At 38.5% G+C, this 264842-nt stretch overlaps 2 protein-coding genes across 2 annotated transcripts; both read left to right on the top strand.

Moving 5' to 3' along the window:
* The first annotated feature begins 70249 nt into the window (after positions 1-70249).
* Positions 70250-190151, top strand: spon1a (spondin 1a). The gene is made up of 16 exons (XM_051134817.1): positions 70250-70733; positions 71890-71996; positions 87977-88110; positions 95994-96067; positions 96527-96649; positions 105085-105233; positions 166728-166792; positions 171130-171331; positions 172854-172994; positions 173416-173491; positions 175041-175223; positions 180709-180879; positions 181106-181273; positions 181765-181929; positions 184560-184826; positions 186701-190151. Exons 1-16 carry the CDS (start codon positions 70496-70498, stop codon positions 186862-186864), a joined length of 2427 nt encoding a protein of 808 aa, XP_050990774.1. The 5' UTR covers positions 70250-70495; the 3' UTR covers positions 186865-190151.
* Positions 190152-220603: 30452 nt separating this feature from the next.
* On the top strand, positions 220604-245103 carry syt9a (synaptotagmin IXa). Its single transcript, XM_051134306.1, has 7 exons — positions 220604-221293; positions 230756-231206; positions 231637-232189; positions 239637-239757; positions 240219-240390; positions 240827-240956; positions 244386-245103. Exons 1-7 carry the CDS (start codon positions 221146-221148, stop codon positions 244452-244454), a joined length of 1644 nt encoding a protein of 547 aa, XP_050990263.1. The 5' UTR covers positions 220604-221145; the 3' UTR covers positions 244455-245103.
* Positions 245104-264842: the final 19739 nt, after the last annotated feature.

The following is a 264842-nucleotide window of genomic DNA, read 5'->3' on the forward strand; positions in this document are numbered from 1 at the left end:
TCTTGTACTTTGCAGTGAAAAAAAAAGGAATGAAGGAAGGTAGGAAGGTTTTGAATTGTCTGTTGTGTAGATTATGTGCATTTCTTCTCTGTTCACTTTTAGTAAGTCATTTTATGTTCATGTTTATGTTGAGTTCATCTTGTGTAGCAAAATGCTAATATCCACTCAGTAACCTCATAGCAATGCCCTGACAAACACAACACTCTATCATTTATTTTGGATTTTGTATAAATCTGGTCAATATCTTGCTGTTGCCGAAGTGTCTAATCAGGGCTGCTTCAAGCTCAGGTTCAAGTCAAGGATTTGTTTCTGAAACAATAGCTGTAATTATATTAAGTGTTTTGATTGCTCAGTATTTAAAACCTGACATGAACCGCATAGATTTCATCCCTCCTAACGGTACCTAACCAAGGTTTCACTTAGTAAAATTTGTCAGCACAGCAGATGAAGGTGACATATCATTAGCTCTCCAAAACTCCTCCAAGCAATCCCGTCTCCTTGAGCCTCATATCCATTCTCTTTAAAGTTCTTATTGTATTCTCCCTCCACTGGAGCGAAATGGGATCCCAAGATCTTGCAGTAAAATTGAGCCATTAGTCTTAAATATAGCTTTTATGAAAATGTATTTACTCCCCAAGCAGGTCTTGAAATGAGGAAGCTATACCTTGACCTTCATGCAACCAAAATGCTCCTCAAGGGCTGGCATTTCTGACTGGATGTAATATATTTATTGGAGAGTGATGCAAGTCCTGTGCGTGTGTGTGTGTGTGTGTGTGTGTGTGTGTACACATGTACCTGTTTTTCTATCCCGACGGGGAAATAAACCTGAATGCACACCAACTCATGGGGACCTAATTTAAGGTCGCTATGGGTAAACAGGCTTATAAATCATTCAGATTGAGTTTTTTGGAAAATGTTTGAAAAAAAGTTTCCTGTAAGCGTTAGGGTTAGGGTTGGTGCAGCGTGATAGAATATAAGTTGTGTACAGTAGAAACACTATTACGCCTATGGAGAGTCCCCACAAGGATAGTGTGTGTGTTTAAAACTAACAAATTTCTTTGTACAATCAAATAAGCTTATAAATTGCATAAGGATTTGTAACATTTTATGTATCTAGAGTTGTGTTGTAATAATACCAACATTTTGACTTCGATACGATACCTGACTAAAATATCACAATACTGCTATACTGAACCGATACTACAAAAAAACAGAACAACAGTAAAAGTAATTGAATATAGATGATCCAAATAGAGATCATAGTTGTTTCATCTATTAAAACAAAGCATTTCATTAAAAAAAATAATAATAATAATAAAATAAAATAATAATCACATGCCAGTGCCACTACACAGGATTATGGTGAACAACTACTGATCAGGTGTGTAGAGATCTTTGCTATATTGCTAAATTAGCTTAAAGGATAAAGCCAAATCTTATTTTATTTTACAACAATTTGTATCATTACATAGTCATTTTTTTGTTGTTGTTTTATCTTTGTTATTAATAATAAGAACCTAGATGCAAGTAACAAACTAAAGGACAACTACAATAAAACAAAGACACAAATGAAAGAGGGCCCTTTTATTTTATACTAAATTCAATTTAAATTTTTCTAGACTATTTTAATGGTTACATTAAAATATATATATTTATCAAAAAGCATGTCTAATTGATTGAAATCATGAAACTTGCAGAATTTAACAGCAGTTTATTAAAAGTTTTTGTTTGTGAATCTCTGTTTTCCATTAATTTTCTGGAGGATTCTATTTTAATCGTTTCATTACATTTTAATAATCAAAAGCATGTCTAATGAATATTTAAACTATAATTGGATCTGATAAAGAATTAATTTATTATAGGCTATTTATTTATTTTATTTTATCTTATTTTATTATTATTTTATTATTATTTTTATTATTATTATTTATTTTTTTCAGAAATGCTGTGTTGTGTAATTACAATTTTCTGGTAAATAAATTCTGGTAAATATATATTTTTTTCTGGTAAATATTCCTTAGACAATGTTTAAGAATATTTTTATTATTATTATTATTAGTAGTAGTAGTAGTAGTAGTAGTAGTAGTAGTACTATCTTTACATTAAGTAATATGTTAATATATTTCTGACCGTTACCTTTTATTTTGACGGGTTGCTGTGAAGACCTTTAGGAACTTCATTATATGACGATAGTTTTCCGTAAAAAAGAAACGGTAAAATGCTCATGAAGTGACTCTCAGAGCAGTTCTAGAGATGATGTTCATGTGTTCATGTTCTCATATATTGAGGCTGGAAACATGGCGAGCGTCACGCGTATGCGTGTAGTAAACAACATTGCGCCTCTACGTTATTCACTAACACAGACACGCAGAAATACGGCTTTTATTAAAATACATTCTTAAACTACTGGTACTAGTAAAATGCGGAATCGTACAATTTTTAAAACCAGGGTATCGCGATATTTTTAAGTGCCGGTATATCGTGTAACACTAATCTAGAGTTACATAAACATAGAACATGGATTTCATTAGAAGCTATCCATGTGATGTACAAACAAGAAAGCAAGAAAAGTATGTGCTAAAACACTTGACTTATAAATACCTATGTGAATGTAACACGTTGCCTAATGCTGTAATGAAGAACCACTGATGTGTTTCATCAGCAGAGAGTAGCAGCACCATCCTGTGCTTCAGTGTCCATTATATGAGAAAGAGAGTTCAAAACACCATCATTTACGGTTGTGAGCTGTGTGCTGCTCTGTGACGTATGGTAAAATTTTAACTAGTGCACTACAGCAAAAGACTGCAGATATGAGCTTCAGAGACAAGAAATGTATTTTGTGATATAAAAGCACATCAGTTCACAGGAGGAGCTCTTCGTGGGGAAAGTACAGGGTTGAAAAGGGCATTTTGAGGCCGAACGCTCAGAAGATCGATAAACCCGTCTGCTTTAGCCACATTATAGGGAGGAGTTTGGAAAAGAGAGGTTACAACAAGTGCATCATATTGAGGGAAGCGTCTCCTAGATGGAACTGACAAGCTCTTCCCCTGTAATAGGATTTCTCAGAATAGCAAATGTATGTATGAATGTGTCTCTTTTTAAAAGCCGTTGGTGATATAAGAGGTGCTTTTCCATGATGAGACAATTCTACGCATGGCCGCTTTTCTCTTCCCATCTCCAGAAAGGTTCAGATGCGTAAAGGAAAGTAAAGAGCCAAAGTAGACCACAGAAGGACACAGAATAGAGGTGGCACAATGAAAAACAAAGGAATGGAGATATAAAATGTATAGTAAATGTTTAGGCATTGTCCTTTCACAGCACTTTGGAAGTGCATTAAATGTGTATTTGATGCAATTTATAATAATAATAAATTAGTCAACATCCTTTTGAAAAGTTCATGAAAGTTTGTGATTTTATTTTGTTTTGTGTGTTAAATACGATACAAAATACTATTATTTATTTAATATTATTTTAAACACCTTTATGTGTCTTTCTCTATTCATGTCTGCAGTGAAGCAGCATTGGGTGACGCAGTGTGACATTTAAAAAAAAAATGGGAAAACTGTAAGTTGGCAAAAGCAGCTTCTAACAGAAAAACTAGAGTTTTGAAAGCCGTTTGACAAACTATTCTGGAAACCCGTGGATGGCAAGACTGATAGCACTACACAAACGCTCCTTACTATCTGTGAAAGGCACACAAGAAGTTAAAATTCCCTCTCAGCATGGCCACTTTTAAGATTACTTTCACACATTATGCAGATTACTTTTTCCAGAGCTTTAATTCTTTTCTCATTACTAAAGATCTATTTGCTGTTGTTAAAACGTGGTTTGTAATTAGATGGAGTCATTTCTCACAAGGCCTTAATATGAGGCAGTTAAGAACAAAGACTTCCATTATTTCTTTCTTGCTTGTTAAAATGCTATCCAGACCTCGCTCTCTCATTTCCTTCATTTAAATTACCTTTATATGCAGGGGTCACAGTGCTTGATGTTCAAACGCAAAAAAAACAAAAAACAGTGTGACACCACCAAGGAAGTCATCCTAAAAAAAAACTGCGAGAAAAATAAATCAATAAGTCCCTGCGGTAAGAAGACGTGGTTTTTGACCAGCTAGAGGCTTTGTTAGGCAAAATGTGGAAAGACTCATAATCAATCATAATCAAGGACCGGAACTGTCCATTTTATAAACACGCATTAGAAAGTCAATAGAGTCGCCCTCTCTTTATATTTTCTTAAAAGGTTGCTTTGTTACAGGAGGACAGGGTCAACTATGTGTGTTATTCATGAGCTCATAAAATGAGTTTTGAGATTTAGCGTGTTCTGTGTGAATGTGAAACAGCATTATTATTTTTTTATTTTATTTTTTCAATTTGCATGATTCATAATTTCTGATTCAGAAGTGTTCACTGTTTTCCACAGAGTGTGGCACATCTGTATATCTTAACTTGACTTGCAACATCCTTAAACGCATACAAAACCAGTGTAGCACAGATTCATTCAAATAAATACATTTAAATATATATAATAATTATACAACAGTTACAGTAGTTGATTGGACAAACAGTGTTGAGAGTGCTGGTATTTAGTATTGCAGCACTGGGACATTTCTGTTTTTATGTACATTCACTAATTAAAGGAGAAGTCCACTTCCAAAACAAAGATTTACAGATAATGTACTCACCCCCTTTTCATCCAAGATGTTCATGTCTTTCTTTCTTCAGTCGTAAAGAGATTATGTTTTTTGAGGGAAACATTTCAGGATTTTTCTCCATATAATGGACTGATATGGTGCCCCGATTTTGAACTTCCAAAATGCAGTTTAAATGCGGCTTCAAACAATCACAAATGCAGCCGAGGAAGAAGGGTCTTATCTAGCAAAACGATCAGTTATTTTTAGAAAAATAATACAATTTAAATACTTTTTAATGTCAAACGCTCGTCTTGAACTGTTTTTGTTCCGGTTCATGTCAGTTAGTGTATGTGGAAAAACTCCCATCTCATGTTCTCCCTCAACTTCAAAATCGTCCTATATCACTGTTTTTCCTCTTTTGTTAAGGGTGTTTGATCTTCTTTGCATGTTCACTTTGTAGGATGATTTTGAAATGATTTTAGAAGTTGAGGGAGAAAATACGATTGGAGTTTTTCAACATACACTAACTGTCTTGAACCAGAATACACAGAGTTCAAGGAGAGAAACACAAGACGAGCGTTTGACATTAAAAAGTATTTAAATTGTATTTTTTTTTTTTAATGAAAATAACCGATCGTTTCGCTAGATAAGACCCTTCTTCCTCGGCTGGGATCGATTACAACCACATTTGGGATCGTTTGAAGCTGCATTTAAACTGCATTTGGCACCAAATCAGTCCATTATATGGAGAAAAATGCTGAAATGTTTTGCTCAAAAAACAGAATTTCTTAATGACTGAAGAAAGAAAGACATGAACATCTTGAATGACAAGGGGGTGAGGACATTATATGTGAATTTTTGTTTTGTTTTGGAAGTGGTCTTCTCCTTTCACATCAAGTGAAAAACAACAAATTATTTAATTTTGTTTAATTATAAATAATAAGATATTTACATGTAGAGAGTGTATGTGTAGTCAGAGAAAAGTTTTCAATCTTTCTATGACAGACCAGTTGGTTTAATGGATTGTGTCTAGTCATAATTCTGCCTTGTGTGAATGGATTCTATGCACATTGATGGCTGTGGTGTTTGTGATGTTCTGTCTCAGGAGATGACATTGCCACAGGCGTTCTGATTACTGATCGACAGTTAAACTGGAAGGATCAGTGATTGATGTTTGAATGGCAGGTCAAGACATGTCTGGTTCAGCAATATTGCTAATATATATTTGCTTTAGGGATTACAAGTGATTTATTTTCTTTATACTGCATTAATATTGTTATTAACATGTTCCATACTTGAAGACTGAGAAAATTATTCTACAACTACTTACAATTTGTAAATAAGTTACTGTTTGTTGTTTATTTTACACTTTTTACCAAGTGTTTGCTACCTAACCACCATTTATACACAAAATAGCATCTACCCTTTTGTCTCCAAGAAAGCATTTTGATGAGAAATTGAATTTTGCACTTGCCTTCATGTTCAGTTTTCTCTTGAACTGTCAGACTGATTAAAGACAAAGATAAACCTAACTTAGACAAAAAGAGAAACAACAGAAAGGTGTATTTTTTCCCGGATAAATATAATTACACGTCTCTGCAATTTGCCAAATTTGTTGCCGAGGTAACACTATGCTCTCTTTTAGAGCGGCTTACTGGCTAGATATAGTTGTACCTTTGAGTGTTGCAGTAAAATTAATTTTCTCGCTGACCTTTCCTGACCACTTGCGCATCTTTTGAATAGGCAGATAACCTTTTCGCTCTATGCATTTGAACATTTCATATTGTTCTGTTCTTCTAACACTGATTGTGCCGTGCATTTCTAGAAACACCCCGGAGAGCAGCTAAATTAATGACATCTGTGTGGATGTGCGCTGGAGAACTACATGCACAAACACATATCTGCTTATATTGTTGACTCACGGTGGGTTGCTAAATAAATGCATATTTAATGCATAATTTAAATACTAAATGAGTTTGGCTATTTTTCCATTTAATTTAAAAGTAATCCTATACCTAAAATGCTTTAAATATTAAGGGTTGTGGTGTTCTGTTAAAAACAGAGATTGCTCTTTCCAAGCTGAGGAGACCTAACAGAGATATCCTAAAATTCATTTGGAAGAAATAACAACAGACACGAATGAGCAAACGGCCTCAGCAATAAGATTATAGAGATATAAAATTAACGCATTAACACATCAATACAAGTAAATTAAATTTCTGCAATATTTGAAACTGACTGAACAATTGCACAATCAAGTCTGATATTTCATAGCATCGTTTGTGGTTGGAAAACAGAAGCACAAACATTTGATGTTGCATTGGTCAAAGGAAGCAATTTCTCTTGCTTGTAAGGCACATGAATTTTGCTATTTGATCTCACTCTACTAGGTGTTGCTTCTCAAGTGTTATCGAAAGGTGTGTGGCGGCAGACTGGGCCTCTCAGCACACATTTATCATATTTTAGAATCTGCATGTTGACTCGACTCTGAAGTCTTGAGTTTTGTCTGTTTTTCCCCCCCCCACTCGGTTGCGTATGTAACTCTGATCCCCTGAATAAATGGGATCCATAGATGTATATCTTTGCTATACTCGTTTGTTACTGGATTTGATTTTGTTCATAGAATTCTTAGGAGTAATGATTTGTCTGGTCAATCTGAAAAGCTCAAGCATGGTGCTGTGATCATATGACACCTTTGCAGCAAGTCAGTTCGTGAAATTTCATCCCTAATAGATATTCCACAGTCAACTGTAAGTGGTATTATTGGAAAGTGGAAGCATTTAGGAACAGCAGCAAATCAGCTATGAACCAGAAGACCACAGAGTGGGGTCACTGAGTGCTGAGGCGCGTGGTACAGTACATAAAATTAGATTCCATAGCTGAAGAGTTTTTTTGAACTTTCACTGGCAAAAATAACAGCACAAAAACAGCAGGAGCTTCATGGAATGGGTTTCCGTGGCCAAGCAGCTGCATGCAAGCCTCAAATCAAGTACAGTGCCAAATTCGGGATGGAGTGCTGTAAAGTGTGCCACCGCTGGTGGACTCTGGAACAGTGGAAACATGTTCTGTGGAGTGATGAATCAGACTTCTCTATTTGTGAGTCTGATGGACGTGTCTGGAAGATGCCAGGAGAACATTAACTGCTTGACTACATTGTGCTAATGTACATACAGATAAACAGTTTCCTTTTTTATTACTGTTGGACAGTCGCTGTGTTTGATCTATGTATCACTATGCATCATTCATTTTATGAAATGAACATTTTTTAATCTAAATAATTACATGATGTTTCGATTAAATAATCGAATTAATTGCTCAACAGATTTGGTTGAGAAATTACTCCCAAAAGATAAAAGTCATTGTTGTGTAAAGCATCAAACAGACATCGCAAAAAGTAGCTTCAGCAAGAAATAATTTGTTTAATAAATGTATTTTATTTGATTCGAAATAGAATTTATTACACAAACGTAAACTATGGAAAAGAAGATAATTTGACAAACATCTCAGTATTTTTTTGTTCATATGATGTAAGTCATGATAACCAAAACAGTTTTGTTACCAACAGTCTTTAAAATACCTTCTGTCATGTTCCACAAAAGAAAGGTTTGAAAAGACGTGAGGGTGAGAAAATGATGACAGCATTTATTTTTTTTTTTTTTTGTGAACTCTTTAATATTATTATTTATTTATTTTTTTTTTTATGAAACTATACTCTAAATAAGAAACTAAATATGTCAGCAGGTGGCGGTAAATGTCTTCGATTCGTTCAAACAGGTGATTCATTCAGGAATGAAGTAAACAGCTCTCTTTACAAATAGGCCTTTGAATCATTGATTCACACGATTCATTCAAAGGGCGGATTTATTCAGAAACTAAACACCACTGTGTTGCTTGGAAATGCGCAAAAATTCTGCTGTGGCTTCAAAGGTAATATGTTCTCTACAAAACTGAGCAAAAACACATAATATAGTGTTTAAAATATAACACAATATCAACTTCTTATTTACTGAACTGTTGTATAAAATCACATTTAAGCTCATGATATATCAGGACAAAATCAGCGCTGGTGTCATATTGCTCTTGCTGCCCGTGTGATATTGTGTGATGTGTGATATAAATATATATATATATATATGAGACAAAACACATGTAGGGGCATATTTTGCACCAATATCTTGAATTTGCATTATACTTGTCAACTGTCAACTACACTGTAAAAAATAAAAAACACAATTTGTTGAGTCAGCTTAAAATAATTTGTTATCCTGCTGCCTTAAAATTTTAAGTTCAGTCAACTAAAATAAGTTTAGTCAACTTGAAATGTTAAGTTGTACTAAGTAACAACTTAGATATTTGTGTTTGCTAAACTTAACAGATGGGTAAGTAACCCAGCTGCCTTAAAATTTTAAGTTGATTCAACTGAAATATGTAAGTAGTCACTTAGTATAATTTAACATTTCAAGTTGAATAAACTTTTGCAAATTATTAAACAGGTTACAAATTATTTTAAGTTGACTCAACAAATTGTTTTTTACAGTGTATATGAAATATAGTGTAATAATAATAATAATATGATGTACAGATCTTGGTCGGGGTCAGCACGTTAACTGTGTTAAAATATTTTAATCGCATTATTTTTCCATAACTAATTAATCGAGTTAATTAGACAGTCTTAAACTGACAGCCTTTAGTTATTATTTAATCAAGTACCAATGACCCTTGCTAGCATTGCTGTGTCTGTGTTATTCACCTGTAATGTCAAAGAAAGTTTCTGTGTGGACGTCCACTGTTGCTAAAGTGCAGAGGGTATATTTGTTACGGTACTGGCTAACTTTAATTGAGTTATTTAAATAGACTTGTGTCAATTAAAAATTTTAATGAGTATTTCATTAAAATTTTAACTAATTATTACTATTCTTTCAGGAATCCCGTTAATGTTCTTGCCACTGTGTGAAATTAAACTGTAAGTTATGAAGTTGAACCTTGAACCAGAGCATATTTCTAAAAGTTTGGTGAAAAAAAGAAATGCTTTGTTAAATTACAACAAAAGCATAAAGTTAGAGAGGCCAAATGGTAGTGCGTAATGGGAACGGGGCCTTTTGGCCTTTTATTATCATAAAGGGGGCTCATGGGAAGTTCAGCTTTCTTTTCTCCACTGAAGAGAGAAGAGAGAAAAACATTTCCTCCCACTACAAACAAAATTACAGTGCTGGAGAAATTCAACAGTGTGTGAATGATGAAAGAACGAAACAACAGTGTTCAGAACTGCTCGTTCTTCATTAGCGTATGTGTGCGGAAACCTCTTAGTCTCTCTCATGATGTTTGTGCATGTTTGGAGCTGTGGTATAGCAACATAAACTCTTATGATGGAACAATTTTGCTAAGGTTAAGTCTAGTTTACACTGCTACAACAAATTTGTAAGTTGTGCGTCATTGTTTGTCTGTAGAGATGGTGACTGAAAAGAGGTTGTGGATGAAAGCACTCCTTGATGCAGTGACTGAAAGACTGCAGGCCAGTGGGGAGAAAGAGTCTCTGAAGAAAAGACAGATTTTCACAGATTTGCATTGGGTTATAAGCATTTTCATTTTCTGTGTTTTGAAGCAGTTTGTGAAATACAACATTGCATCTACACTTTGTTATAATGAGTTTCGTGCTGAACACAACACCTTAACAAAAACTCCAGACACTTGAACTTAAACACCTCTGATTGGCTGTTGGAATCAAAAAAAAAAAAAAAAAAAAAAATCAACAGATTTGTCTGTGATTGGCTACATTGCTCATCGCTGTAAAAACATGATGAAATAGAAGTAAATCTCCAGAGCACAAACCATAACTCACTGGATAGTTTGTCAAATCTGCAATGAAATGCCATTATTACAGCTGTAACTGAGGGTGCTATTGATTTTGTTTGCCAATGCTAGCAACCCTCTAGCACCCCCGTAGAACCGGGCCAGTCACGCACACACTATTCTGATCATAATCCTTGTTGAAACCTTTCTTCTGCTGGATCTCTATAAAAATATGCCTGTTTGAGCATTATTCCACAATAAAGCAATGCTTTATGCATTTACATTGACATTAGTCTTGTGCATCTAAACAAAAAATAAATAAATAAATAAAACAAAGACATGGAGGTATTACTGTACAGACCACCACCCACTGGCCCAAGGATTCAATCCAATGGCGTGGATGCTTTTGTAAAGTTCACTTAATATATTAGAATTTAATTTCAATTTGATTCTAGCTCCATGTTTAGTCTGACTCTAATTTCCAATTATTTGAAAATATATGATATTAACTCAGTTTTAACTTGGATATTTGAATTAGCTACTATTCCCTTTCAGTTATTCATTCATTAGAGACCCATTGTTGCACAGAGCCTCATGCCGGCCAAAAAAGAAAAAAAAAGTGTACGTTCATAGAACATACACTACTTGCTTAGTAATAAACACAAATCAAAAGGTCTTAGATGAAGTGCCTACTGCTCCACTCCACTTCATCTAATAGTCTTAATGATTTCAGAACAATACAGAATAAAATGTATCATGTCAATTACATAATCAAACACAGTTGCTCATAGATGGATCTAGGTGTGAGAGATGCACATCTGACACCTGAGGGACACACAGCAATGTACAAGTGTTCAGAGCGCATGACTCCGGAGATTCACACAACACTGTGTAGAGTTTTTCTGGTTACAGAATCCAAATGACTCATTTGCCCTCATAGTTGGGTGAGCAAATAACTTTGGGAAAGTTGTTGTCCTATGCTTTTTCTTTGAGACCTTCTCTCTAGATTAGAGGGTTTATTGTTTTATTGGATGCTGTCTGTTCCATTTTCTACTTTCCTCTATTGCTCATATTTTTCAGTATAACACTATCTGTGTGATCCTGCATGTCATGCACGTTCCACGAGAAAGTGGTGAGGATATGGCAGTTGTTCTTAAGAAAGTTATTTTGTTCAGTATTATCAGAAATCCAGCCTTTTCATCCTTACAATACGCTTTTTTCCCCATTTTGAACAATGTTACGATTTCAGTGAGTGCCATTATGAGCCCCACACAAATGAATATTGTTTTATTATTCTGTAGTTCCCAACATCTCTGTTCTAACGATTAGCATACATAAGGAGCTCTATATTTGATGCTGACTTTTCCATGACTGTCTTCACATTCTATCTCCCACATCTCCTTGTTCACGTTTTACTTCCTATCTGTTGACAAAAAACAGCGTCAGAGAAGTCTCAGGGCAGCAACAAGGTCCAGTGAACGACCTTCACTTCCCCTGGACCATGCTCTCCACAATTCCTCACCAGCACTCTGCTTCCCAGCTGGAAATCTGTTCTATATATCTTCCTGTCACAGCCCTGTTTCGCTCTGCTCTGCTCTTATTGGGCTGTCCTTGATGCCAACTCATATGCCTCCTTCATATACTTTCTCCTTTTGGCAACATAATCAATGGACAAAACTCCCCGCTTCCTTGTCTTGAGATGGGAGCACCACTCACTGACGGTACAGAGTTATACATGCTGTAAATTGAGACATGCATTGGTGCTCTGAATGTGTGGTACAGGGCAGACCCTAATCTTTCTGAAAGTGAAAACTCCACACGGCCTCAAGACCACTGGGGAATGAGTTGCTAAAAAGTTGCTAGACTAAAAGAAAGCTATCGATGGCCTTCTCTTTCTTTCAGATATCTATGAGGTTCTGTCACTTTGGGGATAAAGTAGAGACAAGGACTCAAGTGCAGAAACTTCACATGGCATTGTTAATAAATAAAATAAAACAAAACCAAACACAACAACACCACGGGGAAAAACGCAGCAAATAAACAGACATGAATGGAACACGAGATGACAGATTAGCACAGAACAGAAAACACTGGGAGAATAAATAGGGAAACAAACAAGGAGGGTGAAGAGGAGGAACAGGTGGAACAACTGAAACAATAATCAGACAACAAGATGGTTGAGCTCAGACAATAGACAGGAGAGCACATGGCACCAACAGACACATTAAATACTAACCCTGCGTCCCAATGTTCATACTATCCATCCTAAATAGTATGTGAGATTACAATAAGTGTGTTCCAAAGCATAGTATGCTGAAAAGAGTATGACAAAAGTCTGCGGATGGTCTACTATTTCAGGTCGATTTTTGATGTGGATCCGTGCAGACTCATTTCTTATTTGTGCATCCTCGTTTCCTTTCCTTGCTTCCTTTCCTCGCGTCTTAGCTCCACCCCTTCAGGATGCGAGGGAAGGACCCAAGGAAAAGACGCGAGGACGGAGGAATCAAAGGTGAATATCGGAATATTCTTGACCACTCAAGCGTCACTTCAAAGCGTCATTAGCTGCGCTAAAGGGATCTGCCCATATGTTGTTAAAGTTCGTTATTTAAGGCAATCATAATAAATATGAATAAAGCAAGACACCATGTTTAAGTATATGACGTTATTTAAACTGCAAAGGTAAAATATAAATGTAAATTATTACGACAGATGTGAAATGTGAATTTATACGTTGTTACGACCCGTTGTCTAGGGGTTGGATGCGCGTGCGCATGTAAGTGACGGGATTCCAGATACAACAGATCACCAAAACACAAAACCATAAAGTTAAATCATTTATTAATGAAAATAGATAAGAAAATATATTTATATAAAGAAATGGAGCAATGGTTTCAGGGTGACCCAAAGCCAAAATAACAAACAAAATCCAATAGAAAATAAAGTCATATAAATAACCTGTAAATAAAGAAAATAAAATTACAGATAACTTCCCTTACTCCCTAAACGAAAACACATCGCAAAAACAATTCAAAAAATAAAAGGGCAGGTCACCCCTACGCTCCAAAAACTCAAGCAAACTAAACAAATGTCCTCCAAAACAAACTAGGGTTCGGGTTGTAACTCGAACCACAGAATAGATCTTATACAATATAAGTTAACAGAATGCGGACACTAAACAAATCAAAAGAAAACGATCAGTGATCCGCTGTAGCGCTGGAATCCGGAGCTCCACACGCCACGACGCACATGCTTAAAAATGAGCTCGCCATGTTTCGAAAACGCCGCCCTTTTATCAGCTGACTCCAAGTTTATCAACCACGTGATCCATCGCTACGCCGGTACCTGTACACACACATACACATAAGCACATGCACATACACAAAGCGAATCGCGCAGATGCGAGGATCGTAACAACGTGCATCACGTTTAGTCGATAAAACACTTCTGCAAAGGACACACCTGCGTATCCTCGCTCATGACTCCTCAGGAAGCCTCCTCAGTCCTTGATCCTCGTCTCCTCACGGTGCAGTTAGAGAATTGAGATGTAATACAAGATGGCTGAGCTCGATCGGTTTCCGGATCATAGGATGGAGGACGGAGGAGCGAGGAGACGAGGAGGAGAGAAACACCCTCTAATGGCTAATATTGCCCACAATCCATTTCACTTTGGCAAAGGTTTCGGTCCAGGACTGCAAACCCGAATAAAATGCATTAAAATACTACAAACATTGTGGATGTGCACGACCAACGTTTAGGTAGAGATGTTTCGAAAAATGGTTAAGTTACCAATAATCAACATTTAGCCTGGTAAAAAAATATTTATTTAATATTATCTGTGTCATATTTCATCTGTAACAGCAATGTGAACTTTTATAAACATCCATGTGGTCGTTAACTAAATGCATCATTATGCAGAAAATATGAGCAGAGTTTTCGCATGAAAGACCCGCGACTGGCAGATCAACGTGCTACTTCTTTTCTTTCCAATACATAAAAAGTTAAATGAAATTACATGTGGAGGATGTTAACTGTGACAAAATGATTGACAGGCCAGTTTACTGTGACAGGGTAAAGACGCAGTTGTGTGACGTGACAGTTTGTCCCAAAGCTCGCCTACTCTTCTACTACTCACTCAAATGTGTGTACTTTTTCTTCACCAAAAGAGTACGTACTTCGAGGGCGTAGTATAAGTAGGCACACTGGGACGCAGCACATGTGCTCACTCCTCTGGTGGCCATTTTGGGCAGCTGATGACTGTGACAGGTTCAGCCAGAGATATCGTTCCGTCATCACTGAGCCTGCCATGGAGCAGCCGGTCATGTGAGCTGTATGTTTAGTGTCAAATCATTTACCTGTGCTCTTTGGTTTCAAAAACACTGAAGCTCAGTTTGACAGAGATTAATAAAAGTAATTAAGGGAGGTTTACAGACTTGGCCATTGGGGACTATCAGGGACCACCTGCTGAGAGGTGCATCTAACACTTGGAAACAAGCTACTGCAGATGTAAAGCTGACAGAGATATATACAGACTGAATTTGTACTTTTGACATAAATGTCGAGTTATTCACATACTCTTGTTCTGTGACAATTATTTACATTATGTGATGTTTCTTTTGTAAGCTGTGTACATTTTAGGCGTTCTGTTCTCTACAGAAGTCTATAGAACCCAAAAACTTTGACGCGCAATATCTCAAAACTGCTCTGAATGCAGATAGAACCTTGTAATTCCAAGGCGGCGATTTGTTTTTAGGCTCCAGCATCCCAGTGACCCTACAGAGAACGAGCGGTTTGGAGAATGCACAGATGGATGGATGTTATTTGTTCTCGTGTCAGCCTCAATGGCGGGTAAAAATCTGGCAGAAGATTAGAATTATAGCACAGCACCAGCCTACTTCAAACACTGATTCTACAAATGCAAATGTGCATAATAAAGGAAGTTAAGGCTCCCTGTAGAGCACAGTCTTAGCTAAAACTATGTTATATTTTTAACCAGGCTACAACTTAAGATGAGTTAAATAACTAACTTAAAGAGTATAAAGAGTAAGAATAAAGAGTCTTTTACACAACCCAAATCTGCACAATCAATAAAATATAGAGAAGACTAATACCATATATCTGTTGAGCGGCTGGTACGATGACAGTAACAAAGCACTTCTGTCATCCCAGCTCGCTGTGCTTTGATAAATAGCTCTGTAATGCTTGCCTAGTAACTCATTACACGCCATAAATGAGTTGAGCGGGACCCCCATGTGTGTTTGCTTTAAGTAATTACATTCAATTCAGTTATTCAGCAATGCCTGGCTGCTTTCATGTCCTGCAGTAAATGATCACAAGACTGAGTCATATCACTGACACCCACTTCAATTTTTTTACATAACTTTGATCTGTCAGTTAATCATTTTACAATTTTAGTGCAAGCAGAAGAACTTGGTTTTATATTTTGCATTATCAAGATATTTATATAGAATTATGTCATTATTCTTTACACTACCAAGAATGGTAAATTAAAGAGGTAATTTTAATAAAATGTATTCAAATTAAATGATACTACTACATCAATTAACAAGCTCTTAACTGTTACCTTATTGTTCACATTATTATTCACATTTGCAATTAATTATTGTGAATAGTAATGCAACTTTCTATTAATAGTTTACGTTATTAATTTTAAAATCAAGATCTCTTTGACGTATTTGAGTTTCATTATCAGCCTTAAGCCTTACAGTTTTTTCGCTAGATTTCTAATAGCCAGACCGTCTGCAAGTCTAGATGGCAAACATTTGAAATTCATAACTACATATGAAGAGGTTATTGGAAATACCTTTGGGCCGTTGTTTAACTCGGTGCCCCTCTTCATTTATTAATCTGGCTAGAAATGAGTGAACTGTGAGAAAATGCGCTCCATTAGACGGGTTGGAGTGGTGAAGGTTCTCTTTGCCAGAAGCTCTGCAGAATCAATTACTTTTATACTTCAGACAATACGGAAAAATGCTGGAGGTGATTGTTCATAGTTCTGAAGCTCATTCAATAAATAAAAAGCTGAATTTTGTCTGCAGCAATTAATTTTAAAGACAAGACATTTCCCTGTATGATCCACTGTTCTCATTAAATTCATAAATTAAGACAATTGAGATCCAGACAAGTAAAGTCAAATCAACGGAAATAAAGTCAAGTTGTGTAGTCTTTTCTTTCTTACAAAGTAAAATAATGTAATCCGAAGGGAGCTCGCTGCGCTAAGATTGGTAAAATAAGAAACAGGTCATACATGTTAGATCACCTGTAGTAGATTTCTCAAGTGTAAGATTGGGGGAGCCATGATTCCTTTTCATAAGATCATTTGATGCTGTGTCTGTAGATGACTCTATGGGAACACCCTTTGAGGTGTGATGACTGAAACCCAGATAAAATCATACCAGTTTTTTGGATGCTGGCGTGTCTACGGCTCATGTACAGTAATTTTGTTACTGTCTGAATCCCATTTAGGAAAGGCAAAGACATTCCTGTAGCTCTCTTTTGGATGTCATGGTAGCGGCGTCAGCAGTACAGTAATGGTACAGCCAAGGAATTTGTTGCTGTTGGTATATTTACTGCTTCAGACAGTACTTGCGACAGTACGAGTACAATGTATCTTCTTCTGGTAGCACCATGGTCATTGCACATTTAGGAAGGGTTTCTTAAAAAAAGTCTTACAAAAGTCTTACATCGCTTTTCTGTGAATTAAGGCCTTGAAAAAGTCTTAGAGCAACAAGTCTTAAATTCATATGATCATGGTATTATTTTTGTGAGGGATTGTTTCCTCATTTTTAAGTGAAGCAAAAGCGTAATTTCTGTGCTACATGGCATAGGTCGCTAAACCACTGCATGGATTTTTATCATTATAGGGTAGATTTGTACATACACTGCCAACACACAACATGTAAAAGTGAACTTTGCATCCGATGACCCCTTTAAACAATACGCAGTAGATGGTGATGATGTGCTGCTTCATCTGTCAGTCACCCGAAGAAGAACTTCTTGTTTTGATTTTTTTAATAGTAGTTCAGTTAGAGAACAGACAATACAATTAAAACTGAACGCGGCTGCTCTGTCCCGAATGACAGTCGCATCACAGATCACATTTCATTTATCATGTGAAGAGAGTGAGTTAAGCTGATTGACAAGAAGAGAGAGGTGAGAAAGACAAGACTATGGCGGAAGAGTTTCAAAATGAAATGCAAAAGCGCCTGTTTTAAAAATATTTCGGTTTTTGAAAAGCCTGTTGACTTCTGCAGTTTATCTAAGGTGATAGTGGAAGTTTCATGTTTATTTGGTTCCACAGTGTTTGCTGATTTTTATTTATTAAACTGTGTATCTTTTTGTTTTTAAATATATATTACATCAAGGTGTATGCTGTGCTTCCAAGCTTTCTTATTCGTTTTGCTAATAAATGTTCTACATTTCTTATTTATTTGGTTACACAGTGTTTACTGATTTTCAGTTTTGAATACCTAACGTATAGTTACGTTAATGCTGCTAATTTAAAAATGAAAGCAAAACGCACACAACGCTTTTACAAGCTACTTAAACCGAAGGAAACTGAAGAAAAGAGGGAAAACTCAAATGGACTAAAAACAAACAACTTCTTGATGCCGAACTGCAGCTAATTTGAAAGTGAAAGTAAAATGTGCACGGTGCTTTTACAAGGTGAGAGTAAAACTCGAACCATACCTAGAGAACATTGCTGTATTGTTTTCTCTTCGATTTTTTATTTTTTTTTCTTCTTAAAAAGGTCTTTTAAAAAGCCTTAAATTTACCCTCATATAACCTGCAGAAACCCTGTTTGCGTCTAGGGTATCTCCCCTGGTGAAGCTTTGGGGATCCAAATCTGCTATACCAGGTTACGGTATACTGTGTGGCATCCTCATCTATCTGATCTATAAATGATCTATCCTGATCATTGACTATATCAATGAATAAAGTCAAGTACCGCCCTATAATTTTTCACATTCTAAAGCCTGTTTCACTCTGAAGTATGTCACAAGATGTAAGTCAGCCATAACTTCTGTTACATGACTTTAAGTTTGCTAAGCAGAGCATGGACACTTATGAGATGTTGTGAAATCAAAAATCAAAATGGCAAGATCCACTAGAGGTTTGCTTTTCTTACATTTCAATTGACGTTGCGTTTTTCTAGTTGTAAAGGTTAAAAACAGGGGTGCCCAAACTCGGTCCTGGTTCTTGGTTTAGCTCCAATTTGCCTCAACACACCTGCCCAGGGGGTTAAGGCTAGAAGAAATACAGCTCTAGCTACTGGGCATGTGCACATCAATCTAACATTATTTCTGTCACACTGTACAACAATAAAACTGTTTTTGTATTATAGTAAGGGCTAATTTTAGGGTTGGGGTAGGTGTAGACGTTAAAAAAAAAAAAAAAAAAAAAACACAATTCAGTAGGTAGAACAATTCATTTCATTGTTAGTTTCCGATCGGCGTTGTATCCTTCTAGCCACAACCCTGCCAGGGGGTTTCTAGTATGCCTATTAAGAGCTTGATTAGCTGTTTCAGGTGTGTCTAATTGGGGCTGGAGCTAAACTCTGTAGGACACCTCCCTCCAGAACCGAGTTTGGGCACCCCTGGGTTAAAACAATGTTAAGACACTGACAAACAGTAGTGTTTCCTCTGGACTCGGACTCGACTTAGGTGGACTCGAACCCAACACTAGTGACTAGTGATGAACACACACCAGCTGATGTTTCTCTGGGGAAGCATTCACTTGTTTCTTGTTTCATGCATAGTATGAAATGACTGAGACCGTTCCATTTGGCTTGTGTTCCTGCTTACATCTTATTGTTAATCCTGGAGAGTCAGCTTCAGAAGGTTTTGTTTTTGGCTTGACATCTGTGGTCAGAAACCAAGAGGTTTGGTGATTTGCAGGCCTTATCAGGGAGCCTGTCCCGTATAGATTTAGCTTTCAGTCTGGTCGAGGTCTTGAAGCTAAGTTACCTGCTTAAGGTTAATGAGAGACTGCACAAGCTTCATCCTGTGAGAGCATTACAGACCTACACTGACTGCACAAGCCAGTGGCTTGATTTGGTGGCCACAACAAGGTTTTTGTTGCTAAGGGTGTCACACCTGGTAAAGGATGGGCAAGAGTGGTTGAAAGTTGGTTGTGCATAAATAACTGCATCATAGCTACATTAGATTTATGGCTCCACGGCTGTTATCGGCAGGTGATTAACAATGGTTTTGTAAGCGTTGTGGTTTCTATTCCTTTTCTGTTGATTAGCTCTTCTGTCTAAGACAATGAAATGAGGGAAGGAGACATTCACACTGACGAGCCATGGAAGATGTGTGTAATTAAAATCATATTCTGTAGCGAACATTAATCTTTCTTCTTTGTGAAGACCTTGACAAGATTGGTGAGCACAGGGTAACAGATTGAAGAACGTTGTCTGAGCATAGAATCATAATTAATAGATTCGCTGGGGGAAGATACATGGAAGAATAGATGTCGAAATACATGTTTGTATCTCACTGATTCTTGAGAAGTGCGACAAAACAGGGTGAAATATTGAAAAAATAAAATCTTGTACTCAGACAAATGAAACTCCACTTATGTACCTTATGTGTTACTAAGCTACTGAGCTATGCTCAACCTCCCACTTTTCTCTTTTATTTTCATCAAACTGTGCTTTTTACCTTTACATCACTTATTTTGTAATCAAGCAATCAAGATATTTTTAACATTTCAAAACACATGCTCACATTAGCACACAGATTACACTTTCACATGTGACCAAAAATTTCTTAACAAATATAAAATATCATAATCAAAATCAATATCGAAATATTCATCTGACCGAGGTGACATAGACCTGACAGAGTTGACGAAAACCTGAATTTGTAGTCATTTTAACTATCAAATACACTGAATCAGTCAATTACTGTATTAAAACAAACTCTACAAACAGTATGTTATTGTTTATAAAGCTTTTATTCATGATTCACATGTAAGTATTTTGATATATTGCATTGGAATACAAATGATATTCTGTCTGTGCATCTGCTGTGGTAACTTTGAAAACAGTTTATGAACAAATAAAACAATTAGTTGTTACCTCTGTCCATTTACATTCACCGTGGTCTTAATATTCACATTTAAACATTTTAACAAATGATCCAAAAATGATCAGAACACATGTGATCAGAATACAAACGAACTGTATTATGTATAGATGGGTTTAATCCAGTGTTATGTGTTCCCTCAGCCTTATGTTTCCTCAACCCTAACTCTGATAGAAGTGATGACTATCAATCCACAAAAGCAATATATGCTGTAGTATTTATAGATTATTAGAATAATTAAATACTATTTTATATTTAATGTAATTGAAAATGACTTGAAAAAAATCACAAAAAAATATGATGACTTCAAGTCAACTCTGTCACTGCCCCGTCACCACCGTCAGACAGAAAATTTTACGGTGGTGACAAATTAGGCGATTCTTTTACAAAGCAAATGGAGTTCACGTAGTAGACATTTTGTTTTCTCTGCTGATGCTAGATGCCAATAGAAGCTGCTTCAGGAGAATAAAATGATCTAAACATTTCAAATAATTTCCTCGGAAATTGGAAGACGGTGTTGACATTTCATGGTTGTGACACAGGAAATATTAACACAAGGACTGATAATATTCTACAACTCTAAAACTTACCAGAGCCTGTCTGACACTGATGTGCTCTGCAGAGATGGAGTGTGGCAAGGGGGTCCTTTAGAGTGACAGCTGCCCCTGATATTCCCTGATTTTATTCGATTTTAATGAATGTCTGACTGTGTTGACAAAAAGTGGGGGCACAGCTTTGAAACCTTATGAAACGCATGTGTCCTTGAAAAACAGCCTTGCTTTGATACGAGGTATTATTGAGTGTTGCTTTTGATAAAATAAGCTCTTTTTCATCATTTAAAAAAAGAAGAAAAAAAAAACATTATCCATTTCACACCATATGAGTGATTGAACCCTTCTCTGTGGACACACTGTTTTAGATGTAGTGAGAAGACAATAAGTGTCATAGATTTGATATAATTAATGATACAATTAAATTGAAGGGGATAATTGTGTTAAATACATTTTATTATTAATACCTCATAAGATTTACACTTGAAAATATTTTCATTTTCAAACCGTTGAAATTGCTGGACATGTTTTGTCCCTGTCACGGTTCACAGATCTGCCGTGTTCTCACGTCTCGTGATCTGTTGGTTTGTCATGTGATCGTGTGCTCGCTCAGCTGAGCTGCCAATCAGTCCGGCACAGGTGTTTCCCATTACCTCAGCCTATAAATACTCACCTCATTCTCTCTCCCCTCGTCCGATAGTTCGACTGGATGTCGCGGTGTTGGTTCTGTCTTCGTGTGTGTCAGTCTTCAGTTGGGATCATTTCGTGTTGGATTTCGTCGTGTCTTCGTGTCTGCACCACCTGGACTTCAACCACCACGGGACTCACGCCACTTCACTGCCTGCCATCTAACCCCTGCCTCACCCAGCCGAGAGACTTCACCATCAGACTTTGTTCACATTCTGTCTTCTCAATAAACCTCCATTTCACCTGCATTTGCTTCCTCCCTCATTTCAGCTCGTCACAGAACTATCGGACCAATCATGGAAGCAGCGGGCACCCCACAACCCACTCTGGAGGATTACGTTCAGGACTGCATCTCTCGGCTGGAGAAACAGGAGAAGTGCACGAGCGATGTTGGTTCCGCGATCCGTGCTCTTGTGGGGCAGGTGTCCGAGCTGACCCAGCGAATGCAACAGCTGCAACTTCCCGCTGCGCCAGTCACGCCACCCACGCCGCCCGCCCCTCTCGCTGCGGTCGGATCATCTGCCGCGGCTCTTCAACCCGAGCCCCGCCTTCCCCCGCCGGAGGTCTATAGCGGTGAGCCGAATTTCTGCCGAGCTTTCCTCACTAAATGCTCTATGCATTTCGCTCTCCAACCGCGCACGTTCCTTAGTGAGGAGAGCAAGGTGGCGTTCGTGCTCACCCTATTGACGGGGTACGGCGGTGTGGGAAAATCAAGATCCCTGTTGTGCCTCGTTCGCGGCTCTCTCCGCCGAGATGAAGAGGGTGTTTGACCGCGCGGCTTCAGGAAGGGAGGCCGCGCGGACATTGATGGATCTCCGACAGGGGGAGAGATCCGTCTCAGATTATTCTATCGAGTTTCGCACCCTGGCAGCAGAGTGCCAATGGAACGAGGAGGCGCAGTGGGATAGGTTCCTGCATGGGTTGGCTGATCGCGTCCAAAAGGAGATCTACGCCCTGGATCTACCCGCCGACCTCAACGGACTCATAGACCTTGCTTTGCGGGTAGACTCTCGTCTCTCCCGAGCCGAGCGGCGGGGATTATCCGCTCGGCTTCCCCCTGGGGAGGGAGTTCCACCTCGAGCCAGCGGCCGCGACGCGATCAGCCAGTACGACGAACACGAGCCCATGCAGGTGGGTCGAGCTCGGCTTTCTCGGGAGGAGAAGGAGAGGCGGAGGTCCCAAGGTCTTTGCCTGTACTGTGGTGCTGGAGGACATTTTGCATTTAACTGCCCGGTAAAAGGGCCAGCCCGACAGTAAATTTGAGGCTACTGTCGGGTGGGATCTCCGCTAAGAAGACCTCATCCAGCTCGACCTCCACGCTCCTCCCGGTCAGGTTAAGATGGCAGAATTACGATCATCACTGCACTGCACTTCTGGACTCTGGGGCTGAGGGTAACTTTATGGACTACAGTTTTGCACTCCGTAATCATGTTCCCCTCTCTCCCCTCACCAATACCATCGCCGTCTCCGCACTCAATGGCCAGACTCTACCCAAGATCACTCTCACCACAGATCCCATCACTCTCACTGTATCTGGCAACCACAGTGAGAGTATCCCCTTTTACATTTTGGACTCCCCTCATGCACCCGTTGTTTTGGGACACCCGTGGCTAGTCAAGCACAATCCCCGGATTGATTGGCAGCTTAAGTCTGTGTCTGAGTGGAGCATTAAATGTCTTGAGTCTTGTCTTGTGTCTGCTTGTCCCTCTGTTTCTACTTCTATGTTTCAGGAGAAGGCGGTGGATCTGTGTAACGTGCCCGTAGAGTATCTCGACCTGAAGGAAGTGTTCAGTAAGTCTCGGGCTGCTTCTCTTCCTCCTCATCGTCCCTATGACTGTGCGATAGAGTTATTGCCAGGTACGTCTCCGCCTAAGGGCAAATTATATTCGCTCTCCATTCCTGAGAGAGAGGCTATGGAGAAATACATTTCTGATTCTCTAGCAGCCGGGTTCATTCGACCCTCCTCTTCTCCAGCGGGGGCGGGGTTCTTTTTTGTGGGGAAGAAAGACGGATCTCTGCGACCTTGCATTGATTACCGAGGGCTGAATAATATCACGGTAAAGAATACCTATCCTTTGCCGTTGATATCTTCAGCTTTCGAGAGGTTGCAGGGAGCATCAGTCTTCACTAAATTGGACTTAAGAAATGCATATCATTTGGTCCGCATCAGGAGGGGAGATGAATGGAAGACCGCCTTTAATACCCCCAGGGGGCACTTTGAATACTTGGTCATGCCCTTCGGGTTGTCCAACTCCCCAGGGGTCTTTCAGGCACTCGTCAATGACGTGCTGCGAGACATGGTCGATCAGTTCATATATGTCTACCTGGATGACATATTGATTTTTTCCTCATCTCTCCAGGAACATGTGCAGCACGTTCGGCGAGTGCTCCAGAGGCTGCTAGAGAATGGGCTTTTGTCAAGGCGGAGAAATGCGTTTTTCATGCACAGTCTGTTCCTTTTTAGGGGTACATCTTGTCGGCTGAGGGAGTTCGTGTGGATCCAGAGAAAGTTAAGGCTGTGGTGGATTGGCCAACTCCAGATTCCCGTAAGGCCCTACAGAGGTTTCTGGGGTTTGCCAATTTCTATCGGCGCTTTGTTCGCAATTTCAGCCAACTAGCCTCACCTCTGACCGCCTTGACCTCCCCCAGAACTACGTTCAGGTGGTCAGACGCAGCGGAAGCTGCGTTTGCCAAACTAAAGAGCCGCTTTGTTTCGGCCCCCATTCTAGTGACCCCTGATCCATCACGTCAGTTCGTGGTGGAGGTTGACGCGTCAGAGGTGGGGGTAGGAGCAGTCCTGTCCCAACGTTCGGCCACGGACGACAAAATGCATCCCTGCGCGTTTTACTCACATCGTCTGTCACCTGCAGAGTCAAATTATGATATTGGTAATCGAGAGTTGTTGGCAGTCAAGTTGGCATTGGAAGAATGGCGTCACTGGTTAGAAGGGTCGGGGGTACCTTTTCATTGTATGGACCGATCATAAAAACCTCGAATACATCAGAACTGCTAAAAGATTGAACTCTAGGCAGGCTCGGTGGGCATTGTTTTTCGGACGTTTTAACTTTACACTTTCGTACCGCCCGGGTTCCAAAAATGTCAAACCCGATTCTTTATCGCGAATTTTTGACCATTCCGATCGCCCGTCCACTCCCGAGAGCATTTTTCCAGAGACGCTTATCGTTTCAACTCTCACATGGGAGGTCGAAACGAGGGTTAAAACAGCCTTAGAAGGGGTAACGCCTCCGGTCGCTTGTCCACCGAACCGCTTATTTGTGCCAGAGGAATTACGGTCCGAGGTTATTCAGTGGGGACATTGTTCTAATGTGGCTTGTCACCCAGGAGTTAATCGAACCTTACATGTGGTTAAGCAACGATTTTGGTGGCCTCTCATGGCTCGTGACGTTCGCAGTTTTGTCTTGGCTTGCTCAATTTGTGCCATTGGTAAGACTTCTAACAGACCCCTGATGGGCTCCTTCAACCGCTGCCGGTCCCTTCGAGACCCTGGTCGAGACCCTGGTCCCACATCGCGCTAGATTTTGTCACCGCCCTCCCGCCCTCCCAGGGCAACACGGTAGTTTTGACCGTGGTGGACCGATTCTCGAAGGCGGCCCACTTTATTCCCTTGCCCAAATTACCCTCAGCCAAGGAGACAGCGGTGACTGTCGTTGACCACGTTTTTCGGTTACATGGCCTCCCGACGGACGTGGTCTCCGACAGGGGACCCCAATTTGTGTCCAAATTTTGGCAAGAATTCTGTAAATTATTGGGGGCAACTGTTAGTCTCTCTTCAGGATTCCACCCTCAGACCAATGGTCAAACTGAGAGAGCCAACCAAGATTTGGAGAGAACGTTGCGATGTATGGTCACCAGAAATCCTTCCTCCTGGAGCCAACAACTCTCAATGGTGGAGTATGCCCACAATTCATTACCAGTATCATCTACGGGCCTATCACCATTTGAATGTAGTTTAGGGTACCAGCCACCAATTTTTCCTAGTCTGGAATCCGAAGTCGCGGTCCCCTCTGCCCACGCCTTTGTTCAGAGGTGTCATCGCACTTGGACTAGAGCCCGCGAGACTCTACTCCAAGTGGGAGCACGCACCAAGGCCAAAGCTGATCGCCACCGGTCGAGGCCTCCCGTATACGTCGTCGGCTCTAAAGTGTGGCTTTCTACCAAGAACATTCCGCTCCGATCCGTGTCGAATAAACTTGCTCCTAAATTCATTGGCCCATTTCCTGTCACCAAGATCATTAGTCCGGTGGCAGTCCGCCTCAAACTTCCTCCAGTATACAGGAGGATCCATCCCGTCTTCCATGTTTCCAAAATTAAACCCGTGTTTTTCGCACGTATTAATCCGCCAGCCCCGGTTCCCCCACCGCCGCGACTCGTAGACGGGGAAACCACCTATTCGGTCAATCGCATTCTGGACTCTAGGCGGAGGGGACGCGGATACCAGTACTTGGTGGACTGGGAAGGTTACGGTCCGGAGGAGAGAAGTTGGGTACCTGCCAGGGACATCCTGGATCACTCTCTTATTGATGATTACAATCAACAGGTAAGGGGCTCTGGGAACGTCATGGGACGTTCCTAGGGGAGGGGGTACTGTCACGGTTCACAGATCTGCCGTGTTCTCACGTCTCGTGATCTGTTGGTTTGTCATGTGATCGTGTGCTCGCTCAGCTGAGCTGCCAATCAGTCCGGCACAGGTGTTTCCCATTACCTCAGCCTATAAATACTCACCTCATTCTCTCTCCCCTCGTCCGATAGTTCGACTGGATGTCGCGGTGTTGGTTCTGTCTTCGTGTGTGTCAGTCTTCAGTTGGGATCATTTCGTGTTGGATTTCGTCGTGTCTTCGTGTCTGCACCACCTGGACTTCAACCACCACGGGACTCACGCCACTTCACTGCCTGCCATCTAACCCCTGCCTCACCCAGCCGAGAGACTTCACCATCAGACTTTGTTCACATTCTGTCTTCTCAATAAACCTCCATTTCACCTGCATTTGCTTCCTCCCTCATTTCAGCAAACAGTAATATCAGTCCATGTACACAGAGAAAACAGCAGATATGCGTTTATTTATTTATTGCAGAGAATTGATTATTTTGCAGATTCTGATTTAGATGAGATGGCCGGTGCATTGCCAAATTAAAGCTGATTATATTCATACACTAATCAGTATACGTTTGAGAAAAATTTTTATTATAAATATTGTTATATATATATATATATATATATATATATATATATATATATATACACACACAAATGCATTGCTTAAATTTGTTCTAAAATTGTTTTAAAAGCAACAGAAACACCAAGTGTCAGAATTCAATTGTGCGTTGTTTAGTTCCAGCTGTATTTCAGTGGGACACCTTTAGTTAGTATTCAAACATGCTGAGCAGGTAATCAGATTTGTGTCTCTGTGAGTTCTTGTGGTGAGCTGATTCCTTGTGTAATTACTTTTCACAAGGAAAAGCATCTAGGACATGAAGTGTACAGCATCTTGCTTTAAAAAAAAAAAAAGAAAAAATTGAAGAAAACTGTTGCAGTTGCAAATGTTTTGGTACTCACATGTTTATTTTTTGTTTGCATTGGAACAACACACATCACAAATCTGATACAAGTCCACACAGAACCACCAAAAAAATGCACTGGACAAAAGTATTGGTACCCTTAACTTAATATTTGGTAGCACCCCCTTTGTAAAAAATAACTGAAATCAGTGGCTTCCTGTAACCATGAATGAGTTTCTAACACCTCTCTACTGGAATTCTGGATCACTCTTCTTTTGCAAACTGCTCCAGGTCATTCAGATTTGAAGGATGTCTTCTCCCAGCTGCTGTTTTGAGATCTCTCCACAGGTGTTCTATGGGATTCAGATCTGGACTCATTGCTGGCCATTTCAGAACTCTCCAGCGCTTTGTTTGTAACCATTTCTGGTGCTTTCTGAAGTGTGTTTCAGCAGGACAATGACCCGAAAGACACTGGCCACTACGTTACACCCCGAAATTCTTTGGTAATCATCAGATTTCATGATAATGTTCACACAGTCAAAGCATCCAGTGCCAGAAGCAGCAAAGCAACCCCAAAACATCTTTGAACCTCCACCATGTTTGACTGTAGGGACTGTGTTCTTCTGTTCATTTCTTTGTCTGTAAACAGTGCCATGATATCCTTTGCAAAAGCTCTACTTTTGTCTCATCTGTGCACAGTACATTCTCCCATAAGGACTGTGGTTTTGTCACATAAGTTTTGGCAAACTCTAATCTTGCTTTTTTAATGCCTTTGTGTCAGCAGTGGTTTCCTCCGACTAACTTTTCATTCAGATGGTGACGGATAGTGTGAGCTGACACTGTTGTACCCTGTGTCTGCAGATCAGCTTGAATTTGTTTGGAAGTTAATCGGGGTTCTTTTTCCCCAATTCAAACAATCCTTCGTTGTAATTTTTTATTAATTTTGCTCTTCCATGCACGTCCAGGGAGGTTATGTACAGTGTCATGGGCTGTAAACCTCTTGATCATATTGCACACAGTGGACACAGGAACATTAAGATCTCTGGAGATGGACTTGTAGCCTTAAGATTATTCATGTTTTTCCACATTTTTTTTCTCTCAGATCCACAGACAACTCTTCACACTTCTTTCTTTTCTCCATGCTCAGTGTGACACACAACACAAAGGTTGAGTCGACTTTTCTCCGTTTTAACTGGTTGTAAGTGTGATTACTATATTGCCCACAGCTCTTACTTGCCACAGGTGTGTCTAAATACAAATTACAGGAGCATCACATGCTTGAAAAGCAATTATTTCTTACAATTTGGACAAAGTGCCAATAATTTTGTCCTGTCCATTTTTGAGTTCTGTGTTATTTGATCAGATTTGACTTTTCTTCTGTAGTGCAAACAATAAGCACGTAAATACCAAAGCCTTTGCAATTAGAACAATTTTCTGAGAGAAGTGTTGCAATTTGTTTTGACAGAATTGCAAGGGTGATTTTTGGCCATGACTGTATTTAGTTTGTCTAAACTTAATGTCAAGTGACCTTTCCTGATTAATTTAACCTGGAAGTGTTAGCGCACACTGAATGGCGAAATATGAATTTAGATACACATGTTAGTGCTCCTGATCATTCTACTGCCGGTTACCAGGAAAACATGGTAGAAGTGTTAATGTTTTGTACATTACTTTTTGTTTGTTTGTTAGTTTGTCCTTAGTAATGTTGTTTGTAAAAGTGTTTTCTTTGTTTCTGTTTGTGTTTAGCTTTCATGGTGTTCCATATAAATAAATAAATAAATAAATAAATAAAATGTATAGATATCAGTACTTCGGAAGCATGGTGTTGCAGTACGCTTTCAGGAGCAACACGCTGGAGCACAAATAAACATTGATAGTCTTTTAATCGATAAACACAAAGGATAATCCACAATAAGGGCTGGGATGACACGCGTAACAACAAGTAGACCCGACAAACACCAAATGAACAGACAGGAACTAAATACACGGGTAATTACAAAACACAGGTGCATGGATCATCAATTAAAACTAAACAAGGATAGGAACGTGAACAAATTAGGCAAAACAGAAAACAAAACTGTGGTAACACAAGTCAAAACAAGTCCATAGTCCTGACACATGGACTCTTTAATGAGCAGTGAGTATTTACACCTTCCTTTTGTGTTCCACGGGAAACAAAAGAAAGACAAACCGACACGTTGGATGAACGGTACAGTTTAAAATGACTGTTTGGTAGAGCACATTTAATTTGAAATACATGCCATTTCCAGGTGCAGCAAAACAGCTAGATAGAAGTTATCTTTGCAGTGCTAATTTTATACTTTTGAAGCATGAAGACAGAGCTCAGTGTTCTCAACACTCGATTAATTTTTAATAGCATTTGGATGAGGTCCCTAACTCAGGCTTTGCATATGGCCCGGTGTCATCTGAGAAATATGGGCTCATTCGGATAATTTCCACTACTTCTTACACTGTTTTGACAGATACCTAACCCTTGTGACACTCTGTGCATACTTTTCCACCAGAACGACCCTTTTATCATCAGATCACCATTTTATTCAGCCCAACCATGTATTATGGTATGAAAGAGTTGACAGATTGATGTCAGCTTTAAAAATCGACAGACTAATATGTGCTATTAAACATTTATATTCTCTTTCTTTGTCTGAAAATGGGTTCATGGACCTCACATACACATGAAACCAAACTGTTTCTTCACCACGGAAGGCAGTTGATGTATAAATCATGGCCAAGTGAACAGAGGCAGGTCCCCCAAAGCTAAACGGCAGAAGCACATAAATCGTAATGTTTGTAAATTGATGAGAACAATGGAGAAGTCTTTTGTTGAATTTAAAGGGATAGTTCACCCAAAAATTATTAAGTTATGTCATCATTTACATTTAAATACTTCATTTATTCACATATAAACATTCATGAAAGCACATAGAGACATGTGGTAAAAGGAAGGAGCTCTATTGTGCTTTCTTGATACTCAATAATAAATCCCATCACTTCTTGCAAAAACTCAAATGCTTTCATGGCACGTATTTCAGTGTATTCAGATAAGCAGAGGAGAGACTGGGTATTCTAAATAATGATTTTGATGTCACAAATGTATTAACACATTGCCTTTCATCAGCATCTTTTATGTTCTATGATTTTCTTAGTCATTTTCTCAGTCTCTTATTGGTCCAGTAGCATCTGTAAATCTGGTCAGTAGCCCAGTTGCTTTCATAAAGTTTATGCTGCATAGTGGCATTAACAGAGATCTATTGCACACTGCTTAGACATGATCCAGATGATGATCATTCAATGTTAAATAACTTCCTGGAGATATTTATGGAGGTTTTTGGCTTTGGCTTGACTTGATTAACGTTCAGCCTGACAGCTCCTGTAATGATACACTAAAGTCTGTGTGTCGTGAAAACAGATTTCGTTCTCCGGATTTTGTCATTTGTAAATAAAATAAATCGCTAGGTAATATAGTCATAAGAGCGTGATTTGAAAATCTATCAGGAAACTGGGCCTGGGCCATTTATTACTTCAATAAATGTGAAATGCTATAGCCTATACTGAATATCTTCTCATGAATAAAAGTTTACTGTTATAGCGACTTTCATTTCCCATAAAGAAAATAGACTGAATCATTACTCAAATGAAAATAACTGATTATTGTAGCATCATTGTTAATATTAATATTGTTATGTGCACAATTATATTGATTGATGCAAGTCATTAAAGATTATTTTCTACAAAACTAGAAGCTTTTATTAGATTTGATTGGTTTTTTAAAAGTATAAATGGCTGCAAAGCAAAATCGGATTTGTGTTATTTCAAAGAACGTGAAAGTAGGGGAAGTTCAGCTAAAGTTGGTTTTATCTTTTGTTGAAAAGAAACTAAATTCATTGATCTCATAATCAGTTTATTAAAAGAATCTAACACAAATAAAGACGTGTGATCAAACGTGAAAAAATACAGTGTAGTAATCACAGCTACAACATACAGTGCTAGAATAAAGATGTTGTTATCTCAACAAAATTATGTTGTGTCTACGATATATTATCACGTCCCTCTACAAAACTAAGTGAACCGAACATGTCCCTTCCCAGTCAATGCAGATTTTAAGTTGTTATTCCACTCCAAGAATGGACACAAATCTCACTCAGATGCATACATCACCCAAAACATGGCACGACACAATCAGCGAAATTGGCGAGAGCCAGTGAGCATTTTAAATCACCGACAAGGTGTGCACATGACTTTATGTGGCGCTGCACAGACTGATTGCTGTGTGATTTAAAGCAGTGCATGTCAGTAAAACAATGCTGTCCATCGACGGCTCCGACAGTCGACTGGTTCAGTCAAAAGCCTCCACAAATCGGAACACTATACTGTCAAAAAGCACCATCCTTCGGATGAGACGATAAATTGTGGTCCTGACTCTCTGTGGTCATTAAAAATCCCAGGATGTCTTTCTAAAAGAGTAGAGGTGTGACCTTAGCATCCTGGTCAAATTTGCCCATTGGCCTCTGACCATCATGGCCTCCTAACAATCCCCATATCTCCTGCCTGGCTTCATCACTGTCTCCTCTCCACCAATAAGCCGGTGTGCAGTGGGTGTTCTGGCTCACTATGGCTGCTGTCGCAATATCCAGGTGGATCTGCACACTGGTGGTGGATGAGGATTTCCCCCGCTCACAATGTAGAGCAGTTTGAGGCTTAAAAAAGCAGAAAAGCACTATATAAATGTAATTAATTAATTAATTTGTACTGCCAGTAAGACCATGGTGATGTCCCAATTTGTCTATTTGTCTATACCACAGCCTGAAAGTATGTACTTTTTTTTTTTTTTTTTTAAAGAACAGTAGATTTAGAACAGATCATTTTAAATCTGTAGGCATTGGGACACACTACCATAAAACGGTGCACTGTTGCTACATGCATTCTGTCACCGTAAACTGTCCTGTCAATCATCCTGTCACATACACATTCCACATTTTATTTAATTCAAAAAAGCACTTCTGCAAAATTCTTCTTAACATATTGGAGAGAAAACATGTTGCTCTCTAATCATGTGGATTACATATTTCCTCCAGCTCCAGCACCATTAAGATGAGTTTGAAGCTTTGAACAAATTATATATTTTTCCAGATGTTACAGGAAAATAAAAATAAACTGAAAGATCACTATTATGAGCTAAACATTCAGTGTTGGGAAGGTTACTTTGGAAGTGTAATAGGTTACAGATTACAAGTTACTTGATTTAAAATGTAATAAGTAGTGTACATTTTCAGTTACTTTATTAAAGTAATGTAACATTACTTTTAATTACTTTTTGATTACTTTTCTAAATTTAATTCTAAATTTAATAATAACAATTTCAACTGCTAATCATTTTGAAACATTTAAACCAGGCAGAGTGAACCTTACAGTAGCACTCAACACTGATTACTGTCAGACTTTCAAAATCCTTCATCACTTGAATTAAGATTATAATAAGTAAGGGATAATATACATCTTTATTTTGCGATAACAACTGGCTGAATGTACATTACCTCACTTATTACACAGCTGCTTGATAGATTATTAGATGTTTCGTGTCAAAATTATTAGACACAAAACACTGATCTGAGTTGAAATATTTGAAGGCAAAGCTTCCATGAAGAAATCAGTTGCTAGCAAACGGCAAGTTCAGACTAGACATTTTAGGGATACGGCGCAGTCATACCACTTTTCTTACACAACATTTCACCACATAAATAATTAAGTAGTAGTACTAGTTTGTTAGTTATTTTATAATGCATTACAATGTACAAAAAAAAAAAAAAAAAAAAAAAAATGGCAGCAGCTGCGTTTGTATGAAACAACAGAGCAAGTCCACGATACCAGGAAGACAGAATTAAGAGATTGTACACGTAATATTGAATGAAGCTTTAATATTTTATTAGCTAACAAAACGCTTTCTCCAAGCTTCCGCCAAGAAAAATTGCCAAGCATATAGCACTGACATTTTTTTTTACTTATATTTTTGGGCTTTTTATGCCTTCTATTGTGATAGGACAGTAGAGAGATGACAGGAAAGAGCTGGGAGGAGAGAGGGGAGCGGGATCGGCAAAGGATCTCGAGACGGGAATCGAACTCGGGTCACCGTGAGCGCAGTTGTGCTATATGTCATAACAAGATCATAACATAAATAAGATCATAACAAGAAATAGTTTAATAGCTGTGATACTGGGTTTGAAATCAAATGTTTGCATAGTTATGACAGAAAACACTAGCATCTAACAATGCCTTGGAAAAAACAATCTTAAAAAATGAAGTTTATGCATAAACCCAAATAGGAAATAAACCAGTTATGGAATAAGCATGTGTCCTGTTCTGTGTCCTAAACTCCTGAAACATTGGTGTCTCATTTTAGAGCAGTCAATGCAATTTAAAAGAAGTCAATTAAATCTGTAAGTGGGGGTGGGTGTGTGAAATAAATTCAGGTGTAACCCCCTTTGTAATCACTGGCATTTTTCAAAAGTAACTGTAATTTAATTACATATTTTTTTCTCAGTAACTGTAACTAATTACAATTACATTTATTTTGTAATTAAATTACGTAATTCCGTTACATGTAACTAGTTACTCCCCAACACTGTAAGCATTCTTACCAACATGCCCACTGACCTCAGCTTGTCCTCTAAAATGCATGAGGTCTGCTGAAGGCTTTATACATTAGCCTCTCTTTTAAAGAGAAAATGAGAGATTAAAGCAAAGTTCTCATCAGTATTCTGTGCTGAAGAAACTCGATTTAAGTGACCAGCCACTTACGCTTGGAACAACGGACTTCGGTGACGAGGACTGTTCATTACGATCTTCCTCTGCCGAGCACAGAATGTTGTTGTGACGTCATGCAACAGATTCAAGTACATATGTGAGCCCAGTCCGGTGGTTCTGATTTGGCTTGATGCCAGACTAAGATGGCACTTATAATCCTGAAGGAGGATACAAGGTATCCGAGCGCAGGATGAATATGAATGCACCTTCTTGAGTTTCCTAGAATGACGCAGTCGTCGAGTTCTCATTTGATGCTCTCTTTGCTTTTATCATGATTGATTGACCATTTCATGAAAAACACACACATTGAAATGAAAGTGGAAACTGAATGGTATAACAAAAATGAGTGTGCATACAACAACCAAGGGCAGCTCAGCTGGTTGTGCTCTTTGACTAAATTTGATTAAGAGGACAATTTGATGACAAACACAGAAGTTACATGATGATGGCTCGTTTATGATTGTAGTCGAAGCAGTGTTATCAGAGTGAACATACTCTTCCTTCCCATTCGATCTGAGCAGAGGGCAGACGTTCTGTACAGGACATTTACATCGCCAAAGACTGTTCCGGTACAGTGTCACCAGAATAAAACTCACAAGACGCAGCGCTGAGCTTCCAAATGCTGTCAGACTAGTTTACACAAAACTGTCATAAACCAGGAAATGCCAAGGAGGAATGCTGAACTTGTCCACTGGTCCATTTAACATTTCTGGCAGGGAGAGATGTACAAGTAAGAAAAAAAGTTCTTGGACTCCGTGATCTCCATCCTCTCCTCTGTCCTGTCAAAGTGTGTACAAGTGCCACTTCTGTCTCAGTGCTGGTTGTTGTTTATAAAAACAACATGACCAATGTCTTTGGTGTATGGTTTTCATTCATGTTTTGTTCCAAACAAATGATTCATCTTAGTCTCAGATAGACTTATATATATATATATATATATTATTTATTTATTTATTTATTTATTTATTTATTTATTTTCAGACAAGCATAGAAACTTCTCTTTTTCATTCACTGGCTTCTATGATATTTCAATTTTTTTGTTATTTTGTGTAACAAGCAGTATGTTAACTACTCACAATCAGAATTGTATATTCTGCCTAATCATGTGTCTTGAATATTTCAGTACTTATTATTTTTGGATTCTGATTACAAATTCTCATTTTTCACTAATTTCTTCTGTGTTTTTCGTACAACGTTGCCGACTGACCCTGCTGTGCATGTAATTGATTGAGTTATTCCGGCAGGTGTTCTCGCTATGTGAGGTTGTATCAGGACGTCTCATCCTACATGTCCTCATCAGCTGTTTCATAACAGTAAACAGTATGTTTTTAATTTGTGCATCTATATCTTATTAAGACTAGCACATCAGTGTAGTCTGTTCTCGTTTCATTGTTTGTAGATAATTTTCTTGGCCACCATCACAGCTGATATTGAGCATTATCTCTCTGGGTGATTATTTCCTCATGTGTATTTGTTTTTTGCATTAACAGCAGTCTCTCGTGTATGTACAGACGAACTGCAATGGTGTGAAGCTCACAGCATGTACAGCAGCATGAATAAATTATGTGGTTGCATAAGACTGTTAGCTGTTGTTATTTTGTGTTACTTCTTTTGTAATATGTATAGATTATTTTTAATGTACAATATGTACAATGTTTGTTGGCTGTTGACAATTATTGGGTTTTGAAAGCTAACCACTGAACCACTGTTGTATGTTACAACTTAAAACAAAACAAATTCATAATGGTTAAACAATACATACATATGCTTATAACTTTTGATGTTCTTGGCATACTTTCATGGGATTGATCTCCTTTATGTTCCACAATAACAGTCTTTTTAATGTGATCTTGAGTATAAATGTCTATAATTCAGAAAATAGAATCACCAAATTTGACACATTTATGTGATCATACAAAATGCATCTTATTTTTTATTTAGTACTGACCTGAAAACGCTCACTGATACTCCAGAAGGAAAAAAAAAAAAAAGTATGCACTGAGAGCCAGGGGTGTAAACTGAATAAGATATTTCACATACAAGAATTTCTATATAGTCCACAAGAGAAAATAATAGTTGAATTTATAAAAATTACCCTGTTCAAAAGCTTACATCCCCTTGATTCTTAATACTGTGTTGTTCCTGAATGATCCACAGCTGTGTTTAGTGATAGTTGTTCATGAGTCCCTTGCTTGTCCTGAACAGTTAAACTGCTGCTGTTCTTCAGAAAAATCCTTTAGGTCCTACAAATTATTTGGTTTTTCAGCATTGTTGTGTATTTGAACCCTTTCCAACAATGACTGTATGATTTTGAGATCCATCTTTTCACACTGAGGACAACTGAGGGACTCATATGCAACTATTACAGAAGGTTCAAACACTCACTGATGCTTCAGAAGGAAAAACCATGCATTAAGAGTCGGGGGTGAAAATGTTCTGAATTTGAAGATCAGGGTAAATTTAACTTTAAATTTAACTTAAATTTAACGTTTGTACAATCCTTCTTATTTTGGTAAAATAATTAATGTTTTGCAGATTCTGCAAGGTGTATGTAAACTTTTGCATGCAGTGTCACACAGTATCACCTTACTAGTCGGCTATGACTTGGCCCCAGGTAATCGTATTTGCGCTGATATAGAGTGATATCACACAGGTATAAGTGTGATATTGCATTTATTCAACAGTTTGATAGCACAAGTGTGTGTAAATAAATAAATAAATAAAAAGCAACCATTAAGTCTCTAAAGAAATTGTTTTGATACAGAAATATTTTGGTAACACTTTATTTTGATAGTTTTAATGTCCGCTGAGGAAAGCGATATCTTCGTCGTACAATCCTTTCATCTGTGGGTGATTTCCGATGACAGTGCTGCTCAGTGCATTTGTTGGCCGCGTCTTACAAACTGCTGTTGAAAGTAAAAATAACTTCCTTGTTTACAACCCTGTTTCAGTCTCTTTCAGTATAGAAGTCTTTACTGCTGACTCGCTCATAAAAACAGTCTCTTGTCACCATCTACTAATGGAATAAGTTACGACTTTGGCCTTAGGCAAAACTACTTGCTAATGAGATCAAAGACTGCCTATTAGATTTACCCAAAATGAATTACATCTCGTTTAACCACTACAGAGACATCAGAGCCAGCGATGAAGTCCAGATCTGACTGAGGTGAGTCTGCTCTGACGCCCTGGAGCTCACATCTCCCAAAAGATCGAAGCTAATTCAGAAAGAACTGTTGTGTGTGTATAGTGCAACAGTAGGAGGATGCATGAGATAAGGCTCATATGTCTTGCAGGAAAGAAACAGTATCTATTTGAATCCACTGAAACTCTTTTACCTGCATGACTGAGGCTAATGTATCTCAAAATAATGGAGATACACCTTTGTTTCATTCTGCTCTGACAGCTCAATGTGGTGGTGATGGACAGCTGATGTTTGGGCATGGGTGAACAGCATTCTGTCAGAGCTGTACAAACCCCTGCATGCACGGCTCAGCCCGTCAGCTAGCTGTCTTATTTTTTAACGCTGTGACAGATTTAAGTCTTTAGAAGAGGTGCTGCAGTGGTTGCATCTCATGTTGAGAAAAGACTGGTGGTGGTCTGTCATGTTCTTTGAATGCGCTGTGGTCATCACGACTTGAGATGTGAGGCTGAGCACCACAGCAAAGATTATAAGTGCTTATAAGTTGATTCTAAAAATACTAATTAATAAACCACGACTATCAGTATATTTGTTATACTGTTTTCATTTGAAGGCACTATTAAAGGGGTCATCGGATGCAAAGTTCACTTTTACATACATAGTTGATTGACATGAGCATCTTACCTCAGACCCGCCCTAAAGCAGCTGTAACAGTCCGACCTCCATTGTTTTGATGCTGGAGCAGGGATGTAAGTTAGACGAGAATATCTCTGATTGAGTGATTGAGGTGTTGTGTTTCTGGATGTAATAATGAACATAGTGGTCGTCATTTACTCCCGACATCTGAGCCGCTGAAGATGCAGTGGATTACGTTTGTTTTTGAAGGGAATGCGCCTCCCGATCTACATATATCCGTCTATGTTCACGTGAATCATTCGTGATCCAGCTTCACTTACAGCAGAAGTGAGTATAACGTTTTTTTTTTTTTTTTTTTTTTTTTTTTTTTATGAATCTCTGCAATCACCTTTCCTAATAATGTGCTAGTTAGCAAGTTTTGCGGCTAAATGCGCTAAACGAATGTCTAGAGAGAAGAGAAGGGCAGGGCGAACAGATTATAGCCTTTATAGATTATAGACTTTTATTATAGACTTTTCATTAAGACCCTAAAGAATCATATCAACTTGTGGAAAATGGACATCCGATGACCCCTTTAAGGAGTTTAGCAGTTTAGTTTAATGTTCCCTTCAGGCAATACATGTGCATGTCTAACTGATTGATAGGTAAAAAATGTATGTTGTATTCTAAGTCATGGGCGTCGGAACCATTGAATGAACTTTTGAAGTCCAATGATATCGGACCCACCCACTTTTACCATATCTAATTCAGCGAATATGTCAGCGCACTTTTTAGAGCGCCATCAGTCAAATCCATTCCGCATAATGAATGCGCTAATAGATTAATCTCTATGCCCACGCCTACGAACAGGCAGCATCTGGGGTGGAGGATTGGACGGAGCGGGCGCGGGCGCATCAGGCGCAATCATCAAACATAATTTCAAAGGAAACGGGCGCCACGGTCCTGACCGCATCGCTGTCTTTACTGGGTGTGTTTAGGGAATATTTGCATTTATTCACATGCGATTTGATTAGCTACTGGTAGACTGTCATAATTTTGGCTAATACAGGATACTACTGTATGATGCGCATCAGAGAGGATTTAGAAGGCTACACAAAGCCGACTGATAAAGAAGTGAGTATACTTAGAGTACTTGGGTATACCCTGCATTACACCACTGCGTGTTAATTAAACTTCATTTTGTTTTCACTAGTTATCCGCGCCTGCTGCACTCCCGAAACACAGCAAAGTAAACAAAGCATCTGAGCGTATCTGCTGCTCAGATACACCGAACCCTACCCGATACTTTAGTCAAACAATTTTCGATTATTTCCTTCATTTTTATTTTATTTTTTTTAAAACAAATGCCTTTCCGATGTAAAATGAGATGTGAAAAGGCAGAACAACAATTTCGGCAAAAGGCGGACGCGAACTCGGGTCGTTTGTGTCAAGAAACACTAATTGCTCGCTTTACCACTTACGCCATTGGGACTGAAACTAGCAGTTTTTGCAATGTTGTGATGTTAATTTTTCAGGAGAACAACCCACCCACATGTATTTTGCTTCCGACGCCCATGTTCTAAGTACATAAAACAAAATGCATGGAAAATGAGAGAATTGGAAAAATGGACAATCAGAGAAAAATTGTCAGGCCAACAACAGCACTGTGGCAGTTTATACCTCAGTATTACGGAGGTAAGTGCTACTTAAATTTTGGTCAATCTGTAATTTGCTTAAATAGTAATTGTGGTTTAAGTACTGCATACCCTTCTATATAATTCAGAGCTAATGATGATTTGTGATTGTTTTGTTCGTGACGGCATTGTTCCTTCAGGTCATTTGCTCACCTGTAGAACGACTGTGAGGAGAGCACAACATTTTCAACAGTCTAAATGCATTATTAAATCCAAAACAAATAGCCGTTGTTCATTTTGAATGTCCAAACACAAAGAATACTACTACTAAGTGCTCATCTGACTTGTTATTCTTGCATAGCGTGTAATAGTAACTACATACTAAGTTTTTGCTCCGTGATTTTACCATTATTACCCCAGCAGTTCTGTAGCCCTCCAGTCTTGCTTGTTCTATTGCCTGTATTTGGATACACACTTTGGAGTATATTAACACATTAATCTTTCTGATGCCACGTACACCTAATGGAGCGAAATAGAGATCTCGCTCTCGCGCCATGGTCTGCTTCCACCTTGCCTTCTGTCATTTAATCATTTCAGATTACTGATGCTTGGTATTGGATGCAAACTTTGGGTCAAATCAAGAAAAGTGTGTACTGCTTTTTAAATTAGGATTCAAAAACCTCCATGTGACCTTAAGCTCTCGGCTGCGTCTCACAGATTTATAATCATAGACCAGAAGTCTTATAAAAGAGAATTAATTTGTCTGTTGACACAGCCTGACTGCTCGTAGCTCAGAATAACATGCTGTAGGCTTTCACAGTGATAAATGACAGCGACAAAGGCTGTGTTCAGGATTGTGGCAGCGCCGATTCTCTCTCCGCCTCTGTCTTGCTTTCTATCTAGCTCGCATTCTCTCGCGTTCTCTCCACCCTCCCTCTTTATCAATTTCTTATCCAGAATGACAAATGAGGTTTCTTGTATGGTTTATCTTGTAGCAGTGTTGTGAGGTCTAACCCGGATCGATTCTCAGAGGTGTGCACTGATTACACGAACACTAAGATCTATCTATTGTTTGACACATCTCACGTCTTTCAGCACTCTGCCTACCGCTGTCAAACTTCCAGTAATAAAACTGAAAGCTGTACAAGCAAATGCTTGAGATGCACACTGCTGACAAACAGTTTGCCAATCCACCACGTGAAACTGCACGTACCAGGCCAAACATGCAAATTCTCAGTATTACGTGGTTCTCATGAGATCGACTGGAGGTTTGGTCTGGTGCTCAACTCGTATGTAGTGTAACCCATTAAAAAAAAAAAAAAAAAAGCTACTACTACTACATAATTACACTTATTTTTAAATAAATATTTTAAATAAAATAGTGTGATAATATTATATTTTCAGATAAAAAGTATGTAAAGTACAATGATTTTGTAGTACATTTAAAAAAAAAGATACAACACTAATATTTACATTTTCATTTCTTTCTTTCAATTTGTCACAGATGGTCAAAGATAAAGACAGCAACGACGACGATGATGAAGATGATGAATGACATTTAAACAGGATTTATTAAAAAACACAATTATTAGAATAGTGCAATTCAAGAGAGCTTGAAGAGAAACTTAAATACAGACCAAACAAATCAAATAATAACACCTGAGCTGATTAAATGAGTTACCATGACAACTAAAGCGTGGCGGGAAAACTAAACAAAGGAAAACATGTGACGGAAGAGAGCCAATAGAAGTCCATGATGAAAATAACTGAAAGTTTGTGACATAATTAAGTATAGGTCTGTGCACTGCTAATTTTGCTCTGATACCAGAAACACACAGCCTAGATTTAGATTCTAAAACTGTGAAAGTGTATTAACAGCTTTTACCTGTCAGCACGCACATGAGTTTATTTACACAGGGCATTTCTTATTTCGGTTCTGTATGTACATCCCTTATGGGGACGAAATGTCTCTACAAAGATGGCAATATCCAAAATCCTTGTCTCTGTGAGGAAACAAGCTTATAAATCACACAGAATTATGTATTTTTGAAAATCTAAAAATGCCTGTATTTTTGTGTGAGGTTTAGGTCAGTAGTGTGCGGTGGTGTTCTGAAATGAGGAGGAAAAGTCCTCAACAGTTATTTAATTATTATTATTATTTATTTATTTTTTTTTAATTAAATGCACATTTTCTTGGTTAAATAAACATTACTTAGACTACCAGAAAAAGAAAATCTGTTTTATATTTTTACGTGAACAATGCTATCAATATTGTTTACTAAAGCCAAGTTAGTGTTTTTAAGCATTTTACATTTATTCCAAAATAATAACTCAAGGCAGTAACAATTTAAACAATACACTTTATTTGTGAACTAATGTTCAGTCATTCTATTTAATAATTAGCTTCTAACCATTTTTTTTTTTCATCAGTCATCAGAGCTTGAAGAATATTGCTCACAGACACAGAGATGTACTTTAAATTTCACCAAGCTGATTACTCACTAAAAACTCCCACAGATCATGTTTTCAGGCCATTCTTAGGCCTTATTTTGACACAACAAAGTGGTTATATCCAAGTATGTGAATTGTTTACTTACTTTTTTAAATTAGTCTTGCCATTGATACAAACGTGCATGAACACAAAAGGCAGGATTTATTGTATGAACCAATCATAGATGATTATAACCAGTCATATCTAATCGCATCACGATGGAGGCATTGCCTCACCTCACGTGACTTTCCATTATTCAATTACCGCCCGCCCACCCTCTTTTAAAACTTGATGGGCTCAGGGGAGGCAAGAGACAAGGTGTTGCTGTTGGATAGTGTTGCTTTAGAAAAACAAGTGAATTTGTATTTTGTAGTATTGATGTTGTTTTATTTTTGTAGTACTTTTTTTTTTTTTCTCATCCAATATTTTAAAGAGACACTGCCTCCCTTGCCTCCTCAGAGGAAACTCCCCTGGTGTATGTGTAGGGTTAGGATAAGGGGATAGAAAATACAGTTTGTGCAGTAGAAAAACCATTACGCCTATGGAATGAATCCATAAAGATAGGAATAACAGTGTGTGTGTGTGTGTGTGAGAGAGAGATTGATGAAGTGTGAGTGAAGTGACTTGAAGAGGCTGATTTTATGCAAAATCAGTTTGCCTTCAAGTAACGCAGGTTATTTATTCAGCTTTTGGTTTTAAGAACACTGGGAGACATTCTTATGAAATCAAATGAATTAGTAGATATTTCCAAAAGATAGTTGCAGTTGTGTGTTGAGGCAATGAAATGCATTGTATCAGACTTTGACTTTTTTGGGTTGAGTCTTGCACAGCAGAAACAGTCGAGCACACAGCTCTTATTCTCTCTGGTTGTCAGATGGGGACCACGACACCCTCTGGCCACAAGCACAGAGACTGATGGAGTACCTGTCTGCTGAGCTTTAATAACTGCTTGTGTTCATAGCCGGAGAGAACGTCATAGATCTCCAGTGTCTATCCGTAACCTCCGCTGAGCTCGGTTTGTATCTCTTCTGACAGATAACAGCCAAAACTTTACCGGGGTATACGCAAACCGTTTTTATAAGCCAAATAGCATTTGGCAAAGATAGAGTTCAATACAATTTTGGGACCCATTGAAATCCACACATTTCTTCAGACGTCACCAACTGCCAACAACCAGTGTAGTAAAATCGAAGACCATAAACTTGTTATACGAGAAGCAATATTATTCATACTCCAAATTGCTTTTTTATTCTCTCTCAGAGAGACGTCGTAAAATTACAATGCTGAACTTATCCAATTACTGACACTTCAAATGTTTCGGAGGGGATGGCGAGAGGGCTACTTCATTTGTCATTTTAGAGTTGGATATTAAATCAGATATTAAAGCTGCAATATAGTGCCTTTGACACATCTGTGAATGTGATTGCATCATCAGCTGCAATGTTCACCATTTCATCCCTTAAGCTTTTTCACTACAACCTTATCAAGAAATATGTCTAATAATATTTTAGTCTTAAAAGGTATCACAACAGTAAAATTAGATTTTTGTAATAAATAAATAAAAAATGCCAATAAAAAGGCTTGCCATAATCATTCTGGTGGGCTGTCACTTATCTAGCATAGTGATGATCAATACAGTACCAAAATGATTTATCATACAAAATGTCATTCAGATCTAAAGAACTGCATGTGCCCAACGACTATGAACTATCAAGTTGAATTAATTATATACAACCGTTCCCTTTTCATGCAGTCTAAGTGCTCTGCTTTACTTGAAACCATCCAGAGCTCATTATTTTGACAGACACTTGCAAATCTGAAGCATATGTCCAGTGAAGTGTCTGAGTCACGGCAGGACATTTAACCTCAATTAGCCACAGAGGACAGTTCACAGAGAATCTGTCCAATCAGCAACCCATTGACCTTTCTAACACCGATCCCGCTCCTTCTGTTTCACTCCGTCCAGCCCATCCTCCCACTCCACTGACCTACAAGACGTTCACAAACCTGCAGTCAAAGACTATAGAAATCCCAAGACCTGTCACTCCCATAGTTTTAAATGGGGAAAGATGCAACGCTCATTATGGCCGCGAAGCCCCGCCTTCTTAATGAAAGAGCCAATCATTGTTTAGTAAAGTCAGCGCGTCATTGCAGAAGTCCCGGTTGCTATAGAAACAGTCAGTGTTTTGAGATGTGCGCTCAGTACTGCGCAGACGCACTGGCTGATCTCGCCCGAAAATAAGCTTTTTTAACACTGTTGGAGCATAAGGAGCGATATTGATGAGGCAGTTCTTGTCAGATTTCATTGGTGATTTCAAATATAAATTGAATCATAAGCTTGGTGAACAGAGTTTGGAGAATTTGATGTTTCCCCCAAAAAGATAGATGCTGCACTCGCCTGCCCGAGAGGTGTTTCAGAGATGGCCGCCGAGTGAAATGACTTGCCCTAAAGGGACTTTGCCTGCAGTCTAATTCTGAGAAAATAATGAACATTTATGAACATTATGAATTATGAACATATTCACGGTTATCATGTGTGACACAAACATGCCAATCTTACTGACAAAAACATTTGTTGTATTTTATTAAAATGTTGATGAATCTTTGTTCAATTTTTATTATAATACAGATAGTTCCGTTCCTTGATTCTGATTGGTTGAGCCGCTTTCAAAGCTGTTGTAAATTACTCTACAAATATACATCTTTGTTTACGTTTGTGTGTTGCTCGCCGACCAGTTTGTTGCAACCACAACCGTTTCTGAGGAACTACATTGTTTGGTGGAAGAATAATGTTTTTATTAATATCATTACACTTTGTTTTATTTTGTGAAACCTTACTATGTATATGGAATAACCGTTTTATAAAAGCAATAAGCTAACAACGCCTTTTAGCTGTTATAAATTCACTGTAAACCACAGCTTCATGGGGCTTATTGCTTATTTTGAAATAGTACATATTTATAATTTGTTTCTAAAGTTCTATATTGATTATTTTTATCAACTATTTAAAAAAAAAAAAAAACTAGAATTGCATGCCAATTCAGTCAGAAACTAATTTTGTAATTATCAGACTAACTAATTTTAAAGTATTTACTGATTATTTTTTTTAAACAATTGAAACAAGCTCCAAATGGACTTAATTTTGGCCTGATTTTGTTCAAAATGACTTCAAACCTGTTCCCTTTTTTTAGTATATTGGGGGTCATAAAAACTAAGAATATGACAAAATATGTATTCAATTTTAAAAAGACATTTTCATCAAAAGAAATACTTTATTAGATCAGTGTCGTCTTCATACATGCACAATTGTGTCCTCAGAGGTTCAGGGAACGAATTACCAGAGATTCTGCATTCATTTATGATAAACGTCTCTCCAAAGCCTGACGACACGTACACCTTCTTAGAACAAATACAGGCTTTCGGGAACTGTTGGGATGTATGTTTTGAGTTCTACACTACAGAAGATGATAATTTGGAAATTCTGAGTAAGGCTTTTGTTTTACTGCTGTCTCAGCTGAAGGTTTTCTATATGCTCTCTCACGGGCTTCACCTTGAGCAATGATGTCTGACTAAGCAGCTGAAATCAGCTTTCAATATATGCAGGTACATATTCTATATTCATTTTCTCATCTAGAACCATCCTCAGTAGACCCGGCACACGATCAGAATTCATTGTCAGAGTTGAGACATGAATATATTAACACAATCTTTTTGGCACAGCAAAACTCTCTTAGCAATCGCTCTAATAATCAAGGAATAACATTCATATGGATTTTAGCCCCACTTACCCACGCACGGTCACTGCAATGATATCAGTGCTACAGGCATCCCCCCCACCCCCACGCCCCCAAATATTTTAATGTTATCATAATCTCTCACATGTATTACCACTCACACAGTTTAGCTAATAATCTTTTGGAAAGTCATAATGGAAAGTCAAACAAGGAAGAAGGTACCAACAACATGCTTAATCACAGGACACTCATCAGTATGTCCAACATAACAGCAGATATATTTTCTCCTTTTCCGTCAGCTTTCCATTACACAAACTTAAACAGGACATTTTTCACTAGCTAGAACAGTTCTGTGGAAATACCTGAGTGTTTCTTAGAACAGCAAACTGCAATCATTGCAATATTTATTTCTAAGAATTTGCAGAGTGGAACAGAATTACGCACTCTGTCAGAAACAGGCATGGGTAATGCTGAGGTCACCGTCAAAGTGAAAGTGCACCCATTATCATTACTGCTGTGATGTGTGAGGAAGAACGGCCAACCAGGTCTGTGATTCTGCCTCTCCAGGCCAAACTACTGAAACACCTTGAGCCTTGTGAGGTCACAGACGTGACGCGAGAAATGAAATCTGTGTCGACAACAATCTTTTTGTCTCGGTACACAAACTATCAATAGAACTGCGAATGCACTGCATCTCTGAATTCTTTATTATGAATTCTTGCAAGACATCAGTGTCTCTTGTATTAAAACACTACAGTTTTCTTTTTGACTGGGTAACAACTTATAATCTTATTTTAATTATTATTTGTTTACTAGCATCTGCTTTCGAGAAAACGGAGGAAAGAGTGTTAATCTTTATTACTGCTGAGGCTTCAAATGGTGCATGTTTACAACTTTCCTTTTCTTTCTCCTATGAACCAAAGGCTGGCTAATTAACTAGACTGCTAATTGCTCATTTTAAGTTGTAAATTCTGTTTATTGTAGTGAAATTGTAAGTCTGCTGTGGTAGTATTTAGAAATGAATCAATCTGAATTAAATTGGTGCAAATGTATTAAATTGTCACAAGTTTCCCAAAACATAATCTCCATGCTCAGATGTAGTTTCTTTTGACTGACATCTAAAAAATATACAGAATCAAATCGTTATTTGAATCGAATCAAATTTCATTGTGAATGAGGTTGAATTGAACTGTTCCGGGGAAGCACTTTAAAAAACGAGCAGCCATCTTAACTTTTGACTGAGTCACTAAACATGCATCAGTATCTTTGAGAGCCTTTATTTCTTTTATAGTTTACAGTGAAAAATCATTTCCAAGAAAGTGGACGGGTGAACTTTCAGGAAGTGATGTAAAGTAATAGCTGCGGCACCTAGAGCTAAAGGGTGATGCCATTTGGTATTTCGGGAGCCCCAGCAGCATCACTGCGTAAGTGCTCCAAACTTTTAGCACAGTGTTTTTTTGTTCCTTCTCTCTCATCTTCTGCCTCCCTTTGTTCCTCCTCCTCTCCTCCACTGACACTTAGTCTTGCTTCCATTCTCTTTGTCTCTTTGCACCTCTAGTTTTTGCTTCTCTCTCGTTTGTCAGCAATATTGAAGCTGTATCAGCTCTATAATGATTAATGGAATTTTCTGCAGCCCAGAAAAAGCTTGTGTCTTGTCAGTGAACCTCCCATCAATGAGGCTCTCTGTCAGAAAGGTGCAATTACAGGGCTTTTAACAGACTCCTTTCTCAAACACATTTCTAGCTTTTTTCAGGGTGCCACAGCATCTTGAAAACCCAAGCTAACTGTTTGCTTTTCGTCTTTATAAATGGAGAGACAGAATATTTTGTGTATTACCATCAACATTCAAATGGTTTACGTGCGCTTCTTCTACTTATGTGACTTTTCTGCATACTGAGTGGTTTGAAAACTAGGGTCTTGATAGTCAGATTAAAATAAAATGTCAGTAAAGTGGTAACAGTTTTTCTCAATCGCTTTGGCGTGTTTTTTTGAAACAGTCTGAAGTGCAGTTGTCACAGCTGTTTGCGGGAGCATCAGAAAAATGTGGCAACTTGCCCAAAACATTCGATTCATGCTTCAAAATCTAGTTTTTGTGTCACAAAAAAAAGGGTAATGACATCTAAATAAAAAGCGTTTCTGTCATTTAGAGTTTATACTTTTCTGTTGACACTGACTACTTTTCATTCTATACAAAGAGTGTCAGTTTTGTTTGTGTCCCACTGAGCATTTCAGATATAGATTTCAACAGTAGGTCAAATTTTTTGGGAGTAGTCAATACTGAAATAGACAAAAAGAAAATGGACATTTTTATTTATAGTACGTTTATTTTTGTAGAAATGCGTCACATGTAAACTACAAAATTAAATAAATAAATAAAAAAAAAACATTTTCAGTCAGGGAATGCAGGGAACTGTGGGAGTGTCAATTTACAGTGATTCGCTGTAAATTCTGCGTTCTTTTTCACTTCCAGAAAATGTATACTATCATAAAATTACATGTAATGTCCAATACAGTTTTACACATATTTATATATAGTATGGGAACCACTGACCAATTAATTGTTTTTTTACTGTAGCATTTTTACAGTCTTTTACTGCTAAAATCTCGGTAATGTTTTACAGTGTATACGTGTATTTCTACAGTAGTGCTGTAGCTGCTGCTGCTGTTTAGGGTTGTGATGTTTCTTCTTGTTCAGAAATGGCAGTGACTGTGCTGGACAAACATCTATATTTTTACAAACTGGACAGATTTTAATAACTAAATGAATCATTTTGCATGTGATGGCAAATGCAAACAGGAGTCACTGCCTGAGGTCCTTTGCAAGCAAACTGAAAAGAGGCTGACAATGCAGTGACTGATAAAATTACAAATACAAGAGCAATAGACCAAAACAATGTTTCCCTTGTCTCACAGTACATTAGCTGTGTGAACTTCCATCAGCTAGTGGACAAAATATATGGTGACAACCCACTTACAGCTTCCAAATGAAACTATTTTTATTTCATCTGAGCATCTTTTTGTAAGTTTTATGTGTAAATTTTATGTATATTCCTGGCTTCTAGTTGAATTGCTCTCATAGTGATTCTTCATAGTTCATGTCATATCTGTTGATGATTTGAAATATGTAATTTAGGTGAGAGTGGCAAACAGGTTTATTGCAATTTCAGGATTTCCCCATTCAAGTAGACACGACTTGGTATTGTATGCCTGAAATAGCTGATCACTGTAAACATGAATGGACAGTCTTTTTGCATCTAGTATTTACACACATTTGCAAAGAAACTCTTCTGTCACTCAGTAAAGCCATATTCAAACATGGACCTGTCATTTACTCTGTTTTGAGATCAATTAATTTTGAATATTTTGTTAAGCATAAACTCCTGTTTACATTCCTCTGGCCACGGCCATGACTAGAAGCATTGTTAGTTTACTATAAAATATGTGACGTGTTGTACATGCAAACATTTAGCGATCATTCTGTGTAATGATTTCAAAGCAGATAAAAAAAAGGTCATTTATCATGTGCAGTAGTATGATTGGCATGTTTATGTTTTGTTTATTATTGTTGAACTCTTCTGTCATTTTTGCTGACAGCTTATTTAAAGCTGTTTTTTTTTAAACAACTGGTAGGTCAAACTGGTTAAAAGAATAATTTATGGTAAAAGGGGATTTAACCTCAAAGATCTGACCTTGAAAAGAGACTGTTTCAAGTCAGATCCTTAAACATTTCACTTGCGGATTTGATGTGCTCTGCCATGTGATTGTTGTCACAAAAGAGTTTTGTTCAGATGTAATAAGGCCTGATCAAAAGACATTTCAGAGGATCAGACTTCAGAGTTGTTGAAATTTATCTCAGCTGGAGGGTTGTTAAGCTGTCATAAGGCTTTATTAAAAAAGCCTCCATCAGTCCACAGTCAAGCCTGCCAAACAAGGACACCCTTGAAGAAGTGACAAAGAACCCCAAAGTGACAGCTGAGGATCTGCAGACATGCCTTAACACCCGATAACTCACTTTAGCCCTAGCCCTGAACTCTCTCTCTCTCTCTCTCTCTCTCTCTCTCTCTCTCTCTCTCTCTCTCTCTCTTTTTTTTTCCTGAGTGCAAAAAGTTGAATCAATGGTTCAGTGTTTTTTCTCATCCCAGGCTGTTGTTCTTGTGTTGGCACCGAAACATATTTTTTCTTTGGTAAATCATCCATCCATCCAGCCATCCGCTCATCTGTCACATGTGCCTTGTTTTTTATATTGATTTTTAATTTGTACTTTTGTTTGGTTCGTGTTCCTCTCTTCCTCTTTTAGTCTGATTGTTTCCAGCTGTATCTAGTTAGTCTTGATGGCTGTTTTTATTTGCGTGTTTAGTTCTGTACCTGGAGTTTCCTGTTTCTGTTTGCTATGTTCTTTGTTTCTACATTTATTGGTTTGCTCTTTAGTGTTTAGTGTTTTCCTTTTGGTTGCTTATAAATCATCTTCACCTGCATACGGATCTTGCTTTTGATTTTGATTTGATAGACTTTATTTCTCCAAAGAGAGCGAAAATACACACATCACAGCTGCAGCAGCATATGTCCACATCTTGGACACAAAGTGGAGTAAATCATGGGTAGATCTGATTGAACAATCTCACAGCAGATGGAAAACAGACCTTCTGTATTGTTCTCTAAATCAGTGTGGATGAATAAGTCTGTTGCTGAATGAGCTACACACATCCTGCACTGTGTCATAGATGAGGTGAGATTCTCACTTCATAATGGATGACAGCTTCCCTAACATCCTTTCTTGGCCAATTTCATCAACAGATAGCAGAAAGCAGCCCACAATTGAGACGCCCTTCATAAACCTAATCAGGATCTTACCTTTCTTCATCTCTACGTGCATCACACATTACACCATCCATATAAAAGTCAACATGAAATCAAAACCGACAATATTAATTAATTATCGGTCCTGCTCATGACATGAAGTTGAAGGATTTTTCTATTCACCTTTTTACAAACAACTGTCAGTGTTCAATCAAAATGTAATAATTAATCATTAGTGACAACCTCATCAACACAAACATGTTTTATTCAATCTCCTCCAACCACCTGTTTGCTGTGAGTGAAGACGATCACATGAAATTAGTGTAACGAACACAGAACTGGTGAGGAGGTGCACTTACAATCACAACCCTGTTCTCAAGCCTCAGCTACCCTGGGTCTGTTCTTCATACCTCGGTTAAAGGAGAAGTCCACTGCCAGAACAGAAATTCACATATAATGTAGTCACCCCCTTGTCATCCAAGATGTTCATGTCTTTCTTTCTTCAGCCTTAAAGAAATTGTTTTTTGAGGAAAACATTTCAGGATTTTTCTCCATATAATGGACTGATATGGTGCCCTGAGTTTGAACTTCCAAAATGTAGTTTAAATGCAGCTTCAAACGATCACAAATGCAGCTGTAAACGATTCCAGCCGATGAAGAAGGGTCGTCTTGCCTTTTTCTCCCTAACCTGTGTATTCTGACTCATGACAGTTAGGGGATTTTATTTAAAAAAATATATAATAACACTGGAGGTGAAATAAAATGGTGTTTGCTGAAGCATACACACACACACACACACACACACACATGTTTGTTTTTGTGAATTGTGGGGACTTTCCATAGACTTCTATAGTTTTTATACTGACCAAACGATACTGTCTGTCCCCTAACCCAACCCTAACCCTAAACCTAGCCCTCACAGAAAACATGTTTGCATCGTTACACTTTCAGATAAACATCATTTACTATTTATAATATTTTTTTATTGTGGGGACCGCAGGCCGGTCCCCACAATGTCAAAAATTTCAGGTTTTACTATCCTTGTGGGGACATTTGGTCCCCACAATGTAGCAAAAACAAGTACACACACACACACACACACACATATATAAATAGTTTTTTTTTTTTTTTTTTTTTTTTTGGTCTTATCATGTATAGTGTCATAAGTGTATGCACAGACTGAAGATGAAGCAGAATGAAGTTCCAGCATGAATATTTGGTAAATGATACAAAAGGCAGCAGCAAACACTCCAAACGCAAGATACTGAACTGAGGAAATGCAGGAACTTAAAGGGAACCCCAGGTATTAGGACTTGTATGGCTTAATATAACATAAATGATGTCTCTTACTAAAATATGTAGTAGAAAACCAATGAAGCATTTACGTTATTTCAAAAATCCACATATTTTTATACATATTTTGAACTATAGGGGGCGCCATGATTTGACACAACTCTGAATACACAAAAATAAATACCATGCAAAAAAACAACAAAATACGATGACCACAGCTACTGAAAAAGCTTACAGGTGGTGAAGGATATAAGCGTAGGCCTAAACTAAATGCTGTACCATTAATTTTTTTCCCACAAGGAGTCTAAACTCCCTCAGGTATCGAGTGAATTCAAGCGCTGAGAAACTCCTTCAGTGGCTGCGGCATCACGACAAGCGTATCAGAATTTTATTTTCCATGTTGTGGTAAAAATAGCAACAGGTAGTGCCAGTAGTTCACTGAGTACAACCGTTTTGTGTCATTGAAATAATGGCACCCCCCATAGTCCAAAATATGGACTATTTATATTGAACCATCCGAGTCTTAATACCCAGGGTTCCCTTTAAAAACACAATGACTGAGGTAACCCTAATTAATTTCAAACAACTGGACAGAACAAACTAATAATCACAGTGGCCATGACAAGGAAGGAAGAAAAAAAACAAAACAAAAAAAAAAGAGAATACAAGAACTAATGGACTTATGGACAGAAACAAGTGTGGCTCTTACTTAATTAATTAATTAATTTAATTGACTTTAGTTTATTTGATTTGACTTGATTTGTCATTGAACATCCTTTTCCACATAGCAATACTACAGATTTCTAGGAGTAAAATCAGTGAGGAAACAGACGTTTCACATTGACTTTAAACATCATTCATAGCAACAGACAAACTAGAAACCTCCTGCTGGAATATGCCAGGGGCTTTTGTGCTACGCATGTCAGAATAGGTCTTTTGAAAGAGTGAACACACAAGAATCCGTTTTGAAATCTGGGTATAAAAAACATTCTTCAGTGGAAAAAATAAATTAATAAATAAATAATGGCCACAAGCTAATGAAGAGAGACTCAAGGAGGATTTCATGGGAAACGTACATTGTCAGCTGAAAGATACAAGAAGGTGTGCATCTTAAAATCACCTTGTTGTTTTGTCTTCCTCTGAAAAAGATCACATTTTCCACATAATAATAAATCTTACTCTTCACTCTGTTCATTAAAAATGCAATAATGTCAATGCAGCATAGATATTCTGATGATAAAGAAATGTAACTTACGTCTTAATTGCTAGCACATCAACGTTAAGTGAATTTCAATCATGCCTCTGCAAAACATTATAAAGAGAAATGTCAGCAGACCATATGGGAGTATGGATTGCTGTTTTCATACAGTATATGCAATGTATTGCCACTGCATAGAACACAAATCAAATTTCATCAAATAAATAAAGAAATATAAACAGAAGCTTATTTATCATAGAATGTATTTTATAATGTGCTTTTTTTCTACCCCACACTCTGTGATTGCTTACATTAAAAAATAGATGACCTTGCAAAATGCATGCACACTTTAGGGGTTTTAAGACTCTAGCATGTTTCCAAAGTGATAAAGATGCAAATCAGTGACTCAGAAATACATTTAGTGTATATACTACTGCCAGGAGACCATAAAAATGGTAACTGTTTCTGAACACGGCCCCTTGCACTGTTGACTCATGATATAACTCAGACTCAATGTACTGTAGAATTTTCAAGATAAAATTGTCAAAAGAGAACATTTTGTGACTCTAAATGTGTACATTTGGCCATTGTTTGATTTAGTTAAAACTAAAACATTTAACTTTATAAAAGTACAAATTCCCACAGTTACACTCAAGTATAGTGATGATGTGCAATTACTCAAGCACTTCACACCCTTGATGTAGTGTTTTGAAGGAATAAGTCACCCAGTGAGTCACAAAAAAAAAATCCTGTTGTTCCATTTTTCTTTACAGAACACAGAATTCATTTAGAAAAAAAGAACTGCTTCTGTCCATAAAACAAACGTCCAAAATAACATCAGACCCAAAACAAGTTAGTTCTAATGACTGATTGATGTATAGAATAATGATGGCGAGTCTTTTATTCTTCTTCTACTTTTTCAAAAACTGAAGTAGGTCAAAATTCTCAAAAGACTCCGGTAAGACGAAATCTGCCCTGCGGCGTGACATTAACAACTGAACAGAGCTGCTGTGGCCCAAACATTCTCCTACACTGTTAAAGGTCACCCAGCCAAGTGGAAGGCTGACTCTTAAGAAAAGGTCAGATATGCTGGTTGTATGTTGAAAACCTAATGCAGGTCCTTGTAAACAACTGCAGGGCTGGCCAGCTGTTAACTGTCCTATGCGCGTCAACACAGAAATGTTCTCGAGCGCTCTCCTACAGCATACTAATGCTTCTCATTCTGATAGAAGAGATAGATCAGGATCCTAAGAGGTTTATCCACCACACAAAGAGCTGATTGTCAGCCTGTATCGTGCTGTTTCCATGTTCTTATCTTGAAAAAAATAAAAAATAAAATAAAACATTTTCCTCAGCCAGCTGTAAAACTGCCCGCTCGTGCTCAGAGGAGTCTCGTAACGCCTGGCCTATGGAAATGTTAGTGGTGTGGTGTTCTCCAGAACACTGAGCAGATTATGAAGGAAATGAGAGATTTTTAAGGTGGTCTGTATTTAAAACTAAGTTCAAATGTTCATTGAACAAAAGCCTCTATTGTCACGCTTGACGTCGTGTGCGGGAACAGATACGCAGGAGAGCGGAGATCCAAACAATGCACTTTTAATAAACAATCCAAAGGAACAGACTCAGGGAAACAACGGGAACCAGCAACCAACGACGAGCAAAACAAACTGAAGACAATCTAATCACCGACAAGACCGTGTGGAACAAACAAACCTTATATACACAGAAACAGGGGAGTGGTCACAAACGAGATAACGAGGGGAAGTACAAATATAGGCAAGACTAAACCAAAAGAAACAAAACCTAAGGGGGGAAACACGGACTAAACCAAATCTCAAAAAGCAAAAGGGGGAACAAATGGAAGAAAGCAAAAAACACTAGAAACAGGAGGGAAAAACACTAGGAAAAACAAGACAAAACAGAACACAATCCTGACATTACCCCCCCCTCCCCTAAGGCGCGACTCGCGCCGTAACTATACACAAATGGGTGGGAGGGTGGGCGCCCTGGAGGCTGTGCCAGGCGGACACGGGGGAAGCAGGGTGGTGCCTCCAGGGTGGGTCCAGGGACCATGGCGGGTCTGGGAGTTCAGGGAGCCATGGCCAAGGGTATAGTCCAGGCGGCCATGGTGGGTCTGGGAGTTCCGGGAGCCATGGCCAAGGGTATAGTCCAGGCGGCCATGGCGGGTCTGGGAGTTCCGGGAGCCATGGCCGAGCACACAGTTCATTTGGCCATGGCGGGTCTGGGGATTCAGAGAGCCATGGCCGAGCACACAGTCCTTGTGGCCATGGCGGGTCCGGAGGTTCGGGAAGCCATGGCCAGGAGGCCAAGGCTGAAAACAGTTCAGGAGGCCAAGGCTGAGGAGGGGGAGGAAGCTCCCCAAAATTTTCTTGGGGGAATTTATAGGGAGCGCTGGATGAGGTGCTGACTCAGGAGGGCGGAGGAGAGCTCAGGAGGGCGCGCAAAGGAGGAGCCGACTCAGGAGGGCGCGGCGCGACTCAGGAGGGGCGCGACTCAGGAGGAGCGCGACTCAGGAGGAGACTCAGGAGGGGGCGCGACTCAGGAGGGCGCGCGACTCAGGAGGGCGCGCAGACTCAGGAGGCGCGCAGACTCAGGAGGGCGCGCAGACTCAGGAGGGCGCAGACTCAGGAGGGCGCGCAGACTCAGGAGCAGACTCAGGAGGAGCTCAGGAGGGCGCGCAGACTCAGGAGGGCGCGCAGACTCAGGAGGGCGCGCAGACTCAGGAGACTCAGGCGCGCAGACTCAGGAGGGCGCGCAGACTCAGGAGGGCGCGCAGACTCAGGAGGGCGCGCAGACTCAGGACTCAGGAGGGCGCGCAGACTCAGAGGAGGGCGCGCAGACTCAGGAGGGCGCGCAGACTCAGGAGGGCGCGCAGACTCAGGAGGGCGCGCAGACTCAGGAGGGCGCGCAGACTCAGGAGGGCGCGCAGACTCAGGAGGGCGCGCAGACTCAGGAGGGCGCGCAGACTCAGGAGGGGCGCGCAGACTCAGGAGGGCGCGCAGACTCAGGAGGGCGCGCAGACTCAGGAGGGCGCGCAGACTCAGGAGGGCGCGCAGACTCAGGAGGGTTCCAGGGCAACTGCGACAAGGCCTGGGACCTGGGGAGAGCAGGGATAGAGAAGGTGGACAGAAGGAAGGGAGAAGCAGAGAGTCTGTGGGGAGCGCCGACTCCGAGGGAGGATCCACAGCAGAAGCAGCCACGTCAGGAGGCATTGGCACGGCTTCTCTAACTGACAGGAGCTCTGGAGCTGACTTGAGACCTGACGGGACCTCTGGAGCAGACTTGAGACCAGACAGGAACTCTGGAGCAGGCCTGAGACCAGGCGGGAGCTGGAGCGGAGCAGGAAACCGCGTTCTGGCCTGGGACCTGGGGAAAGCAGTGATAGAGGAGGAAGACTGAATAGGGGGAGAAGCAGAAAGGTTGTTGAGGGACGCCGCCTCCCTTGGAGGATCTACAGCCGTGGCTGACACCTCTGGGGGCATGGGCGCGGCTTCTCTGGCGGAAGGGGCCTTGGGCCCAGACGGGCTCTCAGTGGCGAACTTGTGAGCCGACGTGACCTCGGGAGCACAGTGTGCCGCCCACACACACCAAATAGCCACCGCCATTAGGGGAAGAGCAACTGCGGATGGCAGGATCTCTGTATTAGGCTCGTGAAGACCCGCTGTGGCGTGACTTGACTCAGGAAGTGGAGCGGTGTCTTGGCTTGGCTCGTGGGGAACAGCTGTGATTTGGTTTGACTCAGGAAGTGCCGAAGGAGACGTGGGCTCTGGAGGGAGCTCTTGAGGAGCGGGCTCTGGACGGCGCTCTTGAGGAGCGGGCTCTGGACGGCTGGACGACCCCAACGGAGACTCTGGAGGGCTGGGCGTCTCCAGCGGAGACACTGGATGAGCAGGCTCTGTACGAGCGGTCGCTTGAGGGCGCTCTGGCGGGTCCGTGAGCTCGGGTGCGGCAGCCATCTTGGCCGGGGGCTCAGGCTTGGCGGCCATCTTGGCCGGGGCTCAGGCTTGGCGGCCATCTTGGCCGGGGCTCAGGCTTGGCGGCCATCCTGGCCGGGGCTCAGGCTTGGCGGCCCTCTTGGCCGGGGGCGCAGGCTTGGCGGCCATCTTGGCCGGAGACTCTGGCGTGGCTGCCATCTTGGCCGGGATTCAGGCTTGGTGACCATTTTGGCCGGGAACTCAGGAACGGAGGCCATCTTGGCCGGGATTCAGGCTTGGCAGCCATCTTGGCCGGAGACTCTGGCGTGGCAGCCATCTTACGTGCAGACTCTGGCGTGGCGGCAGACATCTTGCGTGCAGACTCTGGCGTGGCGGCAGCCATCTTGCGTGCAGACTCTGGCGTGGCGGCAGCCATCTTGCGTGCCGACTCTGGCGTGGCGGCAGCCATCTTGCGTGCCATGGGCGGTGGCCAGTGACTCTGGCGTGGCGGGTTCCATGGTGCAAGCAGGGGTGGCAGCCATCTTGCGTGCAGACTCTGGCGTGGCGGCAGCCATCTTGCGTGCCATGGGCGGTGTCCGAGTGCTGCCCATGCAGGGGTGACATCGGATCGTCGCTGCCCATGCTGACATTAGCGGGGGTCCAGCACACTGGCCACCACGGTTGGCCATGACCTTGGAGGGCTGGCCGCGATCTCCGGACTGACGATGAGAGAGGAGGGAGTATGAACAGGAGGAAGCGCAGGAAGACCAGAGGGAGCGGACCGGTTGGGACGGCATGTGGAGGAAGCCGGTTGATGGTGGGCTGGAGCGGCAACGTGTTCTCTAATGGGGGAAAGATTGGAATCTTTCACATCCACGTAAAAATCGGAATGACAGAGGGTGAGGACCTGGTTGATAAATTCAGCAACCGGTTTATAGCGATCCTCATAGGGTATGGAACTGAGCAACTGGGAATCATTTAGCCCCATTAGAAAACACGTATTAACCATGGCATCGCTCCAACTCACCAGATGACAAACATCCAAGAATTCCTCCACATAACGTTCCACCGGCCTCATCCCCCGCCGAATACTCATAATCCTCCTCTCGGCATCCATGTTGTAATGTAGTCGGTGATTCTGTCACGCTTGACGTCGTGTGCGGGAACAGATACGCAGGAGAGCGGAGATCCAAACAATGCACTTTTAATAAACAATCCAAAGGAACAGACTCAGGGAAACAACGGGAACCAGCAACCAACGACGAGCAAAACAAACTGAAGACAATCTAATCACCGACAAGACCGTGTGGAACAAACAAACCTTATATACACAGAAACAGGGGAGTGGTCACAAACGAGATAACGAGGGGAAGTACAAATATAGGCAAGACTAAACCAAAAGAAACAAAACCTAAGGGGGGAAACACGGACTAAACCAAATCTCAAAAAGCAAAAGGGGGAACAAATGGAAGAAAGCAAAAAACACTAGAAACAGGAGGGAAAAACACTAGGAAAAACAAGACAAAACAGAACACAATCCTGACATCTATAGCACTTGAACTATTTTTTGAAAGACCCCCCAAAAAGGCTTGCTGAATGTCAAACCTTTTCTTTATATTGATTATATATTATTATATATGATTTTTCATATTATGGTTTTAGATATGACTTTTTTTAATAGCCAGCTGTATTGAGTTTAACAACCATGATTTGCTAACTGCTGTTGCTAATAGGATGTACACTTCTGCTGAACTTTCCCTGCTGCAGTTTTGTTCCTTGTGTGATCAAGTGGACTTAAAGGGTTAGTTCACCCAAAAATGAAAATTCTGTCATTAATTACTCACCCTCATGTTGTTCCAAACCTGAAACATCTTTGAAAATTCTTGTAGCTTTAAAATATTGTGGTTGAACCACTGTTTTATCGATGTCCTTACTACCTTTCTGGACCTTAAATGTGGAAGGACCCTTGCTGTCTATAAAGGGTCAGAAAAATATCTTAGTTTGTGTTCTGAAGATGAACGAAGGTCTTACGAATTTTTAACGACATGAGGGTGAATAATTAATGACAGAATTTTCCTTTTTGGTTGAACTAACCCTTTAATTGAACAGTTTTTAAATATTTTTTAAATAGTTTGACATGATCAGTTCAAACACCCTCTCATGGCAATTTTTTTTGCTTTTTTTTAATTTTACTGTGTCCAAACTACACTATATAGTAATAAGTGTTATACACTGTATAACACTTATTTGTGTGACCAAAATTGCCGGAGTATTTTTAGTGTCTTTTGCACTGATCTTAAAAAACGTGAGCTGATCACGCCGGCGTGATCGTCGACCCCAGGGGGTTAAATATGTAAATATGTTTCTGTTATGTTGAAGTTTTGTTCTAGTTACCGTTGTGTTGAAGAGTAGAGCTCATGGTCAGGCTGTGGATGACCCGCATGAATTACGTTTTTAGTCTATATCAGGAATCGTACTAGTTTGCAGTGACAGGCAAGTTCTTATTTGTTCATTGCAGCTGTTTGCTATGCTAGCTATAGAAAGTATGTTAAAGGGGACATTGAATGCCCCTTTTCCACAAGTTGGTATGATTCTTTAGGGTCTTCATGAAATGTGCATTAGCACTGGCTCACACTAGTCTTGCACTAGCTGTTTTAATAATTAACCCAATATACTGCTCTTTTTATTTTTTTTCCAACTTTGAAGCATGCTGCCATATAAAACTCAATGTGATTGAGACCTAGACTCTTTACCTTAAACCAGTCATAGTGATGCATCTCCTCCAAAATGATAAATGTAATATCATTGTGATGTAATAAAGGCTCACAGAGGCGCTGATGAAAAGACAAATGCCAGAAAGAAAGAAAGAAAGAAAGAAAGAAAGATATGAGTTATATATTTTTGCAACATGTTAAAGCAATAACGAAACATGTAAGAATAGGCACCAATTTCAGTTTGTGCTGGTTGGCGCCTGCCCTCCATGTTTATGTTTTCTCATTATAAGGTTATCACATTATTTATTACTTACCAGAGCTGCTGAAACCAGAGATTCACATCAGAGTCCATTCAGCAAATAAAACCAAATAATCTACAGATCAAATGAAATCAACACTGGATGAAGCACATGTACATTAAGTATAATTGTTTGCTCTGACTGTAGGTAGAGATTTACAAAGGAAGTCAATCAAATATCCTGCTGAGTTTTTCTAACTTTAAAGCATATTGCCATATAAAATGAAATTGCCTAAATTTGCGCTGCCGATAATGAAAACTGTCCAAACACATATATTTTATCCGTACAGTCTTTTTATTCAGTGTTGAAAACATCACAGAATCATGAAGTATGAAATGAACTGAGTTCAGTTCAACGGTTTGAAATATGAGACCTGATGTGAGACCCACCGATCAGACAGCTTCCTGAATCTCAGTCAGTTTTTCATATTATCATACTAGATTTACAGCAAAAACAAAATTTGCCCCCCAGGGTGGGGTAAAATCCCCCTACTCAGCAAATTCAGAGTGCAAGCAGCTGTAGCTTGAAATGAAAAAGACAAGCTAACAGTAGATAAATATGAATATATTCATAATTAATGAGCCATGCTAAATGTCAGCCCACTTGAAAAAACTTGAGTTCATTTTTATAAAGTCCAAATATTTTTATTCAGCCACCAGTTGGATCACATTTGATGGAAAAAGAAAAGATGTGATGTTCAGAACATGTAACTAGTAATTAGTGGGAAGCCCTGGAGGCGTTTTACCGCACAGTTTGAAAAAAACAAAATGTTGTTCTGAAAATATAATTATATTTTCTTTAAATAACATGTGCTGCCTGTCTACAGGCCTTACTATTCTCATATCATATATTACTGTGATATAACACTTTTTTCTTACTGCTTCACAGTACAACTTCTACATCACTCTTGTCAGCGTAGTCCATAACAACAACAAAAAAGCATCCTGACTTTATCTAGTGGTTATTTTGGGAAAACCAGTAGGGGGCATTTTACCCCACTCTACCCTACCTGCTACTATCTGTTGTTAAGGAAGATTTAAAAGAAAGAAAGAAAATAACTTTTTTAATAAGGATTCAGCTGCATTTAATTTATACATGAAAGTACAGTTTGTTTCATTCATATCTGTTGTATTGTATTGTATTTATTTGTGCTGGTTAGCTGTAGCTATGAAGGGCCCTAAAAGTTTGCCTGCATCTGTATAGGAGACCTGGTAAGGTCAGTATCAGAGGTGCTCACAGTGTGGTCTGTGTGGGTCCTAATGCTCCAGGATATTCATGTGGAAAATACACTTTTCCTAAAACAAAACAAATAACAACAACAATAAAAAAAAAAAAAAAAAAAACATTTGGATGAGGTGTACACCGAGCTCTCTGAGCTCATTAAAGTCAGTATTAGTCTATAAAATGCAGCAAAAGCGAACTGATACAATCAAGTTTTAATCTGAGTTTTAAACTGGGAAATTGAGTCCAACTGGTGAATGAAATGGTAATTCCAACAAGTTTTGGAAAGTTTTGGTGCTGAACAGCTGATAGCCCCAGCACACATATGCATGTGTGACTGACAATCCCTGTACATGAGCTCTGAACTTCCTGCAAACAATACAGAGGATTTTCAAGAATACCAAAGAACTGCAATAATCAATCCATGGAAAGAATAAAGACTTCAGTGCTATACTGAGCAGGTGAAGCAATATCTGAGCAAAGTCTAGCAATATTATGTCATAAAACACATAAAACAGAGTATGTGAGATATTATTAATATGAGAGCTGAAAGAAAGCAAACTATCAAGTATAACAATGAGACTTTTCCCTTGGGATGAAGCACTTACTGGCCAGTTATCAATAAGGAGAGTGAAAGACGAGTTTTAGATCACATTCGATGAGATGAGATTATTGTCTTGAGAATCTCTTTCAAAAGGATTGGGGGGTAAACCTGAGATTCTAATAATCCCAGTATATGAATTGGTTATGACTGTCTCTATCAATAGCACCATTGTAATTGTTTGGCTAAATCTTTTATAAATGTTGAGCAGAACAACACAATGCATTAAGGTTAAGACTGCATGTGTTAGGAGTGTATTAGTTCCACAACACAATTCACAGTGACTGTGCAAACGGGTACAACAGTGCATTCATAATGTACCCTAAATAACACTCAAAGCCCCATGGTCATTTTTGTTGGTTCAGTATTATTAAGAAAATGCATTTAAGCATTTATGTAATACATAGCACTAATACATCCAACTCATTTGCAATTAACGCTTTTTGACCAACTTGTACTTCTTTAGTTCATACAGCTGAACTTTGGGAACCCTTTTACTTTTTTCTTTTTTTCTTTTCTGGAGTCTAAAAGAGAGAGAGGAGGGAAACACATTTGCTTGAACAATAAAAAAGTTCTTTGTTTTCTGAAGTGAAAAGATGTCAAAATCAAAAATGTACAACATAAATGTAGAACATAAATGTAGTTTTTTTGATCAACTTTTTGGAGTATATTATCAAAAATGTAAAGGCTTGAACTAAAAGCTACAAACCACTAGTATTTATTTCATGGAATCTCTACACAGTTTGATTTTAGCTCTTTGAGTTTCAGGGAACTCATAGTGAATTCATGTACTTAGAGTCAGTGGGCCTCATTTATCAATCTAACATAGTTCACATGTGATTCATGAAACATTTGTATGCCGCCATTCCCATTGTACAAATGATCGTATTTTGATAAATGTGGCGGCTGAAAACAATTGTCATTTAAACATCACACCCCTAAAAACAGCCCGGTTTAAAAGCCTAGAGTTTACGACACGGAGAAATGAAACCCGGCCAAAAAGAGGAAGTAAACTCACGAAAGAGAAATTGATCTTACTCTAAAAACACCCTTTAACCTTAGGCTGTATTTGCAAACAGTGGCATTCATTTACACTGCATGTACATTAAGTACCAATACATACAATGAAACTTCTAAAAACATTATAGCCTATTTAATTCTCCTTAATCCACAATCAATTTAATGGTATTACAGAACAAGAATGAAAAAAAAAAAAAAATAGTAGCTATAACATTTTAATTAAACTATAAAGTAAAACACAAATTAGGCTATAGTGAATACAGAATACAAACATCAAGCTAAAATTAATATCTCTAACTCTCACCGTATCGATGAGCCCCAGAAACCTAAAAACTCTCCTTCACCTTAGCCAAGAGTTCAAGGAAATGCCACAAGTCAAATGAAGTTGTCTCACATAGAGCTCAAGACTTTACTGACTGACTGATTGATTTTACTAGACTGGTAATAATGCTGTTAGCGCTCGAATAAATCAGGCCAGTCCTTATTTGTGAATATAAAACCAGACTCCAAATATGAAGTGAGAATATGAAGCCCGAGGTCTGAGCACAGCCTGATTTGTTTGTATTTGATGTTTAGATACAGACAATTCTGAAACTATGATACCACAATAATGAGGCCAGAGTTTAGAAAATAATCTGTCTCTGCAAGTGATTAGACAGAGAAAAAGTGTTCAGACCCTTCAATTCCCCCCCAACATTTTGTTATGTTGCATTCTCATGATGAAAACTCTTACAGGATGATGATAGCTTTTAGACTGATAACTCTAAAAGGAAAAGAAAAATAAATATTGCTTTGTATTCTATTGCAAGTACTCTGGCCCTTAACTCAGTACTTAGTTGAAGCACCTTTGGCAGCAGTTATAGCCTCAAACCTTTTTGGGTGTGATGTGACAAGCTTTGCACTCTTGGATTTGGGGATTTCCTGTAATTCTTCTCTGCAGATCCTCTCAAGCTCTGTCAGGTTAAACTGTCGGTGGGCAGCCATTTTCAAGTCTCTCCGGAGATGTTCGACTGGGTTCAAGTCCAGGCTTTGGCTAGGCCACCTAAACACATTCACAGAATCATCCATAAGCCAGTCTTGTCTTGGCTGTGGGTTTGAAGGGGTGGTCTAATGGATCTTTTTGAAGGCTTGATTGTGTTTACCACATACACGTTTGTGTTTAACGCTCGTCATAGCTATGTGAAAATAAGTGTATAAGTGGAACAGTTCATTGTTGGAGCAGCTGAGCTGGTGTGAGAGACAGATGCAGAGTAGGGGATGAGAGGAACAGGATTGAGAACTGCTGCTTTAGAACATTGATTTTGAAACTTGTGAAACCATTAGAATGATTAGAAGAAGAAAAAGTTAAAAAGGTGAAATCGTATTATATGATCCCTTTAAGGTGATTGTCCAGTTGGAAGGTGAACCTTCAGCCCGTCTGAGGTCCTGATCACACTGGAGCAGGATTTTATAAAGGATGTCTCTGTATTTGCTACATTCACCTCTCCTTCTGCCCAAACCAATTCCCCTGCTGCTGGAAAACAGCCCCACAGCACGATGCTTCACAGTTGGGATGGTACTGTACAAACTTCTCCCATGATCGCTCAGTTTGACCACACGGACGACTCCAGGAAGAGACTTGGTTGTTCCAGACTTCTTCTGTTTAAGAATTACGGAAAAGAATAGTCTAGAGAACAACACAGTGACGTAAACAATAAGACTATTTGTGCTACAAGAGCTTTGCAACATCAAGCAGATACATTATTTTGTGCAGGTAAAACACCTGGAAGCAAATAAAACTGGAAGCCTCACATATTCATGTTACAAATGTCCATGCTAACACTCACTCTTACGTTAAAAATAAAGTGAATATAGAGAGGTGTACTTTCTCCTAAATCATGTCTAATCAATCAAATTTACCACAGATTAACTCCAGTAAATTTGCAGAAACATCTCCAAAATAATCCAGAGAAATTGGATGCACCTGAGATAAATTTAAAATGTCACAACATTTACATCAATGATTTATTTTAAAGTATTTTATTTTGTTATTTTCTTTTCTTTCTTTTCATCACAAATTTGGTCTTTTCTCTCTCTCTCTCTCACACACACACACACACACACACACACACTATAGACAGTATACATACACATACATGATCAGGAACCCAGTGTGAAGTGGAAGGCTCTTGTATCACCCTCAGTTGGTTTACTTTGCAATAATAAATTGCTGAATGTACATTATCTTGTTAGCTGCCACAAAAGTAAATAATTTGACAGAAAATATTGAGTTGAGTTTAAATATTTTATTAGCAAAGCTTCCCCAAAGAAAAACAGCTCCTAACAAACAATTACTAACAAGAAGAAAAGACAATGTACAGTCATACTTCTTATTACATGGCTTTTCACCACATAAACAATTGCAAGGACATGAAATATTGATCTGAGATTTTAAAATCTTGCTGGTTTATTATCTTGTAACCAAGTGTAGTGTACAAAACAATCATCCTGGTAATAAGATGAACAATACAATAATATTAAAGTGTTATTACTTGCCTTGAAGTCCCTCAACTGAATTTTCAGTACAATCAATAACAGAGATGTCAAATGGCAGGAGTTCATGTATAAGTTTTTAAAAGAAGCATTCTAGAGAGCCCTGCATTTTATAAATAAATAAACAAAACCAAGAGAAAAAAATAGACAATGCAAATGCATACGTGTGTCATGCCAGAACGCGTGCCTGATGCTATAGTTAAGTTTTATAGTGGACACAGAATTTTTTTTTCCACCTTTAGGTTTTCATGTGTGTTGATGATGTCTGTGTGTGTGTCTAACTGACATGTAAAAATTATAATAATAATAATAAAATAAATAAATAAAATAAACATCTGCTCACAAGATAACTATAAAACTCTGTGGACTAATAGAACTATAGAAGTGGGGACACACGTGCCACCCATTTTCAAAGTACACGTTTAAAATAATATTTATCATTATGTCATTGTCCTTCAACTTCTGATGAAATCAGTTTTTATTTTCTCTGAACAGGAACAAGAACAGTGCTGTTTTGGCTGATAAGATAATTAATTACATGTGAAAATCATCACTTGTAGACTGACAGTACTCCATTAAAGAAGTTGTTCACTTCCAGGACAAAGATTTACAGATAATGTAGTCACCCCCTTGTCATCCAAGATGTTCATGTCTTTCTTTCTTCAGTCGTAAAGAAACTATGTTTCTTGAGAAAAAACATTTCCATGAACATTTCCAAAATGTAGTTTAAATGCAGCTTCAAAGGGATCTAAATGATCCCAGCCGAGGAAGAAGGATCTTATCTAGCGAAACGATTGGTCATCTTCTGAAAAAAAAAAAAAAAAATTGACAATCTATAGAAGTTTTAACCTCAAATGCTTGTCTTGTCTAGCTCTGCTTGAACTGTACTGAACCTGTATACACAGAGTTCAAGCAGCGCTAGACAAGACAAGCATTTGAGTTTAAAAAGTATATAAATTGTATTTTTTTTGTTGTTGTTTTGTTTGTTTGTTTTTAGAAAATATCCAATCTTTACACTAGATGAGACCCTTCTTTCTTGGCTGGGATCATTTAGAGCCCTTTGAAGCTGCATTTAAACTACATTTTGGAAGTTCAAACTCACTGACACCATATGAGTCCATTATATGGAGAAAAATCCTGAAATGTTTTCCTCAAAAAATGACAAGGGGGTGAATAAATTATCTGTACATTTTTGTTCTGAAAGCGAACTTCTCCTTTAATGGGCTGACACTATGAAGCTCATTCTTTAGGCCATGGGAATCACATTACGATATCATCCCGCTCTTCTTGTTTTGCTTTGATTTAGAGATTTAAAAATGAAAACATAAAAGGAAACCCCCAGTGATTGAATGTATTCTAGCTGTTGACATGTAACTTGTTTTCTTTGCTTTGATTTCACAGTAAACTCCACCTGACCTGAATGGCTTCGATACAAGAGGTTCAATAGAGTCTGACGGGGTGTGTAATTTCTTCAAAGCCTTACGGATGCTGTGCAGGCCCACGAAACAGAGGACAAAGACCCAATGAGTTACGCTTGAATTCTCACCCTCCACCTGGGATTTCCACTGCCAGCCATCCACACTGATGTCCTGTAATGGCTTCTGAAGGACCTTGGATGCCCCGAATGCCGGATCGTTTAGGTGGACATCAAGTCAAATTACATAAGCCCATAATGGAGGTCTTCTGCAGGGATTTGAAAGCAAGTGCAATGTTAAAGTATCAGTTTGCTAGACTAAAGCTAATTATGCGCCAATTTATTTTGGGGGTTATTGATGTCTGCATAATTATGACAACAAGCTACAAATATTGAAGGTCATGTTATTTGAACACACTATTAAAACCTTGATTTGAAGTACACCAACAACTCACTTATTAAACTGCCAAATGAATCCCAACATCTACTCAAAAATAATCATGGGAAAAAAAAAAAAGTGAAGTGTGTAATGAAGTGTGTAATTTATGTATGCTTATTTTGGAATGTTTTTGTATGAAACTTCCAAATTAATGATTAGCTGTATTGGAATGACACACCACAAGTATATTAACGTAAAAAAAGGCACATTTCACCTTGGTAAACACTACAAATGTCTTCACAGCGTGCAGTCTGTGCTCCGTACAAAGCCTCTCAGTACAGATTAGATAATTACTACTTCGTTCTTGAACTCTCACTCCACAAGGCATGGAGAAATCTTAGTGGAACAGCACATCAAAGTCCACCTGAGATTCACGCGGCGCTGACGGGTGGAAGAGAGCACCGCTGCGTGTGTGGGTGGGCATCTGACTATTTGACCTACGAATTCACACGCCTACATAAAAGACACTGGTGCCGAAAGGACCTATCGAGGAACAGATGGGTTCTATTAACACGTTGCAATTAAAACCAGCCCGTTAATTAAGAGAAGAGAGCATCTGAGCAGGAAAGGAGGATTCAGATGGATGTCAAAACATTGTAGCACCTTTCGTTTTCCTCATCTCTGCCTCTTATTTCATGTCCTAATTAGCTGACGGCAATACTTACCTGGCAAATATACAAATCTGTGATATTGTCAAGAGTAGGTTTAATAGAGGAGAAAGGAAAGTGGAACTATTACATTTTCAGTTTTGCAATTCAAATTATGTTAATAATGCTCTGTTATTAGATAAAATAAATGTCTGTAGTTTTAACTCTTGTCACTACTGAGAGGCATTCAGGCAGGCAGGCTCTTTACAGCTAATGATAAATCATTTTATTGTGCACCACAATTATGGAAAGCCAAAGAGTTATGGCAAACCGTAAAAATGTATTTGTAAAATTTCATTCTGTCGTTTTAAGCAGCAGTCATTCTTTACTATTATTTACACTATATATTTTTTAAAAAGTGATAAAGAATGAAATGAAATATGGTCAAAACACACACACAACCTGCTTATCCTGTCTTCTGAATCACTCTCTGTTGACGTATGTAAAGCTGTGCTGCAGTTAGATCAAAGTCAACAGCGTTCAGATTCACCTTCATTCCAGGCAACGTTTTGGCAACAACCAATGATAAAATTAGTTTTTTCTTGATCAATTAGTCATCAGATTCAAAAAGCTCTTTAAGGTAAAAACTGCCCAAAAACTGCCTCCATTTTTTTTAGATTAAGATATATGTTAAGTATATTTGTTAAGCCTCTCTGGGGTGCTGGTACGCTTACACTTTCACAGCCCTTCATTAGTTCTCCTATATAAACAAACAAACAAACAAACAAAAATAATCAGATTTTATGCCACAGCGCTATTTTTGAGAGACAGGTAAACGTTTACTACGGAGTTATTATTTGTTGTGTTATTTATTATTTGTTGAGATAGTAATTTGTTTCACCTACATGGTTCACAACAATACTAATGTAGGCTGTGGCGTTTAAACTGTGCTCAATTGGTAAGAGGCCCAAAGAAAATATCCATTACACCAGCATCAGCAGCCTGAACCACAGATAAGAGGCAGGACAGATCCATGCTCTCATGTTGTTTACACCAAATTCTGAAATCAAGACTCATCAGACCAGGCAACTTTTTTCCAATCTTCTATTGTCCAGTTTTGTTGAGTCTGAGTGAACTGTCTCGTCAGTTTCCTGCTTTTAGCTGAGAGGACTGTCATTCTGTGTGCTCTTCTGCTGCTGTAGCCCATCCGTCAAGGTTCAATGTGTTGTTCATTCAGAGATGCTCTTCTGCAAACCTCGGTTGTGACAAATGGTTATTTGAGTTACTGTTGCTTTTCTATCAGATCTAACCAGTCTGGACGTCTCCTCTGACCTCTGGCATGGACAAGGTATTTTCATCCACAGAACTGCCGCTCACTGGTTATTTTCTCATTTTTGGACCATTCTCTGTAAACCTAGAGATGATTGTGTGTGAAAATCCCAGTAGATCAGACGAGCGTGCCTGGCACCAACAACCGTGGCATCACCTTTTCCCCATTCTGATGCTTGGTTTGAACTTCAGCACAGCAGATCATTTAGACAGTGTCTACAGGCCTAAATGCATCGAGTTGCTGCCATGTGATTGGCTGATTAGGTATTTGCATGAACGAGCAGTCAAAAAGTACCTATAAGCCTGCAGTATTAGAACATAGAGGACAATTAGGACATATATATAATAAAAGTACAACTGTTGATTGTTAGTTCATGTTAGCTCAGGTCCATCACTCTAAACACTGCTGGGTTAAACACAGCCCAGCGCTGGCTAAAATATGGACAAACTACAAAATATGGTTGTTTTGATCCATGTCCATATTTTACCCAGCGCTAGGTTGTTTATAACCCAGCAGTTTTTAGAGTGATTTATTATTATAAGTATATTAATATATTTATTAATATGTATAGGTATTAATATATAACATAATTATTATGTATTAGTAGATGTTGAGATTAATATGAACTGAGATTAATAAATGCTTTACAAGTATTGTTCATTGTTAGTTCATGTTAATTAATATTAACAAATATAATCTTATTGTGAAGTGTTACCGACAATGCTAATCACAACACAGTAGCCAATGCAAGAAGCCTTAGAGAAAGAAGACCAATTAAAATTGCGATGACGTCATCCACGTGAATTCGATTTTTACATTTCTTAAAATGTATAATGTTTACAAAAAGTTGAAATTTACAAAACTCTGAAAAGAGTGTATACGAATTAATAGCAGAAGATCAGGTTTAGGGAAGAGACCCCAACAAGAAAGGAGAAAAGACCCCAGTAATTAGGTTCTGTAATATTTACTGGAAAACAAAACAAACAAACAAACAAACAAACAAAAAAGAACAACAACAAAAAAAAAAAAAAAAAACACCGATTCTAACTGATTAGGACCAGATCTAAATTGGTCTGACAATCCTCAAAACACCCGACAAACCGAGTGTGTCTGTGCTCTGAGCATGTGCTCTTTGTTGTTAAGTTCGTGTGGCTGAATCCATTCATGTGTCAGTGTGAGGCAGCAGCAGGACTCGACTCAGTCCACTCTGAATGAGCCGCTCGGTGGAGACGGGCGATTCCGCGTCTCTCTTTCTCTCTTCAGTTCAGGATGGCAAAGTAAGACGGGGAAGGCGGAGATATCAGCATCTGCGTATATGGGAGCCTGTTATTACAGCCAAGTTTAGTTTCCACTAGAGTTCGACACTCTAGACACACGCTCGACAGTGCGTTTTGGGAAAATGAAAGTGAAGCGATCGGGGATGTGGAGAGCCGGTGTCCTTCTGCTGTTCACCGGCTGCGTGTGCGCAAATGTGCCGGAGGAGCCCGCGGACAGAGCGGCTCCATCTGACGGCTACTGCAGCTGGATAACGCGGGCTCAGCCGCACGGAGCTGCAGGCAGGAGAGAGGGCTTCAGTGAGTTCAGACTGCGAGTGGAAGGAGACCCGGAGCACTACCATCCCGGCAGCACTTACCGAGGTACATGTCACTGTTTGAGCTGTTGTCAGGACCACCGGCGCGGACAGAGAGGCTTCACAGCGCGCGCGCTGGAGACACGGGGCTTTGTCCGAAAAACTAGCAGGCTGCCTGCATAGGCAGCATTTCGGGGCATCATCATATCGCCCAAGTGATAGTGGAAAATGGGCTTTACTGTCAAGTTGTCTCAGTAACTATAACGTTTTGAATCAAAAGTCCATACATGTTTGTGTTGTCTAGCAGTGCTCCTCTGTGTTGGTTTTAAACTACAGAGATTCGTGTTGCTTCCAAACTACCGACATCACAATTTTAGCACATTAGGGCACAATAACAGCACATTAGCACGCGTAAACTAAAGAAATATAATGGCTGATCTGTGTTGTTAGGACAAAGGTGGTATACTTCATTAGTGTCAAGTCAGGACATGTCACATTTATGTCAGGGCAAGTTGCACATAGCTTATTTAATTTTATTTTAATTTACTAACTACAATATCAGTTGTCAAAAACTAGAAATTATCTGATGCACCTTCAGTGTCAAAATTCTGTCTAATTAGCTATCATATCGGCTGTGAGACTTAGTATACTGTAGAAGATGTCAGGTTTAAAAGACACTGAAAGGATTTGATGGCTTGCATCCCATTTATTTATTTATTTATTCGTTTGTTTACTAAAAGGTCATCACCAAACATTAATCCTAGGTTAGTCCATGCTACATTTTTTATATGTAAATATATAGTCTGAATATGCAAATGGAGAGTCTATAATATTTATAAGCATATGTACTGTGTAGAGAGAAAACAAAATAAATAATAGTAATAATAATAATAACCCAATAATCTGTTTATATGTGCAGTATATGTTTAATAATATCTGTTAGTGAATTTGTTTAAAATGGGGTATATGACCATTTTACTGGAGGTATTTGAGCAGATTGAGCATACTAATCTTCCAAGCATGTGCAGCTGTCTCCTTCAGCCCCTCACCTGCGAACAACAAGCCACATGAGTTTATCCTCAATAGCCAAAGATTATGTGGGCAAAACTTGTGAAATACTTCCAGTTCTGTATCAGATATCATTGTATTTTGTTTGACCTGTGAAAGCTTAAAGATGCAACTGATTTTTATGTATTTATTTTTTTAATTTTGATTATTTCCAGTAACCCTGTATGCAACCAACCCTGCGTACTTCAGAGGCTTTACTCTTATCGCTCTGAAGGAAGGGCACAATGGTGACCAGGAGGAGGATTACGCTGGAAATTTCCAGGTGAGAATCCGACCAAAGTCAGACACTAGCAATGCAAATGCACCCTTTGCCAAATGACAAATACAGTGCTAAACCCCAAAAATAAAGCTCCACTTACCAGATGATCATATAATGCATAGACCAGCAAAAGAAATGAGCTTATCAGCTTTTTAATAGGAGGCTTTGTCATATGTATTTTGGGTCACTGCTTGGTGTCCAAAGAGCACCAATTATAACACCTTGTAGATTCCTCAGTTGTCCTAGGCAGGTTCTCATGAATATTAGGTGGCCAAAGTCCTTCTGGGACAACACATCACAGAAGACTCCACACGTGTAGAGCCGATGGTTCGGTCTGTATTAAGGCAGTCATCCTGATTGCCTGGCTGTGGGATCTACTGTACTCCCTTTGTGTGCTGGAGCCAAGCTCAGATTCAGCCACACCTGGCAAAGCTCTTACATCAACACCATATGCTGCCTCTCCGCACGAGCTCTCATGCTATGCCAGAGAGTGGAAACGGAACGAAAAAGGCCCATTAAATGTCACATAAACCATAAATCTCAGCTCCCTGCAGAAATGCTCTGCTCAAACCTGCTCTTGCACAGAAGAGGTTTCTTGTCTTGCAAGTGGGATTTAGATCAGTGCTTCTCAACTGATTTTGTTTCAGGTCCCAGATTAGACATTTACATTTAGTAAGTGATGAAGAACACAATTCAACGCTGTACCGAAATTGTTCCGCTTTCAAAAGTAAACAAAAATGTCCTTAAAGTCATTGTTTGGAACCAGTATCCACAAAAACTGTGTTGCACCAAAATTTGGATAGCTTTGTGATCTTGTAATCCAGCTCAAATCATGTTTATCCTTTGTGCGTACTTTTTTGTAATTTTGTATCATTTGTTAATGACCTGTCCATTTCAAAATAGCTAGCAAATCGCAAATCAGTTTGGGCCAAAACTTTTGACTAAATGGCATGAACGGTATACAGAGAATGTTTATTTATTTATTTTTTTTTAATTTTACACATGTACACAACCCTACATCAGTCCAAAACTACAGTTTTTGAGTGTTGACCCATGAGACGAGAGCCCATGTTGTAGAGGGCATTACAGAACCTTCCACCTGAGAACATTTTTTTCGTTAATGAGTTGTGATGGTGTGTTGTGATATCTGAAGTTACCAGTCAGTTAAACTGATAATTGACTATGCTAGTTCAGCACGTAAAACTTGTTTCGGTTTCAGTCTTCATTGTACATATTGTGAGGAAATACAGGACTCTTACGAGCGTTTAGCATCACTAAACACCAGCTTGCGAGAAAGTGGACAGGAGTGGGAGAGAATATTTGATTTGAGCAGACGAAAGAAAGACAGATGCTTCAGACTAGGCTTACTGGTAATGTGCTATAATGGAAGATTACATAAGGAAGCCAAAAACAAATAGCATGGGATTTTTGGCAGAACAGCCTTTGCTTTCTGATTTTTTCTTTTCGAACACAGAGTTCTAGCACAAGCCTGTAACAAGATCTGCCAAAATCCTTGATGTACTGTATGACATAATATAGTGGCATAGACACAGGACATAATGTACTTGGAAACGTCAAGTTTTTCTGTATATGTTGCTCCTCCACTGCAAACAAAAATATACCAGAACGTTTTTGGCGCTGCCATTGTATACTTTGAAGTCCCTTGGAGCTGTTGGGGTACAGAGGACGCCGTCAAAACGCACGTTTAATCATAGACGAGGCATAAATGCTTTTACATATGTACACAATAGCAGTAAACACGTGAAAGTGTATCGTTTTGAGTTTTTGACAAAGCTTGGGGTCCTGTTCCAATGTAAGTCTGTGATTTTGTCTGACTGTACCATTTCAGATGAGACTAACATCGTTTTTCTTACAGATGTGAGAGGGTGTGTTTTCTAGTATGTGGGCATTACAGTAGGTCAGGCGCTGTTGTTGAGTGCATCATATACCCTGTTTGATGTCTTTTAATTAATTGTTTTAATTTATTATAAAAAAACAAAAAACAAAACTTAACATCATTTTATAAAAGCGAGTGCGTATAAGAAACCCACATAAATTAGCAGAGAAATCTAAACATGTATATTGCTATAATGCTTAAGTGGCCAAGTTTCTGTAATTTGGCTCTTTTTAATAAATTTTACTATGCTACATTTCTTTTTTTTTTGGATGCCTTCCAAATTAAAAGGTGCAGGGTGCGTCAAAGTGTGCAAACAGTAGCTCAGGCTTGCCAAAAACAGGAGAAGCACTGGGATACAACATATCAGCAATTTGGGTGGGATTAGATTTCCCTGAGGACCTTTGAAATTGCAGAAAAACAGTAGGTAATTTGCTATGGAATTTTAATAGAGGTTGCATAAGAAAAACAGGCAGATTCTGACAGGATTAAAATTGCAAAGTACAACTGTGAAACACTAATTTCTTTAACATCCTCTGGGACAACTAGTCCCTTTTGAATAGGGCTTAAGTGGTGTATATTTTTAATATTATTATTTATTCATTTCCAATTTTTATTTGGCAGTTTTGCTTTCTTTATAACAGGACAGAAGAGACTTTACACTAAGCAAGCCGAGAGAAAAATAGGGGTGGGAGAGGAAAGTAGTGCATGCTGGGAACTAGGGTCATCCAAAGCAGAGTAATGGTGTGGTACGGGGGAAAAAATAGAGGAAAATGTGTGAAGACATTGTAATAAGAATAGCTGCTGGTGGAAAAAGTGTTAAGTACAGACATGACCTTTTGTCATTCTAAAATGCTCATTGTATCAACGGCTGCTTTACAGGAATATACTTCGCATATAAAGTCAGCCAATCAGATCGAAGCTTGCCAGTTCAAGAAAGTACAGATTTATTTGTTCAGTACGCATTGGCCGGTCAGCAGACGGACCGTAGGCGGTCTGTGGGTGTGCCGAGGCTGAGATTGGGGGTGTTCAAATACCTCCCCTTAAGTATGAGCAACATTAATGCTGGTCGTAGCAGGTGCCATTAAATATGAGACCTCGTCCTGTAGTCATAAACAGAATTTATTATGCCTGAATCTTCTGTGTAATTAACTGAAATAGGGTCAGCGATGACGGCTTTTGGTGTAATTACTCAGGCTAAAACATGCCCACGTAGGCAGCACTCCCAAAGGGATGTGAGCCGTGGAGGGCTGAAGGAAAGGTCGGCGCCTCGCAGAGACACCCTCACCGCTCCTCTCTCCTTCCTCGTCTCTGTTCTTTTCCCTCATCTCCCCAGAGAGCACACCTTCGTGTCTCTGTCTTTAATGAATGAGAGCACTGCCACGCTGACTCCTCCAGTCAGAGCCGCCAAACGGAGTCTCACCTTTTACCCCTCTGCTGCATTTACCCCTTCGCTGGGAGAGGCTGCCGTTAATGCTGCAGGTCTTAAGTGCTCTGGGAAAGTTTCACGAGGTGGGACATGTTTCGAGACAAGAGGCTTAAGTGTTAACAGTATTTGGCTTTTGACAACTTGTAATCTTATTTTTACACCGTACTGTGTCGGGTCAATGGTCTTAGAAGACACAATAAAAAAATCTACCAAAAGTGGCCTGTTATGTGTGCTCTGTGGTCTTTCGAGATTTATTTTCTGAAATTATTTTTGCTGATATTTGCATACCATGCTCCAGTAATGTGGTAATCGTGCAATTTTTTTTTGCAGAGTTTCACGATAAAACCATCCAATAGCAAAGTTTTGTGAGCGTATACTAAAGAGAGAGTTCCTTCAGAAGCCTTGCTGATTCATGACCACGAGTACCGACCTCCCCATTAACCTCCAGAACCAACCCGGAGGGCGGTTGCATTTATTATTTCGTTTCTTATTATTCCCAGGAGCTGGCAGACACCCTTTCTCTTTTTTTGGGCTTTTATTTGCTCTTGAAATTGATTTTGTGCCATAGTTAATTAGTGCCAGCCTTGGGTTTCTTTGAATGGGTGATGTGCAGTGTGGCTCTGTGAGGGGAGTCTGTCGAGGAAACACAGAACGCATTCACTCGGAGCCATTCAGTCAGTGATATGCTTCCTGACCGTATTCAAATTCAAAGATGTTAAAGGAAAGCAAACATTATATTTCCGAATCCCCCAGGTGTACCTAAATGACAAAAGTGAGGAACATGAATGCCTTTGGAGAATTTTTGCTCAGTGTGATGCTCGCAGAAACGACACAGCAGCAGATTCAGACAGTCTGGATAGAAACATGGTTCTGGATCTGTTTCAGAATGTAGTGAGCTGTCTTGCTGCGTACGGCCTACGTAGCTGCCGTATGCATGTTTTATTTTTTTCTTCCTCATATAGGAAACTTGCGTTAATTACAGCTCTGGCACAATTTGGTTCATTTCCCCCTCCAGACAAATTAAAACAATACGTTCAGATCTCTGAAAAATGAGTCTCTTGTTCACACTAGATTATAATTTCTTATATGCAAACAATATGCAAATTGCATGTGTTTTGGCACATGTGTGCAAAAGACTGAGTATAATTTACTACAATTTGCAAAATAACCAAATGCAAGTGGCTGTGCTAATCAAAACTAATGAGTTTTCTCTCAGTGAAATAGTGTGGACTTTTGTTGTCAGCTTTTAAACGTTCTTTCATAAAGTAAGTAATCACATGCAGAATGGTCCATTCAATTCAAATTTGTCAGACATGAAATGTGAACAAATGATCTGCAAAAGTCATGAAATAAGAATTACAATCTTAAAAATCTACCACTGACGTAATACACTTTACTGACATTTTTGTAGTATAGTATAGTATAGTAAGCAATTGAAATTGAAAAAAAAACAGTTACGGTTTTTCTTTGTAAACATGCGCTAGACAGACATGTATGAACATTGTGATGCACTGCTTATTTTTTAAAAGTGTTGTGGGTTTGGAACAGCATAGTGAATGAATGAGTAAATGATGACATAATTTTCATATTTAGCTGCCTTACCCTTTAAAGTGGAAGTGAAGCAGTTTACATTATTTCCATTTCAATAAAATAAATACATACATACATACATACATACATAGATAACAGACAGGATTAATGTAACTATTTTGAAGAAAACAATTTTGTTATAGCTTTTGAAGCAAGTGTGCCACCATCTTGCAGTACCACAGGGTTGGTTTGCTTTCTTGGCCAGAGAATTAATATAAGCACTTAGGGCTGTACTGATTATTTTAGTAATCAAGTGTTCTACCGATTATTCCATCGATTAATCGAGTAATCGGATAAGAAGTCATTTTTCTTTATTAAAGAACAATACTAAATATACAGGGGAAAATAAGATAGGTTTCTTAAAATAAACAACTAATTTGTTTCCTTTTTAGAAAAAAATAGCATTTTTATTGCTGAAATTGCATACATTAATAACCATGAAAACTAATGCATTTATTTGCCACATTACATTCAAAATACAAATATATAAATATAAAGGTAAACATTACAACCTAAAACAAAGGCATAAGTCAAGAAATTGAGGCATTTAGATGTAGGCCTATTTACACACTATTTAATTCAGCTCGGAGGGACATGAATGCATTTAACTCGCAGTTACGAATGCATAAATAATATTTTGTTATTTTAAATAAAACACTGAATGCTGATATTTAGATGTATTTTTAAAATGAAGATACATTAAATGTGAAATCAAAACTGCCAGTAGGTGGCAGCAAGTCACTGTTAAGTAAGTGAGTCATTGTGATTGAACTGAATCATTTAACGGGTGATTCATTAAACGAAACACCGCCATGTTGCTCAAAGATGCAAAACAGTGCTGTGGCTGTGTTTGGACTGGTTATTTGTTGGTGAAATAGAGCAAAAACAGGCAATATGGTGTATAAAACATAAGTCTTTATCGTGAATATCGTTTGATATTCACTAACTTTCTAACTTTCCGTGTCACAGAGAGAGAATGAGACAATCAACATAAATGACACTTAGTCTTTCACAAAACATAGCTAACTTAGGGACGTCATAACTAACCACCATTAATTTACGGTCTTAAATATGTCCAGCGTTTATCGGTTTGTGCGTCAGTAATAATGGTCCGTGGGGAAACGCAGTGTTCCGTGTGTGGTCACAGTAAATGGACTAAATGAAGCCTGATTTTTTTGTATTCGAGTTACTCGAGGAATCGTTTCAGCCCTAGAAGCATTTTCTCGATTTTTGAACACACACATGTATTTTAACACACAAGTATTTTGGTTTTCACAATAGTTTGATTAAATCATCACAAAGTTTTGATTGTGGTATTTCAAACATTGTTTTCATAAAGTGAGGCACAATGTAAACAAACAACGCTTCATGCGGTATCATTCAGGTCGCATTTTATTGTCATGTCAGAACTTTCAGAAATATTTTCGTTACTCTGGCTCATTCACCAGTAGTCTATTGTACGGAGTTGCCATATGGCGACAATTCATTTCTACTGATTTCCTTGTTATTCTGAAAAAAAGAAAAACAATATATTGGAATATGGTAATTAAAAGGGTCAGCCCTAAGGTAGTCAAGATGTGCTGTCAAATGACATGAATGTTCCTCCTGAACTAGCTCCATAAAGTAGGAACTTTTTATTTTCTGCTCTTTCTTCTTTTTCTTTCTCTGGGCCTTGATGAAGGTGAAGGCAGGCTTGCTCGGGAGACTCGGGCTTGCTCGGGCCTCTCTCACAGTCATCTGGCAGGAGAGGTGGTCATATCAATCCAGCCACCTCAGGAACGGCCTCTCTGGAGCTGCTCGCTGGCTTGGATTCAGTGCCTGGAGTGACAGTCACTTAGAGCAGCACCCCGTCTCTCTCTCTCACTCGTTCGTCAGCCTTCAAGGTTGATACGGCCCAATAAGGCCTGGCTTTTTTGTTGTTTTCCTGCTGTGCCTCCAGAGAAACCTTTTGCAACCAGGGTTATTTGAAGTACAGCTTATTTAAAATCTGTGAGCATGCGCCTTCTCAGCCATTTCTCTGCTCTAAAAGCACTTTTTGTTGGGTTCTCCGGGGAGGTAAGCTGGCACTGCTACTTACTGACTGACGGCTTTTCTTTGGACTTGATAAAAACATGCGTTCAAACAACGCTCGGGCAAACATACATTTATTGCAGGTTGTGCATCTTGTTCTCATTAGGGTGAGTGATCACGCTGTGGTACTTGCTGAACAATATCCCTGCTACAACTCTATATATTTAAATTAAAGAGTCATAGGTGGTATTTTGACAGGACATAATTTCTTTTTTACATTAGCTGGGATACGAGCGGTACTTGAACCACCGAGTGTTATCTTACCCAGAAAGCTGGAACAAAGCTCTAAATCCACAGTGTAGGGGCATGAGGCAGCACAACAAGAAGTTTGGTGGCTGACCATCAAAATAAATAAGGGGAAGCGCTGTGAGAAAAACAAAAAAAAACAAAAAACAAAACAAAACATTCTTATCTGTTTGGTAATAGAAAACACACAAACATTTTTGATGGGATTGCACAAACAAGTTGTTGATAAGGAAGTGATTGTGCTTAGATTTTCTTTTGTTTCTTTTAATTTTTCAAAACTGCTAAGAAATTGTGGACGAGCCGACTGTGACCCTGCACTTTTCGTACTACTGATGCGTCAACTACACACTGAGTTGTTTGTTTCATTTAAACCATATAGATATACTCTTTAGTTACTGACCTACCATTTATTTATTTATTAGGGGCCAAGTACCAAACGTCTTCTTCTTCTTCTTCTTCTTCTTCTTCTTCTTCTTCTTCTTCCACTTTTGAGTCTATGGCAGCCCCTAGAACCGGTTGCGGGATAGTTTTGTAATTTGGCACACTCATAGAGAACAGTCCCAACATTAACCACAGCAAGTTTGGAGTCTCTAACTCAAGCTCTCTAGCGCCACCACTTGTCCAAGGTTTCAATCATTTTATGCGAATAACTTTTGAACCGTAAGCCGTAAGCCTAAACCGTAAGTTTAGTTTTTTTCACTATTTTTAATTGTTTCACCAAAATTGGCTCAGATCATCGTCAGACAGTGCTGGCAAAAAAATCAAGTTGATTAGTCAAACTGTTCTCGAATAACGCAAGTCTACGAAAAACATGCAAAAATGGATGCGAGGCTATATCTCCGCAACGGTTTTGGCGTATTGAGACCAAACTTGGTGTGTGTTATAACAAGCTTGACCTGAGGCTACCTGCACCTAGTGGTCAGGAGATATGAAAAATTGTTATTTTTGCTTATAACTTGTGAATGGTTTGGCCAAAAATCACAAAACTGGTCCAACCGTTTCCCATGTCAGCCATTTTGAATATTGTTTAAAAATGCTATATTTTACGAACGCATTGGTGTATTATTACAAAACTCAGTATGTGTCTTCAGCACCATGCTCTGACAGTACTCAAAAAGTTTGGGGGCAGCGCCATCTTCTGGCCAAAAGTTATAAAGACATTTCTAAAAATGCTAATAACATTTGTTTAAATGTACCTATTGTAATGAAACTGGTCTTGGTATATTCCTTGGGTAAAGCCGAGAATATCGATACCAATTATGGCAAAATTGGCTGAACGTCCTGTCCACTATTTTGATTAATGTTGAAAACCTCCTCCCATACCGTTGGTACGATTTTCACCAAATTTGACTCGGATCATCAATAGACAAGACCGTTTTCGTACAGTGAACAAATTTGAGGCATGATGCCAAAGTGACTCTGAGGCTGTATCTCTGTAAAGCTTTGACATAATGACACCAAACTTTGTGTGTGTCATCGTCACCTCACACAGAACACATCACATCAATTTGAAAACAGCACCACCTATTGGTCAAAAGTGATAAGCCATTAAATTATATTATTATTGGTTGTATTTATGATTTTTCCAGCCATTTCAACTGATATCATCCTAAAATGGCTTTAATTACTCATTGTTGTAGTCGGTCTTTTGCTCCTTGCTGTGCTTAGCTCCTCATTCTGCCTCTTCTGTGCTTGGCCCTGCAATTGCTGCTTGCAGCTATATTTTATTATTATTATTATTTTTTTCGTTCCATTTTATTTAGAATTGTCACAGTACTGAGGTAATTTTGGTCACCATGTCAGTTTCACACAGACGTTAACTTCAAATAAACTGAATGGCATCATGCTCTGTTGCTCTAAAGCATTTGAGCGGCTGCTGGGGTTTGTTTGACAATACATTTCATTGTTTCGTCTGTGACAGCTTGCTCACCATCAGTCACCCAAATGCTGGAGGTCAGGGCAGTTGAGGACAAAGGTCACCCAAACACTTCTCAGAGCTGAAGATATCACAGGATGCTCTTGAGGAGCCATAGAGACCAAAGCCCATATGTACACACACGTGTTCAGCCTTTTTTCACACACAGCTAAGGAAGATCTCTTCCAAACCTCCAAAGAAAAAAGACATTTTTTTTTTCAAAACATTGAAATGCAGTTTATACATACTGTGCAATAATGTTACAGGTCATACAGTTATGAACTATCTGTCTATATATACACATTGTTTTAACTTTTTGTATTTACAGACCCTTCACAGCCGGTCCAGCAACAAACGCAACCCAGAAAAACTATCAGAATAGATTTTTGTTGATAACCAATTTTTCCAGCATCATCGGCTATTAATTAATGCCGATTAATAGACAAACGATCAATGCGTGACCTCTTATACATCAGAAGGACAAGAGGACTTCCATACTGGGAATTTTCTCTTCTTGTCTGTGTTTGAACATTCTAAGTAAACTACTTTAGCAGTCTATGAGTTAGTGGTGGGGATTTTTCATTGACTCTTTCTGCAGTTCACACCGTTACACAAGCAAGCGGTGGCAGTCTTTATGAGCCATTGACTTATTCATACACAGATTTGTTCGCTTAACACTGATTGCATTTAATAATTAGTCATTGAATTGTATGCCTAACTGATTTATTACAAAAAGAACAATACTTCAGTGCATTTTCTTAGACACAATTATTTCAAATGTTAGGGCTGTATATTGGCAATAATCTGCCGATACAATACGCATCACGATACAGGGGTTGCGATATGATATGTTGCGATAAATTGCAATACTGTAAGCAAGGTGATATATTGGGATATTTCTTATTTTAAGAATAGGATATAGTTTTAGGAAAGCTGTGATTAAGAACACACCACCATATGGAAACCTTAGCAAAGAAAGAAAGAAAGAAAGAAAGAAACTGCTGGATCTCCATTTACATTAATCAGTCCCTGTAACATTCAGTGTTACTGAACCACTTTTTGTGTGCAGTAGGAGTGAAGGGGGAAAATAAAGTGCTTACAGGATTCTTTAGTTATTAAATGTATAAAATGTAAACTTTTATAAACAGGGCATATATATTTTTAGACTCTGCTTCAAAGTTTCACAGTTTAAGTTTGCAGTTGTAACATACAGGCCTGGTTTCAAAGACAGGGTTTAGACTAAACCAGGATTAGGCCATAGTTCATATAAGTAATTTTATAAACGTGCCTAAGAAAAAAAAAAAAAAAAAAACATTACTGTTGTGCATCTTGAGAAAAAACAAAGGCACTGGCATGTTTTAAGATCTATCAGTGCAAGTTTCTTTCAGCTGAAACAGCTTAGACTTACATTTTAGTCTGGGACTTAGGCTTAAACCTGGTCTGTGAAACCGGGAACCAATGTCATAACATTTTGTTCTGAACTTCAGAATTACATCTGCTTAATATCAATGAAAAATAACAGGATTCCTAAAGAAAACAAAATAATTGTAAACAATAAGATAAATACAGATATTGAATATTCTCAGAACCTTTTTGTTCTGATAACTTCACAAGTGTCATGTATAATGTGTATATGTTGTGAGTAATGGAGAGTACGCTGTGACATCTTTATCACTGAACACACACAAGTAACCAGTTCAGTTCAACCACATGCGGTCTCGTTGTCGTCAATATATATTACAAGAAGTTTTAGATTTCACGCACGTGGAATTGCAGAGACCGCAGCACAAGCATCGCCCCAACTGCACTAAACGCCCACCACAAAAGAGAAAGCGGCAGCCTGTCACGGATCTGGTCGGTGTTCTGCGGACTACCCACCACCAGATGTCACTCTCACCTTTTCATGCTCTCTGACTGTTGCTTTGCATTTTGGACTGCATCTCCCATCCTCCACCGCGCTGATTGCGTCAGCCTCCATGACCAATCAGGCGCTCTATAAAACCACGGACTTCCTTGTACACTGCACGGAGTGTTGTTTGGTTGTTATCTTGTTTATGTTTCCTAGTTTCCTAGTCCCCTAGTTTATCGTATACGACTCATCGCCGCCTGCCTTTTGGACTCTCGCTCTGGTTATTGGTATATTCTCTCTCGGATCGCCCCTATGGATAATGCTCGCTCCTGTTTTGACCCTGCCTGCCTGACCATGTATCTGTCTAGTCCTTCTAATAAAAGCTTGCTTGTGGATCCGCTCGCCTCTCGTCTCACTCGCACTGTAACAGAACACTCCGTCACAACAGGATCCAGCAGCTTTTCACCCGGACAATCTTCCGATGTGGACACAGACCTGATTTTAGCCAGGATCAAACAGGGACAAGGTACACTCGAACAATACATCCGTGAGTTTTTGGCCATTTCAAACTATTCTACCCTCCCGGACTGTATTATTATTGAACTGTTTGCCGATGGCGTCAATGAGCCGCTAAGAGCGAGAGTGAGACGTGAGGCTCCGCGCTCATCATTAGCCGCATTTATGAACTTTGCGTTGCTGTGTGCGGGTTCGCCGTGTACTGTGGGGGTCGCGAAAGAGGAACGCGACAACGCGGACATGGCAGCCGCGCATCCCTCTCGCAGACTGGTGGTCACGCCGGATCACGACGCCACAAACAAGTTTACCGCCTGGATCGCTCGTGAAATGGCGGCCGTGTTGGAGCGCGCTCATGCTATGGCGGCGTCAGCAGAACCCGCGCACAAGATGGCGGCCGCGCCGGAGCGCGTTAACGCGATAGCAGCAACAGCGGTGCCCGTTCACAAAATGGCGGCCGCGTCGGAGCGCGTCCACACAATGGCGGTGACTACAGAGCCCGTTCACAAGATGGCGGCGAAGACAGAGCTCTGTCACGTCACGGCTGCCATACCAGAGCCATATAGAGTTGCAGCTGTGCTTCCTGAGTCAAGTCGAGTTTCTAAGTCAAGTCAAGGTACAGCTGCATTTCCTGAGTCAAGTCAAGTTTTCGAGTCCAGTCAAGTTGTGGCTGCATTTCCTGAGTTAAGTCAAGTTTCCAAGTCAAGTCAAGTTGCAGCTGTGTTTCCTGAGTCTAGTCAACTTCCCAAGTCAAGTCAAATTGCAGCTGTGTTTCCTGAGCCACTGCACAAGATGGCTGCCACGCCAGAGCCACTGCACAAGATGGCTGCCACGTCAGAGCAACTGCACAAGATGGCCGCCGTCTCCAAGCAACTGCACAAGATGGCCACCGTCTCCAAGCAACTGCACAAGATGGCCGCCATTACAAAACCTGTGGTCAGCACCCGGACGCCACCTGTGGTCATGATGGCCCACGTGCTGGACACGCCTCTAGTAACGGTATGGGCAGCAAAAATGGCACTCCTTAATGCTACGGCGACTACCCCAGAGTCAAGTCAAGACACAGCTGTCGTTCTCCACGAGTCAAGTCACGTTACGGCTGTTCCCCACGAGTCAAGTCACGCTACAGCTGTTGTTCCTGAGTCAAGCCAGGTTGTTCCTGAGTCAAGTCATGTTACAGCAGATCCTCATGAGCCAAGCCATGCTGCTGCTGTTATTCCAGAGCCAAGTCAAACTTCAGCCGCTGCTCCAGAGTCAAGTCAGGCTACAGCTGTCCAAGCCGGCCCAAGTCCAGTCCGGCCTCCAAGTCCAGTCCGGCCTCCAAGTCCAGTCCGGCCTCCAAGTCCGGCCCAGTCCAGGCCGGCCCAAGTCCAGTCCGGCCTCCAAGTCCAGTCACGTCAAGGCTGTCGTCCCCGCGTCAAGCAACGTCAAGGCTGTCGCCCCCCGCGTCAAGCAACGTCAAGGCTGTCGCCCCCGCGTCAAGCAACGTCAAGGCTGTCGTCCCCGCGTCAAGTAGAGTCACTAATAATCTTCACGAGCCGAGTCAGGTCATTGCTGATCCCCAAGAGTCAAGCCAGTTCACTATTGATCTTCACGAAGCAGGTCAGGTCACAGTTGGTCACCACGAACCAAGTCATATCCTGCCCGACGGCTCAGAGCCCCATCACGCCTCGTCTGACCGCTCAGAGTCAAGTCATGTCTCGTCTGATCGCCCAGAGCCTCTCCATGTTTCTTCAGACCTCCCAGTGCCTCGTCATGTCTCGTCTGACCTCCCGGAGCCGTGCCATGCCTCGTCAGATATCCCACGATCACGGCCTATCATGGTAACCAGTGTACTGGACCCACCACAACCTCCCGCTGCTGCTCTTTCTCTAATGGCGGTTGCCATCTGGTGTGTGTGGGCTGCACACTGTGCCCCTGAGGTCACGTCTGTTCACAGATCAACCCCTGAGGCCACGTCTGTTCACCAGTCTGCTCCAGAGCTCCCGTCTGATCTCAAGCCTGCTCCAGAGTCCCTCTCTGATCTCAAGCCTGCTGCAGAGCTTTCGTCTGGTCTCCAGCCTGACCCAGAGCTCCCCGCTGATCACAAGCATGCTTCAGAGGTCCCGTCGGGTCTCAAGTCTGCTCCCGAAGCCTTCCCTATCGGAGAAGCTGCGCCAAAGCCTCCAGAGGTGTCGGCGTCGGCCGTAGAACCTCTTATGGAGGGGGCGTTAACTGCTAAACTCTCTGCTTCTCCCTTTTTCCTGTCTGCATCCTCTGTCACTGTTCTCCCCAGGTCCCCGTCCAAGACGCAGCCTCCTGTTCCGCCCGGAGGGCTGCTCCACCTCCTGTTCCGCCCGGAGGGCTGCTCCACCTCCTGTTCCGCCCCGGAGGGCTGCTCCACCTCCTGTTCCGCCCCGGAGGGCTGCGGTACCTCCTGCTCCGCCTCCTGGTCCGCCCCGGAGGGCTGCTGCGCCTTCTCCCCCTACTCTGTCTGCCTCCTCTGTCCCTGCTTTCCCCAGGTCCCAGACCGTGACGCAGATTCCTGTTTCTCCCTGGAGGGCTGCTCCGCCCCCTGCTCTGCCTCCGGCTCCGCCCTGGAGGGCTCCTGCGCCTCCTGTTCTGCCTCCGGCTCCGCCCTGGAGGGCTCCTGCGCCTCCTGCTCTGCCTCCGGCTCCGCCCTGGAGGGCTCCTGCGCCTCCTGCTCTGCCTCCGGCTCCGCCCTGGAGGGTTCCTGCGCCTCCTGCTCCACCTCCGGTTCCGCCCTGGAGGGCTCCTGCGCCTCCTGCTCCGCCTCCAGCTCCGCCCTGGAGGGCTCCTGCTCCGCCTCCGCCCTGGAGGGCTCCTAAGCCTCCTGCTCCACCTCCGGCTCCGCCCTGGAGGGCTCCTGCGCCTCCTGCTCCGCCTCCAGCTCCGCCCTGGAGGGCACCTGCTCCGCCTCCGCCCTGGAGGGCTCCTAAGCCTCCTGCTCCGCCTCCGGCTCTGCCCTGGAGGGCCTTTGCCCAGCCGATTCTGCCTCAGTCTCCTGGCCCCCCCACCGCTCCCCTGGACTGTTTTTTTCTGCTTATTCGGTTGGAGCGTCTGGAAGCCGCTCCTTGGGGGGGGACTATGTCACGGATCTGGTCGGTGTTCTGCGGACTACCCACCACCAGATGTCACTCTCACCTTTTCATGCTCTCTGACTGTTGCTTTGCATTTTGGACTGCATCTCCCATCCTCCACCGCGCTGATTGCGTCAGCCTCCATGACCAATCAGGCGCTCTATAAAACCACGGACTTCCTTGTACACTGCACGGAGTGTTGTTTGGTTGTTATCTTGTTTATGTTTCCTAGTTTCCTAGTCCCCTAGTTTATCGTATACGACTCATCGCCGCCTGCCTTTTGGACTCTCGCTCTGGTTATTGGTATATTCTCTCTCGGATCGCCCCTATGGATAATGCTCGCTCCTGTTTTGACCCTGCCTGCCTGACCATGTATCTGTCTAGTCCTTCTAATAAAAGCTTGCTTGTGGATCCGCTCGCCTCTCGTCTCACTCGCACTGTAACACAGCCGCGAGCTCTCTGTGCAGCAGACGTGCCCCATGCAGCCGAGGCGGCGCCGGCGCTGCAGCTTTGGGGCAGATGTTTCCACAAAAAACAAAATGACGCCACAATTCAGCGTTGAACACTGAGGCGGAGCAGGAACTATTCTTTCATCCTCCATTACTAGCAGCGAACTATATTAAAGCTAACATTAGTGGCGTGATTTATGCCAGTATTTCCTGTCACTGTTTAAGTTAAGAGATAAGAAGACTGCGGGATATAAAAATGAAGCAGCTATTATTAATCTTGTATGATTTTTTTTTTTTTTTTGTAATATCCATATTGCGATTTTGAGAATAGATGCAGTATCACCAAACGTAATATAGCGTGTATCAATATTTTCTAACATCCCTATCAAATATATTTCAAAGGAGGTCAAAATTTTAATTGTAGGACAAGAGCTGGCACCGACAGTGTTTTGCTGTAGATGAAGTGCTTTGACCTGCATGTGTGGCTCTCCATGTCATGTCAAATCAAATCCATCACCTGTGTTATTGCTGTTTGGTTTTTGGGTGGAGGATGTCTGGAAGGGAATTGTGAGTATTACCATTGACCTCTCAAAGGCTACAGGTGATAGCTCACTGCACACATACAAGCACATTCGTTTTGGCAGGTAAAAATGGGTGATATATACTGATAGCCTAGCGGTTAGAGCACTGTCATATATAGTGCAACTGCACATCTGGCGACCCAAGTTCGAGTCCCAACTCGTGGTCCTTTGCCAATCCTGTTCCCAACTCTTCGCTTCCCTGTCATTCTCTACTGTCCTGTCCACTAAAAAGCTTGAAAAAGGCCAAAAAGAAATAAAATGGGTGATATTTTTAAAAAGTTTGTGTCGTGCATGATGGGAAGGTAGAAGGTAAACAGCTGTATTTCAGACACATTAATTGATGAGTGTGGGTTTGTATTCTCTGCAGATAATCGATGAGGAAGACACACAGTTTATGACAAACTGCCCTCCAGCAGTGACAGAAAGCACTCCGCGCAGAAGGACCAGGATACAGGTGTTCTGGACAGCGCCCCCATCAGGCAGTGGCTGTGTGCTGTTGAAGTAAGTGTCATAAATATTGTCACATTGTAGTTCTAACCAGGGGAACCCATGAATCTACACCGATCATGATAACAGAACAAATCTTAAAACAATTACCAAATTGTTGGTCATTTGGTACTCAAGTTAGTGTTTCTCAGCCCTGCAATTAAACACACCTGACTCAATTTACCAGCTCAGCACAGTTTTTGATTGTGTAAAGAAGCACATCTGTCGTTTTGTCTGTAAAATATTGCAAAGGAAGTTGAGAACATCCATTTTTTTTTTTACATCAAAACAACTGCAATAATGAAACAGATCAAATGCAAATAATAACCTAATAAACATAATAACAATAAACATAATAAAGAAATGATACATTGTGTCTCATCTGTGCCCCGCTGACCACCTCGAACATTTCTCAAGATTTTGCAGTGACACAAAGTCACGCAGTATGTCCGTTTTTAGAGCACAGATTAAGGTTTGCGAAAATGTAAGTTAACTTTAACAGTCGTGTAAGGATGAGAAGCTGTTAATTGTGGAGGGGACGTGGTGAAATGAAAAACTTACCTTAGAAAAAAAAAAAAAAAAAAAAAACATTCGCCTATATCTTCGGACTGGAGAACCGCATGTTCTTCATATTTCCCACGACTGAAGAGGGCGCATGTGCGAAGCAAATTTTACAGATCATACTTGTTGTTTAAGGTGTTTCAAATGTACCTCTGTACCAACTGTACCTGGTCGACCCTTTCTGATTTCTTGTCCTTTATACTTCAAAATCACATTTTTCCACGATGCTGGTTATATCCATAGAAGGAAACATTATTTTATCTTCCTTCTATTAACTCTGAGTCAGTTGAATTGATTTTGTAATCAGTCTTAGACTCTTAGTCAAATCCATACAAAATTAGACAGTGCAGATCATAGGTGGACGTTAATGACAGGGTACAGGTATGTAGGCAGGAACACAGAGAGATGACTGTTCCATGATTCACTTGTTTTTCAGATGGAATTCTAGTCTAAAAATAAGTTGTAAGCCTCTTTGTGGCTCACGACTTTATATGGCTCGCTGTCTATAATGGAGGGGCATGAGACTGAGTTTCAGCTCAAAGTTCCTCCTCTGGACATAAACATGGAAAGAAAAAAAAAAGTGTGTTTCAGCAGCTGGCCAATCAAAACCGCACTATGAGAAAAGACAGATGGAGTGCAGAGGACATGAAAAAAAAGTGCAATATGAGAAAATGTAAGACACGGAAGCATCAAACCAGCACGAGCGACGGAGAGGGCGCGCTTGAGGCAGACAGGATACGAGAGGTGGGGAGCAGGGCAGGAGAGGTGGAGTGTGGGTAATGAGTGGAGATCCACGGCGAGGTTGCTGAACTCGGAGCTTTGCCGGGAGAGAATTCTAGAGGGGATGCTGAGAGCAGAAATGCTCCATGAAATCAAAACTTTCTCCTTCTCCAATTTACTCCGAACGATTTCGCAAGTAAAAGAAAAAAGACTGAAAAACTAGCTTGACATTGCAAAATTTAAAGAGAGCAAGAAACTTTCTGTGGTGTGTCAAATTGTTTCTTCATGCCCTCCAGACCTCCCCTGCGGCTGAGATCTCATGATTAAAAACTTGATCCAACGGAAAGACAAGTGAACTCGCAGTGCCGCCGGGGAAAGAGTCACCTATTTATGACTTACAAATGCCTCTCTGGGTTCACAGCTGTGGACACATATTTTTATATATTGATCAGTAACATGTATGACTGACCATTGAAATAAAATTAAAAAAAAAAAAAAAGGAATCTTACATCATGATATAAACACTAGCATCATAAATCGTGTTTAAAAATTCTAAAAAACAGGTGCTTGCGATATTTCAGGAAGGGATTGTTCCACTAAAATTCACTGATGTATGAAATGGCCACTTTTCAATCAATTGCTTATTCATAAAATCAAGTGACACCATATTTTTATCATTTAAAATTCTGTTCCTCTCTGCAGTATGCCCCATGATGGAAGTAAAATGGGCTCCAAATGTTGTTTCATGATGATTTTAAGGGTGCTTTCACACCATTTAGCTTGGTCTGAAGCAGTTCAATTGCTCCCTCCTTTGATTTTGTTTTCAAAGCATCATCACACATTGGCATTTGTGTCTGTCTGCTGTGAATGCGCTGCAGTGGTTCCAAAGAACGCAGGAGTTCATTTCTGCTGCCGGTGAGCAGAAATGTGTTGTACATTTATCTCTCTGCTTGCACTGCTTCAGTCTCACGTTTTAGGAAGGGTAGAATGCACGCACATGCACACGCACACGCACACGCACACACACACACACACACACACACACACACAAGTTTGTTGTTGTGAATTGTGGGGACTTTCCATAGACTTCTATAGTTTTTATACTGACAAAACGATACTGTCTGTCCCCTAACCCAACCCTAACCCTAAACCTAGCCCTCACAGAAAACATGTTTGCATCGTTACACTTTCAGATAAACATCATTTACTATTTTTAATAATTTTTTGACATTGTGGGGACCGCAGGCCATTTTTCAGGTTTTACTATTCTTGTGGGGACCAAATGTCCCCACAAGAATAGTAAAACCTGAAGCAAAAACAAGTACACACACACACACTCACACACACAGTTTGCCCAAATCATATGCCATTACAGGGAAGGCCTGTGATCTTGTAACTGCAAACATCTGCGTAAAATAAATAACAAAGAAAATTAAAAAGCTTTTTGAAAAATGGCCTGACAAATGATTTGTACTTCACATATCGAGTGATTGGATCACCTGTGACGAAAAATCTAAGAAAAGTATGCATCAGCGAAAGTTTTGCTTTCCATTTAATATCAGCTGCAGGTTATGAGAAACATTGCGTTTGTGATTTCTCTTTCCTATGAGTAGTACTTACAATAAAAAGATGATGGTGGAGAGTCTGTATAATCAGCTAATGCCCTTACTAAGCTCAAACTGATGAACAAACAACATAAATAAAACTGTTCAAGCTGTTCTCAAATGCTGATTTTTCCCTCATAAATGTTTGAAGTAAAAACAAGGTGAAGCACTGACTAAAATATAGATGTTTTTGAGGTAAGCGGAAGCTCATTATAGACCTTGCGCTACAAGCAATTTTTCTAAAAGCCAAGACGAATAATCCAGTTTAACAGCCACAAGGTTAAATAATTACAGTGTGATTATATGCCACGTTTTTTTGGTATCCAGGTTCCCAGTGTGTATATATAAATGTAACCTGCCTCCTGTGGCACGAAGCTCACTGCCGGTGGTTTTCTGGGTTGGTACGGGCCCTCGAATTTGCATTATATAGCCTTGAGCACTGGCCTGAGGAGATCTCTCTCTCTCACACACACACACACACACACACATTGGGAGAGAGGCGATTAGCATCAGCTGTGTAAAAGCAGGAAAGTGAGTCTGCCCTTAATAACATCTCATTGATAGAATTTAAATTGGATGTTAAATAACCATTACCGCGGCTGATTGCCTGGCCGGCCCTGGAAAGTGAGGAGGCTTTCTGCCAAAGCCGCTCTCCTTCAGATATGTGAAATTGGGGTGAGATTGAATTAGAGCATGGACAATTAGAGTGGTACCATCAGTACCTTAAACATAAACGGGGATGTGGGTGGGTTTGAGTGTTTTACAGTCTTTCTGTGTCTCTTTCATTCCACGTTCGATCCGTTGACCCGTGTTTGTCACCCACCGTCTTTCTGAATGAACGAATCGTGTGTGAGGTTTTATTGAAACGCTGTCTGTGGAAGAGAGGAAGCTGGAGTGAGAGATGTGTCTCAGCTCTCTGCTGCTTGCATCAAAAGCTATCAAAATAAACAGATAAAGAGAATGAAGCAGTAAATAGAAGAGCTGTCAGTTTGCTCCTCACATCATCAAAGATAATGTGGTTGAAGGAGGAGTAACTGGGGTCATGGCCAACCGCAGCATGACTCAATTCAATTAGACAACAGAAATAACATCATCCGAGCGGCAAAAACTCAAGAAATGACGCTTGGATGCCCCTGCTTTTCCTCTTTCCTTTCATTATCTCTTTAAAGATTAAAATAAAATTGGGGTATATGTATATATATATTAGGGGTGTAACGATACATGTATTTGTACCAAACCGTCACGGTACAGGCATCTCGGTTCGGTGCACGAGGCCTTACAACGAATACAGGCAATTCAACCTCAATCCAGAAGGGTGCCCAGAGTAATGCAACGCTGTTTGTTAACCACCGGAGAAGAACAGCGAATGCTGTGAGTTGCGCATGTGCTGATTCTGAACGCGTCTGTCACTGACAAATGAGTATAACGTTATTTTAAAGGCTTGCGCACTCAACTGTCTGCGAAATGAAGCTTTGTGCTCTTGTATTCTACCTCTTTCATTCGGCACAAATCCAAATATTCCGTAATATTTACATATTTGCGATGTATCCAAATAAACTATTATTTAGTATGTAAATTATAGGCTTTGTACTTCAGTCGCGTTCCAACGTTGAAACAATGAACAATGGTTCACTGTATTTTATTTTGATAAAGTACCAACTGCACTGTCAAGTTAGCAATGCTGGAAGTCTGGAACTGATGTGTTTTGTGTGTGTACGCGCCGGCATGATTACTGCAACTGTTTACTTATACCAGCAAAATCAACTTAAAACACTGTCATTTATTGTCGTATTAATAACGCATCACTGTAAAAGGTCTTTTGTAAATTAAAGAAAACAAATAGAATGTCGCTTTCTGCCATTTGAGTTTTCTTTTAGTCACAAAAATGAACTGAAACTCAGCACACATAGGCTACGCTACGTGACGCACTGTTTTTTCCCTTTGTTTATCTGTTTATTCCTTGTATGTATATATGTACTGCAGATTATATATATATATATATATATAACGTTATAATTTGATATTTAGTATTTTCACATCTAGGTAAAAACAAAAAAAATTAATTTGTACTACTGTCTGTTCAAAATAAATAAAAAGAAACTTAGCATAACAAGCATAGTAGATTTGTTGTTTTTTTCCTGTTGTATCGAAATTGTATCGAACCGTGACCCCCGAACTGAGGTACGTACTGAACCGTGACATCCGTTACACCCCTAATATATATATATATATATATATACCTTTTTCCTGAATGCAGAAGTCTCACCTTTAGATTTCCGGTCTCTGGTGTTTCTATTTTAATAAACATGTTTTCTGAGCCAATAATGTAATGTTAAACCTATGAAAATGTTTTTTAAAAGCTTATGCCGCCATAGTTTCATTACTTTTGAAGTTGGAGGAGAAAATGAGATGGGAGTTTTTCAACCTACCCTTACTCTCTTGAACCGGAATACACAGAGTTGACGCAGAGCTAGACCAAGATGAGCATTTGAGGTTAAAAAGTATAGAATTGTCATTTTTATTAGAAAATAACTCATCGTTTTGCTAGAAAAGACCATTCTTCCTCGGCTGGGATCATTTAAACTGCATTTTGGAAGTTCAAACTCAGGGCACCATAGAAGTCCACTATATCGAGAGAAGTCCTGAAATGTTTTCCTCAAAAACAAACTTTCTTTGTGGTTGAAGAAAGAAAGACATGAACATCTTGGATGACAAGGGGTGACTACATTATCTGTACATTTTTGTTCTGGAAGTGAACTTCTCCTTTAAGAATTATAGAGACCACTGTGCTCGTGAGAACCTTAAATGCATGAGATTTTTTTTCTTCTTCTTCTTTTTTTCATAGCTTTTCCCAGATCGGTGGGACACTTCTGATTATGATACAGTACTGTCTCTGAGCTCTGCAGACAGTTTCTTTGACCTCATGCCTTGTTTTAATGTTGATATGCTGTTTTACTTAGATCTTTTCATCTTTTACTTAGACACAGAAGGACTGAATACTTATGGCAGTGCATTACTAAGTGTCTCCTTTGATTGTGGGAGAAACCAAAGAAAACTCATGCCAACCCAGAGAGATCATGCAAACTCCATACAGAAAAGCGTCCTGACTTAACAGGGATGCAATCCAGGGATCTTCTTGTTTTGACTGTGCTAACCACTGAGATGAGCTGATGTATTTCCCATTTTTTTTTTCTTTTCTTTTTAATTTATTCACACAGTTACCTGATTTTTGATTTGTCATTATAGGGGACTGAGATTTAAAAAAAAAACAAAAAAACACTGTTTTAACATAAGGCTGTAACATAAAATGTGGAAAGAATGAAGGTGTCTGAAGACTTTATCGACAGAATGCACTGTGCTTTGCATTAAATAATCTTTAGTATGCTAATGGGGTCAATCAGAGCCCAAGTCGAGCCTCCTGCTTGAGCCCTCTGCTCCATGTGAAGTGTTTTTTTGTGTTGTGGATACGTGTTTGCGTGCAGCCGCTATATCTCAGCTGTTAACTGCAACAGAGGTGATCTAGTTTTGTCGTGTTGCATTGAATCACTCGCCGTGTAAACACGGTGCCACATGCACTATGTAGGGGGCTTCTGTCCTACAGAGTTTAGCTCCATCCCTAATCAAACACACCTGCCTGTAAATTATTTAATAGTCGTAATGAAAGTTACATGTTACATCTAACGCTAATAATATCATATGATATGTGGCCCCTTTATTGTTTTACTTTATTTCATTTATTTATTTATTTATTTTATTTTTTATTTTTTTGCAGAAGAGCGAATTTTTGCAGAATACATTTTAACAACTCAACAATACCCTTTTAGTCTTTAAAGTTGAGCTGTTAGGTAAGGTTTAGACAGGATTTTTTGCCCTTCACACATTTTATTTATTATTATTTTTTTCCAAGAGTCAGCAGCTTTCATCTCTCACTGGATAATGACCAGTCCAGTGAGTGAAAACTACCGGTTCATAAATATTCCTTGTCATTTGGATGAGGACCACTTGGACTGGCCCCAGCTCTCAGTACAATAATGCCAGGCCTGTTCCTCCGATGAGAGCTTCAGTGTGAGGAGGAAGGACTTTTTGTTTACTCTGAGATTTTTCCAAGCTGTATAAAGACCTCCATGGCTGCCACAAGTATCTGAGATGGCATCATGTAAACAGGCTTTTGGACTCCAGAGCTCAAGTCCATGATCACTTATCCGATTTTAATTACAGCTGCTTGACCAAAGTCTCTCTCTTTTTTTCTTGTTTACATCCTCTGTATTCTTGGACTTTGCAATCAGATTCAACTAAAAAGAAAACAACAACAACAAAAAAAAAACATATACATACAACAATATATACATACATAAACATATTTATTTATTTATTTATTTATTTATTTATTCATGTCAATATAAATCCTCCGTTCACTATTCTAAAAAGGCCAGTTTTTACATAGCTAACCTGTTCACCAACAGTGCTCTGGTCAGCCAGAATGGTCTTTCTGGTAAAGCTAATTGACCGAGTCTTGCTGGTTAATTAAAATGCCTAGTGGGGGGTAAAAAATAAAAAAAATAAATAGAACTGCACAGCAGCATCCAAAACCCAACTGGAGAGCAGGCAATGGCCCACGTTCAGTCCCATGTTCAGGCCCACATTTACAGTATGTTGTATATCAAAACAGATGTCAGAACAGTGTTACAGTATAATCATCTGCTTCTAATACAGAAACTGGGGTTTCGGTTAGAAATGTGGCTTTTGCTTTTTTAGCTCCAGTAGAAACACATGAATATATGATGGTTTGTGATATCCAGGCCACAGCTCCCATTTATGTGCCATTTATCCGGCACACGCCTCTTTTTTGGGATTACAGTCACTCCATGGGGGTTCATGATTGGTGCCTTTTCAAAGTGTTGATTTGCAAGTTACTCTTTTCTCTTCTCTTCTCTTCTCTTCTCTTCTCTTTTCTCTTCTTTCTCTTCTGATTCCCCTTCATTTTCTCATTTTCTCGTTTCTTTATATTTGCAGAGCTAGTATTGTTCAGAGGAAGATCATCTCATTCCAGGACGAGGGCTCACTCACAAAGCGGATGTGTGAGAAAGGTGAGTCTTTTATTTTTCCCAGCTAGAGGGTTTGGCACATTACAGGCAGCGCTTCTGTGAGATGTTATTTCAGTGTGTGGTGCTCTTTCTTCTTCCTTTCTTTCTCTTCCCCAATTTGGCTCCTCATGTACCTGTTCTCATCTGAGGTTTGGTTGTTTCACAGTCTTGATTGTTACAGCAATCCATTTTGGCAAAAATGCTGGTCTGGGTTGATTACCATCTCCCACAGGTGTTTAGTCCTGCTCCTGGAGAGTTTATCTTCAGCACATCTGCCTGGAAGGTTCTAGCAAAGATGTTCTTATTGCTGACATCTTGCATGTCTTAAAACTTTACTTGGTTGACATTGTATGATGTAGTGAATCATCAAAGGTTATATGTTTGAGTAAGTGTGATAGATAGAATATTAAAATATGGATACAAATATTTGTAATAATGCAGCTGTCCTCCCTTGTCCTTTAGAATCACTGTATGGAGAGAGCACAGACAAACCCCTGCTGGACTGCTGTGCCTGTGGAACTGCCAAATACAGAGTCACCTTCTACGGGAACTGGTCAGAGAAATTGCACCCAAAAGACTACCCAAGTAAGACACCATGTCCTCAATGACATGTGAAGTGTGTAATTTTTTCGATGTTAAAATAGTTTCTCCTATCCCAGTTTACTGTGCAGAGGCAGTGAGAAGTAAGCCGTTTCAACTTTGCTGCAAAACATGAAAGATGCCTCAAATCATAGGGGTTGGAGAGCTTTTATTTAAATGTGGATTTGACATTTTTCCATGTTTTATTTGTGACTTACAAGTAGTTTATCTATTCACAAGTTTTCACAACCAGCTTGCATCTGGTGTATAGAGCATGTATAGAGCGGTGGGCAGCCAATGCTGCGGTGCCTGGGGATCAGTTGGGGGTTTAGTGCCTTGCTCAAGGGTCTGGTATTGAGGGTGGAGGAGAGTGCTGGTCATTTGCTCCCCCACCTACAATCCTGACCTTTGGGTTACAAGTCTGACTCTCTAACCATTAAGCCATGACTGCCCCCCATATATATATATCTTCCAAATGGTAGGGTACATCAGTGGTGTAGTGCAGGGTATATGAATGTATAGTTTCTTTAGCAGTCGGCTTTGCGTTTACCCACTTCTAAATCCACTCTGATACGCATCATTCAATGGTGTCTTGCAAAAATCGAAGCCAAATCATCACAGTCCATCACATGAATAGCTAATCCAATCATGTGAATAAATGCAAATATTCCCTAAAAGCACCCAGTAAAGACACTGTTGCGGTCAGGACCGTAGTGCCGGCTTCTTTTAAAATATGATTGCGCCCATGCCTGCTTTGTCTTATGCCCCAGTCAGAGGATGCTGACAGTGACAGAAATGCCGTGAGAGCATGTCAGGGGAGGCGCGCAGAGTGGTAAAATAATATTTAATTATTGATTAGTAATTTGAATGAGTACATTATAATGAAAACAATGCCTTAAAGGAGAAGTCCACTTTCACAACAAAAGATTCACATATAATGTAGTCACCCCCTTGTCATCCAAGATGTTCATGTCTTTCTTTCTTCAGTCGTAAAGAAATTATGTTTTTTGAGGAAAACATTTCAACATTTTTCTCCATATAATGGACTGATATGGTGCCCCGAGTTTGAACTTCCAAAATGTAGTTTAAATGCGGCTTCAAACAATCACAAATGCGGTTGTAAACGATCCCAGCCGAGGAAGAAGGGTCTTAATACAATTTAAATACTTTTTAATCTCAAACCCTCATCTTGTCTTTCTCTGCCTGGACTGTTTTTGTTCTGGTTCATGTCAGTTAGTGTATGTGGAAAAACTCCCATCTCATGTTCTCCCTCAACTTCAAAATCGTCCTATATCACTGTTTTACCTTTTTTGTTAAGGGTGTTTGATCTTCTTTGCATGTTCACTTTGTAAACACTGTGTCTGTTCTTCTGCAGCGATGTAGGATGATTCTGAAATGATTTTTGAAGTTGAGGGAGAAAATACGATTGGAGTTTTTTGACATACACTAACTGTCTTGAACCAGAATACACAGAGTTCAGGGAGAGAAACACAAGATGAGTGTTTGAGATTAAAAAGTATTTAAATTGTATTATTTTTATGAAAATAACCAGTCGTTTTGCTAGATAAGACCCTTCTTCCTTGGCTGGGATCGTTTACAACGGCATATGTGATCGTTTGAAGCTGCATTTAAACTGCATTTTGGAAGTTCAAACTCTGGGCTCCATATCAGTCCATTATATGGAGAAAAATCCTGAAATGTTTTCCTCAAAAAACATAATTTCTTTACGACTGAAGAAAGAATGACATGAACATCTTGGATGAGAAGGGGGTGAGTACATTATATGTGAATCTTTTGTTTTGGAAGTGGACTTCTCCTTTAAATAAATTAAGAGTATACTCACTTCTCCAGGCACCACTACACCACTGGGGTACATAAAGACTACCTAGAATATTGTGTACTGACATTTTTTTCAGTAATAATTTACTATTTTTGTGGCTTGAATAGAGTCTGGGCTTCATATAAAGAAATGTCGTAACACAGATCACCCTTTCTCTTTCCGTTTGCACTGTTTTTCTCATTGTCACTACTTTGTACAGTGCAGTGTGGGGCTTCTAGTTGCTAAAGCTTTGGTTAAATTCTACTGCAAGTGGGATATGAATGTTTTCAAGCTGAACAATCACATAGTCCTGCTGATCAGTAGGCAATACCCAGAACACCCTAGTAACTAGGGGTGTGCGATAATGACAAAAAATGTGTCTCAATAACGATAATTAGACAATATTTTGCTGAGAGGGTTATTGTGCTGGTAGTTTGACAGGTTTAAGACTGCTGTGGACAGCAGACTCCCAAAGCCTTTCATATTCTTCTTGTTCTGTGCAGTTGCAGAAAGAAACTTTTCCAATAAGTTTAAATTGATTTTTACCTTTTATGGGCATTTTTATCTTTAAAAGCCCATTTTTTTCTAACCTAATTAAATGTATGCATCATCTTTTGTGTCCAATTCTTAAATGTAATCAATAAATTCAAATTGTAAGACACTACAGGGCTGTTACCAAAGAAATGAAATCAGTATCAACAAAATTTGTGTTGTGCAGTGCAGAGGTGGCACAGAATCTGCATGTCAAGTGGCATTTAGATGAATTCACACAGACTGTTTAATGCAGGATATGAATGCAGTTAACCTGCAGTTACAAATGCCTAATTAATGTCTTGAAGTTTTAGAAAAATGTTGAGTACTGATCATTAAAAATAATTTGAGAAAAAAAGAGAAAATGCACTTTAAGTATAAACCTAAAAAATAGGTTCATGGGTGAGTCGTTGAGTCATTCATTCAGCTGATTTGTTCAAACGCTGATTGATTCAGTAACAAAACTTAAAGTTGTGGCTTTGTTTGAAACTGTTTTCGAATGAGTTACAACAAAACAGGAACTGTTGTGTTTAAAATGTAAGTCACTTAATATTACTTCTTGGTTTTTGAGCTGTCCATAATATCAATATCACATTTGCAGTCGTGCAATCGTCACTCTTCGTGTGATATTAACTCAAAATGCATTTTAATAGACTAAATCATGCAGTGAAATTGTGAAATGTAATTGTGCTCATGCAGTAGTCTAACCTACATCATGTAGGCCAGTGTATGCGTGCACACTCTGGGTGTGGTTTTTGTGATATACTCCATAATGTCACATCACATATCATTAAAAAAAAAAATTACGATATTATCGTAATATAGCCTACATGTCACACACCCCTACTAGTAACCACATAACATTGTGCTACAAACACTCAGAACATCTTAGCAGCTGCACAGCAATGGCCCCTCGAAAGCACCCTGGACTGCAGCGGTGTGCAGCGCTAGTGGTTTACAACATCTTTATGCTCTATCTACTTTATGCTCACAATATATCTGTCGGAGTGTTGAACATTTTCAAGAAACATTAGTTTAGATGTGAAATACGCAATTATTTCCTCATGATTTTCTCCTAGCACCTGTCCTCTCTTCTTGTCTTTTGTGGTCGGTTTTGTGTGGGTAACCTTGAGAGTGTCTCATTGGGAGTAAATTAAGCCTGGGGATTAGAGTCACTCTCCACTTGAGCTTCTGCAGCTCAGATCAATACTCTGATTAGAATGTACTCTGGGAGCTAGATGAACCTGATAAAGAAAGCGTGGTGCCCTAATTTATGGGCTTAGGAAACAGTGAAAGACATACGAGTAAACAGACACACACACACACACTCGTACAGTAGATAAACACATGGGATTTATGATTATCATTTCCATGTGCCAGTATAATTACATGTATCCTACAGCATTTGTGTAATGGAAAACACACAAACACGCTGCTGTGGACATCTGGAATCTATGCAGTCGTTATCGTTTCATTTTGATGTATGTGCATGAAAGACTTGATCAACAAAGCGACTTTAATTAATCACAGCCAAAAGCACATTAAAATTTATTCCCATGCCACTTTCATTGAATGATTGAGACACATCCATCAGTCATATTCTTGACTTTGTCGCTCAAATGAGGGGGAACAAAAATGCTTATAGGTGAAATGATCCTTGAGGGTTCAGTGCTTAAAGTAAGGGGCTTTGATACACTTTTCTTGGGAAAGCAGCGCTGATGATCCTGAATGACCCTCGCTTGGATAGCAGCGCTAATTAATTGTTGCAAATCAGGTAATTCTGATAATATCGCAATGCTGTCTTTGTAAATAAAGTACTTTCTTCATATACACATAATCTGCATAGAAATAAAGCATGTTTGCATGCAAAAGAAAGACAGTGATTAGAAAGTCTTTAGTGAATAAGACACAGGTTTGTTGTCACCAAACAGGTCTCATGAAATACTAACTATTTACTTTTACTTTTAACTATTTTTGAATAAACTCCTAATTTGCTGCTTATTAATAGTTAGTAAGGTAGTTGTTAAGTTTAGGTAAGGGATCTAAAATATGATCATGCAGAATAAAGCATTAATATGTGCTTTATAAGTACTAATAAATAGCCAGTATGCTAGTAATATGCATGTTAATAATATGCAAACAATAAGCTAATAATGCCTAAACCTAACCACCAATAGGGCGAAAGCAGACTGTATGAAAGTGTGTGAATGAAATTGTACTAATTCATATGAATTTGCCACTAATTCACCAAAACATAAAATAATTATCAACTGAGAGTCTGTGAATGTCGCTGTTTGCCCCGCTGTCTTTACATTCCCGTGGGAATTACTAATCAATGGTGTAATTGTGTCTTTACACAATCAATTTAAGAAAGTATTACACTTCATAAAGCTTCATTTCAGAGCAACTTGTCAGCCCAGTAGATCAAGGACATTTCCCCCCCAGGAAAATAAATATACATATTTTTGAAGCAGATAAAGAGGAGAAATGGAGAGATAGCGTGTTTGGCAGGACACATGAAAATAAGCATTGGAACATCAGAGCGCATCAGTGAGATTTGATACAGGTCTGACGGATCGAGCGGATTAGCGGCACAGAGACGATGTGCTAAGCAGTTCTTCACAGAGCCAGTGCGAACACTCTGTCATGCCTGTGGAATATCTTAAGTTGGTGAGCAGAAATTAGATTGAGGGCTTTAAAGGCCCAGACTGGGAGATCTGGAACTTAATACCTCAGGGTAGAGATTTTCCTACAAGGTGACTTTATTGTTAGAGCAGAACATTATGAAGTTGAAAGACAAGTGTGAAGTCATTTCTTAACTTTTTTATCGATAGGATGTGTCATTTGTGAAACTCTTTTTTCAGCCGTTCAGAAAAGAACTGTCTGTCATTTCTCCTGCATAACAGCTCCGTAATCGAATACAACATTTCTGTGAAGTGCAGAATTTGTTTGTGGTAAGGTTGAACTTGCCATTGAAGGGCTGGGCTAAGGGGACAAATTGAGGACACGCACTCCAAAAAAGCCCTGGATAGAGCTATTTCAGTGTTTTTTGGCCGGCCCCTGCGGGAGAACCCCATTTTGTGGGAGGTGGAAACCATTTATATGACATTTGTGGAAGGCATCATGGAGTAGTTACACAAAGATCCTCTAAAGCGCCACACTGCTCCGGCACAACGGAGCGACGCTTCCTCCCGTCAGAAAAAGCAGGGTTATTCTTCTCATGATTGTAGGTTATGAAAAATGCAAGATGCAAGATTGTATGATTACTGTAGCGCAGCACTTTAATGACATATTTTTTATTGGACTTTTTCATCCTGCAATTTTCTGTCAAATGTTTTGTTAACTTGATTAATTTAATTCACTCAGATTTTTTTCTCAACAAATACTTGTTTATACAGTCATTTGTGAATAATTTCATACCACAAGATTTTATTAAATTAAAACTATTTGTGATTTCTTCTGTAAGTGCGTAATATAAAATTATATGAATATTACATTTATGGAATATTGTAAAATTGATATAGTACAGATCAATTAGGAACGCTCCCTCTGTGACTAGAATCACATTTTGACTGCAGCCTCCGCTGTGCCAGTGCTTGACTGAGTTCATTGCAAATGAGTGATGTGAACCCTATCCCATGAGATTCAGGGAGTGCTTTGTACATAAATTATTCATATGGAGAAAATTTGGGATTAATATTTCTGCAGCTGCATGTTCCTGAAATTGCAATACATTGTTTTTGTCCTTTCTGGCAGTTTTGTTAGGAGCGATAGTGGAGATAGGACAGGAAATGATGAGGAGGAGAGGAGGGAGCATGACTGGGAAATGATGCAAGCTAAATTCAAACCCACATTACTCTGGCGTGTGTTATTCTAGCCAGATGCTGCATTAGGACAAGCTGAAACAGGATGCAAGAACATGGTGCATTTTTCAAACATAACTTCTGGACGTTGGGCAGATCTCAATGAGCTCCCTTGCTCGCTAGATTGGAAATTAGTTTACAGTGAACACAAATTCGGGTGAGGAGCTGTCTAGCAATGTATGATTATGCTGCAATATACCATAAACCATAAACATTCACTGCGCTAGATAACTTGCTGGCGAGTCTGGAATTTCTGGAATATTCTTCAGTGATTGTTCACATATAGCCTATAAATATGCACTACTTTAGTGAAAAGACAAAGTGATGTAGTTGTGGAAAAAAAAACTAATAAAGAATAGCATTGACAGAAGCAATCGTCGTCACCTCCACCATAGTTAAAGTTTATGGCCCATCTAACGCAGAAGCTCGGGTATCAAATTGATCTCTAGAGTTAACCTAGAATTTGCTTAAATTAGAGTTTCTCAGTAGTAAGTACAACTTGAGAGGCTATTCACATCCAATTTACGATCATTCCGATAGCACATGAAGGTAAGATCAAATGCAGCCCCTTGAGAAGAAATACATGTTAGCATAGTTTTAAAGAGTGTACTTATTATGGAAAAACACCATACTTAAATGTAAAGTGATGCAAATGAAAATATTATAGTTTAAATTAAGGAATTAAGTGCATCTTTATGTGTAATTTCATAATTGCATGTCCTTGAAATATGGTTGTACTTTAGAATATCCTGACAACATTAAATATACTTGTCATTTATTCATATATTTATAATATATAAGCTTTAAATGTAATCTTGAATAACATACTATTGTTAAAATTACAAAAATGTATATAGCTGTAACGTGGGGTTTGGGTTTTGTTTGTTGTTCTTGTTTTCATGTCTTTTATTTTGAAGTTTTGCCATGGTCCTTGTCTAGTCATGTTATTCCCTTGCCCTCATCTATTCCTGCTATTGGTTCCCTTGTTCTTTGTGTCATGTTCTCATTGGTTGTCTTAGTCATGTGTCTGGTTCCCATTGGTTGGTTCTTGTCATGTGACCCTCATCATTTGATATATATATACTGCCCTCCAAATGAAACACCCCTGGCAAAGTGTGGTTTTGGATGATATCCTTATCATTTTTTGGTGCAAATACTTAAAGTAAGTTGACATTATCATTGAAGAGCAGCAATAATAATTTTCATTTTGACAATATATAGATGTCAAAGTCAGACATGCCCCTTTGTCAGCTGTGATGTCTGGTTACTGGTTTAAACTTGGCCCAGGTTTTTAAAAGGTTTTTGGGTCAGCACACCTTAATAGCTTCAACAATTGATTGACAGTTAAGTTTAGAACACAATGAATTCAGGCCCAGATTATGCAGAGCTGTAATCGCTGCTAATGCTGGATATTTTGATCAATCGAAAATTTAAGTTTTTTCTATGTATAAACTGTTTATGTAATAAAATATGTTTGTGTTGTCCCTTATCAGGGCAAAATGATCACAAATTAAAAAGCATTCATGCCAATATTGTTCAAAACCACACTTTTCTAGGGTGTTTCCAAACTTTTGGAGGGCAGTGTGTAGCCCTCATGCAGCCACTGACCCTTGTTGTGTATTGATGTTGTAATCTGCTGTCGGTGAGTGTTTCAAGTCTGTTTCAAGTCTAGTCTGTTTATGCCAAGTTTGTTCATATCAAGTCAAGTCATTGTTTGTATTTTTGGATTTTACTTTGCTTAATAAATCTGCACTTGGATTCATTCACAACTCTCCTTCAGTGGGCCTTTCTCATTACAATCCCCTACTTTATGTGTGCTTTAGTTTGTTGGTAACATCAAAATAAGAGTAATTGTTTAAAGCATGACAAAGGGTTATTAAAACAATGATTTAAAGTAATTTAAAACATGTTAAATGATTTCAAGTAGTTTAAAGTAAAATTGTATTTTTGACGTTCCATTTTTTTTAAGAAGTGTGCCATGTAATGAAAGTGTACTCTCTTTAAGCATACTTAAGTGGTCTTTTATTCCATTTATGACCTTTTTTTATGTATATATACCTTTAAGATTTGAAGTACGTTATACGTGCACATTTGATACAACTGAAAGAAACAGTTATGGTGTGATATGCAACACAATAGCCAGAGATGTCACGCAAAACATATATTTACTAATTAACTGTTTAAAAATCCGATCATGTATCATTCTTAGAAATGATGTACCTTCACAGGGAGAGCCAATCACTGGTCGGCCCTCATCGGAGCGTCCCATTCGAAGAACTATATCCTGTGGGAGTATGGAGGCTATGCCAGCGAAGGGGTCAAACAGGTCGCTGAACTGGGCTCACCGGTCAAGATGGAGGAGGAGATCCGGCAGAAGGTAAGGATGCGGAGATACTGCTCATTTATTCAGTCCCCAAACGCTTGTCCGGAGTCGGTCGTGATGTGAAATCTGATATTCTGCTTTGGTTGCATTTGGTGTATTTGGGAGTTTTTCTCTGTTCACTGCCAACACTATATATGTGATGTTAGATTGTGTTCGAGATTCTGCCTGGATAGTTTATTCAATCTAAGATTGTCTTTGCACATCTTTAATGTTCCCATGCGTTCTCAGACAAACTCAAGTGGCAAACCTGCAGCTGCAAACACATAATGCTTTAATCACAAGTGAAAGCAGGGTGGGCATTACTCTCCTTGTCCTTGAAGAACTTTGATAAGAATAATAATAGGAATTAGAAGCCGTGTCTGTGGAGGTGCGATGATAAAATAGAGCTGAAATGGATCGGGCTGATCATTACATTAGCTCTCTGCTGGAGCATCATAATTACCTGCTGTTGAGGTCGTTTTGTGAGGAGCATCGAGAAAAGACCTTTGCAGTTGACAAGCTCGCTGCCCATTCTCTAAGTTCAGTAGAGCGTGCAGATGCTCTTGGAGATCCGTGAAAGGCTCAGATGTTTGGATCTCGGTACGCACGGTGCATTTCCATTTGCGAGATCAGCTGAGAATTGACACGGAAAGGATAGAAGATAAGAGGATGAGGGAGATGATTGAGCTTAGTTCTGTTTCAATAATCACGTCTCTTGCACTCCCGTTTGTTATCTCTCGTACAAAAGTAATGGTACAACAGTACAACAGTTTGATTTTGTATAAATCGGTGTTAAGTCTTGCTATTCACTGTTTGCGATTGACGTGTTGCGACGAGGATCTTTTCTTGATTAATGGGATCTGACTTTGTCACACTTGTTGCATTTATAGTAGCTACGTATTATTTTTTTCTTTATTTTTATTATAATATGAATGATATTAACCCCCATCACCATCCCATACACGGGACGCCTACATTTACCTCACCGTATTACAAATAAATCCTAATCTAATCATGACAAACTATATATCATGAGAAAGATCTAAGACTCCTAAATGGATATTTTACCACTGTTTTGTGTTACAAATTATGTAGGAGAATGAAAGAGATCCATTTATGACAAGTGCACCTCAAAAATCTACATCATAACAGGAGTTCTGACCTTTGTCACAAAAAGACTTTCTTTGTTGCCTTTTTCTTTATCACACTTTAGATGTCATAAGAAATTATATATTAGTTGAAAACTTAAAATCTCAAAATTCATCCTTTGAAAACCATTTTAAAATCAGACATTGGATTACCTTTGAAAATGTACATTAAAATCATATTACAAAATGTTTTCATTCATGAATTATAAACATTTAAGTTTGAATAGTTGAATAGTGCATTTTCACGTTTGTGTTCAAAAATGGGTGGGACAGTTAAAGGGTTAAAACACAGTAAACCCTAAAATGAGGGTGAAACTAAAATGAGCTAATCAGTTTCTTCATTTTAAGTTAATAAACTTTAAGACGTAGTAGCTAAGATGTTAGTAGAACTTAATAGTACTTTGAACTCAAAAGAAATAGTAAGTTCTAAACACTATTAAAGGTTAAATCATTTTAACTAATTTGCATCTGCAAGTTTAGGGTTAGGTTTAAATTGTGAGGTTTAATTTCCCTTACTCAATGAATTACTTTGAGCATTTTGATTTGTTTCTGTAGCTCATTTAGTTTTAAGTAAAATTATTTTATGTGATAATTTTTAGTTTTGATTTAATATTTTGTTTTTCCACTGAAAATCTGTTTTGATGTAGGTTTATGTTTAGTTTGGCACATAAGTGTTGTTTTATTTATGTTAAATGAGTTGTACCAATTGAAGCAAAACGCTACTTATCAAAATTATAGTCAGCCCCCCGAGTCTTACTGTAGTTCTTCTTCACTGTTTTTGTTTGTTTCTCATTCCATTGTTGCTTTTGGCTCGCTGGACTATTGTTCATAAAGCTTCTTTGATATGCAATGTGAGAAAGTTTGTACTAACAAATTCAGCTGGACTGAAATAAGTGCATTGTCCCTTTAGACTGATCAATTTCAGGCGTCCAAATGGCATTGGCTGATCTATGGTTGGAAATATCGCTTTGATAATTAAGGCTTCAAGTCGGTGCACCAGAGATGCTTCATCTCATCTGAGCAAACCATAGAAACCCTGAAGGAGGTGCTGTATTTCTGTGGCAGCTCTCCAGCAGATCTGTTATTTGAGCCATATCGCTGTATGTTGCGTTGGCTCTCGAGTTTGCTGTAAGCAGGACTGTTTACAGTCGGGTGGACTGATAATTATTCTCCCTGGGTTTTCACGGTTGAGATAGCAAACAAATCCTACTGGAGGGCAGAGAGCTGGACAGATCCGTGTCGGGATAGGAGTCTTGGCTGAACACGCGTTGGCCGGCGACTGAAAAGTTTGTTCGCTCTGCCGTTTACACTTTTAAATAGGTCAAATGAAATGAAAATCAGACTTTACGGTAACAGGAGGATCTAAATATCTGAGACTAAATTGTAAATGGTGGTTCAATATTTAGAAAGAAATTCATCTTTAATTGAACTTGTCAGTCGAATGCTTACATTTTTTTTGTCCCAATTAGGTGTATCACTATGCATTTACATTAAAAAATAAGCATTTGAGTGGTCAAAACGTTAAAGCAAAACCAAAGAACAAAAAAGTGTGCAAAGTTGACACGGGCAAGGCCGGCAGTGTAATTACATTTTAATTACTTGCATGTAACTTAAATCTAAATACTACATAGCACCACATATGTACTCAGTAACTCCTTCTGATCAAATGCTTTTTTTTGTGTGTTAATGCACCAAAATGCACAGGTAATAAAGCTCTTTATGTCAAGTTCACTCAGTTTACAGTAAATAGTAGAATTACTATTACATTCTACATTCTAAGTCCATTGACGTTTAGTTTTCATAGGGCCTACTTACACCTGGTCGCTTCATGCGTTTTCGCTAACGGATATCGATCTGATTTGTTAAAACATTTCTACTACACAAAATAGATGTGAATCCCATCTTCAACTCTAGCGCTAAATGCAAATTTAAAGTAGTTCACGTCAACGAAAGCAACAGATATGAACTGCATTTTATGCTATTTTATTTATCATCAGCTAGTTTCAAGATCAAAGACCGCAACGGGAGAGAGCGCAGCATCAGCACTGGAAAGACTGGTTAGTCTCACTAGTTTAAATGAAGATGATTGTGTGTTGAGCGTCCGTGACTTACCTTCAGGTTCATTTGTGGCAGTTTGCGTGTCGGCTTGCTGAAGAGATACTCAGCTACTCATCCGCAGCGATGCTATAATATGCCATATAGCCTATAAATCACTCTCACACATTTATTTTAATATTTTGGGAGGAGTAAAACTTGCATTTGCGGTTTCAACAACCAGATGCATTTACACTTGTCCAGTTGTAGCCCAGACCACCTCCTGAAGTGGTTTGAACGATTGGATTTAAATGCATCTCGAAAGTGTTTAGAAGGCATTTACACCTGGTCTTTTCACGATCGGATAGCTATCTGATCAGAGTAAACACATGAAGTGACCAGGTGTAAACAGGCCCATATTGACCCTCCAGACCGATTTGAATGCGACAGACTCCGTGTACAGAAATCAGTCGTCACTGCTGGGAGTCGGTAAACTTGCCATTCTCGGATCTACAGGCATCACTCTGACAATGACAGTGGTTAAATCGAGGAATCATTACGTGCTGTTACCACCTAGATGGAAATGAAGCAGTTGGTTGGAGCTCAGAGTTAGAAGAGATGAACGTGGGGGGTGTTTGGCACAGGGAGCCAGCGGGTGGGAACGCCACAATGTGACATCTTTCCTTCTCTCGAGCAGAATAGAAGCACCATCTGTCTGAGATGTCTAATTTATGTTTGTTTCCATCCAATGCCTGTAGTTTTTCATGAAACTTTCAAGTGGCTATTAGAAGAATTTGTTATTATGAATTGCCTCTCATTAAAATGAAGCCTCACCTATTTTCAGAGGACATTTTCCATCTGTCTTGTCATAAGAAGAGTGTGGGGATGTTGGAGCCTGTCCTGACGTCTTGGTTCAAAGGCAGGGAAACCTCTTGGATTGATGGCCAGTCCATCACAGCATGATCTGTTATATTTCACAAGATTCATTATTTTTTTATTTTTATTTTTCTCATTAAAATTAAAAATGAAGCCAATTACAACAAGTTCAGCACAGAAGAACTGCATGATCACGGACCGCCTACAATCCATCTTAACTAGATTAAGTTAGGAGTTATGGATTGTAAAGAGCGAATTAGTTGCCTAAATCACAGTGGTTGTAAGAATGCCAGACTGTGGTGCTCTGCTGTATCCGTCACAATCGACCACTCGCAACCAGCCACAACATGGAGAACTGCACTTCCAGTTGCATCCAGCAGATTTTCTGTGCTTATTTCCACTGTTACCTGATTTGCACAATTCAGTTAGCCACCTAAATAAGTCAGTTATTGACGTTAGGTCCGCTTGGAACCCAACAACTCAAGGTCTGACCTCAGACTCAGAAACGGGACTGATATTTGTCTTTCAGCATTATTATTTTTTAAACCTCTGGGGTCGAAGACCGCACTGTTGCGGTTGGTTGCGTTATTTCTTGATGACCGCGAAAAGAACTAAAAATACTAATTCATTTTTGATCATACAGATAAAAGTAAGGCAAGTAAGAGTGCTTGCACTAGGGTTGTCAATAAATGCAAAAAAAAGAAAATAATAAATAATAATAATGATAATAATTAATCTCGACTCAAAATATTGAAATATATATTCAGAAATATTTTCAATGACCCTCCAAACCAGACTAATATGGAAGCAACGTAAAGACAGACGTTAATGGCATATTTTAAAGGCCAGTATCACTGATTCCAGTACTGACACTGATGCTTCTATTGAACAGATTTTTGTTTTTCAGTTACTGGGGATAAAACAAGTAATTTTAGCCGTTCAAGATTAAATGTCAGGCCTACTGTCAGATTTTTCATTTTCATTTATGTATTAACACATACACAGCTTTAAAAATATATTGATTTTTTTATTTAGCCCAACAGGGAACTAGCTATTAATTAATTATGATTAATAAAAGTCTTAGACATCCTGCCATCACTCGTCAGGCAACCGTTTAATGAGAACGTCTATAGACTACAGCTGAATATCACTCTCTCGGCCGTTTGAAAGCGACTCCTGATGCTCATGATCTCCGCGGAAGTTTTGTTGACGAGAGAGAAGCGGGTTTGATGCAGAAGGTCTTTGATGAGTGAAAAGACAAGGCCTCAGCCTGACGCAAACTTAGGGGTCCTTTGAAGACTTCTAGCTCAACATCATCTTCCTAACTTCTAATTCTTCAAGAAGAAGAATCTCTCCCTGAAGAAGTGTATTCGCCGTGTTCGTCGACAGTGATCTTTTAAAGCATGAAGGTATCACACCCTCAGGAGGTGAGTGAGACAATAAGAAATTGTGCTTTCGGAGGGAAACTTTACAGTCATCTTCTAGCAAAGAGATCTGCATATGAAACTTTAGAGGATGATGCAGAAAAAACCACATGGTTCTTATAACCTAAAAAAATAACAAACAAATGAGCTAAAACAAAATTATAGCAACATGAGCTAAATATAGTGTAAATTAATATTCAGGAAATTAAAATTGCAATTTGTAGATACCAAACATGCAATACTTGTTATCTTGATTAACTACAGTAAACAATTCTAGACCATTCATTCAGAAGGGTTTTAATCAATGGAAAGGCAGAACAATGTAAAAGGAAAACCATGAGATGGTAAGACTGGTTACATGTTTATATTTTTCTCAAGTGATTAGTCTTATCTTGCTGATTTTTAACCAGAGGTCTGATTCTGGATGGGTGTTAGTTAATTTGAGGTGAGTTTCTCTGCACCTGGTTTGTTTGTTGGGTGAGAGGGTTGTACTGGAGGTTAGTTAATAAATATATCAAATATCTTTTTCTGTAGTGTTTTTGGTCAATACTTTGTGCGCTTTTTTCCCTCATTGAAAGTTTATTTTGCACTTTAATTTTAGTAATAATAATACGAGTAATAAAAACATTTCGCATCAGTGCTTTTACGTAAGAATCTACCACAGGCGTTCATACTTATTCCTGATTGCAGACTTGTTTCCTGATTCGTGATTGCAGACTTTCATATCTTGGTCGAGACATTTATGTGATGTGTTATACATGAGGTTACTGGGTCTTTGCTCTGCATTTGATCTCGTCTAGAAGAAACATTTTAGATGTTTGCCATTTTTAAATACCCTTTTATCTCCTTTTGTTCTAGAATTTAGCTAAATATTTTCGTTGCTCCTTAGCTGTCCTGGTCCTGGCAGAGGAGAACCATCAGCTATGATGAATTTAAACTCTGAAGCAAGAAAATGCTTGGGAATGCTGACATGAACAGAAATAGTCTGTGTGTTTGCACTGAAAATTCATCCAGGGCTTAAGAGTGTGTGTGTGTGGATGAGAGGCTGGAGTCTTCCTTCCTCTGTATTTGTGTGGAATTTTCCTTGCCCAGTCGAGCAGGTGCGCCGGTAGAGATGACTTTTAAGCGACGGCTTTATTTGGAGTATCTCAGACAAGTTTTATATCCGTGTTCCCATCTGTCCAACCTTCTGTCTGGTTTGTATTGTTTCCTCCATTTTTTGTGTTGATAAAGAACCATGGCCTGTTGATAAATAAGCAGTCTTTCTTCTCAATTTCCTGCACCGCAGCTCATCGCGATACGCTCCCCCCCCAGAGGCCGCTGCTCGTCGTCATTGTGTGCCGAAATGTTTTTCATAAATTTTCAGGTCATTGTTGACGCTCTGTGGGGGAGTAAATGGAAAATAAAATCTCCATGCTTCGGCGCATCCATCTCATTCAGCTCCGATAACACTAATGTTTCCTCCGAAACCTTTACGCTTCTACTCTTTCTAAAGAGTCCCAGCTTCCGCTCAGCAATGAGAGCGTGATTGTTTGTGTTCTCACCCGTGTAATTCCCTACCCAGATGCCACATGCAGGCCGTATGCTAGTTCTGCATGTTTGCATATAGGCCTTTCTCTATGAAGGGCACTTTTTGTAAGATGAAGTACATTTTGCGCTTGAAGCCGAAAAGATGGACGGTTCTTGTGTTACCGTTAGAGTCAATTTAAAACGACATTTGCTAGCCGTTTTACTCTCGTAATGTGAAATATTCAATCAAAATTTGCTGAGGAAAAATTGTCTCTGTATTACAGGGGGGAAGAAAACTGATAGTGTTGATGTCTGCCAGAAAGAGTTTCAGAAAGTCGTTTCAGAAGTGAACATTTTGACAAAAGGATGTGAAGAAAGTGAGAAGTCATCAATGCCTCTAAACAAATAATAACAGTGAACAAGAATCACTGCGAACCTAAACGTATCCAGAGGGGCCTTCGTATCCTCACGAAGCCAAAAGCCATTTGACTGTCGGTAAAAAGTTTGGTGCAATTTTCAGTTTATTCTGGACAAGAATTGCTCATATACAGTCTAACAGAATACTGTACCTCATGATATTTTGTAAATTGTGTGGCTAAAAGTATGGGACATTTACATACTTGTCCCATTCGGTATAATTTCCAAATCTGTACTATTTGCGTACCACCGTGAGATTGAGTTGAATATTGTAACTGGCACAGGCCTAAGGATGATCTATTTAAGTCCACATGCAACACTAATGAATCTAGAGCTGCAGTTTCAACTGCACAGGTTTGCTGTTCGTCAGTGCTAGTTAAAATCCTTAAACTACGTTGGTTGCGACAGAACCTGTGACTAAAAGCTTGTTGGCTAATAATGCTTTTGGAAAACACTCCCTAGTTCTTCTTTACGCTGTACCCTTAGCAAAAAGTAGTATACTTCAAGTTTATTTTATTAAGTAAAGTTCAAGTATATTTGAAGTATACTTCACGCAGTAAGTGTACAAATATCAGTGTACTAATAGTATACTTATAAGTGTACTATTTCAATACTCCTTGGGACTAAATTGGCTCACTTCTAGTATATAAAAGTATACATGTAAGTATACTTTAAGTATAGCATTAGTACACTTTGAGTCCACAACTAGTTTATATTAATGTTTTAGTTTGTTCTGCAACTACACTAAAAGTGAACGTATACGTATACTGATAGCATTTTTAGCACACTTTGAAGTATAGTCTCAGTAAACTACTAGTTTAGTAGCTTTATACTGCAAGTAAAAGAAGTTTTCTTTAAATGGAATTTACATCATACTTTAAGTATACTACTGTGTCCTTATTTACATGTTAATTTGTATTTATTTTGCTGTATAAATATGTCTGAACGTACAAAGCATCACAAGATCAGGGTGTCTGCTTGTAAACAAAAATATCTGATTCTATCTTCATGCATTCTTTTAAACCCTTGAATGTGGGTAAGTTTCATAAATAAAAAATAAAGAAATAAACAACATTTTGAACGAAAAGCTCTAAACAAGACTATAAACTGGATTCAAAATGCTATAAATTAAAACATAGATGGAGTCGATCAACACCCCAAAGCTTGACGCACATTATTACCTGTCCACTGGTCGACATTTTATTCCACAACGTTACACAGTTTTTATGCCGTTTTATGTCTGATGATTGTGCTAAATTACGTATGGGGGCATCTGTTGTTTCTGTTTCTTCTTTACTTTTGACAGTTTTTTTTGGAAATTCTGTACAGAAGATGTGTAGTAGCACCCCCTATGAATGAAAACACGGATTCTAGGAGCACGAGTATATATATCAAAGTTTTTCCAAGAAGTAAGTCAAGTATACTTAAATGTCAAGTACATAAAAGCCCATTTCTGAGAAGTACATAAAAAGTATACTTTCCTATTTTTAGTTTAGAAGAAGTATACTAATAGCACATTGAATAAACTTGTTTTTCGTAAGGGTCCGCATCAGGCAGTGTGTGACAGGTCTATATGGATGAGTCAGTTGAGCTGAGACTAGAGTTCAGTAACTAGCCATGTCTAAAATCCCCCTTTTCCTGATGTTATGTGAGCTCCACACTGCAGGCCTTGGTAAAAAATATGGCCTCAGCAGCTGATGTCATTGTATTGCCATGCCTTTTTTCTCACTTCTCACCCAGTTGGTAATTTGTGTATGCAGCTGGCTGCTACCTCAGCTCGGTGTGGTGCTAATGAGAAGACTGCTGTTGTAGTGCTTTTAATGGCTGCCTTGTCTCTGACTCAGGTTTTGCTGGCACAGGCCACCAGAGGATCTCAGATGGATTGTGAGACTCTCCATTTCCTGACTGAACAACTGTTGTTCTCTCCCCACATGGACAGAAATTAGGTGCCACCTGAGATAAAGATGATAGCGAGGCTGGTCAGCATTCAGTCTAGATGAAACACTGGACATTGTGTCTCTCACACTCTTTGTTTTGTCATGCTTTTTATTCTCTGAGGGGTTCTTTTGCGGTTTCTGTTTGTGCTATTTTCTTTCTTACTTTAAATCCGGAACTGAAGTCTCTCAAATAGCCTATTGGAGGTCTAGGATACAAGGCCTCTTGCAATGGATATCAATATCCTGAATTCAGTATGCTGACTTTTGTGAGGAAACAGCTGACCACTTTATGAATATTCATTGTGCATAAACAGTCATGTTGGACTGATTTATAATTGGAAATGACAATAAAATAAATGTTGCTTTATAAGAAAAGCAATGACTTTGTTAAAGGGCACATGTTATGCCCCTTTTTACAAGATGTAATATTAATCTTTTGGCTTTGATGATTGTGCCTGTGAAGTTTCAGATCCAAATACAATAGACCAGTTTCGAGTTGACGTCACAGTTACGTCACTTGCAGCTGCGTGCGCATAGTGGTTGCAGAAAAACACTGGTAACAAGTGGAGAGAAATGTGAATGAGAGAGAACATGTATTTTTGGGCCCTTGGATGTCAGAATCGGAATGCAAATCCTTTTTTTTGAATACTGTCTTCAAAACGGCCATTTGAAGCTAAACGCAGATGTTTAAACAGACAGACTATGGGTGAAAGCTGCTATGATTACTCTACTCTTAAAGCGTAAATTTGATTTAAACAATAGGTCTACATAATATTCACATATGCAGTTTATAAGGGGACATATTATATTAGCCCTACAGTTGCAGCACGAAATACTATTTAAAGCTATAACATTTTACATTAACCTATTTTATTCCACATATTCTGACTTTTTTTCTTGCAAACGCAAGTTTATATCTCATATTTCGGACTTAATAACTCAATTTAACTCAACAATAGCGAGTTTGTCCATTCTGAGGGGAAAAAAGTCAGAAGTGTGGTATATAAACTCAAAAGAGAGAAAGGCGAGTTCATTTTTCTTATCAGAACTATGAGAAATAATCTTGGAATTGTGAGAATAAAGTCAGAATTCTAAAAAAAATAAACTCAAATTTGCCTTTCTTATTCTTTTATTCTGTGGCTTCCATTGACTGCCACTTGAAAACTGTCATTTTCTGCAACCAGATAGGCTCCGCCCACAAAAAACGTCATCACTGTTTGCGAACAGTAAATTGGTCTATACAGATTGTTTATTATAACGTTTTGAAAAGTGTCATTTTTGGGGCGGGTCTAAAAAGTGCTGTTTCAGGGGTGTGTTCCCTTACATGAAAATGAGCTGCAACGTCCCGCCCAACTCCAGAAGAGGGCAGAGCCTAGACGTCTCTGTAGAAGCAACATGAGCGAGTGTGAGAGGACCGGTATTTTTACTGTACTTAAATGGAACAAATACACGATTTCTTACCAAATTTGTTAAAAAAAAAAAAAAATGAATAAAAGCGTGCAGTCTTTCTTATGCGCGCTGTTTTACCGGTTTCACTTTCGCTTTCGAAATCATGTTTAGCAAGGAGGGGAGCAGATGGACAGGGAGGCAGAGCCCGCGAATGCCCCTCCACTTTGGCGTGACATTGTCCTGCTTGAAGTAGACGCAAAGTAATCTGATTAACGCATTTACATGCCAGAATTTTGGACCGATTACAATGCTCCATGCATACGCACCTAGTGAGTGCAAATGAATAGAATATACCTCCAGTAGCCTGTTAGATGATCTTACATCTAATTATTTTCCTATTTTCTTATTTTCTTAGTTAAATCCAATAAATGTATAAATGGTTATTAAACAAGATAAACTCCGTACCTTGCTGTTTTTGTTTTATTCGTCAAGTAATCCATGACAACTTGCATAATGTAATTACTTTACTTTGTTTACAGGTATACAAACATATCAGTGAACTTTACAAAAAGATGTACAAATAAACTCTTACAAACATTTGTAAAACCAAATCGTAGTTGTGCATAGACTTATATAAATTTTGTAAAAGCCAGACATTTACAGCAGAAACACTAATATCCTTGAATGTTTTCTGATCATGAAACTGAGCAAGGGTGTTCCTGACGGGACACTGCTTTCGACACAGCCAATCGCACGCAGACAAAATGGCTGAGGATATGGTAGTATGTGCCTGTCAGTCAATAGTGGTGGGCGGGGCTACCGATATATGATGTCATTTTGCGGACAGGCTCCAAAGTGCTTGTTGTTTTGAGCCTGGTTTGAAATTATGAAGATTTCAAAAAAAAAAAAAAAAAAAAAAAAGACTGGATGTATTTTTATCATTCTAAGATGGCTGTGTACACACAATTCTCTCCAAACACCTTCTAAAAGTGGATTTTGTTTAATAGGTGCCCTTTAAAACTGAAAGCTATTTAATGATGCAGAATAAGACTTAATAAATACATTTAAATCTAAGCAGTGATTTTGATAATCTTGTGTGGCCAATAGCTTAAACAGTTTAGTAGCCAAATTATCTGGTCAGTGAGAAAGTAAATTTCCAACCTTAAATCATAGGACAGAAATGCTGCTGGATGTTGTGAAGTAACTGCCGGAGTTGTTTGAGAGACAGCAACAGTGTTTATTGTTATCTGCCTGTGTCTGAGGAGAGATTTGAATGGTGTTTATTTGTGTTCGTTGCAATGTTTCAGCACTTAGAAGCTGGATTCATTTAGTCGGTCTGTAGCTAATACTGTCTTCGCTCTGCCGGCAGAACTTCCCACTTGACATCAGAGCAAAAACACCCGTAGTTGTTGTTAGTGTTGCGTAGGTGAGAGAGAGAGGGGAGAAAAAAACAAAAAAAACAAAAGCTTTACGGCAAAAGAGCCTTGACTAACAGACGTAAAGGACTGGCTTGATGTTTGACACGGTGACAGAAATGACATGAAACAGCGTTCAGTCAGCTCTTGGCTGGAGGTATTTTCTCCTGCGTTTGATGAGGAAGCGTTATATTCTTTTTCATCCATTTTCCTCCCACTGCCCTCACAACTCTGGGTACAATAACCAAATAATACTCTAAAGCTTTGACGAAGTCTACTTTAAACAATAGCCCAAACTTTTAATTGAAACAGGGTGTGAAGAGTTTTTCTGTCAGAGCTTTCATTAAGATGACAACAATATTGATCTTCCTTTTATGTTAAACGCACAAACGTGAAACGGTTGGAGAGATGGAGTGTTTGTGCTGCTGAGATGAAACACGGGGAAGATGGAAAATTCACACTATGCAGGAATTTTCAAATGTGAAACTCACACAGGCTGAATGTGTGAAACTGCAGCACCAAGTCTGTGTCGTCTGATTTAGCTGCGTGTGTCGTATGTTACAATAGTGCCATAAGGTTACAATAATAAACTGTAACGTTATGTTTAACAGTATTAATAGGTTTAACATTATATTTTTATTGTATTTATTTTTTCCTTTCCTTTAAAACTTCAGACTGGCAAGTAAATGAACTGGGGTTTGATAATTATTTTTAAAAACGGACAGGACTGAAAGTTAAGATTAACTGATATAGGTTTTTCAATGAATGATGACGATATTTTGGAGAAGGGTGGTGGTGAGTAGCTGATGTGTATGATATTTACTATCTTTAATTTAAATTGTGCAATATCAATTGCTGCAATTGAATTTATTTATTTATTTATTTATTTATGAAACTGAAATATTTCTTAATAATTTCCAGCTTTTCATTATAAAAAGGAACACTGCTCACTGCTAAAAAGAACACTGGCTATGCACACTAAATTGCTACATTGTGATGAACAATATGACCATTTTAAGAAAGTGTGATGTTACCCATTGTATTGTGTCTATTAGTAAAGACGTGGGAATTAGAGAAAAAATCTGATCATAGTCCGTTTGATCAATCTTGCCTTCTCAAATCATCACAACTTGCCCAAAATAAACAGTTCAAGCATAAAACAATGTTAGTTTAAACGTTAAACCTAGATAAATGTATGCTACCAGACGCATATTCAATCTTTTGTGCCGAGAGTGGAAACTGAAGCCGCTTTGCAGGACATGGAGGTGCCAGCGCGATTACTTGCATTTTTTTCAGTGGAAGCAATTTAAAATATACCTCATAAAGGTAAGAGTAATACATCATTCGGAACTGTAAATGGTCTGCTTTTATTTGTGTGCACTCACAATATCAACAAAACGCTGCAAACGGTGCTTTTATAAAATAAGGAACAGAAACATGATGCGCTTTCTGTCATCTTAAATGACATGTAGATCAAGAATTGTTTTGGAATCGGACTGTGACTCCCAGAATTGTAATTGGAATCAGATCGTTTGTGCCTGCAGATTCCCACCCCTAATGGGAATATCTTGTCTCTGGTGTGTATATTGATCTGCTGGTTGCAGACTCCTCCAGAATGATTCTTGTTTTTGTTTTTTTTATGCTGTTGACTCTCTATAATAAATTACAGAAAGCTATTCTGAGTATAAAAAGGATCCATTAAACAACATCCATGCCTGGGTGGGCAGACAAGCTGTGAGTTTTTTCATCTTCAATCTCTTTGTCACTCTTGTGAGAGAGAATCGACTGGCCGGATCTCTTCTAATGGATGACACGCTGACATTGACCGGTCCCCTCTATTCCTTAGATCAAGCCATCACAGAGATCTTTATGAAATACCTCTTCCTAAAACACACCTCTTTCTTTCCCTCATCATTACAGCAGACGTTATGGCATATGACAGCTCTCTCAGAATGAACACATACTTGCGTGCTACTCTCAACCTCAGCCACGGTTCACGACTCTCCGATGCATATTGCATAAACAGCAGACGCTGACTCAAATCGACAGTTCCAATACTGTTGGCTGGCTGCTACTAATCATTTCATTTGCTGAAGTTTGTGAGGTTCATGACATTGTCTCTAGTCAGAGCTTGGTTCAGATGTGAGTGCACAGATTTCCATGAGGAGAACTGGCCTCCCAACTGAGCCTGGTTTCTCACGTTTTTTGCATTTCTGTCACCAGTGGAGTTGGTTTCTTGCCACTGTTGCCTTTTCTGGATCTCGTACCTTGTACCAGCAAGATGGATATCCAGATGAGCACATCCTCTCCACGTGCCATCTATCAGTTGTGTCGGTGCGTGAGCGGCCTTCAGCCCTGAAATCATCAGACTGAAGAGATCGCACGTCCTCTGATGAATGTGACCTCTGGTGTGCAATCGCTCAGGCGAGATACAGACTATGGCACAGATTCAGATCCTACAACAAAGAAGTCAGAAGACACATCGCTATAGAAGTATTACGCAACATGTTATTAAATAAAGATGATGAATGAAATATGATTAGCCCCTGCTAATAACATTCTATCTTGCTGCACATCTGTAACCTCTTCCATGACTCCTGCGCCAAAGTTTATGAGGCGGCTGGAGAATAATGCAGTGACAAGAAACATTTGCGGATGCCTTTTCAGACAGTCTTTAACCATCAGGACTTTGGATGACTGCCACTGGGTTCTTTCTTGTTTTCTCTCTCATCGTCCATGCGTTACATCCCAGCGCTGATGCTTTTTTTTTTAGGGCCTGGTGTCGCCTCAGGCTGATTGACAAACGCCGTCCTGCATAATGCAGTTGATGACTGTTTAATTTCAGTCACCTGACAGATTTTTGGATGTTTGTCAAGTCAACTATAGCGTTGGGCAGAGCTGTCGCCTTTTAGGAAACAAAGAGCATTTTCAAATAGACCAGCTAAAAATGATCTGTTATTTGGCAGGCAAAACTGTTATTATGATTCAACATCCTGCAATACTAAGCACAGGCAAGAAGGTCTTAAAACGCAGTATGAAATTATGATTGTATGAATGTGTGTATGTGAAAAGGATTTTTATAGTGATGATTGCAGTTTATCAGGCTGGCATATTGAAAACCTCAAATTAGGGCTAGGCGGTAAAACGGACTCAAACTGGTATTGTGATAAAATTTATGTCGATAGTGATGATGCGCTATCACACAACAGAAATTGATGTGACAATAGCCAGGAGGCATTCGAGGGCATCAAACTGAGCTTTGTTAGCTGTTGGCTCAGGCCCATGAAATAATACAGTTACAACGTCTGATTCTAATATTGTATCACTAAGAAGTTTATGCTTTAGCAGTAATTTTCATTGTCAGTTTATGTTAACTAATTAATTAACTAGTGTTGACGAATGAAGCCTTATTGTTAAGTGTTACCGAAAAATAGGCCTGTAAAGAATCTGAATATTTTCAATCAATATCTAGGACATTAAAATGTAAAAATGTTTAAGTTTGAAAATAACCAGCCTATTAAGTCTTTAAATGGGTGGTTGATTGTGTTTAACAAATATCTGCAAAGTTACAACGCTGAAAGTTCAATGTGTAGAGACGGACAGATATTTTTATTAACATGTTAGACCGCATCCCATAAACAATCAAACCTAGGAGGAAAAAATAAAAAAAATAAAAAACAGTCAACCACCCCTTTAAGTATTAAATACTTTCAAATGTTTGTATTCACAATGTTGTTGACTGTGGTGAACGCCATTGTGAATATGGAAATTTGAAAGTCTTTTTGAAACACTGTAACACTTTTCAGAAACAGAAAGTAGCGGTTGATTTGTTTACGGTGTTACTGAGGTAATGGCTGCATTTCTGCTGTTCCTTCAGCGCCATCTGCTGTCAGAGAGTTTATGAGCTTACATTACACTTTTTGAAAGAATGTATTCCTAGTTTTGTGAAAATGAATTTTAATTTGATGCCTTAATGATCTTCCGCTCTTGTAAATGAATCGGAGTCAAATCAACTGGATCACTGAAAACAACCTCCAAAAACAAGTTAGTCATTTACTGGTGATTCACTAATTTTGGTGGATGGGAAAAAAAAAAAAAAAACGGCTCCATGAAGAACCTAGATTAGGATAACAGTATTTGGGTTTCGAATGGCTAATTTTCATAAGGGAAAGGCAGAATATTTTTATAGGTGAATTATTCCTTTAAACTGCTTCATTTTGTGCAGCAGAATATAGATTGTTTATATTAATAACAAGGTTAATATGAGTCAAAACTGCTGAGGTCATGTGCTTATTTTTTGGAGGGCACTGCTGAATATTTCAGGCCGGGCTGTTGTAGCTTGGAGCTGGACTATTTGTCTTTTCCAAAACAAACTTTAGACACATTAAAGTAAGTCTGTCCTTGGAAAATAACCAAAGTCTTGGTTTGCTGATGTAGATTGAATGTTATGTGCTGTAGTATGATGCAAAAATAATGTGATATAGCCTGTAAAGGTGTGATTGTTGTATTTTACATTTTAATTGAACTGAAGACACTGTCATGAACCTTGCAGTTTTTTTTTCTTCTGCTCCACGTCACTCTAGCACCGTTATGGAGATCACCAGAACGCATGCGCTTTGCACGTAAACAAGGCACAGTATGTGTTCTACGTCAGAGAGGAAACTGACAACACACCAACAGACAAGACAGAGCAGGTTACTTCTGGTATAAGACAAGGTCTCAGCTTTAAAATGTTGCCATTTTTAAGAAATTCAAGTAATAAATACTGTTTGTGGCTCTTTAATGTGTTGTGACAGATTACTGTATTGCCTTATTAGATCATTAGACACATAAACCGATCATCTTTTCTTCTTCATTAAAACAAAAAAATAATAAAACATAATGAGCATCAGAATGTATTTTATTTCAACTGCAGAATGATGTCAGTAAACACAATGCTTCAAGTTTAAGTCCACCAAAGTTAATCTACTCTCTTGTCTGATTTGTTTGTTGAATGGAATGGCGGATTCTGCGTTATGATTGGTCAGATCGCATGTCAATCAATCTGTTTGCAAAGGGTCAATTTCAGCCCTAAGGTACCTTAGGTTAGGGCTGCACGATACTGGAAAAAAAACAAAAACAAAACAATCACCAGATGACTTGAATAGCTCTGTTTGGAAAATAAAAAAAAAAAGGATTGGGATATTTCATAGGTGAGTAAACCAGCATTGAAAATAAACAAATTGCAAACATAGATAAATATATAGAACAAAGATGCAAATAAAATAAACAGTGCTTAATATTTTTTTTAGGAAAGTCTAAGAGTATTCACGTACAGAAATTGAATAATCAAATGTAAAATAACACTGCATAGTTTCACTGTATATATTAAATCTAATAAATCTGTGTTAAAGCTATAAAAGTGATTTTGCTGTTTGATTAACATTCATGACACCGAAAGCCTCAGGAACATTAAACTGCTGTGAATCTGTACTGTTACATCCATCCATTATGTCCATTTTCTTTCTCAATTGTTTACCTTCAGCTAAGCCATATACAACGGTGTTTACAAGGATACTTGCCAAGACATGCATTTTGACAGTTTCACACATATGTGTTATTTTAGGCACAAATAACCGGGAATGAACGGAATTCAGTGCTCGCGTGCATCTGCGTGTACACTGGACGCGAGCGGCGCGACACAACAAAATACAGTAGAACTCATTATAATCTGCTGCCGTGTTCTATTTATGCCATACTGACACAAAGTTCAAATGAGTTTTTACATGGCCGTTTTTGTTGCATCCCGTGTATAGACAGACTTGCACTTTAGATGTTGTGGCACATGACGTCATGACAGCTGTCTCATCAGGTGTAGACAAGGTGTATGAGCAAAGAAAACGATCAGTATAAATATAACAATGGGGATATTAAACATCGCACATCCTCCGACGTGCACATCGCAATATCGATGCTCAAGCGATATATCGTGCAGCCCTACCTTAGGGTGGGATCCTGATGTTGGATCATCTTCTGCACCCGATGAATTTCATGCTGGTCCAGGTTTATGCCAATTAATGTTAACTTGGTACTAATCTAGCTAGTTGATCAGCATGGTCAGGTTTTGTCCAGCACAGCATGTTGGTGAACATGGTCGGCCAGCAGTTTGAGCTAACTGACTGAACTAGTCTTGTTGCTCAAGCTAGTTGAGCAGCCTGATGCTGTTTTTCTTTTTTCTTTTTTTTCCAGCCAGGCAACTCCAGACCAGTTTCATGAAACAGCATGAAACATTAAATGACCAAACCCCTTCAGAGGTTTTCAAAATCCACAGGTGGTTTGGGGGTTTGGGGATTTGGGAAGCGGGGCGATGAGCTACGTACTGTATGCTAATGTTTCATTCATTCAGCAGTCCATTACAGCTCAGCGTTCAGCGCTTCTGGCCCAAGTGAAGGGTCCTGATGACTGAACACTGCTTGACAAACTGAGCTACTGTGTCTCCATGCCCAAGGCCACATCACAGGCATCTGTTTGGTCATGATGTGAAATATGATGTCTATTTCCCTAAGCCTCCAAAGGCATTTTACATGTTCTGAACAAAGCTGTAGGGCATGAGCTGCTTTCTTCAAAAAGTAAAAGATAAATGCACAGAAGTTTTAGTCTTGAATCTGAGACTGAACATTTTGTTTTGTTTTGTTAATTTAACAAATAGTTAATCAGTACTAGACAATCTAAATAGCGTGGACAATCAAACATGCTTGTCGCTATCCGGTCGGCTGGTTGGCGTTGATGACCGGTGGTCTGGACTGTACGTGACACTCTGCTTTAGAATGTTTGGCTTTCTAAATTGTAGAAGGGCCAGGACACTGGATCAATATCTGGTGAGTCTATCAGTACTGGGCAGTTTTAGATGAAAGACAATCAAAGAGACTAAAATCAGGCAGGAAGTGTGTATGTGTTTATTGGTATCCCCCACAAATGTCCCCACAAGTATAGTAAAACCAAAAGTCAGTCATGTAAAGTTAGGACTCGCATTTGATTAGTGTCAGTATATTCCAAAGTGCCCACACCTGACATTGTGATCTCCAGCATTTTGAGGCATGTTTCTTTCTAAAGTGTGCGGAAAGCATTTAGTGACACACCTGCTTTAAGTGAAGAGTCCTTTTCCAGCAAATGTCTTAACCAGAGGAAAGCGCTTTGATGCTGTGTTTATAATCACAGCTGGCTGATAGCACACAGTGACAAGCACCCGAAGGCTCTTGAGCAGAGGCGCAGATACGCCCATCCATCAACACACACACACACACACACACACGCAGAGAATGCGTGCATTTTCAAAGATGCAATTCAGATATGCTGAATGAGAGGCAGCATTTGCTGGTGTTAAATGACTTTTGATCACGGGCTGTTCACACATGCTGAGCTGCTCAATCCAGCTATTTCAGGACCAGGCATGGTTTGGTTTTTAACATCAGTAGGGTTATTTCAAATAGACAGGTGCACAGCTACACATACCACAGTCTGAAAATACCAAAAGGGTTTTTTTACAGTGATGCCATACGATATCCTTTTTTTCCTTCCAAAGTTCCTTTGATTTAAAAAAAAAGAAAAAAAAAATTACTTTTTTCTTTCTTTTATTTTTTCATTTAACTTTTTAAATAACTATTCCTTTTTTAAGGAATAGTTTATAACCCTCCAAATCAAAAATAAATAAACACATTTGCTTAAAATGTATTCACCATCAGGGCGTCCAAAATGTAGATGAGTTTGTTTGTTTTTAAGATTTGTAGAAATGTGTCATTCCATCACTGTGTCACCAACGGATCCTCTGCAGTGAATGGGTGCCGTCAGAATGAGAGTCCAAACAGCTGATAAAAACATCACAATAAACCACAAGGAATCGACACATCATGAGAAGACAAAAGCTGAAATATATCCGTCATGAAGACGTTTGTAACTAAAATACATTGAGTCCGTAATCCATAACAACGCTTTCTCCAGTGAAAAAGTGGTCTGGTCTGAATCAGGAGAGACATCTGCACAGATCAAGCTCCGTTTACAAGCCAAAACAGCTCTAAACCTTGTCCTTCTCTTCTCGTGATGTTAACTGATGGACTGGAGTGGTATGGATTATTTCTGGATTATTGTGATGTTTTTTTATCAGCTATTTGGACTCTCATTCTGACGGTACCCATCCACTGCAAAGGATCCATTAATGAAGCAGTGATGGGATTACACATTTTTACAAATCTGATAAAGAAACAAACTCTTCCTAATCTTGGATGGCCAGATGGGGAGCACATTTTCATTTATGGGTGCACTATTCCTTTAAATGTTGGATTGAATTTAAAATGACTGATCTGCTGTTTAAATCACTCATTCGCAGCAGTTAAACGCTTACTTGAGGAGAAGATTGTTAGTGAACGATGACTTCAATTTGAGTCTGTTCCCCACACTAACTGATTGTGTGACTTCACAAGTCATATTGACTTCATTCATGATACTTCTATGGTGCCTTTGCATTCTTTGTAAAGCTTCAATTGTAATAGCACTGAACATTTTTGAAAACATTTCTGAAAATTATTCACTTAACCTTGGTAAGGTACTTGTCCATACTCAAAGTTACACTTATGATTCGACGAACTAAGCACACATACATGTGCACACACACACACACACACACAAACACAAATCTTTACTTGAGCTGACACACTTAATGTATGTAGCTCTGTCTTTATGCCCTTCTGTCAACACTATAAATTTGAATCATGTGTTGTGGCTCATCTTTAATTCATGTGCCTCTCTTCATAAATCTGTTTACTGTAATAGTCTATACCTGGCCTGTTTTATGTATGTAAATAAGCCCTCTACTCTGAGAGATCCAGCGTAATATGCATCTGATTTGCATGGTCGCTGAGTTTGCCTTTGCTCTGAAGGGCCACAGTCAAAGCAGAGGCTGCATTGTTGCTGTAATCTAATAGATTTACTGATTGACAACCAGTGTCTTAAAGGGGTCCTATTGTGCTTTTTCACTTTTTGAATTGTAGTCAGTGTGTGGTGTGTATGTTTGGGCATAAAAAAAGATCTACAAAGTTACAAATCTCAAAGTCCACTCCAAAGGGAGATATTTAGTTTTAAAAAAAACCCTTTTCAAGAACTACAACAAAGGCTCCTTTGAACTACAACGTTTGTTTTCCACATGCAATGATGTCACAACACGGTCCATTAGAATATCATTAAAATAAATCCCGTCTGTGGAAATTCGAATGGTTTGGGGGTGGGTAAGGGCGAGGTGGGGGATTAGCCTAGCTAGTAATGCAGCGTGAAGAGCCGCATCTGGGTCGCTTCAACGAGCCGCGGCGGGTATAAACACAAGCATTGACTAGAGTGACCGCGATCAGCTCCGGTGGCCGTGTTGGAGCTGCGCCGTAGACGTATGCAGTGTGTGGTAAGAGATTTATTCATCAGACAGTGTAGATAGTTTCACTTATAACGTGAGTGTTTTTTAAAATGCATAAACCTGCACTAGAATAGGCTGGGCTAATCAGTGATGTTTTTTGCTCGTTTTCTATAGCTGCTTTTTTTTGGAAAAAAAAAAAAAAAAGGAAAAAGAAAAGGACATGACGTGTGGCCAAGTATGGTGACCCATACTCGGAATTTGTGTTCTGCATTTAACCCATCCAAGTGCACACACACAGTAGTGAGTGGTGAACAAACACACACACACACACACACCGTGAACACACACCCGGAGCAGTGGGCAGCCATATTGCTATCGCTGCGGCACCTGGGTCGGTGCTTTGCTCAAGGGACTCAGTCGTGGTGTTGAGGGTGGAGATAGCGCTGGGTATTCACTCCCACCACCTTCAATCCCTGCCAGACCGGGGACTCGAACCCGCAACCTTACAAACCCGACTCCCTAACCATTAGGCCACGGCTGCCCACGAATAAGGAAATGTAAGCATTATAATTAGTAACTTACAATGTTTTTACTCAATTGTTGTCATGTTAAATACAAATTAAGTCATGTTAAAAACATTGGGCTGCTTTTAGTCTTATACTGGAGCTGGTTTCAGGCAATGAACCTAAGTATGTAAATAAATAAATTAGCACCATAATATCATGCATGCAGTCTCACAGGCTGACGACAGGACCCAACACTACTGTAGTGTATTATTTACTCACCCTCCATGCATCCTAGGTGTATATGACTTCCTTCTTTCAGACGAATGCAATGGGGTACATTCAAAATAATCCTGGCACTCCCAAGCTTTAGAATGGCACAGACGGGTGTTTCTTTTCATCAGTCCAAAACAAGTCCAATAAAGTGCATCGGAACTTGCTGCTTTGGCAAGGGGCGTGGCAGCACTGAAACACCGTCTAAGCTGTTCACCAATCAGAACGCACTGGGGCAGCTAAACAATCATAACACATTCCGTTTTTCGGAAGGCAGGCCTTGATCAAACCCTACTCTAATCGAGCCATTTGTGCCAGGCTGGGGAGAAAGGTATAGTAATAATGTAATTTATGTGAAAAACAATGCGCTTTTAATGCATAAATTATCGTTCCCTGTGTGTACGGAACAGCAGCCACTCCAGCATTTGTAACCATAGCAACATTTTGGCATTTTGCAGGTATGTGCCATTTTGGCTAAAGACTCTCTTTGTTCGTCGTTTTAATTAAGCTACTGCTGATAGACGTGCTGTGTTTTATTTATGCTCGAGAGGCTGCTTAGAGAGCGCTGTCTTGCAGAGTTGCCATGTCCTGATATTTACAAGCACTTTTAGATATGTTGTTTGGTCTTAGCTCATAAAGCTAGGCACTTTATGGAGTTGATAAAGATATAAAATATAATTTTTTGGTGTTATAAAACAAAGCATGTAGGTGTTTTTTGTGCTTGGCCTTGTTTGTTGTTGTTGTTTTTTCTGTGGAGATCTGGCAACGCTGACACTCTACCGCAGGGCTCGTGAGTGCAACTAGCCCAGTGTCAAAATGTGCTAAGGTTAAATCTTTTTCCACTGTTATTTTCTTGAATCTCACATACAGACAGAGACACATTTCTGATGCGTGTTTAAATACGTCATTAACAACTAGTTGTTCAGTTCAGTTCCGTACACATGCCATAGAATTTCTGTATGTGCGGTTGTCGATACCTGCATTTTTTGATGCGGTTGTATAAGATAATGTCCTCGAGTTGTGTTTTTGATTTATTAAATTTATTTTAAGATTATAGAGTAAAATATGCTCATACCACTGTAATTTACAGAAGCCGTAGGAGTCTTTTGCTGTGATCATAATTTAATTTTCTTGAATTTGCCCATAAATGTCGATAAGAGCAATAGTTGTTCATGACTACCGCATTTTCACATACGCACCACATTTTTAATCTCGCTCAAATTTTTCATCTCACTCAATTGTACATTACTTTGTGTACTGATTAAGGAATATAAACATTTAGAACAGAACCTGAGCGAGTCCAAGTTGAGAAAGTGTTCAAGCGTGTGTGTGTTTTTAAATTTGTACATTTCTTCATATTGGATGGAAAGTGGTTAACTGATCAGTTATTCAGAAACTAATTTGTGCAACGGCAGATGAATGCACATTCTTCACAAATCATCATTTACGACATGTGTAATACATAAACAATTAAATATAAAAAAGGCAGCATGCATATTTTAGCATGCAAATGTTTTCTGTCAATGCCATTTATCAATATTTGCCATGTCTACTAGCAGCTGAATAATTATATAGTTATTTCAACCCCAGGTATTTGGAAAAAACGGTAATTACAAAGCCTTCAGTCGGCTCCAGCGAGAAGGATGAAAGCTTAATGGAACATAGAAGAATACTGAGAGAAGACATTCATGACAGTCAATTAAGCACAGACAATAGAGTGTTATTTATTTATTTATGTATTAAAGACATAAAAAACCCCTTCCAGACATCTGCCACCCTTTCTGCTTAATAAAGTCTGTCTGCTTTAGTGTTCGTAACCTCAGAAAGACTCAGGACAGATTTACCCCAAAACTCCGGGTAAGTGCGAAGCAGGAATTTTGCAGGTTTTAGCTGCGTTAACTCTGCTTAGTTAAAGAAACCTGATTGCTCGACACCGACGGCTCAGCACAGCTGAGGACGGAGCGCTTATCGGAAGAAACACGCTGCTGAGGAAAGGAAAGCTGTGGCTTTCTGTGACCCACTGGCACCGCATTTGCCTGAGGAGATTATGAGGACAGTAGGTGACATAAAGTCAACTCGGACTCGCAGCTCTGCATTAGTCGGGCTCTTTCTGACAGTAAACAACTACAATGTTCATAAAGCCACAGAGAAGAATTTGGCCTAATGTTCATGCTTATTCCACATTGCACTAGTTGGCTTCATGTCTTTATTTAATAACGAAGGTCGCAAACACCCATAGTCCTGTGTAAAAAGGTTCTTTATACTTAATTGGTTGTGCCTCTTACAATAATGGCTACCAGTCACTTCTCTGAATTCAGGAGCAGCTCGCGGTAAACACTATTTCCTGTCCGCTTTATTAGTCTTTTAAAATAATATCTCAATATTTTCTAACAGCTGTATTAGTTTGTGTTTAGTAAATGAGTGGTGCACATTTTAGCGCTACAATGTTGTTTGGGAAATGAATCTCCGTTATGGCAGAACAATTTGGCACATCCATCGCAACAGAACAGATCCGTTCCTCTCCACTAATGCAAAACAGTTTGTTGCTGTAGTGTTTAAGAGAAAACTACATATAAAAGGCCTTTTTATCCCATTGTACACTATCATCTAAAAAAAAAAATAAGAAAAAAAAATCAGAATATGCAGTTCTTGGGGAGTTATAAAACAATACAATGATGCACTAAATCCGAGAATATGTTTTGGGTCAAATTTAATAAATTCAAAGGTTTTTTGACATTTTAAGAAACAGTCATGTAAATGTAATCTGTTCATGTACATTTAAGTGCCTCTTTATTTTACTGATATGATTAATGTTATATTGTCTGCAAACTCTGTTAACTCAGCAAACTCTTCAGTGCTTTTAAACACACAAGGATGTGAACAGCTGTGCAATGATGTCTATCAACAATACATATACTACAAAAGACCTTTACCTTTAACCACGATTTCTTAATTGTTTTCCTAATAATAATTCATTTCATTTCATCATCACACCTAACATTACACCTGTTGACTTGCAAAAACTTTTTACTATTTGTATTAAAAAAAAAAAAAAAAAATCTGATTTTTTTCCAATTATTAGCAAGACTTCTTGCCTTGCTAAAGCGAGAAACCCCATATGCCAGTGCAGCTGTAGATAACCCAGCTATTACTGAGCTAGTTTGCACATTTATGCGTAGACTGTTGGTTTTGTCAATGTCACACCAATTTGGCAAAGATAAGATACATGTGCCCAACTACTGCTATCATCGATGTATTTGCAGTTTATGGTAAATGCAGAGAAACATTCCAGAATATTCCATGCTGGCATCAGCAGCTGGCTCCGTAGTCTCCCTATGGCCCCCAATCCCAGACGAACACCCTGGAGTTAATCATTGTGCTAAAAGATCATTAGTGCTAATTAGCATGCAGATACCTCCTTTTAGTTATTCACCCCATTAATATTTGGAGGTATGCTTTTTTCAGACTGTATGTGTGTGAATTTGAGTATGTTGGCTCATTTTCTGAAGGGATACACATGAGATATAAGATTTCAGACTGCAAAATGGTCTCTTATTTCGTAAATGTGCAAAAAAGGAGTTAAGACATGGCCGAGAAAAGCTAGTTGGCATATCACCAGCCGTGAGAACTAGACGGTCTTGGATTTCTCTCCTTGCCTTAGGCACTAGCAGAAGATCCACTTTGCAGCACCGTTGGAAGTCATCTCCAGTATGATATCATAACCGTTCTCTTCACCGTGTCGGACTCGGCACACACAAAGGCAGTATCAGTACGGAGAATACTAACAGCTTCCACCGGGACGCTGCTAACATTGATACTGCTTTAATTGTCTCCTTTGATATTTCTAAAGTATGTCCTTCCAAATGGATAGAGTAACACTTCGCTCTGGTACAGTAGGGATAATACAGCTCATAAATCTTTGGTGAAAGGATCTGTTAGGCCAGTTTGGTGATGGTCAAATCGAATGCTTCCTCGCTTTAAGGCGATAAGTTACAGAAGAACACCTCCATTTTCCCTGGAAGGATTTCAAATTGATTAGCCGACTGTGGTCGTCCGGAACAACCGCGTGGACCGCATGTGTGCTTGTACAGCCTGATACGGTCATTTATCAGTGACAACAGGAAGACCAAGGAGAAGGACTGCATGTTCACTCTCAGTTGATGTGGACCTCATCTGAGCTGTCAGTCTAGTTTGAGTGTACCTTTCAGACAGATACTGACAAGAAATGCAGATTTATAAATGCATGAAACAGTGCCATTTACGCAGATATTTAGATAATCTGATCAGTAGTCACACAAATGGCTCTTACGCAGCCTTCGGTGTGTATGAAGGGCCAGACAGTTCTTGCTCACTCGTCTATTCGCTGTTCTGCCGTATTCCAGAGAATGGCTCTGGTGAGAGCAGTTCACCGCTTTTTGGAAATGACTTTTTGCTGTGGCAGTGAAGCAGTGAAATTCTTGATGGATTGCTCCAGCTGCTTAATAAAGCTCAGAGGCCCTGAAACACACATCAGACCAAATATTACTTTCAGGTAACAGTAATGCAGTTTTAGTGAAGAAACTGGTTAAACACTATTGTAATGTAGACAAAGCTGCTCTCTATTAGTTGAAGAAATATAACAATGATTTTGTGTTTTTAACCTGTATTGCCATCTTCACCTACATCTGTTTCAGTAGAAAATCAAACCTTTAGTACTGTGGAGAACTATTTGGCTCTTTCTGAGTTAACACATTTTTATTGCAGTAAATATAGCTGGAGATTTTCTGCATCATTTTCATTGCAACACACTGTAATATTTGATTGTTTGTTTGTAAAACAGATTAAGCCTGTAAGGAAAGAAACACAAATTTTAAACCTGAGGAATCACAGGGTCTACATGTTTATTCGAACATATATAAATAGCCATTTATGGCCCTTTGCCTTTCAATACATACTGTACATTACATAATTACTGGATTAACACACTTTAATAAACTTTTATAAAGTGCATTTTGTAGTAATGCCAAATTAAAAGTAATAATGAAATTACATTTAAAGGGTTTCTCCACCCCAAAATGAAACTTTTGTCATGAATCACTTACCCTCATGTCGTTCCAAACCTGTAAATGCTTCATTCGTCTTTGGAACACAATTTAAGATATTCTGGATGAAAACCGGGAGGCTTGTGACTGTTCCATTGACTGCCAGGTAAATACCGCCGTCAACACCCAGAAAAGTATGACGAATTAAGCTTTTACGGGTTTGGAACGACATGGGGGGTAAGTGATTAATGACAAAATTTTCATTTTGGAGCGGAGTAACCCTTTAAAGATTTACTAGATGCAGTAAGTGGGTCTAAAAGAACTCTAAAGTGTGGCTAACTGCATTTTAATAGAAAAGTAAACTATAGCAAATTTTCATGACGGTCTCTGAAAACATTCATTACATTCAGTTCCCACCTAAGTATATTCTTTTGAACTGTATTATTTCTGTTATAAGCACTCTCTAAAGGTATGCTAAAGTGTACTTCTTTTTCACAAGGGCATTCTTGCCTCATGCATTGTAAGAGTGTGTAGTGGACAGTGGTGTCGTTCTGACGTGTGTGTGTTAGTGATCTTATAGTGAGTGCTGTTATCTGTGATTTGTGTCTTTGGTTTAACTGTTTCTTGTTACTTTTAATTATCTGAATAAATAGTAAGACAACAGACAGTGACTTCATCTTAAATTAGTAACATAAGAACGTAATTAATGTTTCAGTACTGTGAGATTGTAACAATCCTGACCTGGCATGACATCTTTAATTTGTGATTAAATGCAGATGTCCACACCTTTGTAGAGGGACCCAGCTGGTGTGTCAGCACTAGCACAGAAAACCTCAAAAATATCAAGAGGACAGCACTTCTCCAGTCCTTGTTTTACCCAGTTGCGTTAAACGTCAAGTCAGGGCCCGCCAGAGAGGATCGGGGCCGCTCTCGCGGGTAATGCCGCAGGCCTTCAGCAGAAGTCAGTAGGGGCATGGGGCCGCTTCCTCAAGGCAGGCCACAATAATTGGGCACACTTAACCATTCGTGCCGTCCTGCTGGGCGTGCCGGTGGCTGTCCGGAGGCGCCGGACGCCACGTGTCCTTACAAGCCGGAATTTTCTTGACATAATCTTACAAGGTCTTGTGCATGTGCGGCGAGCCAGGGCTAGTGTGATAATTGCAATTAAGAAGTGTTTCACTGCAAAATTGATCTAATAAATGAGGCGATGTTTTACTCTTACGTAACACAAAAAGACAATTAAACCATCCGCTATGTCTTATCCTTACAAAACGACTGACTTGCCAAACACAACTTGGGCTATTATTTGTGCCTCAGCAGCTCAGAGACGGTCATGCAATCTGCCAGAAAAAAGCTTGTTAGCCCACTCAGGCTTGCCATGTTATGACAGTTATTAGGGGATGGAGTAATTGTTTTGGATTTGAAATGGTGTAAGAGATGGCAAAGCAAATGAGGCATCGGCCAGGCTGTCTGATTAGCAGCATAAGCGGGAAACATCTTCTCTTACTTCAGCTCCTCTCTTATCTCTATGGCTACATTTTAATACATTAACATTCTGGCTTTTCTGTCTGCCATTCACAGAAATAATCATGTTTGAGTTAAACTATCTTTCATCCCTAACATGGAATTAGTTCTGCTAAATTGAACAGCTCAATTAATGGTTCAGTGCACTTGTTGCTGCAAATTTATGTTACATGAAATCACTAGCCTAGCAGTGGAAAGACAATGTGCAGTGTCAAATGCTGTGAAAAGTGTAGCTTTGTTTTTCTTGAAACTTTTTCATGTTGTTCTGCCATTAAAAAAATAAACAGCACAAGGAATGTCAGTGTTTCCCAGACTCTTCTGGCTTAGTGTTCTCTTTAAACAGTATCTTTGTTCCTTACACAAATAGGCTTCAACTCGTTTGATCTTTGGGTTCTTGGGAACACTGTTAAACTCCAGTCCATGGTTCTGCCAAGTTCAGCTCCAACTCTATCTAAACACACCTAAACAAACTAGTCAAATGGTGCATTCAAGTGATTGTATTTGAGTTGAACGCACATGAACGCCGCCACAAAGTCGTTATTACGAGTGGGGAAACTCAAAATTTTCTTTAAGCCCAGAGTTTTCGAGTTGGGGGCGTCTCAGTGGAAAAACGTGTGGGATGCAAAGGACGTATCCAAAGACAATAGATATGCAGCATCTGTACTGACTGTAAATTTGTTTGTTTTGCAATGTTCAATAAAACTCTAAAGTTACATATAAAGAATATTATATTATTTTATTATTACAATAAAATATATAATGATGCAGTTTACCTTTATCACCTTCATAAATGGAATAAAAACAGAAAAAAGCAAAGACACAATTATGCACATTCTTTATTCATCATTTTGTAGATGCAGAGTTTTAAAAAGTCATTGAATTTTATGTAGAAAAGAAAAAAAGCCATCTTGTTCCGACCAAAGTGACTTGAACACACCTGACATGGTAATGACGACTTGTCAGCTCGCAAGTATGAACGTCCCATGAGGACTTGGACGCAGCAAAATTCTTCAGGATTACCTGCAGATTACAGGCAGGTGTGTTTGATTACGGTTGGAACTAAAGTGCATAGGATGCTGCTCCTCCAGGACCGGAGCTGAATAGCCCTTCCAGGAGGATCGAGCACTCTTGGAAACAGACAGCTTAATCAGTGTAGTAAGTATCGACAAGCCTTGCTTGTTCCTACACACTGATCTAAAAGTAGAAACAGATGTTTTGTTTTGCACCAGATCTGCTGGAGAATGCCAGTGGGATGGATGCTTTGCCCACACCCAAAACCATCTGCTGCTCTAAATCGTATTCATGGACACACTCCGGCTGCAAATCATGCGGTTTAAACGCAGTTATCTTGCAGTTATGCATAAATCTATAAAAACTCAATTAAAATCCAACATATTACTTCCAGTCATCAAGATGTCTACAAGCGTAAGATAGTAAGTAGTGAAGATAGTGAAGTAAATGAAAAGGGCGATTTAGGCCAAGGGGTTCAGTCTTAGGTTGAAGGATTCTGAGTATGAGCTAATGTGGCTCCAAGAAAATAGGTTTGAGAGTTCACAAGTTTGAATCTCACTTTTTTTTTTTAAATTAAAAACCATTCGTTTGTCCGTAGAAGCTGTGTAGTTTGTTCCATTTGATTTTCATTCTGACTTTGTGTCCTTGACAGCTTTGTGCCCGGATCTAACACTGTGTGTGGGGAAGGATATTGTAACAAACTTGTGTTGAAATGAAATGTGAAACGTGTTTACACTTGGCAGGTTCGGTTTGATTAAAACAAACTGTGGTGTGATTGCTCTGTTAGTGCTGTAAGTGTGAATGCTGCCGTCCAAACCCTGGTGTGCACCAAACAAGCATCTGCTGCTCTAAAACTTAGGGTCTCTTACAAATGAGATCTGGTGTGGATGTGAAAGCAACACGGACCAAACACGTCGAAACAAACCAAAAGCAGCACATGATGTCACGAGATGCAACCCTGAATTAGGATAAAAATGCTCAAGCATACCTGGTTCTTCTCATCATAGGTGCTATGTTGACCATTAGAGTTCAGTACAGGCGTCGGGAGCATCGTCTCATTGCAGCAGATCTGTGTGTGCAGCCGCTGTTTTAACTCCTTTACGTGTTTTATAAGCTCTTTGTGAGTTATAAGCTGATGACAATACCACACATACAGTAAACACATTTAAGTCCAGCTTGATAAGCTTGCAAAGTATACACTGCATGTATAGGTTTGTCTTGTTCTGCAAGTAGAAACATATTTTTTTTTTCTTTCCAGTGAGTCTGTGTTGAATTAATTACTAACTACTCTTTGTGAGGAAATGTGATTTCATGATTTTCATTTATATTCTGCACATGGCTGATCGTCCTCATGTTCTGTCAGAAGGAATAACCATCTGCCCATCTGCCTGTCAAAGCGCACTCATCCCTCTGTCCTCCACTTTAATGCACCCATTCAGTAGACATCATGTCCTGTGAGGCAGCCGTAAGCTCCGTCCAGCTGTTTCACACGTCCCTTCAGATTTTGGACAGGCTGTTGGTGCAAATGTAAAGCCAGCGTGGAGTCCCTGAGCACAGCTAAGCCCCAGACACGATGTTCACGGGCACACCGACCCGCGACGCAAGGCTCTGCGCATCTGTACTGTTTTCGTGAACTTTTGCTCCTTTTTCCCTCTGGCCGATGTGAGCTTTCTCTGGCTTGTGACAGGATAAGAAAGGTGTCTCCAGAGAAAGAGTGAAATATTCAGAAATCTCTCTAATGATGGAGGACAGCCAGAGGAACGTAAAGCAGCTGCTGTCTCATCGAATTCACTGTCAATAGATTCTCCCAGCTGCCCTTCTGATGTACTACACATCAATCAGGTCGCCATTAAAGACTGGAATTTTGGACACTTTCACAGAAAGCTTTGTTCCATTCATCACAAAAGCTGACAGATATAAAAGATAGCTCTGCCTTCACTGTTCTTGAAGGATGACTTTTATTTCTTAATAAGTCTGATTTAAAGGAATGGGTTTTCAAGGGAAAATACAAATTGTCATTGCTTCTGTCTTTCTCCATCATGTTCCTCCAGACCCATATGACTTTCTTTGTTCTGCAAATTTTTTGAAGAATGTCCACACTACCTGGTTAATACTTTTGTATTTATGATTACTGAGTTTTCATCCATATTTATTTAACGCTGGGGATTTCGAAGGGATACATATTATAGAAGACTGCATTTAAAACCTTAAAATGAAAAACATTTCTGTACTTGTTTACCCCTCTGGTGTCGAAGACTGCACTGTCTCGTTTTTTTTTTCTCAATGACCACGAAAATAACTAAATATACTCTGTCATTTATGATTGTACAGATAAGAATAAGATACCATTTGAAACTGCAAAGGGTCTACTTTTATTTGCATATAGTCATAATAACAACAAAACAATGTGTTTCTGCAAAGTGCTCTCTGCCGTCTCGGTCTCTGTAACCTCTCTTCACAAACGTAAATAATACAACCTGAATCTCAGCGAATACTTGCCTCACAGACATGATAAATATATGTTTAGAAAGCTATAAATGTCTACTTTAAAATGAAGGTACGTCGAAAACAAATATTCTCTGATAAAGTAATCCATACAAAACTAACGAGAGCTCCAGTTTTTACTGTCCAAACTCATTATCTGAAATGTGATCATGCCCACGAGCGGCTCCGCTTTTTTACTTTTAAACATCCACGTGAGACGCGCAGACGTGCAAACGCCCACATCACTTCCGTAAGCAAGCGCGAGGATTCAAGTTCACCCCGGCTACTTTTTGTTTGTGGAAGACGACGCACTGAGAGGAATTAGACAGAATTCACTTCAGAAGAAGAACATGATGCAACGTGCAGCTCCATCCAGTTGAGGATATCATTCTGATGACTAAGATGACTTGCGTTAGTTTTCTGTGAATGAGTGAACAGGATGATTTTCACATTTTGTAGCAAAAACATTAGAACTCTACCAGTTCTGAAAAGTCTTGTGAACAGATGTTCTGTATGTGTTGTATGGCCTTATTTAAAAACATGTACATTCATGCTGCTCAATTATAATTGTAGCCCAATTTGTGCTGATTACAGTTTACAGAGTAATCAGACTTTGGGCATTAATGTTTTTAAGATAAAAAATAAATAAATAAATAAAAAAAATGTCAGGGCATGTCAAATTCTCCAGGGCCCCATTATGTTTTGTGTAATATTGCTGCGTCTCAAAAATGAGCATAAAATTTAATTTGTGTTCTCTAATCTATTTTTATTTTTTATTTTTTTGTTAGAAAAACTCAAATTCAACAATATTTTATGCTTCAGGTGATTTATGCGTTTTATTGAGATGTTTACAACTTCACAGAGTGAATCTAGATGAGATTTTCAGAGATTAATGGCAAAGTTCTGTTTATTTTATACTTCCAGAGAGGACTTCAAATAAAACACGTCATCTTTTGGAATAGTTTGGTACTGCTTTTTTTTTGTTTTTTTTTTAATACAAAAAATACTGTGTTTTAGCAAGAAATAAATGATGGTGATTACACTCATCTGTCCGTTTCTTATGTTACATTTCTATAGCTGTAAATACATGTTAGTGTTGACATTAAAAATGTTGCCAATATATTGTACATTTCAGTATCTGTCCGAACATGCAAAAAAAGTGTTTTTGTACCAGTAAAAGATACATACTAATAATAGCTAAAACTGTGGGAGCAGGCTGGATTTGTCATATAATAAGCAACAAGTCATATAAACTACTTTTATCCTTCCTTTATTTTGCTTTAATGCCATGTTTAGAAAGTCACAGGGGTTTGGTGGAACATGACTGAGTTAACAATGATAACAATTTGAGTGAACTTTATTACACAGCAAGCAAAATGATTAATGCAAGTAAGGACAGGTGTTCAATATTGATTTTAATTGGCGCCTTCCTCAAAAGCTTGACGCATGAAGAAGGACGCAGCGAAGGCCTGTGGGAGAAGATGCCACACCTGTTGTTTTGTTTGGTATGTGGTGACATGAGAGAGAGCTGGACCTAGGACAAATTACCCCAGATCCCTGTTGGATTTCATGAATAATAAGATAAAGGCATGAATTAGCAATGATGCTTGGCTGGATGCTGCTGCTTGGATTCGCTTTTTTCGGGACAACAAGAAGATTAAAAGATTTCCGGGGTAAGGATTGAACCTTAATTGGGCTACTTTCCAAAGACGTTAGCAAAACTATGGAGAAATGTTAATTAATACAGTTTTTTTTCTTCTTCTTGTGCAGAAGAGCTGTACCTTAATAAGATAAGTCTGTGATTTTTCATGTAGAACAAGAAATTAAATATTGTGTGCAGTGTTTTTGTAGACACTACAGAAGGCACTAATGAGGGTAGAAGTGAAGGTTGAGCCCCCTTTTTGCGTGATTAAAAACAAAACAAAAAAAACAACAACAAAAACACTACAGCAATCAAAAGTACGAAATCACATATAACTTCTAAACTACGTCACAGGCTCAAGTGCCACCCTGATGAAATTTTTGGGAATTTTGCATTTTTGGAAAAACCTAAACCTCATTTTTTTTTTTTTTTTTGCCTGATCGGAACCAAACCAGTGCAGAGTGATTATCTGGAGAGTGAGCCTGTTTGACTCACGGCCCTAAAAGTCTGTAATAAACTTGAATGAAATTGGCCACTTGGGGGCGGCATTCACAGATAGAAAAATTTCTTTCATTTGAAACAGCTCAGACATACATTTTAGTCTGGGACTAGGCTTAAGCCTTGTCTGTGAAACAATCCCTGAAAGTGCAAATACAACCAATAGGTGACAACAAAGGCTCACTCACTGGCTCATTCTACTCATTCATATAGTTTTTCTCTCAGGTTTTACTTCTGTACTGACATTTAGACATTATAAGATCATTACCATTGCATTTACAATTACATTTAGTCAAAGTTTACCACTTCATTTATAATGACATATCAGGTTTGACAGTTATGCAAGATTATAATTAAATTTAAACCTGAAAAATATTATAAACAGGACACTTGCAGTAAGCATTGTGTGAGAGAGAGAGCATGCTTAGTATCTATTTAGTACAGTCTGTATTAAGTGATATAGTTTAACCCTTTCATTACTCTGTGTGTGTGTGTGTGTGTGTGTGTGTGTGTGTGTGAGATCATATTCTCCATCATGGATGTGTTCTGCTGTCAAACACATTTTACATCGGCTGAGACCCCTAACAGCATAGAAGCCATAAAAGGCCTTAAAGTTCTTGAACCCTGGTAATCGCTACTTGCAGCTATATTTTATCTTTCAATTGCTTTAAAATGTGCTATTTTCATCTTGTTGGTTTTGATTGACATCTAAAACATTCCTGAGACACTGTTATTCCTTTGCATGTGTGATGTTACATAGAGGGTTTATAAAAATACACACAGACTGATTCATATTTAGTTGTGCATGACTGTTTACTTGTATGTATCATGAAATCAATATTCAATAACAAATCTTAAAGAAACACATCTGTTTTTCTCTGTAGTTGCATTGTCCTTGTATAACAGCATCTGAAGAATTGACTGAATATTTAATCAAGGGAGACTGAATAAAAATGAGAGAATTTCCATCATTGTTACTAGTAGCTAGTAGAGCCAAGACTCACAAATGAATCTAGAATATATATAGTGAGAGAGAGAGAGAGAGCTTGTTGAAGAATAACATTCAGGTGTAAATTTAGTACATTTATTTAATCTGTTTCGTCATTTCACTATGTGAGATTAATCGCATGTGTCTTCTCTGGAGACATTAAATGTGAGAAGCAGAAAATTTAAGTCTTCATTTATGCTTCTTATGGTCCTTCTGGTTATATGTGTTATTACATCAAAGGTCTTCTTACATTATAAATTTTCCTTGTACAAAAACATTTTTTATATGAGGGAGTATAAATTACTCCGGGGGAGGATGGGGTGGGGGTATATATGTGTCTCTCTACTATAAAGAGACAGAAAAATGACCCTGGGACCTACAGTTTTGCTTAGCTGTACTTTCTTACAATGTAAAGTTACTGACCATCTGTTTAATTAAAATGATCATTTGGTAACTGACATTGCTTATGAGCTTCCCACTTTGATCCTTAGTCCTGTCAGCACCCCTTTCAGAAAGTCACTGTAAAATTGTAGTTAATAAGGACTAATTCAGCACATCAAATGTGAGCCACTTTTCTAATGACGGAAACTTGAATGAAGGTCAGAGCTGCTGTAACACTATAAACTGAATGCATGCACTGGGTGAAATATGGACAAACCCAGTGACGGGGTTGTTTTATATGTTTAACCCAAATTTCTGGGTAGTTTTATTTAATTCAACTATTGTTTAAAATTATTATATGGCTGCTTTAAAATGAAGCCAAAATACATTGTAAAAATATATATATATATATATATACACATTTGTTGTGTCTAACCGAGCATTTTTTATAGTGTAGTCTGATCAGGATGTGTTTTATCTGTTTTCTCCATCAGTGCCACATCATTAATTGAAGTCCATTCCCAGACCAAGATTATTTTTGATGATGAATATATGGCTTTGTTCTAAAGCTAAAAACGACCTTGCTATCTACACTCTACATATAAGCATCATCCTAACTGGAATATACTGTATACTGATGTACTGTAAGCATGGAGTGTGCACTAATAAACATTTCAAGCAGTAGAATGCTACATGCAGATGTATTATGTCTGATTATGTGCATGTTTCATTAAGAAATCATGAAAAGTAATTGTATTCACTCTTTTCATGAAATGTATGAGACATCACAACTGATGGCATGTTGCTCGGTAAAAGTATTCTTTTGTAACAAACATCAAAATACTTGCACGCGCACACACACACACACACACACACACACACGTTTTATTAAACTGTCTGTTTGATTTAGGCTGAACCATTTTGATCACTGTGTTCTAATATTGAAGGAATTAAATTTTTCTCAGTTCTGCCATCTTGGATTTATTTTTTCCACTGAGCTCATTTGCAACACATTCCGGTATTTAGTTGCTCTGCAAAGCTGCTTTAGACACTAAAAGAAGGTTTTCTAACATCATTATGCTGCATAATTTTTTGGAACAGCATTTGTGTGTGGAGAGTGTGCTCACTGTGCTGCCTTGTTATTCTGTTTTATAACAGAATATATTATATCCCATACCTTGAAGCTGTGGGCGGAAATACGACCAACTTGACATTTGACTTGTCTATTCTGGGCAAAAACTAGAAAAAAGGAAAAGTCCTGTCTGTCATCAGAGTCACTACTGATGTTAGAGGAACTTTCTTGCCGTGAGTTTGGGCTGCTTGAGGGTGTCGTGCAGTAACGCAGTGTGTCATCACTCACGGCTCTGATGTGTTCCCCTAATTAACCAGAGCAATCTACAGCACACACACACACACACACGGTTGTCTGTCTGTGTGTAATGACGTCATGGAAGATCAGTGGAATTAGATTCTCAGTCGAGTATGCACGGCACATCAACACATACACACTTTGTCTTGTTTCTGGGCTCCTCTCTGCCTCTCCCCTTTCACAAAACACACCAGCGCAACACGCTGTCCTCTTCTTATTTTCTCACTATGTGTCCGCTCTCCTCTCACACGTTCACATCCGCCCACCAGCCCACACACGCACACATGCTGTCTGCCCAAAGCATTTCCAGACTCATGATTGTGTCTGTGGTGATATCCGCTGCATCTGTCCTGCTAGTTACATATTCAAATCAAACTATTCAATATGCCACCGAAAAAGATTTTCTTCAGAAAGTAGTAATAGCGTATTACATGCGGTCAACTGTGCGGTACACTGCCATTTTTTTATTTTTATTTTTTTATATAGGATGTGAAAGCATGTAGCAGTATTATTACACACCATGTTCAGTACTCTATGCACATTTCTCAATTAAATTATTTTTTATTATTATCATCATCATTATGTGCATGTTTTATTTAGAAATAATGGAAATGTTGCATTTATTTATTTATTTACTTACATTTCACGAGTTCGCCTGCCCATCCAGTCCTGATGGGCAATGGTAAACACACTTGGATTGCTGTCCTTAATGGAGGCTCGAACCCGAGGCTCAGCTTGAGCGCCGAGTTCAACCCCCCATTGTGATATTACCTAGAGGGAGAAAAACAGAAGCAGAGGAGGAGAAGGGGAGGTGGAGGGATGCCGGAAGAACTGACGCTAGGACGGTGCAATGAGAGCTGCTTATATAGGCTCGTAATGATGACTGACAGGACTGAATGATTAGGCTCCTCCCGAACCTACGTTTGGAACTTCATTTTGAATGCTCTTGCTGTATAATACAAAGAGGTGTATCAAATCTGGAGAGAACTCTCCATTAGCAATCTCCATGGCAGGTGCTTGCTTGCTTACTCCTATTAAGCTTTTTCATGATTACCTTTCATGCAGTGTGAGAGTATATCTGCTTGTGAATGTAAAAGGTCTGCAAAATGTTAAAGACTGAAAAATTGAAAGTTATTACAAGTTCAGTAACTTAATCTAAATACTTTGGAATACTTACAGTAAGCGGCATATTCATTTTGATGTTTTGTTTTGATGTTCACTACCTCTAAAAAAATGGGTGACATTAATGCATTTAAAGCAATTATAAATGCACAAACATGTTGTGAGATTAATGTTTTAAATTTGGGCTGTCAGTTGATTAAACATTTTAACCTAACTAATTAAATGATGTTTCAATTACTTTATCTGATTAATTGCAAAAGAAATTTGACTGTGAAAATACCCACAAAAGATTTTTTTTTTTTTGTGCTAAATGACAAAGTATCAAGCAGACATTACAAATTGTAGCTTTAGAAAGAAATATTTAGATTTTATTACACAAACATTTAGGCAGCAATGTAAACGATGGAACATAAAAGAAGATCATTTGAGAAACATCTTAGTATTTTTTGTTCATACAATGAAAGTCATTGTTAACCAAAACAGCTTTGTTACCAACAGTCTTCAAAATACCTTCTGTCATGTTCCACAAAAGAAAGGTTGGAAATGACATGAGGGTGAGAAAATGATGACAGATTTTTTTTTTTGTTTGTTTGTTTTAATGAAATGATACTCTAAATAAGAAACTAAAGCTGGCAGGTTACGGTAAATGTCTTTGAGTCATTAAATAATCAATTAATTCAAGTGGCTGATTCATTCAGGAATGAAGTAAATGGCTCTTTTTATGAATGGGCTTTTGAATCAATGAAATTGTGTGATGTTTATAAATATAAGACAAAATGCATACAGGGGTATTTTTTGCACCAATATCTTGAATTTTAGGGCATAACTGCATTTATGGAGTTGTTACCCTGCATCATATTTGTCAACAGTCAACTATATGAACAATTAGGACATTAAGTAAAGATCATGTTCCATGAAGATATTTTGTAAATTTACTATTGTAAATATACCAAAACCTAACTTAATTTTTGATTAGGAATATGCATTGCTAAAAACTTTATTTGGACTTTAAAGGTGATCTCTCTCTCTCTCTCTCTCTCTCTGTGTATATATATATATATATATATATACACACACACACACACACACGTTTGTTTTTGTGAATTGTGGGGACTTTCCACAGACTTCTATAGATTTTATACTGACCAAACGATATTGTCTATCCCCTAACCCAACCCTAACCCTAAACCTAGCCCTCACAGAAAACATGTTTGCATCGTTACACTTTCAGATAAACACCATTTACTATTTTTAAGAATTTTTTAACGGTCCCCACAATGTCAAAAATTTCAGGTTTTACTCTCCTTGTGGGGACATTTGGTCCCCACAATGTAGCAAAAACAAGTACACACACACACACACACACATACACACACACACTGTATATATTGTTTAAAACTGATTCGTTCGTTTCGTTGATTCGGTCGTACATTCATAAAAGTCATTTTATGACTGTAACAGAATCATTCGCTCAGCTGATTTGTTCAAAACATGAATTCATGTTATTTGTGTTAAGTGCAAAAATGCATAGATACTATTCACACTGATTTTCTCCAGGTCATTTGAGAAATCACCAGTTGCCTCATATGATTAAACATTTTGAATCATTTTACATTAATATTAAAATTAATGACATTACAGTTTAAAAGTAATCTAAAATACTTTCCGGATATAACTGTAATTTGATTACTACCCACTTAAAATGCAACTATAACAAAATACGGTTACTCATATTTTCTGTGTTAAATATGGAACAGCGTTACATGTGTTTGCTCACTCCCCAAGTACACAGTGACACGAAGAGCACAAAAACACAAAACAGCACATTGGCTGTTGTTCTCAGAGACCTTATGACCACGCCACGAGTATTTAAACCGCAGTTCATTTTTAGTTTTACTCTGCCTTGAACTAATTTCATGGCTGATCTGCTCAGCTTTCCAACACGACAGGCCAATTCTTCCTAGACAAGAGAACCCTGCTCTGAGTGTCCACAGAGAGAGACTTGGGGTTTCAGCTGGTATTGTTCCCATTTAATGGGTCAAGAGCAAATTAAAATATGCAGTAAGCCCTCCATGCAACCACTAATTAAAACTTAATATAGGCTTTAATATTCATAAGTGTCCTTGGAAGTGATTCTGTAGGTAAACGCATGCAGGCTCAAAAACTTCTTCACTCCAGTGACCTTACGCAAAGACACAGACACTGACTCACAGATGATACGCTGGGAAGGGCAGGGAAGCGTTATATTTTAAAGAGGGGGATCACGACTCGGGTTGATATCAAAACCCACTGAGTTCAATAAGAAATGAAGTGGCTGCTGCTGCTGATTTGAGCCCACTGAGATGGAGACGTTCTTTGGACAGTGTCCTCACTTGTCCTGTTCTCGTGGATTAAGTCATTTTAGAAATCTGTTCTTCAGTCGTCTCCATCATCCGGTGAAGCCTATGATCTCATGTCACTGTTTAAAGGAGTCTGATCGTATGCATTTATTTCTTCTCAGCGTTTACAATTAAACTGTGCTGATAAAACAGTTGTGAAACCATTTTTACATACTTTTTGATGAATATGACTGTTTGAATGTTTTTATTTTAAATTTACTTTATTTAAATATAGTGTGTCCTTACCGGTACCGTTGTTAGTTTTTCATCGGTGTGTATTTTACTCTTCAGAACAGTCTCTTTGTAAAACACAAACAAATCCACTGTGAAATGTTTTATCAAACTGTTGCGATAAAGACTAAGGTGATCTTATTTTAGGGACCTTGTTGAACATGAACTTCATCTATTTGTTTCTAACACTGAGATTCTTCAGAGCTGCAGGTTATACAGTACATCAAAAGTGTAAATACTGGGGCTTAGCTCTGCTTTCAATATAATCGTTTGTTCAAAATTCCAGACCAGCGACTCCAGCTGGATATAGTAATGTTGACGAGTGGCATTAGCTTGGAGCAGGACGTCCTGTTTGTCCAACCAATGGAAGATGGCTGGATCATTTGGGAAATCTGCTGGAAAACTCATTATTTCTAAAAAGATATAAAGTTATTTCTAAAAAATACTAAATGAACATGCATTTCTCATTTCCCATTCTTTTCTAATGTCTTATTTTAAATCCCATAGCCGTGTCTTGATTAGTTATGAATTATTCTTTGATCGTAATTTGCATTTATGTGAATTGATGTACAGGTAGTTAAATGCAAGGGCACAATGTGGAAAATGGCACATTTGGCATTAATCAACGTATATTCATGTCATGCAGAGCTCGATGTGGATAATTAAGAGCGGCAGCTGTTGTGTTATGGAAAGGAATATTTAAAACAGACTAATGAAGCTCCTGACGATTCGGTTCAATTCTTTTGTGTCTGATGGCATTGATTAATGAGGATCAGGAAACCGCTGTACAAATCACGCGTTTGCTTTCTGTGGAGTGGAACTACGTTTCGTAAGAGTGGAGTCGAAAAGTAAAATCCGTACGGCATTAGACCAAGATAAATCAGGGTTAAACACATCTTTCTGAGGTGTAATTAAAGCCTTAAGTATTGTTCTCCAGCTAGAGTTCTAATACTTTATTTTTGGCAAGGACTCGTAGCGTGTACTTAGAAGTAAATAAATAAGCCTGAGAACTTAAGAGAGGCAGTGCACATTCTAAAGTGCATTCATATGCATTTATGCAGTGGGTGGAAAGAAAGAGAAAAGGGCTCAGTGATTATAAACTAATGGCTATTTGCACTGAGACGGAGACGGTGAGGCACCGCTTGTTTTCATCTTCATCAACTTCTCACAAAGCCATCCTTCAACTGTCACTTAAAATGTATATACATACATACATAAATATATATGCATACTATTTTTAATTTTTTTTTAATTTAATTAGCAAGAGGAAATGTCGGTCTCAACAGCTAATTAGTGGATTTATTCTCAGGAAGAACTGTTCTTTTATTGGAAAGGTTTTCTGCTGTCTGTCACATCTCCAGCGCATGTCGCCTTCCTGTTTGGTTAGTTATCTACTTTTGCAGGTTGTTATTTTGTGTGTACTGAATGTTTTATGAGACAACACCAGTAATATAACGTCGCCGTATACACTAACCCAGAAAATACACTAAACCAGGATTGTAGGCTTTAACATTCTGTAGTATTTTATGTCAGAAATCCAGTGTGGGTTTTATCCACAGCTCAAACCCAAAGAGCAACCGCACGCTGACTGTGAGCAGTTTCTCTGTCGGCCAACTACCGTCCATCTTCTGACCCTACCATAACTGGGACAGACTGGAGACCAATTGCTGACACAAGTTCTGTCCAGATGGCACTTAATTGGTCACCAGAAAGAGCTAAAAGTTTGCAGAGTACTGAATGGCTTAGACAGCACCAACACAAAACCCCATTCTGAAAATAAAGATGAACTAAACAACACACCATGGTTTATTAAAAAATGAATAAATACATTTCATTTAAATATTCATAAAAGTGGATGGAGTTCCCAGAGTCTGATGAACCTGTTGCATTTTTCTACAAAAACGCTTGTTGCTTTGCTGGGCTCTAAATATAGATAAAACATATGGAGAGACAAGAATCTACACACACATACATACATGCAGACTGATTAGTAAACTCATTATCCCCAAACCCTCCCACATCTACATTTGTAATCACTGACATGTAAGTGTACTGGCAGATAAACAATCGGTGAACTGTTATCACATGCATTATGTGATGTTTACTGAATCCACAGAGAGACTCTTAAAGCATCTCCACTGATTGGGTAGACTGAATTATTGAAGTATTATTTCCAAGGTTTTTTTTTTCTTGCTAATTAAAAGGCAATCACTGCAGCGTTGCTGGATCTGAGATGTATCCACTTTATCTCTCCTAAAGACTTAAATCACTGATGTATTAGATTAAATGCCACAATTTTTCATGAAAAACAAATAAATGCCAATAAATATCATACCTCAGATAATTTGATACTTGAAGAAATTCAAGTTTTGATTAGTCTGATTTTTTGACTTAGTTTTTAGCATTGTTATGAACAATACATGTGAGATTACCCTGAGAACGGTCTGAGAAGCAAAACAAATCTGGAAAATCTGAGCAGCAGAGTAAGTTGAGCAGTTTTTAAACCTCTACCAAATCTCAGAAGTTTAAATCTTTATCACAATCTTCCTCAGCAATGTGCAGCACTTCATTTTAGTCTTACCTTACAGGAAGAAGCTTTCTTAAAGGAAAGCATTGTTGCCTCCTTCAAAACTGTTATCAGATTGGTATCTTGGGTGAATATTTGTGCCAACAGGTAAAAATTGCATGTACTGTAAAAGGTAAAAGTGTATGTAGTGTAGATGCTAAAAGACTTTGAATATTCACTTCATCAAGTGTGTTTATTCTGCAGTGTGCTGTTTTGCCGGTTTTGAGAAACCACTCCAAAATAATTCAGTACAAAAGCAGTCTGAATGATGTAGAACTGATTATAGACTGTTTTACAAACCTCTTTGCCCAAATCACTGGAAACAACTCAAAAAGAATGATTCATGAAAGATTCACTGGCTTTTTCTGCCTAATTATTCTTATTTTTTCCATTTTACTCTTGAACAGAAATTCTGTTTTCACACATTTAGTCAATTTTCTGTAAATACAGCCATTTTTGTAGACTGCTGTGCGGTAATTTGAATGATTTCCCCCCCATTGGCAGTCTATTATTGTGGTATCATCTATTTTAGCTCGCCCCAGCTCAGCTGTTGACTTTGTATGGTTGACAAACAGCCTCTTGTTTAGGCAGTTCTTGACCAGAGTAATGTACAGCATAGACCAGGCTCTTTGTCAACGCTTTACTATGATGAAATCACACTGCGAGTCCAAACCTGCACTTTGACTTTTTGAAACTGTCTATTAAAAATTCATGTTTGATTTAAAAAAAAAAAAAAAAAAAAAAAAAAGAAGATGGACAAATTAATAAATATACATGTGCTTGCTTTTCATTTAATATCATTACTGTCCGCAGAAACAGTTGAGATATTAAAGATACCTCATTTGTGATATTTCTTTCTTATGGGCGATTTGAATACAAATATGGCACCACATTATGTTGCCCTTACATTAAGCTTAATGTTGTTGTGCAAATTCAGTGATCAGTATACTTTCTCTGAGTATCTTTGCTGAAATGTTTTCATTAGGTTATGAAATGAAAAGCTTTAAACGCGTAATGTCAGCTATAGTTGTTTATCGTGTGATAAGCTGATTAATGATCTGTGGCGTATTGTGCCATTAAGCCAATAAATCCTGCTGATGCTTTTCATTAGCTGTAATAGCAAAGTTACTGAGAAGAATGGTTTTAACAGATGAGTTTATTTACGCCCTTTAGTGACTGTGTCACGGTTCCATCATAAATGAGAAAGTGTTGCCCCCGGTCCTGATCGGGGTAACTTGTGTTTGAGAGCGGTGCAGTTTGATCTTCGAAGACTTGTTTTGATCTCTGTGTTTTTCCCAACAAGGGGCTTATGGGAACTGATTCCAGGAAGTACTTGGTAAGATTTTGCTTTCCTGTGATTTGCAATTGTTGACAGTAAAACACTTTGTAACTAACCCAGCTCAATATTCATCGGGTGATTTCCCACCAAAACTGTGGGTCTATGGTAAAAAAACTGCTTTGCTCTGTTAGTTTGAGCATCCTGATGTGGGGTGTGTTTCACAATGACGTAACTCGCTCTTTAGCACGCGACAATGCATTATTGGAGAAGTTAACCGGCTAGTCACAACCGTTTCCCAAAATGCAGTAACTCTGTAACAAATCTGTCATTTTCACCATGTTGGAGCATTAACTAATGCTAATAAATTGCTTTGAGATTGAATTAGTGTCAAGTTATTGTTGTAAATGAAGAACATGGCATCTGAGGACTACTTCACTGTTTTTATTCTTTATTCCTTTATTTACAGATGTGTGACTCAATACTATGTTAGCTTGCTTACTGTGTCCAAGAGCATGATCTGTTTATGTCTATATGTCATACTAACAAGAAATTGCTTCTAACCACAGATTGAGAGCCGTGGTTCCAAACACACAACCTTGCAAAATTGTTTGCTTGAATATTCAATCGTACTCTGGTTCTGGGAACACAGACTCATTGAACTGTATTACTAACGAAAGCTTAAAGGGGTCATCGGATGCTAAGTTCACTTTTTCATGTTGTTTGAACATTAATGTGTGTTGTCAGTGTATGTACAAATCTACCCTATAATGATAAAAATCCATGCAGTGGTTTTTAATTAATCTGTAAAAATAATATTCCCTTTTTCAAATCGAGCCGTTCTCAGATGCCTGTCGTTGTGGCGTCACATGACAGAGGCCACTCCCACAATAGTTGATTGACATGAGCGTTTTACCTCAGACCAGCTGTAACAGTCCGACCTCCATGTTTTGATGCCGGAGCAGGGATGTAAGTTAGACAAGAATATCTCCGATTGAGCGATTGAGGTGTTGTGTTGCTGGTTGTAATAATGAACGTAGTGGTCGTCATTTACTCCCGACATCTGAGCCGCTGAAGATGCAGTGGATTACATTTGTTTGTGAAGGGAATGAACCTCCTGATCTACATATATCCGTCTATGTTCACGCGAATCATTCGTGATCCAGCTTCACTTACAGCAGAAGTGAGTATAAGGGTTTTTTATGAATCTTTGCGATCGCCTTTCCTAATAATGTGTTAGTTAGCAAGTTTAGCGGCTAAATGCAGCTAAAGTAAACAGGCTCGTCACTCCACAGAGAGAAGAGAGGGGCGGGGCGAGCAGAGCTCATTTGCATTTAAAGCAGCCTCGACCAGAATGGGATGATTTTTGCAGAGCTGATTTTGACAAGGTAAAAAGGGTGTTGTTTTACACAACCATTGAGAATTTTTAACCAAAGTACACTATAGACTTTCATTAAGACCCTAAAGAATCATATCAACTTAACTTAATGCCAAAATGGGCATCCGATGACCCCTTTAAACAAAAAAACAAAAAACACAAAAAAACAAACAAAAAACAGCACACTCACACATCAGCACTGGAGGTTGTTCCAGTGTTCCAAGTAACAATGGCGTCACATGGAGTTAACATGAACTGAATTAGCATATTCTGTAATATACTGTATTAGTGTATTAAATAATTAAATTATTCAAGCCATTTTTTGTACTAAACATGTTAACACATGTAGTAAATCTCTAAAGAAATCCAGTTTAATGTGAGTTTTTCTTTTTTCTTTTTTTTTCTATAAGAAATTGATTTGCGGTGTCAATGACAGGCCTGTTTCTACAATGAAAACACAGTTAACATCTGAATGTCCTGATGAAGCGAGATTGAGGTCATTGCTTATTTGATGAAAATTTCTTCATTTCCCTCTTTAAAAGCTCGATTGAAGTAGAGAGCTAACAAAGAGAGCTGACCTCAGGGCCTCCACTCGTGGTCCATCAGAAGGAGCTCTAAATGAGGCTGACTGTCGCTCGCTGAGGTTTGCTCTGACACACAGATCGTGTCTGGGGGCTTTCTCTTGCGATCAAATGAGTTGCTGATTGAATCTAGAGTGCGGAAAAGAGCCCACTTTCACCGGCGGGGAGAACATCTCTGGAACATTCAAACTGTAGATGGCCTTTCAGTGAAGTCTAGTATTTATAATAGGGTTAGCGGCAGGATTCAGCTTTAGGCTTTGATTGACCCCCAATAACGTAAGAAATTCAGCAACAAAGTTATGCAAAGGCTCATTAATTAACCGAGTATGTGTTAAATACTGTCTGCAGTAAAGACTCACACTCGTGTTATTAAATGGTATCTCAAACAATTACATTTAGAACACAAAACCAACTGAATTTAATGCTTTTTCATATTCAAACAAAATACAATTCAATGATACTCCACAAATCTCAGCATTGCTGATGAACTCGTCTCTCTCTCCTCTTCATCTCACCACGAGCGTGTGCTGCACGATTTCATGGATGCATTCATATTTTGGGTTTGGAATTTCTTTTGGGTGTTTATCATTCTTTTGTGCTGTAATCAGTACTGTTGTTCTTCTTTAGGAAATATGAATCTGTATTTTCTATTGCCCTACACCTACACCTAACTGCACATTTTTGCTTTCTCAAAAAAATCATTGTGCATGATTTATAAGCCTGTTTCCTCATGGGGACCTAAAAATGTCCCCACAAGGTCAAAATTTACTGGTATTACTATCCTTGTGGGGACATTTGGTCCCCATAACGTGAAAAATACCAAGTACACACACACACACATGCACACACACGCACACACACACACACACTTTAAAAGTTCACAAAAAGCAGGGTTTTTCCACCAGACTTCATGTGGATTTGTGTTATTTTATTTATTATTATATCTTTGCACCACCTGCTGGTGACCTTTGCAGACGTTCATGATGATTTTGTTTCAACTTTAACATTTGGTTTTAGCTTTAAAAAGGGTTTGTAGGGAATGAAAGCTAATTCAGCTTTTATTTATTTATTTACTTACTTATTTACTTTTATGAGACAACTGTCATATATAGTTGCTGTAAAAAGATAGATGTCAAAAAAATCAGTTACAAAGATTTCAACAAGCACATTAGAAGATAATCATTAGAAGAACACACAGAGGATCACATCGCTAGTCAGATAAACCTAAAAGAAAACCATTAACTGAACAGAACCAGGGGTATAATTACACATGAGATAACAATGGAACTAATACACACACGACAACACTAAGGAAAGTAAATGGGACACAAAGAACACTGAACCAAATGGATAAACTAGAAACAGAATGAAACTTAAAACACACTGAAACTAAACATAATCCTGATGGTAAAATGCACATATTCATGTATCAGATTTTTAAATAAATAAATAAATAATAATCAATATATTATATATTGCTTCAGAACTTAGATACAAACTTTTTTTCTTCTTGCAGTGTCTGATGGTGCAAATGGAAGCATAAACAGAAGAAAAAAAAACAAAAAAAAACACACACACACACACACACACACACACACACACACACACATCAGCGCCGGAGGCTGTCAGAGCTACCCCACATCTTGAGTAACAATGGAGTCACATTGTGTTAACATGAACTGAATTAGCATATTCTCAGTGTCATGTTCAGAGAACAGCACGCCGGAAACCAGAGGCGCTGTGACGGTTCTGTCATGACATTCATATTAAAACTGTGATATATTGCAAGAACTCTGTGCTTCTAGCTCTCGCTGATATAAACAGGATGGTGTGCGTTTCTTTTCACCGATGTTGCAAATCATACCAGAACATCCTATTACTTTTGCAACTCTGCAAAATTACAGTGTTTTATGGGCAGCTTGTATGGTTTAGATGGCAGTAGAATGTGAATTAGCTTCGCTCGTCCTATTTTGCACTAGAATGTGTGCGTTCCGCGTCCAGTTTTCAGTGGTTATAAACCACTGAATTTGACAGTAAAATCAAATCCGGTATGAATTATAGTAGTCGCTGGCTATAACAGTAGTCTATAGGTGACTCCAGATGTTCTGGAAAGACTGAAGTTGGCTCCAAGTTGTCAGTAATCATTTTCACGTTGCTGCAGATGTGCAGTATATGCATGACCTGTGAGAACAGAATTGTGCAGGAGTGTTAAAGTTCCATAAATGTGAATGAAAACCATCTAGTTTTTATTAGTTTTTCAGTGTACAATAGGTATGTTTACATGCACTTTCGTCAATATGAATTAATCCATTGTACCTTCAGATTATGAAAATGTAGTTTCCTTTCGATGGAACTTTGCTATCGGAGTGTGATTTGCTTGGAAGCTTAGTAGCAGCCAATACACAGTTTGAGGATCTGCCATTTCAACAGATTTTCACCCATTTTAATAGGATTGAAATTTTGATTGAGGTGTTTACATGAAGGTTTTTTTTTTATTTGAATGAGCCATCAATCTGATTACAAAGGGATTATTGGGTTGCATGTAAATGAAGCTATAAAAAAAAAAAAAAATATATATATATATATATATATATATATATATATATATAAAGTGTTAATGCATGCTTTGTCAAAAAAGCCTCCATGATCTATCTGAGTATATATACTCATCAGGCTCATCATGGCTTCAGATAGATCATGGAGGCTTTTTTGACAAAGCATGCATTAACACTTTTTTCATTCAAACTGTAGGAAGCAGCGAGAACAGTGCTTCTCAAACTCGTCCTGGAGACCTACTGCACATTTCTACATGTCTACTGAGATCTCTTTATCTGATCATATTTGAAGGCAACATAAATGTACAGTATCCTTCACTGCCTATGACATCTCATTATTCTGTATATTCGATTCCATGACAGCTGAGCCAAAAAATAAAATAAATAAAATGCAGTATGATCTGAGACAGTCAGTTGGTGTGTAAATGTATGTTTTTAAATGACAGGTTCAACTTTTGAAAATGCTAACTTTAGCCTGATAGCACAGAAAACGAACGACCCACCCTCCCTGCACATCACAGTCCAAATCCACGCCCCCTGAACACAACACAGACTAAACGACCAGAGCCAACATTACAATACATTGTAACACCGAGATGAAATGAAACAGCCCAGATAGGAAAACCGTGTTTTGCTAATAATGCACGAGTGATGAGAAGATGACGGATTTTCCCCAAGTTTAATAAAACGCCTCACACGTCGTCACATTCGTCCACATACATGGGGATCGAGCGAGAAAAAATGTACACAAGCATGCATCCAACTCACGTCACAAACAGAAAGGAGATAAAATAAAGAGAGACAGATGTCGGTAGAGCGAGTCATCTCTTCACCTTTCCAGAGCGCACAGACACCCGTTCTGCACATGCGCAGTTGTCAGTCTGACACTCTCGCTGCGTTACAACATCACGTCATTAACCGTGAGAACACTTTATATTACAGTTAGTAAAAGTATTACAATACCAGGACGGAAGATCAGGTTGTTGATGTTTGGCCGTTGTTCTCACACAGCTCATGTGAACGCGCTGATGACGTATGCTGTCTGCGTGAACAGGGTGCACAGAGGTATGCAAATACATATTTGACAGGCAGGTAGGAAAGTCAATCAAAACACTCGAACATTTCTTGGTCCTGCGTATTCCACAGAATATATAAACATAGAAATACAATTAGATCACTTAACTTAATGATTGCTATCGGGATGTGAAGAGACTTTCAACCAGCAACACAAAAAATGTTTCTAAAGACAATCACCTATTGCACCTTTAATATAGTTTAATAGTATAGTTATAGATACATTTTCAATTGGTCAGTGTGGCAGGAAGTATTTATGCGTGCAATCAATCAGTCAGTCAACAATTGATCGATTGCGACTTCACTATTTTTTAGACGCATTATTGTACATTGTATAAGATTCTAAAGGTCAAATGTTGCATTATCTACATTATCTGTGAGTGATTGTTTAACAACTAAAAATACACTTAAAAACAATTCCAATTCAAAGTTCTTCCTCTGACAGTAACGGCTGTCTGAGATGCTTTTCTGTTTTCTTAACCGTCTTGCCAATAAGCGTTTAGTTGTCTGTCAGAATGCACTTAGCTCTCTGAGTTAAATGGTCTGTCCTCCCCAGAGAGGAGGTGTGTGGATGCTGCCTTTATTGTTGTTGATAAGTGCCTTCAAAGTCCCACGTCTGGGGCCTAAATGTCACCGTTCATAGTTTGTCCATTACACGAGTAGTGGACAGAAACGAGACTTGTCCTCCTACTACACTGTCACTCATAACCTGCTATTAATATTCCAGTCTGTACCTATATCTGTTTGTTTGCCTAGTCTACCTACTCCATCCTCTTTACAACAGTTTTACAACACGCTTGTATAAACACATTATTTCCATTAAAACACACCAGTCAAACGAACAAACACAATTTTAGGTTTGTTTAGATTAGTACAAATTTAGCTGGCTTGCTATCAAACACGTTAAAAAAGCAAATCTGATTAATGCATTCCATATTTATGCATAAACATTTTAGATGCATTGTCCTGCAGTTCCATCTTATTATAAATGTTCACCTAACTCTCTCCTACTTATCACTTCAATGTGTTGTTGTCCCCGATATTCGAAAAACAACTGCACTGTTGTTCATGTGATATTTATCAACACAACCTTTTGCAATATTGGCTTTTATGAAGCAACAAAAATACTGGAGTGAATTGCTTAAAAAAATCTGTTGGGCTTGATGCATGTTCCACATTTAGCGATAGACACTAAATTCAGTAAACAGCTACAATTTCAGTAGTACTAGTACTAGTAGTAGTAGCAGCAGCAGCAGTAGTAGTAGTAGTTGCTGTTGCCCTTTTCACCTCTCAAAAAAAAATTAGAAGTTATCTTTCCATACCCTGCCCTTTCTTATTCTCCTTTTTATCTTATCTGTAACATTGATTGTCTTTATGCCACTTTATTGATTTTTCAATACCGTATTGCATGGGCCTGATATGGCACTTTTCCAAGTGCCTCCTGCCAAGGGATGGGAGAATTTAATGCTCTTGTCTTGTGGCTTGTAAATGATTTAAGATGTTTTCAGTAATGCTGGCCAATAAACCTGGATGATCACACAGCTGACGTCAAGAAAGGTTCACCCTTTACCCTTCTTACAACAAATAGCAAGAAAGATGATTCTTATAGAGTTCTGTGTCCAGCACTGTAATGGTATTGACGTTAACAAATGCTCATGCAAAATTCTATTCTTTTAATGAATCCTAAAAAAAAAAACCTGCATCTGCTGGAATTTAAGTCTTAATTTATGGTGCTATTAAGTGAGTAAATGCATATGAGCAATCATTGTGAACCTTCCCGTAAGGAGCTTCCAATTAGAGACCAGGTTTAGTTTGTGCTACTCATCAAAGGTGTCATTAAGGATTAAAATGAGCTGACTGTTAAAGCTGTTTCCTAAGAGATACATGTTCACCACCTCATACAATTAAAATGATACATAGTGTATTCATTCACACTTGAGAACAGGGCCGTGGTGAATACATCAAATGCATACAGCACAGGGCTGCTAATGCAGTATGAGTCAGGGACTGTTCTTAAAGCAATAGTTTGCCCAAAAATGGAAATTCTGTCACCATTCTGTGGCATTTTGTATGTCTCCCTCATCTGACACACCTGACCAACTCATCAGCTCATTAGTATTGACAACAAGAACTGAATTGGGTGTGTCTGATAAAGGAGGAAATTATCATTTTTACAAATATTGGACCTGTTTTGGCATGAAAAACTTTGCAAACCTTATAAATTAACCTCGAGAAATATTCTATAAAAATCTGAAACCGCATTGCGTTACCCTTTTAAAAATAGAGTGAGGGCAATAACTATGATGATAACTATAATTATGAAGTTTAAGTAGTCCCTTTAATTAATTATATTCGTCCACAACGTCCACACTACAGCTATAAGAGTAACGACAGAGGAACAGTTTCATTGAAACTACTTACACAACAGTGACTGAGCCTATCAGAACCCATCAGCTTTAAAGAGCTTGAGCTTTTAAAGAGGCAGACACCTAATGCTGACAACTTATGACAGCCACAGCCGAATAGTTTCCCCCTTTAGATTCAATATGAAACAGTTACTAAAGCAAAACAGTGATCATAATCATGCTGAGGTGTGTAATATATTGTTGAATGGCACCGGTTTTATCTCTTCTACTCGTCAGTGCTGTTTGTCTAACTGTTTGTCCTCCTAATCTCATCCATATCACTATAAAATATAACATTCTGCATAGAATTCAAATGGGTCTGATCTGTTTTGTGGTCTGTGCTGACTCAGTTTGGGTGAAACTAGACTTCTCTGCCCCAATGGCAAGCATGTGTACACTGTCTCAATCTTTCCTTGTCCCTTATGTAGTGCACTGCATGCCACTTACCAGACAAGAAATACTAAGTTTGTGAACAAGTGACTGATTTCAGCCAAAGCTTCAGTATCTATTTATAGTGTAGGAGGCGGGACGCAGCAGTTTCTAGAGAGCATTTGATTGGATGGAAAGTTTGATGAGAAGAAACAGGAGATAAAGGCTGAATGGAGGTCATGGAGGGGAGGTAATTAAAAAAAAAAAAAAAAGAACTGAAACGTAGCCAATGTTATCATCCAATTCACTGGATGCTAATTATACTTAGCACTATATTTTCCTAACATAGGTTTGCTCAACGCTGCGTGAGTACCTATTCAAACTTGATTGTATTTCAGTGACTCGGTTCAAGTGGAGTTTATCTTCTCTTAGATGCGGTTTCATCCGAGTATTTATGTTCTCACTTCTTATGATTTGGAGAATTTCGCAGTGAGTCTGTTCAGGCTTTGGCTTTCATTTTGTGGAAGACACACTCAATGGCTTGCCGAACTGCTCACACTGCAATAGTTTTAAAATGAAGTGTTTTGCTTGAGACTCGCCTTCTGTTCGAGAAAAGGAGGAAGGCCGATCATCCCTTGTCATTCTGCTTCTCTGCTGATCCAGAAGTGGAGTTTGAGACAGCAGATTTTTCTCTTTTGCTCTCCCCAGCACACTTGCATGGTATTTCTTTGTGGAGTTGTGTTCAAGTCTAGAAGCTTGCAAAGTAAACTGTTTTGGCTCGGATATGTTTCTCTTTACTACCACTTTGGAATTGGATGAGTTTGACGGTGGGCAGCCCCCCTCTCACATGACACATTATATTGCTTGCTTTGATTGAGACAGCCTACTACCCACTTCTCTCTTTAATTCTCCATTGCCTCTGGGGATTCAGGGCTCCAGACCGCAACTAAAATGGTCAAAAATATAAATTTGTGAGTGAAGCTTTTGCTAAGGTCGCCGGTGGCAACTGCATAAATTTACGTTATGATTTTAAAACGTGCATGTAATGCCCTTTTTCCTGACTGCTTTGCACTCATATCGTTTATGTTGATGTAATAAAGACGATGTGCATCAAAGTTTTAGAGGAAAAAGAGTGTTTTATACGGTCCTCACATTCAGATTTTTACTAACCTGTTTAGTCTACATGATGAGAAACAATGCAAGGCTCTAAAGCTAAAATGATAACATATACAATTGTATGTTACTAATGAAGAAAAACAGAAATGTTTTTGACTGAAATGTTAAATTGTTAAAGGGGTCATCGGATGCACATTTTCCACAAGTTGATATGATTCTTTAGGGTCTTGATGAAAAGTCTATAATATACTTTGGTTAAAAATTCTCAATGGTAGTGTAAAACAACACCCTTTTTACCTTGTCAAAATCAGCTCTGCAAAAATCATCCCGTTCTGATGGATTATTCCTTTAAATGCAAATGAGCTCTGCTCGCCCCGCCCCTCTCTTCTCTCTGCTGCTCTGAGAGATTGTTTACTTTAGCTGCATTTAGTGCGTTTAGCCGCCAAACTTGCTAACTAGCACATTATTGGGAAAGGTGATTGCAGAGATTCATAAAACCCCTTATACTCACTTCTGCTGTAAGTGAAGCTGGATCACGAATGATTCGTGTGAACATAATGCATTTATGTAGATTGGGAGGCGCATTCCCTTCACAAACAAACGTAATCCACTGCATCTTCAGCGGCTCAGATGTCGGGAGTAAATGACGACCACTATGTTCATTATTACAACCAGCAACACAACACCTCAATCGCTCAATCAGAGATATTCTTGTCTAACTTACATCCCTGCTCCGACATCAAAACAAAGAGGGCGGACTGTTACAGCTGATCTGAGGTAAGACGCTCATGTCAATCAACTATGGTGGGAGTGGCCTCTGTCATGTGACGCCACAATGACAGGCATCTGAGAACGGCTCGATTTGAAAAAGGGGATATTATTTTTACAGATTAAATAAAAACCACTGCATGGATCAACATGTAAAAGTGAGGTTTGCATCTGATGACCCCTTTAAAACATAACACGTTTATTCTTGTGTTTCTCTTTTTTTTTTTTTGTCTGGAGCCCTGGGATTGACACCACACTGCGTGGTTGATGGTCTGCTTGTATGTTTTCTCACCAGTAGATCTGGGTGATTCCTCAGCTTCACTTAAGGTGTAAGAGGTGTTGCATCTTCTCAGGCATTATCTAAACGTCCATCTTTGAAGGTAGTTTTTTACGGAGGCAGGTAAGGCCTCTCTACATACTTTAGTAGAAATCTGAAGAGTAATAAATGGTATGTTCTTTTAAGTCTCTGGTGATGTGCCTTAGTGCCGTCATCACAGCTGCAGGATGTTCCAGTAGTGTGAGCCACTGATGCATCATCTTGTTCCCATGTCATGAAATCATGTCAACTAAAGGAAAATCATAACACTGCAGACATTCTGTGTTTCCAGTTTTGAGGCCTGTCTTCGTATTATTATGACTGTGTGGGTTTAATGCAGTAATGGACTGTTTAGGTAAGGTCTATTCCCAATGCAGCATAAAAAAGCAAGGTCTAAGCTGGAAAAAAAATATATATATATATATAAGAAAAAAAATGCTGGAGATGGCGGAGCTACACAGAACCCTGACTTGAACACTATCTGTGACTGTGAGTTGGGTCTCATCACCAAAAATGAGTGGCTATCCCCAGTAATGCTCTTGAGGCTGAATGAAAGTGAATCCCTGCAGCAAAGTTTCAGTTTCTGAAAGAAAGCAGTCTCAAAAGAGTGGAGGCAAAGAGAGAACTGATGATTCACGATTTAATGGATTCATGCTCATGATCCTGTAAGGAGCAATGGGTCTCAATCATGAAACATGAGCAGAATTAATTCATCCTTGTAAACCGATCTGCCAACAATTCATTGTGGAAATGCACACAAGAATGATTGTGCCAATGTTGTACTCGCAGATTCGGCTTGTGTTTTGCAATTGAAGCCCTGATTGTGTAACACAAGTTACAAGCGTTATGAAGATGCCATAGTTTTTCTATGGATTTGTGCGTCTCAGCTGCTTTTTCTCTTTATGTAATTCCAAAATGACAAAGCGATGGCGATATCAGAGCACTGTGTGCCATTCCATCTGTTGTAATGGACTCCTTCTTTGTGCAAAAATCCCTGGGTTATTAACCTATTTACAAAAGAAATGTTTCTGAAATCCAAAATGAATATCTCCTACTGGCACAGTAAGGAAATCGAGATACATAACTGTCTTAAGAAAATTTGTTTGAATACTTTTTGAAGCATCTTCCTAGCACTACATATGTATATGTATTTTCTGTTATTTTTCCCCAAATTGCCTGTACTCTTCATATACCATCGCTTAAGAGCCCAGTCGCTTCATGTGATATCTCAGGATATTCATAAGCATTACCATTTTGATCTGGAAATGTAATACCATCTCCATTTTCCGTACCTCCACACTCCACATTATCTGCAATCTTGCTGGAATCCCTTTGTGGTTGTGTCCACCGAGAGCCGCTAAAAGAGGATTTCTAATCCATTTTTTTTTTTCATCCAGCATGAGTGAACATAATGATGAGACTCTCTTTCTCTGCCGTGCAGAGATGAATCATGTGTTCCCTAAATTAAATCAAATGGATTTTTAAATGAGTCGGGCCGGGACTGCAGACGCTCTCGAAAGAGGTTAGCGGTTCAAAGTGCATTGTAGTGTTCAGTTGCGGTGAAAGGAAGATGTTTTTCTGCCTGGTGTCCTGGCAGGAAAAAAGGAAAGAGAATTAAAAAGAAGAACCTCTGGCCACAGCAAGCAGTGGCATTTCTGAGCCAGATTACACTCGAAGGGCCAGATTTATGCCAGCACAAATCCCCTTTTGGACATTAAAAAGTTACCGTCAGGATTTACTGAATACATGCAGTGAAAAATTAGCATTATTTTATCATAATTATTTTCCCTTTCAGACACAACATTTATGGGGAGAGAATATTTAAATGAATCACAACTATTTTACTTTAGTTTTGCACTTGTCAGTTTATTGATATTTGTGCCATTATTTAAAAAAGCATGCCTTAAACCAGATGCTAATTCACACTGCTCTTGGTAGATTGCGTTGGTCATTATGGAAATGCTCTGGCCGTGTCTGTATTCTTTATTTTGTGCATTGTCTGTAAATCACCTGCAGAGCTTTTGGTGCTTTTATAGGATTGTGCTCTCACGCTAATTTTTCCTGTTTAGTAAATCTGGCCCTAAACCTCAGCTGATGGCTTTCTTTATTTTTTTCTTTATGCTAAATGATTGCTTACAATGCCGCTTAATGTCTGTGGAATACTGCGTCTCATTCACCAAGGTTGTGTATGCACAGATTCGTGTGTGAAATCTGTGAAATCCATTTAGAATATTCCAGATTCACTAACATTAGATTGAGGTTAAGAACATATTCATATGCATACACACGTGTTGTGATTTGGGTGGAACTTTTTTTTTTTTTTTGAGAAGTCTGAATGTGCGTTTAAATCTGAATCATTTACACACATATTAGTGAATGAGATTCAGTGTGTTTATATACACTGGCCAGTTTCTGTGTAGCAGTAGTAGTTTGTAGACAGGACCAATGCCAGATTGAGTATTATTTAGTATGTTTTAGTATGTTGAGAGTGTATGAATGAAAGAAACTGCAGTAACATAGATTTTGTGTGTATGTGAGTTAACCAACTTAGCAGAAAGACTTTGCTGCTTGACTGATGACAACTGATCTTTTCATGTCATCTAAAACCCATCTACAAAGTGCCCTCATCACCACTAAATGATGCACATTTGTTGATAGGTTTGTTTATTAGAACATAAATATAAAGAAAAAACAGGCTAATACAAGACAGCCCCTTCTGACAATACAATTACGAAGAGTCACTTCAACTTAAATAATGAGAGTAACCTCTAATAGACCTTGAATATTACATGTTGAAATCAAGCAATGCAGAAGAGGCAAAGCTTCATGCTAATGTGGTTGATTTTATGCAACAGACAGCTGTGATTACAGTTGCCAAAAACCTTTAGGAGCTGCTAAGGACCTTTCAGAGTATTCAGTTGACATGGTTTTATGGAGGAATGATGAATTAGAGCCTCGTTTTCCCGTTTCTTCTTTTTTCGTTGGAGCAAGTGATTAGCGTGGATATGTCCAGTGCCTGTTGTGTGGTGCTCGCCCGCTGACAGATGGCTTTTCATAAAAACACGCAAGAGCTCAGTGTCATACAGCTCACAGAGGCAGACGAGCACTGGGCCTTTGGGTAGAGGAGGCACTTATCATTCTAACCGAAAGAAAGTCAAAGTTTGGGGTCGTTTAAGTTTTTTGGGAAAAAAAAAAAATCAGTAAGAATTCATTAAATTAAAAAAAAAAGTGACAGTAAATATGTAATTTGTTAGGTTTTATAAAGATTTCTATTTAAAATAAATGCTATTTTAATAAATTATATTAATGTTTCACAATATTCTTGTTGTTGTTGTTGTTGTTGTTGTTGTTGTTGTTGTTGTTGTTGTTGTTACTTCATTTGTGATCAGGTGCAGCCTTGGTGAGCATAAAAGACATCTTAAAAAAGTTATATATATATATATACACACTGTAAAAACAATTCTGTAAAATTTACACTAAAAAATGGCAGCTGTGTATAAAAATACAGTATCAGCATATCACAAACAGCTTTTAAATATTAACATATAGAAAGTGCACAGTGTCATTCACAAACACTGATCACCATCGTGGTAACACACATGATTCTGAAATAATGCAATAAACATTCATTTAACAACATTAGATGTCACATACAACCCTAATGTACTAAACTAAGAAAAAACTAAGAAGAAAAAGTTATTTAAACAAAAAAATATATAAAAAAAACATAACATGTAAAAAATGTAAAAAAAAAAAAAAAAATGTCCTTTTGGCTTTGTGTTGCATAATTAATAACCTGTTTTCTCTTTGCCTTAAAAGCAAATAAAGTTTGTAAAGAGACTAATTAAAAATGCATTGCATTGTGGTTTTGTTTCTCATTAAATTGACATTGTGCATAATGTACCATGTGGCGTACCATCCCATGGATTTACCTAATGCTACTGGTGTTCTGCTCCATTAGATCTGTTTAAATATGAATAAAAGGAAGCCACCGAATACCGTTTCATTCTGTGTATTATCTCAGGGTATTTAACAAGAAAAGCGTGCACCTTATCTGTCACATACAGTATGTGCCACCAACTCATTTAGTCATAAATTCCTTTTATAATGGATCTTTGTAGAGTGAAATGGGTGTTCAGTGAGTCATTTTGATGTTTTTCTCTTTCTGTTTGGTTTTGTCATTATATACACAATTTTCCATTAGTTCACCCATAGTTCAATAGTTTAACTCACATCCTGTACACAGATTTGTAACAATCAGTCAAAAGATACTAAAGTAACATTGGCATTGTTGATATCGAAGCCTTGAGTTTCAGTATGTTCAAATTGTGTCCTGTTGTGTGATAGTGAGTAATAGGTTCAGTCTGTTTCTCATACAGATCTATTGTTTGGTTTCAGGAGAGATGAAATATTTCACACAAACTTTTATGCTGCTAGCAGCCCCTGGTGCTGCATGGATAAGAATAACTTGCATATTTACATATTCTTGTAATCATCATATTTTGTGTTCCAAGAAGAAGCAATTAAATCATATGGGTTTGAAATGATATGAAGGTATGTAAATGATGACAGATGATCAAACTCTTTCACCTCATTAGTGCAGAACATCATCATGTCAGTCTCACAGTTTAAAGGATGTGAGTTTGATCGCTCCTCTAGTCAGAGATGTGAGAGTGTTGTCGGTCAGTCTCACAGTGAGAATATTGTGACGGAAAAATGAGATTACGTTCTTTCGACAAAAAGATTGCAAGGGCTCAGGTTTTTTGATAACTCCCCTTCCCACAGCGAATAAATAAAGTTTACTCAACCTTAACTGGATATGTTTCCCGTACAGTGACATAACTGGCTGCTTATCCAAGTATGCTTAAGTAGTATGATGCATCATAGAGAAAGTAACTCAGCTCAGGCTGCCAACTTGGTGCCTCACTGCCTGACCGGACAATGACTTTACAGGCAGCATCTGAACACAAAAACACAAAACTGTGAAACTTACAGACTGGTGTGATGGAGTAGGGTTGGAACTGAAGTGTATTTAATGGATGATGGATATAGATTTATACTGCATCTTGAGCATGATCTATTAAAACCAATATGTCATACTAGCAAGAAACTGTGCTTCTAACCACAGATTGAGAGATGAAGTGTATGATGCTGTTTGTGAATGTTACTCGCAAACATATTATACAAAATTTGGGTGTATAACACATCCCACATAAACAACAGTTTATGTGAACTCGACTTTCTAGATGTAAAAAAAAAAAAAAAAGTAAAGTAGTTATAAACCCTTAACCAAAGCTCAGCAAGAAATTAGCCTCGAACTGACCTGTAATAACAACAAAAACAGTTCTGTGACATTTAACTTGTAAAGAACCAAGAAAAAACTCGAACTTTAAGACTAATCTAGTGCTGCTCCTTCAGGAAAAGCAATAGTGTTCTGCTTTTGTATTGGTGTGTAAGAGAGCTGGAGCAATACTGCATGGCACGCTCAAAGTGTGAAACAAAGGTGTCATGTCACTGCGTTATAAAGAACGATGCCCTTTAACCCCAGCAGTAAACTTGATTCCCTTGATAGTCTTTAGTGATGCCCTTCCCATGAACTCCTGATACGCTCCGAGAGGACAGAGCTGCACACACACACACACACACACACACACACACACACACACTCACACTGCTGGCCTGTGTGCCGCCAGCCATTGATGAAATATTTATACCGCTTTTATGAGACTCTGATGCGATCACTCCATCAGCAGGAAGAAAGGGAAGCTTCATTCATCACTTCCTGTCAAGACAAATGGAAGGATGGCTTGAGAGAAAGAGAGAAAACACTGCAAAAAGTCTTTATTTTTTTTTCTTTTAAAAAACAATAGAAAGATATAAAAAATTGTTTTCAGAGAATATATCTTGTTTAGAGCATCAAATTTTGTTTTGTTCAAGATTTGGTTAAAATTTTGTTTGCTAATGGTGTAAGAAAAATGAACTCAAGTGATGATCTGCTCTCTGAAAAATTATTGTTTATCTTGCATTTTCTCAAAATGATGTATCTAAGACAAAATGATATTAAAGATTTTACCAAGGCTAAGTGGAGTCCGTGGTACTGTAGTAAATGATATAAATAACTGTATGTAATTAATCTTCTGTGTTTAATCCCACAGGGTGACGAGGTCTTGACCGTCATAAAGATGAAGGCCCAGTGGCCAGCCTGGCAGCCCCTAAATGTGTAAGTAACTGTCGTATCATTAGTGTGTGTGAGCAGGTTTTACATCATTTCCTCTGTAGAACAGTATCTTATCAAAAAAACATTTTTCCCCCTATAGGGAGTACTTTACTAAGTCGGGTACTGCCTGTTTCTCCCCAGACAGCAGCAACACCTATGTTATGTGCTTAGAGTGCTCTACTTTCTCCTTATTTAACCGTTAAGTGATCTAAATTGATCAATGCTCTGAGAATCACTCAAGCACAGAGAATTTTAAATTTATAAGGCTGCATCCACCTCGTCGGTATATTTGGGTGCATTAGGGCTTGAGAGTAGACAGGAAATTGCTTTTGAATTGACTCACAGTGTCATGAAATGCTCAGTATGAGGCGAGAAGTGCTTGAGACCAGAGCTATAAATGTCTTTCCTCACACTCATAATAAAACAGATGCTATCATTTGACTTTATAACAGCATTTTATGTCCAAAAACCCTAAATGGGATGCATGTTCTTTCTTTATTTCTCCTCCGATCGTCTCTGCAGGTCTGCTCCTCGCTAGCTGTATATTTAGAACAGCAGCTAATGCGTACTCTGCTGCTGGAACTTTCCAGAAACCTTGAAAAGCTTGAGTTGAGTTGATTAGCAGTGCGCTGACAGGCAGACAGTAAAATAATGGGTTGTCAATGCAAGCGCAGTCTCTAATTAGCTGCATGATTTGTTTTAAAGCGTGTGTTTGTGCGGGTCTGTGTGTTGTGTCTCTTTTAAAGGGTGGAGTTGGATGATTTCATTTTCCTTCAAGGGGTGAATAAAGATATGGCTTTATAACAGACTTTGCTTTCTTAAGTAGTAATGACACAAATGTATGCTGACTGTTGCAGTGCTGACTGTCATACAGCATATGTGTGTGCTTGTGACTGCCAGTTAAAATGATGTATGTCAGTCATGCAGCGCTATTTTAACATTTGTTATTTCAAAGCCATGTGTGTGCACATCAAGAATGGTCTTATTAACTATGTGATTCATGGAACAGAGAGTGTTTTTATGTCTACAGATAAATAAAGAAATAAACATATATGCACTACCATTCAAAGGTTTATGGTGATTACGATTTTTTCTTTTTTTAAGTTTCAAAGAAATTATTCAGCAAGGCCCCATTAAATTGATTTGAAGTGAGCAGTACCCCAACATTTTAATGATAGTGACTTTTCTCACCTGCTTTACTTGTCTGCCACAATAAATTTCAATGAATTTATTAACATATCATGTAAACAGTTTTGTTAAAAAAAGATACTTTTTGATACAGTTTGATTGAAAGATACTTCCACAGATATATAAATACGTTCATTACATCTGAGACTGTTAAATGAGAGCTGATGACTAATCCATCCCCAGACTACACAATAAATTCCCAGTGACTCCACACACACACACACACACACACGCGTTTGTTTTTGTGAATTGTGGGGACTTTCCATAGACTTCTATAGATTTTATACTGACCAAACGATATTGTCTATCCCCTAACCCAACCCTAACCCTAAACCTAGCCCTCACAGAAAACATGTTTGCATCGTTACACTTTCAGATAAACATCATTTACTATTTTTAATCATTTTTTAACACAATGTCAAAAATTTCAGGTTTTACTATCCTTGTGGGGATATTTGGTCCCCACAGTGTAGCAAAAACAAGTACACACACACACACACACACACCCTGTGACCATGTACAGCAAATGTTTGACGTGGTCCTGCCAGCTGTGAACACCTACCTGGTGCTCTACCCCACTGTGTGAGCTTGCTATGCATCTCTCTTTTAACAGAAAATCTCAGAAGGGTTAACTTTATCTCTGACAGCCATATTGAGCCAATAGAAAGGAACGATACATGTCTGAAATAGAGAGAAATAGGATTACAGAGAACTGCAGACAGAATTGTAACCAACATGATCACTGTAGCCTTTTGTCTGTATAGACAAAAGTGGTTTTAAAACATTTTTGGTTATTAAATTCGAGATCTTTGTCAAAATACAGTTCTAAATATAGTAATATCATTATTTTGTGTAAAAAAAGATAGACTCTATTTAGAATGAATGATGGATTAAAAAAAAATCTAAAGCAAGAAGATTCATTGCAAGCTTTTGGTTTAACTCTACAGGGGTCATCGCATACAAAATTCACTTTTACATGTTGTTTGAACATAAATGTGTGTTGGCAGTGTGTGTACACAACCACCCTATAATGATACAAATCCCCAGAGTGGTTTGTATTTAATCCCTATAAATAGTATCCCCTTTCTCCAATCAGGCAATTCTCAACTTTTTGTCTGTGTGATGTCACATAGACCAAGGCCCCTCCCACAGCTGTTGATTGACACAGCCGTCTTAGCTTAGACCCGCCCTGAGTGAGCTGTGAACTGTCCGCCATTGTATTGACTCCAGTGCAGGGGAAGACAAGAGTGTCTCCTAAGCGATTGAGGTGTTGTAATAATGAGCATAGTGGTCGTCATTTACTCCCGACATCTGAGCCGCTGAAGGTGCAGTGGAATACGTTTGTTTGTGAAGGGAATGCGCCTCCCGATCTACATATATCCGTCTATGTTCACACGAATCATTTGTGATCCAGTTTCACTTACAGCAGAAGTGAGTATACGTTTTTTTATGAACCTTTGAAAATCGCCTTTGATAATAATGTGCTAGTTAGCAAGTTCCGTGGCTAACTGCAGCTAAAGTAAACAGGGCGGCTTGGGTGGGGCGGGGTGAGCAGAGCTCATTAGCATTTAAAGTGACGTGCAACAAACAGGTTGCCGTGAACAGAGCTGATTTTGACAAGGTAAAAAGGGTGTTTTTTACACTAGAGTTGAGAAATTTTAACCAAAGCATTTTATAGACTTTTCATTAAGACCCTAAAGAATCATATCAACATGTGGAAAATGCACATCCGATGACCCTTTTAATATTATAATGGTGTGTGTTTGCTTTTTACTTTTGTTTTAATTTTGGTTTATCTAATCCTTGATTTTACATTTTTTTCCAGAGCACATCGCTCAGTTCATTGTGGAAGCAATTACAGTCTATCCATCCTGGAACTAATCCTTATTCACCCCTAAAGCCATTTCTACTTTGACCTGCTGTCTGCCTTGACTTACTCTCTGGTTTCATCCAGAACCCTTGTGCCTCACCTTCTGCTGGTTCTGTCCTGCATGAAAACCTCTTCATCAAGCTCAACCACAGCCTTTTGGTTCACCAAAACCACTGTGTTCTTGAGGTTTGTTGTTCTCTAATCCTTTGGCTCCACATTGGCTTGTCAATCCCCAGCAGGGTCCCTCTTTCCCTTGACTTCACTTGTTCTGTCAATCCTTCAGCTCCGGCCTATCCAGCTTTGCTTGGGTCTTCCTTTCCCCTGTGTCCACCCGCCTCAGTCTTCCAAGCCCCCAGCTCTGCCCTTGTTCTCTGATCATCCAGCTCGGCTTTGGCCTGTACTCTGCTTCTCTTTTCTTGTGGGTCTGCCGTGGTCCATCAGTCCTCTGACTGCGCCCAATCTTCTGTTCCTCTGGATCCTCCTTGTTCCTCACTGCACTGGAGTAGGGATCTGTTCTGCTTTCATGGCCTTGACCCTCCCCTCCCATCCAGTAACGCACTCCATGGGTGATATGATGTATAATAATTGGGGATATAATAATAATTATAAAAATAAAAAAGGAATTACTGCAGGGGTCACCAGACCCGGTCCTTGGAGTTTAGCTCAAACACACCTGAACTGCACCAGCTAATCAAGGTCTTACTAAGTATACTTGAAACGTCCAGGCAGGTGCTGAGGAAAGTTGGAGGCAAACTCTGCAGTACACTGGCCCTCCAGGAACAAGTTTGGTGACCCTTGTATTACTGCTTCCCTTACGTGTTAGTGTAATTTGAAGAAAACTTGCTCTGTGCTACAGCTACTGTTCTGTGCTGATTGTGCCAGTTCAGATTTTAGATGTGGAATTACCAGATAACAGGTATTATGATGAAAAAATATCAGTCAGAGTGGTGGCTACAAAAGGAATCTCACTTTCAGGTTTAAGAGGAGAACACAATGGCCACCCATTCCGTGCTCACACACCCCTCCACTATTTTTTTTTTTCTTTTTCGGTGGGAAACACATGCACACACACACTTTCTTTGTTATATTTTACACCTCTCTGCCAGCCTGCTGTCTTTTGGCCTGTTTTCCACCCATCTTCATGTTCTTACCCTTCTTGTGGTGGAAATATATATATGTATGTACAGTATGTACAAGGGGGGTTGGGGTATTTTTCTTGTTCCTACCTCTCATGTATGAGTGAGATCTGGCTATATAAATATGAATTCTCTTTTTCCTGCAGTCGAGCGGCTCCTTCAGCCGAGTTCTCAGTGGACCGCACACGTCACCTGATGTCCTTTCTGACCATGCTGGGTCCCAGTCCTGACTGGAACGTGGGTCTGTCATCAGAGGACCTGTGCACCAGAGAGTGTGGCTGGGTCCAGAAGGTGGTTCAGGACCTCATTCCGTGGGATGCGGGGACAGACAGCGGGGTCACTTATGAGGTGAGCGCTCATGCAGTGGGGTCCAAACGTCACTTCTGTTTAGCTTTTTGCTTATTTCATATAGAATTTGTCATTACAGATGACATACAGTTTGAGTGAGTATCTTAACTTGAACATGAACATGAATTTTAGATTTTTTTAGCATTTGGTATGTCCCAGTTTTTCTAACATGCAAGCTGGCACAAACCCTTACAGGTTTGAGCAAAAATCTGATAATTTATGTTATCCCACTTTGATTTGATAATATTAATATTAATACTACTACTACTACTACCAATAATAATAATAATAGGGAATTAATTTATTTTCATTTAAAGAATCTGTAGGAATTTCTTTAAAGTATTATATTTTATCTGAGTTTAGATGTGAAGTTTTTCCTCCTGAGATCTTTGGATAAAGTAGGGTTGTGACTATCACACACTTGCTAAAAGCAAACTCCACTAAATGAGTTCTCTCTGTGTTGATAACAGAACAAAAATAAAAAACAGATGGGAAAATAGGATTTAATTTTAAAAAAGCAATTTGCCAGTTGAAATGGTCCACTGGAGACCATAGAATTATGACCATAGCTTGATTCTGCCATCTACTGGTGTGTGAACAACAAAAACAACAAAATAATTAAACTGACATCATTCCAGTGGGTAATGATCAATGGTTGTTTGATAATTCATTAATTGTGTTTATTTGTTTGTTTTTCATTTACATATTGAGAGGTTCATATTTTTACTTACAGATTGATTTGGGTGGTTACAGGAATATTCTGGGCTAATATACATTAAGCTGTATTTACAGCATGTGTTTCTCATTTACCTGAGAAAATGTATGTGTGTATGTATGTATGTATATGTATTTAATTCATTCATTCATTCATTCATTTGTTTTTAACTATTCTCAGATGCTGTTGATAAAGCTCATGCTTCAGGTCCTAACACAACCCTGGATTTCTCGCCTTTATTGTTTCTTCCTTTGGGGAGAGGGTCTGGGTATATAATTTGTATTGCTCCCCTGGTCGTGCGTGTTATGTTCGACCTTGCTGCTGTTGACTGCGGAGCTAATCTCTCTGTTTTGAAGCCTGAAGGCTTGCTATGGTGATCTTTTTGTTGTGTGGGGCGGTTTTAAACTGTAAAAATATAAAATAACCAAGTAGCAATTGCCCTTTTGTAGTATTTATTATTTAACATCAGCTCAAATACAATGTAAGTCCATCAGAGTTCAGAACCATTCATCAAAAGTCTAGTTGTGAAAATGTTTGCAAAATGTCTGCATGCCCTCCTTTCACTTTATTGTATGGGGAAAAAACGAGCTTGAACATTCTGCCAAATTTACGTATTGTGTGCTCTGCGTTAAACAAAAGGGGCGCCATAGGAAAAAAAGTAAATGAATTTGCATTATTAGTTAACCATAACTTTACCTCCAGTTGTCGATACTGGGTTAATATGACTTTTTATTTGGTTATTAATTTTAAAAAAAATGACTTGAACATTTGACATTTTGATAAACTGCTTTATTTATTGTGCCATAGTCTCCCAACAAGCCTACAACACCTCAGGAGAAAATTCGTCCCCTCACAAGTTTAGACCATCCACAGAGTCCTTTCTACGACCCGGAGGGAGGCGCGATCACTCCTGTGGCCAGAGTTGTTGTGGAGAGAATTGCCCGCAAGGTGTGTTTCTTTGCCTGTCTTAGAAAAATTCAATTTCAAAAGAAAATGTTCCTAGCTGTTGCGCTTTTAGCTTTTATTATTGTGCAAAGCAGCTCTGCATTATTCATGTCATAAAAGTCTGTAAACTGAGAGCTAAAATAACTTGACAACAGCAGATTATACATATTTATGAACCCAGCGTGTCACAGCAGTGCTCTGGAAGTACTGCAAAGTCATGGATCCTCGATAGGAAGAGAGTTAGATTACTGTAAGAGAATTAGGAGGAACATTGAGCAAAGTATAAGCCATGATGTCTTTTTGCTGTTGTCAGTCAGATGGTGATAGTGAATCAAATCCCATCACTGTGAAGATGAAAATGACTGAATGAGGGACATCATTCAAAGTCTGTTTGAAAGTATGAGTTGTTTTCTGATGTCTGCAGGGCGAGCAGTGCAACATTGTGCCTGATAATGTGGACGACATTGTGGCTGACATTGCCCAGGAGGAAAAGGAAGAAGGTTTGCATCTCTTTATCTTTTCATCAAAGCCGACCTTGAGAAAGAGAGAGAGAGAGAGAATGAGACTTTTAACTGTTCAATATCCTAAACTCTTCCAGTCCAACCAAAAGGAAAACCGTTTTCTTGAGAGGTTTACGCTCGGCTTGCGAGCCTTATTCAAAACATGAGAATGTTAAGTATATTTCCATTAAAAGTACCAGCTTTGTCTCAGGTGTTCATCTAAAAATTGCAAACTGCATAATTTCACCCAAACGATAGCTGATTCATTTAGAGACTGTTCATTTTAATCTCTCACTAGTTTCCAACTGTTGTTCTTCAGGTTCTTCCAGAAGATGTTTGATGAAGAATCACATTTGTATGATAGAACAGTTTAGGTGAAAAGCAAACTTTAGTAGCTCATGAGATGCCATAAAAAAATCTTTCATTGAAATCTCAACTTGGTCCCTGTTGTTTCTTCCAAAACTCCTTCAGAGAAATAACAATAACCACAAGAATACTTGTTTCCTTTTCAGATTAGAGAGAAGTCAGATTGTGTCCGGCTCCTAGGCTTTCAGTCAGAATTCAACCTTTTTTTTTTTTTTTTTTTAATATATGTATACAGTACATTAAACATATAAATCCTGGTGCATCAGTAGGTGATGCTATAAAACCCCTGCCCTGCACATTTTGTATGTCTCCCTTATTAGACACACTCAATTCACAGTGTGCAGTTTCTACTAACGAGCTGATGAGTTCACACGAATGAATGCCAGTTTGTCAGCCCATGAAAACTTTTGCACAGAAAATTTTAGCTGGCCTATTAGAGGCCTAACATGCTGACACACAAAGATATTGCCTAAAAAACAATACCACTATTAGAGTGATAACCCAGCAAAGATAACCCATGTACAAAGAAACACCACATGTCAGAAATTTCCAGTATAACAGTTTTTGATAGCATTTGTGCACAACCCTCATTGTGTGGTGATGAGGCCAACAAGGCAAAATTACATGCAGCTGACAGTCACGAGTTAAGTTCAACCCCTAGGAATGCAGTCTGTTGCCTTATCCCCAAAACTGTCTTCTTAAGGTTTAATTGCAGATCTAACCTCTACTCTATAGGTAATCAAGAATGAGAAATCTGAGAAGCATTAGGGCTCAGAGAGGAGCATTAGTGCCTTAAGCCAGTGAATAAGCATGATTTTATACAGGCATCAGATAAGCGTCACACCTAAAGAGACATCTTTTTTATGGCAGTCAGCAACAGCATATGCTGAAGTGAAGCTTGTTATGTCTGCAGTTGTCTCAGATGATGTGGTCTTAAAAATCCAGAGGAGACACATGAGATCACTGTGGTCTCTTTTAAATTTAAGCAAAAGTTGCTTTTTGCTCTTCCAGTTAATCTCACTGATGTTTAATAGAAAGAACAACAACAAAAAAGATCCCAATAGAGATTTTCCTGTCTTATGGGCTCTCCGTTTATGAGATTTCATAATGCTTACAGACAAAAATGTTCTTTTACTACCAGAGTTTTCATCTTTGCACTTTTTTCTCATTTCTGTTTTGCCAGATGACACTCCAGAGACATGTATCTACTCCAACTGGTCTCCGTGGTCTGCGTGCAGCTCCTCGACGTGTGAGAAGGGGAAGAGGATGAGGCAGAGGATGCTGAAGGCACAGCTGGATCTCAGTGTGCCCTGTCCACATACTCAAGACTTTGAGCCCTGCATGGGGCCCGGCTGCAGTGATGAGGGTCAGAATCAAACACACACAAAATCAGGGTTTCAGTGTCCAGATGGAAATGAACATGGTAGTTATTATCATTCATACTGACAGTCAGTGATGGGAATAACGGCGTTATAAATAAACGGCGTTACTAACGGCGTTATTTTTTCAGTAACGAGTAATCAAACGAATTACTGTTTCCTACGTTACAGCGCCGTTACCATTACTGCCAGTAAAATACGGCGTTACTATCATTTATTATAATATTATTACAATTTTATTTTTCAGTTCATCTGAATGGATGCGCAGTGTACCTGTATTTGACGAGCTGTAAACTCTAGTGTGAAGGCACACGACTCGCCGTCACTTTGTCTCACACACCCAAAGAAAGATACAGAGCGACAGAGTCTTATACCACGCAGAATTGACGCGCTATGTGTAAACGATATTCTTTGTTGTATTTTCCTCTCAAAACAACGGAGCTCCTTTGGAATACTTCAGCTTTTAAGAACTGCTGGTTTCTCCGGTAGTAGGCAGAACTAATGTGCAAACAGCAATCTCATTGGCTGGCGCTCACCTATTATCGTCCCTGTTTTGATTACAGCAAATCAGTTAGAGCGAATGCAGACAACGTGATTAATATTCATGAACCCAGCAGCTCATTAAACCTTAGTGTGTTAATATTGTTATTAATAGTAGAATTTGTGGTAGTAACAAGACGTTCATAGAAACACTAAATTACAAACATTATCACCACCAGTCCTGAGTTCAGTCAACATGACAAACATGCATTCATACATGCTTATTCTAATTACTAAAGTTCTAATGGCTAAAGTTGAATGCTAATTCTAATTATAATATTATATCAGATATTTAATATTAGTCTGGTGAGTAAACTAAAAATGTAATTAATTTCATTAAAATTTCATTCATTTAACATATTTAATATTGGGGTCATCCAAGTTATTTAATATATTTAATTTTTTTTTTTTATTATTATTTTTTTTTTAAAGCAACACAATAGTTACTTTCCCTGGCAATTAGTTACTTTTATAATGATGTAACTCTGTTACTAACTCATTTACTATTTGTGAGAAGTAACTAGTAACTATAACTAATTACTTTTCAAAGTAACATTCCCAACACTGCCCACAACAACATTAAAATAGTGTAGATTAGTGTACAATGTTTTATATTTATTTTATAGTTATGTTAAATTAGATTTTTTTTTTTTTTAAGTAACGCAATAGTTACTTTGCCTGGTAATTAGTTACTTTTATAATGATGTAACTCAGTTACTAACTCAGTTACTATTTGTGAGAAGTAACTAGTAACTATAACTAATTACTTTTCAAAGTAACATTCCCAACACTGCCCACAACAACATTAAAATAGTGTAGATTAGTGTACAATGTTTTATATTTATTTTATAGTTATGTTAAATTAGATTTTTTTTTTTTTTTAAGTAACGCAATAGTTACTTTGCCTGGTAATTAGTTACTTTTATAATGATGTAACTCAGTTACTATTTGTGAGAAGTAACTAGTAACTATAACTAATTACTTTTTTAAAGGTACGTGCCAACACTGCTGACAGTGTATCTGTTTAAAACTGCAGTGAGATCCCTCGCTGTGTACTGTCTACATATTGTAGTCGCCTGCCTTCTAAGGGGCTGTCTGCATAGGAAGTGTTCTTGTCTTCAAAAACAGCAGGATAGGATGCAATGGGATAGACAAGATTACAGGGATCTATAGGTCTTGCAAACTTCTAAATAAGTTAACTTGATTTTGGTTTTAATTAAAATGTGTTCTTACATAAAAGTCCTATTTTCATGTTGGTCTGTGTACATCAAAAAGGTGTTTATGCTCAATTTATTTTCTTATTTTTTTCTAAATGTTGTCCCTCATTTTGAAACAAATTGTATTTTATTTTATTTTATTTCATTTTATTTCATTTTATGTAACCCTCATTCCCTGAAGGAGGCGCAGTTCAAGGTAGTAGCGTGGGGGACATAATGTTTCAGTTCCTTCCTTCAGGGAAATAGGGTTACATATCTAACTGAGATGTTCAGTCAGTCACATTTGACGTTACATCAACACTGATGTTCGGGGTCCCTATGGAAAGCGCCAAAACCCCAACTGTAAATTGAAGGTGCACAAGCAAGCGTGTCAGATGCATTTAATCTGTAATCTACCCAATGCCTTCTAAACCAGATTAACCCTCTGGGGTCAAAGGCTTAGACTAGGGAAGCCAAAAGATTTGGCCTGACATTTTCAAAATTCTGCTTTCAGCAACTGTTGGGACTGCAGAGGCACATCCAAACTGAATGTGAATAATTTTTGCCTTGTCTGATAAATGACAAAGACTAGCATAGAGTACCAAGTCCAGCAATGGGAGTGAATTGATGGCATACAGCTCAAATACCAGACGGTGCCACAAGACTTCTCTGCCAAGTCTGAGGCCTCAGGCCACTGGAGGAATAGCCTCGGTTCTTCAATGGCAAACTTACTGGAGAAGCAAGGGCACATATTGTCACCAGAGGAATGGTGTCGCAAGCAATACATCGAACCAGTTCTCCGGCAAATTACCAGATTGTACACAATACGTGGGAGGGCTCCAAGATTATAGAATATCACGAAGGTGTGAGAAGGCTCTACATCTGTCTGCAAGAAAGGCGCCATGCACCAGCGGAGGAGGCAACCCTCCAAGTAGAATGGGCACTCACTCCTAGGGGACACAGCTCACCTTGCGCCTGATACACCAAGGTGATTGTGTCCGCTAGCCAGTAGGCCAACTTCTGTTTAAAGACAGCCATCCCCATCTGCTGCCCTTCAAAGCAGACAAACAGCTGTTTGGAGCATCTTAGACTCTGGGTGCGTTACATATAAATGCGCAAATGGGACAAAGCAGCTGGTCCCGAAAGGGATTGGTCGGAACTTTGGGCACAAAACCAGGCTGGGGTCTCAAGATAATGTGAGAATCAGCTGGACCAAACTCAAGGCACGATTCAGTGACCTCTCTGCTGGAGGAACCCCAGTCAGTGAACAGACTCCACTTCAAGGCACAGTCCTGCCTAGTAGAGGGGACTGTAGTTTCAGTAATTGTATTTATCACAGGCACAACTATGAACATAATTGCATCCTCTTTCTGCGGGAAGCTTGACATCCCTGCTAATGAATTTCCTCTTTAGATTCTGGATGGGTCGGAGGTCGGAGCCTCAGTGGGGCACCCTCGGTGATGGGCAAACGAAGACTGGGTCCTCGGCTGGTTGAAGATTGGAATGTCCCGCCAGGGCAAGATGTCCTTTGTGGCCTCCGTCTGTTTCTGAACTGCTGAAAACTGCTGGGCAAAATCCTCGACAGTGTCGCTGAAGAGGCTGGCCTGGGAGACTGGGGCGTTGAGAAAGCAAACTTTGTAGGCGTCATGCATCTCAGCCAAGTTCAGCCAGAGATGGCGCTTTTGGACTACCATGGCAGACATCACCTGCCTGAGGGGCAAGTCAGTCACTATGTGCAGCTCCCCGGGTCTGAACTACCCTCGTGCAGGTTTTTGAGTGCCTTGGCATGATGTACCTGCAGAATGACAATGGCAGGATGGAGCTGGCCTGGCCCGCAGCGCTGTAAGCCTTGGCAGCCAGAGCTGACGACAGTTTGCAGGCTTTAGACGGGAGGTGCAGATGATTTCTCCAGGTGGTGGCATTTTGTGGGCACAGATGCACTGCAACCACACGATCCACCCGGGGAATGTCAGTGTGCCCCCTGGCCGCCCCACTGTCAAGGGTAGTGATGAGAAAAGAGCTCAAATGTAAGCGGGCAGTGTAGGGAGCCTTCCATGTTTTGGTGAGCTCTTCATAAACCTCTGGGAAGAAAGGCACTGGGGCAGAGCGTGGCTGAGTGAACTCACCTCCAGCCCGATGCTCTTGGCGGCCCGAAGGAACATGCAATCAACTCTGCTTCTGACTCAGACTGTGTAGTCGCCGAAGCCAGGGGCTGCTCAGCATCCGAATACGAAAGCCCCTCCTTTAATGCTGCAATAGACATCTTATCCTCTTCCGAAGCCCTGAAAGAGACACTGGGTCCTCCTCGGGTCGGACCGGCACCATCATCCGGGAGCTCGATGGTGCTATGCTGTGAGGAGCCAGACTTCTGTGGGGGCTGGCCCGACAGAACATTCCTAATTGTAATCCGAATGTGAATGATCCCTAAATTTAGTTCTTATGAAGTAGAATTTTTGTTAGTTTTTTTGTTTGTTTCTTTGTTTTGTTCTGTATTCATTTATTCATTGTTTTCATATGTTGATCAGCTTACACTGTTTGTATCTGGTCTGAGAATTTAACCTAACATCCTGCAGAGACAAAATCAAGCAGTCATACTGTGACAGCATATAATTTCATGGTGGGCTAACCTTTGCCTGCCATTTTTGTGCACACCAAGGGCTTTATTGATCAGACATCTTGGGGCACCCTGCCCTGACCAGGAACATTTTAAAAATGCCCTAAAGCAATGATAACTAGACTTTTTTATCAGGTGACAGAATCTTTGCATCATTCCTGGGTAGGGCTGCATCTCACTTCTCTACGGGCAGCGCTATTGATTTCCACTCAGAGGCATTAAAAGGTCAAAGCAGCTTCTGCATAGTTTTGCTGCCAGAATGGAAATCGATAGAAATGCATAGCTCATTTGTATTATTGCTAGTAAAACAAAATGTTGAAGGGCAGGATGAGCAAACATGTATGTGTGTACTAGAATATACAGTAGGGTAATAAGTGACAAAGCAAAGGAAAAAATATGTGCATGTTGGGTGAGGAGCTGTTTTTACAATGCAATAAAATAAATAGTTAAATATTAAGATTCTCTTTAATACTTTAAATAAAACAGCACTTCTGTCTAATGCAAACCACACATTAGTGGGTGGACAGGTGGGTGGCTTTTTCCTTAGTGTTTAATGAGGTGTTAACACCCATTATCAATTGATTATCATGCAGTGGAGATGATATAGAGGTGGCCTCCAGGATGTCATATTTACTCACGGTTTTATTAATGATTCAATAAGCCACGTTTTATCAAGCAGAACAAATGCCAGTAATTTGAGAGAAGAGGGAAGTCTAAGCATTGCACCATAAAGGTTTCATCTTGCCCATCTAACTATAAATGATTAAGTACTGTTAGAAATTTATGGTGGCATTGTATATTATTGCCTACAAAAAAGGTTAATGTTCTTGATTAAGCTTTAGAGTAGAGTAAGCATTCTCAGTGAATGCAAATTAGGACATTTTAAAAAGTTTTAAAAAGCTAAATTGGTTTTAAAAATGTCCTGCTGGTAAATATTGATGGGGTATAGCTGCATTTTAGAATGTAGAGACTGGACCGTCAGTAGACCAGCTACCATGTTGAATGATGATGCAATTGTTTTATTAGGGCTCCTAACCAAGGCTTTCTACCAGCTTTGCCAGACTTGCTTAAAATATTTTTGAACAAGGACATGAATAACAAAGTGAACCTTGACTTTTGCAGATGCTTCCACCTGCATGATGTCAGAATGGATCACATGGTCACCATGCAGCATGTCGTGTGGCGCAGGCGTGCGTTCTAGGGAGCGCTATGTAAAACAGTTTCCTGACGATGGTTTCGCTTGCACCCATCCCACTGAAGAGACAGAGCCGTGCACTGTCAATGAGGACTGCTGTGAGTATCGTTTACCTGTGGACTCATAACAAACTGGATTAAATGAAATGTTTTTAGTTGTAATTTTATTAATTCATCACAAGTTAATCACAAGTTTTTTTGTTGGCATCTGTGCGGATAAGAAATGTTCATATAATTTTCCTGTACCTAATATAATATACTGACATTTCTCAAACAGGATTCTCTGCTCTGATCATATGTACTGTATATGTTTCTGCTGGTGTAGCTCCAAGCAGTTGCCTGGTTACTGAATGGGGTGAATGGGATGCATGCAGTGCCACCTGTGGGCTTGGCATGAAAAGGCGGGAACGGATGGTGAAAATGCCCCCGTCTGATGGCTCTATTTGTGGGGCTGAGGTGGTGGAAGTGGAGAAATGCATGATGCCAGAATGCCGTAAGTGCAAACGCTCACATGCATGCACATTGATATATGCTCAATTTACCGTATTCACACACATGCACAAGCACATCAACAGATTCTCACGCAGTACGTGTCTGTGAATCTTTGGGTGGACATGAATTAGCATATATGCACAGCCACATTAATAGGTTCTTAATTACGTATTCACATACTGTACAAGCATATCCACATGTTCACACTGAACACAAGCAGTGGACATCTGCATCTCCAGTTTATCTTATTCAAATCTAAAACTCACAAAAATATGAACCTCTTAGTACACATAGCATACACAAATTAATTAGTGAATATTAATATATAACATATACACTCATGTTACATTATTCACACACAAATTCACATGTATGCCAACATTAGTATATTCATTAACATATTCTCACACATACATGGGCACATTAGCATATATATAAATAATACACACCCACATGCCTGCATTTCACAGAGAGTTTTTTTTCTGTGTATAGACACAATCCCGTGTTTACTGTCCCCGTGGTCGGATTGGAGCGATTGCAGTGTTACGTGTGGTAAAGGCACACGGACACGTCAGCGTATGCTCAAGTCACCTGCAGAGTTGGGAGAATGCAACGAGGAGCTGGAACAGATGGAGAAATGCATGCTGCCAGAGTGTCGTGAGTTACACACACTCTTGCTCTATTACACATACGCACACAAACACAATAGTTAACAAACATTACAGATACACAGTATGTGAGCTTTCTGAGTGTGCATGTGTGAGTTAGTTATAATTGTGATGCACGTACTTATTTATTTGTTTGTATACAGATAAAAGTTCAGGTAATCATACAGACATTTTACTATTACTCAGATTTATTGTTGCAGCTTTATGCTAAACTGCTTTCAAATCATTTTACACTCAATGCCAAATAATCACAACAAACAAACAAATAAATAATGCAATTTATTGCAATTGCAAAATGTTGTGCAAATTTATTAAACAGAATAAAAAAATCACAATGCATAAGTATTCAAACCCATAACTCAGTACTTAGTTGAAGAAATTTGACCAGCCTCAGATCTATTTGGGAATGATGTGACAAGTTTGTATACCTGGATTTTGCCATTTTCTGACATTATTTTCAGTAGATCCTCTCAAGCTTTGCTAAGTTGGATGGGCACCATCTGTGCCATTATCAGGTCTCCAGAGATGTTCAACAGGTTCAAGGCCGGATTCTGGCCGGATACACAGAGTCCCTAAGAAACTTGCATTCCCTTGGCTGTGTGTTTAGGGTCATTGTCCTGTTTCAAGCTGAACCTTTACCCCAGTCCGACCAGGCTTTCAATAAGATAGCTCTAAATTTCATTGCTTTCAGCTCTCTTTCTAGCCTGACCCGTCCTTGTGGATGAAAATAAGATAATCTTATTTGTCACAGTCTGATAGTCATTTAGGTTCTTCAGGAGGCCTTCACTGAGGAGAAGGTTCTGTCTGGCCACTCTGCCACAAAATCCAGATCGGTGGAGTGTTGCTGAGTTGGTTGTCCTTCTGTATATTTCTCCCATCCCCACGCATGCAAAAACTGTAATACTCTGTGTAATATCTATATAATCTGTACCACTCATGTACAATGGCATCCTACATCTCTTCACTGATGCCTTCCGAGACCTGAGCCCTTTTCACTACACCTAGTGTTTAACCATTGGCTAAACTTAACTGGACATCAAACCCGACAGACAAACAAGTATTAAATACTATAAGTAAGTGTGTTGAAGAAATGCTGTACCAAGAAAATAAAATATAAAAAATCACAACATACCAGTTGAGTATGCAGTGGGTTGTTGGCGATATGAACTATTAGAGTGTGCGTGGAGCTGCACTTCACATAGCACAACACTATGTTGCTATCTGTGGGATACTCATTTCTACTTGCTATAATTTGGAACACACATTCTAATCTCTGATACTATTTAGAGTAGATAGTATGCAAACTGGGACAAAGTGTGTGTCTCCAGGAGCAGGCCTGAAGATTTCGGAGTTGCACAATCAACTTCTTGTTTATTGAACAGTTAATTAAACAGTTTAATTGCACTATAATGCTCTCAATCATTTTGTTGAAAAACTTTTTTTTTTTTTTTTTTTTTGCAGAATTCTCACACATCTGAATGAAAAATGCTTTAATAACATAATGCAAACACATATTTTATTACTATTTTATTATTTAAAATAATATTATTTAACTTTTTAAAAGTATGATATGTATATGTTTTAATGAGATAATGAGGTATTGGTTTCTTTTAATAAATAAATAACTCAAATTAATATCTCTTGTGGCAGGTGTATCTCTATGTATGTTAGAGAATCGCTATATTCCAATAATTGTTTTGGAAAAGTTTTAGTTTTAAGACTGTGTATGTATTAAAAATGTTCATGTTATTTTTAATTATAAAAATTTCTGGTTATAAAAATTTCACAGGTTATATTTCTAGCTCAGTAATGAAACTCTAGCACAGGCAGACTTGATCTTTACATGCATTTTGCCAGCAGTCATATTGTTTATAGCACAGCATAAGCTGATTGTCCTCTGCAGCCGCTGAGAATACTTCTTCAACATTTAAACAGTCTTGCTCAGTGTTTACAGTAAACTGGTCCTATAACTCACTATTAGAGTTCCTCTGAAACCCTCAGATCCACCAGTCTGGATCCACTGTAGGATTTATGTACGCCTATTAATGCAGTCACAGCACATTGTACATGTGTGTCCGTGTATCTTCTGTCACGGGGAGAATAAAAACTCTTACAACAAAATACTGTTTATTAACGGTATTAGTTTATTCAGCAACACAAAACAAAAGAGGGAACTGAAACACGATACGGCTTCTCCTAGGAATATATTATATCTCCTTTTCTGAATGAGATTTAGACGTTCCCGATCAGCCGTTGCGTTCAGCCACTCCAACGTCACTCTATTGGCAGTAGCAAGCCACTGTCCTGCAGAGTTTAGCTTTTTTTTTTTCAGGGTCGGAGCTAAAGATCTGCAGGACAGTGGCTCTCTAGGACCGAACTTGCCTGCCCCTGGCCAAGACCGAATACATGAACATATACCACTATTCAGCGAGTTGTCATGATTAAAATATGTTTTATCAGAAAAACATAGCAAAGAGAGACAGCTGTGATGTGAACCTGCAGCATGCAATCAATATCCTCTCTAAATATATATATATTTTTTTTAAATTCAGTTTTCTCCTCATCTCCTCCCTGAGATATGTTGTCATGTTTCTCTTTGATGTCTTTTTCTCTTTTAAGCAATGGACTGTGTTATGTCTGATTGGTCCGAGTGGTCCGAGTGCAGTAAATCCTGCGGGAAGGGCCACTTGGTCCGCACGCGTACGATCACTCTGGAGCCTCAGTTCGGTGGGGATCCGTGCCCTGAGATCACACAGAGAAAAACATGCAAGATCAAAAAGTGCAATCAAGGAGGCATAAGCAGTGATGAGAGGAAGAGACGCAAGGAAGACCGTAAGAAGAGGCGGAATAAACAGGGAAGGGAGGAGAGCGCAGATGAGCTCGCAGGTGAATGTGCATTATCACTGATAAAGGGACACTCCACACAAAGATTAACTTCCTTAATTTACGTACCCTAATGCCATTGCAGATGTATATGACTTTCTTTCTTCTGCGGATTTTCTCAAAATTGATGCTTCAAAAATCATGCAAAATGATCCCCAGTTGATAAATCAATGTCTTCTGAAGCGAAAAGACAGGTGTGCATGAAAAAGTTTTAAATGAATCACATAAAAATCACGTCTGTCAGTATGCTGTGAATATAGAGAAGGGTCTGGCTGCAGACATGCACTTGCATTTTCAGACTTGCACTCTCAGATGCCTGCACTTCTGGAAGTGACGTCACTTGCAGTCTATTTTATTTTTTATTTTATTCTATTTTTTTTTTTTTTTTTTTATTGAATCGCTCAACATTTTACAACAGTAGCCAGGTGGTGAAGACAAGAAAACAGAAACTAAATTACAATGTTTATTCTGGGCTCACCTGCTTGTCTGTAGTGGTTTTAATAATGAAGAGGAGCATATTGAGTTTAGTCTTTACCATCTTAATCTATTATGCCACATTATGCCACATTTTGTGGAGGAAAACACTATATACATATACATTATATCAATAAACTGTATATTGAATTTGATCTTTTAATAGCACTATCTTAATACATTAAGCTGTATTAAGTGGTTTTCTACAGGAGGAAAACACTTAACGAGAGACTTTGCGCACTGCGTTCATATTCTGCTGTTCTGTGGCCACGGATTTGCGGGTCTTGTCTTTATCTCCTACAGATGACTTGCAGGACCCTGTATGTTATGCTATTAAAGTAGTTTTAATCGTTTAACCACCACAGCGTCTTGTCTCCATTGGCAACAAGCACGATTTGTGTGGATTGCAGGTGACGTCGCAGGTAGCACAGAGTGAAAGTGGCGATTGCATGTGACATTGTAATTTAGTTTCTTTTTCTTGCCTTCACCACCTGGCTACTGCTGTAACATGTTGAGAGATTCAATCTGAAAAAAAAAAATAAATAAATAAATAAATAAAATACAAATAAAAAAAGACTGCAAGTGACGTCACTTCCGGAAGTGCAGCGTCTGAGAGTGCTGAAAGTCTGAAAATGCAAGTGCATGTCTGCAGCCGGACCCTACTGTGAATATCGGCACATTGTGATGTAACGTGATGTCAGCGTGTTGTGAAACAATTACATTTTAAAATATTAGTAATAATCATTTTAATGTTACATTGACTCATATTGATTATTTTTCAAAAAATCTCTGTGTTTTTGGGTGGAATTTCCCTTAAATCATAACATTGCTATTACAGATGGCAACATTTTTTTGTTAGTAAGCCAGCGTAACATTGCTGCTGTCATTCTCCATCAGTAAGTCTGCATCAGCACATCACTACTAGAGATATTGACATCACTTACAGCATCATAACATTACCACTAAAGACACTGACGCTGTGTTTTAATCAGTCATCTTTATAACATCATCACTACAGATGCAGGCATTCTCCACGAGCAGTTCTGTACAATTACCATGAGATTGCGGATGGTTCTTTTTAGTACATCAACATCATGCCATCATGGCTAACTCTCTTTTTAGTCCATCAGAGTCATTACGATGTGCCATTAAAGTCGTAATCATGCATCACTGCAGATGCCAACCCTCTCTCCTTTGGCAAATCGGCATCACAATGTAACTGCGGCAGATGCTGTAATTCTCGATTAGCGATTATGTTTGATAACATCGCCACTACAGATGATACAAAAGCTCTCCTTTACTAATTCATCACGTCGTAACCACTACGGACAGTGTCTCTGAATAAAAAGGCAGATGATTAACTGACAACAACAGCTGAATCTGGTCTAAACCTCTTCCTGCAGGATGCAAAATGAAGCCGTGGTCTGCGTGGACTGACTGTACCAAGCTGTGTGGTGGGGGAATCCAGGAGCGGTTAATGACGGCCAAGAGGAGATTCAAGAACGCACAGCTAACTAGCTGTAAAGACCGAAAGGAGATACGGGCCTGCAACGTCCATCCCTGCTAGGGCCGTGCCGAACGGGCTTGTGTGACGGGACCCGATCCAGATCACGAACAGACTGTGACGCACTGTCACACGGTATATTTAATGCACTCTGTGTGAGGTTGGAAAGCTGCAACAGGTAGTCTGTTATTTTTATTACTTTTATTTTCTAGAATTTATAGCGACCCAGGCATTGTCTAGCCTGTAAAGGAACGGGAAACCGACAGGGAGGGCGCTCAGAGTTGCAGAGTACTGTACAAATTCAGATGTATTAATATGCATTAGTATTTGAGAGTAACAGCCCTCTGTGAAGCTTTGAAGAGGGGAGATCTTTTGAAGATTGATTTTTCACAAGCAGGACCGTGGCATATTAAAGATTAATGTGTTCTGACATGAAATGCAAAACAAATTTCTCCTTTTATATTCTGTGATCCAAACACACACGCAAAATAACATCCATCCAACAGAAATGACTTTTAAAATCACAGTCATAAGTGTCAGAGGTTCAAAGACATCATGTGATGTGATTTTTTTTTTTTTTTTTTCCTTGCTACACATGAACAGGTCAGAGGAAACACTGACAGGTACATTGTTCACATTCACCCTATAATCACAGCGATCAGAAGAGCTACGTTTAGATGCATGCAAACCATTCATTCAGAAGATTTATTTCTGTTTTATTGGTATGTATTCATCCAGGTCTCGTTTAAATGTAGGTATTAGTACGGAATATTTTGAGGTACAAACAAAACATACCAAAACTATCCCGAACCCGAAATTTGTACATTTGGATAGACACTGAAACGTACAATTTTGCTATATTGACAACTTATAAACTGTAAACACTATTACGTGTTTAGAGCTACAGTAACTTAACATATTTACAAATTGTGTATATCATAAATGCCTCTTGTTTAGTTGCATTTTTACCATTTTATTAGATCTACTGACACAACCCTCTAAACAGAAACATAACAGAGTGTGATCACCATAATGTATTTATTGCTAAAATGTCAAAAGGCAGTACCAAAGCAGTCCAAACAACTTCTGTTTCAGTCGCACTCTTCTCTGGCCGTATATAATCGTTTTATGTGAGGGACAGAGCACAATATACAGAAGCTGCTAATCACTGAAAATCTTATTCCAGTAGTCACATATCTCATTCAAAGGCATATACTGAAAGTGTAGACTTGTTTAATATTTCATGTTATGTCATCCTTTTTAAGGAAATGAGTCAACTGGGTTTAAGAAGTGCAGCTGAAAACAATATGATCATAAACAATTAATTACACAACTTTAAATATTCATAAACATGTATTTGTTCTACATGCTGTCAATGCAGCAGTTTTGTACGTTTTATTGTCTATGCCAGTGGTTCACATTCATGTTCCTAGAGCCACCCATTTCAGTTCTGGAGTCTCTGCTAATGAGCTGATGATCTGAATCTCGTGTGTTTGATTAAGGGCATACACTGTGCGATTTTCATCCGATTTTGAGCCGAATTCTGACTCGTTTTTTGAGTCGGGCCGAATTTCAGTTTTGTCGTGCGTCGTGCAGTGTTCATGCAGTGTACAGGGGAAAACGAGAAGCGATTAGCCTCTCCCGACGGCCCCTTGTGAGGATATCACACAGTTGAAGCAGAGCTACGAACCGACTTCCCTAAACTCACAAAAATAGAACTTTAACCATTTAATCTTTAAACCAGCGAAAAAAGAAAATGAAAAGAGGGAGATCTTTTGATTAAAATAATGTTATTATAACGAGAAATGTGAACCGTTGTAAGTCATTTTGCAATTAATGATAAAGACAAACACGTCACAAAATTATAAATATTTCAGTTTTAAACCATCAAGGTGTGAGAGACATTTGGGTATAAACTTAATTTATTTTTATTAAAAAAAAAAAATCTCCTATGGCTGATATACGTAATTAAAAACAACAAAATTTACATTTCATGTTAAACGAGTGGTTTTTGGAATCTCCTTGTCTATAATAAAATTGTTATTTTCAGCGATGACTGATTATTACAGTGTTCCACACACACTACTTTAGACTGTTGAGAATTTTAATTATACACCTATTGATTGTGTAATATATCTTCATGTTTTAAATCATTTTCAGTAAGGAGTAAGCTAATTTAATCTTTTATTAACTGTACGTCAGTTGTGCGGTTACAACTGAATTGTAGTAGACCTAAACTTAATAATAAAAGTACAAATTAATAATAACAACAACAATAACAGCAATAGTAATGGTAATAATTTAATAATTAGAAATGCCAAATCCTCTCGATATCACCGATACCTGATGCTTTTATTTATTTTAGTTTTTTTAAGATATCTCTGGCTGTCGTCCATACACACGCTGCCTATTTCACACGTATAGTGTGAGCACGAGTCGTGAGCTTTGGCTTTACATCGCATGCGATCTGCTCGTACAGTGTGAGTTGGTACCTTCTTGAAATCGCACAGTGTATGCACAGGACACGGAGACATGCGAAGAGACACGGAGGACATGCAGGGTTTGGGGCTCCAGGAATGTGGTTGGGAGCCCCTGCTCTATGCAAATGGTCAAATGCAGACAGTCACAAGATCGTGTCGATATACTGCACATTTTTTTGCAGAATTGTTTACTTGCATCTAAAGGGTGCTATTCTGTTTTGACATCTTCAGTGATTATTACTTGTTTTTATTTCAATAGCTCTTCAATATAGAGTGGCCCAGAAACTATCCTGACACCTGAAGTCTCACTTAAAATGTATGATTTGTCATTGCACTGGGAGATACAATATCACACCAAATGGTGTCTGAAAACAAATGATGTTAACTTCACTTTTAAACCTGTTTTAACATGACGTTATCCAGCTGGCGTCAGACAGGTGTCCTGGCAGAATACAGCTGTAGTCCGTAATGTAGACGTGTTCCACTAAAGTTTGTCTTCATTTTATCTGTTGTTTATTTATTTCAATATTTAAACAGATATTTTGAAAAACGTATTCGTACAATGTTCAAAATAAATGGTTCATGGTTGCATATATTTATATGCTGTAACATTCATACATTTTAAGTATAATTTCAGTGTGTTCATATTTTGGGGGGAAACACTGCAACACTAAATATTAATTTCAGATAAAGAGGAGAAAAATGTTGTTGAAGCAGATCTTTGGTTTTCATAGCCAATGAAAAAACTATATGAGTGCACTATGAGAGAAAGGAAAGGCCACTCAAATAATTTGCCCTTCTATGAATCAAGCCCTAGAGCTGGTAATATGTTTGATTTTAAAAGCTTTTTTTTTTTTTTTTTTTTTTTTTTGTATTGCCATGTTTGCAAACCAGCTTTCTTTACTGTACTTTTACAAGATTTCTGTAAAATTGTTGTGGGAAAATATACTATTGTCGAGTAATGATAACGGCCGTGAGCCGATTCAAATACGTAACGTCTCCTGTGATGATTTTTGGTGTGTAATTTTCCTGAACTAAAAGCACATTTAACCAGCCATTCCAGGATTTTCTCTGTCTCATGTATGAAATGAATGCTGTCTAGGACCCACTGATCTGTCATCATGTTGTTCCCCACTGTAAGACACGTAGACGCCATTTACCTGAAATACGGTCATTTGTTGAATTTTGATTTGATAACCCCTTTTTTTATAAGAAATTGTTCTTACCAAAGTCTTGCGTAGATGTTTTGTAGTTGTCTCTCTTCCTAGTCGCTCCTCTGACATGATTCACACTTTTTGAATATTTCACCTTTACAATAAAAGAAAATGTAACAAAGTGCCTAATTCATTTTCTGATTATTTGTGCAAAAGGTACGATCATATATTATAACAGTACATATGCATCTAAAGGACACGTTGTTGTGCCACAAGACTCGGTCTTGGGTCCATTGTTGTTCTCCACAGTTACATATCGTATGCATAAAAATGAAAGAAAATGAAATTTTCATTCCTTCATTTTTTTCTAGACCAAATGAACTTCAAATGTTTTTCAAGTTACATTAAAGCTGAAATAAAAGTTTTTGCCTTCTAACAATTGAGGTGTAAAACTGCAAGGGACATTGTTCTTGTGGTTATGAGTACAACACTGATAAATATAATGAGGCTTCCTTTTTTTTTTTTATAATTCTCACTAACAACATTAAACCATTAAACGTAGCTAAAATGCTATTATACTAATGCAGTCCACTTTTGACACACCGCATTAAAAACATTTTAAAATTTTGCCAAAAAAAAAAAAAAAACCATAACATGATTATTATGTATCTAACTTGAAAAGAAAAGAGTTGATAATTCGTAATCATCTGTTTACGTAACCTTTTTTTTTTATGTGAACAGAGAATAGCTAATTAACTACCACCAGAAAGTGCATACACACAGTCAGGAGTGTGTGTGTGTAATAGACACAGTTAATGTCTAAATACTGCATGTGTGTGGGAAATGGTGTAATCCTACACACTTTTCAATGCCCATTTTGTCTTTTTAGTATAGCACAGAAAATAACATCCACAAGAGGGCGCAGAGCTTTGAGTTTTTGAAGTAGACTTTCTGGTCCAGATTAACACATGCTGTCTCAGTCAAATATAATCCTGTTGATTTTAGTATGCATTATTATACCCTTATATACCCTTATTTCCTTCATTCCTTGAATGTTGTATGTCTCTCATTAATCATGAACACCTCTCAAATCCTTTCAAAACCCAATATGTCAACACAGCATGTTTTATTTTTTCAGTGTCTGATTTCTGTAGCATGTGTTTTACTGTAGCGCAGATTTCAGCTTCCATTAAACATGAATCAAACATGAATCATAAATTTTCTAAACTATGAAATGTTGATACATCACAGATATTAAATACATTATTTGAACATCTGTGGATCTAAGTATCTATGTTTGTCTGAACTTCATGTCATCTCAGGGTGTTTTGCTACTGCTGTGAATGATTCCACTGTAGTGTTTGGTTTTGTAACATACCATTATGTTTTGGAATGATTTGCATTGTGAAAAGGTTTTTTTTTTTTTTTTTTTTTTTTTTTTTTCTTCAATGTTTTCCTGTGATCAGCTGTGATGATTGTTTTTGGCCACTAGATGGAGGTATCGAGATGGAAAGTTCACCAATGCTGGGTGGGTACAGATCTGTTTCTTTGCATAAAGCATGCTCTCTGTTTGTGGTTTAGGCTCTCTTATAAACCTGACTGTGATTAACTCTCAGATCCAGTCATGGCCATCTTATCCAGTGTATAAAGAGACATGCCACAACCAGTCCTGTTGAAGTTCATGCTCAGATGTGCCTGCAAACTATGTGTGATGTTGCAATTTCCTAGTTTAAATTTGCTAATTCCACACTTCTTTTCAAACTGAGGCGCAGCCTTCATGAAGAGTTTATATAGATAACGTGTATGACACTTACACAGATCAAGTGTGGAAAGGCCTCAAATCTGCAAAATGTGTGAAAAGCATTTCTGACAGAGTGACTTGGTTGACGTCACACTTCAGAATTAACAAGTCACTAGAATGCTGACTGAAGTCGCAAGATATGAGTGCACGGAGAGACAACCGAGTATTGATTTGATGTATAGCATATTAATTTAACAAATGTAGTTTTACCTATTGTTGAGACTATGTGTTAATTTTGTTCTGTTTACTTGTAATAGGTCTTCTGTATGATGAGCAACATCAGTATTGCTTTTAAAACGGACTGTAAACCCCCAAGAGGGAGAAAAAGAAGCGGACAAAGGAATAGTTTTCTCAAAAATTTCACCCAGGTCTGAATATGTGCAAGCATTAATAATTGAGAGCTGTAGGGCAAAGGGGAATATTGTGTCTGAAGTAAGTTTTCAGTTGGTTCCCTTATACCTAGCTATTGTATGACTTCAGAAGATTTAAACTAGAATCCACATTTCATTTGTACCAGAATGTGACGATCAAGCCCGTTACGGGATCATCTGAACAGTCAGAAATAAATTATATTAATCCAGTATCTCAAAGAAGCATGCTTATGTTATTACAACAAAGTACTGCTTGTTAGAGTTTTAAAGATTTATACTTTAATAATATAGTTTTTGTTACATAACTAATGTTACAATTATTTTTTGAACTATTAAACTTTTAACTTTTAAATCCAATGCTCTCCGCTGACTTTGTATTGCGGGAAGCTGCCTCCGTGTCATTTCTGAATTATAACGAAAAACAGAGCAATGTCTAAAAGCTACTATGTGACAAAGTGTACAGTAAACAAGCTAAAATAAAAAACCCAGAACTACTTCGACCCCAAAAAACGAGCATTTAAGGACCCAAATAGTTGTAAATATCATGGTATTTCACGTTGGGCCATTCAGTTGGATAATTTCTCCAGCAAAAGAAAGGTAAGAAAGAGGAGCACTGACACGGACCGATAAAATGTAGTTTCTCCATATATCTCTTCCTCTCAGGTTTAAATAGGGTGTTGAAATCATCCTTTGAAATGGTTAAAAATAATGATTGTTTCTTGTCATGATGAAGTTTCCCTCCAGTGGGTGTAGTTCTTAGCATAATATGACACACTGAGCTCTACTTTTGTCCTTAAACGCTTGTTGTTTTGGGTCGACAGCTTATAAAAACATAGTTCTGTTTTTTTTTTTTTTTTTTTTTTGAGCATGTTTACTGTACACCCTGTCACATAGCAGCTTTTAGACATTGTTTTGTTTTTTGTTATAAGTCAGAAATGACAAGGAGGCAGATTCCCGCAATACAAAGTCAGTGGAGAGCATTGGATTGGTTTTCAGACTGTGACGCGTGTCGCTCCGTCTCTATTTGCTTGTTAAGTCTGACGTCAGGCGCCACCTCTTCCATGACTTCCGGGTCCAAACGCTCTATCAGATGACATGAACAACAAACGGTACTAATTATACACTCACAATGTGATATAATCCTACCAAAAAATTATAATCCTATCCTTTAACTCTATACCCGAATCCCAGATAGCCATACAGTGAAAATATAAAAAAAAATATATATATAAATATAAAAATGATTTGTGTTTGGGACACTGTGAGCACAGAGACTGTAGTGTACACTGTAAATTTGAAAAGGGTTAGCTTAAATGTTTAATATGAATAAACGGCTGCTGAGATAGTATTGTCAAGTCAAATGAGTTGAGGTTTGGACGCGGAAACAGCGTTCGCTGGTGCGTTCAATAGACACATTACGTCATCACTTAACAAGCTCAGAGATGATGATTAAATCAGTAAACAGAATGATCATTTTACGCATCAGTTCCTGGAAGATCCTGTGTCCAAATCTTGAAATGCTTTTCACACTCCTACCACTCAGGGGCAACAAAACACTTTAACAACCAGCGTAAAGGACATTATGGTGCTTAAAGTGGGGGAGGGCGTGAAAGGAACTATAAAACCCATCAAGTGCAGTTTAGAACTGCAGTCTTTATTACTAACCTGATTACCATGAGCCCGCAATAGTTTGTGATGCACCTTTTGAATGCGGTTGCCATGGGAACGTTAGTGATGGTCTTAGCCCTCATAAGCTGCATCTCTTTGACAAATTCTGTTGCCTGAGCTCATGCTGCGCTCTACTCTAGCATAGCATATACAAACAGAAAAACAAACATTTAGCTCACATACGGACACATAATTACACAACAACACCGGTGCTCAGGCTCCCCTGAGATTCAAATTACAATGATGTAAGAGGATATGAGAGCGTAAGTATGACTGAATTATTCAGTATGCACATTAAACATTGTAAATTGCTGTCGCTATGGTAACGCCGCTATGTCTTAGCAAAGGCTCTGTTAGGGTTTGTCATAGTGATGTCTGTTGACATTTGTGTTAAACATCCATAGAAACTGCTTTGGAATACAACATGGTCACGTGTTTGGGAAGTGTGTAATATACCACGCTTGGTGCTTTCCAGTGTCCTCTCTCTCTCTCAGACGTCCAGGTTTGTTGTTCTCCAGTGCATGTGCTGTGCTTGACAGCAAGCGTTTGCTCATAATCACTGACTTTGTATTCTGCTGACATATCTAAATCTAAATGACCTAAATGGAGGATCTCTTGTGCTTCTCTTCAAGCTATCGAGGGTCAGTATAAGAAGCCTTCAGAAAGTTCTCAGTGTCAGATTAAATAAGGATGTTATTCTTCAGCTGTGTTTCTAGTAATACAATATAATATAATATAATATAATATAATATAAACACCATCCATTTTGAAAACTGCCATATGTAGAGTTCTGGGGATGCTGGATATAATGTAATTCAGTATATTATTACATTAGGGCTGTCAATAGATACAATTTTTAATCAAGATTCATCAAACACTTATCATGAAATTAGGCATACTCAATTTATCATACTTAACACACTCATTTTATCATCTTTTGCTATATCCAGCAAAGTAAACCATCAAATTGAAGGGTGTTTCTTACAAAACTACATTTTTTCAAGATAAATTTGGACGCCTTTCCAAAATAAAAAAATAAATAAAAATAAAAGTACATGAAAATACATGCATGCATACAAAGTGAATAGTATGTATATTTTATTTTAGACAAATTGAGTTGCAATACCAATCACTTAAAATAATTTGTTACCCTGCTGCCTTAAAGATTTAAGCTCAGTCAACTCAAATAAGTTTAGTCAACTTGAAATGTTAAGTTGTACCAAGTGACAACTTAGATATTTGAGTTGACTTAACAAAAAAAAAAATTGGTTTGTTAAACTTAAACGCTGGGTAAGTAACCCAGCTGCCTTAAATTTAAATTAAGTTGAATCAACTCAAATATCTTAGTTCTCTTTTAGTTGTACACAATATCATTTTTAAAAATATCAGGTTTTTTTTTTTTTTTTTTTGAGTTGACTGAACTTTTTTTTAAGGCAGCCATGTAACAAATTATTTTAAGTTGACTCAACAAATTGTTTTTTACAGTATAGTACATGTGAGTACCATAACATATAGTCAGCTCATTTCAGTGTAAAATACTTCAGCACCAATTGTATATAGCATAAGGGAGCCACTAAAAATATGACTGAGAATGCTGGATCTACTGGGAGAGGTGGGATTTCTGTCATTGTCACCTTTGAAATTTCTAATGGAAAAGGAAGAAAACAAAACAAATACTGGAAGATATTTTTCAGATTGCTAGTGGGTATACAGTGGGTACGGAAAATATTCAGACCCCCTTAAATTTTTCACTCTTTGTTATATTGCAGCCATTTGCTAAAATCATTAATCAAAAAGTTCATTTTTTTCCTCATTAATGTACACACAGCACCCCATATTGACAGAAAAACACAGAATTGTTGACATTTTTGCAGATTTATTAAAAAAGAAAAACTGAAATATCACATGGTCCTAAGTATTCAGACTCTTTTCTGTGACACTCACATATTTAACTCAGGTGCAGTCCATTTCTTCTGATCATCTTTGAGATGGTTCTACAGCTTCATTTGAGTCCAGCTGTGTTTGATTATACTGACTGGACTTGATTAGGAAAGCCACATACCTGTCTATATAAGACGTTACAGCTCACAGTGCATGTCAGAGCAAATGAGAATCATGAGGTCAAAGGAACTGCCTGAAGAGCTCAGAGACAGAATTGTGGCAAGACATAGATCTGGCCAAGGTTACAAGGTTATAACACTTTCTGCTGCACTCAAGGTTCCTAAGAGCACAGTGACCTCCATAATCCTTAAATGGAAGATGTTTGGGACGATCAGAACCCTTCCTAGAGCTGGCCGTCCGGCCAAACTGAGCTATTGGGGCAGAAGAGCCTTGGTGAGAGAGGTAAAGAAGAACCCAAAGATCACTGTGGCTGAGCTCCAGAGATGCAGTCGGGAGATGGGAGAAAGTTGTAGAAAGTCAACCATCACTGCAGCCCTCCACCAGTCGGGGCTTTATGGCAGAGTGGCCCGACGGAAGCCTCTCCTCAGTGCAAGACACATGAAAGCCTGCATGGAGTTTGCTAAAAAAAAACACCTGAAGGACTCCAAGATGGTGAGAAATAAGATTCTCTGGTCTGATGAGACCAAGATAGAACTTTTTGGCCTTAATTCTAAGTAGTATGTGTGGAGAAAACCAGGCACTGCTCATCACCTGTCCAATACAGTCCCAACAGTGAAGCATGGTGGTGGCAGCATCATGCTGTGGGGGTGTTTTTCAGCTGCAGGGACAGGACGACCGGTTGCAATCGAGGGAAAGATGAATGCGGCCAAGTACAGGGATATCCTGGACGAAAACCTTCTCCAGAGTGCTCAGGACCTCAGACTGGGCCGAAGGTTTACCTTCCAACAAGACAATGACCCTAAGCACACAGCTAAAATAACGAAGGAGTGGCTTCACAACAACTCTGTGACTGTTCTTGAATGGCCCAGCCAGAGCCCTGACTTAAACCCAATTGAGCATCTCTGGAGAGACCTAAAAATGGCTGTCCACCAACGTTTACCATCCAACCTGACAGAACTGGAGAGGATCTGCAAGGAGGAATGGCAGAGGATCCCCAAATCCAGGTGTGAAAAACTTGTTGCATCTTTCCTGAAAAGACTCATGGCTGTATTAGATCAAAAGGTGCTTCTACTAAATACTGAGCACAGGGTCTGAATACTTAGGACCATGTGATATTTCAGTTTTTCTTTTTTAATAAATCTGCAAAAATGTCAACAATTCTGTGTTTTTCTGTCAATATGGGGTGCTGTGTGTACATTAATGAGGAAAAAAAATGAACTTAAATGATTTTAGCAAATGGCTGCAATATAACAAAGAGTGGAAAATTTAAGAGGGTCTGAATACTTTCCGTACCCACTGTATGTGAATATTCATTATAGTTCCGCTATTAGGGGCATGTGTTTTTTATATTTCATTTATAAGGCTTTAAATTTAATTTGAATTGTTTGATTATTAGCCTACTTGTCATTCAGTGACTACAGGACTGCAGTGTGTTGACAACAATGTCTGAAATAGACCTCCACAAATCTTTACAAATGAGTATCTGTGGCCTAATAAAATGCACATTGTACACTAGTTAGCCTGTTTTTCTCTGTTTTATTTTATTATTTTATTTTATTTTATTTTTTGTATATAGCCAGTATTTCCCAGCCTCCACAGCTATCAGTAAGATTCAAGTTCCTTTTATCAACAGCAAAATACATGTTTTCATGTTTCCTTTATCAGATTCAGAATGGAGGCAGACGGAACCAGGACAGTCACACCTCAGACGGGGACAGGTAAGTAGGGCTGGTGATCACTGGAGCACTGGAGAGATGACTGGAGTATCACAAAGAAGATTGCTGGAGAATCACAGGGTAAATAAGTATAGAGGGTAATGAGCCTCCTCAATCGAGGCCAGACAAAGACTTACTATGAGGTGTGTGATAAGGCGTGATCAGAACGCCTGTGAGAGTGATTTCTGGGTGTTGGTGACAGAGGAGCCTGGCTTGACCGCTCCTTAGGGCTGAGGATCTTGACACGATGGCGTCTGTCCTCGCTGCGTGCAGCTGGTTTTTGAGAATGCGATTGATGGAAGGCAGTCGGGAGAGTCAGGTCTAAGATCCTGGGGGACCCTTGAATGTTTTTAAGGTCTGTATCCCTTCCAGTCAACCAGATATTCCAGGCGCTCTCTACAGTGTCAGAAGTGTAGGATTTCTCTCACAGCGTATACGGGACAATCAGTGTCGCCTGGAGCGTCGGATCATCGGCGTGTCTCAGATGATGTTGCGCTGCTCTCTGCAGATGACAGTGAACTGATGGTGAATACCAGAATCTGAGACAGAGATATAGTTGAACCCGCACAGGTAATTTATTGACACGGATGGAAATGCAGGTAAGTAATGCCAAGTCAGATATTGCAGTGCAGGAAATGATGATGAATAATTGTATGTTTCCTTACCAGATGCAGAATGGAGGTTGATGGAGTGGGACCGATTAATTATATAATATTATATTATATTATATTGTATAAAATGCTGTGACAAAAATGACAATACATGCTAAAATATATGTTTAAATGTGAAATTAAAAAAATATATATATTATGGTATCACAAAAATGTAAACTCACTGAATCATTCAAGAAATTGAACTATTATACATAGTTCCTCTCTTGATCTATTTATTTTAATATGCTAGCAAGTAACAATACATATTGCCAATATATTCCAGAATAGAAGTTACAATCCACACATTCTACAGAGAAAAAATCTACAGTATGCAACCCCTGTGGGGATGTGAATAATCTTCATCTGATTAATCATTTGCATTATCCATTACACACAAAGACACACAGACACTGAAAAGATGAACAGTGTCAAGCTCCAGTAAACACTGAAATGAGCACAAGCAGGTGGTCGTTAATGTGCACGTATCTTATCACACAAGCTCATTTTAAACCAGTGAACCGCAGCAACAACAGCCTGAAAGTGTTAATCAGTCGTGCAAAATCTGTAGAACTGAAGATTCAGCATGGCTCCACAATTTTTCATTTATTTTTGTAATGACGGTTTTCACCAAACAGCAATAAACATTAAAGGAATAGTTCACCCAAAAATGACTCATTTACTCTTCCTTATGTCATTCCAAACTTGTATGACTCTTTCATGACAAATGGGGTCCAATGTTGTTTATTGTTCCACAAAGAAAGTCATACAGATTTGATGTGACTGACAGTTTTAATTTTGGGGTAAACATGCTATTAAAAAAATGCATGCAGTAGTGCTGCTCTACATTACAGAAATGCACAACGTCAGACAGTGCATTAAAATTACATTGCCTGGCCTGTGGATGTTGCAACAGCAAGATGATAAAATATCCTAATGCCTGTTTCACACTGCAAATGTCAGCGGCACCCAACAGTGGATTTTTATTTTCATTTTTTTTTTAACACTCATGTTAACAGATGAGATTCACATCAGAAGTGTAAGCATCACATCCTTAACAATGCTTGTTAAGTCTAACATCATGCATCATCATTTTTGGGGTGCAAATACTCTATTAGATCCCAAAAGCAAACAAGAAGAAGCAGTGCTAATGTACGGTACACTCATGGTGTGTTGTAGTACTAGGGGAGCGCGGGGCACAAACTAACGCGGGGTTTTGAAGATATCGCTGAATATTTATTTTACCATAGTAAAAGTACATTTCTGGCTGAAGTAAATTTTTCATCTCAGTATTCATTTAAAATAACACAAGTCTGCTATTATTTTAATCTACAATGTTATTTTTTAGTTTAGATAGTTTTGTAGTGGTTCGGTAACTAGCAGAAGAAACTAACCTGTTTTATATTCCAGTCGCGCTGATGGGGAACGTTAAAACACCGTGTTACAATCTGCCCCGCTATTATTAAACTATGCTATTCTATGACATTAGCCGTGTAATTTCCACCATTATTTTTTATGGATTTTAATGAGAAATCAGAAGAATCAGATGAATAAAGACTGACAATCAATAATTGATGTTCAGAAATTATTATTTCAAGAAATGTAAAGCATTTTGTCTCATGTATGTGTCTGGTGTTCTATGAGAGCTGTGTGTGGAGGGAGGGGAGTGTATCTCTGAATGTCTGAATGTGTTTCATCTATTTGCCCACATTGTTTTGAACTATACTGTATAGCTGTGTGTTGTGATCAGGCCTGTCCCAAGCACGGTTGCGATGTGTTCATTGTCAAACTCAAAAATTAGATTCTTCTTTAAAAAAAACACCATTATTATTATTTTTTTTTTTTTTTGAAAAAAAGTTCATAATTTTATTTCATTGAACAATTTCAGCTGTCATATGTTACAACATGCACTGTCGGTTTTTAAAAGCTTAGCTGAACTGTTTTTGCAATGAAAAAACAGTGCTAATAAACAACTAAGTAACACTTTAGAATACAGATCCGTCATTAGTGAATAACTACACAGGAACAAATGACTAATGCACTATTAACATTCTAGTAACTACTACTGACTAACAAGAAATTCTGATTAACGAATCAGTAAGTAATAGTGCTCAGTTGAAAGTAGTAGTTCACGATTAGCTAATCTACTAACTACTATTTTTAGTACTATGTCCCAAAGAACTACTAAGAATTACTATCCACAGGATCATGGTAACCCACTAGTAATGACTCAGATATTACCAAATACTTCAGAAGGAATTACTAATTATTTGGATCTGTATTCTAAAGTGAAGATCACAATAACTCCTTAGTAACGACTGCAATCATTTAAGCTGTTGAGGTATATGTAAGGTTTTAGATAGTCATGACTCAAGTGTTACTACATACTTCAGAAGGAATTACTAATTATTTGGATCCGTGTTCTAAAGTGAAGATCATGGTAACCCATTAGTAACGACTCAAGTGTTACCAAAGCCATCAGAAGTATGACTACCCAGAACCTTACAAAAACCTCAATAGTTTTAATGACATTATTCATTACTAAGGAGTTATTATGATCTTCACTTTAGAATACAGATCCAAATAATTAGTAATTCCTTCTGAAGTATTTGGTATTACCAATTAGTCATTAGTAGTGGGTTACCATGATCTTCACTTCACAATTAATTATGCATTTTGCATTATTTACATTAATTATGAGCATGTATATAGTAGTTCTTAGTAGTTCTCTGGGAGATATGAAAAAATAATAGTTACTGATTAGCTAATAGTGAACTACTATGTTCAACTGAGCACTATTACTTACTGATTCATTAATCAGAGTTTCTTATTAGTTAATAATAGTTACTAGAATGTTAATAGTGCATTAGTCATTTGTTCCTGTGTAGTTATGCACTAATGATGGATCTGTATTCTAAAGTGTTACCAGCAACTAAACTAAAACGCATCACAAGCCTGACTGTCATTAGGGTGTAAGCAGATTGTATGAAAATGTACAAATAAGATCGTACAAATTCATACAAATTAGGCACCAATTTCCCAAAATGAAAAACAGATCAGAATTGCTATGAGAGTGTGTTTTTAGTGTCATTTGTTATGTGATGGTATTTGAAATTTGCATTTTTGCATCCTGATCGCCCTGAGGAAAAACCAGTTAAAAGCCTCTGCACTGCATTATTTCAGACCACATCAGTGCTAGGGCTTCATCTCCCGCCCGTACAATCTCAGCTGCGTTTCTCATTTGCATACATCACCCACATTACATTCCCAAACACAGGAATACCAGCAGCTCTACACATCACTCTTGATGCCCATAGTACTGATCAGTGTTCCACTATGAACTCTCTGTTCATTCCCTACAGTCAAGTCAAATGGTTTTTATTGTCTTTCCTGCACAGAAAGGAAAAAAAAAAACAGAATATAGTGTCTGCAGACCTACAGTGCAGAAAATTGTAACATATATTTTGTATTTGCACTGTTTTGTTTTGAAAGAACTGCATATACAGTACAGTACAGTATATTGAAAAATGTCCACAGTACTGCTTTGCCTCCAGAAGAAACGGTTAACAAGAAGATCAAGGAGTGGCCAAAAGAAACTAGCTCAACCCTTCTAGACCCTTTCATTCATGAATATGATCAATACTGCCACATGCAGAGGTTACACACACACTCACCCACAGAATCACTCATATCAGTAACTGTGTGGATGATATCGTGACACTAAAACCATCATCAAACATCTCATTCAGAGACCCTGGTGGCTCTCACAGCTCAATACCTGCAGAGCTGCTTTCATATCTGTGGACAGAGAGGTGCTTGTGGTAGTCAGAGCCAACCTCTCCACAGGCATCAAAAGAGCCTAGACTATACCCTGAAAATACAATTCAACTCAACAGTGATCCGTGGAACATTTGGAAGTCATCCGGTATGATCACAGAAAGCCATCAAGAGAGCCATTTAACCTGAAGCATCACTATGTGTTTTTCGATAGCAGTGCAATAGAAAGTGAAATTAGCCTTGTATGATACGGTGGCAAAGCAATCCTGTTGTCACAGCATCCTGTTTTTTTCTCATGGGAAAGGCACCAGTGACAGTTCTGGTACTTTTTCAAAAAATGTGAAAAAGTGGAAAACAGGAACTTTTTAATAATTGGGAAAAACCCAACCCTAAATAAAAACCTGCATGGTTTCAGACCTCATATTCTGTACTTAACAGAAACAAGTGAATTTAAACCATCAGATTCAGACACTACAAGATTAAACTGCACTGCTGTGTTTGACAGTGTGTTTTTGTGAATCAGAGGCTGTTTCTGTACTCCTTACAATAAACACATGGCAATAGTCATTTTCACAAAACGCTGATATCTATATAGATATAAAATGCATAGTAATATAATACATTAAATGCTAAAACACTTTGGTTGTGTTGTGTTGACAATTTGATATTCTGTAAAATTGTGGATTTTCTGATTAAAAGGTTTGCATGGCAACAATTAATCTATTTTCTTCTCTGTTTTTCTGTCCTTCTATTAAAGGAATTGTTTAAAGGGATAGTCTGCCTGAGAATCTAAATTATCATCATTTGCAAACCTTCATATCATTCCAAACCTGCACTTCTGTCGCATTATATTTACATTTACATTTATTCATTTAGCAGACGCTTTTATCCAAAGCAACTTACAGGTGGGGAATACATCAAGCGATTTGTCCTAAAGAGGCAAAACGACCTACGAAGTGCTCAAATTACCATATAACAGGCATTGTTCAAATAAGTACAAGCTAGAAAGGGAAAAGAGTAGAAACTTTTTTTTTTTTTTTTTTTTTTTTTTTAAGTCAAGTAGTGTCAAAAGAGATGGGTTTTCAGCAGTCGCTTGAAAGTTGTTAGGGAGCTGGCATTCCGGATAGCGGTGGGAAGATCATTCCACCAGCCAGGAACGGTGTAAGAGAATGTTCTGGAAAGTGATTTTGTGCCTCTTTGTGATGGTACAATGAGTGAGTGGAGGTAGGCAGGCGCCAAGCCTGTGGCTGTTCTATATGCAAGCATCAGTGTCTTGAATTTGATGCGAGCTGCAATTGGGAGCTGGGTGATAAAGAGATTATTTATTTATTCATTCATTCACTTATTTATTAATTGTTTTTAATTCACTATTTTTTTTTTTTTTTCAGGTTTATTTGATCGACTGAAAGTTCCAAAGAACAGCAGTTATTTATTTCATTAGATTATATGGATACTTTTGGCAAACAATTGAGAAAGTTGTGCACTTAACGTCAGTAAAGACAAAATATTGTGCAGACGGTGGAGGAGTAGAAAATCGATTGTGCTCATCCTTTAACAATAAAACTTCAAGTGTCATTGTGATCTGACAGCTACTCTATGGTGATTGACACTGAAAGTGATGCTGTCCTACAGTACAAGACAAAATACATATTCAAGTGTGCTTTTATACTGTCTTTCTAACTTGCCCAACTTCTTCGTAGCCTACTCCTTTTAGATCAAGTGTTTTCTTCACAAAAAGTAGCATTTCTTATGATTTTACAGTCTGGTGTTTTGCAGCAGCTTGTAGCTCAGTGAATGTAAAAGTGTTTGAAAAATAAATAATTGCAATGAAATCAGTCCATCGTAGTGTTAAAATATTGGTTATGATTACTGGCCTGGATTTTCCTAATTAGTGCACCCAGTGGCAAGGCTTGCTGTTTTTTGGTACTACATAAATGAGTGCAACTGAGAATGCCTGCTAACCAGGTAACCAAACTCCAGAAATGTAAGTAATAGAAATATGATTTTTTTCCCCCTTTTCACGATACAGATTTCAAAGCATTTGCTCAAAATAAACAGGCGATGTAGCAATAAATTAAGAAATTTCTTTTTAATCTCTGAGCCCCATGCAGTGAGCAATTACAGGTGACCGTGTAAAGGGAAAAACTCAAATGCTGGTTAGTTGTTGAAGGAACCAGACTTATCTGGGGCTGATCTTCCTCTGGCAACAAAAAAAAAAAAAAAAAAATCTAATAAAACAGTAATATACAGTATTTCTAATAATGTGAGTAATGTGTTCAGTTAGACAAAGTTATGCTATCTTTCAGTGCATTATTAAAGCAGTAAATAGAGTTTGCAATTGTAATGATGGCAATATAAGCATAACATTATCTCAGTCTTTTAAGTCCACGTTTGCATTTTTAGCAGTCTTCACAAGTGTGGTCAGGATTGGCATTCTGTAATAAAAGACAGGAAAGCACATGGAGAAGGAATAGCTGCGGCTGTTCATATTATATCAGGCAAAGATGATTTGTGCATTTGTTAGTTTCATTGGACATTACTGTAATGGCTAAAGAGATGCAGCTTTATTCTAGTATCACTAGTTTTGTGAAGGTTACTTTAGAATTGTAATAGGCTACAGATTACAAGTTACTCTATTTAACATGTAAAAAGTAGTGTAACTTTTCAATGACTTTATTAATGTAAAGTAACTTATTACATTTGATTACTTTTCTAAATTTATATTTTCAACTGTTAATCATTTTGAAACATTTACAACAAACCTTACAGTAGCACTCAACACTGATTACAAAATCCTTTATCACTTGTATTCAGATTATAATAAGTAAGGGATAATATACATCTTTATTTTTAATTTAAATAATTTAAAGCACAGCCACCACAAATTCAGAGGGAACACCTCTTATTTACTTTGAGGTTAAATACAGATTTAAAATCATACAAAATAGTTTGCATAGTTATGACAGGAAACACTGGCATCTAACAATGCCTTGGGAAAAAAAAACAAAACAAATCTTAAAAAATAAAGTATATGCATAAACCCAAATAGGAAATAAAACAGTCATGGAATAAGCATGTGTCCTGTTCTGTGTCCTAAACTCCTGAAACATTGGGGTCTCATTTTAGAGCAGTCAATGCAATTTATGAAAGAAGTCAATTAACTCTGCATGTGTAATGAATGTCCACTGAAGATGAGATGTGGACGAACCCAAGTGCAGTTTATTTACAGTGAAGACAGAACACAATCCAAAATCCAAACGTAATCCAAACAATGAACAAAGACTTGACTTGACAGAAACAGACTTGGCTTAGCATGAAACAGTCAGGAACAGGAACTCACCAACAGCAGGTTAAATACTTCAATACACAACAAGGAACAATGGCTACATGTTCGCTACTTATAGCAAACAATGAGGGGCACATGACACAAACCAACCAATGTGCAAACAGACACATGACTAATCCAACCAATGAGAACATGACACACTGAACAAGGGAACCAATAGCAGGAATACAAGAGGGCAAAAAGCAAGACACAAACAGCATGAATCAAATACAAAATAAAAGACATGACAACATGAACATGACACAAAACCCAAACCCCACGTTACAGTATGTGAGTGTGTGTAAAAAAAATCATATGTAACCCCCTTTGTAATCATTAACATTTTCAAAAATAACTGTAATTTAATTATATATTTTTCCTCAGTAACTGTAACTAATTACAATTACATTTATTTTGTAATTAAATGACGTAATTCCATTACATGTAACTAGATACTTCCCAACACTGAGTATTACTGTATCATTAATATGATTTCAGTATCTTTAAATATCACTATATTTGCAACAATTTTGTGGCCACTGAAACAAACCATAAAAGCCTGAACCATTATGCCATTAATGTTCACAAACTAAGAAGTGTAGAAGGGTCAAGCTGATCACAGTTCAATTCCCTTAGCTTATTCATGCCGTGTTGGGAAGCGTTTTCTGTGCTTTCATACTCTTCCCAAAGCTAAGCTCTTGTTCCTCTCAGCATTGTCCCATGCAAAATTCATGTGTTGTGTTGTTGAGTCCTGATTTCGGCTGCAACAGCCGGCATTTTAGGACCTCACACATTTTTTCTCACTTACTTTTTTTGTAAGGCCCCATATTTCCTCTGCTATACTAATACAAACTTTATATAGAGATCTTTTCTCTCTTACCTCTTACTCCTTTGACCGTGCTTTATATTCTCACAACAAAAAGCTGGGTGTGTAAGGTGTACAAACCATTCGTGAGACAACCTGTAATCTGCTCTTCTGCTGACAAATGTAGTTCAAATGTACAGTCAGGACACCATGTTGAAAAAGAGTTATTATACAATGTCTCTAGGTGTGCAGTGTGGTGTCGTCTTATGCTACAGAGCTGCTTGTTGGAAAACAACTTTTCAAAACAGCTGACACTGTCACATTACAGAAAATATAGCTAACTGAGTAGCATCCTTATTTGTCCGCCTTACATGGCATTCTGTTGTCAGTTGTGAATCATTACACATGCTCGACATGAAGATGAAATTAACCTGTGGGTTGTAAATGAAGTTCCTGCTATGTAATCCTTAACATTTTGAAAATAAAGGATTATCCCTGAAACTAAGAATAGGAGACTCTAAAACTAATGTGACATGGCAATCAAGCGGAGTGACTGCCAGCGAATCGTAGCTATAAATACATGAACGTTTACATGTGTTTGGCTGAGCACTATTCGAACGAAGAGCTCGTCTGGAAAACATGCTTCATCATTTGATAATGAATTGAAGCTCATGGAATGGAGACGGAGACAGACAGACCGGTTTCTCTCGCAATAAACCAATTAAAAATAAGAGCTCACGATTGCACTGCCATTCATCAGGCCTCACATCACCATGACAACAACACCCAGCTCCGGCGGCTCATGTGTGCTCCGCGGAGACGAGGGAAAGATGTCCATTCTGGATATTAGAGTCAAACCAGAAACGCAACACCTTCGACAGCTTGGCATGTCTACCTGTGAGGTGTTGTGAACGGAATAAACAAATTACATGCAGGAGATCAAACCAATCCGAAAATGAGCTGCAAGGTGAAATTGCTCCTCAGAGATGACAGCAGAATTCGCCACACGTATCAGGGCTCTGTGAAATCTATTTCTGGCTTTGTAAACTGCAGGCAAGCAGCAGTTTTCCAGGGTTTGGCTGCATTGTTGCTCTGCGTGATAAAACATTCTCGCCTGTGGCTCGTGCATCAGCGTGTGTTTCTGTGGCAACAGCTTCCCTCAAACCGTGACGAGCGTGTGTGTGTGTGTGTGTGTGTGTGTATTCTCTAAGCGGGAAGTTGAAATCCCACACAGAGGAGGAGGAGGCGACATCGATCTGTTCTTCTAGAGCTGAGCTGAGCGCTGGGAGGTGCGGTGGGAAGCTCTCGGCATAGCTAACATCCCATCAGGTGACTCCCTTACGCTTATCAGCATTTGAATAGCTTCTCAGCTCCCTAACAATCCTCCACAATCTCTGCTGCACATGTCAAGAGAACAGAATGTAATAGATCTGCTCTGCTACAGAGTCACTAAGGCTGCTCTACAAAGATGTCGGAGAGCACTGCTATTATGTCATATGATTATACGGCTTGTTCTTCGAAAGTAAAAGGATTTTAAAATTGTCGGATTGTCCTTTTTTAGAAAAAGAAACACGTCTTGAGTTGGCATGCATTGTAGTTCATATGTTTTTTTCCTAGTAAACTTGATGAGTTTATTTCTTGAATGTCACAGCTTTTTTCACAGCTTGGCTCGGCCAAGTAGAACATGATTCGTGTCTCTTTGTTAGGACATTTGTAGCTCATAGATATGTCTCTCCCTTGCCATTACCTCTTTAAGCCGCTGTATGCAGACACTCCTTTAATGACGAGACTAGAGCTGGTAGCTCACCTGTGAATGAGGAAACAACTACCCAAGTTTATTTGAGTTTGCCCTAAAATATTTAAACTGATTGCAAGCTATTTACCATTCTGAAATTTGTGAATCAGTTTTTAACTCCTGCCCAATTAGTTTAATGAATTAATCCAATCAATTTATTGACACTATACCTTTGACTTCATGACATGGTGATGGGAAGAAAGTGTGTGCCTATTTATGCAAACTTTTACGCAAGCTTTTGGAAAGCACCAACAAGCTTTTTTTTTTTTTTCTTTTTTAAAATGTGAACACCAACCACTTGTAAGACATACTGGAGTGGAAGGAAAGTAGTTGAGGTGTGCATTAGTATTTAATCTCAGGACAATTGAAAGTCCAAGGAATATCACATTGTCAGAGTATGCTGGTCTTCTCAAAACAGCTCGATGAAACAAAAACTTACAAATAATGGGTCGTCATGAAGGATTTGTTCACGTGACAAATGAAAGACTAAAAGGTAAAGTGATCATTTGTGTTCCTCATGAATCTAAACACAAAATTTTGGTTCTGTACTAGTATACAGAACTTCAGAAGAAATAGCTCAGACAAAACGAATACATTTATGAAGCATGACGGAGGGATCAGTATATCTTCAGTTGATTTTGGTCCATATATTTTGCTTTACAAACGTACATTTATCACGATATGATAAGTTTGTTGCTTGAATGTCATAGCTTTATATAATGTACTTTATATCAGTATATAGATGTTAGATGTGTAAAATGCACTCTTGATGGTTATAATTTAACCGTAAAAGTCAATGTGTTACTGAATAAATGTAGGTGTGTGCGTGTGTGTTTTAGTCTCCCACACGATCAGTGGTTCTTACTGGTCATTCTGAGATTAAATATTCATGAGATGAAATGGAGGCGAGTTTTTACTGTCCTTTGTCCTTAATTCCATTCAGTTTTTCTGTGCAGGCAGTGTACTTAAGCTCCCCCGGGACGAGCGTGAGCCGACGAGAAGAGGCAGTCAAACAGAAGAACACTCAGTGTGGAAATGATCCATTTACCCAAGTTAATCGCTGCCTTCTGCTGTTCAAGGCCACCTAATGGGTTTACTAGTGCTCACTCGGCAAAACGCGCACACGCTGCATCACTGCGAGCTCGTTCACTTATGCAGTCAACAAGGGAAGTACAGTGGCATCTATTGTTATTGTGTATGTTCAATTATTAATTTCTAAAGACAAGCTTGCACAAACTTCTGCTAATTTTGTAACTGTTATTGTGGATTGTTGCCATTATGACACACTATTCTTCATTAATTAATCATTAGACAGAAATGGATGGCCACCACTCTGAGAGCACAGGGAGACCCAGAGGGTGTTTTCCAGACAGTGAATTCATCATTTTACAACCTCTTCCTCAGGGCATTTGGGGCCTATACATCCTTTATGTATAGCTCACTACATCTGACAAGGAAATAAAGCTCAGTGTAACGTCACATGCAGGATGTTCAGTATGCTATTGCCTTTTATATCTTCACAATTAAGTTGATACATTTCCCTTTTGTACATCTTTAATTAAACTTGAGCATTTTGGGACACATCTGTCATGTCATATCAGAGACACAGCCTACCAAAGCATTAGATAATTACAGTTTAGGCTCAATAGGATTTTACCCATTGGCAGTCCATTATGCTTTCTGCATCATAATTGTTATTTGGGAGGTGTCAGAAGGAGGGAGTGTGAGTGGATCATGCAAGAAACCAAAAAAAGGAGACATTAAAACTAATGCTGATGATACATGGGGCAACTTTTTTTTTTTAGCAATGCTGAATGGGTAACAAATTTCTATTTGGATCATTTAGATCAGTCGTGGGCCCTGTGTCTGGTTGCCTGTTGATGGCAACATTGCCCAAAAAGTTAACCAGTGTATCATCAGCCTATGACTAATCACAAGATGCCTTAACAAAAGGACATGGTAGAGGCACTCAAAATTAAAACAAAAAAAATTAAAAGAACTGAATCCCTTCACAGAGTGCCCTTCCACAAGACTCCTCGTGAAGGGGTGTTCAGAGGTGTCCAGTCATGCTACAGCAGGAGTTTCCAAAGCTGGTCCTGGAGGGCCGGTGTCCTGCAGAGTTTAGCTCTGACTGACCTCAACACACCTGCCTGGAAGTTTCAAGTATGCCTAGCAAGAGCTTGATTAGCTAAACTCTGCAGAACAGTGGTCCCCCCAGGAGCAGGATTGGACACTCCTGTGTTACGGGTCACTGTCCTGCAGAGTTTAACTCCAGTCCTAAGGACTATTCTTCAGGATTACAAGAAAAGTCCAATCAAGTGTTTTGGAGCAGATTGGAGCTAAATTCTTCAGGATATTGGTCCTCCAGGAGCAGGAGTGGACCCCTGGTGCATGCAGTTGTCACATTTCCATTTGTGTCATGTGATCGAGGGTTACAAGTTGTCATGTTACATTTTCAAACAAAGATCTCCTGTTCCTAGAGATACCTTCCTGCAAATTTCAGCTCCAGCCTCGATCACTAAAACCACTGTGGACCAGCAAACTAAGATTTTCAGGAGCACTTGATAATTACAGACAGGTGTGTTGGAGCAGGGATGGAATTCAACTCTGCAAGTAGGTAGATCTCTAGTAGAGAACTTACTGGAAGGGCTGTGCTCATGAAAGGTGTCAAGGGGAGTCCAATTCTGCTCCTGGAGGGCCGGTGTCCTGCAGAGGTTAGCTCCAACTCCAATTAAACACAGCTGAACCAGCTAATCAAGCTCTTACTAGGCATACTACAAACTTCCCAGTAGGTGTGTTGAGGCCACTTGGAGCTAAACTCTGCAGGACACCGGCCCTCCAGGACTGTGTTTCAACACTTCACACCCAATGTGAGTAAATGGGATAAGTGAGATAATCTGAGCTGAGACAGTCGAGCTGAAGACAATCAGCAACAAGGAAACTAGCAAGAAGCAAGAAGGCCAAGGACAAAACTTTGCTTTAAAAGTTCGTATAACAAGCTCACTCTGCATGCTTTTCAGTCAGAACGATGTGTTCTGGTAAGGCTGCATATCTCAGCCTTTAAGCTCCATCAAAGTATGTCTCAGTTTAAAAACTCCTTAGTTCTATGTTTCACTTCCTTCATTCAGCCTGTTTTGAAGAATGCATGAGCTGTAAGCGTCACGTCCTTCAATCACCCACAATCCTTTGCATGCATAAAATACTGGGAGACCACAGATTGTTGTCATTGTGTGTATTACATTAACAGAGGTTAGTAAATATAAATATGTTTAATATAAGACGTTCTTCAAATTATAATTCTAACAGTATTTTCGTGCCGGGATCATTGGGATGGAATCATTCATGATGTAACCGTGCGTGCTCACTAGACCGTCTCATTCACATTGTTTAATGCTCAGCAGGAGTTTAGCCTTTAGGCCTGAGGAGGGCTGGACTAGGAAGGATGATTCTTACTAGGATGCAGCTTTGTGTTTGAGATGCACCCAATATACCAAGGTTAGCCAACCCTCATTCATTCATTTTTTCCCCCCAAGGCTTTTATCCACAGCAATTAATTGCACAAGGTCTTCAAAACTAGTAATTGTGTTTGAAGAATGTTAATCAAAAGTTTCAAATAATTCATAAAAGGTGATGTCAGTGTTGGTTGATGGTTATTTGCAGATAGTAAATAGTGATGTGGAACTCATGTTAAAGGCAGATATGACTGCTATGTTACACTGCTCCAGGGAAGACACAAACCGGTTGACAATAGCTTTAATAATTCAGAAAGCTTGCCTGAGATAATCGTACCTGCACATCACAACCCTGCTGACACAAATGACGCACACAGCAAACAATGGTGGTCTTTTCCATATTTGGGAATTTGGGAAAGTTTCCAGTTAACGCTTCACTACAGCACAACAAAAGGCTAAAGTTCTATATAACAGTCTAGGGGAAAAAATACATGTTGTGTGGTGTAAATAATTTAGTAAATTAATTTATCTGTATACTGTATATATTTATATAGACATGATGTGTTGTTGTTGTTTTTTAATTGAATTTGGATTCTAAAAGTCCACAAGGCGAAAGGTGGCCACAGAAACACCCTAATACGACGAATATATATGAAGAATTTACACAGAAATTTGTTATGCTTGTGTTTCATTATATGGGCCTAATGTATGACATAGGTCTCATGAAGATATGCATGAATTCTCATAGTTGCAAAGTGATGAAAATATGATTGATCATGTTTCAAAAGGAGGATTTTTGGTTCTGTACATATGAGGAAAATAAGAAAAATAAAGTAGCTCACTCTCAGTGTCAGCAGTCAGCATGTAGATTTATAGACTGGCGTCCATGGTAAAGAAGCATCTCATCAGTTCAGCATGACCCTTTAGCTATACACAACATTAATTGAACTGAATGAAGTTTCTTTCCTTGAAGAATAAAGACTGTTGATGTAACAGCACAGTGTATGTGACCTGCAGCTCTTATATTTACAAATTAAATAAATAAATAAATAACCGTGAGTCAACAGTTTTATTATTCTAGGTGGCCTGATACAGCTGCAAGCTAATATATAATAACAACTCCACTAAAATCTTTGAATGCATATCAGTCTTGTACAGCACTCAATACATATATAAATACATAAATAAATAAAGTAGGAATACCTCTGCAAAACCGCCTATTTTGATGTCTTCAACTAAATGCAAAACTCCCCAAAATAAAATGTCTTTCTATATGGCTGTGGTTAGAACCTAAGACAGCTGTCTCATCCAGACATTCAGTGATGTGTTTTACATGTTAGACTCAAACATGCCTTGATGCCTTGCTACCTGCATATCCTGTCTGTGAAAACATCAATTTTCAGCTTTCGAGACTCTTGCAGTATAATGTAAGTGTGACAAACAAGGACCGTAGTCATTGCTGAATACATGTTCAGTCATTACGTGCATACATATATATAACAATCAACCTGAGCCAAAATCTACAGCCTTTCAGATTGCCATTTTCTATTGAGCATCCATCCTGCCATGTCCTGTGTACAACAGTGAGTACAACAAGAGTTTTAAATAAGTGATGAACTGTTGTGAATTATTCATTCATTCGTGAACATGGATGTGCCTTCCACGCCGTTTGCACTTTCAGTTCATTTGAAAGGAAATCAGCACAAAGAATAGAGAATGTTAGTTATTTCATCATGCTATTGTCCAGAACTTCAATTTCACTTAGTACTTTAACTTAAGACTAACCTATGACATCTACACGAGCTAAACAATTCACTGTGGTTTCCATCTTAAATGAACACCATTGGCATTAAAACACCAACAACTTTTATTCCTGTTTACATAAATTATGATGGCATATAAATGATTAATGATGGATATTGATGTGTTTTTTTTTTCATGCAGTCCCTTGCACAATAATCTGTTTCTTTATCATATGGTTATCATAATACTAATATTACCATAACAAGAATATAGCACGCAGGTTGCACTCTTATGGTTCTATCATGTTTTTTTTTTGTAAATTTGTGAGCACAACAGCCCTATTTACCCATGTTAGTGTGGAAAAGAGCAGCTTTGACATTTTGTTTTTGAAGAACTCCTCTGTGGATCATAAACAATGATGCAAGAATGAAAAAAAAAAAACAGTGTTAATCTGCAGATGAACTATTCCTTTAATGACATAAATAAACTTGGCAAAACGTACATTTGCAGAGTATATTTCACTGATGATTTGGTCAATGACCACTATGTCTGCAAAAGTGCCACAGGGCAAACTCGTCTTTTTTCCAATACATCACCATGCCACGAATCCTTGCAGATCGTTTGAGGGCTTTTACCAGGTCAGCAGCTTGATATTTTGTCTTTATCTGACTCAATAAATATATTTACTACATGGAAATGGTCAATACATTTCATCAACGACCAACAGAGAGCTCAAGTGTTTGAATGAAATCCATTTCAGTGGTTCAGTAGAGGCTGGGAACTCTTTCTTATGTTTTTCTTTTTTTTTCCTGTAGGTTTCTACCTAGGCTGTCTTTGCTTTGCTGAAAAGCTCCAGACAGATCGTGTTACTTTTGAGCGTAAATGTCTTTGTGAGAAGGAAGACAAACTGCGGTTCAGTAAACGTAATAATGTGGCATCTTGTGACTCTCGAGAGCTACTTGCGTCGTAAAAGGCAGCACAAACAGATTTGGTGTTGCGAGCTATATTTCAAGGCTAGGGATATCTGTATAGAATAAAGCCTTTGCTAGCATTCATCAAGGCTGCAGTGATTGTTGCTATGAAACAAGTTGTCAGAGCTGCTGGCACTATCACACACACACACACACACACGGGCAGATGTGTGAACACTCTCCCCAAAGACTGAGCAGCAATGTTAACAGGTGCAGTAACCTACAGCACTCAGGAGGCACCACCCCACTGACAGGGTCGGCAGCTCCGCTTCCATCAGCCCTCAGCTGGGAGTCTGCTGTGACAGGCCTTGGGGAGGGTTACGCTGAAGAGAAAGCAGGCGTTTTGAGGACGGAGAGTCCTTTCTCAAAATCTGTTTAGTCGACAGATATTAGTATAGCCGGATTCTTAAAGAAATACTTCATCCTGCAGTCAAGATTCTGACATAAAACACCTTTATGAACAGAAGCTCCAAAGCCGATGATGACCAAAAAAAATCTTCCATTTCAAATCAACAGTGACACACGTGAACAAAAGTTTGATGAGATAGAGGCAACAAAAAGCAAATCAGGTTTTCTGTTAAAGGGATAGTTCACCCAAAAAAAACGAAAATGTGATATTTATCTGCTTACCTGCAGGGCATCCAAGACGTAGGGGCCTTTGTTTCTTCAGTAGAACACAAACAGAGATTTTTAACTGAAACCATTGCAGTCTCTCTGTCATATAATGGCAGTCAATGGCATCCACGGCTTGAGAGTCAAAAAACATACACAGACAAAACCAAATTAAACCCTGCGGCTCATGACGATACATTGAGGTCTTAAAGGAGAAGTCCACTTCCAGAACAACAATTCACACGTAATGTAGTCACCCCCTTGTCATCCAAGATGTTCATGTCTTTCTTTCTTCAGTCGTAAAGAAATTATGTTTTTCAGCATTTTTCTCCATATAATGGACTGATATGGTGCCCCGATTTTAAACTTCCAAAATACAGTTTAAATGCGGCTTCAAACAATCACAAATGCGTTTGTAAACCATCCCAGCTGAGGAAGAAGGGTCTTATCTAGCGAAACAATTGGTTATTTTCATACAAATAATACAATTTAAATACTTTTTAATGTCAAACACTCGTCTTGTCTTTCTCTGCCTGGACTGTTTTTGTTCTGGTTCATGTCAGTTAATGTATGTGGAAAAACTCCCATCTCATGTTCTCCCTCAACTTCAAAATCGTCCTATATCACTGTTTTACCTTTTTTGTTAAGGGTGTTTGATCTTCTTTGCATGTTCACTTTGTAAACACTGTGTCTGTTCTTCTGCAGCGATGTAGGATGATTCTGAAATGATTTTTGAAGTTGAGGGAGAAAATACGACTGGGGTTTTTGGACATACACTAACTGTCTTGAGCCAGAATACACAGAGTTCAGGGAGAGAAACACAAGACGAGCGTTTGACATTAAAAAGTATTATTTTAATGAAAATAACCAATCGTTTCACTTGATAAGACCCTTCTTCCTCGGCTGGGATAGTTTACAACCGCATTATTTACACAGTGCAGAGATTGTGGGTACGACAGCTACTCAAAACGGTAATTACAGTGTTTATCCTGATTGCTGCAACCGATTAAAAACTAAAAGATTACGCATGCTTGTGTGAACTCATCCGGGAGCGTTGACTTTTCACCTACTCTCAACTTTGACGCATCACACACTGACTGTTGTGAACATGCTCAAGATCAGAGGTAAAAAAATTATATAAATATTGTTCAGTTTCTTGCACAGACCGATTGTTTCATGTCTTTACACCTCAATGTATCGTCACAAGCCGCAGGGTTTAATTTGGGTTGTGAATGTTTTTTGACTCTCAAAGCCGTGGATGCCATTGACTGCCATTATATGACTGACAGATGGCAAAAACAAAGTCATCTACATATTGCCATGGGGGTAAGTAGATAAACATCAGTATATATATCGAATCTTGCTTCATATTAAAAGCAATAACCACCATTGCAGTGATCTGTGGATCTATGTTAGTTATGTTAGCATGCATATGTGCACTGTTGCTAGCTAATAGTTAGAATAGTTGCTATTTTAAGTGGATTTAAATAAAATAATTTGCCATTACCCTTAAAGTTTATTTTATTTTATTTTTATTTATTTTTTTTGGCTTATTCAAATAATTTGAGTTACCTGTTTTGTTGGTTTTGTTTATGTTTGTCATGGTTCCACATGTAGTTACTCAGATATGCTTAACCTTCTTACTTTTACTCAATTTCTCTTATATACATTGTGAAACGATTCCCATTCCATCGTCTCAGCCGCAGACAGGGAAGCACCCCGGACACACGGCCAGTCCATCAAGGAAAAATAATTATTTGTCTTGACTGGCATTCATGAATATATCTCTAGGTGTATATGCTACACTTTATGAATGAGACTACAATCCCTCCTCAGGGAAGTGTGTTCTCCTCGATCTCACTTTCATTGTGCGTCTGAGTCTCAGTTTTTATTAAACAATCTCTTATAAGCTTCAGAGTTAAACTGGAAGAGATAACATTACCATGCCAATTAAGGATAAATTAAATTGCATACATATTTATAAGCTGCAGAGTAACCTGGGATTTATCTGGGAGTGAAATTCTGTGAAGCAATATTACACTGTTAAAACACCATCAGAGATTTGTTTATAGCTCCCAGCCATTAACTGGCAGCCAAGAAATTATCAGCATGAAGTGTACAGCACATTGCATGGATACTTTAAGTTCAGCATCTAAGGAGTTATTCGTTTGATGAAGATCATTTTCTTCAGATTCTAGAGTAAATCGTTTTTAATTACAGATACGTTCATCATCCTTTAAAAAGCATCTTCAAAATAGCCACCATTAGTGAACAGATGATGTTTAAACATTGCTGATGGAGTTCCCCTGCATGCGTGACATCAGTTTATTAGTTGTTTTTCCTTCACACCATACCAGTAGATCATTTTGTAAATAAACGAGTGCATTGCTTTGACTGATATTAAACAGATGTTTTATTTGAGCAGATGTTTATAAGCTCGTGATACAGTGTGTAGCAAATATATTAGTAGTAACCCGAGCAGAAAGGTAGTGCGGATGTATTAGATTCACAGACATTAGTTCTGTTTATGAACTGAATAAACAATTTAAAATAATTGCAATATTTATTAACATAATATATCTTCTTGATATTTATAAATAGATGATGTGAACATATTTATCTGGAAACTATTTGTAAATGATTTGTATTTATTTGCAATACTGTTTTTAAGAGTACAATAAATGATTAAAGCTAGACTGTCTTGGTGTTTAATGTCCTAGTTTAATATGCAGAGACAACTGTAAGTCACGTTGATTTACCTGAAAAAAATAAAATACAAATCCATTCAAATAAAGAAACTTAAATCAAAGTGTCAATCAAAATATATAACTACTATGACTGTAATAACAAACTGAAATAGGTTTATTGAATGCAGCTGAAATACAACTCTGGAAGAAATGAAGACACAGATATTCCATTCCAGTGTCTGTTGAACTCCAACACAGACACACCACATTCTGCCGAATGAAGTTCTGATTAGGTGATCACCTCAACCAAATCTTATTTAACCAGAAAAAAAGTATAAAAACCACTGCTGTGCTCATCACTATCCTCTTGTAATAGGATCAGTGCTAGTAGAACATCAAAAGCAGTTGGAATCAAATAATAACTACTGACTATAACAAAAGAGTTGAAAAGAAAAGTTTTGAGTGAGGAAAAGAGGGGTTCAATTCTGGCTTTAATGGCAGAGGGATTCCAACACGGAAATAAATCAGCATATTAGAATGATTTCTGAAGGATCATGTGAAACTGAAGACTGGAGTAATGATGCTGAAAATTCTTTTTTATTTTAATTGCATTACTTAGTTACTTTTTATGGACAGTAATGCGTTACATTACGTTTGCGTTTCTCTTTAAATTTGGGCAGGGCTTGCTTCTTTGTTTTTAATATAAAAAGTTTGATTTTTAGCAAATGTAAAAGCCCTTTCACACCAAAAACTGAAATTAATAAGTAACTGGCGTTCCTTTATTGAAAAAGTATTAACTTTCTTGTTAATGAAAAAGTAATGCGTTACTTTACTAGTTACTTGGAAAAAGTAATCAAAATTAACTCGCGCTACTTGTAATGCGTTACCCTCAACACTGTTAGCGGTAGCCTGAATAGAAAGATAGCAGGAGTGTATTTGATGCAGCAGCATTAGTGCTGTGTTGTTTATGAACCAGAGAAACAATTCAAACAAATTAGAATAACTGCAGCACTCATTACCATAACATCTCTGACATTAAACTCTGCATGAGTCTGTATCTCGTGATTGCAATTAACAGTGAAAAACATTTACTTCAAAGTATGTTCTTTTAGTTGACAGCCCTAAAAGAGCATAGAGTTGACACACACTTTTGGCTATTTTTGAATTTTGAAATGAGGCCTACATTAAACAACTTATATCTTTAAAATCTATTCCTCTGGTTGAGTCATAAGGACCACTGTTGTGATGCTTTTAATCTGCTTTCATCATTTTTAGATCCATAGTGTAGACACTCTAAACAAATAAACTGAAAATAAAACAGAAACATTATGATATTTTCAATCATAGTATTTCAACATTTCCAAGTTTACCCTTTAAGGAAAGAGAGAAACTAGCTGAAAACTGATGAATGATGTTTTAAAACAGAACGAGATGATGCAGGATAAAAGTTGGGGTGCCATTTCCTTATGAGATTGTGTTGGGTGTTCAAAGGCAAACAGCAACAGTTTAGTGTACAGTTGTGTTGTATTTGCCCCCATTAAAACTGGCTGGGCACAGAGTGTGCCTAATGACTTATGAATCATGTTTACTACAAAACAAGCCAAGGATATGCTTCTGCGTAAAGTTGCCAACGCTTGAGTCAACAACATAAACTTTATAGTTCGTCCTCTTCTTGGTTTTTGATTTTTATTCCACATTTTTTTCACCTCTGTAAATATGAACTCAGTATCAACGCTGATGTATTCTCTTGTAAAGGAAGCGTGCGATGAAGCTCAGGTGTCGCTCTCCAACAAGATGCGTGCATCTTCATTTCTGGTGCTCGATAGGATCTGTGCACGTCGGGCACATATGTACACCCCACTGCCACTTCAAGACTGTCTTTTGGAAATTGCTGAGGATGATAATCAGTGTTAATCAATGTTGTCTTAAATATACTAGGCTAAGAGTTTCATGCGTAGTTTTCTTTGCTTCTACGCATAAATCTAAAGCCAGAAGAATGTTAAATCTAAAAACTGCAAAATGCACACACACACAAATTGATATCCAACTTGTTTAAAGATTTAAAAGCCTAGTTTTCAGAGATCAAGAGGTTGGTTCATCATGTACACTGCCTGGTAAGGTTCTAGGAAATGCTAATGAACTGACCATTAGTTAGCTGTAGATCTGTGTCAGTTTTCTTCAAAATCTATCCTTAAAAATTTAATCGATTTTACACTGTTTCACATCTGTGTGGCCACTCATATTGAATAAATTCCCAAAGCATGAAGCGGGTTTAATGCAAAACAAAGCACAGAATCCTGCCTGATGAAAGCAAACAACACAAATGGCCAAGCTTTGCTAAAATGTTCCTGACACAAATAAACAAATAATTCACGAGTTCACCCTTACACCTAATCTGGTTGAGTAAACAGTAAGCATATTTTGGCGTGCTGTCCTGGGGAAGGGCTCCGAGCCCGGAACATGGCCCGAACCCAGAGAACTCCCCCCCATCCCAAGTACGGGATGAGGACAGATTAAGAGTGAGGAGTTGGGGTGGAGGGGGGGATGCCGAAAAAACAGTCGAATGACGGAGGTAAGACGGCTGTGTGCATATATATGACTTGTGCTAGTTTGGATGATTAGCTAGACGAGTTGCACCTGAGCCAAATTAGTTGATTATCTGATCATGCTCCTCCCGAACTTTGTTATCAAACATCATATAAATAAACATGACAACCATAGCGTCTGCACCTCATAGTTACTCCAGTTATTGTCACTACGGTAAAATCATGATGACTATGGTCACGCCACAGTTTTCCGTATGGAAACTGTACTTCCTGGCTGAAGAAGCTCATTCTTAAGCATTTTGGCCGTTCAGCGATTGCATACATGAGTAAAAGTGTGCTCTAGCGCTAACTCGCTGTGGACCAACACACACGGGGCGAACGCGCTCGCGCTGATGAGTAATTACGTGTGGATGAGGCTGTGCGCATGCGCACTGTCTTCAGCACCACGGCGAGCGCCTCACACTTCAGTTCGCGCGTGTGCGTGTGAAGATTCAACCGGTGGCTTTTGATTTCTGACTCCGCTCGCGTCGCGACTCGGCTTCGCATCGCGCAGGAACTTCGCCGTGTCGAAATAATCCTGCCAGGGACTAAAGAAAGAGCACGCTGAGAAATCTCCACGTCAGAAAAGCCGGGTTTGTCCGTGAGAGTGGGATGCCGTCCGTGAGATGATGTTTCTCTGCGAGGGGATTGCGCTTTAGAAGCTCCACAATCCAGAAGGATGCTGGTGGGAAATGCCTGTGGACAGAGAGGACGAGATTTGTCAAAAAGCGCTAGAACTCTTATCGGATCTTTGTTCTAAGGGGGAGGTTCAGAACGAAAACTGTTTGGATTTCATTTATTATTTCCGAGACCTTGCCAGGCCGAGGTATTCGGACTCAGGTAGGCGACACTCCTGCACGAAACGCTTGCATGCGCTTTCTTTTCCGCCGGGATCATGAACTAGGTGATTACCATCGCAACTTCATTTATAAATGCTACCTAGTAGGTTTTTATTACATTGGATTCCATGTTGACTTGTTGCTCAACAATTTATTACATTTTACCCTCAAGATGTGATCACGCTGGAGGAATGTCGACTACATTCACTGTGATCTCCTTTACTTGACGTGATATTCAGTGTATGGACTTAAATACTTTTGTCAGTCATTCCCTTAATTTAATTTTACACCCATTAAATTAACAGATCCTAATAAATAAACCGTTTAGAATAGTTATGTATTTATTACAGTTGCAGTGTGTGCAGCAGGATCATATTTCATTCTTGATAATCCTTAGATGAATTCAGTGCAGAATTCCAGATTTTTTTGTCCTGTGTATGTCATCATCACACTGGAAAAAAAAAGGTTGTTCCTTATGACATGGATGGATCACTGGTGTACCAAAAGGTTGTAGGTTGTAGGTTTGATCCACAAACTATCACAAAAATAAATAAATAATAGGCTAAACATCAAATCTGAAATTGAGCAATTCCTAAACTGAGTGACATAATAAAATGCTACACACTTTGACTTCTCATCATGAGAAATGAGATGAGATGGTGACATGATAAACCCTTCACAGCTTCACACTTAAACCTCTCATTATTACGATCCACTCTCTTAATGTCATGTCCCTTAGGATAGTCTGACCCATCATTCTCTTACACTTTGACCATGTTTCATCATCATGAACTTTTCTCTTTAGGTACAGCTGAAGCCACATCTTCTAGGATAAAGATTGTTGCATTTGAATTAAATATGGCATCTGTTACTTCACATGTATACTGTGTAGATAAACTTAGATTGAGACACAACACACAATCCATTCCAACAGCACAGGCCAAAAGTGCAGTACTGGAATCTGACCGCTTCGATTCAAACGCTACAGCACCGGCCGAGCGAGAGAGCACGAGTCTTTTGTGCTGCACTAAGGTGTACCAGGGGGATTTGGTAGCTGGCGTTAAATCTACCACCCACCAGTAATATGTTTTTTTTATTTTTTTTTTGCACAATAGCTTTTACAACAATTCCTCTTGATGTCTGATGTGATGTCCGACGTTTATAACACTAAACGTCCAACTTTCAGGGCCAGATGGGCCTCTGTATAAGACAAGGAAACACGTGTTAACTGCATGACTACACGAGTAAATGAGATCAGATCTAACAGTCATCAAGCTAAAATGAAAGCCAAAATGTAAGCCCTCCCCTGACAGATGCACAGCAGCTCAAGATTCATAGAAGCTTTATCGACATCGCTCTCACACGCTGAGCTCCTGTGGCTGCATTGACAGCTGTTCATGGTTGGTTTTGTCAGTTCATTGAGAGCCAATAGTCTGCACCCACAGTAGTGTAGTAATAAAAGGCCACAGCTTTTTCAGAGACAGACCATTTCATATTGGGTGAGTGGCATCAGAAAAAAAAAAAAAAAAAAAAAAAAACTCGATGCAGCACACAAGAGTGTGACAAAGTCCTAGAACTATTTTGTGTTTTTGAATCATTTTTCTCTGAAGGAAAGTTGTGGAAGCGGTTTAGTAAGTATGATCAGTTCAGGTGAGAATGCAAAAGCATTTGTCATGAAAAGAAACCCCTTAGGCTTATTGGTGGAAAGAAGTGTCTCTACCTAAATTTTTAGCAAAACTCCAAAAACATACCTACTGTATGCAAACAATTCACTGCAGTTTCCAGGTTGACATAAACACTATTGGCAGTAAAACAGCAACAACTTTATTTTGTTCACACAAAGACTAAGACTCATAATAGCGGCTGTTGAATGCTTGAATCTAATTGGTTGAGAAATGTGCACATATTTTCCAGGAAACTTTTACCATATTTGTAAACTACTACATTTTGACATTTGCATCACATGATTAGTACCACATGTATGGGTTTTCTGGCATAGCAACTTAGCAAGGAACAGCACTTGATCTACAGCTCACCTGGTACAGTGCTGCGTGATGCAGAGCACTCAGGTACATGTTGATAAAAAATCAAATCATTGTAGAAACAAGCTAAAATAGCTTTAGTTTGCTTTTAACACTGGTTGGTTACAGTGGATGGTATGTTATTTTCAAACACGAGTATTAACCATTTAGTGCCACGCACAGGACATTTTATTGGTTACACTTTATTTTGATAGTCCACTTTAGACATTCTACTAACTATAAGTAACTTTGCAACTACATGTCAACTAATTCTCATTAATATGCAACTACATGTCTACTAACTCTCAGAGCAGACTGGTTAGGTTTAGGGTTAGTAGAATAAGTTGACATATATTTGCAAAGTTTAGAAGAGAGTTAGAAGATATTAAGCAGACAGTCTACTAATACTCTAATGACTAGTTGACATGCAGTTGCAAAGTTACTTACTGTTAGTAGAATGTCTAAAGTGGACTATCAAAATAAAGTATTACCATTTTATTTATATAAATAAGATTAATAACAACCAACGTAAACCATTTCCAGATTTATGTGTTTAAAAAAACTGAACAGCTAAAACTCACTCACAGGACAATTTACTTTGACAAAACACGCAAAAGCAACATAATTTCATTTTTTGAAGAATGGAATCACAGATGACATAAAACCTCAGGGTGTAACTCGTACTGAATGATTTTATACAGAGTTAGGGTTAGGTTAGGGTTAGGGTTGATACCTCAATTTGGCTTGATTGAATAGGCACACAATATTTTACTAGATTCACTAATCATTCATCTAGAAACCACCCAAGCAATCGCCTAGTGATACTCTATAGTTTACCACTATAAAAATGAGCAGAAAACCATCATGAAAATGAACAGCTAAAACCCCTTAAGATAAAAACTAAATCCTAGTTAGAATTGCAAATGAGTAAGGGATAACTTTTTTTCGAAGAGGTTGTTGGAACTGGTTGGTTGCAAAGACAATCCTTATAGGGTGTGCAGCAGAGCGGGTGTGGTTGGCTCTTAGACCATAAGTCTGTCCAAACTATATAAAAAACCTTCTAAAAAAAGTTCTTTAGTAGAGGTGTAATTTGTGTGTGGGAAGGGTGAGACATCATGATTCCCACATCATGATTTTGTCCCCATCACTTTTTAAAAGCCATTAAAATATCTTGCAGAAGTCGTGCACAAAGCAGAAAAGCATCTATAGTCCATCATTCTTTACAGTTAAATTCATACACTCGTACAAGCGTTTGCGTTTTGTTGGGTGGTCGCACAGTCGGCCGATATATTATCAGACCCAATGACACAGTGCTGTACAACCTCTGCCACATGTAGGCGTCATGTGAGTAACCAGACAAAATGGCAAGTTGTTTCAATAAAATCCCTGGAATTATTTATTATTTTCTTTTTCGCTTTTGTTTATATGTCAGTATAGTGCAGAAAGGAGCAGGGCTGTGAAACGATTAATCGCGATTTGAGTTTGCCTAATAAATGTGGGTGTACTGTGTGTAATTATTACGCATATATAAATACACACAAATTAATGTACATATTTAAGAGAAATATGTTATGTACAAAATATTTGTATTTATATATAATATGAATTATATACAAATTATAATAAATACATATACTTGTAAATATTTCTTAAATATATACATGAATGTGTTTGTATTTATATACACTTAATAATTTACACACACATATATTAGGCAAACTCAAACTTTTATTTTGCATGCGATTAATTGCGATTAATCGTTTCACAGCCCTAGAAAGGAGTGTAGGAAAGAGAGCGAGAGAGCAGGACTGGGATCGTGACCCTGCACAGACAGCAGCTTTAATATGCCCTGAGCCTGTACCGGTGCCACAGCTCTGACCCGATTGTTCTTTGACAAACCACTGTTTTGCAGTGTTAGATGGCTCCCCTCATATTTTCAGCAGCAATCAAACATTAATGAAGACTATGCTTCCCCAATTACCTTGGATATGATTGAATAAGCAGATAGGCACATTTGACCAGTTATACGGCGAAAGTGATTCTGCTCCATGCGAGATCAAGACATTCAGACCAAGTGGCTGCGCAAACTGTAATTAAATAATCAGCAGCGCGAAGCCCGAGTGAAAAGAAAAGAAGCAAAACAATCATTATCCAGTGTCTCACTGTGCCGGAACGGTCGCCTTTCTGTGAATGCCATGGTAACATTGTTATTTCTTTTGGAGGACAGATGATCAAATGATTTTTTTAAGAATAGACTTGATTACACAAGGAGCAATATTGAGTCTCGGGAGCAGAGCTTCTATGATTTTGCAATCATTGATTATTTTCAGAGCCCTTCTTATGAAAGTGCTTTATAGGCATAACCAGCATTTGGCATTCTTCAGAGCTGTTTTTGGTCCACAGAAAGCGCTGCCAGATGAGAGACCACAGCCTGGTCTTTCATTGCTTTATGAACCTCTTATTGGAAATCCCATTTCATGTTCCCAGTCAGCAGAGGAGCGGTGTCAGAGGGTACAGCGTAAGCGCTCTGATGGGGCTTTTGCATGTCACAAATTACTAAGGGTGCATGACCACCTAGTACTTTTAAATGGTACTAGTACACCTTTTAGGAGTCTAGGAGCACGTGTAATATTCCTGTACTGTATGTGACGGTGAATACAAGAAAACCTTTCTTTCATGTTCCCTAGAATCTCACTGAAATGCCTCTCTGCTAAATCTCACAAGACGAAAAATTCAATTTGAGCATTACGGAAGAGATAATGGCGCCTATTAGAGCTTTTTAACCAACTTGGTCCCAAATTCAACCATATTAGGAAAACCCTCTTCGGAGCTTCTTAGACGGCTAGCATTTCCACCGTATGTACAATGGGTTATGCAACTGCAAGCAGCAGTTTTACCAGATATAGAAATCATACTCTTTAAACATGACTCTAAATTTCTCATTTCTTACATGCTGGTCAGTTAAATTTGTCAAACGGTAAACTACTTTAGTCTAAAATGGTTCAATCATCAGTATTTGCTGTATGTTGGCACAATGTTAACACAAACGCATTCATACAGGCAGCTGCAGCGCAGTGGGAATCTCAGCTCCGAGGCTCTTTGAAGCTCTTTGTGTGTTGGAATGTTTCTATGGGTTACTAGATATGAGCCATTGTGGAGCGTTCACTTTGAAGTGTAACTGACACACTCAGTGGACTGAAATGAGTTGTGCTGCTTTAGAGGACTCTGCTCAGAGACACCCAAATCAAATAGAGTTTGGCAGCTGCCGTCTCTGCTGAATGCTGGAGGGATGCGGTATACAAAAGAAGAGGAAAGGGGAAAGAGTCAGTCCATTAAACGGTCCAGGTGTAGTTCTGTCTAGCTGCCGCAAAACTCTATTGATTCACCTATTGACTGAGTACCCGTGGCTTCGTGCAACATTTTAATTTAGCTTAGGTTTTCTTCTGCAAACAGGCAAAATAGCACGTCTTGTTCTTCACTTCAGATAAATGCTCCATCATTAACAGGTAACTGTAGCAGGAAGCAATGCAGGACAAATCAGTAGTTCTGCGTTTGCATTCCACATACTGCTATTGACCTTTATGGAAACTCACTAATACCGAAATGAGGACTGAGAAAGTTAATCAATAATTTCTAAATGAGATCGTTTTCATTATATAAAGAATTATCATTTAATTAGGACATGTTTCTGAGATGTGAGCATTTGTAACACATATGATGTGATGAGATTGTTGACACATTAATACACTGGTTGATTTTTTTGTTAAGATTTTGGTAAACAGCTGTTTTATTCAAGATTATATTTTAGGCACAAGATTATAATTAAACTTTTGTCACATTCAACATTAAAACACATGTAAAATATAGCAAAAGGGGGGGAAAATGGTAATTTATGTGCTGCTAATTTATTTCTCCCAAGAATGAACATTTGCTTTTAATTCAAGTGACTTTTTTCATTTTTAGCTGAAACCATGGTCCTTGGCGATTCATAGAAAGTCCATAGCTGTTGTCACTTTGAGACTGAAAAAGGAGTATACAGAACAAAATGAATACCTGTGGTTCTTGAAATTAATCTGAAAAAATAAAAATGTCAGAGCAAATCATAACTTTGCACTTTACACCTACCTTTGACTAAGCGTAAGATTTAGTCTCAAATGTAGAACTGCACCTAGATTTACATTTTACATCCAGCCTAGTCTTACAGCTGGGTGAACGTCCAGCTGGTGCAACCCATGGAGAGCAAGCATTCTGCCACATAAAGTCATGTCACATGTGCAAACTCACACGTGATTTTTAATGGGAATCATGCAGACACATGATCTGTGCCCCATTTTCTCTAATATTAGGAAGTGTGATTAGATTTCCCAGGATTTTAATGTACCGGATGCTCCAACCTACAAATAAATGTGGATCAAGAAGCAAGAGACCCATTAAAGTCTATTACTATATGTCACTAGTGTAAGTTTAACATGATGTGGAGGACTAGTCTCAGAGCAGCAGCGGTGGGCGAGTAAAGGTGTGGTCACACTATTCTTTGGCTCAGTCACCAGACGGCATGTCTGTACTTGCAGACTTGTGCTGGATCAAAGTCTCTTATTGACTTGCACTGACAGATTGTTCAGCATTCAAAATGTAGAATAACTGCCAAAAAAAAAACAAAAGTGAGTAGTGCAAACTTCTTGAGTGTAGCTAAAAGAGAACAAATATGATATACACAAAAATTAAAAAATAAACGAGGAGTCTTAGCAGGCACCGAACATCAATATAACATCAGGTTGATGTTGGATGTCAACGTCAGACAAACGTTGAATTTTGGTTGAGAATGAAAATCGGGTTGATGTCAGTATTTGATGTCAATTTAACACTGACTTAGTGTTGGATTTTGGTTATACAACCTAAAAATGACAAAATATTATAAATATATTGAACATCAAATAAACTGTGACAATAGACGTTCAATTGACTTTACTGGATCTTCAAAACCTATCCCAAAAAACATCAAACGTTCCAGATGTGTACCTTTATTTAGTACACACTGAGTGTGTCAGTGTGATGAAAGTGCATCATGGTTTTGATGTTTATTTCTTTAGAGGAAAAGTCTGAAATATTTAATTGTTCGAAGGCTTACTTTCTAAAACCTGTAAAGAAATGTTCTACATCAGTCAGTGAGACTCTGCCTATCAAATGACAGTTAGTTGGCAAAACTTCTGTTGAAATGAAATGTTTTGTCCTCGCAATTTTTACTGCTCACACACAGACAGCACTGCAGTTAATACATCCGTTTGTCATTTCATTTTTATCTACAGACTCTAATTTTTCACTAGTTTCAGGCATCCAAGGAGCATCCAGCCACAGATGCCGTGGTTCATACTGTAATGCTGATATTTGATGAGAATCATGTTAATATTGCTGCTACAAGTCACTAGAAATGCAGCGCCTCCCGCTGATGTTTTGAATGAGTTTGACAGCTAACCAAGCGTTCCAAATATGTCACTTCCAAACCAGTGAATATTACTGTGAAATATATTATTGTCTTTAGCTTGAAACTTCAGTTCTTCTGTTCTTGCTTACTTCTGTAAATGTAAATCTGATTTTCCTTTTACTTATCATAATCTTTTATCCATGCACTTTGTAAATCTTAATGAATATTATATATATATATATATTTCATATATATATACATACATACATATACATATATACATATTCATATATATATATATATATATATATATATATTATAGCTGTTAGATACTTATCAAACGTGTCATTGATTCTTGTTGGATTCTGCTTTAACTTTTGAGAGGGAATATTACTAAAGTATCTGTCATATATTTAGAGCATATATTTATTATTACATTATTTCATACTTTAATTTTTTTTTCCTGCGTGATTCTTTAGGTGCATTTTGTCTTTTGACAAAAGTTATCTGTATTGTTTCTTGCTGTGTAATTCTTCTGTTGTCTACTGGCAATAAATAGACGGCTGTTTTTAGATTGTGTCAAGACGTTGTGAACTTCACTCTTATTAAAGTGGGGTGGAGAAACAAAACCATAAAGGACTCGTGTATACAGAAAAACGGTAGGGCCAATTGACATTCCCTACATTTCCGAGAAAATGATTGTGGGGCTTGCTTGTCAAATGGGTGGTCCCATCCCACCCTGGACAACCTTTGGCTACACCACTGTAGAGCATAATTAAAACAGTTTTGTCCATCCTAATTAAACATGTCACCTTCTCTGAGTGAACTGTGTGAGGCTTCCCTTTTTACCGCTTACTCCTTATTAACTTAAGTTCCAGATTTTAATTAAAGATCAGGGATTTCATTAGAGTCACTGGTGGTTAAGGCCAATCATCACAGTGACAATATCCAATGTTTCAAACGGCAGTGGCTGGGAATAGGCTTTCATTTAGACGTCTAGGGAATACAGTGTGCTCAACAGGGGCTGTATTAATGAAGGATGCTAGTTACGCATTATCTGAAAATCAGAACAGGAAAGTACAAACTGAAAGGAATTGGTTATCAAAGTAAAGCAGGTGCCAAATGTTTAAAAGAAGATACTACTATAGTGTCTATATGAGATAAAAGGTAGTAAATGGCATCTGACTTGAGCTTACTTCAAGACTATTAAATGATTCTTTGATTTCTGAGTGGCTGCTCAGACATCTTCAGACTGAATGGCAGTGAATGGATGGAGTGAATTTACTGTTCTTGTGATGAAATGTTTTGTAAAACATTTGCAGTTTCTCCAATTTTACATTTTTCTAGGCTGTTGACATTTGGAATATGATAAATTGATAAATGAAAATAATTAAAAATAAGACATGATAAAATCTCAAGACCTTGTTTCTGTGAATGCAGTGTTGCTCCTAAAATCTGCTTCTTAAAAAATAAAATAAAATAAATAAATAAAATTATCTTTGACATCTTTGATTCATAGACTCCTAGTGAAGCCTTAAGGAAGCATATAGGATCATATAGAATGAAATGCAACACCAACAGTGTGAACATGCTGTGTGATATTATTTATAGTTTTATTTACTACAATATTGAAACGCACCGAACGTGATATGTATTATGTATAGATTACTTCTAAGGCAGTGTTACATGTTTGATGAAAGTTGCCACTTAGGCACTGCAGCGAAATGCATCTGTTCCACTGCGTACACACAGACTTGTCTATAACAATGACGACTGCATTCTACAACCAAATACATTCTTGAGAAATGTTGGTAGTGATGATCAAATTTCCATTCAATCTGACCAGTGTGTACAGAACTGAAAGACAAAAAAATCTTATCTGGACTCGAACAGCTTGTGCTCCCAGTAGCCTTGTGGTCTACGGATCCAAAAGAGTATTTGTGTACAATGAACATAAACTTAAGTGGTCTGTATTTTTGTCTCACCCTATTTTTATGTGATTTTAATCCTTTCTTGTTAGACATATCCATCAGCCTGCTGTCACTGGTGGTGACCGCTTGTGGCTTGGCCCTGTTTGGCGTCTCTCTCTTCGTTTCATGGAAACTCTGCTGGATTCCATGGCGCGAGCGAGGCCTCTCTCCGGGCACCAAGGAGGGACATCCGGACCCCCCTCATCCTCCTCCTCCACCCCTTCAACCCCAGCCCATCTATACGGAGGTGGACGCCACCCTCGACCGCCGGAATAATGCCCGAGGTTCGGTGGTGAAAGAGCCCACGGTGCCGCCCACTCCGGTCTCTCCGGCGGTTCCGGGATCTCCTCCTGCCGTGCCGGTGCCTGAGGCAGCCCTCAAAATAAGCCACACTTCACCTGATATTCCGCTGGAGGTGGAGTCTAAGACTCAAGAGAACGGTGTCCATGGCAACACACGCATGCAGAGGCAAATCACGGATCCCTCCTCGACCTGTGTCAGGTAAGTCAACCTTCTATAATTACTTTAATGGATTCTGGTGGAACGTCAGTCTCTCAACAATAAGACGGGCCGAGAGGTCAATTTGCTGTCTAACCAGAGTTTATCACCAAGAGCCTCTGCAGTAGAGGACACTGACCTCATAAAATCCAGTTTTCATTTTAAAGTTGAACAATTTTAAGGCCGTACACTGCAGTGTTTTCCTGCACATGTTAGAAATGACAGCACATAATGTCAAGAACACTTCTGGATAAGGCAGATATCCATTCTACAGCTTTTTTATAATTAACTAAGTTATCAAGTTGTTTTTTTTTTTTTTGATGTATCAAAGGCCTGTCTGAAAGTGTTTATTTCGTATGAGACATTTCCTTTATTTATTTGGCTCACCTCATATCCAGTGTTATCGTCTTTAACTCCTGCTATTGGTCAACAGGCAGAGTTCAATTCGACGTCAGATGAACCAGTCTAACCCTGACTTCACGGTAACCCAGTTCCAGAGGCAGGACTCTCTGACCGGCATGAGTCTGGGCCAGCTAAAACCAGAACTCTACAAACAACGATCCCTAGATGGCGAGGACAACCGAAGCAGTCGTGTGGGCAGCTGTGGACGCCTGCACTTTATTCTTAAATACGACTGTGACCTGGAGCAGCTCATTGTCAAGATCCACCGAGCGCAAGACCTCCCTGCCAAGGACTTTTCTGGAACCTCTGACCCATACGTAAAAATCTACCTTCTCCCAGACCGCAAAACCAAGCACCAGACCAAGGTGCATCGTAAGACTTTAAACCCTGTGTTCGACGAGGTCTTCCTCTTCCCTGTGGCGTACGCGGACCTGCCCACAAGGAAGCTGCACTTCAGCGTCTACGATTTTGATCGGTTTTCACGCCACGATATTATTGGGCAGGTGGTGGTGGACAATTTTCTGGATCTAGTGGACTTTCCCAGGGAGACGAAGCTCTGCAGGGACATCCAGTATGTGTCTTCGGTGAGTAGATTTTCCGTGCTTCTGTTGGAGGGTATATTCTTAGAGATAAGAGCACATCTGAATGAAAATTAACCGCAAAACATCTGAGAGTCAATTGAGAGATTCAGAGAGTTTGTCTATTTTCCATTGCCAAAACTGTAGCAATGTATGAATGCTCACTGCTCAATCCAAACAGCTCCCTGCTGATCAGCACAGAGAATTCATAAGCAAAACCTGCATGGGGAACTTTTTCGCCCTTCATCTTCATGTGAAACTCTCAATCGCACAGAGTACTACTGAAATCAATTGAATTCTGCCCTGAAATTTCATAAAGCAATGGTAATTATTTATTTTTTTCACATCTTTTTGATGTATTTTGTTGTTGTGCTACACACTTCCTACTCATTCCTTGACCAACTATTGGGCTGCTATTCTTACATTCAGTGCACAAAATCTCAAAAAATCTCAAATTTGGTATTACCCTTCAGCGGTTCAGTTGGCGGTTGGCTACACATTATCCTACTTATAAAACTACTAAGAAAATAAGTAAATGTATGTACATGAAATATTGATGAGAAAGAGAGCATGGAGTGATACAGCAGACATGAAAATAGCACAGCTACAGTATGTAGGCAATAGGTTTCAGAGGGCCATGCCATAAAAAGGCAGTGGTTTTCAGTGCTCAGCACTCACAGCATTGCACATTTAGTATGTCTTTCTAACACACAGTTCACAGAGACAGACCACTGGTTTTACAATTAATGAGTGCAACCGGAACGCCCAATCTGTAAGCTCTAGTGAAATGAGTCCCGCCTTCTAAATAAAAACAGTAGCGTAGCTGCAGCTGCTGTTGAAAGCTCCAGACACCATAGAAACAGCCATAAAGTGCTTAGTGGTGTGAGAATTTCTGCAGATTTGTCTGTGCACCGAACAATCCTATTGTCTGGACCAGTCGGAAATATGATATTCCATCATTAATGAATAACTACACAGGAAAAAAAAAAAAAAGATACCGCAGATATTAGATACTCTGATTAATGACATAAACCAGCTTATTACAATTAATAATCACTAGATAGTCATGGAGACTACAGGAACCTTTTGAATCATCAACTGTACCCCAAATGCCAAAAAAAGTAACCTATAAAATGATTATTTAGTGTACCTCACAGAAAAATATAGTTCTATGTGTTTGCAATCTCAGTTTTCTTTTGGTTTGAACTATTATTAGTAACATCCAATTGTTTGAATACTTTTTCCAGATTCAAATCTCCACTCTATTCCAACTGAGAATACCATCTCAACAACTGTTTACAAGCATTATTCATTTAGAGTACACCTTCAAGCTAACATTTAAAACAATTCACAGGATCACAGATTTTCAGAAAACTATATTTCATCGATTCAGAAAAGACATTTAAACTGTCACAACCGATTCTCTTAGTATTCGAGACTTTGTATCAATCAATCAATAAAAACAAATATTAGGTGTAAATCTAACTTTATTAGGAAAGATCTTTATGAACTGAACCAAAGTCCCTTTCAAGCAAGTCAGATCACTTGGCAGCCTTCTTTAGAAACACATTTGGGCAGCTCCAATCAACTGTAGTTCCACTGTAGAATATCCCTATGAAATAGTCTTCTTCTCTTTGCATTTACTGACTTTTTTTATTTATTATCATTAATTTTTCACTTCTTCATTATCTCTATACACTCCTCTAAGATCACTCCTGTGAATGTGAGGTATCACCCCATGAGGAAAATTGCACAGGAAGTGTTAGGAAAATGGCTTTTGAGTTGGCAAAGATGATTGCTTCTGTTTGCTTCTCAGTGGTTTGCATTCTTTGTTTGGAAATGAATGTCTGTACTGGGTCAGAGGACCAAGATGGCTCCTCCCTGTGTGGTTGTTATTTTAAACACACTGTCACACATCGCTGAGAATCCTGTGAAGCTGAGATGTGTCCCATTAACCTTTTCTGAGCACTTGCCAATGTGAAAATATACTCCAAATATATTCCAGTTTTGATTTAGATTTGATGATTCAAATGCACATTATCTGTTAAATCTGTTAAACCATTTGTAGTTTAAAACACTATACTCGACAAATATTTAAAGGAATCGTTTATACAAAACCAAACACTCTGTTTTCATTTATTCACTCTCTTGTTGTTTCAAAGATGCATGGCTTTTTGCTGGTCGTTCCCTTAAAAAATCTTAAAAATCTTAAAAATAAAGGCTCCAAAGGGGTGTTTTTGCAGTGATGCCATAGAAGAACCATTTTCGGTTCCCCAAAGACCCTTTCAGTGAACATTTCTTAAAAGAACCATTTTGAAGAACATTTAAAAAATCTAAAGAACTATTTTCCACTATAAAGAATCTGTTCTACATTTGAAAGTTTCCATGGATGTTCAGGGTTCTTCTTGGAACCATCGATGCCAATAAAGAACCATATAACATTTGCACTAAAGTTTTGTGAAGCTAAACAATAATTTTGCTCTGTTCCTCACATAAAGCTATCGGCTATCGTATGATGCATATCATATGGATTTTTGTGTATTATTTGTATTATATATCACAATATGTTTTTGTTGCACTGATAATCATCATCACAGTGTTTCCTTATATGTTCTACAGAAGAAAAAAAAAGCCATAAAGAACATGAGGGTCAATAAAGTAAGACAGATTATTATGGATATTTATATAGATTAGCTGTGAGTATTGCTGCAATGTTTGCATTTAGTTGAAATATTGCTTTAATGCTGTCTTGTTGGAAAATGGTGGGAGCTGCCACGACATATTGATCTGTTTCAGACTTTAACGACTATGAGGAACTAATTCATCAGAAGCTTCTGTTCCAAAAGTTCATTGTAAAAAAAAAAAAAAAAAATGTTTTATGCACCTGCAGCCATTTCAGAACAAATCTATAAAACCATTCTCCTCACAACACAGATCACACACCTGCATCAGTTCACATGGTCACACACACTGGAAGAGCCACTGCTAAATCATGTGGACTGGAACTGTCTGTTGGTCACAGCAGGCAGGGTGATATAACTATGTGAATCAAAATTGAAGATATTCGATATTTTGATATGGATTTCCAGGCTGAAACATAGGATTTATTTATTGGTTTGTTCATTTATTTTCTTTTACAGTTTTTCTCAATTGCTTAAACACATTTCTTGAAATTATGCCTCGCTTTTGCGAAACTCTAAACACAAATCCGTAACTTCTAACTCAATTCTCCGAACTTACTATATTCAGGTCAAAATGAAGCTCTCCACTCAAAACAACTCAATCTTGCTGAAAAAAACAAACTTTTCTCTTAGACATGACACACAAACCCTCAAAAACACACACACTACAACACAGTTTTACACACTGATGAGATCAGTTGAAAACAATACTACGAAAACTGGTAATAACTGTTGCTTGGAAAAAAAAAATGATGAATACAACAAATGTATGCATTTGCAAGTGTTTTAATCCTTAATTTATTGTACTGTAGAGTACAGCACAAAACAGCAAACAACAACAAAAATAATTATTCTACCCCAGCATCCATGTCTTTGGTCTGGGACAGGCCAAACAACCTCCTCAACATCACACTCTAATTGGTTATAACCCTGGCACGCATCAGCTAAAATATAGAAGACTGCTTGTTTTCTTGCCCTTGCCCTTCCTATTTCTCTTCCATGTTGTTGTCGTCGTCCTCCTCCTTCTTCTCCTCCTCTTCCTCTTTCACCTCCTATTCTTTGTCTTCGAAATTGCATATTACTGTATGCGGGATATTGATTGAAAAAGACCAGATAGGATACACAGTTACACTTTTACTAGTGGTCTGACAAAAAAAAAAAAATCAACATAAAAAAAAAAAAAGAAATAAAATATAAATACATTACAAAGTCATTGTGAAATAGAAAAGAGAAATATGGGCAAAGGCCAAAATATAAATTAGAAAGTCCAGAATTTGTAACTCCTGTGTTGTCCTCTGTCTATATATGCTTCCCAACTGAAGGTTCATGAGATGTTGAGATGTACCTTTGAGCTATTTCAGAGAACTGCTTTATCATCGGTTGATCTGTAGTCTCTACATTAGTGAAAGTCAGTATTCACTTGAACAATTCATGGCAAATTTACAAAAAGTCTAATAGAAATGTGTAGAATATGCTTGACAGCTAGATCAAAAATGTAGCATTTACTGCAAAGACATATACAATGAGCTAATGACTTGATGTTTTGAGGGGAAAGACTATAGCAACATGAAAACCGCAGACAAATCAGTTGCATAATCAGCTGCATGAATATACCAAAGCAAACGCAACTTGTTAAAAAAAAATTGCACAATGTGCACAAGTGACTAGATGATGTGGAGGTTGAACAAGTAGTTTTGAGAATTTCATTTCTGATCTGAGAAATGCACCAAACTAAGCTGACTTTGGCACTTTTATCTCCATCGAAGGTTCTGATTGGTGTGTGATAGATTTTGACTCCTAGTGTTTCCACTTGGGTAATTGTGTGCTAATTGAGCTCAAACTTTGCAGACTCGAGTGAACAATATTGAATGCTAGTGCTTTCTAAATGATCACATGGTGTAAGCACTGAGAAATGTAGGGATTTGTGTGTAGAGTTTTGCAGTAACAGTTCACCAAATCTGACTCATGTGTTAAAGCAGGGGAATAGTGTTTATAGTTCAGGGAAATGGGTGTGCTTTTTGAAAAATGGCATTATGGTTTTGAAATTTTAGTTCAAAAGACTGGTTATAGTGTTTTAGCAATCAAGAAAAACTGTAAAAGGCTCAAATGAGCAGTTAAACAGTAACTTGATCAAACAGGTAATCCATCATATTCTGATTTTACTTTAATATTGGCAACTAAATACAAAAAGTACATACTGCCTAGCCCTAATTGGGCTACTTTTGTCACAGGTTCCAGTAAATAGATTTTAATTTCTACAAGTGTACAATGAATTCAGCTTCAGAAAGAATCCGCTGTTGTAGGCCAAACCCTGATTCATCCAAACCCACTCTGTTCTGCCAGACGTCTCAGCGAAACCAATCTGGAGTCTAGTAAACAGAGCAGTTTTTACAGCGCATAAGCAATGAAGTGACTCTAAGGGGCATTTCTAAATAAAACCACTGGTGACTGTGTGAAACGAACAGCACACGGGACGTGTTTTGATGTTCAAAGCCCTGTGCTTTCTTCTGATTCAAAAAGAATAAGTAGAGCTCATTTAAGACTCAACTCTAGCTAATGAGACAGATCTACCCGGATCTGTCATAACAATCACAAATACAAAATTCAGAGTGCTAGAGAAAATGAGGTTCGTCCCAAAGGGCCTCATTCAAGCGTACAGTAGCTCAGTGCTCACTCGACAGGAGAACGGAGTGAATTGGTGCAGATTCTCATTCAGTGGAGATATAAATTACGATTATCAGTTTGTGTATGTCTGCTTTGGGAAGAAGACAAAAAAAAATAGTGGCTTGTAAACTGTAAGTGGTCAGATGGTCATTATCATAAAATAAACAGAGACAGTGGTCTTAAATCTCCCTGAAGTTGTTTATTTTGTGATAATGACTGTCTGACTGTACATTATCCAGCTTGTTACTTGACTACTTACTAAATACATAAATATTTGTACATAAGATAAATTTGCTGCTGCCAGATTTACTATCAGCTTGAAAAACACTGACACAAAGGATTCTGGTTGCACTAAGTGAAAAAAATAACAATGAAGCTGTGTGGGCATATTTATTTTGTGACTGTAGGAGTTTCCCTTACAGACAAAATGTATGGGATTAGACCATTTAAATGAATTATGAAAAGTAGGTTCACTGAGGTTTGCGGCAATCAATTTACTGGAGTTATTATGTAACGCCTAAAAAGCTTGTCTTAACTCATTCTCCGCCTGTTGTTAGTCGATCACTCCCATCTGATCATCATCAGTCTGCTTGTTTGCGACCCTATAATAATTTGCGCTGCTCTAAGTAGATTGCGTTGGTCATTATGGAAATGATCCGGCTGTGTCTTTGTTCTTTGATTTGTTCATTGTCTGTAGATCAGCAAACGTTTCCAATGCCGTCCGCGTTTCATTGCAGTTTTATGCTAATTTGTCCTGTTGAGTAAATCAAATATGATGACTGTCATTTACTAGAAAATGATGGAGATACTTTGCCTGAAAGTGGATAATTTATCCAGGTGGAACTTCTAATATCACTTGCAGTATGTTATACATCAAATGTTGACTTATTTGCACTGTAACATCAGGCAATATATCTGTGAAATATCCGTATAAAAGAGCAGCAGGTGCCCTTGAGCATTTGTTTACCCTTTCTAAATGGCAGGACTACATGCTTCTCAGATCTTCTACAAAACCCATCACAGCACTAGAACGACCTTTTACTGTCACGAGCGGCACGACCCCTGGTTAACTTCAGCGCGAGCCTCAGGCGTACAATAGAGCGTCAGATATAATCTCATAATATCTCACTGTCACCCTGAACACCTGCTTGTTTTTTTGCAGCCTGTGGCGCTGGCTGTTTAGACATGATAGGTAAATGCCATTATATAAGTATAGAGTCTGACAGATGTTAGCCTCATCCTTGGACACCCTCAGTTCCAAAATCAAGAGTAAACAGACTGCTGCTGCAAGAGCTTTTGAGGAAATATCAATTTTGAACAAATTCAGAGGCACCGTAGTAAGTAGCCTAATAAAGGAAACTATATATTGTAAGCAATGTAAATAACCTGTACTGTTGATTGGCTCTGATAGCTGAATTCATAATTCTGACCCATTTTCTGCATGTCTGCTCTATAACCGCTGCTGCAGAATATTACTGTGGTCTGTTATTGCCCCTAAATGGCATGCAAATATGAAACACAATTATTTTTTAACATTCACAGTCAAACTGCCACAGCAAGAATGCTCACACATTTCAAAATAAAAATCGTCCTCTTCTCTAAAAGACAAGTGTCCTTCTTTATATCAGCCGGTTATGAACTGTTGTGAGACACCAGTCAGCATAACATCTCATTTCTGTCATCCTAAACCATGTTGGTCGAGTTCACACTGCCGTGATGTGATGGTCAGGTGTAGCTGAATCTCATCAGCTCAATCCTCCTTTTCAGCCGACTGGAGGTAAGCCATGCTTGTGAAGTTCACATGAATAGGTGTTAGAAAAGCTCATCTCACATTCTCAGCTGAGTTATTTCCAGAGCGAGTGATAACACGCCTTTTTAATGCTGCTGACGTTAGTGTTGTTCTGATATGATGCAAAGTGTGGCAGATTCTGTGCTCCATGTAATCTATATTTGTGGTGTTCTGCACGGTTTTCAAAGAAAGAGCGAATACATGAAACAACTGCACGAATAAATATGACTGAATCAAACGGTCGTTAATATGAATGAATCTGTTTACTGTACAGGTCAAATATCAGGCGTGAGAAAATAAATCTTGTTTCTGTTGCCAGGACAATGTGGATCTGGGGGATTTGATGTTTTCCCTGTGCTACCTGCCCACGGCCGGACGCCTGACCATCACCATGATCAAAGCACGCAATCTGAAAGCCATGGACATCACTGGGGCTTCAGGTACGAGCGGACGGGCAGATTTGATGAACACACATATGACATAGTATCTTTTTTTCCTCCTTAACAGAATAGCTTTAGGGGATTTGCAGTTTATGGTATGATATGTAAGAGGCTTCTAGCTTTAAGCTGGTGAGGATTTAACCACCCCACTGAGCAACACATGACAAACTGTGAAAAAAATCTCACATTTGCATTCATGCATAACACATTTATTAACTGATTCCCTTTTATAGTAATACAACACCGTTAGACTTACTTGCAGACGTTAAAAATGACTTTCCAGTTTTCACTGCATACTTTCCGATGCATCGGAGCTTTCTAACCGTTTTTTTATGATTTCAAATAATTCTGATTTCCTGTGAATGTCATTCTTTGAATGTAAATGGTCTTAAATGTAAATGATTGTATTGTAATATTCTTAATATGAGAACATTGCATATTTTCTCTCTTCACTTTGCTAGACCCTTATGTGAAAGTTTCTCTGATGTGTGATGGACGAAGGCTGAAGAAAAGAAAAACCTCCACCAAGAGGAACACATTAAACCCCGTGTACAACGAGGCCATAGTGTTTGACGTTCCTCCAGAGAACATCGACCAAATCAGCCTTCTCGTAGCTGTTATGGACTATGACCGGTGAGAGTCCCACAAATGTCTCACGTGTCCTTTCTGCCCATTATGGACACATGCTGTGAGAGTGTCAGCTGAAGTTAAAGATGATTGCTTTATGGCGATTTCTGATTTTAAAGCAAAGCTCCAGTTTCAGAACAAGTTCAGCTCTGAGCAGAGCATCTGTAAAATGCTGTTGATGACCACAGAAATGATTATATATGATTCTCTCAAACACAGATCACATTTACAGAAGGCACTTACTTACAATGGAAGTCTATACGACATGTCATTCCATTTTTTTTAAACTTCAAAAAACAACATTTTTGGTTGCACTTGATGAAGAGGTACAGTATATGGGCCTCACAGAGGAGACAGTGCAGATATGTAATACAGACAGTATTTTTAGAGCAACAGTTCTGCAGAAAGTAGGCTTACAGTATTTTGGTGTCTTCTTTCACAGCGTAGGTCACAATGAGGTGATTGGCGTGTGCCGAGTAGGTAACGACGCCGAGGGTTTGGGCAGAGAACACTGGAATGAAATGTTGACGTACCCACGCAAACCCATCGCACACTGGCACCCTCTCGTCGAGGTAAGAGCACATGGACGTCCTCTCTCTAAAACTTGTGCAGGTCACATTTAGTACATTAACCATTAAACGTACTGTCCTAAATATAGCATTTCAACTTTAAAAACAGTGATTTGTTTGATATTGTGTTTGAATCCCTCTTGTTTAGTGTAGATAAGCAGCAGACATCTTTTCAGAGCCCAGCGTGTACTGTATGGACACTCTCTTTCACTGGCTATATTCTTGTTTGCAATTTTATAGGATGTTTAGGCAAAGGCTTTGTCAGTCTGTCTTTTCAACAATTACTTAAGTTAATAATTACTTCAGCTCACCACAAAGCTTTTGTACATGCTGACTGTACTTCACGACTGACTGTGGAACATTGTGCTCCGCTAACAGCTGGCCTTGCTAACTAAAACTAAATCTATACGAGCTGTATTCAGAATTTCTCATCACTCACAACATAATTCCCAAACTGACAAAAAAACTGTTCTCCTGTTGGTCTTATAAATGCTAAGAGACTGAACTGTTGAGGGGGTGAAATGCGCACACAGAGCTGTGAGCTGTAATTTGAAGAAAGGAATGAAATCTTGCAGAGCAGAAGAGTGCTGATGACCTTTATGCCTCTAAGACTTCAGATTTACTGCAGGGAAAATCTGTCACTCAGAAAAAATGAACAACTCATCATGAAAAAAAGTATGGAAAATGAATCATTAAATAAAATAAACCCCAATTCTCTTATAAAATCTGAACATGGCAAAACTGTTTTAGACTTTTTTCAAGCATCCTTACATATGCAGTTGATTTCCCGTGTGTGTGTGTGTGTGTTGGCATTCGCTTTTTCTTTTCTTGTCACTTCAGTGCTTGTTAACAGCAGTTTCCTGTTTTCATGTTTATTTATAAGTGTGTTTGGAATTTGACTACAAAAAGAAAAAAGAAAGTTCTGAATAGTTTCTATAATCCCAGGCTAAAATCTGTAGCCTTTGTGTGCTGGTTTGACAGGTTCACCGACAGCCGATTAATGAAAAGAAATGGCTGTTGCGAACAAATTTTACCTCTGATGAAATTCTGGCAGTTTCACAGTCCTGCAGTAATTCATCACGGAGTTCATGTCATTCCAAACCAGTACAATCTTCGTTCGTCTTCGGAACACAAATGAAGATATTTTTGATGCAATTTTAACATTTCATAGACTTTAAAAAAACAATAACTTCTAATTTAAGTGAACTTAAAACAATCTTCACAAAAACCCATTATTTACCTGTGCCCTTCGGCAAGTAGGAAATTTGCAGAAATTGAATAAAGTTATGAACACTAAATTCAAAATTAAATATTGATGAATCCTTAAAATGTTATTGATTTCCTATTTTTTTCTTTTGTTTTTTGATTAACAAACATCACAGCAGCTGTGTTATTAGGTTATTTGGCTGCTTTTTCTTTGAGAGCTGCCGCTACTGAACGTGACATGGATCTGACACGCGTGCTCCTAGTTTCATTCCTACTTTAATATGAAATGATGCAGGCATCACATTTGTGTGTGCAATTGAAGTGCACTTGCTACGAGCACAGTATAACGGCCGACAGGGCAGGAAGATTTGTTTTACCGAGACGCGGCCTGACCACATCTCATCTGACCGCAGTTCACAATTGTTCTGCTGAAGCTCCTCGCACCTGTACCAATCTTGTGCTCGTTTAATTAGCGTCTGGAAAAGAATCAAAATCAGCAGTTGTGAGTGTGGTGGCCGACCCTAGCCCTGCCCCTGCGTAATATTTTTATCACCATTAAACTGAAAAAATGCACCGTCTGTGTTAACGCACAAATTTTCAAAGCACTAATTTAGAATTATTTTGAAACAAATGAATTACAGACGTAACATGGGTTGTTTTGAGAAAATCTGGGCATTTACTCTCAAGAACACTGCTAAGAATTGAGTTAAGTGTAAAAAAATTCTTGGCTCAAAGCTGCGCTTAAAAGTTAGTTATCGAGCATCTCAGTCGTAATTTAAGCGAAGTGTAGGACTAAATCTTAGGTGTCAGTCTTGAGAGATGATTCACGACACTTTGCTCTGCCACAAACGGGATTTTGGATGACGAAATAGTCAGAGATATTGCCTATTGCCGATGCCTTTGAGACAGCAAGACCATTATCATTATTATTATTATTATTATTATTATCGTTATCTGTCAAAAATATAGCAGAATAAGGGGCCTGTCTTTACTGATGCAGCGCAGAGAGTCGTTTCAGAAACTTTGCCGTGGCGCTGGTGTGGCCGCAATCTGCTCCGGTTGCTGTGACGGAGCTGTAAGACGCGCCATGTAAATAAGGGGTAAGAGGTTTATTCATCACACAGTGCAGATAGCTTCACTGATTATAACGGGAGTGTTTTTTAAAGAGCATAATACTCACGCTAGACTGAAGTCCGTTATGACGTTCTTTGCTCGTTTTGAATTACTGAGGAAATGTGACCGTATGATTAACTGCTCATCGTAAAACATTTAGAAAACATTCCTCCTCTCCTGAAAGATTCGCGCACGTCTCGGTCTCCACAGCGCCGTCACAAGCCCCTACCGGCAACTCCTAACCACTTGAGAGACCTCTTGAGCTGTCTTAATTAACTGGGAGAGTAAGAGTGATTCTTAGCTTTAAGAAATTTGATAACTTGCTTTTATACTTAAGTTTGAAAGTAGAAGTAAATGTCATGAATTCTCAGCACTTAAGACTAAAATGACACTTTGAGAAGCTTGATAAATGCGGGCCCTGATCTACTCTTAAGAAACATTTCCCTGGACAACTGAGTCAAGGTCATAATAGTCCTGCAAGAAAAGAAAAGGAAAAAACTCTTCATCTGTTATTTTTTCCTTCTTTTGAGAAATAATTCGGATTCACATGGGGGTAAAACAAAACAAAAAAAAGAATTAAGCACAATGGAACATAACTGACCTTAAAAAAGGTCAGAATCTCTCTGAAATTCTCTGAAAGCTCGCTGTCTAGAGACTTTATTTAAAGCAAACAGCACTGTATATATAGCTCTGTCATTTGTGCCACTGCAGGGAGCAAGAACAAATAATTTTCTCTCACAGCAGATGGTTTTGAAGGCTGAGGTGAAGAGTACTGTGAGATCCTGTTTTTGTTTAGTTTTTGCCTATTAAAGGCCAGCTTATTTTTAACTGTACCCTCCACCTAAGAAAAACAAAAAGACTTCACGTCTTAGATATTTCAGCACAAATCATAAAAACATAAAATAAATAAAAGACCTGTTTTAGAACTATTGAACTATTTAAGTCTCATCCTTTTTTATGAGCATAATAAAAACACTTTGTATTACTGATTTAATTGTTTAAGTGCGTGAACCTTATATGTACGCGTCTAATGCGGTAATGTCCTAGCAATGGCTACTAACGTTTTAAGTGAGCAGATATGACTAGTGCTTTGTTCTCCTGCGCTCTCTGCAGTATCACAGCACTGGAGGGGGAAGTCAGGGAGGCTCCTGTAATTCCCTGAAGGCCCCTCCGTCGCCATAGCCTGAGATCCAGGTTTCATCTTTAGACCCACAACAGAAGAGAATCCATGCACAAGATGTTCTGTCCTGGGATTCAGAGGCGGGAGATCAGAGAGCTCCAGTTGGCCGTTCCTGACAACACAGGGGGCGGCGTGCCATTTTCTTCGACCTGTGCACCTGGAAGCTCTTCCACTGCATGGGAATACTTGATTGTTTCAGCTGCATGTTGAGTGGTCACATACTGTATGGTTATTTTGTGCTACTCATGGTGAATTGGAAAAGAAAATTTAGTGGAAAAAAAAGTGGAAACGAGTATTTTTATGTTGTTCTCAAAGTTTTGATTCCCAGTCAGTGTTTTCTAACTCAGTCTCAGTATGTGTTTTTAACTGGAGTGTCAGTGTGTCACTCACTGCTCTTGAGGATAGGATGTCAATTTCCCTTTTTTTTTATTTAATTAATTAATTTTATTTTTTTTTTTTTTATTTACACCACCCCTCCCACAGCGCATGAGTGTGTTTTGGTGTGGTGAAGTTTCGAGATGTTCTCTGTTTCTTGTTTGAAATGCTCTGTGGATTTTGTCCTAAAGCGTCATGGTGGTGAATTGTTTTACAGACTTTGCAAGTAAAATGTTATTTCTCATGTTATTAAACATCTATTTCTTACAAAACGCATCTGGTTTAAATGAAGTGTTTCTCAATTATTGAAACCACTGTGCGTTACAGGGGTGTAATGGTGCAATTTTATTCTGATTTTCACATCTTTAAATTTTGTTTTAATCATCTTGGAGACGATGCCTCAGTTCTTGTGGATTTAGGCATCTTAAATCTTTTATGTAAGATCTGCACCAATACAACAGATGTTTTTAATGAAACATCTACAGTATGTGCCTATAAGACTTTTTTTTTGTTTTTGGATTAAACCTTAAACCTTCTTTATTGAAGCCATTTAAGCTACACTGCAGTTCAGTATATTAATGCCAATATTTTCATGACATTAACTGGCAGTTGCAGAAGACATACGTTGAGACTCAGATGTAAAACACCATGGACGTTTTCCATGTAATGACCCCAGAGACTATTGAGACTAGTTAATTTTCCCATAGCGAGTCTGACAGAAATGCTTTGCTCTCATACAGCTCTAAACAAGCGTGCTCATTATAACCAAAGCACCAGACGTGTTGAAAGTGCTGTGTTAAGTGTCACAGGGATGGTGCAACTCATGTCAGATGGCTCTGATTCATGGAGATTGATTTAGGCATTCATTGATCTGTTTGCTTTGTCGCCAATCACACTCCATTTGTTCCTGTCAGAGTCCCGAGGACTTGCTTTCATCAGATACATCTGTTTCCTCCAGATAGAGAGAGAGCAGCTTACGGGAATCTTTTGTCACAAAAAGAACAGGATTAAACAAAAACCTGTGCTTCCACACCTTATCTCTTACGCTGCATTGTATTCAAAGTTGAAGGTTGTTCCTACTTAATAGCTCTGGATTCCAAGCATTTGTTTTCCAAAAAAGGCAGTGATAGCTTTTGTTTTGCAGGTGTATGATTATCAGCCAAGATGACACTTGTTTTAGACACCTGTACTCTGCATAAAATTCGCTAAACTGGGTTCATTGTTATTTAAAGGGGTCATAGGATGCGTTTTCTTTTTTTCCCTTGTCTTTAGAGTGTTACAAGCTGACCCCGGACCACAAAACCAGTCTAAAGTTTATGGGTCAAAATGATTGATTTTCCTTTTATGCCAAAAATCATTAGGATATTAAGTAAAGATCATGTTCCATGAAGATATTTTGTAAATTTCCTACTGTAAATATACCAGAACTTAATTTTTGATTAGTAATATGCATTGTTAAAAACTTTATTTGGACAACTTTAAAGGCGATTTTCTCAGTATTGTGATTTTTTTGCACCTTCAGATTACAGGTTGCCATATAGTTGTATCTTGACCAAATATTGTCCTGTCCTAACAAACCATACATCAATGGAAATCTTATTTATTCAGATGATGTATAAATCTCAATTTTGATAAATTGACCCTTATGACTGGTTTTGTGATCCAGGGTCACATATATAAGACATATATATGAAGTTGCAAAGGTTAAATTCTTAAACTCACAGAGATATTTATTATAAAAGTGAAGACGCAGCCACGCCTTCCTAAAACGGCTCGCTTAAACACCGCCCACATGTATATGGAAAGAAAGAAGGCGTAACTTTTTACACCGACTGTAGTATTGTTGCAGCCGCTGTCGTGTTGTGGAGACGCTGCGTGTCTTTTTTTGCGAAAGCGAAAGTACTTTGTTTAGCCTTCCAAATCAGTGAAACTAGAAATCAGTGGTTAAGTTATATTTACAACCCCGTTCCGGAACAATACACTGCAAATATTCGAGTGGTTGCTGCGCATTTTACTGAGGACTGTTTCCTGAACCTGGAAGCGTAGCCTGTACACAAAGGATTAAGGCTGTAAAGTGGGGAATTCCAACGTTGCAAGGACAGTCTGGCACTTCTGACTCACAGCCTGTAAGTACGTTTTCATACTGAATATTGGATACGAATTTGTTACTGACTATTCAAATGCGAGTTTTGAGCAGCGTTGAGTAGTGCTGCTTGTTTGTCGTTTCTACGATCACAAATGCAGACATGGTGTCATGTTTCACGGCGCAACGCAACACAACACAACACAACACACAAAAAGACATGATGAGTCATTATAAATCAGTAGTTATGTCCCCACTGGATGCAACAAATGCCTCATGTATAAAGCAGCATCACAACATGGTAAGGGGTGTAACATTTCCATCACACGCTCGAGGTATTTGGCCAATCACAATGCACCAGATAGCTGGCCAATCAGAGAACACCTCGCTTTTTAGAACGATCATCTTTGTAAAAATTGATGCGTTTCAGAAAGGCGGGGCAGAGAAGAGCAACAATAATGTACAGTATGTACAGTATGTGTCACGGACACTAACGGGCAAGACAGGTATTTCAACAAAGGTATGTTTATTAAATCACAGCAGAGCAAAACTGGAAACAGAGGAGATTCCGGCAGAGGTGAGTGGATCTGGTAAGATTTGACTTTGACTTGAATGATGAATAAATAATGATACTTGATTCCTTGTTGCAGGATGACTGGGCTGGATCCGATGACTGAAGCACACACACACACTGCTGACTGGACTGGAGAGACAAGGACGACAGGACTAGAACACAAGAGAGAACAGGTAAGTATTCACAGGTAGGTATAGGTTGTGACTTCTTGACGATAGGCACAATATGTCCGCTTCGTATGAACGAGCCCGGACAGAGACTGAAGTGTGGTGTGTGCTTAAGTAGGTGAATGGTAATTAGGTGCAGGTGCTTAGAATTCCGGTGATTGAGATCGCTGGATGTGAGTGGTGGAAGATCCTGGCCAATCCGTGACAGTATGTGCATTACACCAAATACACAATATAATGTTCTTTTTAGCAACATCATATGACCCCTTTAATGTCAGACCATTTACTCAATACATTTTATTTGCTTTTCATGAGTTCGCCTGCCCATCCAGTCCTGATGGGCAATGGTAAACAAACTTGGCTTGCTGTCCTTATTGGAGGCTCGAACCCGAGACTCAGCTTAAGCGCAGAGTTCAACCCCCCCATTCTGATATTACCTAGAGGGAGAAAAACAGAAACAGAGGAGGAGAAGGGGAGGTGGAGGGATGCCGGAAGAACTGAGGCTGGGGCGGTGCAGTGAGAGCTGCTTATATAGGCTCGTAATGATGACTGACAGGACGTTTGGAACTTCATTAAAAAAAAAAAAAAAAAAAGGTTTGTGTATATTAACTGCTAATCACGTACCTGCCCACGCTGAAGTCTGTCTGAAGTCTGTGTTATATTGTACTTTGAATTATAGAGAATCACATAATTACTGAACATTAATAATGAAAACACTTAGCATATAGCATTTATTAATCACAGACTGTTTTATTATGACTTTATTATATTTAGTGGCCAGTACTGATATTTTCCCAAGCTATTATTAGTATTATTAGTATTATTATTATTATTATTATTATTATTATTATTGGCGTCTATGGCACACCATTAAACTACTGCATTCAAGATTGGGAAGTCTCTTCCTCAGACCCTCCTTTAATGCACCTTATCTAGAAAGATGATTCTATTTTCAATCCCCCGGCCAACAATAAGTTCTACTATTTTTTTTTTATTTAATATAAATATAATATATATATATATTTTTTTTTTGTAAGTTTTCCTATGGTATTCTTCAGATCGTCTTTGAAATGCATAAAGCATTTCAGCTAAGCTTTCTTTAGATCAAACATCTGCTTAAGTGATGTTGATGTGCACATACCACACTAAATAGAGTATTCTTCAGATTTTCACCAATTTTGGGTATAATCATCATTCTTGTATAATGCATCAACATTCATTCAACTAAACAGATGTCAAATGAGATGAGACTGTTTCTTCTCAGCTCTTTAAGCCACCAGATCTCAATTCCAATCCCCCCCGCTCTGCATATTTTGCATTTCTCTCTATTTAACACACCTGTTTACATAAGCAGCTCGCTAGAAGAGCGATCCATGCATGAACTGTGTTGAAGTTTACTTCACTTCAGAACAGTCATTCATGGATTTGTTCTACGCCACTGCCTGCAGCGTCTTCACACACAGATGAATCTTACGAGAGAAGAGCGACACAATATACCTCTGTAAATAAATACAATTTATATGCACGTCTTGCACACTTTAATGCCCTTTAAATTGAACACTTATTTCAAACTGGAATCACGGTGCAACATCCTGTGAAATCTACTTCGCAGGGCACGTACGATCGAACAGAACAAACATCTGAAGTAATAAGAGATACATACAAAATGTGCAGAGTGGGGGTACATGAGGACAGGAATTGAGAACCACTGCTTTAAGCTACTGAAACGAAACTTGTCATGTCATCAACTGATCAGTCTGGGAAAAAAATAGCAGTTAAACTTTTTCCCTCAACATCCAAAAACTCTTCTGCCCACTGACACTAACAAAGACATGAACTTCTCCATGCTGTGCCAATTACATGCCATGAAATGCAGTATTTTGTGACAATGCAGTTACACCTTTAGGCACTTTATAGACAGAAATCCAGATACATTTTGACAGATATCTATAGTTAGCACTTCATTTCATCCACAAAATTTCAAATCAAAGTTGATTTTGTCATAGGAAACCAATATCCCACAACAATGTTTTCCAACCTTTGAGCAACTCCTAACAATGCACATTCTGGATGTTTTTCTAACAAGCCTAATGTACTGTGATGCTTCCAAAATGTACAGTGGTAGTACTTGCATATTTACCATAATACTAAATAATCATAGGCCTATTTATGTACCATTCTTTTTTCAGACCACCATTGGTATTAATATCCAAAAAATACTATGGCACCCCATAAACCATATGTAAAAGGTTATGAAATTTAAAATATCTGTGATAGTCGATAGCCTAATAACATGAGTTTTTGGCTAGAACTGCGGTGACAAGTACAAAACCAGTGTCACATAAAATGTACCATATGTACAATCATCTGTTCCGGGGGGGGAAACAAACACTCTTTTTGAAATGCACTAGTAGACACTGCACATCGAGTATGTCAAGAAACGCACATGACGCTACGTATTTTACATTCCCACAAGAAGTTCCCACAACTACGTTTTCGTCATGAGATCAGGTTGGTTTCCGGTTAACCAATATAGATGCATTGCATTTACAGATATGTAATGGTAATGAAAATGTGTATGCAGCCTGAAAGTAACCTGTTGACATTTACAGTGAATAAAGAAAAGAACAGACTCCTGAACACCTACAGCAGCCCACTTTCACCAATTTAGCCACAAACATCACAGCTGATGTGATCTGTGCTCAGATGAAATAAGTCACAAGTGGAACTCAGCTTAATGTCAAATCGTTTTTTATTTGTTTTGTTGGCTTTGTGTTCCATAAAGCACTTTGCAATTATTCAAGGCTTGTCACGGGATCAACGGGTTGCTCAGTGCTCAGGACGACGACCCTTACAACACTGCCATTCCCTCTCCTGCACGTCTGACATTAAAAGTTCAAGGGTCAGAGATGTAAGTGCTGACCAGAGACTCGTTAAAACCTCATTAGAGTCTTGTTAAGGGTAGTTCGAGTCAATAATGTGCTGTAGAAGTGTAGTGAGAGCTGCTTTTCTTCCCATCTATGTGTTGCTCCATGTGATCAAGAGGTTACAATGAAATTAACTCGCTGTCGAACAACACTCGAATTCTAACAAACACTCACACTGTGATGACTCACGTAGCATTAATGCTTTCACTGGGTGTTGATTTATAAACTATTAATTGTGAAATAAATGTGCTAAAATGACTTCTTACAATAAAACAGATTCAAAGTCACTTCACATTAATGGTACTTGTTAAGGCAGACATCACTGTTACTATTGCTCTTACTTAGGGATTTATGTTGCTGGAGAGGAAAAAAAAAAAAAAAAACTATGGATGTCTAAGGACTAAAATATCATAGATGTATGGAAGTTGGCTCTTTTCTTAACCACCTAGCAACCTCCCAGAGCAGAAAAATGAATGAACTGAATGAAGACCACCAAACCATGATAAAGTTTGGCTGTTTAATGATAGTGTTGATAGACTGACAGAGAATTCAGTAATGTTCCGCATACAGCTGTCAATAACACACTCCATAAAGTACAATACAAATGCTATTTTAATTTATCCTTTTGAAAATCTGAACTCACGACTTCTCACACATATGAGAAGGGACTAACAAGGCAACAAGTACTACATGTGCAGCTTTTGATAAAAGAAGAGTCTCTGCTGCAAATTATCCCATCAAACCATGTAGTCGCCATCTGGGTACACACTTTAGTACAGTAATGCAGTAAAACTGCTGGGAATGAAATCCACTATGACTTCAGTGCAGACTTCACATACACCTGCTCAACAGGAATGCTCAACTATTTTTTTTTTTCCTTTGCCAATAAGGTTGGCTATTGTAGCCCGTTTCTGCCACTGAATAAAACAAAAGGTTATTGCGATATGTTATCTCACAATTTTGACTTTTTCTCAGAAATGCGTGATACAAACTCACAATTCTGACTTCTATTCTCAGAATTGCGTGATATAAACTGGCAATTGTGAGTTATTAAGTCAGAAGTGTGAGATATAAACTCGCAATTCTGTGAACTTATCAGTCTTTTTTTTTTTCCTTGGAACTGAACTTTATAACTCGCAACTGCGAGTGTCTCAGAACTCTGAGGAAAGTCAGAATTGCGAGATACAAACTCACAATTGCAAGAAAAAAAAAAAGTCAGAATTGAGAGTTTAAATCTTGCAATTCTGCCTTTATTTCTTGCAATTGTGCGTTTATATCTCACGGTTCTAAGAAAAAAAGTCAGAATTGCGAGCTTATATGACAATTGAGAAAAAAAAAAAGTATTGTGAGATAAAACGTCGCAATTACCTTTTTAATTTTTATTCAGCGGTGGAAACGGGCTACCAGTAAGTAAAGAAAGTCAAATTTGATTGCATGTTGACCTTAAGGGACACATAAATGCTTAAATGAATAGATAAAATCTTTACACGGTCTAAACATGAGCTTTCACTTTTTTTGTAGTTGGTGTGGATCTGCTGGTTATTAAGCCCTGCTGACACAGTTGTGATGGAGGTACATTCATTATCTTGCCTAGACTCACAGCTATCATCTTTATTGTGTGTGTGTGTGTGTGTGTGTGTCAGTGCATGCTCAGCCTCTCTGTTGCCAGGAAACTGAAGCCTGAGCCTATAAGACACAGGGGGGAGGGGTGAAGAACACTGGTGGATCTGGTGGAATTTTGTACCAGTATACTGTGAGGATAGTAGGGTGAATCTCATGAAATCTTTAAAAAACATGCATATTAAACCGCTTTTTTTTCTAATTTTGGGGCATAGTACAGTCTGTTATCAGAAATATTCTGTTTTAGGGTCAATAAGATTAAGTTTGTGTTTGGTTAGCTACACATTGCTCCCTTATGGAAATAAAATGCTCATAACATGTTCCTAACCCCTTTATTCTGAAATTTACATTTGACCTGCCTTGCACTGAGGATCATCATCTGTGACTGTACACACTGTAGGATAGGCAGTGTGGAGGAGGGACAGATTGTTGTGTTTTTATTGGATAACGCATGTAACATTAATTGCTTGTTTTCTGCTTTTATTAATGAGTGAGACATATATATTTCTCTCCTCCAATTTAGTCTCTCTGCTGGTTGAACCAGCCCTGTCTTAAGTCCATGACACACCAAACCGACATCAACAGCCTGGTCTCATTGTTTATATGTAAGCATTCATACGTAACGTTTAGAGGCACAAAACGTACATTTTTTTTACGTTTTATTGATGCTAAAACGTACAGTTTAGACATATTTCAACGTTTAAAACATACAAATCGCTACCCATTTTTAGCTACAAATTTTTACATTTCTTTTATATCATTAAGATATTTGTATCAATGCCTTTTTATCATTTTATCAACAAGCGATTTAGATTTTTAGCCGCCTTAACCTACCTCCAAACCTAAACCTACTCATTTTATAGCGAATATAAAGGATATAAAAATGTAACTGACCAAAATATGCAGGGAAATGACCATTTTGGTAACAACATAGAAAAAAAAAAATTCTATAGTTGCAAATCCCACTCCTGCCTCTAAACCTAATCATAACTCTCTCTGTACAGTAATACAGAAAAAACACATGACAAATAAGTGCAATCGCAATCATTTATTTATTGCAAAGAAGTCAAATGCAGTACCAAAAAGCAGTCCAAATGATGATGATGTGGTCCTCTCTGGCAGAATACAGAAGGTTTGTGTGAGGTGCAGAGCAGAATTTAAGTTGTTAATTACTGAAAATATTATCCAGATTATTTTCCCGATCCACGCGCATCATTCGAACACACGTCACCAGAAACACGGCATGTCGTCATCTGTGGCAAATGCAGGCGAGAGCCAATGAGCGTTAGAGTTTCCTGCCATAAAACCTGATGTTTCTGGCTGATCTGAATTTGTAAAATGCACTTTAGCGTGGGTTTATTGCTGTTGCTGCTCAGGATGGAGATGAAGATTGCCGGATAAAGGCTTGAATTTGGATTTTTAAGATCTGGATGTCATTTTGTAATTATGATGCGTGTTCGGTGTGTTTTATGGTTGTGTTGTTAGTCACAGCATGTCGGAGAAAACGCCTTGTGTCCCATCACGCTAAATATCACATGAATGGTTAAACGATTGCAGAAATGTTATTTATTTTAATGGTTTAAAGTGTAGTCTTGTTTAACATTATGTAGGCCTATTCTTGGAAACGAGCTGGGAGCAGAAATCACACAGAACAGAATGAAATGTTATAATTTCATATTAAATAAACTAATTTAATAATGCAATTGAAAACATAAGGTCATTGGTATGGCAAATAAAAATAACAATAATGAAATTAACGCTGAGATTTTAACATTTATAAGGATTTCGTTTTTAGTTGTCGCCAATACGTCAGTATTGTAAGTTTAAATGCTGAAAATACGCAAGTATTTGTACGTTTAGACGCTATAAAAACCATCAGTATTGTACGTTTCAGTGTCCGGAAAAACATAAGTAATGTACGTTTTGTAGAACCACATTTTACGTAAAATGCATACGAATTATCATGAGATCACGTTGACATCAAAGAACTAGTGGCAACAAAAACTGACTGTGTTGTTGTCTTGCGTCGCCTGCATCTGCTCATACTTGAACACACTGCAACGACCAATGGACAACAAGCACACAACATGTGGGTGAAAGAGAGGAAATACAGCCTATACCAGCAGGTGGCAGCAGTCTACATTCATCATTCAGACAAGGAAACCAAAATTAGGACTGCACATATACAGCTCTGAAAACAACTGGCCCAGCTATAAGGCAAAAGCAATGCTAGTATTATTTCAAAAGTAATTGCAATCTAATAATAACCGTTGACCGTGCCAAAAGAGTTTTGAGTATTTGAGTGAGGGAAAGAAGGGTTCAGCTCTGGCTTTACAGGTAGAGGAATACAGTGAACGTCAGGTTGCTTCTATCCTTAAGATTTCAAAGACAGTGCTTTGTAAGAACAAAGACACTGGGGACAACAAAGCTACAGACCAATGCTGTTTGATTTGTGGCTCAGTTGAGTGAAGCGGCTGTGTATTTTTGGTGTCTGCGTACCCATGCAGTGAAAGAGAAATCAAACATCGGCTCAAGAGCGGAACATCAGCCTCCTTAGCTTTAACATCCAAGAAGTATTGTCCAGACATAGGCGGATATCTCTAGTCAGTGCTCTTTTAGGGACTTTAAGCAACAGTCACTGATGAAATGACAACAGCATTCTGACGGCATATTGTTTCTTGCCCCACTTTAACAGTTACTTTGGCGTTCTACTGGAACCGTCTGCTACAGGAGAATCACTGGTTTGCCGTAGTTGTTACAATGTGACAGATAAGGCAAGTAAATGTTACATTTTATGATATAAAACATTGCAATTGCATCAGTATATGACTCTACCACTAGTGTTTTATTTGATTTGTGCTGATAGGTTTTGAACAAACTAATTTTAATGATTTTTCTGTTTCTGCAAAGATATTTCTGCAACTCAGGTACAGCATCACTGACATTAGAGATGATGTGAAGCGAACAAATGTAAAATTGCCTAAACATTTTCCTCATAATCCATGTTAAATTAATTACTATTGAAATATTTTTCATGTTGGGTAAAGTAGATTAATGCATTAGAAATAGATTAGTTATCTATAAAGTCTGTTAATTATGCTTCCTTTTGAACAAAATGAGCTTGCTGCTTCATGTTTCTAGTTGATTAGAGATTCACCTTCAATTTCAAGACTAGAAAGAAGAAATATGAGAAAAGCAGTCGGACATCAACAGAGCTTGACGACCTCAGAGAGGAAATAATAGAGAAAGAAAGAGCAGCTGAGGAAAACAGAGGAAGTGATGAGAATATGAGGAAATTAGAGACAGACGGGCCAAAGCAGAGGAAGCAAGGAAGAGGGCCATGGAGAGGCTGAGCCAGACCACCAGGAGGCTTAGTGAAGAGGGAATGGCACCATTGAGTTTTTGAGGGAGAGAAGCCAGGCTGAGAGGGTTCTAAGGGAAAAGGAATTGGAAAAAAAAAAATACAGGTTGAAGAGCAAAGGCAGCACAACAGACACAAAGGCAGATGAGTGAAATGATGCAACTAATGCAACAGCAAATATAGGCGACTATCCTGCGTCAACAACTTCAACAGCAACGGCAAGCAGTACTTGGCCTCACTGAAAGTACGTTAAAGAAATGGTGATTCTTTTATAGTGTTTTGCAATTTAAAAACATTGATTTATTAGTAATTTTATTAATAAAACGTTTATGCATAAATGTGTAAATGCTCTTCTGTTCATAATAAAATATTAAATCTGTTAACATAAAGGGCTTAGCGTGTGCGTACCCTTAAATCCACGCCAGCGCTCATATTTGTAAGTCTTTGACGTGGAACGGTGCTTAACGTCACGTCAAGGTCCGAGCAGATATACAAACTTTTTTATTGTGGGAGCACTGCAGGTTTTTGGAAAAAAAAAAATAAAAAAAAAAATAAAAAAATAAATGTTCTTGCAGCTCGCTGTTTGAAATAAAAGATTTGGATGATGATGGCGACCTCTTATACGTTAATGACATTAATTAGGAGTCGTTTACAAGGCAGAGAGCTGAAACCATACAGTTGTGCACCAGTTTGAGATCATTTGCGATTCGTAGATTTCACATCTGAAAGAGACGCATATGTGCGTTTTCTGTACGTTTATCCTGTGGTTCACACATATGCATATTCAAGAGATGATCGCAAGATCAAATTTAGTATGGTTTCTAGGCAACGTTTTATAAATGAGGCCCAAAATTTCACATTTTTTAATTCAATTTTGTGTGTTTGTATAGTACATGGATATTGTATGTATATTGTGTACAAAACTATGTGAGCAATATCATAGACGAGATGTGTCTATATATTGGCACAGCTGTGATTTTGCTTTAGGAGAGAAGTATAATTGTTTCTTATTTTTACCCAGCATAGGAAGGATCGGCCATTATTGAGCCCTATAAACACATGTAATGTCGGTTTCATTCATACTGGAAGCTAGAGGACGCCCTCATGCAGAAACTCCAAATATGCGTCACGATTAAATATATTGCATACATTATCAACATTTGTGCTACAAATGCTAAAACAATTCATTGTTTTTCTTTAAACCCACACTTCCAATGCTCCAATATATGAATGAATCTTCCCTCCACCAACTGTAGTAACATGGGTCCTAGGCAGACTATCGATCTTCATCTGAAGAGTTCATAAATGTGCTAAAAGTGTTTTAACATTGGACACCTCTAGACCTGGCTGCAAGTACCAGTTACCAATATCAAACCTTACATAAAGAAAAAGAAGGGGGATCAATCACCATCAAATAACATATTATATTTCCCTTTTTAGAAGAGCATACAACTTCAGAGCCACTTCAACACTGAACATCACAAAAGTCTAAACCGTTTCATGTAGCAGTGCAATCAGTCTGTTCATACTTGTTGGCAAAAATCTTTTAAATGTGCAACCAGCATTAAAACCCTGAGTTACCACAGATGTCCTCGGTTCATCACATCATTGCAGAAGTTAGGCTGTTGAAAGGCCAAAGTCCAAGATCATCCACAGCTTTCAAGTAGTTCAGAGGAAATTCCAAAGTTGAAGTGAATAATAAACCAGCAATGGTAAGCAGTTGAGATGCCCTCAAAATTAAGCGGACACAAAAACCCTCTGGACAAAACAAAACAAACAATGCAACATAAGACTCAGTAAGCAAAATACATGTTCCACTAGAGACACTGATAAAACTAGAGAAACAATAGAGCAAGTCACACTGAGATGTAGAACACGAACGTTCCTCAACAAGGGTTTGAGAGAACAAACACTCCCAGCTCACATGTATCTTTACTCACACTTCCCACTCCTCATATTCTGTATTCTAGAGAAACTTCCTTGATAATGACCCCCTTGCGCCCCCTCATGATCGGGAGTAAAATTACAACTTTAAATACAGAAAACAGGAAACAGCTTACTGGATCTGTTACAACCTAAAGCACATAAATCATACTCATCTCAAAGCTAATGGTACTGTACATAGGCAGCAGAGGCTGCTGCAACCCACCACCTCATGGCTTCTGAGGACCCTTCAGTGGTCCGGCTCATTGATTTCCTCTACTCTGTTGGGACTACTTCAGTGCACTGCACACAAACGGGGAGAAGGTCAGTGACATCAGACTGGTAGAGCAGCACAAAGTAACAGAGACACAGGGGCCATTTCTCTGGCGGACCCAGCTAATGGTACCAATGCTAAAAGGTATGTAAGTAATAATATAAATAAATAAATACATTATCACAATGGAAGCATTTTTGACTCATGAACAATGTGTTTAAACAAGTTTCATTTGTTAAATACTATTTCAAAGCCTTTTAAATGCATTTTTGACTGAATGTTTTAGTCAACCACCTTATAGTGTGTCTACAGTGTGTTTTATTCATATTAATTTTAGATGATTGCATGCTAGTGGATAGGTATTTAGCATGCAATTTTACTTCTAAAAGCAGAAAAATAATCATATACAAATTAATGCATTAACACAATAACTATTTAATGTGCATTTTGATGTATTATTTCTGTTTCCGTTAATTGGTGATTTCGCTATTTGCTTACAGATTCCCCACCCCCCACCCCCCCCCCATGCAATGTCACGATGTATTCTCTGTGGTATATGAGGATGCTCTGGGATGCTGTACATCTATACTGACAATCACTCCATCACCGTTGAGAAGGCTGTGGGAGTTGTAGCCACTGAAGAAAAAAAAATCATGATTTAAGTCATGTATGACTTTTTGGTTGCACCACCTGTATTTTGCTGCTAAATTTAGATTGTGCATGCATAGAATTTTAAAGGGGTGGTTGATTGTGATTTCACTTTTCACTTTTCTTTATGTATAGGTGGTTTAGCGAATCACAGCACGCTGAGCCAGTTAACCAGTCTGAGCCCATTGTGTATTTTCATCTTCCTAGTTTTTACATTGGTTGTACAAGCTCGAAAGGAGCTTAAAAATGGGGTATGTATTTTCTCAAAAACGTTTTAGAAAACTGAGTCGGGCCGAGTACCAAAACAAACTTGTAGCCAATCAGCAGTAAGGGGCGTGTCTACTCATGATTCAGATAACCAGCTCATTAGAAGAGCTGGGTTACGTTGCCTATGTGTGTGAGCGGTGTCTTTGTTTTGGTGATTTCAAATATCAACATTGGCTACCAGAAATCACTTACCCCACCTTTAATGTAGAACGTACAAACCTTTTCACTCAGCCATGAAGATCAGTCGGGGTCCTCTGGATGATGTAATATAATACTTACTGCTGCCTCTTCACTTCATAACAAAACTCCCATGTTTGTAGTTGTGTCATCTTGACATTTGAGAACATGTAAATTGCTGGACAATTAAATTTGGTTTAAAACATAAAATTATGCAGGAGTACTGTGAACTTTTCTTTAAAATGCCATTTTAAATGGCTTTCTTAGTCAGCTGTCATTTGTTTAGTGTTACAATGTTTACCTTCATATATGCACAATCGGTCGGTCTGTGCGGTCACAGACACAGAGTCCATTTTGCAGCTTATTCTAGCAAAGAATGTCTCAGACAAAAAAGAGACTGTCTGACTAATATGTGAAGTAATGAATCAAATCAATACATAGCGCTGAACATTTCTTATTCTCAAGGTCACTTTACAACAATTACCTCTGCTATAACTTGTAAAAGAGACTTCATCAAAACCATAATAATGATTTTTTTGGCAGGATGTTCTATAAACTGTCTAGACACATTCATCAAAATGACAGTACAAAGTCTTATTTCACATATTTGTTCTACAGTAAAATAAATAATAAAAAAGATGGAGTTATAGTATATGCCATTTCATCCTATGTGTCAGCTAAAATCCAGCTAATATTTACAGTTTTCACTGTGGCAGCTATGGTATACAGAGGAGAAAATGCCATTGCTTCTTCTCTAAACTCCCAGTCCAACTGGATGTTATTTCCCTGTCATTTTGTCAAAGTTTAATTTGAAAAAGAAGAAAGAAGTAAGTGAAACTTGTTCTTTATCAGTGCTGTAAAATGAGTCTCTGGTACTGACGGTTTTGGCATTTATTGGAAAGTACTGCCATTTCACACTTTTTTCCCCCCAAAAAGCAGAGTTATGTAGATTCATTACTCAATTTGTTGGCCAACCAGAAGGCTAATTTGCAGTGTGCTCCCTAAGGAACTGTTAATAGGTGCTTAGAATTGTCTGGTTTATGAGTAAAATAAAGTATGTGTTTAACATTACTTTCCTATACACAACATAAACTACACAAAGTCATTCCACAAATATGAATCCTGAAACTGTTGTTTGCTCCATAGATACTACATAAGGACTGCAATGGTTGTCTTTTACTTCATTTACATCTAAATCAACAACACATTTTGTTTAAACTCATTAGAAATTTAAAAGCAAACCACTGGCTTGAAGATTCATTCTTCATCAGGTCGGAGATCCAAAAACTGAACAGCTCTACCAAAGACATTCTCCTCATGTTCTCAAAACAGCATCTGTCTCCCTCTAGAGGAAACCGCTATTGTCCCACACATGCAATTCCTTACAATGCTCATAAATGACTTATAATGATCTACCTAGATCTGAAGAATGATATATTTGAACAGCATTCACCGCAACATGCTGAAGCAGCAATTTATGCACACAATCAATGCATAGTCAGTGTGAAACTCTCACAAACTATATGCAGCTCAGCCTGGACGTCAGCAGCAAACACTCTCCATGAACAACATGCTTGAGCATGATTTTAACTTGTGTCATAGGACTTCGCCTGGAACTCTTCAAGTGTGCAGATGTAAGGCATATAAAACCAGGCTTTGGTACCTTGCCCACATATATTTCTAGAAAATATGATCAAATACTGTAAGCTAGTTTTGTCATGGATGTCACAATGTAATTAGTCAGATCAAAACACTTCTGACACTGGGATAAATCAACATCCCCACATGGCTTAATGACAACTTCTTTTTAAAGGGACCAATCTGCACGAATATTGTATTTTGTGAAATCTTTGGACACCCTGAAGTACATGTTTGCCATTATGCACTAAAATGAATGAATGATCACTCAATGTACTACTGTATAAGAGAAATAAGTGGCATCTCAAGGGTTAAGGAACACTCATTTCTTGGTTTTCCTAGGGATTTTACTGATGCTCTAATTGGAAAGCAGAATCCCACACTATCTTCAGTCCCCCACTGCTGTGGAAAACCAAATTAATTTTAACCATATCTGACTCCAACAAAGTAAGTTCTTGCATCAACGGCTGTGTAAGATACGATTTCCAACACAAAGGAGACGAGTTGCAATCAGCTCTGAATTGTGCCACATTTTTGGATGCAATATTTAAAGATACAGTACATTTGTCTTTAGTGCAAGTTGTGAAAGATTTATTGCAGAAGGACTTTAAAAATGCCAGTCACAATCAAGCAGCCTGATTGCAAGCTCTCGAAGTCAGACATAAGAGACATTTTGGCAGAGATTACGGCATAAAAAGAGCAGAATCATCATGCACAGCTGAGATAAAAATCATCTTTGCAAAACCACAAGTAAGATTATAGTGTACGCATTGCATTATAGATGTCAGCATGTCTGTTATAGATGCTCATTAACCCTGTAATAGCTCTGTTCGAAATGCTTTCGTCTGGATATTTTTAGGCTTCAAATAAAGTGTGCTTCTTCTAGGTTATTTACGACATAAAATTCAAATAAAAACAAAAGTGCCAAAAAAACATGGGATGCCAATCCAAAGATTACTGGCAGGAGAATCCAGTTGGAGTAATCAATAAAAGCAGCAGAAGCAGGTGTAACAGTGCTTAAGCTATTGACAAACAGAACCAAACATCAGACGGGAGTGGAACAAACTGTTGAAAATAAACCCAACATAGAGTGGGGAACATAATGCAATGCCAGTGCAGTCAGTGTAGCCAAATAATTGGTTGCTTAGTTACTAAAGGCACAATGAAGTTAATATGAAAGACTTTTCTGATTTTCCTGGGTGTTTAACCTGTATTTTAAATGCACTGCATTTTGTGTTTTAAGGTTACAAGTAGGGGTGCGACGATATATTGATTCATGGATCGATTCTGCAATTTCCGAATGCATCACGATTCTCTCTCGAATTGATTCTGAGCTTAGTTTTTAACAGCATATTGCACTGCATGCTTTAGAAACAAACGTGCTTCCACTTCCTTACACACACACACACACACACACACCACTTGAACCTAAAATAGTCATTCATAAAGTTTTAAAAGGTTGAAGCGAATTAAAAGAGTGTTCACACTGGGGTGTGTTTACATTAATCTTGTGTAATAAAACCCGAGGTGCAAGTACATTTAACCACTTACATGACTCGCACAACACTCTTCCTTGTGAGCATTTGAGTGTGCAGTTAAAAACCAGCCTAGAGCGCCATCTGCTGTCGCCATCAGCTGCAGGATCTGAACCGCAAGGTGCAAAAACTCTGTGAAAAGAGTCAGGTGGGAGTGGAGCTTCCTCGCCATGAAGCAATCACAGTGACAGCAGACAAATTCCTTGAGAGCTGTGTTTTCTCTTGAGAGTTTAAAACACAAAATACTAAGATATACCTTAATTTGGATGCATTTGACCAGTTATCTTTACCTCATTACACAGGGCAGTCAAACTCCTGGAGGGCCACAGTCCTGCAGAATATAAATTAAATTCTGCTGCTAATTCTGCCAGAATTAGTGCTCAGGTAGTTGTGAAGACCTCGATTAGCTGGATTAGGTGTTTTTAATTAGCATTGGAGCTGCAGGACTGTGGCTGACATCGGAACCGCATGCTAGCACACTGCTCACACAATTTGTGCCATATATTTCTATGACAGACATAATAAGAGCTGGATCTGAATTCAGCATGTGTTTGACACCCCTGTATCATTACGCGACACTCTGGAATACTTGATTCTGATTAGTCGTTCGCGACATTCTGAGGTGTGTTATTCTACGATAACAACCGTATTCATTAGTAATGCTGAATAACACGGCGCTCATCCAGGTAATTGAGGCCGGCGCTCCTTTCACATCTGTCATACATCACACCTCAGCTCTCTCTGTCGTTTCATTCAAACACAACTGCTCTCATCTCACGCCTCAGTTATCAACTGTATTTACTATAAAGTACTGTATTAGTGTATGTACTTTATTTACTAGTAGTACTATTGTTGAAGTGTTTGTCTTGTTTCCAGAATGTTTGTGTTGTACAGTGTAATAGAATTAAGATAATAAACAGGTAAGATTTTGTAACATTTTATGTCTTTATTTATGTGGTGAAAAACTGTGTAAGTAGTGATATGATTAATGTCTATTTTGTCTGAACATCATCTAGGCTCATCTTTTTTGTTGTTGATGTTGTTGTTGTTGTTTTTTTATTCTCTTTAAAGAGCTAATAAAATGTTTCAACTCAATCACTATTTTGTGTGTAATTATTTACTTATGTGGCAAGTAGCCATGTAATAAGCAGGATAATGTGCATCCAGCCGGCTGTTAGAATAAACCCTGACAGGGTGATCAGGACCTCGACATAAATTGGAACAACCGTCTGGATGCACATCATCCCTTGCACATAGCCAGGCCAAGCGATAACACAGTTTTATTTGCCAAATCTTCTTCTTCTTCTTCTTCTTTTTTTTTTTTCCATTTAGCACTTCTACGTATGTACTCAAGCCTTCCAAGCCTGTTTGACTTTCTTGTTGATGTATCAGACTCTGATTGCAGTAACACCTTACACTAGTGGCAGTGAATAACAATCTACGTGTTTGGCTGTTTCTTACACAAAGCTATTGTATTATGAGACGACTTTGAATATAATACACACGTTTTACAATAATTAATTGTATTATACAATTGTTAATTGAATTTGTATTCAACCGACAACAAAATAGTGGCCAGTACAGTTCTTCAAAATTTATTCTGCTGGGTTACACACACACACACAGGTTTGTTTTTGTGAATTGTGGGGACATTCCATAGACGTAATGGTTTTTATACTGTACAAACCGTATTTTCTATCACCCTAAACCTAAACCTAGCCCTCGCATGAAACTGTGCACACTTTTACATTCTCAAAAAAATTAAAAAAAAGAAAAAAATCATTCTGTATGATTTACAAGCCTTTTGAAAAATGGGGACATGTGGCAATGTCCTCAAAAGTCACCCTCTCCTTGTAATACCTATGTCATACCCATGTCATTATACAAAATTGTGTCCTGATATGTCATAAAAACATGCACACACACAAAGTCATGTAGGTTTGGAACATGAAGGTAAATAAATGACAATAAAAGTTTCATTTTTGGGTGAACTGCATGCATGTGAGTATGCTGTGTTTGCTTATTCCTCTTTTGTCTCTAACCGGAATCAGAATCAGACTAAAGCCAGTCGTATTTCTATTGTCTCCAAAATAGTGTTGCTTTTTGTTTAGATGTTATTATGGAAAATTACTACTTGTGGCCATACTGTGACATCCAAAAGAGCTGGATAGAACATTCCCATTGCATAGTTCTTTAGAGTTTGTTTGTGTGTATGGTGATCATTTAAGGCGGCACAAATGTCAGGTGTGTCACGCTTGTTACAGCGCTGACTGACAGACACAATCCCTAAGATGTCAGGCTATTTGTTTTCCAGAATAATTACCCTAGACCAAGTTCATGTTGATATTGCCATCTCATATTGTTCCACGTTCAGAACGGACAAACAAGCTTTCTAACAAATAAACTTGTTGTTATAATTAGAAAAGCATCATGGAATTTCATGAAGAACAATAAAAGATGACACTCCCACCCTTCTGCTGCATAGGTTTACATCTGACAGGAAGTTTCATTGCTCCAACACTCCACCATAAGGTTGAATCCATTGTTAAATTCCTATCGGCCCATGTAACAGACTGTCAACCTGTTCATTAATGACCCACGAAAAACAAAACAGATGTCACACTGTGCCGTCGTTCATTAGTGCCGTTTGCTAAGGCACTATTACTATAACTACTACTACTATTACACTATACCGTTTGAGCTACAGACATGAATGACACATCAAATTGTTGAGGAAAGCTCAGCTAATGCCCTTCTAAATAAAACAGACAAAACATTACATACAGTGAAAGAATAATATGATTATTCTAAAGATTTTCTT

The sequence above is a fragment of the Labeo rohita genome, chromosome 18 (genome assembly GCF_022985175.1).
Source record: "Labeo rohita strain BAU-BD-2019 chromosome 18, IGBB_LRoh.1.0, whole genome shotgun sequence".
NCBI lineage: Eukaryota > Metazoa > Chordata > Actinopteri > Cypriniformes > Cyprinidae > Labeo > Labeo rohita.

Bases quoted from the DNA above. Each gene is read 5' to 3' on its own strand.
- spon1a (XM_051134817.1), top strand. From the start codon at position 70,496: ATGAAAGTGAAGCGATCGGGGATGTGGAGAGCCGGTGTCCTTCTGCTG. The intron at 88,111-95,993 runs GTAAGTGTCATA...TTATATTTGCAG, and splicing joins AGTGGCTGTGTGCTGTTGAA to AGCTAGTATTGTTCAGAGGA. The intron at 173,492-175,040 runs GTTTGCATCTCT...CTGTTTTGCCAG, and splicing joins CCAGGAGGAAAAGGAAGAAG to ATGACACTCCAGAGACATGT.
- syt9a (XM_051134306.1), top strand. From the start codon at position 221,146: ATGCCTGTGGACAGAGAGGACGAGATTTGTCAAAAAGCGCTAGAACTC. The intron at 240,391-240,826 runs GTGAGAGTCCCA...CTTCTTTCACAG, and splicing joins GCTGTTATGGACTATGACCG to CGTAGGTCACAATGAGGTGA. The intron at 240,957-244,385 runs GTAAGAGCACAT...CGCTCTCTGCAG, and splicing joins ACTGGCACCCTCTCGTCGAG to TATCACAGCACTGGAGGGGG.